This window comes from Anomalospiza imberbis, chromosome Z (assembly GCF_031753505.1).
Source record: "Anomalospiza imberbis isolate Cuckoo-Finch-1a 21T00152 chromosome Z, ASM3175350v1, whole genome shotgun sequence".
NCBI lineage: Eukaryota > Metazoa > Chordata > Aves > Passeriformes > Viduidae > Anomalospiza > Anomalospiza imberbis.
This window is the reverse complement of record NC_089721.1, coordinates 66,874,421-67,134,821: the sequence shown is the minus strand read 5'-3', so window position 1 is coordinate 67,134,821 and position 260,401 is coordinate 66,874,421. Positions and strand designations below refer to the sequence as shown.

Sequence of the window (260,401 nt, the reverse complement as noted above, 5' to 3'; positions counted from 1 at the left end):
AAGGAAAAGTTAATTTGAGTGGATGGATTTTTTATTTTAAGTGTGATTGAAAGGCTCTGCTCATATAAATTAAGCTCTGCTGACTTAAACCAGAATATTTGGCCCAACAACTTAGTATAACATCACAGATGGCATATTATCTGTGATCTGACAGTCATTTGCTATTCCATTATGGTGCGAACCACAGTTCGTTAAATAAGATATAAAAACTACAGTTTTCTTGCATTCCAGAAAAAATGAACAGATGAATTCTGAAAATAAGGAAGTACAAAGATGAAGCGGTTATGTTCAGCATTAATAATAATAAAAAAAGAATTTGCATCCTAAACAGAGCTTCTGTGTGTCTTTCTGCTAGAGATTGATGGCACAGATAAAACCTAATGTCACAAAGAACAGGATTTCCTTGAGCAATACAAATGAGAAAGACATGCTATTAGAGCAGCATTGCATTCAGTCAGAAGGTCAAGATCAGTGTAATGTTTTCCATGGAAAAAGATCAATGATATATAGTATATAGTTTACATATCAATGATATATGGTATATCGATACATAGATATATAGTCCTGAGCCTGTACATTTCACAAACAATGTTGAACTTCATTGGCATGCATTACCTATGCCTGTGTATAGTACAGCCTGGAAACAGGACAAATGCAGATCTTAGGAGTCTGAGGTCTTTGTGGTAAAGCTTTGAGATACTGTCAAACCTGGCTCTGAGCCCAGGAGGTACCTGCATATGAAACTGATGGAGATGTAACTACATGGAGAGATTCAAAAAATGAAAAAAAAAAGGGGAAAGGAGCTCAGGCACTCCAAGGCAGCCACATTTCCCATCAGATCACAACATAAGATAAGCAGTGGTAGAAAAAAAAAACAACCTCTGAGGAATCAGAAGCTACTGCTGTTCCTGTCCCAGGTCCCAGTAATGGTCCTAGTAACCATAACTGTTTTCAGGCAGGTAAACATAAAGTTCCCCTTTCTCACCTGGATGTTACAGAACACCTTGGTCAAAGAATCTCTGCTCAGAATTACAAAAACAAGTTAAGATGATGGTAGAGGAGAATAAATGCTTTCCCTCTCAGAAGAAAATATCAGCAAGCAAAAGGATAAAAAAAAGTTATTTTGCTGAGAGCACCTCAGATCACAAATCCTTCTGCTTACTGCAGCATATTTTGTGTAAGTCCATGTAGGTAGTAAAAAAAAGTAAAAAAAGTTGAAAAGAAATTTGATGCAGTCCATCACTTTTGCTGAATGGGAAAAGAAGGGAAATTTTCCATGTTTCTTTTGCTTCTGTGGTTTTTTCTTCCTTTCTTTATGATTCTCTGCTGTTCTCTTCAGTTTTGCTTGACCTTGCTTGGATCCTTTGAGCCTCTTCAGGCCCATATTGACAGAATACTCCAGGCACAAAATCTAAGATTTCACTCCCAGTGTGACAGAATGAGTGCTTGCTGAGGGAAGCATCTTCATTTTTCAGATCAGGTCTCCTGTAATCACAAAATATGACAGGCCTGAAAACATCCATTAAAAAACCTAAGTATGAATGTTATAAAATTAGCCACAGGAGGAAATATATACCTGTACTTGGGTGTGCATGTGTATGTTTTAGACCAACAGAGAATTACCAGATTTGAAGCTGATCATTTTATTGTTGATTATTGAACCTGTTTTATTACTTCTTATTGCTCTGAGAAAAGCACTGTATCTCAAGTTCAAGTCATAGAGGTAAATAATTGAATGTCAATGTCATCTTTCTACATTAGAGATACATTGTCATTTTGTTACTTCATTATCACTTTTTCTCCTTTTTGTTATTCTCTTGTTTATAAGAATGTTAGAAAATATCTAAAGGAAACATTGCATTTTTTTCTTGATTAACAAAATTACAATAATCTTAGCTTTGCATCTAAGAGGAAGGACTGTATTGATTGGAATATGTGCTGCACTGGGCCAAGTCTGAAAGTCAATCCTTTAGCAGTCAGTGTTTAAAGATCAATTTTAAGGTAAATACAAGGGTTTTTTGGTTGTTTTTTTTTTTTTAAAGAGCTGGTGGATTATTTTGCATTCATCTTGAGGGAGATGTAGAGCTGGGGGCACCCTCAAGGAGCATGGTGAGGTGGGTGAATACATAGCTTCCTGTCCACCCCATCCCTTACAGACACCCACCTCTGACAGTTACAAGAAATTTACTTTAGAAACATCTTTGGAACAACAAGGTACAAAACCAGAGGGTATGTCTTGTAACATTTTCTTAAGAATAGCTGCATCTGGTTTTCTCTGTGATTGCCTGGGAAAGGTATCTAGAAACACCTTCAGAAGGAAGTCTCCTCAAGTTCTCACAATCTCAAAGTTCTCCGACTCACGATTCATTATTTTCTTTCTGTAGCTTGTTGTTGTTGTTGTTGTTGTTTGATTGGGGTTTTTTGATTTGATTTTTCTCATGCAAAGCACTCCAAGTGACCAAGTTCAGAAAACATGCTTAGTGGTTAGAAGAAAAGCAAGAGCCCAAGTGTCCAGGTTCTGTGTCCCAGTCAGGCACTGACTCAACTTGGGTGATTCATATCATTCCTCAAGTTTCATTTTCTTCCTTATACAACAAAATTACTTACTTCCAGACTGTTGTATTAACGCTTAATTTATTCATGACCATGAAGTCCCTAAAATCATCAAACAAAGGGCATTAAGTAAATGCAACGTTACTGATGCTGTCCTTACTTATTATTCATCATAAATGAGAATGGAATGAAAGCCAAATGTTAGGATTAAATTGTGTTGCTAAAAATAGCCAAGTAAGTGTATTCTAAACTTATAATTTCAAGGTTATCTATTTTCCTTTAGTACAAAGAACAGATTTGACCTGCAAAAATTATGGCCTGACTCAGTCAACCCTCCTGCACGTAGGTAAATGCACTGTGATGGAGCAGTTAAATAGATGAGAAAGCCAAATTAGATCCTTAATATTTTCACCTGCCTGCACTGAGGTTTGCATTTCATTACATTAATTTAAATACTCTGGTGTATATTATCTCTTTGAACCATATATACAATTGATGTTAATGAGACTTAAGATGGCACACCACACCAGAAAATTACTACAGGCTAGCAGCTTTGAGTCTATCGGTATAGTTTCTGCCTGAAAAGTTCTACACTATATCTTTAGTCTAAGTAGGCTCTTTGTATAAGAACTTCTTGACTGATTTTCATGTATTTCACTGATTGCCAACCATTATTGTTTTGCGTGTTTGATGAGGAGGTGCTCCTAAACTCCCACATGCTTGACATTAAATTATATGATGGAAACACTGAGAAAGGAAATGATCCCATTTAGATTAAATAACATTACTGCTTTGAAATGTTATCCAAAATTGACAGAATTAGAATAACAATTTCACTAAAGCTATTACACTTCAGAAGATGAGATGACAGGAATTCTGAAGCTTACTGTATGTATACTCAGGCTGACCTGATGCCTTTTATTCTATCGGTTTAGTGATAACAATTATGTAAAAAAATAATAAGATTGATTGATTGATTGATATGAGTGGGACATGACCTTTAGCTGAAAGGAATACATGAGTGGAATTTGACTGGGTTCTGAGCAGGGACTTTGCACTGAGATGGCATTTGGAATCTGATGCTTCATACTCTTTGTCCCTGACAACACTGGAAAAGGGTTTGCCATGTTCTTGGAAAAAGTCTGGGAGAAAAATGGCCCAGAAGCAGATATATTATCTTGTGAGAACCTTTTCTAAAGGACTTGCCTAAAACTATTTTCCCTCTATATTATCTGTATTATTAGCTTCAGACGAAGATGGGGACTTCACATGTCTTCTTCGTCCTCTTTGTACTTAGGGAAAATTTGTATCCAACTGCAAGTCTACACTGAAACTTTTGCAATTACATCTTCGTTTTGAAGTGGCAGTGACTGAAGGAAAACCCAGAGAGTGAGATCTGTACCAGAGCTGTACAGAGGCATTCCCAAGTTCAGGAACCCATCCAGCAGCCCCCAGGCCTCATCACAACTCTGAAGCCGTTGGGCAGCAAACAGAGGCAGCAAACAGAGGCAGCACAGTGAGGGCATGGCACAGCAGTGGGGGCATGGCAGGGCAGTGAGGGCATTGCAGCACAGTGAGGGCAGGGCAGGGCCGTGAGAGCAGGGCAGGCAGGAAAGGCTCCCCTCTGACCGTCTGAAAGTAGCAAGTTGAGTCAGGAAACAGATCCAGTAGCTGGTAAGGAAGAATAAAGAGGTCCTTCCAACCCCTGCCTTTTCAGCATACTAGACTAAGCTTCCTCAGATACGGTATTGACATGCCCTGAAGCTCAGTCCCATACAGCTGTGAGGGCCACTGAACCAGCCATGTCAGAGGCCTACAGACAGACAGACAGACCCACTGATGGGTCTCCAGCTCTCCAGCAGTTCTCCAGATCACTGGCTGCCGGGAGTGCCTGATGCCCCTCTGTGAGGCTATGGCAGGAAGTCTGCCGTGGCTGAGGAACTGTGGCACCAGGTGAAGGAGCTACATGAAGAAGTGAACAGGCTACCTAGTATTCAAGGTGTTTTCAGACACATAGCCTTAAGGCTCTCAGGATTCTTGAACCTCCCTTTAGTGGAGAAGCTGGTGGTCTCCGAACCCTGCAGGGGTTCTTTGACTAATTAGTCAAAGGACTGTTAGCAAAGCGTCTGTTAAAGATGAAAGCTGGAAGCAGGTCATGGCACATACCGGGAAGAAGGTTCTTCCACAACAGGTATGAGGCTCTGGAGCTAGAAGGCAGCTGATTAGGTGGGTGAAGGTCCATTTGGAATTGTGGAGCCTCCTAAAATAATATGAACTGTACCCCACATCATGTTCTCCTCTGTTAAGAGGAAAAGAAAGGTAGTTTTAATAAGATATTCCCTTCTAAAGGGAACCCAACATGCAGAGAGCCCAACATGCAGACCCTGAACTCACAGGGAAGGCTACTGTCTCCCAGGGGCTCAGATGAGGGACATCACTGGAGAACTCTCCAGTCTAATAAGGCCCTCTGATTACCATCTGCTATTGATTGTTCAAATTGGAAGTGACAAAATTACAAAGAGAAGTCTGAGGGCAAAAAAAAGAGACTTCAGGGCCCTGGCATGATTGGTAGAGGGATCAGGAGCACAGGTGGTGATTTCCTCAATTTTTCCAGCAACAATGAATAATATTGCTAGGACTAGGCAGATATGTGAAGTCAATGCATGGCTCCAAGGTTGGTGTCAGGGGAAAAAGTTTGTGCTTGTTGACCACGGGATGATCTATTCAACACCTGGTCCCAGATGGGACACACCCATCTTAGATGGGGAAAATTGTTGCAGTACAGGCTCTAGCGGGGCTTGTTGGCAAAGCTTTAAACCAGGTTATATGAGAGGAAGTGTCAGAACCAACGATGAACTATGGGATGGTGTGCCAAAACTTGAGGAAATGAGCACTAATGAGAGGCCTTAATATGCTTCACCAGGCATTGACTACAACGTACCACACTTGAAAGGTTTCTGCACTAATGCACAGAGAATCAAGAACAAACAAGAGTTCAAAGCTTTGGCCCAGTCCCAGAGATTTGACATCACTGGCATAAATGAAATCTGGTGGGATGATTCCTGTGACTGGAATACTCTGATGGATGGTTACAGGTTCTTCAGGAGGGGTAGGCAGGCAGGAGAGGTGGAGGGACAAAGGAGTGAGCTCCATACTTTCTAGCCCTTCTAGAGTATATAGAAGGCTTAGAATGTATGGAGCTCACAGGTGGCAATGGCACAGTTGAGAGCCTCTGGGTAATAATCAAGAGGCAAACAAATAATGCCATCATGGAAGTCTGCTATAGACCACCCCCCTGGATGATGGTGCTAATGATTTATTCTTTGAGGAACTAAGGGAAGCTTCCAAGTCAACTGCCCTTGCCCTTATGGGGGACTTCAACTCATCAGAAATTAACTGGGAGCATCACACAGCTGGTGCAACCTGGGCCAGAAGGTTCCTAAAACACCTGGATGACAACTCTATGGAACAGGTCCTCAGACAGCAGGCTCAGAAAGATGTCCTTCTTGATTTACTGCTTGCCAAGAGCAAGGGTCTTGATAGCAAAGTGGAGATTGGTGGCTGTCTTTGCCACAGCGACCATAAAGGGATCGAGTTCAAAATCTCTATTGACAGAAGTAAAAGCACCAGCAAAACCTCAGCTCTGGACATGAGGAGAGCAGACTTCAGGCTGCTCAGGGAATCAGTCAGTAAAGTAACCTGGGAAAATGCTTTTGCAGATTCTGGGTCCCATCAGTGCTGGTCACTTTTTAAACCACCTCCTAAGGGCAAAGGAGAAGGCAATTCCTAAATGTTGGAAGTTAAGCAGGCAAGGTAGGCCAGCTTGGTTGAACAAGGATCTTCCCTTGGAAATACAGCAAAAATGGAAGGTATATGCCCAGTTGAAACAAGGTCAGGTGATATGGGAGTGTCGTGGTTTGACACAGAAGTGATTTTTTTCAGGAAGTTAGATCAAACCAATCAGTGGTCAGGTTTGGATATTGGCACCTGGAGTGACCACTGAAGGCATGGACACACCTCTGAGAACACAGGGGGTTAGAAGCAAGAACGCCCAGGGGAACTCTCTCTTTAGTTCAAGTCGTCAGAGAGTGCAGACTCTCCCCTGCCCAGCCACAAGCTGGGCGGGGGAAGGGAAGCCATGTGGCCTGGTCAAGGTAGGCCAGGGGATGAAAGACTGGAACCAAGCCAGCTCCTGTAGATGGAAGGGTGGACGGAGATGTCTTTGTTCCCCCCCCCCCCCCCCCCAACCAGAGGGAAAGAGACAGAAAGCCTGACAGCACCTGAAAATTTGCCAGCTGAAGAGAAGGAGAAGGCAGGGGAGGTGGCCAGCCTTAAGAATTGAAGTTCTGGGCAGAGATTTCAGCCATCCAGGGAGTCTAAACTTTTAACCCTTTCCTAAGAAATGAAGGCTTTATAAAATATTACTCCTCCTCGATTTGAAGTAAAAAAGAGACAGTCTAAGATCTCAAATGTTGGAAGAGGATTTTTTTTTAGGTAGAAGGAGATGATAGAGTAGCTTTTAGCTAGACTTTTCTTGTTAGCCATAGATTAAACCAAATTCTCCTGCAATAGAGACTACATTTTTAAGGAGGTACAATAAGATAGTGAACCAGGAGACCTGCTTCAGCAATTACCAACAGAAGAATAGAAGGAACAGAGAAAAGCTGAGCAAGGTGTGGTAATGCCCTCTGTCTTCAGGAAGAAGATAATCTCTGTTCTTAAGACCCTTGGCCTCAGGGGAGGAAGAAAATAAGGGGGACTGTGGTCCCAAGATTTGAAGCTGAACTGTTGTCTCTTTTAGTCCATAGCAAAGCATCCTTAAAAGAGCCCTAAGAACAGTTTTCTAGGGGGAGTCTGTAGTACAAAAAAGACTCCTCTCTCCCTTGAAGGACTAAGTATTATCTGAAAAGTAGCAACTTAATCAACAATCCCAAGTAGTGTCGCACTGTAGATTTTTAGAAATTAAGTGGGGGGATGAGGAGTGTTTTAAAAGGTCTTCATCCTAAAATTAGTGTGTGTGTCTTTTATAGTAGTAGTAGTAAATAAAGTTTTTTCCTTTGTTATTAAGTTTGAGCCTGCTCTGCTCTGTTCCTGATCACATCTCACAAAAATTATTTAAGAAAGTGCATTTTCATGAAAGCGCTGGCATTGCGCCAGCATCAAACCATGACAGGGAGGAATACAAAAATGCAGCTCATCACTGTGGGAAGAAAATTTGTGCCAACAAAGCTCAAGTGGAGTTGAAGCTGGCCATAATTGAGGAGGACAGTAAAAAATTTTTAAAAATATATTTATGGCAATAGGCAGTGTAAAAATAGAAGCTTATTACAGGATGAAGATAGTCACATCACAGAGACAGTGACACAGCAGAGGTGTTTATGCATTTTGCCTTTTCAACACAGAGGATGCATCAAGAGAGTCTGAGTGCCCCGAGCTGGAGGACCATGACTGCAAGAATGACCAATTCCTGTGCAGGATCTGCTGCTCCAGCTGGATTCCTACAAATCTATGGGGCATAATGGGATTCATCCAAGAATACACAAAGAGCTGCTGATGTCATCATAAAACCTCTCTCAATGATTTTTAAGCAGTCTTCAGAATCCAGAGAAGTTCCAGCTGACCAGAAGCTAGAGTGCATTGTCCCAGTTTTCAAGAAGGGAAAAAAGGAGGACCCTGGAAACTACAAGCCTGTTACAGTCTCACTTCAGTTCCTGGCAAAGTTATGGACAAAATTATTCTGGGAGATATTAAAAAACAGGATAATGCAGGATAATGCAGTCATTGGTCACTGCTAAAAGAGGTTCATCAGACAAAAGCTCTTCTTAGCAAACCTGATTTCCTTTTACAAACAAGGTAACACATCTAGTTGATTAAGGGAAACTAGGTGATGTAATCTTCTTGGATTTCAGATACTATGTGCCACAGAATCTTTCCGGACAAAATGTCCGGCACACAGCTGAATAAACACATCAAGCATTGGGTGAGCAACTGGTTCACGGGTCAGCACAAGGAGTTACAGTGGGAATTACATTAGACTGGGGACCTGTCACTAGTGGGGTACCACAGGACTCCTCTTTAGGCTTTGTGTTCTTCAATATCTTCATTAATTATTTGAATGCAGGACTGGAAGGGATACTAGGCAAGTTTGCAGACAATGCAAAAATAGGAGGAACTGTTGACTGTCTCAGAGGCAGAGAGCTCCTACAGAAAAACTAGACAAAGTGAAGGGCTGGAAAATCACCAGCTCTGTGAAGGTGAACAAGATTCTGCATCTGGGATGGGCAGCCCTGGATGTGCAGATAGACTGGGAAATGAGATGCTGGAAAGCAGTGCCGCAGAAAGGGACCTGGGGGCCCTGGTTGATGCCAAGTTGAACATGGTCAGCAGTGCCCTGGCAGCCAGGAGGGCCACCCATGTCCTGGGGACATCAGGCACAGCATGGCCATCCAGGCAAGGGAGGGGATTGTCCTGCTGTGCTCTGCACTGGGGCAGCCTCGCCTCGAATGCTGGGGGCATTTCTGGGTGCCACAATAGCCTAATGTAAGGCTAGAGAGTGTCCAAAGGAGGGCCATGAGGGGAACCCTTATGAGGAGCAGCTGAATTCACTTGTTCTGTTCAGCCTGGAGGAGACTGAGGGGACACCTCATAGCAATCCACATCTTCATCATGAGGGGAAGATGAAGGGCAGGCATTGATCTCTTATCTGCTATAGTATCCAAGGGAATGGTCTGAAGTTGTGTCAGGAAAGGTTTAAGTTGGATATTAGGAAAAGGTTCTTCACTCAGAGGGTGTTTGGTCACCAGAACAGACTCCCCATGGAAGTGGTCACAGCACCAGCCTGATAGAGTTCAAGAAGCATCTGGACAACATTCTAAGGCATGTTATGTGGCTACTGGGGATGTTGCTATGCAGGGCCAGGAGCTGGATTCAATGATTCCTCTTGGTCCCTTCCAACTCAGGATATTCTGTGATTTTGTGATTCTGTGATTCTGAGTTGCACAAGACTCCATGCTAACTTTAGCCATTGCTTTTGAAATAATCTTGTAATGTGAATCCATGTGTTCTTTTTGGCCCTTTTTTTTAAAGTTGCCTAAACTAGAAGACAAAGAAGAAGAAAAAAATGCTTGAAATGGATTACTCACCTAGCTAAATCTTTTCAGCCATGTCACTGCTGGATCCTCCCTCTCAAACACATAGGAGAGAAGTTATCTATCTCCCTTTTCACTGGCCTTCTATAGGCCTCTCTGTCTTCCATTCAGTAGGACAAGATCAACTCCCAGATCTGATCACTCACAATGATCCTACAGAGCTCCATGATGGATCTTCAACACAAGCCCTTTTCTGTTCTGCTTATCATTTAAACCCAGCTGGCAATTAAGACCAACTCATCTGCCCACTCACTCCCTCACTAGCAGGAATAGGGAGAGAATCAGAAGAATAAAACTGAGAAAACTCATGGGTAGAAGCAAAGATACTTTAATGGGTAATCAAAAGCCACACACACAAGCAAAGCAAAACAAGGAATTCAGTCACTACTTTCAATGGGCAGGCAGTAGTACCCATTCCCAAGTAATGGGGGCTCAAGCACACACAATGGTGGTTTGGGAAATGGCATCACTCCAAATGTGCTGTCCTTCCTCCCTCTTTCCCCAGCTATATTTGCTGAATATGATGTCGTATAATACAGGAAATCCCTGTGGTGAGTTGAGCTCAGCTGTCCTGGCTGTGTTCCCTCCCAGCTCTTTGTGCACCCCCAGCCTTCTTGCTGCCAGGGTGGCGTGAGGAGCAGAAAAAGCTTTGATGATGTGCAATGGCTGCTCAGCAATAACCAAAATATCCCTGTGTTATCAACACTGTTTCAACACAAATCCAAAACATGGCCCCATACTAGCCACCATGATGAAAATTAATTCTATGGCCAGAAATTGGACACTGCTTTATGTTTTGTTGCGCTTTACATTTCCTGCTCTGCCTCAAATCAGTCTCATCACCTCTCCTCTTGACACCTACAAAAGACTTTCTCTTTCTTAGAGCTAAGTTACTAAATCTTTGGCTCTTCAGGCAAGATCTTTGGCCTTGTAATTCACTGTCTGACGATATTAATTTGTTTACTTTGTCTTATATTAATTGCCAATTTTTTATTAATGAAGTCTCTATTTGTATGTAGCTGCAAGTTTTGGGACATCAGTTTGGTTTCGGTTCTCTAAACAGGAACATTACCTGTAGGCAAGAGAACTGGAGAAGAGCACCACAGCTGAACAGATATCACTGCTATTATTTACAGCAAGGCTTTGGGAAAATCACTGTGGAATGCAAAAAAGAAATAGACAAGTTAATGGAAAAAATAGAGAAATAGGAGTAGGACAGAAGAAGACTAAGACAGTATAGGAAAAATTAAGAAATATGAGACAAAAAGGAAAGAGCTAAGCTGAAATTGAAGTAAGAACAACAGGGAACCTAGGGAAAAGAAAATATGAAAAAAATCAAGTCTCTGGAAGCTCATTTCACTGATGCACCACTATATAATCAAGTTGAGCTGATGGATGTTAGACATTTTGCCACGTTTTTTCTCTTCCCTGTAGAGACTCAAAAGTATTTCCATCTGCTTGTGAGCACAGCAGCCAGCCTGGATCCTCTCTCACAGTAGCCTTGCCCTAGAAGACTGGTGGAGCTTGATACCAGATCCTCCCATGTACTCCTGTGCTTCCAACCACACACTCCATTTGCTTCTTGGCACAGCATAGCTATTTTTTATGACACTCTTTAGTTTGGATGTTCCCAGTCTTTCTTCCCCCAATTTTTCCTGTACAAACAACAGATTGTATTGCATCTGATATGTCGGTTTGATCTACAGAGGGAGAAACAAACCAATAATCCAGCTTTTCTGATCCTTCTGTCAGGCCTCCCATGCCTCCTTTGCCAGATGTTTTTTCTTGGACTTCTTCCTAAAGATTTCTATTTCATTTTCAGTACAGCTATTTAACTTGGCTTTCTATTGGCTGTCTGTGTTTCTTCTACATTTCTGTACAAACACCCTGCTAGCTCTTCCATTTTACTTAAAACAGTGAGACATTACTCCCATTTCAAATACAGGGAAAATCAAGGAGGGAAGTTGTGAAGTTCACAGAAAACACTGCCTGCACCAGAGCACAAAACCACAGTATGATCTCTTATTATTACTGTAACAAATGTTCTGTGTCAGCTTCTCATTCCCAGATTTCTCCTTCTGAGTATCATGACACAAAGACTTCAGTGCCTATGTATTTTGGTCATAAACAACTTTGAGCCTGGAGTGCAGTGATATTCATAAGTTAGGAGACACTCAGTGAACTCCGTATTGCCTGGCAATACGAGTACAAAATCAACTACAAGTACTGCACCCTGGGGAATTGAATAAACTGTGTTTTTTCACTCTGCCTTTTTGCAGGAACAATGCAGTCTTGAAGATGTGAAAGGCTCAGGTTGGTGGCTTAGGTTTTGGGTTTTTTTTTAATTTTGTATTCTTCGACCAAATGGAGCAGGAGATAATTTTCAACAAATAGCATGGGAGAGTAAAAGCTACTGATTCAGCTTAAAATACTTAAATATAGAGCTAATTTATGTAGATGATTATTTGAAATATTAATAACTGTGGAAGTACATTTTTCTCAATCAAATAACATAAGTTCTTTTTTTGGCCAAGTTGTATTCCAAAATGCTGTTTGACTACTACAGAATTAATTTGCTTCCACCCCTCTAAACAAAAAACCAAACAGTTCCCATATATGCTCCCTTCTATCTGAAATAAAAAAAATTCTGCTATATGTTGATTTCAACTCAAAACTAAAGCCTACCAGTTTTTACACAGAATTCTCATTATATGAGCTATTCCCATGGTAGTTCATAAGTAAGATTGCCTTTTTGCATGCTGTCCTGGTTTAGGGCAAATCTAAGAGGAAACTTCCAAAGAGGTCCATCTAAAAAACAGATTCAATTCAGGTGCTGAAAAAGCCTACTTTTTCTCAACAAATATTACAAGCACTTGGAAGGCAAATGATTTGATCAGATGATGAGTAATGAAGTATGTATTATGAGCAGGTTGGGGGTTATTTGTCAGCAGTTGTTTTTTCATTTGGACCTACAGTAACTACTTTTGCATTATTAGAAAAGAAGCAGTTAAAGTTATCACCTGCCTGACAATATACAATTGAGTCAATTCTGTAGTAAAATCACTAGCACCATCATTACTGGTGATTCATTGACATTTTCTTTCCAATAGTAATGAAGAATGTATTTCATTCATCATTGTGCATCTAATTTTACACTTATTTTTCTGATTCATCCAGTCTTTCACGACATTCATATCCCTAAAACACAGAGCTCTTTTTTCCCCAGGCCTTTAAAGGAGAATCTATAAAACACTCATGCAGAAAAGCAGTATCAGATCAGATAACCTAAAAGGATGTCCTGTATCTCTCTTAAAACAGCTCTACAATACACGAATGTACAAAATACTGCTGCTGGCACAAGAAGCGTATTGACACAAAATCTTGGAGGCTTTCAGAGCTTTCTTGAGATTAGATAAATTGAAATAAGATAATGAACATATTTTCTAAATTAACATGTAATTTCAAAGATTAAAAAAACTCATAGAAGGACCTGAAATCCCCTAGTAGTCCTTGTCTTAGTTGCAAATGCATCTACTTTTCTAGCTGTCTCAAAGCAATTAACTTTATACATAACTCCAGTGGTCCTTATAGGAAACACATTTCTTCTTAACATTTTCTCTGGGAATAAATTAGAATTACATCTGGCCCTGAGGGATTTCCCCTGTATATAATTTCTAGCATTGTGTTGGTCTGTGTTGAAAAAGAGATACTGTGATTATCATCATCTGATAATTTCTGCAGCAGGAGGGCGCTTGCAAATTCCCACCAATAATTTGACAGTATAACAACATTTATACATTTATTTAATGAGTATTCAGACTAGTTCAGTCCTGTAAAGTCATTGTTTTGTGATTGGCTTGTGTTCACTCTACTGCAGCTCATGTTTAGCCATATTCTCAGGTTGCTCCAAGAGAGAGTGATGCTGGCCTACACTGCTAATGTCTTGAAATTGGTACTACAAATGGCACAGACAAAGACTTTTTGTCTAGGTTATTCACCAAATGCCTGTGTTCTGGTTCAAGAATCCAAATTTTCATTTCCTGATAAAGACTATTTTTTCTTCATTCTATTTTACTTAAGTTTAGAGTAAAAATCCCACCAATTACATGCAAATGTGACCGATGGTACTTAATTCTTCAGAGCTGCACTGCTTAGGTGTTTGGTATTGATGAGCCAAAGCAAATTTTTGGCTGTTTGATTTGTCTTTGCATGTGGGTCAGCAGTCAGGTGGGAACATATCAGGATGGTCAAGGTACTCCAAGAGGTGATGGTTTCATTGGCATCACATCATGGTGAGACACATGGCCAGAAGGTAGCAGTGAGACTCCCATCTCCCCAGATGCTTCACAGTAAATCCTCTCCCAAGCTAATCTGAAGAAAGGGACCTCAAAGGTTCTTCCCATATTTTATATCCTTTGTAGTATTTACCCAAAACACAATAAATACATTCAGTAATTACACTCATCCATCAGTGAGTTGTATGGAGCACCCATGGTGAAGTATCTCTAGATACTCATACTAGTATCTCTAAATACACATTGTTCAAAGCTTTATTTCAAGACTAATAGACATAATAAATACTTCAACTATTTTTTAATTTCTAAGTCCCTGTAAGGCAGCTGAAGTGAGGATTTCCTGTATTTGTACAAAGCCCCTCCCTCTCACAGTCAGCATTCCTCTTCCCTGAGGCTTCAAGTTGTGATTTTATTATTTATAAAGAAGCTCAAGGATCTTTCAAATTAACAGAAAGGTAGTTCCTCACATCAGGAGTTCACAATCTAAATAATGAAGCCTTGGGGTCAAATCTACTGCAGATACAGACTGCACAGCTCCACTTCATTTAGCTGAGTTGCACTTGCACATTCTAGCAGCAAAAGCTTAATCTTTGTGTTCATAAAATCAGGTGTTGCTACTGAAATACTTTTGAAACTGAATTTGATTAAATGGTTTTACAGCAAGAGGAAATGACTGCTTATCTGTTGAAGTGTCCTTGTTTATTTCAATGAAGTTCCATAACTAAGATCTAAAATAATGATTTTAAAAGCTAAACAATTATCTGCCTGCTTCATCAGGGGCATATAAGTTAAAAAACAAAGTGTTTACATTGTTGTTCTTTAAGTGGAAAAGTCAGGACTATAGATTTAACAGATATAAGAAAATAGGCTAAAGCAACACTCTATGGTTCCAAGTGCATACGTGAGCCAGATCACTCTTTGCGATGAGCTGAAACTTCAATTTCTCTTGAACAATTTCAACCATATTGATCTGTCTTTCAGCCTATCCTTCTGCCATTAACCTCAAATAAGTAAAAAGGCTTTACATTCCTTATATTCCATCAATTATCATTACATACTTAGTACTTTAAGTATAAGCACTAAACTTTGAAACGTGTTGACAATCATGGGAATAAAAAGTTTTCTCAGTATGCAGACCACAGACAAATAACAGATTTTAGGTATTTCATACTTGCAGTGAAGATACAAAACCATAACTCTCAGGACTGCTATCTCCATAAGGAAAATAATAGAATGTACACTATATATTTTCCAGATCAAATTTTCACTGTTTGACCATTTTAGAAAGTCCTTGGCTTGCTTAGTGATTACTGTCTTTTTTCTGCAGTAACATTTATATTTTTTTTATTTCTCTTTACCGGATCTTGATGGGACATCACTGTTCAAAAGGACACGTAAGCCAGACTCTGAAGCTATGAAGTGTTAAAGAACAGTCAGCATCTGCCTCATTTTGTTGGAGTGGCCTTTGGCCTCTGCTGAGGGGACACAGTCAGGCCCCAGACAGAAAGGACAGTGCTTATCTCTGTTTAGCCCTACCTCAACATGATGCAGTTGAGGAGTTCCTAGAAGTCACTACAGATGATATTTTGCAGAACAATTTCCCCACATTTTGCTTTTTATTTCTTCACAGAGAGTAGGAAGGCTCTAACACACAGCCCACCCGGCAGGAGATCCCACTGAGGATATGGCAGGATACAGTGTCAGAGGGAGTCACTTCTAGGGGGAGCTGCTAGCTCTTTCTCTGAACAAAGGAAATAAAACTTATGTTTTATATCTCCCTTTTTCATTCTTAGTGCACTTAGAACCACTCTCAGAGAATAACAGTAGAATCAAAGCCACATAGCTCCTGCCCCCATAATCTGTGTCCAGGTGATGGAGGCTTTTGCCTCTGAGTTCTGAGCTAGAATGACAAACGTAATGCTTCCATATAATATGTATATTCTCGGCCATTTCTGAGATTTTCAACAATCTCAGAATATTGATATAATGTCTTTTCCTCAACAGTCACACACTATGTCAAGAATGACAAGCACAATCACCAAACTATTTTAGATCCTTCTATCATTTTCACATACAATATTCTTATTAATTTCCTTATTGACCACTGAAGTAGGATGTTTATTACTTAATGTTGCAAAATGCACTAAATAAAATTAAAACCACCCTTAACAAGGCTTTTGTGAATTTATTTCAATTACAAAGAACATAAGTTTATTGCCCTGAGATCTACCTGCATATTTATATTGTCAGATGTTTTTATCAGAGGCTTAAACAGACTGCATAACTGCTGTGCCTCTCTCCCAGGCTGTGCTCTGGGTTGTGCCTTCTCCCAGACCCAACCACTTCCTACTCAGTTCATCGGACTGATCTCAATTCTACTTTATCCATCAAACCTAGTGAGATGCCAGGGTCCTAAAGAGCGAGAGTGAGATCAGCAAAACTTTTCTCTGAATGAGCACAGCTTTGCTAGCTGTAGTATACTCACCAAGGACCTTTCTGCATCCTTGGTCCACCTCCATTTGGTGAAATTAGTTCTGCACTCCCTCATGCCAAGTCTGAACTTGTCTGTGGTCAGATGAGTGCTTTGTCATATAGCTATAAACAGATTTCTACATCTGAAACTGTTGGTAGGCTCTGACCCACAGCTTGGTGGGATCATCACATTCCAGACAAGTTTTTAGATTGTTTATTTTTAAGGATTTAAAATACTTGGCATCTCAGCTACAGTTTTTGACTACATTAATTTAGATATCAGTTGCTGCCACCACTTGGTCACCATGATGTCATTTAAACTAGAATCTAATCTACTGCACTACAAAGTCTCCAGAGTAATTCTAAATTGGCTCAAAGTGGCCTGGAATTGAGCAAAAACATGTTTATTCTCATCAACAGGTTTTGAAATAATTTTCAAATTCAATCCTCTTGCTCATATTCCTAATGTGACCTGCAGACACATTATGTTATTAGAATGTCATTGCAGATTTTGCTTTGATCTATACATTTCTTTTCCTGCAAGTTAGATCAAAGCCTACAGGATCAGAAACAAATCTGAAGAGAAAGAAAAATAAAGAGTGACCATTTTTGTTAAGATATTTTTCATTATTATTGCTACATTTAGTTTATTTGAAGGGGGTGGGGGGAGAGGTGGTACTCATGTGCAAACAGTGTATAGGTCCAACCCATTCACAGCTAATTGTCATGGAGCTCAAGAAAACAGCAACACATAAGGTCTCCACTTATTTTATGTACTTTCTGTTAACTTCTAAAAGAAAACAAATACTGTTTTTCTGTAGAAATCTAGATGGACTGGAAAAACAATGGAGGGATGAACAGAAAAGCCAACAAATTCTACCAAGAGGATGTTGATTTTACCTCTCTCTGAACAGTGTCCAGGAATTAAATAACTGAACTATGAGGCTGTAGCAAGCAGCTGAAACTTCTTAGATCTATATATAATCAAGATTGTTTTCAAACTTTTTCTAACATATAGATGCAAATTAAAATTAATGAGAAGATGTAAAAATTTGCAGAAATATATTTGCTATTGTGTTCTAGCAACACTTACAATCTGTGCTTCTGCACCCTGGGGACCTGTAGACCATTTCTATGGTTCCCAAAAAATTGAGTTAAGGATGTAATCTGTGCAGCCAATAGTTTATCTACTCACAACATTCTCTGCAAAATTTTGAGGGATCCTGAAACTGTGCCCAGTGAAATCGTAAATCACCATTTTATGCTACTTCAAAATTAGGGTATCTTAGATGAGGCATCAGAAATAAATACAGAAATCATTCAAAGTTTGAATTGCTGGAGGCCCCTTCTTAAAGGGATCAGGTTTATACAGCGGTAAAACACACCTAAGTCCCCAGGGACTCTGTGTGAGCAGCATCCCTGCTCGCAGGCAGTGAGATAAGTTCTTCCCCTGTGGATCCTGCCAGGACCCCTGCCAGCCCCCAGGATGCAGCTGATGGTGTCTCTTGGGTCCCTAGCTTCTTTCTCAGGGCACCAAGCCCCTTCTGCAGGCAGCTCTGCTGTGGCTTCCTCCGACTTCCCAAGTCCCGCCCCCGTCAGCAACATCCCGGAGGGCAGAGGGCTCAGGCATGTGGGCACGGACCTGGGAGCTGCCACGCTGGGACGGCCGCGGGTTAAAGCGCTCTGAGTTATCGCTCGCACGTGAGGCACACGGACGCCAGCTCGGAGCGTCTCAGTCTGCCGTGCTGAGCGTGCCAGCAGCATATGCTTTTTGTGTTTCACCTCAGCTGGGAGTTGCGTGGCGAGGCCGAATGTCAGAAACTGTATCAACAAATGAACAGATTTTTTTTTTCCTCTTTAACAGCAGAGCTGTAACAGCTGTGTTCATGTTTACTCAGCATGAGCGTGACTGTGTTGCAGTGACTAGAAAGCTGGGGGAGTTGGTTCAATTTTTGTTTTACTTTCCACTTTTTTTTTTCTTTTTTTTTTTTTTTAATAGAGAGGAAAGAATGGCTTTAACCTCCCTAGGAAAACAAAAGCTCTTCTACATTCCTGTTGACAATTCATCACTGCTAGATTTTTTTTTAAGCTGCTTGAAGCACATAATCAGATTTCTAAGAATAGAGCCTTATTACATCTTATGCACTTTTCCAAAATACAGGAGGTTTTCCGAGTGTCAAGGGATGGGATCAGTTGCTAGAAAATGTGATGCTTTTAGAGTCATTGTTATTACATGGAAATAGAGCATTCTGTTGTGCACAGAAAGATTGGTGTAAAGCTTATGCACTGTTGCTACAACTTCATTGATATTATTTTTCAAATGTTTTCTTGCTATACTCTATTTTTTTGATCTTGAAAGAGAAAGAGAAATCCACACCATTCACATTTTGACACAGAGAAATATTAAGTTATATGCCCATTCCCAAAAGCCTCATTTTTATGAGCATAAAATAATTATTCTCTATTTTATAATATATAATTGCATCTATAACTAATACTATAATATGTAATAATTATGTGTTCCTAGAGTATTTATTGAAATAGAATTTCTATTATTCTCATAATTCTAGCAAATGTTTTTATTACAGTCACTGTGAATCTCTAATTGTGTTTGTAGAATTTGCCCAAGCTGGTTTTATTCAATTTTTTTAAAGTAATTATTAATTATTATATGAAAGAAAATTTTGTCAGTATTTAAAGTAATATCACATTATGCATATTACTGGCTACATGATAAGTGAATGACATAGGAACAGTAGCATCAGCTTCTCTATTCATTCCAGTGCCTGGAGACACTGATTGGTTTTGTCCTCTGCATTTTGCAGAACATGAGTACCTCCAAAGAATGAATCCTCATAATCTAATCTGATCTCATGGAAAGGTGTTCAATCATACAGACCTTTTAAGAAATACTGACTTCATACAAAAACGTGTCAGATCAACAACTATTCCATTTGAATATCACACAGAGAGATATATTTCTGATATTACATTTCATCCATTAGATCCAATAAAGAGGCACTTTATTAAACCCAAATATTTTAAAAGTGATAAATTTATTATTCTGTTGTGGAAAAAGATGGAAAACCAGAAAGTGTTTCAACTAGAGAAGGGAAAATTCATTTTTCTGTTTTTATGTGCAGTGAAAAACTGCAATATTTCAAAGTAATCCGATCATTTGATGAAAAGTAATGGGTGAAAAAATAATAAAGCAATTTCCTATAAAGTGGTGATTAATTTCTCTAAAAGATATTTTTACTATTCGAGTTCAGAATAGGTTTACAAGAGGAAAGCCATTGTCAGTAAGTAGTGATATTCCAGCTAAGAGAATGACCCTCAATAGTCTATCACACAGCAAAATCTAGGACAGCTTTGAGTCCTAGAAAGAATTTTTAAATTTTTTTTTTCAGAATGTCAGCTTATATATAACTGATTTGTGTTGTCATAAGAATGCTGTTAAGTGCCTCCAACCCTAAATTTCCAAGAAATAATTTTATTTGTGAATTTTGTTTAAGTCTAAGAACTGCCTTAGCAAAATGTGCCAAGTCTGGCTAATCCACTAAATACCAATCTGCAGAGAAAATACTTTCTCTTGTTACTCACACTACAGTTTGTATCTGGTTAGTTAGATCTCCACACGCTCCACCTTGTGGGCTTCATACAGAGCTAGTCCAGATAACTTGCTATTCTTGAGAAGACACTGTGATTTCCAGTCCCCTTTGGCAGAACAAGTTAACTCACATAAAGGTGAAACTTCTTGGTGCAATATAAACCTGGTCACAAGAATAGCCAGAGCATAGAAGCTGCTCATCTACAATCATGATGGACTGTTTTCCTTAGCAAGGCACCAGACAGAGCCTTACAGTTGTACAAGCCAACACAGGAGGTGTGCTGCACCTTTCCATGGAGAAGATGACCAAAAGGAGATGAGCAAGGTTCTGCACAATAGTTGATCTGAAAGCTTTGCCAGGGGATGATCCACAAAGTGGGTGGGGAACTTAGAATCAAATCACCTGCGGGCAGCTTTGAAAGAGCTCTGGCTTTGAAGCAGGTGGCATAGTTATGTTCCCATTCTGCCTACTTTTGTTGTGCACAGGGCCATGGCATTGTGGCATTCATTGTAGGATCTGCTGTGTTACCTGTTGTGCTGGTAAGGCTCTGAGACACACATGGTTGGGCAGTAGGCTGTGCTCCTTCTTCTGTGCCAGATTCATCCCAAGCTGAATTAAACATCATCCCCATTGAGGGTACTGGTGGGTAGCAATGACAAAACTCTTACCGGCCTTCGCATTACAACCATTTACATTGTCTAAATCCTGGAAACATGGGAGTTTTGTGATCTTTATGGGCATTAGCAAGAGAGGAGAATGGGAGGAACTGGAGGACATGGGGTTAATGGGAATATGAAGATGTATCAGTAGCAGCTTTGTCAGGCTGCTACAGCTGTTCATATCATTGCTTCTTCTCTTTAGCTGGAGAAGAGCTTTCATGATTAAAGCTCTTCATTCCTTCCCTGCTGGTGTAGTCAGCCTAAAAGATATTCTTTCATAACACTCCAAGACTTACAGCAGCAGCAGCCTTGCCTATAACTGGACTAAATCCAGAAAAAAAAGTCTTAAACCGCTCCAATGTAACGGCAGCCAAATTCCACATACCAGTCAGAAAATTCACACAACGTAGAGATCATCCAAGTGCTTGAGTGTTCTGATACTGACAAATATATTCAGCTGTTCCATTTTAATTTGCTGCAAAATCTTGGCAGAGCTTAAAATGTATTCACTTTCAGACTTGGAGTCACTACAGCCTGGGGTGGGCAGCAGATAAGGCTCCTTTCACAGGATACCTTTCATCACCATTAGTGCTTTTCTTTGGGATGTTGAGATCTGACAACTATAGTTTGAGGACAGCCTATTGTTTTTAAGTATTTATTGGGTTGTTTTTTATGTTAGGAGTAAGACAGATTTTTCTGCTCTTATTTCACTGTTTTCATAAATTCTAAAAAATCACTGCTGATATGAAGTTGACCTTAATAAGAATTTCATTTAATACCACAACTATACTTTTAATTCATTGATTTCCTGACAATTTCCTTAAACTAGAAGCACAATAGGTGTCTTGTGAAATGCTTATGTCTAGCAATTACAGAGAATTCTGAGGCTATGATAGCAATAGTTGTTCTGCAGGAGGACTCACAGTAGCTGTTAAAGACTTAAATCTTCACATTTCATTACTAAGAAAGACTTTTTTATTATTTTTGTGTTTTCTTGACCATGCAATACAGTCCCTGATTCAATGGGCAAAATACTATTCATGCATTAGTTGTTTTAAAAAAGAAAATGGTTAGTCAAACCTTTGTCATGTAACAGTTGATGACAAGACTTTATTACATCCTTGTATTTGTTAAGACCAGAGGAAAAAAAACTGTGCTATGGAGCTGTGTACTTGGGAACCAGGGTGTTTAAATGATAACTCAGATGAAACCATTTAACTAAGCAGTCCCCACAAATACAACCTAAGGATCTCGGTGTTCTTTTTTACTATACGAAATACTATACTGCCGCTTAAAATCCTCATTTAAAAAGAACTGTGTGTTGTAGCGTCACAGGAGTCACCTATTAAGGCCCATTACATTACAGCAAATATGGGGAATGTGACTTATAGACTTAGACTTATAGACTTAGAGTTAGACTTAGATTTACATATAAATAGATAGATGAATAGATAGATGGATAGATAGATAGATAGATAGATTGATTGATAGGTAGATAGATATGATATGCAATCATAGTCACGAAAGAAAAATGCTGCCTTCTTAAGCTCCTGATAAGAAATCTAGGACCATGAAAGTTAAGACAAGCCATTGAGATGGAAGGGATTTGACAAAATATCAAACAGCTTCCTCATCTGTTTTCCACAACCATACATTCAGCTATTTTGAAAACTGTGTCCCATTACATACAATCTGCTCTTCCAGCCTGTCGGTGCCTTCCTGATTTATTCAGCTCAGTGAGAGACAACCAAGATGCTGGGATTTATTTCCAAAGTCACTCAATTCCCTTCAGAGCTGTGAAAGCCAAGGCATCACTGCAACAAAATGGTTGAGATTGGAAGAGGCCTCTTGCTCAAAGCAGGGTCACCAAGAGGAACCTGCTGAGGCCATGCAGAGTTTGGGCTGTGTTTATCCAGAAATGGAGAATCCACAACCTTCCTGGGCAATCTGTTCACTGACTTGTGTATCCCCTGCAGCCTTTATTCAGAGTAGAAGTTTCACTGAAGTCACCAGAATATTCACTTCTAGTCCCACAGACCTGAGATGGGAAAATATGGGTAGTGAGCAGTCTGCTAGACAGACAGCATAGTCTCAGACAGATATATTACTGACAAAACACAGGAACAAACTGGCAACATTAAGTGTCTAATATTAGAAAGTTTTTTTAAGACTTTTAAGTTGTGTGAGAAGAAGATATAATATATGAAGGAAAAGTGTATTATTACTATTATCTCATTTGACTGATAGTTGCATTACAGTTGACCTATAGCACTGGCTCTAACCCTTTAATCACTATATTGCTATATACTTTCAGAGCTGTTTCATCCTCAGTCCAGTTGGTCCTTGGTTAGAGATCTACAAGGCAAAAAATGTGAACTGTTTCCTACTAAAAAGTATGTAATACGATGTCTAAATACTCAGTCTCTGGGTAAATGTTCAGCTTCTATAGCTGTAAAAAGGATCTTCTTGACCATACAAGTGGTTGCATTCTTAAACTGTCTGTCTATAAAAGCTTTTCAAAACAAATATTTTCTATTATTGTCATCCTGGAATTTCATAGTGCTTTGCAACAATTGCAGCAGAACTTGACATCTGTTTCTCAGAATTAGGAAAGAAAGGTCTGTAAGCCATCACTGTAACTCCTGATAACAACAGCTTAGTAGAAAATACCAGGTTTTGCTCTACATATGTAGTGCTTTTTTAAAAAAACCAAAAGGTAGTAATTTTAAAGTGTCATTACAATTGTCTTTCTGATTTTTTGTTTGAGGTTTTAATGTCCATTTTTAGTGTCATTCTCAGTTATGGACCAGTTACTTTTGCTACAGCTGTTTTAAAATAAAATTTAAATAAAATTAACTATCACCTGCTATAGATAACAAAAAATAATCCCATTGTAGTAAAATAGAATTTTAATGTGATTCAGAAAAAAAATTATTTTTTCATGAAAAAAAATGTGTGAAAGATTGATGACATTTTCTGAAAAGCATGACTTAGACCTAAAATTCTCAGATGGCTAAGCTAATTAACATTTCCTGATAATGTTTTCTAAATCTGAAAATGACAGCACAAGAAAGAGCAACTTTCCTTTAAGCAAAAGATGTAATACTGGTATCTAAATCCACTTTAGTTGGAGATATACCTGAATTCATATACACCTGTATCTAGATCACTGCTTAGAGTACAAATGTTACTCTACAATAAGCTACTTCCACATTAAATGTTTTCAGCTGTATTAGAAATATGATCAACACTGTGTCTATCTTCTGCTGCAGATTGTAACAGCCTCTTGTGGAAGGTCTACTTGTCTCTGCAGGACAGACCTCTCAGATACAGAAGGCATCAGCCATAAGTCCCATAAGTCATAAACCATGTGGCGTTAAGTCACACTCGCTAAATCTAAATAGCAGGAGTTTCAATACAATACTATTTCAGCCCACATTTCCACTCCTTGAGGTGCTGGAGCGTGGCCTGTGGAGCATGTGTTTATGTGGGTGTGATATTCAAACTCAGCTTTTACACCAGGAGTTTCAGTGCTCATGTCCATTTAATAATTTATGGTCATTTGCTATTGCTTCAAAAAGCCTCACAGATCTTTCATTTTTTGTCAACTTCAGAATATGGTGAGATGTCAAACCTAATTCTTCTCACAGCTCCTGCGTGCCTGTAGCTTGCCAACAGAAGAGATACTGAACTTAATCACTATGCAATTTCCATGACCAAACTTTCAGAAAAAATGCTGTAGGGATTCTTATCTTCAAATAGATGGCAAAGAAATGCCAAACAGTGTCCTTCAGCAGCACTGGGTACTGCAGAGTTTCATGGTAATTGCTATGTTTTGTGCTGGGAAGCTGTACTTTATGATAATTGATTACATAAAAATTCCTAAAAATTTGAAGTCAGGTTGAAACAAAACAGAAGCTTGCTTTGTACATAGCTTCAATTTGCCAATTACATGTAAAATTGTACAAGCAATTGTGGTAGGTGTTGTTACTTTACTGCCGACACGTCCATCTGAACACTGGTACTTCAAAATTGGTGAGACCCACAGCAACAGAAAGAATTAATGAGAAATATGCTCTGAATGCACACCTGAGTATATGCACATGCACATGCAAGCAATCAGGGCTCCCTGAGCATGAGTCTGCTAAGAGGTGGCTTGGCATCTCCTCCCATGGGTTTTGGCAGACCTGGGCTAGCTCTCTCACAGCCCGGTAGATTGTTGGTTGCCATCAGTGGTAGAGAGCCACACCAACCTGCATCCCGGCTGATGGTACTGCAAGTGGCAAGTCTCTGGTGCAGGGACAGGGTTACATGGCTCATGGCATAAAAATCTGACATTTTTCTGGAGATTGTTGTGGTGGACAACATCTGCAGGATCCCTGCTTCTAAACCATCCCTCTGGAAAAGGAAAAAAGTTGTCAAAGTTATTTGGAGAAGAGTAAGACCTCTAAAAATGCAGGCCCTTGGTCTCACCTTGGGGATGTGCTAATAGGAAAAACAAACAGTTCTTGATGTATAGTAATGGGAAATTAGGTAAATGCTTAAACACTCAATAGAGCAGCATATTGAATAGTTGAACAAACATGCTCTGTAACTGAGGGAGTCTATGCACTTTCAGCTCATCAGTATCTATAAGGGCCCCAGAACCAGTATGTACAAATCCACCTTTGCTCAAACTCAGGTGAAGGATGAGGGGCAGGGTGAGAAGCTGATATGAGAGGGAAGAGATGGAAGGGGACCAAGCATGTCATTATCCTTACAAAAAGATGAAAATAGTTTTCCTGTCATCACACACCAAACAGATCTCCAGTGATGGCTTGAACACCCAGAACTGAGGATTACATGAATAATTTCATCAGGACAGATGTGAAGTTTCTATACTGACTGTCCCAGTTTTAAGAACACTAGGCATTGTTCCCTTAATGTAAATAACTGCATATATGAATTGTCAAACTATATATTGTATTTTATGAATTACAGTAATTATGTATTAATATCTCATATTTGGAGCTTTAAGGTATATATTGTCCAAACATGCAAATAGATACCTGATTTTCTTACCATTTTCAAAAGTACTAATATAGTAGTTTAGGTATTCACATACCTATGTATCTTGGCAAGGGCAGTGATGTCACCTCTGTTTGTGTAAATAATTGTAGTGGTTTGAGCCTGTGTAACATAGTTGAAAAAAAAACAGAGATCACAGTAAGACAAAAATAACACAGCTATGTGGTGGCATCAAGCTTGCCCTTGAAGTGCTGCTGTTTAGATTGCTTTTTTCTTTACTATTTTACAGACAACAAAAAGATCAATGAAGTTACTGAAGCAGTAAATAAACAAGAAATAGAAAGAATTAAAAAAACCTCATAATTTCTACTGAAAGGTGATAGTAAATATATTTGTGTTTCTCATTAAGTCAAAACTTACGGACAAAACAACTCATCTAAACAAAAAACTTTTAAAAGTTTGTGTGGGCATATGTAGATATGTGTCTGCATACCTCCACATGCACACATGGACACACACTTATAAAGTACACGTGGAAGTTTCATGTGACAGACTTAATCTGCTTGTATTGATGAGATCATGTGGGAGATGAAGTCATAGAAAACAAATTGGAATAACAGGTTTCTCATTCACAGACCTGCTACAAGGTGTTTTGAAAGTCGTGTTTTCCTCTTCCTCTTTCCTTCCTATTTAGATACTAACATAAGCACCAAGCTCTTGATAGAACTTGCTGCATAGCTACAGAATGCTTTACTCTGTGGAATCTCAGACTAGTTGGAATCTCTTGGCTTTCATGTAATAACAATAACAGATAAACCCATGTTACTATTTTCGTAAATACAAGTGCATTTTCAATAACTGAATGTCACACTGTCCTAGATATTTTGCAGATGAGTTGCACTATGCCATGTGAATTTAATGTTATGTCAAATTTTGGATCCTTGCAAGACTGCTCAGGTACTGTGAAAGGTTCAACCAAATGAACATCTAAGATCCCTTCCAAAACAGGCTGATTTATAATGCCATGATTTAGCAAATGAAAGTTGGATCTCTATATGGTGAGTGACAGCAAAGATTGAAGCAGCTGGCCAAGCTCATTCCTCAGGCGATGGATTTCGGACTGTAGAACAAGTTATTTCATCCAATGTCTGTGGATATAACTTTACCTATTCTGTTTTACAAGATGTTCAGTAAGAGCAACTAGAGGATTTCACAGAGTAACATGAAATGATGAGCAATGATGGGAAACAGAGTGGAGGTCGTCATACTGGGTTAAATTTTTCATTAAATGCAATTTCTATATAAATGTTATTTATCCTATTGGTCTTAGTAAACATACTGATAAAAATAAAATTGAAAACCTGAATGGATTTCTAGGCCTTTTATTTTCTGAATTAATTTCATTTTCTGAATTAATAATGAAGAGGAAATGTGTTTGAAAGTGCTTGTTGCCCCGTAACAGGACATTTGGAAAGCTAAACAAGACAATGGGATGAAGTAGCAGACTGAATAAAAAGGAGCCAAATAAATTTAACTGATGGAATGAAGAAAAAATAACACAGTAGGAATTCTTCTGTGTCTGGATCTTCTTGATCTTCCTGGATCTCTGAGTCTAACTTGAGATATTGGTAATAAACCTCAATCATCCTCAGGAAACTTCTTCAAGTTGGTGAAAAGTACTGTAAAAGAGATGTCCAACAGTTTAAATAGCAGACTGTTCAAAAACAAAATCCAGATGTGTAATTTGGTGACCTGACAAACTATTTGTCTTGTTTTTCAGATGCATAGAAAAAGTACAATAACCTTTCATGATAATTTGAACAATTAGCTTAAGTGAAGGTATCTACATCTGTGCAGTCCTTTCCTTAATCAGGTTTAACATGTTATCTGCAAATCAGGATTCAAGCAGTTTGTGTGTGCATTATTTTACATTATTATCTTTGCATGGGTTCTCTCTCTGACGAAAAACATGTTTCACAAAATGTTGAAGACGGATTCTGTTTATGGTTTTGTGATTTGGGTGAGTGCTTGGAAAGCTAAGAATGCCAGACTTCCTCAAAAAGAAATGCATTTTCACAGACAAAACCAATGACTAGGTTTTCAGGAGGAAGCAGAAGGAATAATGTAGGAAATTTTTCCACATGTTGTCTCTAACATGAGACCTTTCTCACATCCTTCTCTACTATTACTAGGCAAAACCAAAAGTTATCATCACTGCACCTAACAGCTTGACAAATATTCTTTCTTCTTCTTTGCCAGCAATACCTTGCCTGGCTGCAGACACATGATCCATTGCTCATACTGTCTCTTTGCTACCTAAAAAGGTACATCTGTTTCATCCACAATTTCAAATAAAGCAGAGCATGTCTGTCCACTTGTTAAGACCAAGCAAGGTTGAGAGCTGCTTCTGTCTGTAGAGCCCCTGGGAAGTTGTGTAAACTGGTAACCAGTCACGATTCTGGCCTCCAGCCAGAACACTGGTCATGTGTCACTGCCCAAATACAAGGAATTTTTCTATCTTTCTACATTTCTGTATGATGCTATAGAGCATTGCTTGCTTCCAAGTGGGTAGAAAGCCAGCCAGCTGCTTTGACAGGCATGCTGTAGTCTCTGACTCCTGGATCAGCATTCCACCCTAGGAGCCTCTAGCTGAAATATGATGAGCATAATCTGCTTCATGTTAGTGCCAATTACAGATAACCTTCCATTATATTTTTATTATGCAACTAAGAGAAGATTGCTCCTCTACAGCACTTTGTCTGATACATGAGTCTTTCAGAGCACAAACTTCCTATTGAGGTAAAGATTGAAATAAAGAATTGGTCACAGCTATACCTTTTACCTCTGAATGAAATGTGGGACATTTCCAGACTCAAAGCTCTACTAGGTTGCATGTTGTCGTGATTTGCTACTGTTGGCAAGGCTTAGTGATCAGTGCAGCATAGGCCTCTGTAAATGCCAAGGCTGCAAGCTGATTACAGTGCTGGAGCTGTTGAACTGTTGCCAAAAAAGCCATGTCTCTACAGCTATTGCACTTGTTAAAAGGTTTAGGGTCAACTAGACAAACTGTTCGTTCCTTTTACTCACATATTACTCCGTTAAGTAGCATTTTTTTCGAAAATGCTTCAATGTTTTCAAGGGTCTACTCAAGGAGTAACTACTACTGTGCATGACTAATAGCAGTACCTTTTGAGACTTTGCTCTTAGTGGTATTTTGCAGCTTTAGGGATTTCTCTTCTAAAAATAATGTGGACATTTTGTAGCCAGTTTCAACATGACTGTGTGAGTATTAAATAATTCAAAATTAATGCAGTGATATAGAAAATTATCAATTAATGCCTGACTATTTAAGAACTCTGTTCATCACAACACAAGAATTTTGTACCAGAATATTGCCCAAGGGTGCTAAAAAATTTCATCTTTAGAGAGTGTTACCACGTATGTTTTGTGAGCTACTTTAGTCAGCTGCTTCTTGTACCAGTTTTGACAGACATACGGCAAAATTTGTCCTTCTGCCCAGAATGCAAAATAAGTCCCAGTTTACAGACTGGCTTTTCTCTCAAACCTTAAAGATTTTTCTCTTAATGGTTGTTGTTATAGTACTGTACATAACTTTCATATGTATCTATCATATGGAAGGCTTCAAATCAAGTTTTTAATTTGTAATATTGTTGGTCTGCTTCAATAGAAATTAAACAGGTATTCTACCATTAGAAAGTGTTTCATATGTTTCTCTGCTCTCAAAAATAATCTCTTAAACAGGTCCCTGTATCTCCACATAAAGTACTACCACTGTAAATTTAATTGTTTGTAAAAGCAATCACAAAAGGAAAATAAATAAGTTGTGACAGGGAGGGCAGTTGTTTTGTTGCTTAACTTAAAACAGAGTGACAAAACTTTCTTAGCCCTTCCAAAAAGCCCTTTAGCAGAGGATTTATTTCACAATATTTTATTTCTTTGGGTAAAATAAACCTGTGTTATGTGTTTTTAGATTAAATAATTCCACACTAAAATGCTATAAACTGACCTGCTGTTGACTCAGCTGCAGGAAATCAGATTTTTCAAATGACATTCACAAAACTGTTAATAAGCAGAATAGCAGTCAGAACTTCAGCATGTACACTGAGATACTCAAATTCATTTCTAGTTTTAGAAGGGAGGCTTGAGGTATAAAAATACAACATTTCTGATGACAATTGGTATGAAAGCATACTCTTACATTCATGTATAATTCTTCTTTTTGCTGAAGACATGTACAATACTAAAAAATTCTAATCCATTCAAAATACTGGGGCCCTACAGTTGTTCTTCTTGTATACATTAATACCTTATATATTGAGAATTTTACATTTCTGTTTGATATTCATGATCATCATAACAAAGTGAATTCAGCTGGAGAAATTCTGTGAAACTATGGGTCTGGGGCACAAAGACGAGTGAACAGAGGTTTTCATGTCCAGTTTGTAGCTGGCTAACTGTGCATATGCAGAATCTCTTTGGCTGAGACTCTAAGCATTGCAGCAATACAAATCAACAAGACTAGCAGATGCACTATCTTTTCTGGCTATATTTCAGGAATAAGCATGATATTCAGGAAGCTTTTATGTGCTGGTCAGATGCCTTACTGTATCCAGAGTCAGGATGAAAATCATGTTAATCAGCGACACAGAGAAAATAATCAAATTGTGGCAACAGAGGGTCAGTTTTACTTTCCTGCTAGATGAAGTGAGAAACACAAAGGAAGAATTATCCTTAGTATGTTCTCAGTCTCTTCCTTTTTCTGACTCTTAAGTTTCAAAAGCCATAAATCAGTGTCAGAGATTCTGAGGTATTTTTCTTTTAAAGATTCTCCTTTAAATACTCATAAAATATTTAATAAATCTTTGGTCTGGGCAGTGAGCCAAGAAAACATCACTAGGCAATGCTGCAGTCCAGTTCAAGAACCCAACATAACTCCAGTAGACCACTAGACTATGGTGATACAGAAACTGAGCAAATGGTTGCAGACAGGAGTCTCTGTCCTGGAGGAAGGAGGGACACTGTACCTTTGCAAGCATGTAAGCAAAATTCAAAGGACATGACTGAACCACAACCCATGATGCAGATTTCTAGTAGCCACTAATAACACATGGTGTTTTCTGTATAGGTATACCTTTCACTATATTCCTGTGGGAAATTTGTTCTAAATGACCAAATTATTTCTGATTTGTTAATGCCCCATACATAACATACCATCCCACAGATAAAACATAGCTTTGGATTAACTTCCTAATGCATTTCCCAAACTACATTTGAATATTTAATCTTTTATTCAGCCCCATCTTGTGTTGCATTCAATCTTCCCCGCTCTCAGTACAGAGTTTTCAAGTATGGCAGTGTAGCATCAGCTTATTTCCTCTCCAGTTTTCTGATTTTGTCTCTGTTCATACTGCCTTCTTGCCTTCCTTCTATTTAGATCTTTTTCAGAGACCCAGTTTATTTATGACCTCACAGACACAGTAATCAGCTGTCTTCACCACCCACATATTTAAGATTAAAAAAGTGAAAAGAAAAATGGTGACATTTTCTAAGGGAGTATCAGAACATTCTAACTCGTCTGCATTTATTTCCTAAATAGCTCAGACAGAGACACATGATTTTGGTTTGTTTTTTTGATTGTTTTTGTGTTGTTTGTAGGGGTTTTTAATACAGAAGTAATTTTTTAAACACAATAATAATAATAGAATTACAATGTATTTCAGAAGAATACAGTCTAAAAATTTGTGTGCTCTATACAGAAGTCATGTTGCATTTATATGTGTTGCATAAAATATATATGTATATAGCTTGTGAATATATAAAGAAATTCTTGTCATGAAAGTCCCTGCCTTAGAGAATTTATAGCATGAGGCTTATGGATGCATGTTTTTCTGTTATTTCTTTATCAATACACATAAAATCCATTGTTTTGATGCCAGTCTAAGAAGGTTTTTCTCGGAAATAGGATATGCTGAACTGGTTGAGACAGTGAGGACTCCCGCATCTAAGCCCTTAAAGAGTCTGAGGACCTCTGTGTATTCAAAGCCTGCAAATTATAGAAAATCTCTTCAGTGAATGGCAGCATAATTTGTCTTTTTCCAGAGAATGTTATCACAGTTTCTAAGCACCTGCTGGGAAGATTACCAGCTGGGAAAATAAACCAAATGCTGCCATGAGAATATATATGTGACACATTCTGCACCTCTCTGCAACTTTATTTCATTGTTTCATCACCCTTTCTCATCTGCTGGGATGGCATGGGGCCTTCTGGAGCCAGCTGCTTCTTCTGACAATAAGGAGGTCCATTAGTATGTAACTCCTCCTGCTGCACAACTCCAGTTATGAGTGCAAAGACAAGTCATCCAGAGTTTTAAACCATGGAGTTGCTCACACTGTAACTTTCTGCTATAGCAAGAACACAATGTTCTATTCTGGGAGATGACTGTTTCCCCAAAGAGTTCTCATTTGCCTAATGCATTTGCTGAAAGATAGGACATTATCAACCTACTCAGAAAATGCAGGAGTGGTGTTATTTCTCCAATATGCATTATTCATTCAGAAGGAGAAAGCTTTTCTTGTTAAAAGGAAGTTTGTTGGACTGAGTTGATGTGCCTATTATTAATAAATAACCGACACATTATTTTAGTCATCTAAACACAGAACAATGCATTTTATTTGTTTAAAAGCCAGAGCCAAGAGAATAACCAAAGGTTAATTTTGGTAAAAAAAGAATACAGTAAATTCTACAGAAATACAAGTTTGTTACAACACATTTTTACCTGTAGAAAGGGAAAGGAAGGAAAAAAAAACAAACAGCATTCTGACAGTTTAGAGTACTGAAATTCTACTTTTGAAACTACTCTTTGTGAAACAACAGGGCATAAAAACCAGGGAAGAGAAGGCCAGGATCAACCAGAATAGCATTATAAAATAATTTGAGTTGGACAGGACATTAAAGGTTGTCTAATTCCAAGCCCCTGCCAAGGACAGGGATGCCATTCACTAGATCAGATTGCACAAAGTCCCATCCAACCTGGCCTTGAACAATTCTGGGAAGGGGCATCCATGGCTTCTGTGGGCAATCTCTTCCAGTTTTTCATCACCCTTTGAGTAAAGAATTTCTTCCTAACATCTAATCTAAACATATTTGAGTTTCAAACCCTTACCTTTGTCCTGTTGCTATCTGCTCATATAAAAAGTCTCTGTCCTTTGTTTTTATAAACCCCCTTAAGGTACTGAAAAGCTACAACTGAGGCCTCCCCAGTGCCTTCTCCAGGTGGAACAATCCAGAGATTCTCAGCCTGTCTTCATAGGACATATGTTCCATCCTTTGGATCATCTTTCTTGCCATCTCCTGGACCTACTCCAACAGGTCCATGTCTTCATTCTGCTAAGGACCCCACAGCTGGATGCAGCATTCCAGGTATGGTCTCATGAGAGCAGAGCAGAGGGGAAGAATCCCCTCCCTCTCCCTGCTGGCCACTCCCTTATGGTGCAGCCCAGGACAGGATTGGCTTCTGGGCTGTGAGCACACACTGCTGGGTCACTTCCAGCTTTTCACCCAGGAGAGCCCCCAGGCCCTTCTCCACAGAGCTGCACTCAATGAGTTCTTCCCCCAGTCTGTACTCATATCTGGGACTGCCCTGGCCCAGGGACAGCACTTTACACTTGCACTTACACTTGCACTTGTTGAACCACACGAGATTCACATGGACCCACTTCTCAAGCTTGTCCAGATCTCTCTGGAGAGGATCGTGCCTTTTGAGCGTCTCAGCTTTGTGTCATCTATAAACCTTCTGAGGGTGCACTTGATGTCACTGTTGACATCATTGATGAAGAGCACCAGACCCTAGACCTCTGTCTGCCCTGAGAAACACCACTCCTCACTGGCCTCCACCTGGATGGTTCACAAGAGCCATTGACCACAACTCTCTGGCTGTGTCCATCCAGCCAATTCCTTATTCACTGAGTAGTACATCCATCAAAGCCATTTGTCTCCAGTTTGGAAATAAGCATGTCCAGTGGGACTGCATCAAAGGTCTTCAGAGGCATAGGTAGGTGACATTGGTCAGTCTTCCTTGTCAAAAGTTGCAGCCATTCCCTCACAGAAGACCACCAGATTGGACAAGTGAAATCATACTGGCTGCCTCAGATCATGCCCTTCTTTTACGTGCCTTAATATATCTTCTAGGAGGATCTGCTTCATGATCTTCCCAGGCACAGAGAGGTTGTAGTTCCCTGGATCTTCTTTTCCTCCTTTTTTAAATATGGAAAAGCTGTTTCCCTTTTTCCAGTCAGCAGGGACTTTGTCTGACCACCATGACTTTTCAAGTACAATGGAGAGTGGCTTGGCAAAAATATCAGCCAGTTTGCCCAGGTCCCTGATACATCCCATTGAGTCCCATTGACTTGTGGCTATCAGAGTTGATCAGAGCCAGGTAATGGGCTGCAGAACAGGCTCTCAAGTGTTCATTGTTACATCCTTTCATGTTGGATGGCAGCAGAAGCCAGAAGTTCAATACATCTGTTATGGTTTAGAAGCAGCAATACAGCTGCCCTTTCCACCTCCCCCCCCCTCAGTCGAGACGGAGGAAAGGCAGAGATTAAGGGTTGAGATAAGAACAATTTACTGGAATCAACCATAAGATAAGAAAATGAACTGAAAAAGCATAATATTAAAAAAAAAAAAAAGGGTACAAAGAGAGGGTGATTTACGTGCAAAATATGCTTACCCTGACCCACTGTAGCACACCCTCAAGACAATGCTCAAAATGCTGAACCAATCCTCCCCGCTCACGCTTTTGTTTCCAACTGCAATTGACACACCCCACCTTCTTGGAAATGAGTCTCTCAGTTCCACCCCAGCGGTGTGTTCATGGCATAGAATAACAACCTAGGCATGCCCACATGGCTTCAGGCTACATCCTCACACGGCTAATATTGTAAAATTAACTCTGGCCTGGAAAAAAACAGGACAGAATCTCACAGGATTGTGACATTTGGCACTGATGGGTTTAACATGTGAAGTTTTTTTTTCACATTTTACAGAAGCATAAATTTGGTATCACTTCCCCTGTCACACGAAACCAACTGCATAGAAATTAAATGCTTTTCTTTTTGTCATGATATCTTAACAGCTTTTTACTGTTCTGTTTTTCTTAATTAATTCATAGTTAGAGCTTGAAAGTGTGGGAAGAAATATTTGAAAATACAAAGTGAATCTCTTCTCCAACATTATTTAGCTGAGGCTTTGATGGGAGTTCAGAGAGACTGGAAAGGCTTTTGTCCTCTCACTTTTACATGTTCAGGTAGTATGAACCTCCTCTCTGTGGTGACACTGATTTGTGCTACTTTGAAGAGTGCAACATAAATCTATCTCTCTGTCAGTTTCCCTTCATTAGTATTAAAATATTTGTGATTATTTTTGACATTTAAATACATAAGAGAACTAGATTAAGTAAATAAAATTATTATTTGCTACCTTATAAATATTATTTGATATTTAAACATATGAGTTTAAGATAAACTGTGTTGGCCAAGAATTTTGTTCCTAACATGTCTACCTGCCGTATTTCCTACAATCTGGTGCACATATGTGCTTCTGTAGTTATGGTAGTAGTGACGTGTTGCAGTGATATTATGCAAGTTAACAAGTTGTTGTGTCAGTTTTGCATGACACACATGACAGTAAACGAATGGATAGCTGAACAGTCTGCCTAAGCCTACTTGCAACAGCTTTCTAGTGGGAAGTCCCTTCTGTTTGGTATTAATGTCACAGTGATATATCATGGGTTTGATTGTAGCTGTGAATATTCATGTGATGTTATGTATTTGTACTTCAGAAAGCACTGAACTCATGGCCTGTGAGGATTACAGATAACTATACTTTATTTCTTTGGGAAATCTGGGAAATCTATTAAGAGACAGAACAAAATACATGATACATTCAAAGATATTCTGCAGAGTATGACCAACTTAAGCAATGGCTTAAACAAACAAAACTGAAGTGCATTCAGGGGTTACACACTCACCCTAAAAACTAAGTATAGACATTTCCTTCAGGTTGGTATTTGACATTTAATACTTTTTTATGAGATGCTTAAATTAGTGGGTTTTTTATTATTCCCAGAGCACACGTATTTTCAATGCATCAAGTGGAAATAAGTTACTAAAAAGTAACTTATTTTAAGAAAACAACATAAAAGAGTACTGTACAAACATCTTACAGTCTGTACATTCCAACACACATAGTCAATGGCAACTGCAGTGGCAGGATTAACTCTAAGGTACACATAGCCCATTCCTTCTAAGAAAAAAACAGCCAAGACAAACATGGATATTGTGAGAACTCATTCTCACAGTAAAGTACAGGTAAGCTTTTCCACCTTAGCAGAGGAAACACTTGTGTGGGGTTAGTTTATGTGGCATCATGGAGATTCCCACTTCACAGCTGGTAATTTCAGAGGACAAGAGAGCATGTTTACTTGAGAGAAGCCTCTCTGAGCCTCTCTGCACACCACAGGAAAGCCACTATAAAGTGTTTTTTTTTTTTTTTTGTTTTGCTTTTTTCTTTTTTTTTTTTTTTACCTTGTGGTTTAGGGTTTGGTGGTTTTTCATTTGTTTCTATGTGTTTCTGTCTTGGTTTGGTTTGGTTTGATTTGGTTTGGAGTTTTGTGGAAGAGAAGACTTCTTCAGAGTCCCAATTCCAAAAATTCACACATACTTTTCATGTTTTAGACAGAGCTTCACTTGTCTGTAACAATCTTGAGTACCAGGTCTGCATATTAGGTTTCTTAAAATTTAATTTAATTTAATTTAAATTTAATTGGGTATTAATACATCTGCCTGGGCAACTGACAGGGTAGCTACTCCCACTGTAGGAACACCTATGTGATTAATAAGACCTGAAAACCCAGAACTGGCTGAAGAAGAAGAAAATGCTGGCCATGAGCTGCATGCTTTTCTCCCACATAACTGTGTTATTTGGGTATTGCTGATCTTTTCCTCCTCCTTCTATTTCATTAGCCTTGGTATCTCCTTGTGTCTTCCTGACTTCACTGATGTCTTTCCTTTCATCATGGAGACTGTTTTGCACATCAGCTTTATATCTGCCTGACCTTCAGCCTTACCTCTGTCCGCAGCTTCCGCAAAAATTCTTGGAAAGGCACAAATTTCTCCATTTCTTTACCTACTGGCTTCTGGAGATCCCTTGTCCTACTGAGCATGTCACTTGTCACTAGCCATGTCTGCCCATATCAAAATAAATATTTCCCTGCAACAGCAAGAAGGTAATAGTGTTATGTTTTCCATGTTGAAAATAAAATGCTGAAAATGCTGTCTGTAGTGAGTGTTTTCACTCATGCCTTTTTCTTACAGGAGTCAAGCTGGGGCATCAGACACAATGTGAAACTAAATGTGATTTTTGACAAGCCATAGAATTGTCTGAACAAATATGTTTTCTAATGCACCTCCATAGTCGTCAAGACAGAGTGGAAGTTAAGATGACTTTCATCAGCATCAAAGATCAAAATCCTAAAATGGTAGTCAAAACAGGTCCCTAGTTGCTGCACCAGCTACTACCCTTCACTGTCTTTTCAACCCTTTCACACATTTTTGGTGGGAAAGAGACTAACAGAGTGAGAAAAGAAGGTCAATAAGGGTGGTAATTCTGGCACCAAGTGAGCAAGCAGGCTTACACTTGGCTGTAAGCATAGTTTTTGCAGGGTCTCTGGAACAAAATTAGGTTCCTAGAACTTTTTGAAGGTAACCTGGCATGTCAAATGATAGATACTTTCTTTTTACCTGCTCTCTGTTCTCCTCCACTTAATTGTACAGATCCTTGTCCATTAAGCTGTAAAATCTTAAAGCAGTAAATACAGTGAAATACAGTCAATATAATTCTTGAAGCATTTTGTTACAGTGGGTGTAAGAGACCAGAGTCTTATGAATTTTTTCTTCACTGAGTACACTAACCTCTCTTCAAAGGAGCAGAGCAAGTCTATGTCAGAACAATTTCTGGGATCAGAATCGCATTTACCCAGTATGAGACAAACTTGCCTGACTAATGACTTAAACATCTATAGCCAAGGTTAGGCTAATTCTTTCTTCTTTAATTTGAATAGATAAAAGTCATGTGTCTTGTAAATGCTCGAGTTGCTCCATCAAACAGGAGACTAGTAAACCCAAAGAAGTCCTATGATTTATTAATAGAGTTTAACAAAGACAGTTTAGTGCTGAGAATGGAGTGAGGGCTGAAAAATAAAAGCCTTCCTCTTCTAGCCATCTTATGTAATGCAACCCTGTACATGAAGAGAAAGTAAAAATTCACACTGCTGGCAATCTCATTCACCATTGATGTGTCATTGTTGACATTCCTAGAGAATTAATTTTTCCAAACTGAGTGTGTCAGCTGTAAGGAAATAAAATTTTGATTTGCTATTCTGGTTATTGCAAATAGAGATCTTTACTATTGGAAGCTAGCCTCCTAAATACTCACCATTTGATACAGTGCCTCCTTTTCTTTCACAAACCAGACTTTTTGTGTTCTTCAGCACTCTTATTTGTGATTTTTTTGGATATTTTGGGAACTCTTTTCTAGGATGGTTTCCCCAGCATTATGCTGCATATAAGCTGCCTCAGAACTGACCTCTTGAAGTTCCAAAGGACAGAGAGAAAAGAGAAGATACATGGAGGAGGTAGAATGGGCATAGATATGTATGAGGAAGAGGAAAAGGAAAAGAAGTGGAAATAATTTTATAGGAAACTAACTATACCTATAGACTTAGTCAGACACTGGCGTCTCGTTCTCCCAGCAATACAAATACATATCTTTTTGTTCTTTTGAGTCAATGTAATTCTGTATGCCTGTGGCACAGTCTGTCTAATACTATTCTTAACCGTTTATTTCAGATGGAACTTCCCACAGTTGAATGGTCCATAACTTTAAAATTTTCACTCTGGTTTCATTCAAAACGTCATCAGCTCATTCTTAATTGCTCCAAAGCCTGAAATAATCCTTTAGCACAGAGCCAATATAAACTTTTTAAGCAAAGTAACTGGAAAAAAAAGTAAATTTGCCAAGTTGTCTAAAACAGCTTTTTCCCTTTTTTGCTCCCGAGAAACTCCTGCAGAACATACTAAATTATAATTTTATTAATTAGTGGGTCATTTTATTATACAAGCTTCCATTGGTTGCCACATTAATTACCAGATAGCTACAAATTAGGAAAAAAATTGCTCTTAAAAGCATTTACCATTTCAGCAAACAATGATATTATCAGCACTGCAATTTTATACCCTCAAATTAATCACTGGAATTGTATGCTACGTTATGCCAAAAAGTGTGCCAGCATTTAGGTAAACAGCATCCTAAATTTTTATTATTTTTATTATATAGATTTCCAAAACATATTTAGGAATTTGCAAATCCAAACATAATTTTTAGTGTCTCAGATTTGTTGAAAAAACAGTTGAATTATTGACCTTAGAAGCAAACCACAGAACAAATTTGTCAGATTTGATGAGATAACTCAGATATTTACTTGGAGGGAAACAGCAGAGTACTTAGCAGGATAAATTAGTTATTTAATTTCAATTTCTTTATGCATAAAATAATGCAAATTTATTATATTAAGTAAATGGTGGTTCTTCTCTTTCTTTAAATTTTATGTCCATTACCCTGTTCCTAAATACAGTCTAAAAAGTTACTTTTAGAATGTAAATCTCATTCATTCTGTTATTAGCGGCTAAAAGGTATCCAAGCAATTAGGTAAATATGTTCATATGTGCTAAAACAAGTCAATCTTTAGAAAGTGAAGTTTTTTTTTTATCCCATGGCCAAACATTCTCTTTACTGACTCAAAAATTAGAAGAATCATTAAGAAAAAGATATTTAAATGGGCATTTTTGAAATGATAAAATGGGATATGGTGATCTTTCATAAATAAAAGGTATCATATGTTGCTGTCATCTGGCTTTCCTGATAGGCTACTGTCCTAGGTTGACTGTATGATGCTTTTATCCCCAATAGTCTGTTCTGTTTATATTGAATAATAAGTTTTGCACCTTTAAGACTTGTTCCAAGAGTGAAGTGGGGGAAGAAGAAGCACGGAGTTTGTTTCCAGAAACTGCACTCACTCCTCCAAGTTCCTCTCCTGGACTGTGTTGACTGCGGACGGACAGACAGCGAGACAGAGCTCTCCTTTCCTTTTTAGTTAGTTTTAACTAACAGAAACAAAAAAGTTCCCTAGACTCCCTAGACTGTAACTTTTCCTTTTCTTTAAACCTGCTCAAACCTGCTCTTGACTAAACACCAAGAAGAGCACCAGCAGCTCACGCCTGTAGCCCACCTGGCCAGGCCTGGGCCACAGCAGTTCCAGCACCAGAGAAACTGATAAAAGACTAAATAAACCAAACTACAACCGGGGGCGGGGGGGGGGGGGGGGAGATTTTTTTCTTAGTTTATCCCTCTTTTAAAACAACAACAAATTTCATTATTTAATATTTTTAAAGTTTTCTTGTTTAATAAACATTTTTCCACTTTTCTCCAGAAAAGTATTTTTCCCAAACCAGTTAAAAAAAAAAAAAATTAAATCTACCTTCTAAAAAACCCCTTTAAAAATTCTCTCCCAAATTTACCCTAAACCAAAACAGCTACTTTTAGCCTTTATTGCATTAATTTATTACCAGTATAATTTTGTAAATTCTGCTGTGGAGCTATGCCTTTTTATTTAAAGACTGTTCTCTTAATTACATTGTTAAATATAGCTTTATGAATGGAGACTGTTCTCTTAATTACATTGTTAAAAATAGCTTTATGAATGGACAGGAGCACAGAGTATTACACAGTGCAGTCTGGGTAAGGGTCATCAACAGATTATCTCCAGATCATCAGGATTATGTGATTACCCCTGTGAAATGTAGGTGTGTTACAAATTAAAAATTAATCAGATTTTTACAAAAACTATTATTAAGTCAAGATAACAAATGTTGGCCTATATATATTTAAGTCATTATGTATTTTAGGATGGATTTGATCAATAATACAGTGAAGTACAAAAAGAAAGCTTAAAATTTTAAATGGTCTTGCACTGACTATACTGAGTTGTCTTGGTATAGGGGTTTTGCTGTTATTTCCCGGTCAGGGAACCAAAAAATGTCATGGTTTGACACTGGCGCCACGCCAGCGCCCCCATGAAAATGCACTTTTCCACATGATTGCTGTGAGATGTGATCAGGAACAGAGCAGAGCAGGCCCAAATTTGATAACAAAGAGGAAAACTTTATTAAACTACTACCACTATAAAACACAGACATTAAATCCAGGATGAAGACCTTCCAAAACACTCCTCCTCCTCCCACCTAATTTCTAAACAAACCCACAGTGAGACACCACCCAGGATCCTGATCAAGTTGCCACCCTTCAGATAATCAATATTCAGTCTATCAAGGGAGACAGGAGTCTCTCCTGTGCCACAGACCCCCCAGGAAACACAATTGCCACCCTTGTGTTTCCATGTCACACATGGCAACCGCCCGGAGAAAATCTGCCATGGTGGCACTCTCCTTTCCATGTCTCAGTGCTCTCACCACCGTGCATGGACAGACTGCTCATAGGGCTCCTTTAAGGATGCTTTGCCTAGGACCAAGAAAAAACAACAGTTCAGCATCTCAATCTCGGGACTACAGTCCCCCCCCCACTTCCCCCTGGGGCCCAGGGTGCAACAGCTTCTCCTTTTTGGGACAACAGTTCCCCCCATTTTCCCCTGGGGCCAAGGGTCTAAGAACAGAGATCTTCTTCTTCCCTTCTTCTTCTCTGAAGACAGAGGGCCTCTCCACACCCTCTTCAACTTTCCTCTGTTCTCTCCACTCCTCTGTTGGTAATCACTGAAACAGGTCTCTTGGCTCACCAACGCACCCCCTCTAAGTGCAGCTTCTGTCAGGAGAATTTGGTTCAGTCTATGGCTAACAAGAAAAGTCCAGCCACAAGCCACTCCATCATCTCCTTCCAACTCAACAATTTCCTCTTCCATCATCTCGGATCCCAGACTGACTCTCTTCTACTTCAAATCAAGGAGGAGTAATATTTTACATAGCCCTCATTTCCCAGGAAAGGGTTAAATGTTCAGACTCCCCAGACGGCTGAAATCTCTGCCCAGCAGCTGATATCTCTGCCCAGCAGCCGATTCTCAAGGCCAAGGCTAGGCACCTTCCCCCCCCCGGCTCCTTCTCCTCTGCGCTCCTTCTCCTCTGTGCCGGCAAAGTTAAAGGTGCCGTCCGGACTCTCTGTCTCTTCCCTCTGGGGGGGGATGACAGAGACATCTCCACTTCTCTCCACCCTTCTGTCCACAGGAGCTGGCTTGGTTCCAGTCCTTCTACCCCTCGGCTCACCTCAACCAGGCCGCATGGCTTCTCCTCCCCCACCCAGCCCCATGGCTGGGTTGGGGAGATCTGCACAGCACCTTGACTGGAACTAAAGAGAGCGAGCTCTTGGGAGTTCCTGCTTTTAACCCCCTGGGTTCTCAGAGGCGTATCCACACCTTCAGTTGTCACTTTAGGTGCCAATATCCAAACTTGACCACTGATTGGTTTGACCCAACTTCCTGAAGAAATTCACTTCCATGTTAAACCACGACATTACCCTTTCCATTCCCAGGTGAATTTCAAATATGTCTTTATCATGACCATTTCCCCCTCCTACAACATTCTTCCAACACTTTTAACAAAGCCAACTTAATTTTTTTCTTGGCAAGTTGGAGATTTGATTCTCCTTGGAATATAGAACAGCAAAAGGCTCCGGCATTTCCCCAGCTATATGAAATTCAGTGTAATGGAGCAAAAATGTTGTTAAGGCAAAGAACTCCTTTGGAGTTCTTGTGAATGAAAATACCCCTTCCATAAGATCTCATGCTCTGACCAGATGAAGCAAGATGATTTCAAGGGATTCTCCAAGATGTCTGGCTCATAAAAAAACTCTATTCTGCAGCAGCTGAGTGCAAAATTCACTGATTCCTCTTCTTGGGAAGAAATTACTTGATGAAATTGTGGTGAAGACAGAGTTCTTCACTGTGCACATTTATATACACAGACACAAACTCTTTCTGCACCTATCAAGTAACAGGAATTACCTTTTTAATGAGGGACTGGAAAATAACTCTAAACACCTTCAAAATTACAATTTCTTTGCACTCTTCACTAGGAAAACAATCCATATTACAGTGGTATTGCTAACCTCACTTCTTTAAATAGGATATGTACTGGAAAAAGGAAGCACAGAGATGTTTAATGCTGCTCTGACTGTGCAGTATGGGACGTCAGCCAACAAAAGGAATTACATGAAAATACTGACTTAGATATGAAGGTCAAATTTAGTTCAGTCAGATTTACAATGAAACAAATGTGAAATCAATGGAACCATTCAGAAGAGACAGTTGAATGACATGAAAATATATGAAAATAATATATTTCTGTTCTTAACTATTAAATATACTCCATGTGAAGGGATTATATTTCTCCTGCCCAAATAATTGGGCCCAAAGTCTGTGGGTTAGCAAGGTTAATAGAGAAACACATAAATGGACCATAATGGAGTCAACTTGAAAGCTCTTCTGGACATGCTTAAAAACTACTTGCTATTTGTAACTTATCTATGTGTGATTTATTCATTATTTCAATATTTTTGATGCAATCTAATTACTATTTGCATATCTACCACTGAAGATTCTTTTCTATTATTTGTTTTAATTTGCATGCTACCTGTGTTTTTGACAAAATAATTTTGACATGTTCAGATATCATCTTTAGGAAGTACTCTGTCAAAGTCAACAGCTGTCAGAGCAACCACAGAAGTCCTGGGAGAGACTGAGGGAGGTCACACGTAATTCAGGATTTGCTCCTGTTAACAGTGGTCATGAAATTCTGATTTGTTTATTATGACCAGGCCTGAAAACTTAAATTTTTTGGCTCATGGCATTGAAAAAATCAGGCTGCAATCTTCTAGCTGTTTAAGCTAGAAAATCTTATGTGGACTTTGATAAGTTAAGAGCCTTCAATCTGCAATGTATACTACCAGCTCTTAAATACTACTACGGAATTTCAGAATCACAGCACATCAATGGATATATATGCAGAATCTTCCATGCCTTCTTCCATGCATAAAAGGCTTAATGGCCTGGACTTCACAGCCATATATTCATATTTCAGCTTTTACAGGGAGAAAGGTAGTCATATATTTCACTATTGTGATATATTATTAACTGGAAAGAGAACATCATTGCTATATAAAATTTTCTATCATCTCTTACTTTGTTGTTTTCATTATTAGAATTTTTATTAATAGGAAAAGTATTGGCAAACTACCGCTGTGATATTTTAATTGCTACTCTGGATAGGATTACTGATACCATTTCATGGCACCAGCATACATATCTACAGGATTTATTACTCAGCTCATGTCCGCTCTTTTATGGATTTCATCCAAGAGATGTTTGAATACCAAGCTCTTGAAATGTCTCCCTTGTGATGATTCAACTGCACTGAGCTGCATCAGCAAATAGCAGTGACACGAAGACAGCAACTGTTACATTCCACCATAGTTTGATTTAGAGCAGAATTTTTTAGATGTGTTCCACTGTAACCCTTTCCTACCCATTAGTTAATGCAAGTCAAGTCAAAATATCAGTTCAATGTCTTTAAAAAGATTCTGGTATTCCTCTGAAATTTTATCTTGCAAATATGAAAAAATAGCATAGGTATGATTCATCATGTGAAGAATAACCCAAATGCACTATATTTTTTTCAAGTCATGCTTAAGTACTTAAAGAAAAATGGTTTAAGAAGTCTTAATTATCAGAATATTTTGAAGGTACTTAAAAATATGTAAAATCTAGAATGTGAGGCACAGAATCTCTATGCAACTAGCATTTTTGTTTACGTATTCTGTTTCAATGATGAACTGAGGATATCAAATAACATTCAGGAAGTCTGCTGCATGCATAAAAGTACTTGTGAGTGAAAATTTGGGCATGGAATAATTGACACATCATTAAATATTTGGCTCTAAGCTTTACACTGGTAGGTCAACATGCAGTGAATATAAAGCAGGATAAAGGAGAAGGTCAGTATACTGCTAGTTCACTAATCATCCACTGGCCTTTTACCAGAAACAGCACGTAAATCTCATCAAACTGCTCTTTATCTAAGTGGGGGAAGAATGTACATCAGCTGCCTTCATTGAAGGACAAATGGCATATAAGCGTTAAAACTCTTACTGCTCACAGTGGTAGAGGCAAAGAACAAAAATATAAACACAAATAGCATCTGCCAGGTGTCATATTGTAATTTTTCAATAATGGAAAACACTAGAACAAGAAAAGACAGTGGCTGAAACCTGGCGACAGATATGAATGAAGCAGTCTCAGTTTTGTAATTATAAAGTGCAAGTCTCAGATCTGATAGATTCAAGTCAGTTTTACCATGGTACAAGTTTCCACAGCACTGTATGAACTTCAACACTAAATTCTGCATGTCGATAGTAATTAATTTATAGATCTTGTTCTAGGAAATTATTAGCTGTGCTGAGCTACAAAACTGATACACTAGAGGTGGGGTATTAGGAAATGCTCTCTAATTATGTACTACAGGTTAAAGAGTGAAGTAAATCCTATTTATGGTTGTTTTTTGAAAAATTACTATCATTACATTGTCTCTGATAAATGTACAGGAACAACAAAAACAATATCTCAAATGCTGTGGGGAAAAAAGGAAGCTCATTTTCTACAAGCAAGCCTCTCATAAAAAAACTAAAACAGCATAAGAATGTGATTTCTTATGTAAAGACATTGCTGCAAAGAAGGCTAATGATACCCTGGGCTGTAGTAGAAGTATTACCAGAGAAGGGATGTGAAAATGATGAGGGGAGAAGAGAATGCTCAAGGGTAATGTCATCAATGTATATAAATACATGAAGGAAGGGAAGAGGTGTCCAGGCTCTTTCCAGTGGAGCCCAGTGACAGGACCAGAGGCAGAGCCAGAGAAGATTCCTCATGAATGTAAGGAACAACTCTCTTTACTGTGAGAATGACTGAGCAGTTGCCCAGGTTGCCCCGAGAAGTAGTGGAATCTCCATCCTTGGAGACTGTCAAAAGCTATCTGGACATGGTACCAGGGAACCAGCTCTATATGACCCTGCTTGAGCACAGAAGTTGTACCAGATGACTTCCAGAAGTGCCTTCTAACATCAACTATTCTACCTATGAAATACATTAGGATTTGAAAAATATCTCAAAAAGAAAATAAAGCCATTTCTGTAGTTTATATGGAATCATATGCTGTTATGTGTTTAAAAATGAAATTTTTCTCACCTAGAACTGCCATAGCCATATGCTTCTTCTCTTGACAGCAAATTATTTATTTCATCAGTTCTAAAATTAAGCATACCAAAGGAATGAATGAAACATATTAATTTGACTTATTGTACCTAAACACATTTTCTGGTTTATAACATTTTCTTTCTAATTGGTATGTTGAGGGGTTTTTTTATTATTTTTCAGAAAGGATGTAGCACAAAGTTACAAACATGGGAAATCAGTCTTGAAGAATTATATCCATGAAGAAAATACTAAGCATAGGTTTTAAAGAAGGAAAAAGAAGCCCTTCTCCAACTGGGCAGTAATACAAATCTTGTGAGAAGAAACTTCAGTAACTATTTCATTTTTAATTGCAAGGGAAGTAAATATATTTATATTTGATGACTATAAATTCAATTTAAAGATGACAGGCAGAAAGGATGCTAACCTCCCTGTGCAGAGAAACAAATAGTTTCACTAGAAGGTAGTATTTCCTATGGAGTAAGCACACTGCCTGTTGAGCTCTGCAGCCAGCTGACGTGTAGGGAAATTATTTCCATCATGAAACCACTGGTGATGTATGCCAGTGGTTTCATGCCAATTTAAGCCAGCAAAACCAAAGATATGGCATTAAAAAATGTAATGTTAAATTGTGCAAAAAAGGGAAAAAAGGCCACATGAAAATTAGAGAGGTGACAGAAGTCAGTCAAAGTCTGTAGGAAAGAGTTTGTAGTAATGCCAGGAAATCGATAGAGTCTTAGGTCTGCAAAATTATTACAAGCTCCCCTTATGACAAGAGGATCTACATATAAACTAAATTCACAATCTGAATATGTCAAGGGATGAGACATGAAAGAGTATCTCAAGACAGCTAAAGAATCTTCTTAGAGAACAGAGAACTGCTTGGGACTTAAAGCTACCATGTTAGTAACTTGGAGAAGAAAAATATGTTTTCACAGCATTGAAAGATTTCAAACTAGAAATGTTAGTGGCTAAATTTTTTATGCTTATATTGATTTTTAACAGAAACACAAATTCCAGTATTCTAAAATGTTGCCCACTGTGGGTGGTCTTCCTTTCAACAACCAAAACTGGAAAATAGCACTGGATGAAGGTCATGGGATCCTTTTACTGTAGGCCAGTGAAAGAGAGCCACAGACATTGCATAAGAATAGGTTAAGCATATAGATTTTCTCTTTTGTAAATGAAAACATTGTCTAATAACAGTGCTATGAAAATTGAAAGATACAGACAGCTGATTTTCACCCCTGATGGGGTACATTCCTTTCCTCAGCTCCCACATCTCCAAGGGAAATGTGCCTGGTGCAGAATGAAATACCACCCCGAGGGTGTTTGTGTGTCTTCCTGGAAATAACGTTTCCAAAGTCCAGGCTCTCAGAGGCATTGAAAAGGCATGTGGGATAGGACCACAGCTGCCATGTCCTCCTCATTCCTTTACCTTTGGGATGGAAGTGAAAACCAGCCATATTAAATGTCTAAACATATGCAAAGGGAATGAAAGGCTATCATGTAACCTCGATCCTTCCTTTTATATCTACAATATGATCAGGCACAATTTGCTCACAAACAGCGCAATTATCTTTGCTTTCCAACTTCCACAGTGAGTTCAAGGGAGATTGTGCAATAAATGTCCTCAGTAATCGCTGGAATCGTTCTGGACAGCAGTCAGAATGCCTCTAGAGATCATGATGAAATATATGTCAAATCAAGAGCTCTGCTACCATTCAACCAAACTTAATGTCTCATATATTGCAAATTAACTTAGCTCGGTCAACATCTGTTAAGAACTATGATATTTTATAAAAGGATATTTTGAAAAGGAAAGGTCAGTAAATCTATTTCCAAATATGTTTCCTTAGCAAGAATGTTGATAGCTTTTACTGGAATGCTTTCCAGGGATGCTTATTCTTTGACAAAGTTCCAATATTCACGTAAACTTAGTCAAATTACTCATTCTTTCTTTTGGGGGCTTAGGGAGAGGGAAAGATTTTTTCTCTCATGTCTAACATGTTCACAATTCCATCTTCTTTTTTTAAAATCAGATTTTAATTCCATGTTTCAACAGTCATTTTTACTGGGACAAAAAGAGAGTGATGCTTTTCAATTACAGTGATTCTGTCTTGCTAAAAAGATGCAATTAGACTTATCAAAGGTGTTTGCCACAGCAGTACTGTGATAACACAGAATTCTTTTGGAATTATTTTTCTGACTTAAACATAAGAATTTTATTAAATACTTGACCTCATTATTATATCTAGGTGCATATTCCCATATTTAAAAACTTGATGCCCTTGAGAAATTAAATTCTTTGTCCTTTTGATCTACACTGGGCACTGAGTGAAATCCTGCTATCACATAAAATATGGGAATGCTGCCAATGCCTTTGATGAAGTCATAAGTATTTAGGGACTATGTCATAATTTTATATTAACTATACAACTGTCCTGACTATCTAGACACAACTGTGACCTGAATGCTGTAATATATTTTAGAGACTTGGCAATACTTTTCTTCCCTTTCTCTGAGTCCTTGTTATTCCCACCTTCACTGCTCACAAATCTTAGACACCTACCTGACATCTTCACTAATTAACTCTAGTTATTTTCTATTTTTTTTCCATTTTTCTCAAATTAGCCAATCTCTAACCTCTCATAATGTTTTCTTTCAATCTCCAGAATAACTATCTTGGAGATGACTCAAATCCAGACTTTCACCATTGGTTAATGTAGTCACCGGCACTGCTCCTGAAAAGAGGAAAAGGTGCTTTCAGCATTCTTACTGTTGTTGCCTCCATTCCCTGTAAAGAAAAAAAACAAGAGGACTATGCCTGTGTCTGTACACCACTCTGAAAATTTTGTCATCCCCACAAAACAAGTTGGAAAATAATGCAGTCATTTTGACAACAGATTACATTCATAATGCAGCTTATTCAGCTCCTTCAAATATCTCCAAAGATTTCTTCTCAGAATTCCTGCTGTTTCCAGATGGACAAACTAACTTTATGAAACAGGAATCAAAGGTTTCAGTGTTCCAATGAAAAAACTTCAGTGGCCAACGAAGAACAACATGACAATTTCAGAAAATGTTAATAAAAATTTTTCTGTTAAAAAAGGTACCTAGTCAGATGATAACAGTTCTTTTATGTCTGCAACTGCTAATGACCTTGATTTATGTGTTGATGGCCTGCTTTACAAATTTTTCCCATTCATTTACTTAACATGCCATCTTTCAACCCTTCTGACCTTCAGCCAGCCCAATGAAACTATATGCTTAAAGCATATATTTAATTTATTTTAAGGTTTAAACACATTATAATCAATACAATTTGACATTTATTCCAGAACATTTGTATTTTAAATTCCACTTAACATGTACTTGGCATGCTATGACTAATCTCAGAGAAATTGCTGGTGTAGATTTCTTCAGGCAATAACAGCTTTAGTTGCTACAGCTAAATTTATCTTCAATTGTAAAGCAAAACCTTTAGGAAAGCAGCTTATTCCTTTGTAGTGACACAAAATAGAAACTAAGTTGAAAAATATCTCAACAGCTAACACTAAACACTATCTTGACAGTATGTAGTTGAAAAAATATTTTTAGATTAAAAAGTGGATCAAATTCCTATAAGCAATTACATAAGCACAAAAAAATGATATGTAAATTCTCTTAACAGTGAGTCCCCATATGAATAGAGATAGTTCATGAAATTCACTAAAAATAAATTCTCTTTGAATAAGCAAAATAGCAATGATGTTTTCAGATTCTTGCAAATCAGGAAATAATTAAGTTTGTAACTGTACATACTGAAAATCTATTCAAAATTTTGTCAATAACATTAATTAATCATGCCTATGAAATTAATTAAGTAATTTATGTTATTTCTGTCTGACCAGCAAAGCTGGTTAATCCTGTATTTCTCACATTTAGTGACAAGGTCTTGGCCAAGGTTATCATCTTACTTTGTCTTCATATATAATGCTTCCAAAGCATGTAAACTGCATACTGTTGAACAAATCCTGCTTTATGACAGGAATTAACTGTACATGAATCTATATTTTTTAATATACTAACATCTTCCTTCCTTCCTTCCTTCCTTCCTTCCTTCCTTCCTTCCTTCCTTCCTTCCTTCCTTCCTTCCTTCCTTCCTTCCTTCCTTCCTTCCTTCCTTCCTTCCTTCCTTCCTTCCTTCCTTCCTTCCTTCCTTCCTCCCTCCCTCCCTCCCTCCCTCCCTCCCTCCCTCCCTTGCCTGCCTTGCCTGCCTGCCTTGCCTGCCTGCCTGCCTTGCCTGCCTCACTCTCTCCCTCTCACCCTCCCACACTCAGGCTATAAAAATGCCTTGGAGACACAATTTAGCACCATTCACATTGGTATAGAGTACACATTTCCCTACAGTTCTTTGTCCCTACAATCTTGCAGCCATAAGCCAGAGGTGCAATACTAGGTAGCACTTCTTCATTTTGCTCTCAGAAAGGGCCTTTGAAAAGTGCCCACAGAGCTTCAGCTGTACCACAATCACTGGATACTTTGGAAAAAGTGTAAGAAACTTAGAGGCAAAAAGTGTACAGCAGCTGGAGACCGATTGAAAAAAAAATCATACTCTTTTCAAATAAATCTTGAGATAGAATATCAGGCTTCCAGAAGAAATAGTTCCATTATCAGACCTAACAAGGTAAGAAACATCACAATACAAGGAAGAATATGCAAAAATGCCTTTTCTTCATATTTTGTGAAGATTCACACATTTTACCACATTAGATGCCCAGCCTTCACCTGTAAACATATTAAGTAATTTCAGTACTACAGTACCTCAATTGGACATCAGAGTCCGTGAGCATACTTAACTGAGCAAGATAACCAAGAAAGACCAGAACAAATGCTGGATTTATTTTCCCATCTAAGTAGACGCAATAACTGCAGGTAAAACTGCTGTCAAATGTCCATTTTGAGAAACCAGCAAAAAACTTGGTGGATACTTTTTCAATTTCCACATGTTGCAGATCTTCATTCTGACACTGAATTCAAACATAGTGCCCAAAGCCACGTTTTTGTCCACCTCTGACCTGAATAAGGCTAACAATCCTGCTCTCCTAACTTCATGCATGTTAAAAGATGAAAACACATCCTCTTGGCTTTGATGATCAACAAAACAGTGGGATTAGCATTGAAATATGGTCCATGACTATGTAAATTGTATCTCGCTGATATGCATTCGGCAGTAATACTTCATCCACCTGCTGCTTTCAAAATTGCAAACTCATGCAAATACCAAAACAACTTCACATTAATTTCCAGGTTTTATTCAATTCTAACTTTACACTTACTTATAAATGGAAGACAAAATTGGAAAAATTACAGGACACGTTAGCAGCATCTGTAAAGCACTTCAGGTTGTTTCCGATTCCTCTGTACAACAACTCAAGAATTCAATTGAGTCATCCTTTATAAGCTGGAGGGCAAATTTTCATGGCAACTGCACAGCTTCCTTTATTACTAAGAATTATGTATCTCCATGCTTTTAGATGATGAATCTCCATGCTTAATCCTGTCAAGAAAAATCAGGTGTTTAAAAACCAATAAATGATGAGAAATGATAGTGAAAATAATAAAGTATGCTCCTAAAAAAAACAATTTGCAGTCACACAGACAGACTTGTAGTCTAAAATTAAAAAAAATTAAATTTGTATCTGTATAATGCATCATCAGCACAATGTAGAATTAAGCTGATTCCAAATAAATTTAGGAATTGTTTAGCACAGACCTTTGGCTTTCTCAGTCAAAATGATTATCCTCAGAAAACAGATAAATTTGCGCTGGCTTGCTATGTGCTATCATGACTAGGCTGCATCTAATAGCCATGTACTTCACTATCCCAAAAGACTTCAGTGTCATGGAGATGATGCTAATTTTGCAATAACCTGTTTCCTTCATGTTTTGTTAATAGAACATAATCAGCAACTGAAACAGACCACCAGGGAAGGACCTTCTTTTCTATGGAAGATGTCTTTCACAGATTATTTCTTCCAAGTATGCATGGAAAGCAAAACTATTTAGACATACCCTGCTGCAATCTGCCATTAGAGTAAAATGGATACATAGATTATAGTTCTATTTGCCTTGTTTAAGTACAGCAAACCAGTGCATAAGGTCTGAAAGTGTATTTCAATGAAGTCTAGCTAAATTAAAATGCATTGCTTGTTTCTAATATTTCATTTTATTTAAACAAAGAAATCTTCAGAAAGTTGTCAGGAAGTTAGTAATTTATCTTTAATCTGGATGAAGTCAGGCAAAGGTAGATCTTATCTTTCATTCTTCCATTTCTTGATCTCTAGCCAGTGGAAGGACACACTGGGCCTGGATAATTTTAATTATGCCACCAAAAAAGCAGTTTGGCAATTGGAGATTGTGATGTACAATGGCAGTGTGGCCACGCTGACTTCTCTGTCCCCTTTAGAGGAATATTTGAGTATGATGCTGCTTTGACTATGCTGCTTTTGTAGCTTTCTTGTACTGTAAACTGGTTTAAAATAGCTATTTCAGGTACCAGAACATGCACCACAATTTCAGTTTTTGTAGCTCTCCTCTCCATACCCAATAAACCCTGTTACCACAAACTCACTCCCACATCTTTGGGCAGACAGCTGGGCCAGAAACAGTATTACAACTCTAATTTTAAATTATGTGTGTGGGCTGGACCAACCAGTATGTTGGTACTTATGAACTGGCAGGATATCAAACAGGCAGAAACTATCCCTTTCTTTGATCCGTTCCAACATTTTCTTATAAGCACAGCTCCTCTTCTATACCTGGCTCCCTCCTGTTTATCTCAAGACTCGGACTTTGTTATCTTTTGGAGACCCTCATGTGTCAGTTAGATTTGACTGCAGCTGAGTAACAGGTTGAAAACTCTAAGGAGGAGAATAGCAGAGGATTGGGCATCCAGGCAGATCATGATCACACAGAATCTTTTCAGAAGGAAAACAGGCCAGGATTTTGCCAGCATATTGCTGACAAAAGTGGAAGTAAGCTATAGGACATATGTTCTATATGTTCTGTACTCAGGAAGGCTGAACTGGAAGATACAGCCCTACATACCTACTTACCTGTTAGCTGAGAGATTTTATTATGAGATAACGACTTTATAGTGATTGTTGCAGGTGTAAGTATTAAGGTATAAATCACAGTTGAGTATATAAGTATATTACAATCTGCTCAGAACAATACACAGTAAAATATTACTCAAGGAAAATAACAAGTATTTAATTTGACTGTGGGCAGGAGTTTCAATTAGAGGGAAGAAGCCTGTAGAATGTGCACATAATAGATCTTCCTGCACGAGATCTTCCTTCAATAGTACTGAAGTGTTAGTATTTGCAAGAATACCACACAGATCCTATGAAAACAAACAAATTGAGGTACCTGTTGGAGTAATAGACAATGAATGTATTACGAGTACAAAATTCTGGTGTTCAGACCAGTTGTGTTCTCAAGTTTTCCTCTGCAATAATTAGGAAATGTAGTGTGGCACAATACTAGAGCTGAATTTACGCAGCAACATTTGAGTGCTGACTTAGACAAGTGGTGGGAAACCCCATTTATGGAAGATACTGTCAAAAGCTTTTGGTTGTTGTGAAATCATAGTAGTATGTGGGGTTGTGGAAGGGTTATGTGAAAGAGGCATATGCCAAAGAGGCAGACTAAGAGAACTGTTTAAACAAGGATTGAGAGAAGACCATGAGTTTCTATGAGCAGAAGACACACAACAGGACCATAAGCAGAGTTACCAATTGAGTTTGTCTCAAGAATGTGCTTTTCTAAATGGTCTGTAAGCTTTAGAATTTGGGTGAAAATTATCAGCTTTCATTGTTTAATAAAAAAGTAGCTAGTGCTTGCAGTCACAGAGATAGGACTGGAGATTGCTACTCTAACTTGTTGGGGTGCCCACAGTCAGTGGTCATCTTGCCACAACAACTGGCCACACATCAAAGAATTATAGAATACAATGGTTTGAGTTGGAAGTACTCTCCTCTGGACCTGTTCCAAAAGGTCCATGCATTTCTGGCATGAGGGCTCCAGAGCTGGATATAGAAGCCAGAGGGGAGGAATCACCTTCCTCAACCTGCTGGCCTCATGCTTTTTGATGCAGTCCACGGTGCAATTGTCTTTCTGGGCTGCAAATGCACCTTGCCAGATCACGTCCCGCTTTTCATACACCAGTACCGCCAAGTCCTTTTTCACAGGGCTGCTCTCAATCCATTCACACACTCCATTGGGAAGACCCTGCCTGTGCACTTGCACTAACTCCTTACGATGAAAGCCAGAATGTTGTACTTTAGCTGTCTAGCCCTCAGCCTCATTTTTGATTTTCTCTTCTTTTTGGCACATGTGTCAGACACCTCCTGTAGAGCAGCTGCGGCCGGAGGGCTGCAGGCGTGAGGGGGTGCGGGGAGAGGAGGCCGGCCTGGGCAGCCTGGCGGGGCCCAGGCTGAAGGATTCCTGCGAGAAGCCCGTCAGTGCTGGGGGGCCACGGCCGAGCCCGTGAGAGGCCGGGCGCGGCCGGGCGGCCATTTCACCGCCGCCTCCATCCCGCCCGCCGTTGCCGGGGTGACCGGGGCAGCGGCGCCCCCGCCTCCGGCCCCGCCCCGCGGCCCATCGAGGGGCGGCGGCGGCCGAGCGAGGTTCCCTTTGTTCAGCCATTTCGGGAGCCGGAGCGGCGCCGCGCCGAGCTGTGGAGGGAGAGGTCGGGCCGCTCCCTCGCCACTCCCCTGCCGCCGGGCTCTGGGATGGTGTGGGTACGTGTGCGGGTTGAGAGGGGCGGGGTGGGACGTCCCATCCCCGGTAGTGGCCGGCACCGCCGCGTGCCCCGGCCGATGTCAGAGGCCTCCGCGCTGCTGTTGGGCGGGGAGCCGTGGGGTGTCGGCCGTGGTGTCTCGGCCGTGGGCTAACTCTTCCGCTACTACAGGGGATGGATGGATGGATGGATGGATGGATGGATGGATGGATGGATGGATGGATGGATGGATGGATGGATGGATGGATGGATGGAGATACGGGACAGGCAGCGGCTGGAACCTGAGGATCTGGGCAGACCCCCGAGATACCCCTCCAGCCCCCCCTTTCCGCCGGCTCCTCCCGGTGTCACGGCTGGCGCCGTCTCTGCAACATTGTGCCAGAAAGTGAAAGTCGCTGCAGGATAGAGGAACGTGGCCCTGTTTCCTACCGTGGTTTCTGGCGTATGTGGGGTCCCTGTACAGATTTGCCTAGCTGGGGTTTTAAATTTTTATTCCGAAATATTAGGCGAGAAATACTTTCGTTTGCATCGGAAGGTTGTTAATTTAGGTTCTCGGTGAAAACTGACAGTGGGACTTGTGAACGTTCTGTGGGGTGACTGTACAAATAACAGGAACGCTTTCTGGGTTGATTAGTCTGCGAAATATTTGTCTCCTTGCTGTGAAGGTTTATAATTCCTCTCGACGTTCTGCTCAAGACCCGAGAAATCCTCCAACTACTGTGAGGATTGTTCTGCGATGAATTCAGCTTCTTAACCTGTTTGCTTGTCGTCTTGCATAGTTAAGTAGTCCTTAATGTGGCATTCGAATGCATCAAAGATGTGGTTAAATCCTTACAACACACATTGAACAAAAAGTTGACTTTTGTTCCTTCTGTAAATGAGTAATTGAACAGAAAAAAACGAAAATACCCGAACTCTTAAAAGGAGCCTTTGATAGAATTGGAAACTGAGCCCATACGTCTTCATTCTACATCTGCTGTGTGAACTGTAGTTATTTTTGAGTGGTATGTGGGAGGATAGAGGAAAGGTGCCTACAGTTGGGAAGAATAGTTTCTGTATGATCAAAATTACTTAATGCATTTTTCAAGATTTAGCTAGCTTACACTCAAAGAAGGATAAGACAAAGGCATAGTTATGATGGTGCACAAACAGATTACAAAAGCAGTTTATTAACTGTGTTAAAGAAGGAGAGCTCAGGTTAGAATGAATATTGACTAAGGACCATGATTACTGTTGGATACAGGTGATGACATGTTTCATTGACTAATACAGGTGCAAGTACAGCTGCTAAATTGAGCTATGCCTTGTGATAGGGAGGTTGAAACAATATAATAATGGCTTTATGAATGTAGGTTTTTACTGGATTATCTGACACACTTTTCTGTTATATTTATTTAGAATCCAATTTAGGAGTCCTTGTATGTGGATATTCAATAAAGCAGGTATGTGTGCTTAATTTTTAGCTTCAGGGATGGGGCCTGAAACCTTTTATAGTCGGGTGATAGGTATGCACAGAACTGTTCAGCAGACTGGCAGAACTGTGGTAGAGTATATCCTGTTCATACTTCAGGCACACCAAGATGCTATGGCTACAAAGGAGAGTGGAGGGACAGCCAAGTACAATCCTCCTCCATCAAAGCTTGTGTTCAGAATCTTTCTAGTTAAAGATCGGGGCTGAAATAGAGACTGATATTTTATCTTTTAAATGTCGTAATAATAAAGATCTTCTGTCATGGACCCAATGTTGTCAGTGTCATAAAAAGGTTTTTGTCATAAAAAAATTTACAGCAGTTTTGTGAACTTGATATGCACTGATCAGTGCATTATTATCAAGTTGTGCCAGTAACATGAAACAGGGAAGATTTTTTTGTTTTGTGTTTGATAGGCTAGGACTGCTTTTCCATTACTTTCATGCCTTAATATGTTGTAATCAGTTTTGATCATAGAAATTAATTTTACCTATTAATTTGGCTCCAAATTCTACAAGCATTTAAGTACATGTAACAGTAGTATGTTTCAATCACTGAATCCACTGCTTTCCACTCACTGTTTTACAGTATTGATTTGGATAATTGGTGTAGCTTTTCTACATACATTGACAGATTTCAGATACATACTATACAATGTTTTTATTGCATGTATTGCACATAATAAATAATAATATATTCATATATGGAAAGATACTAGTATAGCTATATTATACTAATCATACTGAAGTGATTTTAAATTTCTCATTGAAAGAGATATAGTTGTGTAGATCCACTGTTTGGTTTATGTATGTGACCTGTCATGTACATGATAAAACACTGTACATATTTACGCCTGTATACATGGATGCCTTGGAATATGGCTTTTTCTAGTAACAATATGAAATAAACCTCCAAATGTCACTTTTAGCCTTTAGGGGGTTTTCTTTTTCAAACCAGGCTCCAGAGTGAAATTTAAACAATTTAAAAACAATTGTTTGATAATTTCCCGTGTACTGAATGCATTTGAAATTTTGAGTTTGTGTATATGTCTGCATCTAGTGTGTATGTCCTTGTCTATGTGAGTCAAATCTCAAGGCATAAAATCAAATAAAATTTGTGTTTAAAGAAAATTTTTGCTTTTTAAACCTTGACTCATAGTCATACTCTAAATTATTCTCCTATTAAGTAATTTAATTTTGTAGAGCATTTACTATAAGTCATTGTGAGATACCCTTAAACACTGAAAACGTGCTGCTTATGGTGAGCCTTTCACTAATTGCATTAGTTTAAATATTAGGTCAGTGCTATATATGAAAGAAGAAAATATAAGAGGTAAGTATGTGTCATCATCAGTCACTTCTGGCATCTAGGGTCATGCTTTTCCAAACATGCCAAACCGGAGCCTCATCTATAGCTCTTCTCCCACCTTCCCTACTGCATGTTCCTATCATTGAAGCTAGGATTGCAGTCCAATGCTCACATTTAAGCTTTTCTATGTGTTCTTGCACGCATAAAAGTTTATTTTTATTTCAGAATTCAGTCACATAATTTCTCCTCCACATACCCATATCATCAACCTTCACTTCCAGGAAGAAAAAGTGGAACCTTGGCTTCTCCTGCCTTCATGTACCTCCTTAATCTTGTTCTTCCTACTTTACCATGTCTTGGTCCTCTTCTTCTATCCTGAGCTACAAGCGCACTCTGCATAGGGACAGCAGAGTTATTCATTATGTTGAATGTAGGTGGCTGCAATAGTTCCTAACTGTTCCCACAGGTTTTATGGAGGCCAGGGGACCATTGCTGTGCTAGCTGTATAGGAGCAGTGAGACCCAGAATCTGTGACTCAGTTCAGTTTTGAATGTAGCATGGAAACAGGCATAAGTGGCATTTGTGCTACCCTTTGGCCACCTTTTTTAAAGATGAAGAAGAAAAATTAGTAGCAGACAAGCATGGAAAGGCAAGAGTAATTTTTGTCAGAGACTAAAAAGCACACATTGCTTCTTCTGCTAGATAAGCTAAATCATTGCAAAAATCCAAACAGATATTTCAATCTGTTTTACATCAGTTTTGCCTGAGCCAATTAATCAGAAAAAAAAAAAAAAACCTTAAATTAAAATAAATTATTCTTTCTTGTGCAGACAGCCCCCAAGCCATGTCTTTGGAAATCAGGAGTGACTGAAGTCCATTAAGTGTAATGTAAATAGATGAATTTTGTGTAAGAGGCAGAAGCTTCAGTTGTTGAATCTGGCCCATGAAAAGTAAAAACCAAGCAAGATGAGCTTTGAATGGGAGCTTTTGAACAAATGGGAATCACATTAACAAGAACACAAGACTCATGTAATTGCATTCTTTGCTTGCATGTGAGAAAACAGACTCCACATTGGTGTCTGGAGCAGAGATGCTTTTGGAGCCCCTTGAAAAAGGAATGGAAGTAGGTCAATTGATGAGGGGAAATGCTTGGTTTAAAAAAACTTAATGTTGTTTCATTATTCTCTGTAACATAGAGAGCATGTATGCCCTAAGTGCAAATATATTTCTGATATCTTCCTGTCTTAATATGTTTTAACCTTCCATAAGTAAGAATTTATTTGGTCATATGATTACATTGACAAATGACTTCAGACACCCTCCTTCCAAAATCTTCCATGTATCTGTAGAAGACTTTCTATAGTCTCCATCTGTTTCTCCACTAAAAACACTGTAACTTCACGATTCTTTGCTTCTGGAGAATCCCTAATCCCCCAGGAGATAACTGTTGGTTTTCTTAGCCAATGAGTACTTGTAATGTATTTTACAATCTGTGACAATAGCATGCTTTCCAGTTTAGCAAGGAAACCTATCTTAAGCATTCCATTCCAGTGGTTCTCTTAATTTCTTTGTGATTACACAAAATCAAAATAGCAAACAAAAATCAAATACAGCACAATTAGCAGTATTCAAGCATCCCTCATTTGCATTGTGCATTTCAAGGTATGCTGTGCTTTGGTTGCTACTTCCATTTGCAGTCTTTTCAGATGTGGTGTGGAAAAGATGATGCTGATAAGGGAATTCTAGGTTAGTCTTGCATATAAACACCAATGAGTTCAGCTGTTGGGTGGATTGCTTTGTTGTTTTTATTTTTATTTTTAGTAATTGTTGTACAATGTTTTAAATATGAAATATTTATTTTAGATACAAGAATATTAATAGACTATATTTTAATTATTTTTAAATATTTGAAATATTTTTAATAGTTAATAATATGAATTTTTGTATCAGCACATGAGATTGAGAATCACCAGACACTAAGGATACTGTCCTTACCATGTTTCTTTTGTTCTGCGTAACATGGCTAATGGATCATAGTGAGGCTTTGATAATTTTAGCTACATTGGGCATTGGGGTGGGATTCTCTCTCTCTCTCTCTTTTTTTCCTTCTTTTTTTTTTGAAGGTTAAATGAGATAGCAGAGGCTGCCTTTTGATGATCTTTTTGTAGGTCTTGCTTTGGGTAATAATGTCAATTTAATTGAACATAAGGACAATTTCTTAACTGCAGTTATTTCTTGGAGCTTAGGAGAAAGGGTATACCCCTGGAAACAAATAACTATCCTGAACTGCATGAGGCCATATAAGTAGGACCTAAACTGTGGTGGAAATTTTAAATGTTGGCCTGTGAATTATTCATAATCTGACTTGTTATTTTTGCAAATAAAAGGTGATATTTCTATATATTTGGTTCTAAAATTTTACAGGTAGGAAGAACAAGAATAGAAAATAATATTTGCAACATCCCTTTTAGTGTCTTCTATGGAGCTTATAAAGAGGTACCTCAGGTTCAGTATGGTTAGATATAGAGTAATATTTTCATTGCAATTTAATCCTTGGGTCCTCCAGAAGATGATATCAATGTAAATATAAATTCATTACTCCATTGCAACAGTAGTATGTAGATTAATTACTTCAGCCCTGTTATAGGTAGGTCTGAAAGGAGGCAAACCAATTTTTACCTTAGTGAAGTTCAGCTGTCCTGTTCACATTTTCAGTAAGTGTTAAATAGAGAAAACTATTTATTATACAAACGTCCTTTAAGATTATGCTAATTTAGTTGTAAATGTGTTTGAAACCTCTGATTTCCTCAGTTAGACTTTTAAGTTTGATTTTGAAATTCTGAAAAAATACTAAAATCAATATTGGTCTTACCCATGCTGAACAGCTTTAACACTCTTGTGTTAAATCATCAGGCAAGACCAAGTTCTATACAAGTGTTTTCATTTGTATATATGACACCATATATACAAGATGACACCATATATAAGACATTCAGTACATTGTCAAACAATCAGTTTTTATTGAAGGCAATTTGAAAGAAGTTAAAAAAACTTGGCTGCCATATTATGCAGAAAATAGGGTTTTTTTGAACTTATTACATAATTTTATATTTAATTTTTATTTATGGTAGTGCCCAGAAGCCCTACATATGAGGCTCTAACATGTCAGGTGTGTAACAAAACAGCTTTTTCTGCATATGGTTTACAACTGAATTACAAAACATAATATAATTGTTTTCCAGTAGGCAAATACAGGGAGAATAAGAAGTGTGAGAGAGACTTAAGACCTCTGTGGATATTTCATCTAAGGAGAATTTCCACATAAAATGTGAGAAAGGGCAGAAGGTATCTTGGAATGCCTTTTGTATTACACATTTTCAAGGGTATCATGTGAGAAAACATGGTCAATAAATTGATCCTCAAGGTGAAGATCATAAAATCACTAGCAGGAAAAAAAGCCCATGTTCTGCATTATGATAATGTATAAGAACTGTTATATAGGGGAGAGATGTTAATTTATTCTCTTGGCTATAGACAGTTTGGCCTGTGACTGTAATTTAAACTCTTCAAAAGTTTATGTTTCATGTAATGATTGCATTATTTTTTAAGACAAAGATGATATGTAGAATGCCAGCAAGTTTATTTAGTGGAGTTGGTGATTTGCAACTGGTTTTTATTAAAAATGTATTTAAGTGGCCTTCAATTTATTATATGACCTATGTATTTAAGGCAGACTGAATTATTTTAAATTTAGTTTCTCCACTAAATAAATTTATTTTATCTTTGGGCAAGTGAAAAAGGAAACCAAACCTTTAAAAACCTTGAATTTTTTGTTTTGTATTGGTTGTCTTGTTTAATACTGTTTGTAACATTTTAAGGGAATTAATTTGCATTGCATTTGTCATTTAGACTAAAGAACTGATCACAGCAACAAGTCTCTGATTCAAATACATTTTAACATCCTCCACAAACCAACTTAAAAGTATTTAAATTACTAAAATATAAAAAACTTATATAACTTAAGTAAGAATTACAATTAAATTCCTTATCTACTTACATTTTATATTTTATGTGTTCAGATTCTTTAAGCCTATATTGCTTTTCTAACCAGAATGCATAATGTACTTCTAATTTAAATTTTGGTTTCTAATGTTTCTTCTTTCATGAAATGCTGCATTTTAACCAGAAAGGTAAGAGAATTGCTAAGGAGACTGGTAGCAAGTTGATTAAGGCTGCATTAAACTGCCCAAGGAATTTTATGTGATCATTCATCTGTACAGTAACAATCTCTATCTGTGGACAAACAGCTATGTGCCCCCTTCAGCACAGAAGCTTTAGGTAAGGTGAATTGCTTGCCTTCAGACTTGCTTGCAATTTCCTTTACAATGGCTCAACATTGCTTCAAAACTGATCTCACAGCTACAGTTGTGAGAATACTTTAAAAAAAAAACAAGGCTAGAAATGAGAGAATACAGTAAGAATTAAACTGTTATACTTTTGTTTTTAAATTGCTTCTGGTATTTGTGCCATTTTTTAACTAGACAGTATAAGTCCACAGTCTACCTGTAATTAGTCAGTGATCTCTTAACACTCGTTGCTGGAAAGGGCCATGAAGATGTGTGTAGAGGAACTCTAAAGGTTTTCTTCTGTGATGTCTGTTGGCTTCAAACTATAGCAACCTGAATATCTTGTTAATTGTAAGTCAGAGACCTCTCTAAAGCCTTATCTTCAGATGTCATATCCAAGAGCATTTAGAATATGACTGAATATGCTTAAACTGAAAAAATTGAAGTATTTTTCCACTTGGATGGTTTATAAGCACCTATATATTGACAACAGTTGGGAGAACTATGATGTATTTTGGTTCATCATGGTGCAAATTTTTTTCAGCATTAGCTTAAAAACAGATCACTGTTACTTAGATTGAGTTTGGGTTTGTTTTTTTTTAATAATGGTGAATAACTTAATTTTAAATAAACAATGAATTCTTTCCAGGGCCAAGAACTTCCCCAAATTTGACAATGTCCCATGATGAGGTGTAATCTCCTTTACATTTGCTGTATTTAGTAGCAGGGATGATTTTATCTGCAAACATTATTGTAAAAGAAGAGCAATAGATGTTTATCAGGCCCTGTCTGTCTTGGCTGAGCCATTGTGAGAGGAACAGGCACCATGGAGTCTCTCATGGTATGACTTTCCTTCCAAGATTTATAGGGACCACCTTCTCATTCATGCAGTAAGTCAAAACAGGAATCATACATCTGTTAGTGTCTTTATTTTTATTAGTCTCTGTTAGTTGATAAGAATGAATGTATGACTGAAAGAAAATGAATGCTAGAATTTCAGGGACTGCATCTCGTTTTTCACAGCCTTATACCCATCCATGTATATGGGTTTTTTTCAGCTGTAACTTCGTTTTAAGTTAAATCTGCTACTTTCCTCAGATGTTTTCAAAAGTCTGCATTCTGATCTATCACATGGAACAGGTTCAAAAGCTGTGTATCATTTTGATTTTTATCTGCATCTTGGGGAAGCCTGAATTACTGATTAGAAAAACTGAAATTCAGCAAAAATCCTCCAGCAGATACCAGTTGTTTTGCCTCCTACTGCTCAGAGAAAGAAATCTTACTGTATACTTTAAGTAGGGAGTAGAATAGGCTTCATATGCACTTGACATTAATAATGCTTAAAAGAATTTCAAGCAGGCAAAAAGTGCATGCTGAATTTCAGACATAAAATTTGACAGTAGAGGTTTAAATAAGACTGGACTCTCAAGAATGATGCCTTTCATCCTTTGTACACCCACTTACTCCCTTTACCATTTAAGATTTCAGCTGATTGATCTGGTATTTTTTGTCACAAATTCATGAGGTGATGTTTTTCTCAAACAACTCTCCATTGAGTTTTAGATTGTTTTCTGACTGCCAGCATTAAAAGCAGGTATTGCTGAAGAGGGTCCCACAGAGAGCCAGCCAAAGTAATGACACTCAAACCAATATGGCTAGATGTCATCCTCCTTTATTGTCTAATTTATCCATATTTTATACCTTATTGCCTTACATAATGCAATAGCGAATTAACATTCATTGGCTAATATAATATAATTACATATACTAGTCACTTATTGATTGGCTGTTACACTACAAGCGTCTGATCAGGTTATAGTACGTGACAGTTTTCAGCATCCAGTATTGACTATTGTATTTGTACAAAGCTTATTGTCTTCTCAAGGATGTCCTAAATACTTCTAAAGTAACTAAAGTATCTCTGTAATCTGCAGGCCAGTTCCTGCAAAGAAATATCATCAAGGATATCGTGCCCTTGTTCCATAAGAAATTCCTCTACATATTGCCATTTTAGCATCCAACATGTGTGATTACAGTGGGGCAAATCATCAGCCACACACTATTTTTCCACTTGGTATCTCTAGCTGTGGAAATGAAATGATCATAGAATCACAGAATCATCAAGATTGGAAAGGACCTAAAAGAACATCCAGTCCAAGTATCCATCCAGCACAACCACTGTCTCCTCTAAATCACTAAACTACATCACTCAATGCCAGGTTCAGATGCCATTTTGAACACCTTCAGGGATAGTGACTCCACCACCTTCTTGGGCAACCTGTTACAATGCTTGACACCCTGACAGTGATTTTTTTTTTTTTCTAATTTCAGAATCTCACCTGTCTCAGATTGTCATTTCCTCTTGTCCTCTCATACTGGTACATTTGAAGAGGTGGTTAGTGCTTGTCTGGATTAGTTGATCAAAGGCATTTTAAGTCTAGAGATATTTGCAGTTTTGCACTGTCTACTGCTTTATTCAGCTGGACATTTAATTAATGATAAGAATGGTATTTCATCCTGTCAAAGCATAATTCATAATCAAAATGCTTGTGATGGTGTTGCAGTTGGTGAAAGCTTGGCAGGTTTTTGTCCCTGTAGCTGAGAATGTTATGTGTCTAATTGAACCCCTGAACAGCAAGAGATTTGGGTTTCAGTTCTGACCTGTAATAAGCCTGTGTTATAGATTGGTGTTTGTTATCTTAATTTGAATAAAGTCTAAATTGTTCTAACAAACAAGAAATATTAGTGCATGCTGGGGCTGGTCATCCATTTTATCTGCAATGGTGTGATGGTTTTGTATATATATGGAAACTGTATATATATGGAAACTTCATATATATGGAAACTGTATTGCTGTGCTCTTTTCTCTATGCTCATTTGATGCATGAGAAGCAGAGGTTTTCATTAAATAAAGAGGGAATGTACTTCTTTCAGTAGAGTGAAATTACAGGCTGTCAGTTTTCCTGAGTATTATTTCATCTGTTCAATGGGATTCCACAGTGCAGGCTTTTACAGACGATATCTGCAAAAAGAAATACTGCTCCTTACCTTTGACAACAGAAGCCGTGAAATCATGGACGGGTGACTGCAACAATAATGAGCCATAACAGCTCTCCCTTTCATACCCGCAACAGTGTAACAGATTTCATGAGCAGCTATGTTATTGTAACTGTAGGTACCCTCAGAAAAAGTCTATCATCAAATTGATGGTGTTCTACAGACAGCAAATCACATAACAGATTTATTTGCCTAGAATACTGAAATGCCAGTGCTCCAGGAAATTTGAGTTTAGCTTCATTACAAGGTGTTGTTCTATGGGAACATTTGTACACATACACAATTTCTAGTTTCATACACAACATAAGACAAAATGAACTCTAGCTAGAATTATCTCAGGAGGGTAGAAAGCTAATATTTCTCTCAGTTTCTTCAGCTTATTCTGCTCCTAGACCTACTGATCAGAGAGAATGAATAACAATAGGAAACAAAGGTCAGTTAACAAATCTGAAACTATATTATACAACAGGTACACAAATTTGAAGTTGTATTACCTCAAAGCCCGTACATTTGCTGCCTTGAATGTTGTTGTCAAATTGCTCCTCAGAGGTAGAAGAAATTCTGTCTGTAGATAGGAAAAAAGTTATTTTTTAAGATAGTCTTAACCCTACCAATGAATTCTTAGTTTGGTACATTTCACAAAATTTTTTTCTTTAGACCAAGGCTTATGATTATATGATGCATCATGTTGAATTTGATTTATCTTTTGCTAGGTGGTTTTCCTCTTGGTCTTTTGTCACCCAGTGTGACATTGAAGAGCTCTTAAAAATGAGGCATTTTTTGCAACCTTAGTTACCAAGATGAGATTCCACTTCATTTGGCAAGTTAATAGTATCCTTTGTGCCAGTCTTAACCACAAAAATTCTACCTTCAACAGAATTATACTTGCAATAGTGGATTTGGTTAGTGTTGCATTAGAAAACAGTAAGCCTACAGCCTCTTCTGTCTCTGATTTCAATACAACTCAACACAAATTAATGTTGAGACTCCTTCTTAAAAGTATTTTTCAAAAGTTTGCTTTGTTTATGTTTAAAACAATCCTTATATCATAACCAATCAGCCCTGAAAGAGTAAAAAAATTAATTTCATAAACATTTCAGTCAGGAACACAAAATCCTTTCAAAATGTCTTCATTGCATCTCTTTAGTAGCCTCTCTGGTGCTTCACAGGGTCAAACTGTCTTCTTCCTAAGACTATTCAAATTATTGTGTAATAGATGTTACTCTTGTTAATAATACGGCTGAACTCAGACTGCATCAAATGTTTTAGAATGGATGCTCATTTGATATGTTGGATGTGAGAACTACCAGTATTCTTTTGAAGTGAAAGTTTAGGGCATTTCTCCAGACACAAAGCGTTGCAAAATAGTATAGCAGTAGCTATTCTGCATGAGCTCCTTCACATAAACACATTTATTCTGTGTTATGAGAGCTTTTTGTCTGCTTTTCTTAATCTACATCACTCTTAGCTTGACATTAAGAGGGTTTACACAGAAAGCTATTAGGAAATATGTGTCATTTCCTCTGTGCATACAATCCTTTGCAGAAAAATACTGTAAGCAATTTGTGTGGAAATTCAGAAGGCTGGATTTTAGCAATTGATTGAATGATTGATTACCATTATTAAATACCAATATTATGGGTTCAGTGCCTGAATTTTATGGCAAGAAGAATGCTATTAGAATTCTCTCAAAATTAAAAAAAAAAATCCAGTATTACCAATGGAATAAAACTAAAGAATGGGAGTATTTTTCTGAAGGGTTAAATGGCTGAAAATGTCTAATAGTTCTGAAATTAGAACTATTTTGAGAATTAATTTCTACTAGAGAATAATTACTTGAAACTAGTTTCAAAACCACTGGGAGTGAAAAGTTGTAGGTTCCAAATGTACAGTTTGGAGTCTATGGCATTTGAGGGATGGGACATCTTCCTAGCAGTGCAGATCTCAGTCTCTTTTCTGGTTGATTGCTGGGAGGGATTTGCACAAGTTTCCTGGTTCTTTTGTAAGTGCACTGAGACTATGGAGGGATGAGGTGGGTATTCTATTATGAATCTCCTATTTGTTTTGGCTGTATGTGCTTTGAGTGTCAATTAATACATGTTTCTGATCAGAAACCAGATTCTAATCCAAGTTCTTGTTAGTATCTGTTTATAACATAATGAAAAGCAACAGGAGAGATTAAAAGACCTAGCACCAAATGCATGCTAATGTAATGGTACATTTTTTTCTGCAAAGGACACTTTGCAGAAATAAAGCTGGATTAATCACCTTGGGAAGAAGAAAGAATCAAAGCCTGTCTCACACAATTCACAGCTACTACTCTAAAAATGGATTTTGAATCATTTAGCAGCAGTACATATTGTAGCCTTTTCTTTTGTTTCCTTGTACACCAGGTATGTGTCATTTCATCCTTAATGGAGAATTGGAAGAGGTCAAGAAAACAGAAGAAAAAATTTTATGGACACTTTTTGTGGACACTTAAGTAGAAAATTGCAAACTCTGTGAACAGAGAAATATCTTAAAAGATAAAGGTGTTTGGGCATGTAATTGTTTTGTTTGTTTTCAATATTACACATTGTGATAACAGTGGATTATGGCGAGTGCATGACACCCTGAAGCCTGGATAACAGAGAAATCATATATTCCTCAGCATTTATAAGGCTTCTCTCTTCAGAGAACTTCTGTAATCTTAAATTATACAGATGAAGTGTGCCAAATTTATTCTGCTGCATTTTGCTGATCAAGTGGGATGAACCAAGCTGTGTTTTGGAGGGTAGCATTCATGCCTTGGGTACTTTGTTTAATATTGATTCTGATTTCCTTTCTATACAAGAAGATTCTTGCTTGGGGAAAACAGGTAGTAGAAAACAAAAAAGGCATAGCATACAGATATATAAATGCTATACAGAAATAAACAATTTTCTTCTTTTTTTTTTTTTCCTATAATGCTTTCAACCTGAAGGTTTTTTCTTTGTCTCGGTCAAATTATTTTGACTTCTGCTTCCTTTCATAATTTGGAGGACTAGAGATAAGTTCCTCCTCAGGTTTAATACAGGTTTCATATATAGAAGCTGAAGGAGGCACCTTGTCTTGCAGAATACTTTCTCATCTTGATAATGTCTCATAAACTATTCTTACCTGTCTTGGAGGATGATCATGTAAAGCACTTAGACACCTTCACTAGAGGTCTTCTGTAGAGGCTACATTCATACTTCAATTTGTAGGCTTTTTTCTGTCCTTTCCACTGCAGAAGTGGAAATTCTAACCAAGATTGAATTCTAGTTACATTCTTGGAAAGGAAACTTACATTCTTCTTAGTTATGGATCCATGCCATGCTTCTCTACCTGCTCTTTCCTGTTCTGTCTCTCAATCTTCCTTTCTTTCCCTTGTTTCCCATCTTTAATGTTGTTCTTTAGCACGCTTGGTTTCCAGATAATATTAGACAGATATAATCCTTGTGTCAAAATTTCTGAATAGTAATTTTTGAAGCGCTAATCAAGTTCAAACAAACTTGACAGATGTGGGACAGAAATCTCAAAGAAAAATCAAGTTTCTGCAGCCTTACTGCTAAGGCACAGTTAGGTTAATGGGGCCCACATTAGCTCTTCCCTGATTTGTTGGACTTCAGCTTTCATCTGTTCCAGCTATGCATGCATCCTAGAAAGATCTCTCCTGCTCATACACTGGGAACCATTAACATCAATTTTAATGGTCTGGATCAAAATCCTTTTCTTTTGACATGTTCCTACACTCAAGGGAAATGAGTGGAGATTCACCCTCATCAGAAAAATCTCATGTAAATCTTGTGCCTATTCTTTCCTACTAGTTAGTGGCATGTTGTTATGTACCTACCTACCTACCTACCTTTACTGACTTCATCTTGTTTAGGTGCTGCAAACTCTCAAGAGGTGCTCAGCTTTTGTAGTCTCCCAAAAAGTCCTATGATAACTACAGCAGTAGTTGCAATACTGATTTTGTCTTCTTCAAGAATAGCATCACATAGTAATACAAGAAAAGTAAGCTAAGGACACTTCTTAGCACCTTGGACTGGACAGTCATTGTTGGGGAAGTGAGACAAAGAGCCATATAGAATTTGCATCTGGGATGCACCCTTAGGAATCAGTATTGTTCCCTGCCCTCAGTGCCTCTGAACAGTTGTTACAGCAGAGATTGCAGTGTTTCAACTGAGTTCTGTACTGCAGCAGAAGCAGCAGAAACTAGTTTTCATGTCAAGTGAGGTGCTTACACAGAGACTAAAAGTAAGATTACAAAAACCAGAGAATTACTGGCTTTCACTTTCACATTTTAGACCAGTTTTAAACAGAATTCTTTTAGTATAATACATAAAAATAACTATATACATACAAGTGTAATGCATATTTTACATATATACATATGTATCTAAATTACCAATTTTAACCCGAGATCTCCCGTGATATATTTTGGAGCTCAGTTTAAGATACAGTAGGTATTCAAAGCAGTTTCTTTGGAGTTTGCTTGCCCCAGCCTCCCCCTATTTCCATGCGTACTTCGTCCTGTTCCCTCTTTACACGTGGAATTGGGAACTTCTGAGATCCGCTCAGCGCTGAGCCTAATGACGTAGAAGTGCAGCAGGTACCACGTTCCTCACCCCGGGGTCTGATTTTGCGCCCGCACTTCTGTTCCGCGGGAAGGCGGGAGCCTCGCACTCGTTGCCGGGCGCTATCGCAGGGGGCTGGGCCGAACCCGGGGCGCCCCTTCGCTCCTCGCCTGTCGCGTCCGCTGTAGGTTTCTGTCTGTTCTCGGGTGGGCGGCGTGGGCTCCCCGTTTCCCGTCGGCCAGGATTGAGGTGCTCGCGTTCTGTCGCCCGCAGGCTCCTGGCAGTGTGGGACGCACCGGGGAAAGGCGGACGGCGGCGCCGGCGGCCCCGAGGCGGCCCGGGCGGGCGGAGCCGTGCCCGGCGCTAGGACCCAGCAGGACGCGAGGCGGCTCTGCGGGCCGGATCACAAATTCGTCGTGACTCAGTCTCTGCTCAGCGCGGAGGCAGCGGGAGCAGGTCGGTGTCCTACGTCTATCCAGCGGCTGCTGGGGTGCGTGGGGGCACGAGAGTCGGAGGGGAGCGGGCACTGCCGCGCCTCTTCCCTGGCCCGGCCTTCCTTCATCTCCGCCCGCCCCCGCCCGGGCCCAGCCGCGCCGCCAACCGCGGCCGCCTGTTGTCTGCTGTTTTCCAGACAGCCAAGATGGAGTACGAGTGGAAGCCCGACGAGCAGGGACTCCAACAGATCCTGCAGCTGCTCAAGGAGTCCCAGTCCCCGGACACCACCACGCAGAGAGCCGTGCAACAAGTATCCTTGGCCGAGGCTGGCGGGGCCCCAAGAGTGTGCCGGGGGCGGCCGTGGGCGGGCGGGGGGAGCGTGGCCTGCGCGGCGGCGGGGCCGGCCCTGCGGCAGCTGGGCCTGCCCGGCTCGGCCCGGCCGGGGAGCCGCCGCAACGCGGGGGGCCGAGCCCTGGCAGGAGCGGGCAGCCGTGGCGCGGCGTTTGAACCGCCGAGGCGGCCTTTGGGCCGCGGGGCCGCCTTCACCCGGCTGGCACTGGGCACCTGTTGCTAGCCCAGAGACAAGGGCCGCTTTGGGTTTGACCGTAGGGGGCCCTTTTTATTTTTTAATTTATTTATTTATTTTCAAAGCTTGTGCTCGAGCGCGTCTCCGCCGATATCCGCCGCTCTTTCAGGTTCCCCCGCCCGGCCCCCAGGGCGGCCAGGCGGGAATGGGGCCCTCGGCCCAGCGGGTCCCGCCGAGGGGGCCGGGAGTGTCCCGCGAGGTGTGCCCGCTCGCCCCGCGGCAGAGAGGCGGTGAGCAGGGGCCTCTCGAAGTAATCTGGCGCCGGGATTCGAGGTGAAAGCCGTAGCTGGTGGGGGTAGTGCCGCTGGCAGAGCCGCTGCCTGCGCGCCCTCGTGGGCCTGCAGGTTCTGACACTGCGCATTTTGGTGCGTGGTGAGGATGCTTTTATTTGTCTGGAAGCTTGCTCCTGAAACTGGGCTCGTCAAAATTCACGAAAATGGGGAGTTCTGCAGTATGTAGGTTCTTGTACTGCTTTGATTTGGTGTTGGTGTTGTGGATTGATGGTTTTTTCACCCTCGTCCCTCCTCTTCCCCTTCCCCCCGCGGCCCCCCCGCCCCCCCATCACTCTTCATTGTAGAAATAACGAATAGCAAGGTTTTAAGGAGTAAGGATTGAGAAAGCAAAACCTTAAATTAAGACTGATAGAAGCACAAGCCTTAAAAAATAAAGGCCTCATCTATTGTTTGCTGCTCCTTGAGCTAACCACAAGTGCTATGAAATTTATTGAAGTGCTGAAATTGTATGAGGAGTTTGTTATCTGGATCTCTTTTTATTAAGGCATTTTCTTGAAGATCTCCACAGAAGGCAACAGAATTTATTTAAGTAGGTAACAACATATGTGTGTCTGTATACATTTATATTAAGAGTTTAGATTTAAGCCAGATTTGCTCCACTTCTAGACTTCTGTAGCAAATGCGGTGAATATCAGGGAGGCTTCTGCTCCTGTCTGAAAGGTGAAGGTCAATTGCATCTTGATCATCTTGTTCTTTCATCTGTGTTCTAAATTTTTAAAATACTGTTGCTTTCTTTGAAAAATCCTAAACAGAAGACTCTAAAGAAGTAATCTTCTGATAATGCCCCAAGCTTACACCGGTGCTCTTTTGTATTTAATATATCAAAGAGTTTATAGGAACAGTGTTTATAATGTAGCTTTAGTGTAAAATTACACTTTAAAGCTTTCCTTCAAATAATTTAATTATTTCAAATAATTTAATTACTTCTTGTTTGTTTATTGAGCTATATCATCATATATGCAGGATGGGCAGTATAAGTGATGCTATCTGTCTTGATGATGTATAGAACTTGACTGAACAAAAGTCCTTTCAACTGATGCTTGAAATTCTTTTTAAGTGATAGTGAAAGCTCCCTGCTGTGTCGATGTTGGCTAGTAAAGGTTAGAGGTAAAAGGTTTTGTGTGTGTATAAAGGTTCCACACACATACAAAAGGAATTGTGATGTTTGTTGTGTTCTAGGTTGCTGTTTACATGTCTAAGCAGGGTTGTGATTAATGGTTTCAAATTTAAAGTACATAGTCCATAATTTTTTGTAGAAAAAATCAAAAAATATGTGTATTTATTCTGCAATGCTGTTTCCTTATGATGCTGTTTCAGCAAACCTGGGTGTTTAGGTGTCAAATACAATGAAGTGGGAAGTATAGGTCAGCTAAAAACCTTCGTTAAGTAAAGTTACAAATTAGTATGGTTTCAGATATTTTTCAGTTCAATTTATTGTATGTTTCATGGAATGAAAAAGGAAAAGTTAAGTGGGTGAAGAAGTTGTTAAAAAAACTAGTCTAAGAACTAGTCTTCATTTCTTAGACTAATTAAGTGTTTTCTCATTAAGTTTCTGTTAAATACAGTTCTTTCTTCTCCTTTCCGTTACTTTTTAATCTATTTGTCTACACAGTTGTTGGTAATGTTCAGCTGCCTCTTCCAGTGATACAGCTTTACAGGTATTTTTAAGGATCTGTTAATTTTTATGTCTGTCCATGGATTATTTTTTAGACTTCCCCATAACTAAAAGCTGTTGCTTCAGTAAAGAAAATTACAGAAACTTTTTTTAGGTTGTTCATGCTCTATATGTCATAAGCTTATAGTCACAGCTGATTGAAGTGATGTAGCGGTACATAACAAATATAACAGTCTTTGTATCCAAAAAGTTATAAATGTTGTATGTAAAGCTTCAACTTTCCTTAACAGTTTTTCTCTTCAGAAACTAGAACAACTCAATCAGTATCCAGATTTCAACAACTACCTGATTTTTGTTCTTACAAAGTTGAAGTCTGAAGGTAAGTTCTTGAGATAGTGACTTTTATTTTACTTTTTTTAGCGTTTAGAAAGAAATGTATTGTTTTGCTTCAAAGAAATAGAAAGCTGGCTCTAGTTAGTTTGCTGGTTGGTTGAGCTATCTAGTCATGTAGAATTCACTTATGCACTCAGTGGTCTTTGTGGGGAAAAAAAATCTGATTACTTATTGGTACTTGCATTATCAGCCTTACAGTGGAATCTATTCTAAATGGCCTATGAAATCTTCTGAGAATGTTAGAGCTTCATACCACTATTGGACTGCAGTAAAATTGTGGAATAACTGATGAATCATGACTATATACATTCTAAAACATACTGCTAAGTTCAATTATGATAATTATCTCTGTAGTAATGAGACTGCTAAATACTTTAAAGACTACATATTTAGAGTTGTCCAAAGATGTCTGTCATAATCGTCATTCTGAAGACTTAATTGTATTAAAATACAGTTAGAAATCAATCATGTTGTTTTATTGTTATGGACATTACAGTACAGATTGTATATGGCATAGTGTATAGCCTTTACCAGTTGGTAAATTCAGCCAATTACTTTGTGATCAGGATGTGTGAAATATTGTCTTCTCAGTGGACTACAGCTATTTTTTTGAGGTGTCTTTGATAGAGAAAGGAAAATTTGTTTCGAGATCTACTTAGGCACATCTGTTTCTTTACATATGTTTGTAATCGTGTTAGGTTGTTTGGGTAGTTTTCTAGGTTTTTTTCCTTTTGTGTTTTGCTACAAGTGCTTTTTCTGCCATTTGATATTTCGCGTCTTTGTGAATACTTGCTTTTTTCCTTTGAATTAGATTTACTTGTGTGTGGCCCTTGACAAAGAATTGTCAAGAATGTTTGTGTAAATTTTAAGTAGTGTTTTGGTTGTATCAGCTTGCTTCAGGAGGAGGGAAACAGAGAGGAGTATGAAAGTATATTTTCCTGTTTGAAGGCTAGAGTATATCTAAATGTTTTTGTGTGTTCTTTGTAGGAAGTCCCCTAATAATCTGTAAAGTCTCTTAAGTCTGAGAGCATTTTCAAGACTTGAGTCAGCCAAGATATCGAATCTTTGAATAAGGTGCCAGTGTAGATACCATGTCCTTTATACCATTGCCAGAAAAATTTTAAGCAAAGCAGTTGCAGTAGTGGGATATGGAATCTGTACAAAGGATGTGACAAGAGGGATGTTTACTTTTTTTTTTGTCCACGAATTTGTTTTCTGACATTTAAACAACCTCCTAGTTTCGCTTTCTTCATTCACCATTTGAGCCTGAGGTTCTAGATTGTCATAGATGTTTGGTGTTTAGTTGTGTGTCAAGATCTACCTTCCTAACAGAACTATTTCGGTTATTCAGTAGTCATCTTTTCCCTTCCTTAGGTTTAATCACGTCGACCTCTATAGAATTTGATAAAGAGTAGGAGATGCTAGCTGTTACAAAATGGTTGTATAAAGCTGTTTTATCTGAGAGGAAAACAGCAGGTTGTGGCAGGTTGAGGGGCCAAGCAAGCTGGGAAGAAGTAGCAAGTTAACTTCCAGGGAGCAGTGTTTTGGATCAGATTACACTGATATGTCTCACAATATCATACATGAGGTCTGTTGTGAGACTGTTGAAGAGCATCTGTTACTTTGGTGATGCTCTTGTCCTGCATCATGACATTTTTTAGGGTCATAACCTTTTGTCCAAAACAACTGTTTTTTATCTTTGTATCTCTATTTCTAGAAATTTGTGAAATTTGAAGGTACCATAACCAAGTCTGGTGTTGGTGTTTTTCAGAGTGTTTGCCAAATTCTAAATATTCAAATTATGTCATCTTGCTTAGGTAGGACTAAGGAAGAATGGCAGGAGACTGTTGATTGGATTTGCTTTGAATCCAGTCAACAAGCCCTTCACCTTCCCTCATGCTCAAGTAGGGTAATGAGACTATTAGAACTGCTGGTCAGCAGCTACAATACTTGGATGGACTCATCCCAGTAGATACCTGACTTCAGTACAACTGAGAAAGCATTCTGATTTCTTCCCTTCTGAAGTGGGTTCTGTTGGCTGTCTGTCTCTACAGCTCTGCCACAAACCAAAGCATGGATATTCATACTGTTAGAAGTTCATGTTTTTTATTGTGTCCATACTATTCCAACAGAAGGAGCAATGAAAATAGGCTTATAAAATATTTGACAGTTATTAAATAAAAATTAAGGTGTTTTCATAGTCCACGAGAAGAAGATCTTGGCTTGGTAGCAGATAGGAGCTGAGCTTTAAGTTTTTGCTACTGTTAAAACTTCTAAAGAGAAAATGGTGCTTAAGGATACATTTAGGTGACAGCTCCCGAGTATGGGAATTTTTTCATTGTTAGTTGAAATATGTGTTAAATAGTATCATTCTAAAGCAGTGAAGATTGCACCAATTTGTCTTTGGCCGGAGCCTTACACCTCTGTTGACTATTAACTTTGCAAGAAAATTTCTTCTACAACCTATCATACAAGCCATTTACAAAACTGGCTTTCACTGAGCCTTGCCTTTAAGATACTAAGTTAAAGGTTATGTGTAGTAAATTTGCTTTGGTTTAGCACCGTTACTATTCAGTTGAAAACACTGTTACCTTCTTTTCCTCTAGTTTTAGTTCCATCAGGGTTCTGTTTCTGAATGCTTGTGACTTACTGGTTTAAGACTTATTGTGATAATCCTACATGTAAGCAGGGGTTTTGTTTGCTTTGTTTTTAAATTTTTTCTGGGCCCTGTCAAAGCCTGTTAAGCTTGGGTCATCCTGGAAGCAGGAATGCCCTGCTGCCATTTCATCAGTGAAAATATATGGCCTACTTTGCTGCTACAGCATGTAGCCCAAGGTTTAAGTACTTAATTTCTTCTTGATTTTTTGGGTTTGGTTTTTTAGGATTTGGTTGATGGGGTTTTTTTCTTGTTTCTTTTGGTTTTGTTTGTTTGTGGGGTTTTTGTTTGGTTTTTTGTTTGTTTGGGGCTTTTTAGTTTTTGTTGAGGGTTTGTTTGTTTGTTTTGATTGTTTTAAAATTAATGTGCATTTCTAAAGATAGAGTTAGAAATGTGAATGAACCCCAGTGTTTAAAATATCACAATATAAAACCTGTTAAGGAAACAGCATTCAGTTAGACAGTAGACAGGCTGATGAAATAAAATAAGATCCCAAGCCATTCAAATTTAAGATATAGATCTCTAGAGTGTACTTCCCACAAAGTATGGTGCTTAAAGATCTTCCTTAGGTAAGTAAGATGGAGTCCAGATTAACTGAAAAGTAGTCTGAACGAAAAAGAGTTATTTTGCTAATTTATCTGTAAATGAAAATATTACTTGTAGGCACTGTTAGTGTAGTTGTTCCTTCTTGGACTGGAAGGTAAAAAACCTCACAGATAATGTAATCACACTGCCCTGTCTGTAGTGTTGGGTTTGTGGTTTTGTTCTTCCAGAGTCCCCTGAGGTGAGCTCAGAAGCCTCTAGTCTTCTGTATTCTGTTAATAGATTGTTTTCTGGAGTGTTGTGTGCATGTTGCTTCTGCTTCTCAGATAATTTTCTGGTTTTTGTTTGACTGAAACAGTCCAGTGCTACATGGAAGCATCAGTTCTGCTTGTTGCTTTTTTTATTTAATTGCAGCTTCCCTTCTTTGATCCAAGTCATGCATCTATATCCCCCTTTCCTTGTTTGCATTATTGCATCCCTAGTCCAGGTATGTTTCTTTGAAGGGAAGTATAATATATTTTCCTAATTTCAGCCTCTTTGCTGTCTTGCTGAGGCCCATTCTAGTCACTGCCTAAGGTGTGTTGAGGCAGTTCTCCAGGATATATGAAGTCTGAGCCAGGTCAGAACCTCTAGATGTCATAATACAGACATTCATTGTTTCAGACCTTGTTGACTGCAATGATGAAATTTCCAAAGTTGCCTGTATGAAAACTTGCTTTGTTTATGCCTTTTGTAAATCAAGGTTTGTAAGATATTTCCTTCTCCTTCTACTCTAAAATAGATAGAAATAGCATCCTTCTTAATTTGCATTGTTCTGTTGTAGGACAACTACATCAATTTCCTGGTGTTTTCTGCTTAGTTTCAGTCCAGAATTACACCACACTTTATTTCAGACAGCATCCTGAACTTTGTGAATGGGAGATGGATGTGGCTTGCACTAAACTATCAAAAGATTATGTCCATTGTTATTTAATGGGACGTGGTTAGTTTTGCATTATTTCTGTAAAGTTCTCTGTTCACCTCCCCCCCTTGTCTGCTGGGCTCTCAGTAGGTACTTATGCTAATGGGAAAATATAGAGAAAAGTATATAATGGTCCTGATACTTTCTGCTGGCTTGTATAACTGCAGTTGTCTATTCTGTTGCAGTTACACAACTGTGATCTTGTGAAGGTGCTTTAGTGACTGACTTTTTACCCCATCCAAACATGAGAATTCTACTATTTATTCTCCACAGTGTTATCTGTGTGGATTGATTGGTCACAGTCAGTGGTATAAGCCTATTGCAGTCAAGGATCAGAGTCCTTAAAATGATCTTTTACTCTGAAGGTGAATGAGCTGAAACAGAGAACACTGCTCTAGTACTGTTCTTGTCACGGGCTTTTAGGATGGTCTTTTGAGTTTATTTCCAAAATACTTTGGATTTTTATAAACCAGTTGAAGATAGAAGAGCATGGTCTCTGCAGTTCTTGGTCTTGCTCATGAGATGATCTAGTCATTCAGAGTGCTTTACTTTGATCTGGAACATTACCATGGAGGCAGGTCCTGTCCCCACCCTACTCTCTCCCCTCTCTCCCCCTCCAAGTTTTTGTTTCAACAGAGCTTTTCACAGATAGTAATTTATGTTCTGGTAATCATGACACTAATAATTAATCTAGTTTTGCACATATAATTCAAAACAGCTTTTTATCAGATAAATCTAAAATGGTCATGTGGGTTTGATGTGAATGTTTCCTGATGAGTCGTGAAATTTAAACTTGATCCAGAGAGCAGTTTTCATGAATCCATTCTATTAGGATCTTTTTTGCATGTTGCTGTTGAAAGATAACTGAAACTGAGCAAGAAAAAGATCGTAATGTGAGATTATGTGTCAATTTCCCAGTTACCCATTTCAAGAAGATATCTTTGATGAGAAGGATTAATACAGAAGAGTGATTCGGGAGTTTTAATTGTTAAATTAAAACAGAAGCTCCCCTCCCCTACCACTTCCCCCCAGTACAGTGACCCTACATATCACTATTAAATATCCAAAAATAATTATCAAGCAGTGAAACTGTTTGCATTACCATTCAGAAATCAAGTCAGATTAATCTGCCTTTACAGTTTAAAATGCTGCATACTTTCTATGTAAGGTATGCATATTGCATACCCTATAGGGTATAGGTATATGCATAACCTGTAAGCAGGACACCCTATAGTGTCCTACTTAACAACAGCAAAGCATTTTTTTTTCTGAAGTTCAGATACATGAAGAATTATGAAAATACTAACTTCTACTAAGGAGTACATAAATCTAATAGTTGAGTTCCCTAAATATCTTAGGGGAAAGAGTAGAATCATGGAATATCCTGAGTGGGAAAGGACTCATTCAAAAAGTCACAAGTCCAACTCCTGGCTCTGCACAAAATACCCCCAAAAGTCACACTATGTGCCCAAGAGCACTGTCCAAAGGCTTATTGAACTCTGTCAGGCTGGTGCTGTGATGACTTCCCTGGGGAGTCTCTACCTGTGCTCATCCACCCTCTGGTTGAAGAACCTTTCCCTGATATCCAACCTAAACCTCCCCTGACACAAAATTAAGCCATTCCCTCGGGTCCTGTCACTGATCACCACAGAGAAGAGATCAGTGCCTGTCCTTCCTCTTCCCCTCACAAGAAGAAGATGTAGACTGCAATGAGGTCTCTCCTCAGTGTCCTCCAGGCTGAACAGACCAGGTGACCCCAGCTGCTCCTCATACAGCTTCCCCTCACAGCCTTTCACCATCCTCATGGCCCTCCTTTGGACACTCTTTAGCCTTACATTAGGCTATTGTGGCACCCAGAAAAGCCCCAGCACTCGAGGTGAGGCTGCCCCAGAGCACAGCACAGCAGGACAATCCCCTCCCTTGCCTGGATGGCCATGCTGTGCCTGATGTCCCCAGGACATGGGTGGCCCTCCTGGCTGCCAGGGCACTGCTGACCATGTTCAACTTGGCATCAACCAGGGCCCCCAGGTCCCTTTCTGTGGCACTGCTTTCCAGCATCTCATTTCCCAGTCTATCTGCACATCCAAGTTTGCCCCATTCCCCAATGCAGAATCCAGCACTCATTAGAACTTCATACAGTTGGTGATTGTCCAGCCCTCCAGTTTATTGAGGTCTCTCTGCAGAGCCTTTCTGCCTTTGAAGAAGTCAGCAGCTACTCCCAGTTTAGTATCATTGGCAGACTTATTTAGTATATGTATTATCATATAATTAATTTTGTAAGGTTAGTAAGAATTCCATGGCTTTCCCTAGTGTGCTTGCTAATTATTCCTTTCCATGCTTCTTTAGGGATTTTTTAGTGCACGTTTAAGTAAAGTCTTCTAACAGATTATTTATTTAGAGTTTTGAAAGAAACTGAATTTGATTGTGGATTTGTTACGTGATTCAATACTTCAGGAACACTTTCCTGAAGCTCATTATTTTGAACATCCAGAATCAAGAATATGAAATTCTCCATTGTTATTTCTTTCCTTGTTCCTGAGACCATTCAAGGAAAGAATTGCTATGTCATTTTTTGAAGTTCAAGTAGTCTTGGATGATATCTGTTTTGGCCTTAAAATAAATCTTTAGGTGTAAGGTGGAAGATTAAATCAGCTGTTTCAAGCTTTTCCTTAATGTTTCTATAAAAGCTCCAATTAGTATTTCTTTGCTGTTTTAAAAACCAAACTCACACTCCGTAATGTTTGGTTGTTTTTTTACATCCAACCTAAGGGTGCTTAAAATGCCAGTATCAAGCATTCCTATGGGGTATTTGAAACACTGGCAACACTTTTTCCTACAGAAAGCAAAAGTGTTGCTGGTATTTCTAAAGGGATTCAGTTCCCCGAGCAGTATTTGATTCATTGCAGTTCAGAGGTGCTTCCTATTTAGAAGACTATATACTGGTGTCTGATTTAGGCTCATAGGAAGTAATATCACCACCTCTTTCTAGATTTTCAGAAAGCATACTTACTGTGAGACGTTGGGATGATAAAGCTTTTCAGCATGTATGTTACCTTGCAGTGCTGGGCCAGGTCAAATTTGATAGCCAACCATTTTTATAAAGCCAAATCTGTTTTAGTAAAGGAGTGCATATTACCACTGTTCATGTACAAGTTAAAACATCTTTCCTTTAATGTCAAAAGAGAGTGGAACCTAGAAGGAAAAAACCCAGATATGTTTGATACTACAAATAATAATATCCACAGTATGTTTTACCAGTTCCAGAATTGAGTATCTTTATTATCCATAGAAAAGGCACATCTTGACCTCACAGTTTCATGCTAATATGAGTAATAGGATAAGCATTACTACTGCTTTAGCAAAATATTTTAAACTCCTTTCTTCTCCTTCTATAATAACATAATACGCACTCTCCAGAAACCCCATGAAGCTCATGCCTTCTGCTTTCAACAGGCATTCAGGAGCAACTGTGCCATGACAGAGCTACATAATCATCAAAGAATAACAGAGTGGTTTCAGTTGAAAGGGGCAGTAAAGATTAATTCCAACTCCCCTGCCATGGGCAGGGATGCCACCCACTATATCAGATTACTCAAGGCCCTGTGTAACTCTTGAAAAATTTCAGGGATGAGGCATCCACTAGTTCTCTGGGCAACCTGTTCTTGTGCCTCACCACCCACTGAGTAAAGAATTTCTTCCTAACATCTAATCTAAATCTCTCCTCTTTTAGTTTAGAAATCTTCTCCCTTGTCTTACCACTATCTGTCAGTGAAAAAAGTTGCTCTCCCTCTTTTAAGTACTGAGAGGCAGCAATTGTGGTCTCCCCAAAGTGTTCTCTTCAGGCTTTACAACCCCAGGTCTCAGGCTGTCTTCACATGAGAGGTGTTCCAGCCCTCTGATCATCTTTGTGGCCCTCCTCTGGACTTGCTCCAACAGGTTATTGTTCTTCCTGTGCAGGAGACAGCAGAGCTAGATGCAGCACTGAAGGTGGGGTCTCACCAGCTTAGAGTAGAGGGGCACTCCCCTCCCTCACCCTAGTGGCCACACTGCTTTAGATGCAGCCCAGGATGCGATTGGCTTTATGGGCTGTAAGCACACATTGTTGGCTTATGTCCAGCTTTTCATCCTCTAGTTCTACACAGGGCTGCTCTCACTGGTTTCTTCTCCCAGTCTGTACTCATATCTGGCCTTGCCCTGACCTAGGGGCAGCACATCCACTTGGACTTGTTGAGCCTCATGAGATTCTCATGGACTCATTTCTCAAGCTTGTCCAGGTCCCTCTGGATGGCATCCCTTCCTTCTGTTGTGTGCTGTTCAACTGCACTGCTCAACTTTGTCATCTGCAGATCTGCTAAGGGAGGACTCAGTCGCAGGTAACAATGACTGCAGTCTGTACTCAGACTGTGTAGGGAGTTGACAACCGCTTTGCCTTACAGCAGTTATCTGCTTCATCCAAAGTGTCACACTGGCAGTCCAAGCAAGTGTAGATTCAACAGGACAAATTTTTAGTTTGATATCTCCTAGGAAAAAGCGTTCACATAACTTCAAGTGATGGATGTTTTTCTCTGAATCAGTAGATATACTTCTGATCAGAGAAAATTCTGACTGGCAAACTCTCAGTCTCAGGAGCTTTGAACATTGCAAAATGACAAGAGCTCGCAGTTTTCTGCATGTTCATTCCCCTATAAAGAAAGAAGACTGATGAAGTCATAAGTAGAAACTGAAAACTAAACAGACTGAAGATGGATTTAAAACTGCTCAGAAGAGCAGCATGGTCACCCAGCAAAGCATCTCAGATAAGTCTCATTTTCACTGGTACTCTTAACCTTTCTGGTAAGAACTCTTGTGTAACAAAATAAAAAAAAAATCTAAGGTCCTAAAATCATAACAATAATAAAATATTAAATGTATGAAAGTGTATTGAATTAAAAGCAGGTCTGTGCTCTTTGTTTTCCTAGCTAGATTCACAGCTGCTTAGGAAGAACACCTCCAGCAGTACCAAATCTATGTTCTGATGTTTGCCAGAGTGCAACCTAATATTACTAATTAAATGTCTGATGATTTATCATTTTGTTCAGAAAAGTCAGCCAGGATAAAGGGAAGTGAAAAAAAAAGGAAGCACACTGAGTACAGGCTTAGGAAATAAAAAGGATAAGGTTTTCCTTTCATTAGAGGAAGAAGCTTTACTGGCTGGTGAGAGTATCAGAGAAACAAAGCAGTCTGGCCTTAGAACATTTACACTTGCATGCTACCACACAACTTTCTGTTAAGCTATACCTGCAGGATATAGACAGAAGGAAAACTAATCAAATTTTCCACTGTGCAGCACCCTGTACAACACCAATGTTTTGTCCTGTATTTTGTGTTTTCCAATACTCAGCAGTTTAAATAGGATTCTGAATTACTCTTTTTGATAACACAGTCTTAGTTTAGTCATTCAGGTAATCCTTGTGTACCAACAGCTATTCAAATGACAGATTATCACACATTTTAAAGATTCACTTTTGATATATTCAGAGAGTGCCAAAACCTCTAGTCATCTGACAAGGCAATTTCTTCAGATAGATTAATGACTCTAAATCTATATTCATTCACTGCCAGGTGCTGTCTAAGCAAGTTCCATTGGGAATATCATAATTTCCTTTTCCTGTGCACTTGACTAAGCGCAAAAGTCCATGTTCTCATCTTCCTCCTCACCCTCAAAAAGTAAATGCCAGAGACATTACATTACTTTTAACATGTTCTCAAACTACAGCACTGTCCTGAATTTGTTGTACAGTTTGAGACCATGCAGTGAATCATGTTCTCATCATGCTAAATCCCAGTTTCTTATTCTGATGATTATTCTGCTCTTGACAGAATTCTGGGGCTGGTTTAGCTGCTGAATCAGGAGACAACACAAGACTACATGAGAGAGGAAAAGTGCTGGGACAACCACATTGTGGAGATTTGATAGAGAAGCTGAAAGTAGAAGTGAAACCAGAAGATTAATTCTTTAATCTTGTCTTGGTTTTGCAAGTCTGTAGAGGTATTTGAATTTGGCATTTTGATTGACATGTGGTATATTAATTAGAATACAAAACCTTCCAAAACTAATTGTAATGGGTTGATCTGGCTGGATGCCAGATCCCTGCCAAAACTGCTCTGTGTTTCCTCATCTCATCTGGACATGGGAGAGAGAATATAACAAAAGTCCCTAGATTGAGATAAGAGCAGGGAGAGATCATTCGCTGATTACTGTCACAGGCTTGGGGAAATAGTTTTTTCTATGACCAATCAAATCAGATTAGGGTTATTACAAATAAAGCCAAATCTTAAAACACCTCCCTTCCACCAAGGCCTAACTTTACTCCAATTTTTTCCTACGTCCTCTCACCCAGTGGTGCGGGGGGACAGGAAATAGGGTCTGTTGTTAGTTCAACACATGTTCTCTCTTGCCAGTTGTTCCTCCTCAGGGGGAGCACTCCTCATACTTTCCCTGTGTTCCAGTGAGAGGTTCCCTCCCACAGAAGAAAAATTGCCACAAGCTTTTATATCATGAGTCCTTTCAACAGGTTGCAGTTCTTGCCATACTGCTCCAGTGTGGATCCCTTTCATGGAATGCAGTCCTTCAGGAGCAGACTGCTCCATTGTAGGCTTCCCATAGGGTCACAGCCTCCTTTGGACATCCATCTGCTCTAGTGTGGGATCCTGCATTGGCTGCAGGTGGCTATCTCCTCCACCATGAGCCTCCATGGGCTGCATCACCTGCCTCTCCTTCAGTTACCTTAATGTCCACAGGGCTGTTTCTCTTACATATTCTCATACTTCTCTCTACTCTGACTGCAATCTTGCATAGTAATTTTTTTTCCTTTCTTAAATCAGAGAATCATAGAATATGTTGAGTTGATGTGGACCTATCAGGATCATTGTGTCTAGCTAGCCCTGCACAGGACACGCCAAGGATCACGCAGTGTCCCTGAAACTGTTACCTAAATGTTTCTTGAACTCTGTTAGGCTTGGTGCTGTGACCACTTCCCTGGAAAGCCTCTTCCAGTGCTCAGCCACCCTATGGGTGAAAATCCTTTTCCTGATGTCCAACCTAAACCTTGCCTGTCTCAGATTCATGCCATTTCAAGTCCTGTCTTGAGAGTGAAGATGTAGGCACCTCCTCCTCTGCTGTTTTCCCACCATCACTGATGCGCTCAGCCTTGACCAGCAGCCAGATCCATCTTGGAGCCATTTGACACTTGTTCTGTTGAATGTGGGGGACACTTGAAACTTGTCAAGAGAAGTCACCTCTGCAGGTCCCACTCTGCTAGCAAAACCTTGCCACAGAGACTCAAATGTACTAACCAACAAGTTTATTTTTGGTAAGCAGTTCAATACTTCTCCTATATTGTCCACAGCTCAATTTTATTTACACCATCATCTTAAGAAGCATAACTTATTATTCAATAAATATGCTAAACTCAATATCAGTAGAAAATTTCCAGCTTTGTTTTGGTCTCTTACAGACATTCCTAAGCTTAGGCAATTGAGTTAAATTATTTTCCATGACTCACATAAGTCAATGGAGAGCACTGATTAACTTCAGTCTGGTCACTACATTTCAAAGTCATTTATGTGTTGACATGCACTGAATGTTTTGAAATACCGTCACTCCACTCCTGATGTGATGGTAACCATATTAATTTAAGACAAAAGTGTTACACTTAAGGCATAGTCCAGTATCAAAAAATAAAAAAGCAGGATTTTTTTTCTGCTAGGAAGCTTGTGAAGCTGTTTTTGTGCTGTATTCTTATATATTAGGATGAAAGAAATTGTTCATTTTCTGCTTCCCATATTACACAGTTCTGGTGGGATTCTTATTTTTTTGGTTTTATCTCTTTTAACAGTCAGTCTTATTAATACATCAGGAATTTTCCTGTGCAACAGTGACACTAGTCATTGTCAATACACATTTTGTATATGTACATAGTAAATCCATATTGATAGTTAAAACACAGAATGACAGCTTATTTCTGAAAAAGACTTTACAGCTTTAAGATGAAGATTGACAGACAGGCAGTTCTGCCTTAGAAAAAGTCTCACCCTTACATCTAATGTTGCCAATATCACAAGATATCACAGCAAAATAATAGCCATGCTAATAAATCATTATATCACAGCTTGTGACTGGACAAATGTTCTCATCCCAGTCACTCAGTTCTTTTAGCAATCCTAGCAAGTTATGTTTGACCTGCTCATCAAACTAAAGGGCAGGAAAGAAATGCAGAGACAGTGGAAGTATGGGCACAGCATAGGAAAGACATGGAACAGGTCTAGAGGAGGACTGCAATGACCATCAGGGAGTTGGGACCTCTACAGGAAGGAAAGGCTGAGAGAGCTGGTGTGATCCAGTATGGAAGGAATAAGGCTTTCAGGAGATCTTATTGCGGCTTTTCAATACCTGAAAGAGGGCCTATAGGAAAGACAGGGAAAAACTTCTTAGCCAGGCTTATTGTGACTGGACAAGGTGTAATGATTTTAAGAAAGAAGGTTGGTTTAGATTAGATATACGGAAGAAGTTTTTTACAGTGCAGGTGGTAGAACACTGGAACATGTTGCCTAGAAAGTAGTGAGTGCCTCATCCCTTTAAACATTCCAAGTAAGATTGGATGGGGCTCTGAGCAGCCTGATTTAATTGAAGATGTTCTTGCCCATGGTGAGGACTTTGAATGAGATAACCTTTTTCAGGTACCTTCCAACCCAAATCATTCTATGATTCTGAAAGGCATGGTGAAGCATATGCTTACCTGGGCTTGCAGGTAGGCTACAAAAAGCTTTTTACTTCCACATATGCAACCTTTGTCATACAAACCCTCAGTAGAGGAAATACAACTGTTTGAGGACACACTTCGGTTCTTAAAAGCACTGCAGTAACCCTAAAATAATTTGTGTAATGTGGCTATGCATCCATTTGCTCTATTACTAAAATTTGGAGCTAGTATCAGAATCTTAAAACAGAATTGAAAATTTACTGAGAAACCAATTATAATTGTTCTGCAGTTTTATTTTAAAGTGAGGCAGTGTGAGAGAGGAATCTTCAGCTGATGGACTGATTTGGCACTGAAGATGATACCAAATACCAGAGGTCTGCTTCACATTCCTTCTTTTTCTTGTACTATATGTTCTTGTCAACTCTGTACTTCCAAGTTGACTGAGACAAAAGGAGACAAGACTGTGAGCTTTTGTAATGGGAGAAGCATATGGCTGACAGAACTAATCACAAAATCTTTGAAGACCGAGGGGTGTCTTACTGAGCTCTTAAGCCATCTGCCTGTAATTTTGGTGTTACAGCAAGAATTTAATCCAGACCTATATTACTATCTTCTGACAGTGTAGCTGTTAAGTTGTTGAACAACCTGGATTCCATAAATAACCTTGTCCAGTCATATCTGAATTTTTTTTCTTAAACAAAGACTTTAAGATGCAGTGTTATATGTTTATTTATTTTAATGCCTGGATATCAGATTCTGGGCTGCTTCTCTGTCTCAAGTGGTTGGTGTTTGTTTAGCACAAAGTCCTTTGTGATTTCTGCTTGTCACTTCTCAAACCATTGATAATTGATTTTGCTTTTTAAAAAAAAATTCTTCTTTTCCTCATTTTGTTATTTCTTCTTCATTTGTCAGAGATACCACTTCCATTATGAATCCCATGGAATCTTTGTTGCAGCTATGTGGGATAATCACTTTCTATGAAGAATAGTTTTTCTGTTCTCTTGCCTAAAAGAATGGATTAAAGATATTTCATACTGCTGCATACCACAAAATAGTTTGTGAAGAAAAAAAAATGGTCCTGAAGTTTCACCTGCATGTGATCTTTATCTAAACTGGTTGACTAATCCATCTGGTTTTGACAAAAGTAACTTAATAATGTGTGTATCTCTGCATGGTTAAATTGAGGCTGTTGCTTTGTCCCTTTTGTAGCTGTAGCCAAGCATTCTAATGGATTAATGTTTTTCCATAATGCAGTGTTTAATATTTTCATTACAGAGTTTATCCTACTAGTGACTAGCCTACTATATTCTAATCAGACTTTGGTTGTCACTGACTTCTTTCACGCCAAGAAGATAGTGCTAGATGATGAGGAGTTACTGTAACTATTGTATTTGGTGTCTGTGCCTGTTAAAGATAATGGTTTTTTGTGGTTTGCAGAAGTTTTAAAACATGGAAATTAAAGGAAGACTCCTTTGGCTTCCTTTCTCCCCAGGCACAATTTTAAGTCATCATAATAATTTATGAATTACTGAATTTCTTAAAGGTGTGTGTACCTACCAATGGATGACACTTATGTAAAGCAGAGTTCAACGTACTTTACTGGTGTGAGAATTGATGTGAAGATCTTACTTTTAATTTAGAGACTATCTCAAAATTACTTGATTTGACTTGCCAAGTAACTACAGTAATACTTGTGATGGCTCACAACTAAGTTGTGAGGTTGAGAGAAGTTTGTCCACACATACAATCTTTAGTTTTTTATTTTAAATAACAAACTCTCTTTTCCCCTCCTTCTCCCAGAAGAGATGCTGACAAATGTAGTACTGTGCAAGTAAAATGAGTTTTATTGTTTATGTTGTTTAGAAGTTGGTGTTTAAATCATATAGTGTAGGTAAAGTTGTAGAATTGTCTCAAATATATATTCATTGGATGGCTTCCTGGTTTATAAAGTTACTGAATTCTAAAGGACGTGTTTGTTTCTATATCAATACCTTTGTAGTTCCAGGGCATTCTAATTAATGGTTCTTTAGAACTGAAATATGTACATAAAAGACAAGATTAAAAAGTGTATGAAGGCACTCTGGTTTTGGTACTCAAAATCAGTTGATTAAAATGAATTTTAATTTCTGATCAGCCAAACAATCCCCTATCTTCTGAAAAGCTCTGTTTCTCTTCTGATATAAAGTGTCCAATGTCTGTCAGTCAGCTGTCAGTCAGACATTGCAGTGTTGTGAGAGTCTTGGTTTTGTGATGCAGTAGCTTTAGTTTGAAATTACTTTATATTTGAAAGTTGTATCTCTTATTTTACTTATTTCTGTTAGGTTAATAATAGTTTTGAAGGTCTGGAATAGATCCATGTGTAGACTGCTTCATGGCACAGAGGAATTCCTTATTTTGCCCAAATCAGGACTTCATAGAAAAAATTCAACAAGTGGCTAAAATGCTGATTAAAATTAGCTTCTAGCGCTATTAGGGTTGCTGTAAACTAAATTTAAATTTGTTTATACTGTAAACTAAACCTTTCTGTATAGAACATTCAGATCTTTCAGAATATGTCAGATGTAATACCAAGTTACTCATGCCCTGGTTAAGAATGAAACACGAACCTACTCCACTATAAATGAAAAATCTAGACCGTTCTTTTTTCATTCCTCTACTTGGCACAGTAACTTAGAGAAAGCTCAGTGAACAGAACTCACACTGTTACTTGAACTTAAATTCTTACTCAGTTCAGGTCAGTTCTGTTTGCATTTATTTTTTTAGCTCATACTATGTAACACTTTCCTATTAACATTGCTCAAGATATTTTTTTGCTGCTTCCTCTAATTATTAATTTAATAGATCAGCATTTTGTATTTTTAAAGGGATTGAAGTCCCTTACTTCATAGAAAAATTGAATATTCATGTGGGAATAGGGGTAGAGGTTTTACTGCACATTCCTGACATGATTTCCATATCCTACTGTGATGAAACCGGGTTTGTCACCAGTTCCTTACAGTAACAGTATTGCAGCAAGCCTGTCAGTATAATCACAATGTCTGAATGTCTTTGCCTGACAAACATCTTTAATAGAGTTTCTTGTATCACGTGACTTCACAATATGTTGAGTTGGAAGGGACCAAGGATCACCAAGTCCTGGCCCTGCACAGGACACCCCAAGAATCACACAGAGATCAGTGCCTGTCCTTCCTCTTCCCCTCACAAGAAGAAGATGTAGACTGCAATGAGGTCTCTCCTCAGTGCCCTCCAGGCTGAACAGACCAGGTGACCCCAGCTGCTCCTCATACAGCTTCCCCTCACAGCCTTTCACCATCCTCATGGCCCTCCTTTGGACACTCTCTAGCCTTACATTAGGCTATTGTGGCACCCAGAAAAGCCCCAGCACTCGAGGTGAGGCTGCCTCAGAGCCCAGCACAGCAGGACAATCCCCTCCCTTGCCTGGATGGCCATGCTGTGCCTGATGTCCCCAGGACATGGGTGGCCCTCCTGGCTGCCAGGGCACTGCTGACCATGTTCAACTTGGCATCAACCAGGGCCCCCAGGTCCCTTTCTGTGGCACTGCTTTCCAGCATCTCATTTCCCAGTCTATCTGCACATCCAAGTTTGCCCCATTCCCCAATGCAGAATCTGGCACTACCCTTGTTGAACTTTATATGCTTGGTGATTAATTTGTATACTCTGAACCTGAAAAGGTTTCCTAGGTGAATTGATGGGTGTAGCTGGAAGGAGAGATAAGGAAATTAAGATTAATATCTGTATATAAGCTTTGATCTTATGGCATTGTTCTGGAAATCTGTCTTTTTTCTGTGAGCTGATTGAAGATTGACTGTAATTACTTTCTGTTGCAGATGAGCCAACACGTTCCTTGAGTGGTCTTATCTTGAAGAATAATGTAAAGGCACATTTTCACAACTTTCCAAATGGGGTAACTGACTTCATTAAAAGTGAATGTCTGAACAACATTGGTGATTCCTCCCCCTTAATTAGAGCTACTGTAGGTAAGTTTGTTCTTAATGCTGTCCTCTGCGTACTGAAAATGTTTCTGGGTGAAAACTGTACTAGGGACATAAAGAGTTACTAAATTAGTAAATTTTTTTGCTTCTCATAACTGTCCCAACCTCTCCATGCTTCAATGAAAATTTTCTTTATTGTGAATGTAAAGATGTCATACGTTAGATTCCTGTTATCTTAAAAGTGATATAGCAATTCATATTTCTTGAAATTTAAGATCTGAATCTTTCTAAATTGAGCTTGCTGCCAGCTTACATACCTAAAAACAGGAACAAGATAAAGGCCTGATTTAAGAACTGTTGCAGTGGTCTGATTCCATCAATGAAATGCATCTGTTAGCTGATTTTCTACACCCCACCCCCTATATGCACACATTTGCACATCATCATACTGCATAATGCATTCACATAAAGAGCTTCTGTGAGAAAACAGTAGGTAAATGTGGTGATACTATGAACTTCATAGTATCATAAAATCTTGAAATGGTCTCAGAAGATACCTTAAAGATGCTCTAGTTCCAGTGAGAAGTTTTATTTGTTACATGAATTTTTGATTTCATAAATACCTTGTCTTGATATACATCTTTCATAAAATATGTATATTTGTTTTTTTTTTTTTACTTAGTTCAAGGTAAAGTTGCTTTTCTGTGTGTTCTCTGATAATATAATTTCCTCCAGTGTTGTAGTAATTTTCCTGGTCTGCTTAAAAATGAGAAAAATGTAATATGTATTTGAATACTGAAAATGGCTATGGGTGTCAGTTCAGAAAGGGGTTCAGCTTCTTTCAGATGACTCCTCTTATAAAATAATCTACCAGTTACTATTTAGAAAAATTTGCTTTTTCTGTAGGATTCCTTCTCCAGGCATTCAGGTTACAGACTAAAGACTAGAGAAAATTACTCATTTATTTGAATAGTTTCCTGCTGTCTTGCCAGATGTGAAGCTGCTTTACTATGAATTATATTAATGACCAATGTTCCTAATGAGACTAGAAATAAGTCTTTGAGTGGCAGGTACTCTTTGAATTTCAGGTTGTAGAAGTCATGCTTACTTGTTTGTTCATAGGAGTTCTCAGTGGAGTATAATGGAATTAGCTAAGGAATTTATTCCAGCTCCATTTGGTTTGCTATCTTAGGGTTGTTTGGTGATGGTCTGTGGGATATTTTTTTGAGGGAGTTAGGGGTTTTTTGTTTTCAAGCAGTTATTCTTTAAATTTTCCTGATAGAAGATGCTTGTGGATTAGTAGCTTAATTATTGCTCAGTTTTAAGTGATCTTTGCAAGGATTATTAGGCATATATGAACTCTGAAGATGAGTAGCAGCTGATTAACTACATGCTTGCATAAGTGTTGCTGTTTCACATGTGTTTGGCACCTTTCTGTTTGAATTGCTGGATCCTTGTAACTGTCTGACCTGGAATAATGCAAAATATTTATTAATTTCTGTGTGTCCTATCCAGGATGTCCTTTGCTCTGTAATGTTGTCCTTTATACTTTTGTATTTAACAAGAATTTTAGCATTTTACTCCAAAGAAAAATTATATATTGTGAGTAGCTCAAGGAAAAAGCTTGGGAAACTTTTTCCATCACTTTTTGCTAGGGAGATTACTAGTTGTAGTAGTGTTGAGTTCTTCTGTGTTTATACTTATTAGAAGTAACTGCCAGTTGCATAAAGGATTGTGCTAGCTGTTACATTTTGCATTGAGGCAAAATGGACTCATACAATTTCAGTCCTAGTTTATAAGCAGATTTCTCTGTCCTTGCCACCTAATTAGTTTTCCCCAGGATTTCTCTATGTGCTGGAGACAGAATTAGTGATTCTGACCTGTTTGCTGGCTCTCACAGCTCCTAACTGGATGACCTACAATAGTGTTTAAGCTCTTAGTAGGTATCTTGGTCTTAGAAAATGTCCTTAATGTTTTGGGTAAACACAGTAAAGTTGTGAACATGTAACTTATCACTAGGCTGTAAGTTTATTGAATGACAGATTCCCACATTCATGCTTTCATATCATAGTAGAAAAAGTTGTGACTTGGCGTGGATACTCTGTATTTATTAAAAGTCCAGATTTGTACAGTGTTTAGTAAATTTAGAGACGAAGCTGCCCTGCTATGTTATAAATTATAAATTATACAGATATATAAATGTTACCATTTATAATTTCCTTAAGTGAAGTTACTTGGTGCTTGATTTCTAATACTTGAGCCCTTCATGGCAGCAGGAAGGAGCAACCCACTTTTGCTGTTCAAAGCCCTTCAAATAATATTTGCAATTAAATGTACTTCCTCTTTTTATGCATGCCAGTCCTTAACAAAACCATAACTTTCTTAGCTCTTTAGATATTTGAGAAGAGAAATATACAAAAAATTTATATGAAAGAAGTGAAAGCATGTGAGATGTCATTTTCTCCATTCTTCTGGTTTTTTTTTAGGCATTCTGATAACAACCATTGCCTCAAAAGGGGAGTTACAGAATTGGCCTGAACTCTTGCCAAAGCTTTGCAGCCTGTTGGATTCTGAAGATTACAATACCTGTGAGGTAAGGAAATTTATAGAAAATAGAAGAGGATCATCTGAATTTCATTATTTTTTTCTCTCTTCAGAGACACTCTGTATATGTATTGTGTGTATGTCTGTATTTATATATGCCCATGTGTTCTCCTTGCAGAACAGTGGCTCAAATTTGATACTTTTTCTTCTACTTGTGGTCCATGTTCATACTGTTGATTCAAGCAAACTGATTTTCTTTGCATAAAAGTGGAATAAGATTGCAGATGGATAATCATCATATCTCTGTTCAGAAGTCTCCTGAAATTACTGCTGTGTGATGCCTAATCTTTTAGGAACCAATGGATCATTAAGCTGATGTTGAATTTTGTCTTACATAAAAGTAGTGTTCATTTTTCTTGTAACTTAACCTGGAAGAGTGATCAATTCCTATATCAAAGTGAAATGAACTGTTTTGTTTAGTCTGTATGAAGGGAAATAAGTAAATAACAGTTTTAAACTAACAGAAAAAATATAAAGCTATGTCTGATGTAAAAAAAATAAAGATTGTGATCACACCATTTGAAGTACTTACTAACATCTCCATGGAAGTGGGAAAAATGTTGTATAAAGTGAACCTCAGAGACAACTAATGATCTAAGATGGCGCACTGTTGTGTAGGGTTTTGTGCTTCTTTCTCTCGGGAAAAAAAAACCCACATTTGAAAATGAAACTCAAATTGACCATCATCTCTGTTTTGTCCCATAGTGAATTATTAAAAGAAATACAATTATATATGCAATTAATTTGGATACTCTGCTCATTCTACTTACTTCTCAAATAAAAATTATCTTTTAATTGTTCTTTGAAATATATTTAGATAGATGAGCATCAAATCAAACTAAAATTATCACTTAGTCATTGCTGACTCTCCCAGCTTGAGAGCAGACAGATGCTCAGATGCTGGTTTAACTAAAACGCCTTTTAGACTATTTCAATATAATCATTAATTAGTTAGCTGCATTTACACTATTAACTAGCTACATTTACTGTGTTGTACTGGAATTACCCATTCTATATGAAGTCTTAAGTTTTGTTTTCTTCAGAATGTGAAAGAAGATACTTGTTTATTCATTTTTAAACAGGGTGCTTTTGGTGCTCTTCAGAAGATATGTGAAGATTCTGCTGAAATTTTAGATAGTGATGTGTTGGATCGGCCACTCAATATCATGATACCTAAGTTCTTGCAGTTCTTCAAGCATAGCAGTCCAAAAATACGGTAGGTTTATGAGTTGTACTTACAGTTGCCTGCTAAAATTCTATTTACATTAGCAGCAAGGCTGCTATTTTGTAGATCTGTTTAAAACCTGCTTAGCTTTTTTAAATGATCCTGCAGAGACCTACAGAGATTTTATGCATCAGTAATTTTCATGTTTATCTTCATAGTTAATACAAGAATCTCACCTCTTCATGCAATCAGTCAATGGCTCTGAAAATCAAATAGCTTCTTTTAAGTTTTTGCATATTATTACAAAAAATTCAGTGCTGTACTTAGAACTTACTATTCTGATTAGAAATAACAATTTTAAATTACTTTTGTAGTGTCTTCAGCAATGGAAGAGTGAAAATTCTTTTGCTGACAAAAGTTTCTGAGTTCTGACAGAAGAAAAAATTCTGCCTTTAACTGAATTTCCAGCAGAATCAAATTAAATGGATTCATCATCTCTTCACTATAAAACTATATTAATCTCTCCAAAGTAACAATATAAAAGAAAAATTCCGGAATTAAATTGTTACTGCTAGTATTCATTACAAAGATTAGTAGCTTTTACCCTGAATTGAGCCAACAGAGTGCTCCTGCCACAAAGAAGGCTAATGGTATCCTGGATTTGAGTATTGCCAGCTGGTTTAAGGGAGTTGATCCTTCCCTTTGTCTTCCAGACGAGGTCACACCTGAAGTACTGTGTCCAGTTCTGGACTGTTTAGTGTAAGAGAGGCATGGATATACTGGAAAAACTCCAGCAAAGAGCCATATTAGGAAAGGCCAAGAGAGTTGGGACTCACCAACATATGTAAATACTTTAAGAGAAGGAGGAAAAAAAAGGCACAGGCTCTTTCCAGTGGTGCTCAGTGACAGAACCAGAGGCAGTAGCCACAAACAGAAACTCAGAATGTTCCTTCTGAATATCAGAAAGCAGCTTTTTTACTGGGAGGATGACCAGTCACTGGCACAGGTTACCCAGAGAGGTGATGGAGTCTCCATCCTTGGAGATACTCGGTAGCCAGCTAGACAGAGTCGTGGGCAACTGGCTGTAGGTGGCCCTGCTTGAGCACAGGAGTTGACCAGATAACTTTCAGAGGTGTTTTCCAATCTCAGTCATTCTACGATTCTTTGTGACTCTGTGAAATGTGTTTTATCTTCTCTTTGAAAATTATATTTGATAGCTTTAAGGTGTCTTTAATTCTTTATTGCCAAGAGTAGTAGATAGTGAAGACCCCAAGACGAATGATGGGATTCTAATACAGTTCAGACAGTCATCTATAAAAGAAAAGAAAATTATGCTCACTAAGAAAATTATGAAATTAAATGTGAACTTGTTTTTGTGGAAAGATAAACTTAATAATTCTCTGGAGCTGGGAGAGAGGCAGAAAAACATGCTTTTGTCTTTACTGCACTGTCAGTCTTTCACTATTTTCCTGTGTTGCTATGTCCATGACTTTGACACTTAAATCAGTTTCAAGTTTAAAGGCTACCTGCCTACCCACAGCCTAATTTCATTTCATACTGCTGAGGTGTTAAAAGGACTAGTAACGTCAGTGCAATACTTTGAATCCATCAAAAGACAATTTTTGAGCAATGTTTATGACAGAGTCTTCCAAAAAATGTTTTAACAGAATGGAAATTTGAAGTTACAGTAGTAAAAATACTGTAATGAATCTTCAAAGGGTTCTACAGATAGTTTTGCCTTGTGCCTCTGGCTTGAGAATTTGATTTTTTCTCTGAGAATGAAAAAGACCTGTTAGTAATGGCTTTGCATGAAATGGAATAGAAGAACAGTGCTTCATTTCTTAGAATGTTTCTTCCACAAGTGTTTTAGTATGTATCCAACTACAAGTGTGTTTTTGTTCCAAGCTACATCTATATTGTGAACACATTCTGGTCTCAGTAAATTGTAAACATATTGCAAAGACGGTTGCATACTTAACAATGAAGAAGGTCATGCTAAAATACCGCCATATTTGTATTTGACTTGTATGGAATTATTATTATCTGAGAAGATCACAGTCATAAAATGCTCAAAAAGAACATAAATACTGTTCAGAAAAAATATGCCAGCTGTAGTCATCCTAGCCTATTTACTGAATACTTTATTTTAAAATATTTATTAGGTATATCAAAGTATAAGGCAGTACTTAAAATGTAGTTTCATAATTTTTTGTTGGTAATGCTACAGATGCATAGATTTGTTCTCTCTTGCCTTTGAAGATACTTGCTTTATGCTTTTGATGCCTCAGTACACTTTAAAAATGTTTTTAACTCATGAAACATATATATTTTAACTGTTTCTATTGTAGGTCTCATGCAGTAGCATGTGTCAATCAATTTATCATCAGCAGAACTCAAGCTCTTATGTTGCACATAGATTCTTTTATTGAGGTGGGTGTGTATTCTTGGTTGGAAGTTTAAGTCAAATTACCTATCTGATTTATCAAGAGGTTTGAACTATGTTTTACAACCACTTTTACCCCTAAACTCTCCATTTCTCATTGCCCATTCTTAGCTTAAGCCACCATGGATTGAAGTTCACTCTGTATGCTTGTGCTCAGAGCTAACCACACTGTAAGCAAAATAAGTAGGTGTATTTCAAAAGATGTTTCCTTTTCCTAAGTAGGGAGAACTCTTGTTGTGCAAAGGTGCAAAAGTAATGGCAGCAGTCTGTCCCTTACCTGTCCTGAGAAGTGCATGTCACTGGGCCTATCTGCCTGTCTGAATACTGTTACTGAACTTGGATGAGAAGGTTCTGGTTTGTCTAGAGTATTTTATTTGCTCCTCTTATGTACTGACACAATTTATATTAGGAGCAAATATAATCCAGAAGTACTGTTCTTGTACCAGTGTTAATATACAGTGTCATATTTATGTATAAAATATACACTGAGAGACTGAAGAGTCAATTTGCTAACCCATATGTCTTTAAAAAATAAAATAGTATTCTGAGGTGTGCATTGGGCAAGTACAGAGGTACATCTGTCTCCTTTAGTCAGTCAGTAATGTCAATTCTAATACAAGTTGAACTTGATGAATTGAGGTTTTTCAACTGTTACTACTTTACAACAGAATCTTTTTGCACTGGCTGGTGATGAGGAGCCTGAAGTACGCAAAAATGTTTGCCGTGCTCTTGTAATGTTGCTGGAAGTTCGAATGGATCGCCTGCTTCCTCATATGATTAGTATAGTTGAGGTGAGTCTCATTTCCTAGATGTTCCACAGATTCCCCTGTTTGACATTGCAGAAATAATAAATATAAAGCATTCATCAGAACAGGTGTGTTGGTCTTTAACTTGCTAGCTCTTATTCTTATCTAATTGCAAATTGACATTGTATTTGACAGGCAGTGCATATGGTACTTGTTTATTCTTCATTAAATCAATTATCCTGAAATGGCTGGGATCACAGTCAGGCATTGCTTGACCCTAAGTGCGAAGATCATGTTAAAAATCTAGCACTAGTGCTGAAACTGCTCCAGTTTACACATTGAAGCTGTCACTTTTTTGGGTGTGTTGACCATAACCAGGATAAAGCATGTTATTTTACATTCCTGAGATGTATTTGAGTTGCTAATGAAGAAGTTCTAACATAAATGTTCTGTTTTATGCAACTAATTTATTTTTATATTGTGTAGTACATGCTTCAAAGGACCCAGGACCAAGATGAAAATGTGGCTTTGGAGGCATGTGAATTTTGGCTGACTTTGGCTGAACAGCCGATTTGTAAAGAGGTATTATGTCGGCATCTTACTAAGTAAGTGTCAAGAATTGCAGCTCATACTTATTTTCAGACAGTACTCTTAAAATTTCAGTTAACTTGTTCTTGGATACTCTCAGAGACAGTGTATATGGCTTGCAGTATGCTTAGAAGAATTCCATAGCTAGTTCTTGTGCATAGTAAAATTGAAAAGACTTCTGAGGGTCTCGGACCCAGTGAACTCCAGAAACAATTTAACTGTGTCACTGTAGTGCTTACCTCGAATTTAACAAGCTGTTACACTTCACATGAATGCAAAGGTTAGGTAAAATGCACTTAAGTGAACAACTCCACATGACATTACCCGTAATATCTGGTTGTCTTGACTACTGCTATGTATGCATCTCTTTGCAGTGGTTCAATGTGCATTGTCATGCAAAGGGTTCTTCATTTTTAAAAGAGCATAAAACAAAATGACACTGTTTGGATTTAGGAATCAGTTCTGTATCAATTACTCTTACAAGTTAACTTGAAGAAAGCCTGTACAATTTGTTCCTTCATACTTCTGCAGCCTGATAGTAGTTTAAGTTTCAAAACCTACTTCTTCAAAGTTTCAAAAAGTTTTCCTATGCCTCAAGAGATAGATCTTTGATTGAATGGGATAAATATCCATGTGTGTAATGCAAATATCTTTTTTTCTGCAACAGTGCTTGCAACTTCCTCCAGACTAATTTGAAATCTTTTACAACAGGAAATTAGTTCTTCAGTGTTGCCATCAAATGAATACTCTTTCTTTTAATTTATGCACTGAAGATTTTTTAAATATGGACAGAGTTCTCTCAAGATTTTGAACGGAGTAACTGAATGACAAGGAGACACATCCTTCTCAGCAAAAAATAGCAGTATAGGTGTGAAGTAATTAAAATAGAAAGCAAAATTTTGGTTTCCCTAACCAATTAAAAAGTAGAAAATTGAGATTAAAACATGTACTGTTGCAGAGAAAGACTAGGAGTTAAAACCAAGAGAATGTGTTACAATAAATTACTTTTAAATTTCAAAATGGCCTGATTTAATTCCTATTTTTGTAGTTCAAAAGGCTAAAGAATGATACTACATAATAGAAGTTCCCAACACACACCATGTAGTTAACAACTACTAGTATTCAATCTCTTTTGGCCTACATGAACATTGACATTGCAACAGCATCATACTCATTTAAAAAAACTTTTAAATTTCTAGAAAAATAAATTATAAAGAGTCACATCATGTTTTTCCCATTATCTTTCAATATCAGGTGTGTTTAAAGCAACTTATTTGTTGTTGAGTCCTGTTTGACTGGGGAGCTATTTAAGCTTGTCAGTACTTAATAATCTTAAAATTTTGTATGTTAAATTAAAAGTGAGACAAGATCTTAAAACTTGTTCATGTGGTTTCTAATATCTATTCAATTTTATGCCTGTGGGCTTTTTTATAAAATGTATACTTCACTAAGTATGCTGCAGAAATACCAGTGAATTGATGATAATGTTTATACTTACTATTCCTTCATTTGAAGTTTAGAACATAATGTGATACTGCAGTGTGTGATTATTAGAGCAAGCCTGATACTTTCAAAAACAGTACTCACATGCAGCATGTAGCAAAATTGAGTCTCTCACTGTTGCTGTGTCATCCATGGTTATCAGTTTCATTTGGCTTATATATACTTATGTATTTTTTCTTTTGTTGTGGTGAAAATGTTTTAATGGGAAGTATTTGACATTTTTCCTTAGTAATATGTATAAATATTTATTTGTAGGCTGATACCTGTGCTGGTAAATGGTATGAAATATTCAGAGATTGATATTATTCTGTTAAAGGTGAGCATCAGTTTCTTTTACTCTGTTGGAATAGTTGGTTAGCTTTTGACCTATAAATCAGAATGATTCAGGTCAGAGTGGACAGACCTAGCCTACCATCTCTTTAGTGGAGAATTAACTTTCTGGGGCAAAGTATGCTGTTCCAAATACTAAATGCAACTGATGCCATGTTTGTTGGAAAATGATCTGTGGCTCTCCTGCTTTGTCCCAGTCCCCTCCCACACAATTTAGGTGAGGCTGGGATACTATTACCATGAACTACTGCAAGAATTCAGCATTAAAAGAATGTTCAGAACTAATTCTAATGCCTTCTAGGTTGAATACATAGCTTTTTCCATCACTACCTATGTCTGTATCAAAATTTCTCAATCATCTCTTTCTATTTCATTCCCATTGAGTAATTTCTTTACAAGAAGGTAACTTTGGGGGTGAGCATACCTCTCTTCCTTGTATCTTTCTATTGCTTTTCTGGTAAATACAGCAGTAGAACAGAGAAACAGTGGCATTTTTTTGGTTGAGCAGTTCAGGTATACTGACAAAATCTTGAAGTTTATACACTTCAAAAATCTTGAACTAAAACTACACTGTTAACTTTCTTAATCAATACAGTTGAACTAATTTATCTAATAAAACAATTTGGTGACAGGGGGATGTTGAAGAAGATGAAGCTATTCCAGATAGTGAGCAGGATATAAGGCCTCGTTTCCATCGTTCGAAAACGGTGGCTCAGCAACATGAAGAAGATGGTATTGAAGATGATGACGATGATGATGATGAACTTGATGATGATGATACTATTTCTGACTGGAATTTAAGTAGGTCAAAGTAACGTGTGAAATGCTTTGAACAAGAGCTACTTGCATAATACAAGAACCACAGTAAAAAGACAAGTTTGTGTATAAGGAATACCAAGGCTTTTTTTTTTTTAAGTAGAAAAATAACTATCTGCTGACATAATTGGTGGGTTTGCTGGAGGGGGGAGCCTTTGAGACGACACTTTGTATTGGCAAAAACTCTCCATCTGTAAGCTTATTTTGAATATGGTAGATAGAGTTAAAAATATTTATTTGATACAATTCAATGGAGCTTTCAGACTTAATATTTTAATTCTGTGAAATAATAAAAATCCTGTATCACTTGTTTAAATTCAGTTTAAAAAGAGAAAAAAAAGCTTTGCACATTGATAACTGGAGCAAGCTTAATAATGCTTTCTTTAATTTCAGTCTTCCCTCTAAAACTGGGTTGTGTTTGGTTTGGATTGTTTTTTATTCCCATGTGAACATTCTACTACCTGTGGCCCTTTTACAGGTATTTCTTTTCTCAGTAAGGAATTTTCTTCTCAATAGAGTACTTTAGTTTTGAAGGTAGGAGATGGCTCTGAGGAAACCAGAGTTCAGATGTCCCGTTGGGGGGTTCATAGGACCTTTAGGTTAATAGGCTATGTTATAAGGAAAGAAAATACCACAAACTGTTTTTGAAGTTCAGTGACAGAAAATAGCTAGTGAAATTCTGACAAATCTGATTTGAATTTACTTTGCAAACAAACTCATTGTGGAGTAATGCTTTGAGATGTGGGCATAGCCACACAGGGTCTTTTTCCCCAAGGCCACAAGTTTTTACAACAGGTGAATTTAACTTTAGGCTTATCGCTGAACAATTTTGAGACACACCTGAAGAATTGTTGCTGTTGAAAATATGTATGCAAATATGCTTGTTTCTGTAAAGCTGCATCTTGGAAAAAAAGTGTAGTTTTATATTCTTAATATTCTTTTTGTCACTGCTGTGTGGAGAGATTGCAGCATTAAATATGCATTTTCTGAGAAAGAGCTCAAATAACATAAGGTGCCCTGTGATACACAGTTGTGAATAAAACAAGTGAGAAAGACGAAGTTGTTCAGGAATGGTGGCCTAAAAGAGAAAGAGTAGAACACTTCAGAAATCTGTAATGTTATTTGGATTTGAGAAAATTTGTATTATCTGAAAGTCAGAATTGTGTGCCCTATTTCATATCAAATGTTCCATATTTGACTTCCAATTTGAACAGAGATGAAGCACCAGCATAGCTTGACAATTAGCAGTATTGCTTACTAATGAGACCAGTGCAATTCTTTATGGCAGATTAAGAAGGAATTTGTATTAAAATGGCTTTCTAAGAGCTGTGGCCTCGCCCAGGAGCACAGTGTACACTCTGTAGTGTCATGGAGTGGAAGTATGTTCCGTCCTGGTGCACTGAGAATCCACTGGCAGCTCAGAGTTAAAAAGGGGATTCTGTTGCCTAACTGTAACTGTTTGTATAATAAGCAGAGATTAATTCCTTTCAGGGAAATGTTCTGCTGCTGCTCTAGATGTCCTAGCTAATGTATTTCGTGATGAACTTCTACCACACATCTTGCCACTGTTGAAGGAATTGCTCTTCCACCCCGAGTGGGGAGTTAAAGAATCTGGTATCCTTGTTCTTGGTGCAATTGCTGAAGGTAAGGCAACAGTTGGTATCAGGTTGCTGATTTTTAAATTGTTTCTAAAGTAGCTTGGGTGAACTTACTAATGCAAGCAAGTGTATGTCCTTAGCTGGTTTGGTTTTGGTGATTAATCTCTTCATCTACTGATAGGTGACTGCAGTTATTTTATTTTTAATTTTCAAATTTGTGTACGTTTGGGAGGCTAAACAGATTACACAATTTCTTTTATTTCTGCTTTTCTCAACTTTGCAGTGTAAGAGCTGTTGATGTCTCTCAAAAAACTAGCTTGATTTCATAGAAGATATATATTTAATAAATTGTAGCCTTAACGTGTTTTCAGAAATGGAGAAGACCACTTCTATGACTTCAGTACACTAAGATGCCTTCTGTAGATGGTCCTCCAATTAAAATAGGCCAACTTCCATTCTTATTTACTTACTCACAGTCTTGCTTGGCTTTTGCCTGAAGTTCCAGCATCTCTGTCCCTTTTGCAAGATGAAGAAGTAGATTTGGGTTCATGCCCAGATTATCTTTTTTTTCCTCACTGTCTAATGAACATACTTCTTTTTACTGTTATTAGAAAAGTTTTAGTTGGTTTTGATTTGAAGTCTGGCAAAGTGGAAATTAGTACTTTGGGCAGATCTCAGTGTCTTATTGCCCTTGCTGACTTGAAGGATGCAGATTTTATTCCTGGTCAATATTGTTATGATTTTAGGAAATACAAAGAAATCTCAATTTCTTAAGGAATCCTTTCTCATGTGATGATTTGTTGTCAAGTCTTTCTTTTCTAGGTATTTTCTTGCTTATTCTGAGTAGACTGAAGTAGGAGCTTCAGGCTTTAGAAACTTTATTTGGATGTATTTGCTCTACTGCATTCAATAAAGCATTTCTGGAAATTGGGGAAGCACTGAAGTAGAAACATAATTGAAAATAATGTAAATTTAATTGATGATTTAATTATTATATAATTTAATTATTTAATTATTATGTGATATTATAATAATTATCACTATTATTTATGTAAGGGTTTTTTTAGAACTTTATATAAATCAATTAGACTTGCTTTGTAAAAATATTTGTATTTTTAACTGCATGTTGTGTTCCTATGTGATAGAGAATGAAAATATGTCTCTCATAGGAAACAGAAAACACTGGAATTTTTCATTAATTCTGGTACTGCAATAGCTATATTTTTCTTTCCAGGCTGCATGCAGGGTATGATTCCATATCTTCCAGAGCTAATCCCTCACCTTATTCAGTGCCTCTCTGACAAAAAGGCTCTTGTGCGCTCCATTACATGCTGGACTCTTAGTCGCTATGCACACTGGGTAGTTAGTCAACCCCCAGACACATACTTGAAGCCATTAATGACTGAGTTGCTAAAACGTATCTTGGATAGCAACAAGAGAGTACAAGAAGCTGCCTGCAGGTAAGCCAAAGCTTAAGCAAACATCACTATCCATTACACTGCATTTTTTTACCACGAGAAACTGTTTTCATGCCCTTATCAGTCAATGTGTGATTCCATTTCTAGCTCTTAACTTATTCTTCCTCTTAAATTAGAGTAGATGCAACTTTCTCCCAAATTGTAATAACATGAAAAAAGTTAATGTCAATTTCTCATGTGCAGTTTGTTTTCAGTGTATGTAAAACACCAGCTTAAATAATTTATTGCACTAAATTAGCTGTTTGCAACACTTACTTTCACTGTATACTGTGTCGTTGATCAGAAATTTGGCCTTTTTTAAAAATGTCTGTGAACACGGTCAGAACTGAATACAGTGGAAAGCTGTCCAATCACTGGTTTACTGAAAGTGTTTGTACTTAGCATTACCAAAACATTTTGCTTATGATTATTTCAAGGGATATTTTCTTTCTCTTGAAGCGATATGCTGGGAAGTAAGATTCCCTTCTCCCCCCATTTCCTTCTCCCCTTCTACTTCTTTAAAAAATTAATTGTTTAATTAGTGGACACAACATTAATGGAGTGGGAATGTGTGCACTCCCTATTGCATAAAAAAAAATTTACATGTCAGTTTTTGTCAGACTGGAGTGTACACAGCCAGCTTTCAGTCTTTATTCAAGAAGCAGTTATATCTGCCTCTGAACAGCTGAAACGTAGTAGTAGTAGTAATAATAATAACAATAATAATAATAGCCACACCCAAATAGTGCCTAAGGAGAGTGATGAGTTCAGGGTTCTTGGGCTAAGCTTTCCTCAAAAGGAATATATATTTTTGCCTGAGAACAGATGCAATGACTTTATGAAATGTACTTAGTAAGATTTAGGAATTAAACACTGTTTCCTTTTTTGTTTCCAAACGTCTGCAAAAATTTGGATATCAAGTTTGGGTAGCTTTAACGTCTCTTCTATTTATTCTGTTAAAAAAGCCCCAAATGCAAAACCCAAAAAAACAAACAAGCAACCAAAAAAAAAAATCCCCAAAGGAAAATCTTCCACTTCTCTTCAAGCTTTCCTTGTCCAACACATGGCTGAAAATTTGCATTTAGTTGAACACAGCTGTGTTGTGGTGTAGTTAAATAATTGCACCTGGTACTTAAGACAGATGTGCAATGGGCCATGGAAACCAGGAAATCTATAATGGAAATATTAAAAATTACAGTACACCTGATTTTTTAAATTCTATTATTATAAGTCCGTTGTCAGAGCAAGGTTTGAGATTCTTTAGGGCAGAGATGCACTAAAATTACTGTTGCAACTAAAATTAAACCGGGAAACTTCACTGTAAGGAAAATGTAGAGTTGTTCCAAGTCAAAACATATTTACATGCTTCTTTAATACAATGAACCTTCTTGGGCAATGACAAAGAGCTTCATTCTGATACTGAGTAGTTGCATACATTGTTTATGTCTGCCAAATTGAAGATTGGTCAGAGGATACTGTATGTTTTTGTTCCTAAATTCTGTATTGTAGCAAATGTCTAGCGTTCACTTCTGTACTTTCAAGAAACTGCTCCTTTAGCTGGTGACACACAGAATGATACTTTACTGAAATACATTTTCTTGCTCAAGTTGTATGCCTTTCTGAAAGAATACTTCATAATAAAAATTTTTAAAAATAATTAAATAAAGTAAGAATGATAGCTATTTAGAGTTCACAGTTCTCTTGTGTTTAAAAAATTGCATTTCTGTATTTGGTAGCACACAGTGGAGTGTTCACCTCATGCAGTGATGCATGCATTTTAGTGCAGAGATAAGCTAATAATAATCTTGTTGAGATCATTATAATATACTGGCTAGGCCAGTATATCTTCAAAAGCTCCATAATTTTTTCCTTTCCTTAATGTTTCTCTGAAGCAATGCCTCTGGTGTGGGGGAATTTTTTTGATTTTGTTTCATTTTGGATGGGTTTCCTTAACCCTGTTGAGCTGCAGTTGAAACACTGGGTAGACAAGGGGAAAACTTTCCATGATGTCATGATGTGTGCTTTGACCAAGTGCAGCTAAAACTGTTCATCCTCTGTATTTGCTTTTAGTTTTCCATTTCTTTCTATATATTTTTTTATGTAGTGAACAGCTGACAGTACCAGGTGATGTTTGCATTGTACTGGCACAGCAGCATCAAAATGTCTAGGTGCAGCTACTGTGTACATTAAAGATAGTGGTCCATTTTTAACTTAAATAATCAGCTTTTGTTGTGATTCCTTCTGTTTTAGTTAGTATATTGTAACTTTTCAGCTAATGGTTTTCTTTTTAGTGGGGGACTCCCTAAGGAGTTTTATGGCAATACGTTAAAATTTTATTCTTCATAATATAAAAGCTGGATCCTTAGAGGTAATTTTGTGTTCATTTAAAAAAGATCAAAGTTATTTAAATATTAACTTTTTGGAAGTATATCATACATTAATTTGAGGACTTAAATACAGCTTTATGTTTAAACAGAAATAGGTTAAGTAGGGCGTTTTGGGATTGTCTTGTTTTATTGTTTCCAAGGTACTAACCTATTTGTTTGTCCTTCAGTGCCTTTGCTACTCTAGAAGAGGAGGCTTGTACAGAGCTTGTTCCTTATCTTGCGTATATACTTGACACTTTGGTCTTCGCATTTAGTAAATACCAGCATAAAAACCTGCTCATTCTTTATGATGCTATAGGAACTCTAGCAGATTCTGTAGGACATCATCTAAATAAACCAGTGAGTATGCCTTATGTTCTGTAGAAGGACTTATTATATTTGAAAAACTTGTTAAGTGGTTTTTGTAGTGTGCTTTACATGTTGTAAACTAGAAATGCTGGTATTTCCATGTACCTTTTATTAGTGCAGCATGATTACAGATAAAATAGACTGCACATAATTTTCCCAACTACACAAATATTTGCCATTTTGAGTAAACAAGCAAAAGTATGTGATTTGTTGTGAAATGTGCTGTTGTTCATCATGGTTTTCTTTATGCTTCAAGTTTTTTTAGCTCAAAGAAGATATCACTATAAATATCCCATTTGGACAAAGCACAGATAACACAGGCAAATGTGGTTGGGGTTATTTTTAGTGTACATGTATTATATAAGTAGAAGATGTACATATCATATATTTGCATCTTATGATGGTTATTGAAATTTGTTTTATTTCTCTATAGCGCTTCAAAATACATACTACATAGGGGAAAAAAAAATTAGTTGTTTCCATTTTACTTGCCATCTGGACCCCCACACCATCAAAGGACTTGTTTTTCAGTCTCTCTTTGAGCCTGGCCACCTTGACATTTTACAGTACCAGGAGGAAGCTAAATGGCAGCTCCTGATGAGAGTGGGACTTTCTTTAGTCAGTTAGAATTTTGTACCTTTGGACGTAGCAAAACCAGCTGGCTCTTTGAATACCTTCTGCAAGCAACAGCACTTTAGAGGTGCCTTGCTTAATGTCATTGTGACTGTGGCTGTGCAGTGGCAAGGAATCCAACTTTATATAGAAGTACTAAGTGCCTCCTTCTGGAAGGACAGGAAATTACTTTCTTTGTGGATGGTTAGTTTGAGGAAGAAGTTTCAGAACTTGTGGTCATGGATATAGGGTTGTAGCATCAGGACAATAGAAAATGGTTGAGAAAAGCAGGTGGCACATGTAGAGCCACGATGTAAATATAAAAATGTTTTCTTTACGCCTTGTGGCAGTCAGATAGATAACCTGGGCAGCTATGCTAAAACCAAACTTGGAGGAAGAGATTCCCTTTGTAAAGATACTTACGTGCTTTAGGAAAAAATGTCAAACATAAATTGTAAAATCTAGTATTAAAATATTTCTATGAATTGCAACAGTGATTGAATTATAGTACACCTGTTTGTTCCTTTATTTGAAAAACTATAATATATCTCAGTTATTTTTAAACTTTGAAATAGAGTGGTAAGCAGTAAAGTGTTTTAGCAGCATTTTCATCCTAAACAGGAATATATTCAGATGCTAATGCCTCCATTGATCCAGAAGTGGAACATGCTGAAGGATGAAGATAAAGATCTCTTCCCTTTATTAGAGGTAAATGTTAAAATGTGAATATTTTTATCAACTTTATTTAGAATTATTTTTTTTTTTTACTAAAGCTGTTCCTCCTAGGAAATATGACTATAAAAGCTGACATTTTTAGCTATTTTCTATTAGGGAAAAAATATTCTGACCATGGTAAGAAATTTTTATGACTGAATAAAGGTCCTTAGGTTTAGCAGAAATCATTTAGATTTTTTTCTGCCATTTTGGAGTGTTTTCTTGGATGGGATTCTTTACTAACAAGGGTTCTATCCTCCTTTTATTCTTGTCTTCTTTCTCCTTGCTTTCCCTTCATCCTTCCTTTAAAACTATTGTCAGATGAGCTGAAGGTATGAACCAGGCCATGTAGTCTAATGCTCTTTACTTGCTGAGTGTGAAGCACCTCTAGAGGAAAACACCTCCAGAAAAATTAGTTTTGTAACTCATAGGCTATATTAGGGCTTGTTCATGGTCAAGATACTGCAGCTTAGTGTAAGTGCTGTCTGAATTATCGTAACTGGTTTTGCATGCATTTTCTTGGCTAACTCTTAAGATGCTGCTGCTGAGAAATTTTATCAACTGGCGTATGCAGGAGCAAGTAACAACTTGCTGATAGTTGCCTTGGCTCAGCTAAATCAGTACCACCTTTCTAGGTTGCATTTACTTAATCAGTTACATGTTGGTGTACTTAAAATCCTAAGTTCCAAATTGCGTCTCCCAAGTAAAAGGCTCTTCGGGCATGTGAAGAAAAGTAGTGACAGCTTTATCCTCTCTCCTTTTTTTTTAATTCCAGTGCCTGTCGTCAGTTGCTACTGCCTTGCAATCTGGCTTTCTTCCATACTGTGAACCTGTGTACCAGCGCTGTGTAAATCTGGTGCAGAAGACGCTTGCACAAGCCATGGTATTTTGCTATACCTATTCCAATGTTATAACACTATAATAACACTAAACCAAAGTGTTAACTATGTAAAATTAGAGATGTGCAGGGAAATTGAATATCTACATGAATGTGCAGTTCTGCAGCTTTTTTATCATACTCCTGAGAAAATCTAGTATAATTTTGAAAATGTGTACTTATTTGTTGCAGTTGCATAATGCTCAGCCAGACCAATATGAGGCTCCAGATAAAGATTTCATGATTGTGGCTCTTGATTTACTCAGTGGTTTAGCTGAAGGACTTGGAGGCAACATTGAACAGCTAGTGGCTCGCAGCAATATCCTGACACTAATGTATCAATGCATGCAGGTGAGATGAGTAAGGTGTTTGATCTGCACATGTCCTTTATTCAGAGAATCAGAAACTCATCTAGAATTGTAATTTTTTTCTTCCTCTCTTTAGGACAAAATGCCTGAGGTACGGCAGAGTTCTTTTGCATTGTTAGGTGACCTGACAAAGGCATGTTTTCAGCATGTTAAACCTTGCATCGGTATGTTTCTTTTACATGTTTAATAACTTGTTTTCCAAATGTCTAAGAGGTTGTATTATTTAGAAAGCATTTTTATGCTCTTTGTTCTGTGGGTTGCCTTTTTAAGGTGTGATACATGGTAATTTTCTGTAAAAGTCTGTAGTCTTTTGTCCCTTTAAAGAAAATATGTTGTTCGTATTTTTGTGGACAGTGCAAAAGTTGATTTTTCGTCTTTATTTTTATCGCTCTTTTTGTTCTACTAGAATTTATTGTTAAGCAAAAATATGTCTAATATATATAAATCCAAAAATGAGGTAGAAGATAAGGTTTTACTTCGTTTTTCTGCTTTGTTTTTTATTTCTGTGGAAAGTCACATCAGTGATACACTTCTACAATGTTTGGTCTTTCTTCCCACAGATACTGTTGAGATGCACTTGCCAAGTGAATGTGTGGATAGGCTTGGAATTTAAAATTATACGGCAGATGTTATAATGACCTTTTTGACTCACTTTTCTCTAAAGTTAAAGATGTAATTGCCTTCTAGTCTTTGTTGTTTTTTCAGGGGTAGCTGAATACATCGTTATCTAGGTGATTTGGGGGATGTTCAGCCATATGATAAAACTAGTGCTTGTAGCTGTGGTTTTTTTCTTCTCTTCCTCTCTCTCCTCTCACCTGAGAAAGGGAAGTAGAGAAGATTTCTACATAAAAGTTACATAAAGATAAACCCTTTTAGGAAGATTCTAAAAGCATAATTTGAAAATACTTGCATTTATCTGCTTAGGTTCTAAATTCCAGGTTAATCTGATAAATGGCTGGAATATAGCTCTTGTTAATCTGAATGTAACACTTCCCAAGTATTTAAATAGGCTTACATTATCTTTTTCTTAAACATCCCTTTTTCCCCCCCTCACAATTCTGAAGAAAGGGACGAGATGGTTGTATTGTGTGATGAGTTTTTAAAATGTTGTTCTTTCTAGCTGATTTCATGCCAATTTTGGGAACCAACCTAAACCCTGAATTCATTTCTGTGTGTAACAATGCCACCTGGGCAATTGGAGAAATCTCTATCCAGATGGGTAAGATTTAATTTTTTTTTTAAATCTCTGTTCATTGAGAATTATTTGTCTGGGTGTTTTGGGTGAATTTTTTTAAGTGATACCTTTATGTTATTATTTAAATTACATTTGTGATCCTTGTTCTTGTTAGTAAGTTACATGTACATGTTCTGTTTACATTATGCATATTAATGGTCATTTTCTTCTGATTTTTTTTTAAATTGTTGTTTCAGGTATAGAAATGCAGCCTTATATTCCAATGGTCTTGCACCAGCTTGTAGAAATTATTAACAGACCCAACACACCAAAGACGTTGTTAGAGAACACAGGTACCCAAAAAATAACCTGTACATGGTGAAGGGAATTAAAAAGACTTTTGTTTAATAATTATTTTTTGAAATTGCATAGGGGAACCACATCAGAACTGATTTTGTTACATACTTGGCTTTTATAAGCAAAAGCAACTCTGTTTTGCACAAGCTCTTACAAGTCTCAGTCTTGCAGCAAATCACATATCTAGATTCTAATTGCTTTCTCCTTTTATAACATTTATTATATCTATTTATCATCAATTTAATCATTCTTCTAGTTTTCTTTATGTATGAAATACGACAAATGTATGCAGTAACACTTAAGACTTAATTTCTCACTGATTTTGATGTATGCATGTCTTTACATGTGTACTGTATATATATGTCTAGTTTTGGAAAAAATGTAATTGGCCTATATAAAACAATGAATTCTCTGAATTTACAAAAAAGTGCCTTTTTTTTAAGGATAAACTTAAAATATCATACACAAAAATCTAGATCTGTGATGGCAGTTTTACCACGACATAACTGAAATTATGTTTAATTTCTGTTACCTGGTCACTTAATAACAAATTCCTGAAAATAATTCTGTTTATGGCATGCATATTTTATGTTCTGACTTTGCATTCCAAAATGGGAGTAATTCGCAAATGCCTTACTGAATTGGAATTTCTGAGGCTTGTTTCTTTTGCATTTATAGAGGCCTTGTTCTGGTATGAAAAGCACCTTCCATACTTGAGCAAAAATTTATAGATAATACAATGGGTTTATTGTTTACTATTCTACTAATTGAATATTTTTTCCTTCTGTTTGGAAACTGTCTTGTAAGAAAATGGTGGTTTAGTTGCTATATCTGACATGATTAAATATGATACAAGTACAATGGTATGGTTATACTTTTTGAGCAAAGTAAGAGATAATTTGGAGGGAGATTTTTAAAATAATTTTTCTCCTTCTGTATTCTCTAAACTTAAAAGCTGCACTTTCTCTGCCCTTCTATCTCATTTAGTATGGAAGGTGAACTTGAAGGAAAATATACCTAATTTTATGGCATAATATAGGAACTACTTTTTGAAAAGAAAATTTTGAATCAAAGACCTAGATGTGATATATACCATGGAATAGTGTTAACAGTATAATACTGTAATAGTATAACAATATAAGTTTTTGTTACCCCTGCCCTGATTCCCCTCCTCTGCACTGATTGATGTGTAATACCTGTAACTGAGAGGCATCCAGTAGTTAAGTGTATGTATGCTTCTGTCATTAAGAGAATTTTTGGAAGCATCTGAGCACTGATTTTTTTTTTTTTTAATTCCCTTAATAGTTATTTTAAATGTGCATGGGTAACTGCAAATAAATGTTGAGTGTGCTGTACTTATAGTGAGTTTGTTGTGGGATATTTTGTTGTGTGCCACTAATATGTGCAAGAATATTACTGGTTTTGCTGTAGCTTGCTGTGTAATTAATTATGAAAACAATTGTGAAAACACACTTTGACAGAGATTTCTGTTTCTTGTTCAGGCTGTAGCTGTAAGAATTTACAGATTAAACTTAAAATTGTATTTTCATTTGAACTTCAGTGAAGTTTTGTAAGATACTAAAAAATTTTAGACACTGTATATGGAAATTGAGTAATACCAGTACATAAACAGTGAGCTTCATCACATGAAGTTAATATGTTAGAGACTGTTAGGATATCCTACACCAAACTTTTATTTGAGAAAGCATCATCTGCTTTTATTGCATGTTTCATGATACTGTTCACAAATGCCTGTTAATTAGAGTGTTGCATAGTATGTCCCTTGAACATAGGTTTCCTTTTTCTGCTTCATACAAATCTGCTGGATTTTAGTATTATTCATGTATTTTGCTTCGAGTAATTCTGATACATTATTCCCCACCCTTTCCTTTTTCTAAAGATTAATCTTTCGTGAGTTGAGCAAACACCATTAAAACACATTTGTATAATGATACTTTCTTTGGTCTGTCCCTCGGAACAAAGAACCAAACTACCTAATCATGCAGTGTAGCTATTTTGTTTTTCATGTGTCCTCATGCTTTGGTATCAGAAGTCAGATTCTTGTACATACTATGAGGAAAACTTCACTAGCATTAAAGAATTAATGTTCTACAGTTAGTTGCTTTGAGTTAGCAACCATTTTGAATTAAATTCTCTGTGAGATTATGAAGAAGGTAAACATTTGAGAAGTGTTCTATCTATTTAGGATTTTCAGACAGACCACAATATATTCTATGTAAAAGTATTTGGAAATGTATTTTTACTGATAGATTAGGTCTACAGAAACCTTGAATTCTAAATATTGGATAAAATAAAATGTTTAGAGTACTTGATACTAATACTGAAAATAATTCATTTCCTTTTTTAAAAAAAATATCCATTATAGTACATTTCAATAAAAACTTCAAATGTGTAGAGGTTAATTTACTGTAAATGATTACTCAAAAGAGAGACAGAATGGCTGCTTACATCAGAAAGCCTTTGAATTTAAAATTGTGTTTTTGGTGTTCTCTCATACTTCTTTAATTTTTTCTTTTACCTTGGAGAGTATACCATATATGTTGCTGCCTCTTATTTAGGGGGTGGTAATAAACAGCACTGGTGAAATCTTATGTTTATTATCATACACAGATTCTGTTGGTTTCTGTTTCTGAGTTATTTGTTGTTTTTTCTTTATTTTTTCTCCTCCCCCCTCATTTGCTCATGTCTTGGTTGGCGTTTGGTGGTGTATAACCGTGATTGCGTTACCTTAGCAATAACAATTGGTCGTCTTGGTTACGTTTGTCCTCAAGAGGTGGCCCCCATGCTACAGCAGTTTATAAGACCCTGGTGTGTATTATTCAATCTTTTTTTTTTAAATTCATTTTTCTTCACTCTCTTTCTTTCTTTCTTTCTTCTCTCTATCTCACTTTTAGATATATTTTCAGTTGGTTACAAAATCTCAATCCTTAATCATTGCCAACCATGTGACTAATCTTGTCCTATCAGGTTTGTGAGTTTTTAGTAGCACCGTCATGTATTCTTTATGTTGTGGCTAACGACTAATTTATGCATGGGATAAGATTGTCACATGCTTGCTGTGTTAAAGCTTGACTATGAAAGAGCATTTTAAAAACCACCAGAATGATAATACAGTGCATGCAAATATTGTAAAATTTAAACTGTGCATTACCTAAAATTCAGTCTGAGGCTTGAAATGCTGTAAGGAATATATGTTTATAGATTTGTTATGTATAAAATAGCTTGCTTGCTGCTGTTAAAGTTCAGTAACTGTTCTGTAAGTGGTATCTGACATAATTCATACTGTGACAGTATTTTATGTTCCGCTTCTAATAATGATAGTTTCTCTAAGTATTTCAGATACATGTTTCTTTTGTATTTAATGGAATAGAGGTCACACTTTCTGACTGTAGTATAACAAAAAGCCAGATTCTGGAGGTGATGCCTATATTATGCTAGTAAAAACTGTGTGCCACAAGTATTTTTCTAAGTGTTCAAAATTGTGTTTCAGATCATCCTAACAGTGTGACTTATTCCATCAGATACTGTCATTTAGTTTTGACTTGGTTGAAGAAAAGTAATATAGTTATCTAAGTCTTGCTTTCCAATTTGTTAGGTGCACCTCTCTGCGAAACATAAGAGACAATGAGGAAAAGGATTCAGCGTTCCGTGGGATATGTACCATGATTACGGTCAACCCCAGTGGAGTAGTCCAAGTAAGATACGTTAATAGATGCTAACTTTTCTTTAGTCATGTGAAATTTAGTGAAAGCTGTATGTGGAGTATGAAAGTTTACCTTGAAGAGATTCCCTGCAGTACATGATGTAGCTTTATTTTGAAGTCAAGGAACACAAAATGTTTATATTGTGAATGATGTGTTGTCCTGATCCTTCAGTAATTGTCATCTAAAAAGGAAAGGGGAGAAGTATTGTTAAAAAGAGTTTTTGTCTTTTACTGGCAATGAATATGTAAATAATGAACTTTGATTAACTGTATTTTGATACTTCTGTCAGGTTGTGGTCAGGATCTGTATGCAAATATAAGGTAAAAGTTGACATTCTTAAACCCATTTTCCACACGTAACCTAGGTTTTTAAAACAAGAAACAGGACAAAACCAGTAACCACCCCTTTGTTCTTAACACTCGGGTAGGGAAGATTCTGTTTCAACTTTAGATAAATATTTCAAGTAGTCAATGTGACAATGAACATTCATATCTTTAAAATAAATGGTGCAATTGAAGAATAGAATATGTCTTGATCTTTAGTCTCCACACCTCTAAAGTAAAGCTGTATCAATGTAATATTTTTTAAGAGGAAAACAAAACTGATCTTTCCCATTTCTTTGCCTGGAATTCTTCTTCCTGAAACACAAGAATTGAGCATTTGCCTTGTTTTGGAATGTTCAGTTCATTTCATTTAGGCCTTATTCTGTACTTTACATTTCAGTCTTTTAATGTCGGTTCATTCGTGTAGCTTGCAGAGAGGGGTTAAATAAGGACCCATTTCATTAACTCATCTTTTCTCTATAATCATTCTCAGTTCCTATTTCTTGCATTAGCAACATTATTTTTAAAGACTGGTGTTCTGTTGGTGTAGGAGGAGGTAATGCATGACAGCAGATGAATGGAGTATAGGGATTTTGAGGTGGCTTTAGTTTTGAACCTGTATGGTAAATGTTCTCTGTGTCCCAGAAAAAAATAAAGCAGGTTTTTTTCCCTAACTGGAAATGTGTGAGAGATACATTTGTTGCTTGTGAGTAAAGGAAGTAGATATTGCATTTTTAGGTATACTGAAAGAATTAAAGTTATGCTAGTGTGACGTAGAGGGGAGAGTTGTGGTTGGTTTCACTGTGGTTTGATTTAAGACACTCAGCAATTTCTGTATTTGAACATTTAGGCACACAATAATTTACCATTGTCTGAATTAAGTGGAAAATAAATACATAAAAGCAAAAGCAGTTGTAAATTAGGATCAAAGACCATCAACTTCACAGAATGAACATCAAGCATTGTTTTCAGATGTATAAATTGAGGTTTCTAACCCATATGATTGCTTAATCTTGTAGGACTTTATTTTTTTTTGTGATGCTGTTGCATCATGGATTAGCCCAAAAGATGATCTTCGAGACATGTTCTGTAAGGTAAGATTGCTAAGATAATAGTATATCCTAGTGGTGGTTGTTTTATGTCCTCTGGTCCTGTTCTGTTTCACTGCTTGTACTTACTGTGTGTGTGATCATGGAGACAAAGAAACATGAAAATCCTGATTTTTTCTTTTAACCTGTATCTTCTTATATGCATTTGGATTATTCCAAACTTTTTAAAATAGTTGCAAAGTTCACTTGAGGTGTTTTTTGAAGAGATAATGATCCTCAAACAGCTTTTCATAATGTCCAGCCTGCTATGCTTTTCCTGCATTTGGAAGAACAGGGGAGTTTATACTACATGTAAGACTTTTTTGTCAGAAAATGAGATTTGTATGGTTCTAGACTATTTTTTGCCACAAAGATGGCTACTTTATTTTGGAGACATACATAAGTTTCAAATTAAAAATATCCCAGTGGTATCTTACTAGTTTCTTGTAACTCCTGCTGAAAATACGAGATTGCTTAATCCTCCTCAGAATCCCTCTTGGTTGAGTAAGTTTCAAGAAACTAAAATACAGTTATACCTAAGAATACATCCCTAGGCAAAGCGTCAGTAGAATTTAAACTATAGGACTTTTTGCCTTGTATTAAGTAAGTAAAAAACAAAAAAGCCACCCAGAATGTGATATACTGGATTTTGGTACTAGTGTCTTAAATTAAAAAAAAAAAAAAAAAGAGAGAGAGTGAGCAAGAGAGAGAAAGAAGTGGTTTACCTCACAAGTTCTAAAATGAAATCCCCATTTTTAGGAAGTTCTATGTCAATAGTGAGGTTCATGATATTCTTATAGCAAAAATGGAGCATATTCTTAAGTACTTTTTAGGATCATGGGTTGGTATTGGCACATTTTCTTCAATTACTGACATGTGTGAGCATCAAATCAGAAACTAGAACTTTTCTGTTCCATCTTTAAGAGCAAAGGCAGAAATCTTGATGTCCTAGTTAGCCTCACAGATAACCAGCCTCCTTCCAAGGAACATTAGATTTAGAAAAGGCTATGAATATTCTAACATGAGCAGAATGAAACACCAATCACAACTTAAAAGGGGGTCCTGGATAGAGTCTGTGATGATTGCCCAAAGCAGTCTCACTGCATGTTTTTGCACCAGTCCTTCAGCAGGTTGAACTCCTCTTTTTCAGTTTCTTTTCAAGTTATCTGTTTGGGAAACAATGCATACAAACTAAATAGAGTGGTTCTTGGTCACTTGGCATAAGGACATTCTTGCTTTCTTAAGCAAGCAATTTTCAAGTAGTTTTGTGGGTTTTGCCTTGCAGGAAAGGAGACAAAGCTTTCTTCAGTGATAACACACAGGGTTTTTAGACAACTCTTCAGGAATATGTGATTGCTGTAATCCATGTAGATGTTTTTCCAACAGTAATTATGACTTTTCAGGAACAAGGGAAAGAAAATGGATTTGTCCAGGTTTTGGGGTGTTTTCTTTTTTAAATTTATTTATTCTTTAGTACTAGAACGGGAAGAGAAGATACTTTCAAGAGCATAGATAGATGAGCTGCCATTGTTAAAATCTGACTCCTAACCTTTTGTCTGTCACTGAGCATTCTTAGATTTTCAGGAGTGTCTTAGCAGCTGGTTAATGTGACTCTTCGGGTTTAGGAAAGAGCCTGCTTGTGGGAGGGAGAAAAGCAGTAAGTTAACTGGTTGCATATAATGCCATTACCACTACATCTGTTTAAAAACAACTCTGACAGTCTTGTGTTGAACTTGTTACCATGAGCTTGAATTTTGACATTGCCCTTTATTTGAGGATGTGTTCATGACAGACTGACTGTTCCACCGTTCAGTTACACTGAGTGTAAAAAGGAAAAAAAAAAACTTTAGATTTTCGTAGTATAATTTTCTATGAGGAACAGTAATTCTGTCTGCTTTTATCCTTTCTAATGTTTTGCTTTTACTTGCTTTTTTAAGAGATAACACACTTAAGATTTTTTTTGATAGTGTAATTTCATTTTCAGTTAGTTTATTACATCAAATGGTCCAGACAGAAACCTGTAGATTATTTATTTTCCTCTTTCACTGGCTTTTGATTGCCATTGACTGTGGATCCCTGTTATTTCAAAACAAAGAAGGTGTTAAGAGTTTAATTTTTAGTGAAGTTGTCTTAGAGGTTCTATGCAGAATATAGAGTTCTCAAAGATGTTGTATTTGTGCTGGAAATTGACAGGTATTCATTCTTTTAAAAGCTAGCTGCCATTTAATTCAACTTCCCACAGCATACTTCACATCTATTAAAAATTAATGTGAACACAGTAGTCTTAAAATATATGTGAATTGGATGGATGGATGGATGGATGGATGGATGGATGGATGGATGGATGGATGGATGGATGGATGAAAAATGAATTGAAAAAATTACAGAAAAACATTCTGAAATGGCTTAACTCTGGGCTTTAAGTTACCTACTAAAAATACATATAAACACGTATACATGCACTGGTTTCTTTGGGTAGCTATATTCTTTGTGTCTCCTTTAAAGAAACACATTAGAAAGATCTTGCTCTACTTCCTTTGCTTCTTTGTAGCATTTCAGTGTGATATTGGAGAATTCAAATTGCCAGATGTACAACTCAGCAGTTTGTGGCTTACTACATATGAAGCTAGTAAATAATGTAGCCTCTATTTTTTGTTTATTTTGACTTCCACTTTCTCATTTGTAGATTCTTCATGGATTTAAAAATCAAGTTGGGGATGAGAATTGGAGGCGTTTCTCTGACCAGTTTCCTCTTCCCTTAAAAGAGCGCCTTGCAGCTTACTATGGAGTTTAACCTCATGCACTGTAGCTGCAGTCCCATAATTAGAGGTAAGCACATGAGTCTTGCTTGCCAAAGAGAACTGGACTTCCTCCCTGTTTGCATCATATGAAATATAATTAATTCATCAGTCTAGAATTGCTGAGCTACTGCTTCCTATATGAAGGAAAGAACGGATAATAATACTACCTGAATGATGGTGACTGTAGCAAAAGCATTTGTCTGATTTTTTTATTGTTACAGAGAGAGAAAGAAAGAAAGAAAGAAAGAAAAACTGAGTCTATGATACACACATTAGTTTATCAAGAAAGTTGAAAGTGTAGATATAACAAAGTGCTGGTTCAGGTTTATTAAGCAAAGTGATGAATATGATCCTCAAGTCATCATACTAAAGACACAGGCTACCTTATATGTTATGAATTAATAGATGGCAGATGTGGTCTAAGTGGGAATACTCTCCTAGGATAAGAAAGCAGGTTTGTTAACACACTATAAGAAGTCTAATGGCCTCCTAACTACATACTAAATGATCTTTCTACTGAATAAAGAATGCTATGCTAATAACTACGGTAACTGTAAAGCTTGATGTTGGGGGAGGCTGATGTATGTTTTTTATTGCCATGTTCCATTTGTGTGTGTCAGCTCAGAACTGTTAGACACTTCTGTGTGGAGAATGATTCAGCTTCGACAAAGAGCAATGAAAGTGCATTCCAGAGTACCTCTATTATTATACCACCTTGCTTTGTATGCTACCTGTGTATGCTGTATAAAGCAAATTTCCCATATGTGATAACTATGAAGAGATTATTATATTACCCAAGAAAGAGAGTAAATTAAATTTATTCTTTTTGTCTTTATACAAATTTGATACTTATAGTAGAATTTTTGTACTGAAATTACAAGAGTGAATCATGCAGTTCTTTTTAGTGTTGGAATGGACAACTATTTAAAATTCAGCCTAAGATTTTTTCAAAGTCAGTGTCATAAAATTTTTGCATTACATGTTTGATCGGGACAATGGATTAAAAATAAAACAGCTACATACTTATGAATGAGGGCATTTTAGTTCTGACATAAGGATGTTTTCTGTTCTTGATGAAAAGGAAACCAACTTGATAAAATCTGCCATTGTTCTGAGTTTCAACTGCAGAGAAGCTATGGCCATCTTGTTTAATCCACTCAAAAGGGAGGCTGCTAGGTCAATTGCAGATTATGTTTAATACTCTTTGTCAATGTCATAGCTACCTCATAATTTTGTGCTAAAAATGGAAATACTGGTTGTAATATATAGGGTGCTTTCATCTTAAATCTAAGTTTAACACAATAGTGGAACTGTCAATGTAGCTTCAAAGCATATATTGTTGGGCTGGTTTCTTAACAGACCTAAAAGGGAACATAAGGCACAAATCCATTTTTAAGTTAGAGGCTGGCATTTAGTGCTTGAAAAAGACTCTCTGTTTATGTACCTGTCTGCCAGAGGTTCCAGGTAAGATTTAATTGTACTGTTATCTTTTCCTTTTACAGGTCCTTCAGTCTGGGAGACTATGAGGGAGCCTCTGCACCCAGGGAAAATGTTACCCTTTACTGGGGGGAAGGGTAAACCAGTAGGGAATACAGTACAATCCCAACCCTACTGGGAGGGGCGGGAGGGAGGTGTTGCCGTCACTGTATTAAGTCGATGTTGGGAAATGTTTTAACATCTGGAGCCTTTGTGGGTGGAAATCTGTCTCCTATTACACCTCTGCACTGGATGTGAAGAAGAAAAAAAAAGAATCTAGTCACAAAACAGCACATTCTGGAATATTGTGGGGATTTGTACCAAAATAAGAAACCATATAATTGAACCATAGGGATACGTAAAGAGGAAAAATATTTTGCACACAATAAAGGAAACCTAAGAATGGGGGTCACAAACAGTAAAAGGCTTTCTTTTTTGTTTTCTGTTTTTTTAAGTAAGGGTTTTCTACATTATTTCATCCTGCTTGATGGGATTCCTAGATATTTGCATGTTAATGAAGAACTACACAAATGAATTTAGTACAGTTAAAATGCAGCTTGTGTCTGTATTAGGAACAGGCACTTGCAGTGTACAGTATAGAAACCCCATCGTAAAATAATAAAGGTTAACTTGAACAAAATGAAGCAACCTGCAAGCTGCCAAATAAGTCACTCCTTTCATTTTTGGGGTAGGGAGAGGGGCACTGCAAAGGAAAGATTGACATCTTAATTTTAATATTAAGAAAAACAACCAAGGTAGTGGATATGATTTTGTTATTGTACTTTGTTAGTTTTGATTTCTAGAGTAAGGCATTATTCTTAACTTGCAGTTTAAGGTTCAGGCATGCATTCTGGCTCATAGTGATCAGAAGTAATTTTAATTAGTGGGAAAGTAGCATGCTTGCATCACATAGAGTGAAATTGGTATACATTTACCTATGTTGCGCCAGTTTTGTGTTGCAGTTTACCAATTCAGTATAGCCCTGCATTTAAAATTCCTTTTTAAGATTCAGTGGAATTTATTTTTATTAAGAATATAGATATAAAGTACTGTAGTTAACAATTAGGCCTTGAAATACCTTTTTAGGATCTTTTAAGAGTAAGATTGATATTGTATTGTGTGTAACCTGCACAATGTGGAAAGCTGATATAGCTGTGCAAAATATTTGCCTCTGTGCTGTCAGTGTGATGTGCTTTCTGCATGGTTATATACTAGTGATTTTCTCAGAATCTCTAAAATGAGTTACATGGTAAGACCTGTTAAAGGCTGCATAAATGTTAGTTGGCACGTAAAGACAATTGTAGAAGTTGATAACAAGATTGCTATATTTGTGTTTATTCCCACTCAACGTATTATCTTCTACGCTTTCTTTTTGTTCAAAGCATGATCTTAAGAGATGTTTAAGTTAATGGATGTAATTGCAGGGTATCTACACTGTATCGGCGCATGTTGGTGGCCCTTTGTGATGTAGTTAAATGCACAAGGGTGCAAGTTTAAAGCTACAGAGTGAAAGTTGGTTTGGATCCTCTTCATTTCATTTGTTTAGCTTTTCTGTTGTGTTTTTTTTTTTTCTCTACTTACATGTATTCCTGTGAATAAATCCTTAAGTTAACGCTTTACTTTTCCTTCCATGTGTATTTTCTTATGTACTGTGAATGTGAAATCCTAACTGGTACACTTGTGTCCATCTGAAAGTGGCAAGTCTTTATTAATTTAGATTGCCTAAAGAGTATCCCATGATGATAAAGGAAAATGGAGAGATTTTTAGCTCTGCTGGTCAGAGGTGAAGCCACACCTTTCCATTTTTCAAGTGCTGCATTATTAATCTGCAAAACAAAATTAAGCCATAACAGCCTTTTTGTAGATCTAGTTTCTCACCTTTGCATTGCAGAATGGATACTGGATAACAGTTTTTGGTTTAGTTGGTGTTTTCTGGGGTTTTTTTTGGTTTTTTTTTTTTTTTTCCTTTTATTTTTTCTTTCTTTGGTTGGTTAGGTTTTGGGATTTTTTTTTGTGTGTATTTTGCAGGGTCTTGGAGGGGGTTGTGGGAGTTTTTTGTTTGGGTTTTTTTGGGGGGTTTTTTGGGATCTTGGGGGTTTTTGTTGTTTTTGTTTGCTTTGGTTTTGGTTTTGTTTGGTTTGAGGTTTTTTTTTTGTTGGGGCTTTTTTAAGAACTCGCTCTTCTCTGCATGGTTCTGTTCTTTGACTGTTGAATGATTTAGCCATTGCACTGAAGTTTGACCTGTGTGAGTGTGAATTTATAAATGCTGTTTAAAGAGTTTAGACTTTTTTTTTTCAATGCATGATCACATGCATGTTTTATGTCCTGTCCCCATCCCCCCCACCTTTTTTTTGGCTTTGCAAATTTTAGTGGCTTATGCCTGAAGCATAGTTTGGACATGTACTGTATGAAATATATTTGATAATGCCAGTACATAGTATTCATTCAATTTGTTGAAATTGCATGTGACATCTTGCTTTCAAGTTACATTAGTTTGATAGCAAACCAAAAATACCTTCTCAACTAATTACTCTGATATAAATTAGTAAAATTCAATTAAAAAAACTTTAATTTTGAATGGGAATGTCCCTGCCCAATATTTGGCAAAGTGGGATATTATTTTAGACCTAAACTTGCTTTAATTTTAAGTGTGTTTGAACATTAAGGAAGAGTTTCAGAGAAATTACATTCAAATGTTTTTAGAATAGAAAACTTACCCAAATAATACAGTAGCATAACAATTAAAATCTGGGTTTAACTAAAACTTCTTAAATTTCAGAAAGCCCCTTTAACCAAATAAAACCACTCCACCTCACCTTGGATTATCTTAGGATGCCACTTTTGTACATATTTGTTTTAATACATATTTGTATTAAACAGATGTGAACTGATCTGTTATGACAGCAAAGAAAATAATTTAAAAGGGTAGGAATAACTAGTACAGGAATAAACAAAATAGTGTTTTGTATCAGTAAGTTCTCTTATGGTATATTTTAAAGCAAATAAACCATATTCCTAATGCATAATATAGTGCAGAGATTCGCAGAATCATTTTAGGGTGTAATGTGAGGTAAGAGAAGTTCTGAAACAGCATTCATATTTAAAACTAAATTATTGCATCATGGGATATATAAAAAGCATCTTAATACTTGTGGTGTAGTCTTGACAGTTTTTGAATGTTGACTGAATGTTCTGGTAGAATTGTGAGTTTGTCTTTGTTACATTCCAGTGTTTCTGCCTCTTGGCATGCTAAAAGCACGGCTTACTTCATTTGCTCCTTACACACTGAAAAAGTGCTGTTAGTGTGCTTAACTACAGAAATAGCCGCTGCTATGTAATGGTGTAGATTTTCTACTTGAATAATTTTGTTGTAGGAACCTCAGGAGGTCAGTGTTTACTGTTTTTATATATGCCTTTTTCCTGTTTTGAGTTTCCCTTTTTGAAGGATTCTGAGAATGAAAAAAAGCTGCTGATCAACCTAAGTTGGTAACAGAAAGTGTGTTTAAAATCCTTATAAATGCATCTTTTTGGCAGTTCAAAATTGCTGTTAAATTAGTCTTAAGTGAAGTTCAACATTAAATTTTTTCATAACACAATCAGGAAACCACTCATTTCATTTTGGAAAACAGATTAGACTAATTCATTATTTTAACCAGTGGCAAGCAAAAGTAATCAGTTTTGGGTTTTTTATTTTCCAGAGCTTGATTATTTTCTTAATCAGTGAGTATGTATATATTTAAATTGTAAGAAACTAATTCTTATGCTTTAGTTCATTGCTTCTTGAAGCTTGTACTCGGAAGATCACTTGTAAAAGAATAGGTTCAAATTTGTAATCATTATAATTTTTAAAAGTTATGAAGTAGCATAAATTTTGTGACTAATAATATTGATACACACTGTGATTTTTTTTTAGGACTTTCATGTTAGCATCAGTCTTAATTACTTAAACTACATATATTGTATAATAGTAAAATGTATATTTTAAAATGTCAAGTGGCTTTCCTCAAGCAAAACTCATTGCTACTTAGAAATATTCAAATACTAGCTTTATCTCAGGTGAATACTCTTGTACCCTTTTTGTTCAGAACACATGCTAATAGAAATGTGGTGTAAGTTTATCAGTTTATGTATTTCATTTAGGCAGCTCCTCTTGTCTTAAACTTACTCTAAATTAACTTCTGCTGTGGGACATTAGAGACTTTTGCTTCACCTATATTATTCATATTGAATGTATTAACAGATAAGGTGCAAAAACATTCTTCCCTTAAGGAGAACGCATCTATATTCAAACAACTGAAATATTTCTTTAAAAATGCTTTAAATGCAACATTAAATTGGAAATCTTTTGTTTCAGGTATTTTCAAGGAAAGAAGTTGTAACTTAACACTAACTGCTTCCATACTATCTCTTTCATGAGGATGATAGAAGGCCTTTATATAGGGTCTAAAGTGTGACTTTTTATCTTAAATGAAGGTTTAAGCTCTACAGTGAAATGGCAAAACATCCTGCAGTTAATCTCAGATAGATGCTGATGTAGTTTGCACACATATTTGTTATAATATTACATATCTCACCTTAAATAAATAAAGATTGTTCAGTAGCTATGTATTTCTCTCACCTATGCATTCTCCAGGATGATTTGTATCCATCAGTCTTCTATGTATTCTCCAGTAGAAACTGCATTTTGTCTGCCGCTGATGCTTGCTCTTTGCACTTAATGGTTGGAGCAAGCCAGTTTTAAATGGGGAACTGAGGCAAGTACTCTTTTTTACTTGCTTTGTATATTCTGCTAGAATAGTGATACTCACTCAATTGAATGTACGTAAATGAGGGAAGTTTGAAATGGCTTTATAGGATGAATCCCTGTGTGGTGTTACAGTATGCTTTAAGTAAGCCAAATCCACATCTCAAAGAATTCAGAAGTATACTTACAGTATAGTACCATTTTTCTATAAATTTGTTCTGTTGTGCTAATTTTCACTTTAGGTATCTATTCCCTTATTTCGAGCGAGCAACAAAATTAACAAGGTTTGGGTGGTTTTTGTGAGGACAGCAATGAGAATAAAAAGATTGGTATAAGGAGGTTAATTTGGCTGTTGAAATCTGCAGTGTGGTATCTTTTTTTGTGGAAAGAGATAAATCGTTATGTTATGTTGTATATGTGTCTGACTTAGTGATACTAGAGACTTCTAAAATTTTAAATTGGATGAAGTACACAAAATAGTTTTAAATGAAAGGTGACCAGATCTTTCTGCTGACAACTTAGGTTGTATAAGTTTTGCTTGAAAGCTTTAAACCTTATGTTTCTGTATCTGCCACAATGTTGGAATGTTTCCTTCAAACATATCCTCCTGCAACCTCTCAAACTGTACTAAATTGAGTGATATTTCTTGAAGTCTGCCTATGTGCTAACAGAACTTCATTTTAAATAGAATATGGTTTTAATTTTTGATAAGCTGCTGAATTTTAAAAGAGTTTTTGGGGCCACCAAATATTTTGGATCATGCAGAGAATATATATTGTACTGTAGTAATTTTGTATTTACATTTGTATGATGTGACATAATAGATGTGAATGTTAATCACTGCTTGACTATGTTAATAAAGTTGTTGAAATATAGATATTGCATTCCAATTTTTGATGAATGATTAAAATTTATAGTTCTGTTTATGTTTTGCCTTATCCAATAATGCACTCTTTTAATTCACAAGTGTAGATACTAGAAGCTCTGAAATAAGGATTTTTTTATCTGAAATGGTTTCAGTTTTATCTGAAATGGTTTTTGGATAATTTAATGTTAGTTTAGTTTAGCTACTTAATGCTGCCTGAGGGTAAACCAATGTATGAAAAAGGAGGTTTAGGTGGATTGAAATTATAACCTGTTGGGTGATAACTGGTAACTATTTTACTACTGAGAAATGTTACATTAACTATGTTTCTTGAAACAGTTGATACTTGCTAAGTCTGACCAAATGGGAAAGGGGAGAAAAATGTTGTACTTATTTCCTGGGCTATCTATAATGTGAATAATTAAACAATGAGTAAACCAGAAATAAATTTAAATTATTCAAGACCTTGAACCAGAATTTGCAGTGGTCTTAGTCTAATTTTATCTAGCTTTCATGGGATCGTGGTAATACAAACTATTTAAAGAGTTGTTCTTACAGAACTTTAGGAAGTTCTACAGTTTAAAAAGTCTCTAAAATATGAAACAACAGTTTCTTTCAATCCACTCATGTGGAGTTTAACATTTTATGTTCACTTCTGATATTTAACAGTTGGTCAATAGCATGTAGGCAACTTAGACCATGACATATGTCTAGCACAGATTGCTTATCTATTGATCATTTTATTGAACTTAGTCATTACACTAGATAAGCAACTGACTAATATGGCAATAAAATGCATAGATGTAAATACTATAATGAAATTTATAGTAGAAACTAATTACTTGTACACTTGGCTGAAACTCTGCTTAAATGAAGGACTTCCATTTCCAGAAACAAGAGAAAGCCACAGAACAGCAGTGTAGAGACGAAGCTGCTTAGCAGAAATATCAGTTCCTGGTGGCTGAACATATCAGTGGCTCTGTGGGAGGCGATTGGACAAGTTTAGCTTACTTTCAGATAGGCATTTCTACTCACCTTATGTTCTGACATAGTTTGTAATAGTTTGTTCAAGTCTTCTGTCAGCTCAAAACCTGATTTTAAGCTGTGGACTCTAATTCTGAGTCAGGTTAATTACTGCCTGTATTTAAAAATGTTAAAAGGATGAAGTTAATTTTGAGTACAGGAAGTGAATGTTGCAAAGCTTGTGGAATGGTGCAAAAGATTGAACATAATTGTACATCATGGTTTTTTTTTTTTTTTTTTAAAGACATTTAAAGATGTATTTGAGTGAAGAGGTATTTCAATAGGCATAAGAGTGTGTAGAAATTAATTTATGTATGTTAAGTGCTCACAGACTACTATTTTGTAGCTTTTGTTATCCCAGAATTATTCACAATGAAACATAATGCATTGTAAGGGACTGATCTTTCACAGGCATTTACCCTTGTTCTGCATAAAATGAGCAGTATAGACTATTGAAACCTCTCAAAAGACATCCAAATGTTAATCTGAATAATGACAGACTTAAGTAGTTTCCTATAATCCATCCAATTTAAGCAAAGCAGATCTAATTATGCTGCACAAGTACTCGTACATACATGTATAAGTGAAGGCATATAAGGAATTATTTCTGAGTTACAGTTTTTCAAGGGGTTTATTGGTGACATCAACTCTGTCTACCAGACTTCAATTTGAATTGTGAAAATTAAAAATGAGGTATATGTATGTGTGTATATATATATATATATATATATATATATATCTTTTTCTATAGATATAGGTGTCTTCAGGTATAAATATTACTTTTCACATCTTAATTTATAATTTTTAAATATATGGAAATATGTATTTCCATACTTCAAAATATATTAAAAAATGAGAATAAGATGTTGTTACACTGACAGTTTTACCTATTTTTTCCTTCTCTTCGTGCCCCTTGTCAAAATGAATGGTCATAAGTTTCCTGTATTAAATACAGAGGTGAGCTCAAAGTCTTTCTGTGTTTAAAGCATACTGGTTAATTTGGGTACATAACTACTGCAGTGTTACTGTAATTTATGCCAATATTTTTAAATTTTCCATTATTTCTCTCTGCACCCTCTGTGTTTAATAGAAATACTAGGTAGAATTTTATTTCTGTGATAAATTACACTAAGGGAAGTGAGATTTATTTACCTCTCATTTTACCCTGGAATAATTATTAAGTATTGTCTTTACAGGGTAAAGCTATCTTTCAGCTTTACGTTTATGTTGACTTATTGAGAAGTTTCTGTGACTTACAGATATAGAAACTGAAGGGTTCTGTAGTTTGAAAACTCAAAACATAGTGAAGAGTACCATTGTAAAAAGGATTTTGCTTATGAGCTAAACCACAAAAAATAATGGGAAAATGTTTTACAACTAAATATTAATGTATTTTTCTTCCTAGAAACACATCTTTCAGTGTCTTAATAAAATTAATATCTCAAATGGAGGTTTTGAGTCATTTTATATGGTGGGGTTTTTTTCTCCTTAATGTATTGATGGTCATTGTCTTGCATATATGTTTTTCATTCTTAAATGTACATGCTCAAATCAACATTTTGAAATCATGTGTGTAAATATATGCACCTTTTCCTTCTAGCTTTGGAAGATCACATTAACCATAGGACAAATTAAAGTATTCTTTTTTTTTTTTTTATTCTTTACATATCTTAGCATAAAGCAGTAAAACAGTTGCATCACTTTCTCTAGTAGTACTCTGCCATAGGAATATGTATCCAGTTTTAATTTTATCTCCATCCTCCTTATCCTTGCACGCCAAACCTGTTTTCATCATTGGGCTGAAACCACATGGAAGCCAGCTGGAACCTTAGACCATAGCTCTCAGTTGTGTTGCTAGCATTCACTCAGTCAGGTAACTGTTTCTCATTCCATTAAAAAAGCCACTATTTAACATGGACAATTGCCTGATGTAATAACTCAGGGTTTAGTTATTCTGATTAAGACCCATAAGCATCTTTTAAGATTATTTGAGATGATTAAGACCCATAGGCTACTTTTGTACCTTTAAAACAAACAAACAAACATAAAAAACCCACAGGAAAAAAACACATAAAATCAACACAAATTAAACCTCCAAAGTCGTCTGTGTGAGCAGACAGGATGCCTTCCAGATTGTTACATGTCTTCAGAAGGAATTAGGCTTTAAGAGTTTTATTGAAGTTACAAGGACACTGAAGTTTACATTTTTTTTTCTGTTTGCTAAAGCTGATGGCTGCCATTAGTAGGCATCAGTGTGTCAGTCTATGGATGTTAAGAATCAAAGGTAAGAATTATTTTCACGTATTACTTTTGCTCAATTGGAAGCCATTCACTGACCATCCTGTTCATACTGACATTGTGATTTTTAATGTTCAATCTTAATTAAGGATTTGTATAGCCAAAACATTTCACTTTTTTCACAATATTTCATTGGCTGCTTCCTATATAAGCAGCTAAAACACCCATCCAGACCAATATCTTTCATTATTTCATTTACTGTCTTGCATGAACTCAATCCCAAGCAGTTGCTCTTCTGTAAGTATGTTAATACTTGAAAGCTGTCTTTGGTTTATTAAGAACATAGGTACCATGTATTCTTATATATGCTGTACTAAGATAACTTTATTGAGATACCACATAATCTTATTAGCTTGGCTTCACACCGTTCCACCAATTACCTTTTCTGTTGTATATTATAACAAGAGTGGAGAAGATCTTTGTGATCAGAACACCACCACAGTAGGTGCTGTACTATGGAACACTTTGGTGCTAAGTAGTTGTATAGTCATAGCTTGCTCTTCTAAACACTTCATGTTTCCTCATCTTTCATTGAATTTCAGTGTATTAAATACATCAGTCTTTTCTTTTTGATTTAGGTTATTTTTACTAGTTGACTACAAATATACTGCTGCTCCAAGTTCATTGATTGACATATTTGCCAGTAAGTAGGCATGTATGTAATATTAAAAATATTAAGGTGTCAAGAGTATGAGTTCAACTAACCATTGAATGTACTCCTATAGGGTACAGCTGCATAATAATTTATCCTGTTAATTCCCCATCTTACATAGAATATAGATTAAAAACTTCAGTGTGGTGTTACTATGCATCTCCTGAATATGTTAGAAATCTCCCAGAATTTTTCATGCAGGACTGAAATGGGACAAGAAGTCAAAATGGAATCTTCAGCCACTTAGCTATTCTGGTTTGTTGTTACTTATGTTTACTAACTACTTTCTGAGCTTTCCATTTGATTGATGGTTGATTTAATGAGACATGCTTCTGGCAGAAGAGTTATAAAGGTGGACCATTAACACCAAGTGACTAATTGTGAAACAATACTGTTGGCTTCATAACTTAAGTAATTGAGTTAATGAATACTCAGTTATACTGGGGATACAGTCAAGCTTGGTGTCCAGATCAATAAAAGCATGCAGTTAACTGACTGCATGCAGTCAGATGATGCAGCCTAATGGAATCCATAATTCCAGGGATGTAGGAAACAGTACCATTAAAAGTCGCTGCAAATCTTCAACAGAACATGTATATTATTCCCTACTTTGATATAGCTTTAATTAAATATTGCATCAGCTTTAAAGAAATTCAGTTGATGTCTTACTGTAATAACATGGCTATGACTTTGTTGACAAATATTTTTGTTCATCTTATACTTAGAAATAACACTAGAAACACCCAACCTATCAAAAGTATGATGTAGGCCGTAAGAGAGAGAGAGAGCAGTGTTCTCTCATCAGACTACATTTTCCGTTTATGCATGTATTTCAGAAAAGGTCTTGGCCTGTATTAAGATTATCTGGGAGAATTCCCTTTGAATAAATTATTTCAAATTAGCTGTATTTGCTGCTAACATTATAATCTCTTTTACAGATTTTTTTTTCCTAAGCTTTACCAGTGCTAACATTTTGCCTATTTTGTTAACACTTTCTGTAACAAAAAGGCTGCAGTGAATGTCTGGTAATGAAGATAATGTGTAGGTCATAAGCAAGTGAATTGTTAAACTTCTCGGTAGTCTCTGCAGGTATATAGGTACCATTGCTTGGTTAGAGCATAATCCTGGTGGCTTTTAAATCCTACAAGGTAGTCTGACAGTACTGACCAAAACAACTCTGGAAAAGGACTTTGCTAACAGTTCACTCTGTCTTCATCTTTTGTTCTCCACCACAGTGGTAAAAAACTCTGGCTTTTTATATCACCTTCTGCTTGCAGTCTTCCAAATACAACTATAGATTTTTGAGTAGTTCTTTTAGCAAAGATAATAAAGAAAGAAAACACATTTTTCAGGGCATATTCTCAATGTAGTATATGAACTACATATGTGGTATATAAAATACCTCCATCTGCTTCTTCAGATCGTCTTTAAAGTATAGTGTTAGAGTATACATTTTATCTGAATCTGTTTCTTAGCTCTCTTAATTTGTAAGGTACTTTAAATGTCAACTAGCTCATTGGTAACTCATAACAATAAGTTCTGTAATAATCCGTGTTATTTTTGGTAATTGCTTGGATTATTCTTTTTTAAAATCTTAAAACTAGTACATGCAATTCATGTATTAAGGATTATACTGGTAATTGAATACAGTTATTTTACCTAGTGTTTCTAATTCATTTTCAGATGGCTTAGACATAAAAAAATAACTTAGTTGCTATAAGTAAAACCAAAATTCAATCTTTATTTATGTTGAAAATAAGTTAATATTAATATTTATAAAACTAGAAGCTGGAAATATGGGAGAATGAGTATGTGGAGATGCAGATAGTGAACTGCACAATCAGGGTTACTGTTTCTGTAAGAGGAGGTGAGCTAAATGCCTCCTTTAACATGTATTCAATCCATAGTAATGTTAAATACCGTACTTTTTGAAAAAACCTAATACTCTGCCATGGGTAACCCAGAATGTTACTGTATTCCAGATCTATCTGTGCCCAAAATTTGTTACTGTCTCTTTAAGACCCTGCAGCCGGAAAATGGAACAGGGAAGGGTGGTACTGTGAGCATTTTAAAATCGTTGTTTGCAGGCAGCTCGGCCTCTTTGACTACCTAATTTTTGCCTTGCTGGGCTTTTCATTTTTGTTGAGGCAGGGCTCTCACTCTGGCTGCCTTTTTTGGCTCTTGGCTTCTTGCCGAGGCAGTGTGGACAGAGGCTTTTCGGGTTGGGTTCTCTTTTGGGTTTGTTTTTTTCTCATCTCAGAGAAGCTGCAGTTAGTGGTCTTGGTCTGCCTCAGGGCAAATTCCACCAGCAGCGCCTGGCCGAGGAGAGAAGACCACAAGCCACCTCAGCCCCGCTGTCCTGCCTTGCCTGCCCTACCATCTCTTGCAAGAGAAAAGCAAAGTTCCTCCACAGGTTCTAGCCCCGTGATCCGGAGAATACCAGTTGGAGCTCTAGTCATCAGGGAGATAAGCAGAGCAGTGAGCAGAGGAAGGACTGGCACTCTTTTCCCCTTTGTCCATGACACATGCTCATCTGGGGAGAGCCATCTTGGTGGGGTGGTACCCTGTGAGGTCTAGCAATATAGTATCTAGCAATTGTTTACTGTTATTCTTTGCCTGTTGCTGTTCCGATTGTTAGTAAATTCTTGTTTTTTCACTTACTTCTAGTCGTACTCATTCCTTATTAGTGGAGAAGATTTGGTTAAGCCTATAAGGGAAAGCAACTCATTCCAGAGTGTTTCTTCTTAAATTCTTTAAAATCAAGACATAAAATATAACTAGTGAACTAGTATAGCTAAGTTGTCTCTTTAGTTCTTCATACCCTTTCAGTGAGGTTTGTTGTGATGGTTCTTTGACCTTACACTCATGTAGATTATGAGAAGAACTGCTTTTTTAAACTATTAAAAAATCAGCAATCCAGAAAACTATTTTGATCTTCTGTGAACACTGCTGAAAACATGCAAGGAATTCTTGTTTTCTTTTACAGGACTCACTGTGTATTTATGGCTTTCAAAATAATGTCCTGTTCTCTCTGCCTCTATTACAGGAGAACAAAAGAACGACTGTACTGGGACAAAGAGTCTACCTTACCTAGTATCCGGTCCTTGGCAGCCAATACCTAGGGAAGAAGATAAGATTAAAGAATTGTAAATGACAGTATTGCAAAGTATTCTGAAAGACTTCACTAACATGCAGATCAGGGACTTCCAGAATAAGGGACATTGTCACCACATTTAGTAATCCATTATGGATTTCTCTATGTAGAAAAATATTGAAATGTAATCTCGATCCTGATCATGATAGAGATCAAAGTGGTTTTCTGTATAGCTGTACCTATGTTGAAACATGCTTTAACATTAAGATTGTGCATTTCACTCAAATTTGTGTGGAAAGCTGTTGAAAACCTGAGGATGGGTTTGATATTTCTGTCATGGTAGATTGCTGAAGAACTGCAACAGTTGCTTCACATCTAATATAGCAGCACATAAGGCAGAACTATATAGCTTTGAAAATATGGAAGATAGGATCTTTTATGTGAAATGTAGAAGTGAACCTGACACTCCTCCTATCACAGCACAGTATCTGTCCCTATGAAAGGTGTGTTTCTATCTGCTATGGAATAGAAAGCTTCAGCTCTGCTCATGCAGCAATTATCTGTTGTTTGTCCTGGTGTACATCCTGACAGATTGCAGTGCACACTGCAGAATGTACTGTAATCATGTAATTTTTTTTGTAACAGATCATAATGCAGACTACTTACTTATATTAAGTAAAAAGAGGACTAAATAAGTGTTCTTCAAATGTAGTGTTACGCAGCAGAGCAATGCAGAGTCCCCAGGCAAGTGCAAAAGAGAACTCCTTTATTGCAAAAAACAGGTACTTTTAAGCAGTTAGATTTTTAATCAGTTACGTACTTCTAAAATACAACAAACATCATCCAACCAACCACCACACACAATGATGTGAACACACAATGGTTATATAACTTGTTTTTCTATCTCTAAGACAGCTGAGTCACTCCCAGCAGCCTTTTCTACTTAGCCAAAGTAACAGGAGTGAGCCGTGGTTTTACAAGGCTATCCTTTTGTAAAGTTCTACCTATCTGCAACACTACAGCATGTTATTAGTGTTAAAAATGACAGTACACATGCTTCTCTTATCAAAAGAGAGATCTAAATGTCTTGGGACCTCTAAAGAAATTTGTACTGTGAAAGAGATACAGGAGTATTCTCTGTATTGACAAGTTATCAACTTGGCATACACTGGAACTTTGGGACAACATTGCCAGAAAGAAAGAAACTAAACTCACCGTGGAGCTACAGAAGTGATGAACTAAAGCTACAGCCATTTGCCAATAACTGTAATACCATTTCAGTATGATACTGCTAAAGTTCCATGAAAATATCTCTAGTAAAGATAGATGAATTTCTGTAGTTTTGAAAACTTCTGAACTACATTTTTCTTAACCATTTTCTTTCATGGAAGACTTTACTCAGCGTAAATTTGATATGAGTTGGTGAATTCATCAGGTTCTGAGGGATGATTTGAATGTTGTGCTCTATGCCTTACCTAATAACATACAGAACAAAGTAAAAAAAATGGTTAGTGACAATGTAAAAGAAGGTGAGGTTTTTCACACCAGAACTAATAGGGTTTCCATAAGAGAGGGGAGCTCCTTGAACACCCATCTGGCAATATCACCATCTTATTTTTCTGGTTTGGATAAAACTTTGTGCTGACAAAACCACAGGTCAAGTTGGGATAAAGCACCACATGTTTGCATTGGGCAATGAGCTGCAGCCCCTCACATTGCTGCTTAGACATGGCCCTCTATTTTTAGCTGTCTTGGGCAAGGAATCACCCTATTAAGGTAGAAAAGGAACTCTCTGGAGTCCCACAAAGACTACACAAAGAGGAGTCAGTGGTGCTGACTCCTCAACAAAGACTATCTGTCTGTCTACACACACACACACACACACACACACACATATATATATATACACACAGAGAAAAGGAGCACTCCAGGTACAGATTTGGCACAGGTGGCACTTGAGTGGCCCTGTGTTCTGGACCAATAATTGGCAACATCCCACTGGCTAATACCCTATATTGAGTCAATGAAGGGTCTACAGACTGAGCCATCACTGAAGAAGTTGAAGACCTGAATTAACCATTTTCTCCAGACAATGGCTTGAGATGAAATGCATCTTTATTAGGAGCATGCCACTGGAACTGCAAACATATGGGACAATGCTGTTAGGAGGGCAGATTACGCTTTATCAGCAAAATTCACTGCGGGACTAGTGATCATCAAGGACCTTGCTTTCAAGGACCTTGCCCTACTTAGCTGGAATAAGACTTGGTTGTGAAGCCACTTCACAGAATCACAGAATATTCTGAGTTGGAAGGGACACAAGAATCATCGAGTCCGACTCGTAGCCCCGTAGAGGACATCCTCAAGAATCGTATCGTGTCCCCGTGACCCGTGATGTCCAAACGCTTCTCGAACTCCCTCATGCTTGGTGCTGTGACGACTGCCCTGGCAGCCTCTCCCAGTGCCCAGCCACCCTCTGGGTGAAGAACCTTCCAACAGCAGGACTTCGTCTCCCCGCTGCGCGGTGGCGCTAAGCGTGGCCGTTCCCCGGCGCTCAGAGGCCCGCAGGGCTTTCACCCGAGCTTTCCCAGAGCGCCTTCTGCCGCCGCGCCCGCACCGCCGCGGACCCGCGGCTCTCGCCGCGCCCGCCAGAGGGCGCGCGCTGCCCCCGGCGCTGCCGGGCCTGCGCAGCAGCGGCGGCGGCCGAGCGCAGGCGCGGGGCCGGGCCGGGCCGGGAGCGGTGGCGGCGGCTGCTCCGTCACGGGAAGGGCGGAACGCGGCTGCGGCGCCCGTTTCCTCCGTCGCGTCTCGGCGGCTGCGGCGGCCGGGCGGCGGAGGAGGGATGGCGTACTTCGTGGAGAGCTTCTGGGTAGGGCAGCGCCACAGGCCGGTGACGCCGCGCCGCGGACGGAACGGGCAGGGCGCGGCGCGGGGCAGCCGCGGTCCCCACTGCGAGAGCAGCCTCGGCTCTTACGCCACCCCCGGGACTGGGCCGGGGCCTTGCGTCGAGGGGTTCGTGCTCGCTGCGCCCGCCACGGCGGGGCCGGGCCGCGGTGAGGGGCGTGCCTACAGCCCGCGGCAGGGCAAGGGGTACGGCCGGCCCTACCCGCGCCACCGTGCTCGGGCTCCGCTGCGGAGAGACGGCGGGAAGAGGGATAGGGTGGTATGGGATAGGATAGGATGGGGTGCGTGGTTGCCATGAGGCGCTGGGCCGAGGGATGCGCGGACGCCACTCTGTGCACAGGGGTCCGGCGCTCGTAGTCAGCACGGTTCCTGGGGGTGACTTGGGCGGCAGTGAGTCTTGGTGCTCTACGGGAGAACACAGCACGGGCTGTCGCAGCTTCACATTTGTTTCACGCAAAGGCACAGCTGCGCCTCGGCGCTCCACGCTTTTGTACCGGTAGCTCGTGTCCGTGTGCCCGTGAGGAGGTACAGCCGAGCAGCAGCCGGCTTAGGGGAACAACAGGCTTTCCAGCTTGCTTTGGACATGCGATTTTATACGTCACCTCTGCGCAGATATCTGGTTTTTGAAGTAGGTAGATATATCGGGATAAAAGTTAAATGGATTGAGTTTCGTGTGAAGTGCAACTAGTTTTCATTATGACCTCTGCTACTTTGAAACATTGAAATAAGTGTTCTCCTAGTCACCGGACTGTTTACAAAGTTGCTACTTTTGTAATTTTTTTATGTGCCTCTTTACCAAGAAGTAGCAGAAACATAAATATTGTTATTGCTTGAGATTGAAGTTAAAAAGAGACAAAATTTCTTTTACACGCATGCTTTTTCAGTTGTAAGCAGCAGTTATATTTAAAGTTCACGAAAAACGAATTTCACAATTACACTCTTCTTGAATATAAGGCATAGCTCAAGTTTATGTTTTGTTTGCAATCTTGTACTTCATTTTGACTCCTTTGCTTTCAACATACTATTAAAATTTAATGACCCAAGATACTAGATTTGATCTCTTGACATACAAATCTGCTTAATTTGAAGCCTCAGTGTGAGAGATTGTATTAAACTAACATGTTGAAGAATTTTGTCTTTCATAAAAATAATATTAAAATTAATATAAAAAGATGCATTTTGATTGGAAAAGCTTCTATCTTCTAAGATTAAAGCAAAACAGAAGTTGTTTATTCAGCTATCATCACTGAAAATGAGCCTTTCTATAAGCTTTGTTATATACTGTGGTACATTCATTTAACTGTCTCATCAGTTGTGTTTTGTTTTGTTAGTAAGTCAGTTAAATTGGGCCATTCCCATATGTTCTGTTTCCACGTCTGTGTCTTCACAAATGCTTCCAGCAAGTATGAGGCAGAAGATATCTACCTCAAATTCCCATTTCTTTCTTTCTGCTTTAAAGAGTCTCTACCTATAGCTTTGTTAGCAAAACCCCTAGTGTGGGTTGCCAATGAGTGCCAAGACATGGATGATTCCTTCTGTTAGTACAGGTTTTTCTCATATGTCAGAAATTACACAAGGTAGGCCAAGAAGTTTGTTTGTTTGTGTTTGTCTTGTGGTGATGACAAAGACATTAGATAGGGTCTTAACTTGCAAAATTTGACCAAGAAATTTTTGTGATACCATAGACAGGGTTTTATTTTGTATAGAAGTAAAATTAAGAGGAATAGGGAATGCTCCTTCTTTCCTGCTGTGGGTGAATATTTTTCAAAATTAACTGTAATGATGGATTTGTAAAATCTGAAAGTGTTGAGTTTCCGTATATCCTCAGAACCAGGCATAAATTATAGGTTTATGCATTTTTGATTATTCGTAATCTTCATTTGCACTAACATTCCAGAATACGTTTTTGTTCAGAATTGCTACTGCTTTGGAAGACTTGGAAAGCAATCCATGTAGGCTCTGAATTATGATGAGAAAGTTAAGCTGGGAATTAGAAGATACATGAAAATGCAGTGAATGCATAATGACTAAAAATAATGAAGAGAAATTTGTAAAGAGAAAGGAAGGTGGTAGTATGTAGAACTTCAGAAGGATTGTTTTGTCATTTCTTCCTTGCCCTTCTAGGTTACCCCAGACAAAATATTTTTGGAAGTATGGAATAGAATAGTTATGCTTTTTAAAGCACTGATTTAAAAATTTATCCAAATCATAATTAATATTCAATTATTTGACATAGATGCTGTTATTAACTTGCAACTGAAATTGTGCATTGGAAATAGAAGTCTGGATCTTAAACTGTATGATGTTCTCCCTTAGTAATTTGCTGTAATAGGAAAAGAGATCAGAAACTTAAGGGACTTTAATGGTTTATCCAGAAAAGGGGAGTTACGTGTATGAGAGTATCAATTTCTTACACACTATTTAAGCTGCTGTCTTACTAAATGTGATCATGTAAGCAAAGCAAATCTTACCTTCTTTGTTGTAAGTCTTGAAAATTATCCTGATGCTTTCCTCTTGCACTGCTTTTGAAGGTGTTTAAATAATTGCATACTTTGGTTTTGTTGTTGTTAGAGGATGTAAGAAAATTGGATGAGCCTGCTATGTCTTCAGTGTTCTGTAAGAGATCAATGAGAGATAAATAAGACTGTTTTCAGGATGTGTAAAGCTGAAGTATAGAGACCTCTACTGTCACTTAAAAAATTTACTATCACTTGGAAAATTTAAGGGTCTACTTATGCAGCATGACATTTTAGACCAAATTTCCAAGCCAGGAGGATATTTTTGGGTATCAAAAGTTATGAACTAGTAGTACAGGCTATAAGTGGCTTTGATTCTTGTGTCTGTGAGTTTTATGCATTCAAGTCACATGTCCAAATATTTCCAACTCCTAATTAGGATTGTCATAAAAGACTGTATGCTTTCTGCTGTGTATATGCTACATCAAAACAATGTCATAATTTAAAGGTAACACTATCATAAACTATTTCTGTTAGGCATAGCTACATTTTGTCACTTTGAGTACACTGTTACTGGTATAGGAGTATAGAAAGTGTTGTTTATCACTGACTTACTGTTTTCTTAACAGAAAATATTACTTAGACTTTGATGTTGTATTTAAACTAACCAGTGCAGGTGATTCTTATAACATAGTTTAAAGGAATAACTACTGACAAGTCAAGAAAAATAAGCACCTTCCAAATCAGTCAGTTCTTGGTTATGAATTGTTTAAAATTAACCAAATGAATTAAACTATTGGAAGTTCTATGAATAGCTGAAGCTGGTTTCTTTGTAACTCTATGCTCAAAAACTTTGGAATTTCTGGCATATAAAAACATATGTATAAATTGGCTTTGACAGTTTAAAAAAATATTTTAATTGTTTACTTTACTTGTAGCTTTTGAGAATGGCTGTGTTGAAGATTAGTTTGTTTTTTTTTTCCCCCAAATATTTTTGTGGAGCATAAAGGTTGGCAGTATCCTTGTTTAATAATTATAGCTTTGTGAAGAAGCTTGCTCTATCAAGGGTAAGATGCATTGTCATACGAACTTTTACGTATATGAGTGGCACAAAGACTTGTCCTGCTGACATCTGGAGTTACATTCATATGTCTGTGCAGCACTACTCTTCTGCTGGGCGTACAGCTGGATGCTCTGTTTCAGTAGAGCTATTGTGCAATATTTACTTAGTATCCTCTGTGTGTGTCTGTATATAGCAAAAGTTGGCAGCCTTCCATTTGTTAATTAAAAAATCATTTTAGTTACCTATATAAGATGGGAAGTCTCTGTCCTTCCTCATATACATAGAGCTTCTCTGGAACTGATCTTTATTTGATATGTTGAAACAGAAGGGTGAAAATTGAATTTGACAGGTTGTTTTTGTGTTCAATCTTCTCAAAACTTTCAGAACTGAAGATACATTACCTGTGTATGCATTAGGTGACTGCTTTTCTTTCACATTTCAGTGCTCTCAATTTTCTACAGCTCTTTTCAGACACTCAGAAACTGAAACTTATGGATAGGTAACTTTCAAAAATGTAAGACCATAATATTAATCACAGGAGTATTTTTATCTATTCAGGGCCCATTAAATTAAATTATTTTCTAGGAAAAACAACGCATGGAAGACATGTTATTTAATTGAAACTGCAACAAGGATTAACAGTTTAAATAACATGACAACAGTGTTTGTCAGAGCATCTGAAATGAGTTTACATAGTCCTGAATTTAGTATCTGACCAGTCAGAGTCACCATAATGTAACCATTTATTTGTACTGGGTAAATAGAAAATGGTGTAACAGAGTATAATGTTTTTATGCTAATAGATGTTAATGTTGAACAGTTTTAATCCAAAGTAGACAGAACTTGCACTCAAACAATTTGATTTGAAATATAGAAAATGAATGCTGCTACAGATTGCCTAGAAATTTCTGGCTATTTTACTAAATGCACATTTTACATTCAGAATTCTTTTTAATTGCAACAAACAAACTTATTCTTAAAATTGTGAAGTATTTTAAGTAGCTCAGTCCCACAGAGTTCCTGTAATGTGTTTCCTGTTATGCAGAAGTCATGGAAATGCTGATTTCTGACTACACATTTGCTGACGGGGCTACTTTCATTTCCATGAGGATATCTTTGCAACTAGTTCTTGGTAAAGGGAAATGGAAGGACTTGTTGATCTTGCTTTCCATAACTTAATTTGTTTTGTGTACAAAGTTGGTCAGTATTGCTTTGTTGTAGGCTTATTTAAGTCTTTACTTATATTTGAAGTCTTACTTTCTCTAATGGCTTGCTGTCAGGGGACATCTATGCTCTAGATACAGAAGAGCTTTCTTACAGTAGTATAGAATAGGAAATCTCAGAACAAACACCATCTTCTAAAGAGAGTTTTGTTAGCTCTGAGTAAGAAGGAGAAAACTGCTAATGGACTTCAGGGTAATTAAATGGTGCCTATATGGAGAGAGGACCGCTTACATTTTGCACTCTCATACACAGTTTTACATTTGTTTTTTATTGCGTAATGACAGGATCACCCTCAACAGATGGCAGTTTACCTACAAAATGACATTCAGAATGGTCTTTTAAACTGATCTTGAAATCTGTTATGTAGAGCCTGATGTTATACATGACAGCAGAAGATTGTCTTTCTCCACTATGCAACTTGTGGAGGAAGAATCTGCATCTGACTTAACTGTCTGTTATACCAGTGAATGGTAATTGGTTATGAATGGGAGTGGAAGGTTTCATCAGTTCCTTCTGCTATGTGCTGCATTAATTTATTTTTAAGTAGGCTAGTACTGGTCTTCCAATGATCACAATTATTACTGTTGCCACTAGGGATGAGCAAGTAAAAACACCCAATGAAGAAAAAGTGTCTTAAGACACAAAATTTCCATGTACACAACTCTATACAGTATGTGTGGGAAGGAGAAATGTTCAGAAAAGACAACCAAAACACAAACAGTGTTGATGGCATATGTGCATGTAAAAGGATAAATACTTACTTGGCTTTTGTAAATTGAACAACTTCTCCTTTTCCCACCACATACATCTGTCTCATTATGCTAAATACAGAGCCTTAACTCTGATTACTGCTCTTCATGAATATAACTATGGAATGGAGAAGTTGTGGAAAGGCTGTATAGCTTTTTCTAAAGTAGAAAAACATCTGCTCTCTGCATTGACACACCGTACTTAATTTGGTTTGGGTACATGTATGCCTCCGAACATTAGCAGAATCATTATCAGGTTAGTCATCAGAACTGTTGGTCATGTGAAGAGTTTTGATGTTTGTGCTTTTAGGTAGAGCCTAATACAGGTAATATACGTTATACTTCACATTATATTTACAAGTGAAGACATGTCATCTATGTGTACCAGACTTAAATCAAATAGGCCTTCAAATCTGTGAGCCTGCTTTTGACTTGCTGCTTTGTTTGAACTTTAATGTCTTTTTCACATCGGTTCCTAACCTCTGATAATCATTGATATGTATAAGAGATGAGGCTTTTGGGGGACTCAGTTGAGAAAAGCATCTGTTCTGTTTCTCTGTCATGCTTTCTACTATTCATTGTGAAGTGAGGAAAAAGAATAGGACTGATCAGAAAACCTAATTTAAGTGGAAATTTTTTTTCCTTTGCAGTAACCTTCAGTTACAGTTAGAGAACAAGATAATGATGGCAATTGGTTGTTCAGCCTCATTTCATTCTCTAAAGATTTGCACGGTCACATTTCTGACGGTTTATCAGGAAGGCTGCAGCAAGAGGCTGGGTCGTGGCTGTGCTACCCTTCCTGCATTTCTAAATTGCAGGAAATTTATGGAACTCCAGTGTAGAGAAGGTTCCTTTAAAAGCTTCCATTATGAAAAGTTTAAGTGTGGCCTATGTTCAGCACATTTTGGTAACATGTTGGTTTAGCTGGAAGAAACACCTTAAAGCAAAGAACATTTCATAAAGGAGAATTTTATTAGTTTTTCAGGAAAAAGTGCCTAACATTTATTTGTAAATTTTATTTGTTTAGCTATAAATTTGGGTACAGTAACAACTTTGGAGAGGTTAAATAAGAATTATATTCTGTATTCTAATTGAAAATACCAATGAAGTCTTAATTATAATGCAGTGGCATTCAGGGTTTATATTAAGTAACTACATATAGTTAATAAGTTAGTGCACCAGTATTCAGAGTAACTGTGGGCTTTAAACTACAAAGAAAAATATTTAAATAGGGGTGAAAGGGGAAAGAAACTATTTAGACTGGTATTTGAGTAGGACAACATTTAAATAAAGTTACATTTTCTAGTAATTGGTGTTCTTATCTTTCTTTTACTTTTCAAGTCTGTAGAAGCCTTGCTCTGTGGAGAGTCCTTTTAGAGTTTGCTGTATTGTCATGTGTTCTGTTTAGTTTTGTTTGTACTTTTTACAGACTGTAATTGCACTTATACCAAACTAATCTGAATTTTGGTGCACCTTTTCAGGTTACAGCTTACTGCAACCATGGAAACCATGATTTTTAAGGTGCTTTTTTTCCCTTTGGTTTTGTTTTTCCCAATGCTTGGAAGAAGTAAAGCAAATAATCCTGAGTAGTAATCTATATCAAATTGCCTTCAGTTATCTATTATTTGTTAATTTTTGAGTCTCTCTATGGTGTCCTTTAAGGCAACTTGAAACTTAGTGGAAGTGGACTTAATAACATGGCTGCTGTGGAGTTTTTCCATCCACCCATGGTTGCTTCTCCTTATTTAAGATGGCAGATCCCTGTATGCCTTCTCCTCCTAGCCCCACCTCTTCTGCTGAGCAATACAGCTTGTTTGTTTCCTTGCAGTGATCTGGATCAGTGATTCTTGGTTTTATTTGGTAGCTTTATTTTTCAGCTGTATAATTTCCCTGATAAGGTTTGCTTTATGGCTGCACAAACAAATGTTTGCAGAATTAAACAGGCAGAAATGTTTTGAAGGGTACAAGACCAAATTCTTGGGCTTTTCTTACTGATAGTATAGACCTGCCTTTGTTAAAAGTTCAGGATTTTAAGAAGGATGTGAAACTATTTGAATGCATCCAGAAGAGGACAACAGGGTTGGTGAGAGTGCTGGAAGACCTGTCCTGTGAGGACCCACTAAGGCCTTTGAGCTTGTCTAGTTTGGAGAAAAGGACACTGAGGGGTGACATCATTGCTCTCTACAGCTTCCTGAGCAGGGGAGATTGGGAGGGTGATGCCCATCTCCTCTTCCTGGGAGCTAAGGATAGGATATGTAGGAATGGTTGAAAACTGTGCTGGGGAAGGTTCAGGTTGGACACTAGGAGGCATTTCTTTACTCTAGGAGGGTGGTCAAACTCTGGAATGGGGTACCTCGAGATGGTGATCGGTGCCCTGAGCTTGTCAGTATTTAAGGTACATTTGGACAATGCCATCAACACCATGATTAAACTTTTGGTCATCCTCGAAGTGCTCAGTCATTTGGATTAAATGATTGCTGTAGTTCCTTTCCAGCTGAAATAATCTTTTCCATTCTATGCTATACCATCCTGTTCTTCTTTCCCTTCCACTCTGGACATGCATGCAGTTTTCCTGAGGGCACACTTTGCACCTTATATAAAAGCAGCATTATGGATCTGAAGCTTTTGTGAGGGAGAAGGGGAATGGGTAGTCTGACAGGAAAACTTTAATAGTAGCAATGCTGTTATGCTGTGCCTTGCCTTCCTTTCATTTCTGTTGTTGCTTTTTGCTGTAAGGAGGAAGTTCATTATAGTGCCAGAGGTCGAGCTGGCTGAGTTTATTAGTCAGTGCTTAGAGCAGTGTCTCAGTTTTAATAGTGCAGTGTGCCTTACTCACTGGAAAATGTCTTAAAACTAAACTTAAGAATAGACAGAGAAGCTACAAGTGAGAAGGAAAAGATTAGTGATTGGTTTTTTAACCAGTTTTACAAAAAGCAGTGGAAGAGAAATGAAGAGTGAAGAATTGGGGAAGTAGGATATCAAGTAATCCTAACTGAATTTAGTTCACGTAAAATAATGAAAGGGATGAGACGATAAATGGAGAGTACAGTATTTACTACTGTATTTAGTATTTAGTACAGTATTTAGTGTTTAATATGATGGGAAGTGAAAGAATACAAGACCCCTAGAAATCTACAACAGAAATGTCTTTGACTATAGCCTAGAAATATATAGATAGAAAGATAGTGGTAGCAACTGAGGTGATCTTTGTTTAGTTTACACATATGGGATTAATGGGAACTAACAGCAATTGCTAAAAAGCAGAAGCATTAGAAATAATTAACTTCCTGATGAAGTGATTAAGAAGAAAAGCAGTTGTGAAAATGCATAGTTTCAGTATGTTGTGTTTCATAGTTCTACTTTTTGTTTATCTTTAGGGAGAAAGGAACAATGGCTTTGATGTCCTCTACCACAATATGAAACATGGACATTTGTCAACAAAGGACTTAGCAGATTTTATTAGAGAGAGGTAAGTATTCATCCTATATTTTTAATATAGTATTTGTCGGTTTTATTGTTTGTCATTGCATTTAACAGCGTGCAAAATATGTTAACAAAATTCAATTATGAAAACTCAATTATTGTTTTAATATACCTCTCGCATTCTACAGGAATATCTATACTTATTCCATTAGCTTAGAACTGAATAGGAACTCTTAAGCATCAGTTAATAGTAAGCTTCTAATTTTTCAGGTTTCATTTAAAAGAATAAAAATCTAGAAGTGTCATAATAGGTGTCCAGCAGTTTATTTAAATTAATCCAAATTTTTCATTTGGAAAAAAAAGGAAGAATAATGGTAAGTTAAAGTGGCAGAAATTATCAGAATTACAAAGTTTTTACTATAGATATGGAATTAGGCTACTAGCAACTTCTAGTATAAACTTTAAATAATTATACATTCAGAAGCTGAGACACTAGGTTTGTTAAAGAAAGAGAGTAATCCATAGGGACAAGAAAATAATGTGCAGAAAATAACACGGGTTCTTGTACAGTCTTGAACAGTCTTGAACAGGACTGAAATCTGAAAATACGACAACTTCCAAAACAGAAGACCTAGTGCTGCATTTAGTTCTTCGTGAAAGAAGACTGCTGCTGCTACATTGAACATAGGGATTTCCCTTCTGAACAAAATTACTTATATGCCTACTTTGGAATTTTGCTTTCCTCAGTTATTGACACTAGATAACAGATGGAAAATAGTTGCAAGGTATTGATTGAGGACCTGTTTCACTGCTGGCTTCTTGCATTAGAAGCTGTCAGACTGGAATTCTTCTTCAAAATTTAAGTTTTGGCCTCAAATAGATCTCAGTTTAAAAAGAACTTTTAAAATTTCCACAAAATATAACCACCAAAAATCTGACAGATACTCTATTGCACTAACATTAGCATCATTTCAAAGTGAATTGGAGAAAATTACAAAGAAACATTTAACTAAGTAGAAATGGGTGAGTTCCAAAGTCCAGATGCGATGTCTTTTTTTGGAAAGACTGTACAACCAAGGAATCTTCTGTTTGTCAAGTCCCCATTTTCAGAGAATGAATTATGAAGCCACAAAGGGTTCTAGTGAAATCCTGAGTTGGATTGAGCAGAGGGATTCACTGTTCACATTTAGTATAAATGCTTAATGCTTCACAAACTTGCACTTTTAATATTTGCCTTTTCTTACCTGAGTTCCTGAATATTTCCTTGGAAAGCTTTAATTTATGGAATCATTCAGTATTTATAGCACCACATCAGGGACCTAAGCTGTACCTTACCTGGATGCATTTAAGTTTATTGGTTTTACATCCTTTGTATTTAGATTTACCTCCATACTTTGATGAGAAACCATCTCAATCTCTCTGCTTCTTGTGTCTTGAATGTTGTATTCTTTGGACATGCTCTATTTTATTCATATTGGTGCTAAGGTGAAAGGTCTTACATAAATGGGTAAAAAAATAACTTGCTGCTGTATCTGACTTGGTTTCTTTGCTTTATTATACTGACATAAGTAAAACTTAACAGTTCTTTCTGCACAAAATCCCTAGTAAAAAGAATATGTCATTCTGTGTTTATTTTCTATCTATAAGCTTCTGCAAATTAAATTTTTAATTTTAATATTTTTAAAATTAAATAATTATTTTCAAATAACTTTTAAGTTATGTACCTTTGCAGTCAATAAAGAAAATCTTTGAACCTTTTTCCGCATGTTAAAATGTTTCAGCTCAGGTTTCTGCCAATTATTTCTAGTGTGTTAAATAACATTTAAAGATTAATGACTGTGTACAAATACATGAGGCTCCCCATGGATACTTTATCCTTAGTGAGAGTTCAAAAAATGCTTTTTTCTTTGCATGGATCAGGATGTGCAAAGAGATATGCAGCCATCTTACTGCAACTTTTATAAGATCTATGAAAAAAATTCAATTCTCATTAACTCATTAAGATAGAATCTGAGTGCTATATTGCAATTTACTTAACAAAGCTACAGTATTGTTCCTTAAGGGTAAGTTGCCTGTGTCAATGATGCAGAACAGCTGCAGTAAATTCAGTCCTTTCTAGTGACTTACTTCCATGAGGATATTAAACCTGCCTAGTGTATTCTTCAGCCATGTTTTTCTGCTACCTCTTGATAAGCCAGGCTACAATTAACAAAAAGTAGTTGAGGAAAAAATTGATATTTCTTCTCAATAAGGGATGAATTATCAATCGCGGCCTAAGCTGGTAGTAGTTTGTGACATATAGTTTCGATTCAAAGAAATAGAGAGACTTCAAATATTTGGTGTCCTTATTTTGATAAAAATATTTGAGAGTCCAAATGCATGCAGTGAAGTCCATTGCTGCTTTTGTGAAATTACTCTGGGATGTCATTCAACTTCCTGGGAAATAAAAATGGTTCAGTAGAACACATTTTTCCACGTGGGCCAAATTGTTGGTCTCAAAAAGAAATTGGATTAGGCAGTATTTTACAATGGTTCAGTTGTCTTGTCCGTGATCTATTTTGCACATTTATTAATTGCAAAAAAGTTAAGAGATGGTGCACACAGTTACCTGTTCTCTTTCTTCTGTAGATTATAGTCTGAATATTGTTTTACAGTACTGTCTTCTGCTGGAAATATGTGAAGTGGATGAGCAACATGTATTAGGAGCCATCTAGATCTAGTGTTTTTATGCTTTGGCTTTTGTGTACCTGATTTTCTGAACTCTTCCCTATGACAATTAAATTTACATGTATTTGAATTTTGAATCTGTTTTTCCATTTCTTTTTACACATTGGCTGTTTTCTGTCTCTTTTTTTCAGAAGTGGATACATAAGAGAGTAAAAACTGAAAACTATTGAATAGGTAGACAGATCTGAGTTGGTGGTAACAAATTCAGCAAGTTGGAGTACTTACCCTTTCTAGGTAGAGCAGTCACCTGGTCATCTGGGCTTGGTGGATTCTCCAGACTAGCCAAAAAATGCACTTTTTATGAAGTGATTTTGCATGCAAAGGAGAGATGTGTTGGTCAGTGTGTTTAGATGTACAGACTGCTAAGGGCACAAAAGACCCATGTCTGTGTGAAGCCCATCTCTGTTACTTGTGCTGTACAGAATAGTATTTTTAGTTGTGTGTAGCCTAATTGGGGAAGAGTATTGTTTCCTTTTTTCCAACCTTAGAAAAGGTAATGAAAAAATGCGTAAGATATGGAATAACTTCTTAAATTATTATCTTAAGCATTTTTTAAAAAAAATTTCAAAATTTCTGTAAGAACATTCTGAGATTGTAAAGTTTTTTTCACTGAGAAAAACAAGCATTTGAAATGTATTAATTTGTAATAATATTACTATGCTGTATCTGCCATTCCTGCTTGATATCCTAGAAGGAGCAGAAGTTTTCCTCCTTGTCTGTGTTCAGTGACACAGTATTGTTACTGGTCACGTATTGAAAGAATCAAGAGCCAGTTGGAGCTGTGGTTCAGAAGTTTGTCATCTGAAATAGTGAGTTTTCTGGCAGGCAGTCTGCTTAATGTTGGTAAATCATGAATGGGACAAGTTATTCATCTGCTGGAAGGTTAGACAACAGTTCTTAAAATCATCAGATTATAGAATGGTTTCGGTTAGAAGGAATCTTCAAGATGATCAAGTTTCAATCTCCCCTGCTGTAGTCAGGGACATCTTTCACTAGACCAGATTGCTCAATGCCCCTTCCAACTTGGCCTTGAGTAAAGGCCATGCCTCACTTTTAAAGCATGTAGAAATTTTTGTTTGTTAAAGAAGTCAAAATAAAAAGGTTGAGCTGCCTGCATAGTTGTTTTTTTTCCTTTATATATGGGGAAGATTTTGTAGGTGAGCTGTCATGTGTTTGCATGCATTTAAAATCAAAACTTTCTATATCTAAGAAATCACACTGCTTTTCTAGGAGAGAAATGTATAGAAATATGTTGTTTTTTTCTCCAGGAATCTTCTAATGTTTTTCTACACCAATTGCCTGTAAGCATCATAGAAAGAATCTTCTAGATCAGATGAAACTAGCAATGCATATGTTTCCATTTAACTTTTAAATGTTTGGCAAATACACACATTCAAATGGGTGAAAATTAATTTACTAAGAAAATTGTAGTCTGTTACCTTTACAACAGAGTGCTCTGTGAAGTCAGTAGGTAGGACAAATGTACTAACTGGTCATCTTTCAGTTCTTAGTGTTTTTAACTGATATATGTTAATACTCTGTGGTGAATTGCAGAACTCCAGTTTTGTGGAGATAGTTCAGGGAAGTATGCTGTAAATTGATTCAAAGAAAAGGGATGTGGATTTTGGTCAAAATTCTTGTCTTTAAACAGGAAAACTAAGACACCAAGTTACAAAATCTGGAAAACTTGGATAGCAGATACAGATGATTCGTCAAAATATATTGTTCATCATGGTAATTAAAAACAAAAAAATAATTATCTAAGCTTGGTGCATGTGTGCTTGCCATTGTGCAGTGTGCAAGATTTCCAAGCCTGGGAAAGTTGAACATTTTCTTACCATCTAAGATATGATCATGTATGGAACAAGGATAAAGTGAATTGACTTTCTTTTATGGTGCGTAACTTTGCAGTAGGTAATATTCAAAATGAAATTTATTTGTTACATGTTGCAGTTTAATCACCTTCTCCAAATAGATTTCCAACTAACTAACTGGATAGTTATTTTGGAAGTTCAGTAGGTTTTAGCACATGCTCCTCTGTTTCAGGTGAATACCCCTACTTTGTTTTCATATTTTCACAAGACAATTCTTTTTGCTTGTAAACTGTTGCTGTACAGGAGAAATGAAAACTTCTTCCCAGGTCATAGTCATGGTATAACTTGAGAGAGGGATAAATTCTCCATCTGTCTTTTTTTCTTCTCTCGTGTCCTGTGTAAAGGTATTACACAGCAGGAAGGAAATTGCTCCAAGCTTTTCAAGAAAAGACAAATATAGTATTTACTTATATCTAGGATGCTTCTAAATCTAAGTTGACACTATGTAATGAATATTGATTTAGGGTGAAAAATTAAAATACTGTTTATCTTTAATAATAGGAGGGTGAGGAAGATTAATAGGGAAGGACTTGCAGGGAGCCACTGCTGTAATCGGTGATTCCATGGCAATTGCCTCTGCAACGTCTCTGAGGAGGAAATCTGTGCCAACCCTTGGACTTTGCATCTCTCAAAGACAAGTGAAATTGTGTGTCTGAGTGAAGGAAAACATAAGAACACTTAGTGTATTTCTAAACTCAAATATTACTATTTGAAGAACTTAAAGGAAATAACAGCCTACCCCCAACAAGAAGATTAAACAACACCTCGTTTTGTTTTATGTGATTGTGCAGTAAATATTTTTTGTTTATTGTAAAGTTTTCATTACAAATACTTTTTTTTTGGTTGCTGTGTAACACTCTCCTGTTTAGACAGTGCTGGATAGATGATTGTTGTGATGCTTTGTTCTGTCTGTTACTAAGGAATGTTAATGGCAGTTGAGAACAGCAAATAGAAAGGAAAAAATTGTTTTTTGAGCTGTGAGTTCCTGGGTTTTACTTGTTCTGTTCCCTGCAATATTTTGTCACAGGGTTCTTAGATTATTTTTTTAAATATACTAATGGAATTTTTTGGAACAGCTTTTGAGAAATCATTTAAATGGAGTAATTTTTAGCTCACGTAAAAAGTCTTCTGTTTTGTACCTTTAGAATGAATATTCAGTCTTCTTACCTTCAAAATTTCAAAATTTTGATTGTACTTTTGATGGCTTTCTTTGGCAGGGCTACAATAGAGGAGACATATTCAAGGTCGATGACAAAACTAGCCAAATCTGCAAGCAATTACACACAACTTGGGTAAGTAAGTGTACATAAGAGAGAAGTAAGCGACTCTATACATGCTAAGAATCAAGTTTGATTCTGGATATTTTATTGATAATGTTGAAGGTTGGTATTACCTTTAAAAATGATTGTTAGGTCTTTAGTATCCATGCAAAAATTCATGAAGACGAAGACAGTGCAGTTCTTTGAACTGAATAAAAAGACCAAAGCCCAAACACAGATAAATTGTCTTTTCCTCTGTGTTTAGAGCAGAGTTCTTTTCAGATGTCGTTATTTCTATTATGTTTTCTCAAGCCTATGGAAATTATTTTGAAGAGAGAACATATGGCCTGTAAATCTGGCAGTGAATTTATTTATTTCTATTATTTCTGGTTTTTGGAGTGTTACCTGTTCTAGAGATGTTCAGAATGAGAGTTTTCCATAGATTTATTCAATAGTTAAATGGAAGTTTTATACACAGGGTATGTTTTTAAAAACTAGAATGATGAATGGATACTTTTCCATTAGAAAGATTAGGTCAATGAAAACTCAGGCTTCTGAGAAAAACTAGTTTTTTTTAAATTTATAGTAATGTAATCTAGAAATGTAGGGAGCTTTCATCAGTGAATAACTTGGTAATAGTTGTTGATGGTCTTTAAACTAACAGGCAGATACAGAACCTTTGGACATAGGAGCTTTAAAGCCTATGGTTAGTATTGATTTTTAGCAGCATTAGCCAGAATAGCAAGGCAGAAGTATATCTTCAGAACAGCTGGAGAAAGTCCATTCAGCACAGAAATCTGAATCTGAGAAATTATCCCATCTCTTTATTCATCTTTGTTAATCAATAAATCCTTTTTAGTGGCAGACCATCTTTGCCAATATTTTTTCCTCTATCTTGTGGCTGCAATGATGTAAGACAACTAGAGATGTATCTAACCAAGAAATTGCTGATTTGTTCACACTGTTAAAGTATATACATAGTAGTATTTACTACATGTTAAATTATTTTAAGCTGTTCTTGCACCATCTTGATAATTGGCATTATTGTGTGCTCATCATAGTATTAAATGAAATTTGCGGTGTTTTACTTACTAGAGCAAATACAAGTAGAACATAAAACATGGAAAATTAGTATATAGGATGTCAAGTACATTGGGAGCTTATTTAATAAGAATTTATGGCAGTTGTTGGGTGTTTTGTTATTTCAGTTTTAGAAGGAGAAGTGAACTGTAAGCTTACTGATTATTCTGTAGCACTAGTGAAAAAATTGCCAACTGAAAGGAAAAAAAGCCAGATTAACATTATTTTCCTCAATCTAGGACATTTGCACCAGTTTGGGATGTTTTCAAAACCTCAACAGAAAAACTAGCAAGTTGTCACTTGGATCTTGTGCGGAGATTACAAGAGCTAATAAAAGAAGTTCACAAGTATGGAGATGAACAGATCAAAGCTTATAAAAAGGTTATTATAAGATAATAATAATCTTATTATAATAAGATAATTCTTTATGTATGTCCAATGACTTGTTAACACTAAAATTAAAATGCTTTGGTTTTGACAACCATGTGATATTTGGCAGACTAAAGAAGATGTTTCAGGAACTTTGGAAGCAGTGCAAAATATTCAAAGCATCACTCAGGCTTTGCAGAAATCAAAAGAAAACTACAATGCAAAGTGTGTGGAACAAGAACGCTTGAAAAAGGAAGGAGCAACACAGAGAGAAATTGAAAAGGTAGCTGTCACATCTTACTTTAATTTGCTATATTATTATTGTCACTTTTAATGAAGGAATGGGACCACCATCAGGCTAAGAACGATTTATTGCTCAGATAAACATCAGTCTCAGAGGCCGTGAGATTTTAAAGGACCAAGCTGTCAGCCATAGCTCAGTCACAAGTTCTTTGTTACAAGACAATACATAACTTTCTAAATCAATAGACAGTTGCCACAAGGTTTATTTTGCTTTTCTAAGCTATCACCTTTACTCACTTCTACTGCACTGTGGATACTTTTACCCAATGGGCTCTTATCACACGTATATGCATATACTTCCATTACAACTTTAAAATTCTCACCTTACTCTATACAATTACATTACTATACTACAGACCCTTCACCATCTTACCCAATACAGTTTCTTACTTACCTAAGGTATATTCTTACTTACAACTATAGAGACATAAGTTTATGATTTTTCTACTTAATGTCTCTGAACTTTATTTTTACATCAGTCCAAGCTGCTTACAAGGCTGTAGATCAAACCCCCCTGTATCTGTGGAAGTTTCTATCATGCCACAGCACTACTAATTGTCTTATCCATTCACCTTGTATTAGAAAGTGGAATGCTCAGAAAGGGTTAAACATAATTGAAAGTTGTGACTATATTGCACTATACATGATATCATGAATACCTAGATATGTTTAATTTACACTTACTTCCTTGTCTGTTCTTACTGTACTGTACTTCTAATTCTTCACTTTGTAAATACCTGCACCAAATTAATTTTTTGTAGTGGCTTTTACAGAAATTGTGCTCAATTGTTGTAGCACCTCTTGCATTCTTAATATATTTCCTTATGTAAATGTTCAATGCCCTTGCAACTGAACTCAGGAGTAATTGTGTTATCCCTGCAAAGAGATTAAGTAGCTGAGCACAAGTGTCTGTTTGAAGTCTGTTCAATGAAGAAAATGTTATCAACGCTTTCACTGCTGTTTTAAAAGGTTCCAATCTCACGGACCAGGAACTCAAGGAATGAGTATCTTGAGGTGTATTTAGTACTGTCCTTGGGTTGTGATGGGGGATTGATCCATTCACATAATCACTCAATATCTGGGGTTGACAGGGACCTCTATTCCTCATGCTTAGGCAGGGCCATCTCAAGCCAGTTACTCAAGACCTTGTCTAGACAGCTTTCTAGTATCTTCAAGGACAGAGATCCCATGGTCTCTTTGGGCAACCTGTGCCAGGGCTCAATCACCTTCAGAGGAAAAAGGTGTTTCCTGCTGTTCAGAGGGAGGGAACCTTTTGTGTTTTCTGTTAGCGCCCATTGTCTCTGGTTCTGTCATTGGGCACCACTGAAAAAAGCCTGACTTTGTCGCCTGTGTATCCTCCCTTCAGGTATTTATATCTATTGGTAAGATTCTCCCTCAGGCTTCTCTGCACCAGGATGAACAGTCCAACAGTCTCAGTTTTTGCTTATGAGTGAGATACTTCAGTCCCTTCGTCATCTTCATGCCTCTTTACTGGACTCTCTCCAGTATGTCCATGTCTCACTTGCAATGAAAATTCCAGAACTAGACACTACTCCAGGTAGGGCCTCACCAGTACTGAGTAGAGGGGAAAGATCCCCTTCCTTGACCTGCTGGGAAAAAAGTAATTTTTTCCTGTTTTCAGGAATCTTAACTAGTAAAGAAAAGAAGTCACCTTTCCTTGTCTCTCATTATAACTTCTCTTATTAAATCATGATTCCTCTGGCTATTTCCATTTCAATTAACTGGTCTGTCTAGGACTTTGTTCTTGTTAGAATGATGTTTTTGCTTATAGTCATGCTATCTTGATGGAGAAGATAGTGTTGGTTATTGTTTTTTCACTGATGACAAAAGTTTTATTGACTGTTTCAATTGTTTTATCTTGGTATAAATCTAGGTTTCCCCCCCCCCCAGTTTCTGTCTCAAATGACAGTTCATGCTGGATTCTAGATGTGAATCAGATGAGTGTTGGCAGATGTTTTCCTGACAGTGTATTCAAAGTATAATTTTTCTAAATTCTTGTAAATAGAGTTTCAGTAGGAAAGGTTGACTTGAGGGAAGGCTTTTTAAGATGTAGCATTATCCTTGTTCATTTGGAAACAAAAAAACATTCAGCATGACAGATGTCTGCATGAGAAGGAGGAAAGAGGAAGCACTATAGGAGGAGGGTAATTTTTTACTGTTTTTTACATCTACCTTAGATACAATTATGTCATTGAATAGTACTTGAATGCAACTACTTAAAATATGTTTCCAGTGGGAGTAGGTAACTGACAGTTATCTCTTCAGTTATGCCTCTATTCAAATTTACACTTGCAATTTTGTAAACAGAGTGACCAAAAATTGTATTAATTTATTTTTCCTTTGGTAGAAAATAGATGTATTACTTTCAGTGCAGCATGAAAACTATTTACTGGCAAAATCACAGATTTACTGCTTTCTCAGAAAACAAGGGATCTGCACTAGTATACTGAGAGTTTATCACAAATGTTTGGAGAGATACCTCATTAGAATCTTCAGTGAAGTATCTGAGACCTTGCAAGTCTCATTGCAGGTGGAAGTTAACACTAACTTGCATAATAATTTCCTGTTGTTCTCTGACATGTAAACTTCTCTATTTATAGTGACTTAACAAAAAAAATCAGTTGACTGATCCTTATTCTTTCACATAGTGTAAATCTGGTCACATACTGTAAATACAGCTCTAGCAATTGCTGTACCTGAGAATAATCACATCCTATTTTCAGAAGAGATTACTAGTTAATCATACAGTGTCCATGTATTTTATGATTTTTCTGTCCTGCTACGTACTTAGTTTTTTAATTGCTCTTCAACATGCAATACTGCCTTTCTGCTCATCATTAAACATCATGGGAAATGAAGAATGTTCTTATTTTGTCAAACTCCCTTGCACAAAGGTTTCAATTAAAAATGCTTTACCAAAAAAACCCCCATTTTTACATCTTTTAGCTTGACATTTCATTCCTTTTCAGTGATTAAATTTGGAATCAACTTCAAAGCAGTCTTAATTTTAAAAGCAAGATTTCAGGGAGCATATTGTATTTTCAGCATAGTAAATGGCAGTTGGGAAACATGATAGCACTGTGTGCTTCTCAGTGATTCTCCTGTGTAAATGCATATGAGTGAGAATCATGAAGTAAAATTCAGGATAATAAACTGATAGGTTTGATACAACTTTTCTGAATAATCCATATTTTTGTTACATTACGTATTTTCACATTCTATTATGCTGAGTTTAGAAGACTTAGAGATCTGCTTAGGCTTTCTTTGTAACTGGACAAATAACTAGTTTTGATTCCTATTCCTTTGAATTGCTAATGGTATACTGTTACTCATGATTATATGTTATTTTTCTCTTGGAAATTGCAGAATGTCTCTCTCTTTCTCTCTTATCAGAGGACATCTTTCTGTTATCTCATTTGAAATTATAGATAGCAGTCAGCTTTACAGATCATTGTAAGTAAAAAATAGTTTCTATTAGATGAAATTGATTTGCAAGGGGGACGAGGGTTACTCAGAATTAGAACAAATAGAAAATACACAATTCTCTTTACTGATGTCATTAACAATTCAGAAATACTTTTGTGTTACAAAGGATGGGAAATTTTGGAGCGATAGAAAGCATGTTGAGTAAAGAAGCTAGGAAAGAAAATGGTGTTCAAGATGATTTTCATTGGCATTTAATTTGGAAATAGATGATCAAAGGTTTGAAAGACTTCATCTCGTGCGTCATGCTGTAAACTTTGAAAATAACTTTTTGTCTGCTACAATCAGTCACTTCATTTAGTCTTGTTCTCCGTGTAATACTGAGGTTTTCCAGTATTTTGTTTTATGCTTTACTTAACTCCTAGAAAGAAGATTTTGGTTTACTAGCAACAAATAATGAAAAGTATACATCTCCAAAGGACTATTAATAGTAACACTGACCTGCCTAAATCTGACCTTCACTATATTCTGCACTAGCTTCATTTTCAAATATCTGTTAATGCATTGATGTAACTCCCATACTTCTGAGTTTCTTTCTTCATTTCTAAGAGAACTTCACCATCATGGGTTTTTTGCCATTGATTCTTTCAGAATTGCACTTGTAACTGTTTGCTCTGTATTCTAACCCTTCTTTTTTCCTATTTTGCTGTTGCAAATATAAATTTGTTGTTCCATTTGACAAGAGCTAATGAGTTATTTTCAATAAAATTTTATTTCAAAATAAATGTTGTTATAAATATTTTTATAAAAATTTTATTGCTTATAAGGGGAAGGGATTTAATTGAGTTATTACACTTGTATGTGATTTATGTATAGGAAAATCTCTAATGCTCTTATCTCGAGATATTTTGTGCTGAAATTTTGTTATGACACTTCTCTGTTTTGGTATGCCCCTGAAAATTTCTAGAGAGGATTCTAGGCTTTCTTTTAATAGTAACTTAAAAAACCTGTATGTGACATTTGCCACATTTTTATATTGATCTCTAGGCAGCAGTTAAATCTAAAAAAGCAACAGATACCTATAAACTGTATGTGGAGAAGTATGCTGCATATAAATCTGATTTTGAACTGAAAATGACAGAAACAGCACAGGTAAGTGTTGCATTAAATGAGTTACCTTTGAAGACGGTTAATGTATTCTATTTAATTTCTGAAGCCATCTGAAATTAAAGATTTAAAAAAACCTAAAATTTGTTTGAAAGGCAAACACTGACTATGTATGTTGTGACAGCCCTGTCCTTCAATGACACAGTGGTGTGCTGGCACTCTACAAGGTGTTTTGAAGAAATTTTTGGAAGAAAGTAATATGAACTTCTGGAAGTATTGTGTATGCATTTTGTTTATGTGGAAAATCCTCTGAATTGCTGGGCATCCTGGACTCATTTACAGGAATTTTAATATTGGGATCCATTGTGGCTTTTCATTATTATTCCGTTGAAACACTGAAGTTACAGTTTGTTAAAATGCCTACCCAGGATTTACCTGAGGTTATGAAAAGCCATTATAGCTGTTCAAGTTTCTGGGGTTTCTTAAAAGACTATATTCTGGAAAATTTCAGGTTCTCGGTATCAATGCATATGCCATGTCTTGCTACATTTTAAACATTGGCTAAATGTCCTTAGTTCCTTAACTGTACCAATCCTTTTACTTAAAATAGAAATTTAAACTTAATGTTATTATGGACAGTTGTAAACTTTCCACATCTGTCCATATTGGAAATGAAATGTATCATTCTGCCAATTAAAGATGCATGTGTGGAATTAATTTTAAGTATAATCGTGTAGCTGCATCCGCAGTTTGGTTGCTCGATGGCTACTTTAAAGATGATGTGTAAGGAAAAAGTACATCCATGATTATATGGAAGCCCACTTCTATGTGAAGCACATCCTGTATTGTCTTAATTCAGTATACCTTTCACTCAGTGAGGAGTGTGAGTATTTTTATTTCTTTCAGTTGGCTTAGCTGAAATCTGTCTTACAATGTCCAGTAAAAGAATTAAAATCATAAGGTAGGCTACAGAGGATGACTGTATCTTCTGTAATTAAGATGAAGGTTGCTGAAGAAAAAGAAAATAATTTTAATCTCCCTGAGTGATGACTACAGAGGTACATAAGTATGGCAGAAGACTGATGGCCTAAGAAGCTAGAGATACATGTCTTGTATGCATGGAGTCATGTTTGTGAATCAGAGTAGCAGGAGGTTCAAGATTGGGGTGTTCACAGAATCCTGTGCAAATTGGAGAGAGGCTTAAGTGGTGCACCAAAGTTTGGACACACTTGAAAGGGTAGTTACAGAAATAAGCAGAGAACTAGGAGAGCAGAAGTAAACAAAGATGTCAAGACTGTTATTGTTAACTGTTGGGCAGGATGAGAACATTTTTAGTTCTGATTTTTGGCCAGGAAGGGGCCATTGAAAACTTTGGAAGTGATTTTAAAATGGCTGACAGCCTGGGTAAAAAGGAACAAACTGTAAAAATTATGTATGATTAATTTAAATATCAAACAAATTCTATTTAAAGAAGCAGAGAACATAGATTTAACTAGAGAAAGAGTTTACGAATGTTCTAAAAAGGAAATGCAAAACAGATCCAGACATAAAATTTCTTGGTTTAGATGAAAAAGCAAGACTCTTCAGTTCTGGAGAAAAGAGGAAACTTGAGCACCTTCTAAACATATTTTGGTAGAAATAGATCAGAATTTTTTGAGGGGTTAAATGGAAGTTCAAAAAGTAAGTAAAAAAAGTTCAATAATGATTCTGAAATTATAGTTTGCTTTCTAAAGTACATTATTTCATAACTGAATTCTGCACCTTACTTTCTTGAATATAACTATCATGTTTAAGATGTGGAGAGAAAAAAGAAGCTTATTTCTTATTTTTTCATGTTAGTGTATTTAGTTATTGAAATTTAAGATTTAATATTTCAGGAAATATTTTTGTTATGATTAATTGCTTATATTTGTTTGCAGAAATTTCAAGACATTGAAGAAATGCACCTTCTTCGAATGAAAGAGATTATACAGTCATTGTCAAATACCATAAAAGAAATCCATTTACAAATAGGAGAGGTATTTTTTCTACTATATTTGGATCATGCTTTATGTTTTTTCTTAACTATTAAATTAAGTATTTCTTCCTTTGTGAAATTCAACATAAGGTCAAATTTCCATGGCTTCTTATTCCATTTTTAAGTTCAGTGTCACAAAGTTTACAGACTAAGACTGGATAAATTTTGTCTTCAAGAAAACAAAATATTAGGACAATTTGAAGAATTAAAAAGTTCAAGAATTTTTAGTGTGTATCTAAATTCTGCTTTCTGGATATTAATTTAGCATTCATTTCACACAGAATTAGGATATTGCTTTTTAAGTTAGAACTAGAAATTATATCACTCTGAGAATATTTTATACTCTTTATGAGCAAAAAATATTTACTAACAGAAGTTTTTATAATATCTTTTGTTTAGATGGAAGTTGATTTAATTCAAAAATTATATACTTATAAAAATTATACAATAATTTTATAATTATATAATTGTTCAAATTACGTAATAATTATTATAAGCAGTCCTTAGGGTTTTTTTGGAAGTGTCACTTTATTTGCTTACACTGTAGTATTGAGGTTTTCTGCTAATAAATGATCATCACAAGGGTCTTGCTATTTATTTCTAAAGTATATACACATCCTGCCTTGTTGGAAAAATCTATTATCAGCATGTTGTCAGACCAAAACAACATGTTGTTAGACCAAAATTATTACGACAGTTATGCTTTTTACTCAAGCAGGTGGGAGTTGTGATAATACAGTAGTAACAGTTCACACCCTAAACTGGTGCTGGCTGAAAAAACTGCCTGTCTTCCTGACATTATAGTGGGATATGTTGCCAACAAATTAAAAAAAATATATATATACACAAGTTGTTTAACATGGAAGAAATTGAAGTAAAATCTAGATCTGTAATTTCATTTTTTGTCTGTAGTGTACCCACACTTGCTAATACTACAGAAAGGAGAAGGTTTTCCTAGATAAAATATCTGTTGATTTCTCTAAGTCCTGTAATGTATTTTAGAGGAAAGGTTTTTGAAATTTAACTACAGCAAAAGCTACTTCTTAAAGTTAATCACTTTTTTTTTTTAAGGTGCATGAAGAGTTTATGAATAACATGACAAATACCACAGTTGAGAGTTTAATACAGAAATTTGCTGAGTCAAAAGGAACTGGCAAGGAAAGACCTGGTAAGAAACTAAAACTAACAGAATAGGAAATATTGGCTTTGAAACTGGAAATTTCCATTCCTAATGAAATGTCAAACACGAATTTGTTATTGTGCTGTATTTTTAACATATGTTCAAATTCTTAGTATTCATTAACTTTGATATTAAATGGTTTGTAGAAACTGGTAATGCAGAATTCATTATGTCCATGTAGTATTTGTGTTCATGATGCTTGGTAGTTTATTGGCCTGTACTACTAAACTATGCAGTTTCCTGGAACATCAGGGAAATTGGTCAAGAAGCTGTAGTTCCTTGTACAAACTATATGTTGTCTGCTATGTGTTTCTTGTACAAAATGTGATTCTGCATAAATTGTACTTCAGAACTTCGTTCAATATAAACATATTAAGAGCAGATGTCTATAAAGCTGCTTATTGAGTTTTGGAACAGTTGCATGAGTTTGTTCAGCTTACAAAATTATCATTTTAATAGATACACAGTATCTATTTTCTTGTAAAATGTATTTCAATATGCAATAATGTGTATTTCTTCTTTAGTAAGAAGCAAATTGAATAGTACTTTCTGAAGGTACTGTTGATTGGGTGTGGTAAGACTTTCCTGGACTGGCATAAAAAGGCATTCTCTAGTACTGCCTATATAGTATCACTTTAATAGTGGCATGAATATACAGTCACTAGGTGTGTAAATAGAGGAATTAGTAGTACTGTTTCCTTCAGTGCTAGGAGTCCTCACTAACATGTCTGTCTTCTAGTAGAGGCACACAAAGATTTCTTGTCCTAGAGAAAGAATGTACATACCAGAGTAGATAATGAAAATTTATAATGAATTGTTAAATGTTATTAGGTATCTTGCAATATGTGTGCACAGTGTTTTTAACATAACATTGTTTCATATTCTTTCTGTGATCCTGTAATGCTGATATCCAAGTGGGCTGAGATAAGATTACATATGGAACGATTTTTGAAAGTTTCCTGCGTATTCATCAACTGCTCAGTAAAGGTCAAAAAAGAAAATGTGTGAACTTCAGAGTATCAAGTTCAGTTGGTCTGAAACAGGACAAAGACATGTGACAATTTTGTGTTCAGACCTCTTGGATTGGCGGTTGCCAAGATGTCATGGCGAGGGATCTCCATCTTGCATTTAAGGTCCTGACTGCCTGGGTTACAAAGATGCTTGCTAATTTGTCCTAGAACATTGCACACTTTAGGGCATGCTATCAAGCATGGGTTTTGCCACACAACATTGTAATTTTTAGAGAAGTCATACTTCACTTTTTAATTTAATGGAGAAACTACACACATTAATACTTGCTGCTTTACAGTTCTTCAAATCCCATCTGTGCTCTCTGGGGACAAATAAAACATCTCCAAATGTACTCTAAGAAAGTTAAGCAAAGTATTTTAAGGAGCAATAGCACATTTAGTGTGTAAATATATGCACCTTGAATTTTCTTTTACAGTATTAAATTATTTATTGATATCAGCTTTGTCAAGCAGAATGGTGCAGGGAGAAAGCATAGTCAAATTCAGCAGCAAAAGAACATAAATTCACAAGAACTTTAGAAGTGTTAAAGACCAGCAACACAGACTTCTAATGATGTTAATTATGCTTACTGCTTCTAATATATTTGTTTTATTAACTTAGAATCATAAAACTTTAATAATTCAAAATATTTGGAAGGCAAAGTTAGGTATCGGTCTTCTGAGAATGAAAAGGAAACATCCACTGTTAAGGATTGCTTTTTCATGATTAAATCCCCACTTTTTTCCGAGAACTGTTCACAATGAAAAGATAATTAACGGAACAAATGTTGAAAGTCTGTGGGATGTATTTATTAACTAGGTTGAAGAAGAAGATGGCTCCTCAGAAAAATCTAAATACTCAGTAGAAAAAGTGATACTGATTTGGCTTACAAAACAAATGCAGAAAAACTGTCTTCTGGACGTCACTGTTGGTTGTAATTTAAATGTGTTTAAAGGCAATACTTTAAAATTCCCCAGGACTATGTAAGCTTTTTTTCATAATTTTCACATTATTTGTGGGTTACTATGATAAGTGAGATGGTGGCAACTGTCAGATAAAATAAACTAAAAAGGCAATGCATAACAAAGAATTTTAGTTTATTTTGGTACGTTGTAGCTATTTATAGTTATTCACAGCAGAGTTCACTTGCTTTTATTTATATCTGTAAAAATAAGAATGAATCTGAAATGAAGAACCGAGGAGGGCTGTTTTATTATGGAGTATAAATGGTATAATAATAATGGTATAATAATATAATAAAATGGTATAATAATAATAATAATAATAAATAATGGTATAAAAACAAACCATTTAGAGTAAAGTTACATGTGTATCTGAAATGTATCTGTACAGTGATATCTGTTTTACCAGATTATATGGGCTCCCTCTGGTGGCTAATTTCTGTCACCTGGAGTCATAATGTACAGGGGTATCTAGAATTCAAGTCTTTCTTGTATAAATAACAGGTTTTCTTTCAAACAGTAATGTTTTGTGAGAGTTTTTTAATTCACTCAGTAACTTCTTTACAATGGCTCTTTTTGCACTGCTACCTAAATAACTTTTTTAACCTGCTTCTCACAGAATTTGTTTTAATTTTTTTCTTTGTTAAGTCAGTTTAGAATTTAGAGTTTTTAATAACACGATGTTTGGAGAAGGAATAATTTTTGTTTTCTGACTTCCATTCAATGAAAAAAAAACAAAACAAAAGACCAAACCACTTGCAAATTATTAATTTTAACTGAAAAGAAAGTTAGTGTAAAACACCAGAAAACAAAGCCGGCAGGACCAGTAAGGCTTCAGATCAGAATTTAATGTGTTCCTTGAACTTCCTTTAACACCCAGAGGAACCAGGATGAAGTTGAGGAATGGGCCCACGTGATTCTCAAGAGGTTCAACAAGACCAAGTGCAGGTGCTGCACCTGGGTCAGAGCAACCCTGGTACCAGCACAGGCTGGGGATGGGCAGATCACAGCAGCCCTGCCCAGAAGGACTTGGGGGTGCTGGGGTCATGATGAGAGGCTGGACATGACCCAGCCATGGGCACTCCCAGCCCAGAAAGCCACACGTGTCCTGGGCTGCATCGAGAGCAGTGTGGGCAGCAGGGCCAGGGAGGGGATTCTGCCCCTCTGCTCTGCTCTGCTGAGACCCCACCTGCAGTGCTGCATCAGCTCTGGGGTCCCCAGCACAGGAAGAACATGAAATTGTTGGAGTGGTCCAGAGGAGAGACACTTAAGTTTATTAAAACACCTCTCCTGAGGACAGGCTGAGGGAGTTGAGGCTGTACAGCCTGGAGAGCAGTACGCTCCAGGAATAGCTGATTTTGGCCTTCCAGTACTTAAAATGGCCTTATAGGAAAGGTGGGGCCTGTAGTGATATGGCAAGGAGTAATATTTTTAAACTAAAAGAGAGTAAATTCAGACTAGATATACATAAGGTGGTTTTTATGATGAGGGTAGTGAAACACTGGGACAGGTTGCCCAAAGAAGTGGTAATTTTTCCATCCACGGAACCATTTGTCGTCGTATTTGACAGGACTCTGAGCAACCTGATATTGTCAAAGATGTCTCTGATTATTGCAGAGGAATTGAATTAGATGAGCTGTAAAGATCCCTTCCAACCCAAAGCATTCTAGGATTCTATGATATGTTCCTGGTGTTGGATTTAATAGCAGATTTGATACCATCAGTTGGAAGATGCTTTAGTTGCTTGTATGGTCCTGCAGTGTTCATCAAAACTTAACCACTTCTGATTGGTTGGTTTCCTGTTTGTTGTAGTCTATTGCTTCTTATTCCTTGGAAAATTAATTTATTGTATGGCAGAAAATACCTGCTTTTCTTCCAAAGTGTATTTAAATCAATAATGGAAGTGATACCAGAGCAATCTTCTTCCAGATTAATGAAATACCAGTGAGCTCTAGCTCTAGATACTTAATCTATTAATCTGCTAAAAATTGATTTGTTCTAGTGTGCAATGTTGGTGCACAAGACATAGAAGCTGCAAAGAAGTTTAAGCTCATGTTCTTTTTAGATTTTATATCTGAAATTGTCAGGTTAATATCAAATCTCTTTTAAGAGGTTAGTGAATGCCTATATATCTGTAGTTGATAATGATTAATTTTTAATTTTAGTTATTGAATTACCATGCCCACTTCTTGTATATGGGGAACTAAATGTGTGTGTTTGTTCCTGTATTAGTTTTTGCCCACTACATGGTTCACCTAGAAGGTTCCATCCAGCCCAGCCTTGAACACTTTCAGAGATAAGGCATCCACAGCCTCTCCGGGCAGCCCATTCCTGCACCCTCACAGTAAAGAATTTCATTCTAGAGTTTAATTTAAATCTGTCCTCCTGCATGTTGAGATTATTTCCTCCTTCCTATCACTACATGCCCTTGTGAAAAAGCCCTTCCCAACTTTTCGTGTAGGCCCGCTGTAAGTACTGGAAGGTGCTCTAAGTTCTCCCTGGAACCTTCTCTTCTTCAGGCTGAACAGCCCCAACTCTCTCAATTTCTCCTTATAGCACGGGTGCTCCAGACCCTCTGATCAGTATAGTGGCCCTACTCTGAAGTCAGGGCAGGGTAACATCTTGTGCTGGGGACCCCAGAGCTGGATGCAGTACTAGAGGTGGGGTGTCACCTGAGAGGAGCAGTGGGACAGAATTCCCTCTTGTTCTGCTGCCCATGCTGCTTTGGATGTAGGTCAGGATACAATTGGCTTTCTGGGTTGTGAGTGCCCATGACTGGGTTACAGTAAGCTGCTTGTCCACGAACATCACCACATCTTTCTTTCAGAAGGCTTGTCATGGTTTGACACTGGCGCAATGCCAGCGCCCCCATGAAAATATATTTTTCTAAATAATTGCTGTGAGATGTGATCAGGAACAGAGCAGAGCAGGCCCATCTTAGTAACAAAGGAAAGAACTTTATTAAACTACTACTACTAGAAAAACTACAAACACTAAATCCTGGATGAAGACTTTCTAAAACACCCCTCCTCCTCCCACCTAATTTCTAAACAAACTTAACAGTGAGACACCACCCAGGATCCTGATCAAGTTGCTACTCTTCAGATATTCAAATACTCAGTCTTTCAAGGGAGACAGGAGTCTCTCCTGTGCCACAGACCCCCCCCCCCCAGGAAACACAGTTGCCACCCTTGTGTCTCCATGTCACACATGGCAACCGCCCGGAGAAAATCTGCCATGGTGACACTCTCCTTTCCATGTCACAGTGCTCTCACCACCGGGCATGGACAGACTGCTCACAGGGCTCCTTTAAGGATGCTTTGCCATGGACCAAAAGAGACAACAGTTCAGTTTTTCATTTTGGGACTACAGTCCCCCCCATTTTCCCTTGGGGCTGAGGGTCCAAGAACAGAGGTCTTCTTCTCCTCTTCTTCTTCCTTGAAGATAGAGGGCTTCTCCACACCTTCTCTCTACTCCTCTGCTGGTAATCACTGAAACAGGTCTCCTGGCACACCAACGCACCACCCTAATTGCAGCTTCTGTTAGGAGAATTTGGTTCAGTCTATGGCTAACAAGAAAAGTCCAGCCACAAGCCACTCCATCATCTCCTTCCAACTCGAGAATTTCTTTTTCCATCATCTCGGATCCCAGACTGTCTCTCTTCTACTTCAAATCAAGAAGGAGTAATATTTCACAAAGCCTTCATTTCCCAGGAAAGGGTTAAAAGCTCAGACTCCCTGGACGGCTGATATCTCTGCCCAGCAGCTGATTCCCAAGGCCAAGGCTGGGCGCCTTCCCCCCCCCTCCTTCTCCTCCGCGCCGGCAAAGTTACAGGTGCCGTCCGGACTCTCTATCTCTTCCCTCTTGGTGGGGGGAATGACAAAAACATCTCCGCTTCTCTCCACCCTTCCGTCCATAGGAGCTGGCTCGGTTCCAGTCCTTCTACCCCTCGGCTCACCTCGACCAGGCCGCATGGCTCCCCCTCCCCCCACCCAGCCCCATGGCTGGGCAGGGGAGATCTGCACTGCACCCTGACCGGAACCAAAGAGAGCGAGCTCTTGGGAGTTCCTGCTTTTAACCCCCTGTGTTCTCAGAGGCGTATCCCTATCTTCAGTGGTCACTTCAGGTGCCAATATCCAAACTTGACCACTGATTGGTTTGACCCAACTTCCTGAAAAAAAAAATCACTTCCATGTCAAACCACGACAAGGCTGCTCTCAACCCATTCTCTGCCCAGCCTGTATTGGTGCTTGGGATTGCCCTGACCCAGAATCCTGCAGTTGGCCTTTTTGAATTTCCAGAGGTTTGCACAGGCCCATCTCTTGGGCCTGGTCTAGGTCCCTCTGGATGGCATTCCTTCTCTCTAGTGGGTCCACCACACCACACAGCTTGGTATCCTTGTCAAACTTGCTGAGGATGCTTCCAGATGTCCATATCACTGACAGAGATGTTGAACAGCATCAGTCCCAATACTGTCCCCTGGGGAATACCACTTGTCACTGCTTTTCACTTGGACATGGAGTTTTTGATGGCAACACTTCTAGTGCAACCATCCAGCCAATTCCTTATCCATCAAGTGGTCTGTCTGTCAGTTATGTGTCTCTCCAGTTTACAGACCAAGATATCATGCAAAACAGTGTCAAATGCTTTGCAGAAGTCTAGGTAGATGACATCAGTTGCTCTTCTCTTATCCACCAGTGATGTAATCCCATTGTAGAAGGCCTTTGTCTTCATTAATTTATTGTGGTATCGTTGTTAGTGGTTGTTGGTAGTTTGTTCCTCTATTTCTGCCCTTTTTTCTTAAAAAATATTGAAGATGAAATCAAGAATTTTACTGTAATGCAGATTAAAAAATGGAAAGCCATAATCTTGTTCTCCCTTGTTCTCCAGTAAAACAATGATGTTCAGATGACAATTAATACATGTGCTGTACCGTTATTTAGTGTGAGTGAGAGAGGCATTGGGTCATTTTCATCTGTAATTTTTTTTTTTAGTTTTAAATACTTTAAAAAGTATTGGTTTTGTGCTAACTTAATCCACATTTCACAATCTGTGAGCCCATAGAAATACTTCTTGGCTCTTTTCATTATCCATTCAATAAATTTGAGCTTTTTACAGGGCTTAAGGGAGGTTTGCATTTTTAAAAATATTGAAAATTGGTGCCTGCAATTCATCTACTCTTTGGATTAAATTATAACAGTAATTTACAATGTTTATTACCAACAGTTGCTGTTGATCAGCCATCACTGGCTCTTGCACATATAGTAAAGTATTTCACTTTTGTTTCTCTTGTCATTTCAGATACTAGAAATAGTATGAATATTTTTAATAAAATGGTGCTTCCACAAGCAACAAGATTCAGAAAGGACAGATGTGGTATTCCCATTCTGTTTCTTCCCTCCACCAAATGCAAAAATTGACAATTTGGTCAGTAATCAGTAATGCTGATTTAAAAAAATGTTTGGTTTGTTGATTTTTGGACTTGTTGAAGACCTATTTCACTTTATTTGCCCATGCACAAGAAATAGTCTCAAGGCTTCTGGTAACTCCAGTCATGGAACCAGAGTAAGGTCGTGCATGTCAAATGGAGACATAATTTCAAAATGACAAAAAAAATCCTGATTTACTTTCTGGAAATGCTACAAAGTAGACTAAGTTGATACAATTCTCAGTGAGGTAGCACTGCTATAACATCAGGATCACTACTTTTTTACAAGGTAGCACATAACTCAAAAAATATCCTGACATCTTTCTTAGTATGCTGGTGATCCTTTTCTGTTCTGTGAGAACACATTTGGGAGCTCTGCCTGTTAGCAGTGATCATGAAGCATTAAAGCTTCAAGTTTAGTGAACATCTAAACCCCAAATTTTACCTGGTCTTTAATTCAACTGATTTCTGATTCTGTGAACTCCACTGAATTATTGATTATTTGATTAGAATAATGTTTCATGTGGCTGTCTGTTGGTAGTGGCATTAATGCAATGTTTGCTATGAGTTTATCGCATGCTTTTAGGCCTTTTGTAATTGCCTATTGTGAGCATTTTAGTCCTAAATGTCCATGAAAAGTACTGCTTATGTGTTTTATCCAAAACAAACACAAGAGTGTCAGAATGAGCTGCACCACAGCTGAAAGTTAGTGCTGATAGTGGTAATGCACAGTTGTGTTCGCTCCATGTTAATACTCCTATTAAGTTAATATGTTGTGTTCAACGGCATGTTTTGTATGTAATGAAGAAATGTACAAAATGAACAAGATTAAACAGTGGGGGGAAAAAAAGGGCTAAGAATAAATGTATTACTCCTAAAAAATTTTAGAAACAAGTTAATCCTTTCCCAGACTTTTAGAAGCAAAACAAGGGCCAACAAATATTGAAGCTTGCTTTGATTAGAGCTTACTAGCATTTTACATGGTTAAATAATGAACTCTGTTTTGAAAGAAAGACTTTAAACAGTGCTGGGTGTGGCATTTATTTTTCACTGTGGGTTTGTTTGATAACATAGTAGTTTACAGCACATAAAAAAATAGTGTTCTAGGACACTAAACAAGTTACAAAGTAAATGTAAATAAGCACTAAAAATGGTTAATACTGACTTTTGAACAGCTCTGCGGGACATCTTTGAGCTTCTTTTCCACAGGGAAGGGTAACAAAGCAAGTATTTATTTTATGTTCTTGTAAATTATTTTTTTTGTATTTTCTTTAAATACTGTGAATACTTTAGTGCTGCTGATGCTTGTGGTTAAATGCACAAACAGCTTGGAGCGTCACAATTTCTCAAAGACTGTGCCCACATATAGTTCTACACAGAAGACTGACTGAGGAATGATCTTAGTTTATCAACACTGACGATGTCCAAGGGATTCAGCAAGTATTCTTTGTGAAGGAGGGCAGACTACTGCTGTATTTCAGAAGTTAATTGAAGAAATTAAGTATTAATATTTTTGAGGATTTTTATGAGAAACTTGAGGCAGATGGGAAAGTCTTTAAGAGTCTTATGCTGTAGAACTGAATTCGATTAGGAGATACAAGCTGAAAAGCTGTACCAACAAATGTATCTTCTGTCCTAGATGTCTATTTTATTTTGCCTGCAAAAATTTGGTCCTTGCAACAAACTGCCAAAGCTTTGGTGGGCTTCTAATCTGATCTGCCAGCATAAGTTTTTAATAATTACATATATCTAAGTTATAAACTTGTTTTAGAATGCAATTTATTGATTTCTAATGGTCTGGAGAGTTATAAAGGAGCAAATTTTATTGAAAAAAATATTTGAATGCAAGTGGAAGAATCAGAGCATTGATAAAAATACCTTAGACAGCATCAGTAGATATAACAGGGTGAGAGCTAGTTGTGAATGATCTGGAACACTCAATAAGATGAAGTACTGTTCAGCACACTCAAATTTTTTTTATCTACAAGCAAGCAATTCAGTTGCAGACTGACATTTAGAAGAGTTTCTTGGAATGGCAGGAGCAAAGAAATGTCCATTTCAGTAACTTAAATAGGAGGAATATATTATGTATAATTAATAATAATATATTAAGTATAATGTTAATATTAATATATTAAGTAGGTGATAGTCATCACAAAATGCAGTAGGATGTATGATGGATTCTACTATGACCAGAAAAATTGAATAGCTTTAAAACAACTGAAAACAGAAAAAACATAATGAGATGTGTTTTATGCTGACAAAGTAAATAAGATTTGTACTTTACTTATATAAAAACACACCCTTATATATAATTAATATTTAGGAAATGTTTGATATTTTGAACTTATTTTTTTAGAGTATATTTTTCTTTTAAGGTAGGAAATGTTCTTTGTTTTCTAATGGAAAAATCTTTTTGTCTGAAAGTTCTGGATGCTATAAAATATATTACCCTACTTTTACTCCTTAGGGTCACATTAAACATCTTAATTTTTAATGATTTCATGGACTTAAGTTCAGAACTTCAGTAAGGAACCATACCTCTCTTCATTTAAAGGGAGAATGTGTGACTGCTAAAAAAGATGTGATTCTTTGAAGCTGTCTTTGAATATGTGAGCTATAACTTGACATATTTACAGTGTCTAGTGTTCTAGAAACTTAGCTGAATCTTCTTAAAAGTGAAACTGTCTGTGCATTCCTTTCACCACCGCATACTTGCATGGTCTGTCTTCAGCAGGTGCATCATGCACCATGTAGACAGGCAGAGCCTTTTGTTACAGATACTTACATTTATAGACTAGACTTATGCTGTTGTTTAGTATTTTTTCCACACCTCTCTTACAATTTTCACAAGACTGCTACTTTCTACACAATTTGATGGAAAAGGAGAGTGTAAAGATGAGGCAGTTGATAAAGGAAGAAGAAGCTTCCAAACTACTACTCATTTAGAGAGTCAGCGGACCGCTGAGTATGTATTTTTACTTACTGTGTATGTTTGCCTGCCACTTAGCTTGTGAATATTTGAAACCAGCCATATTTCACATCCTGTTGTTTATGCAGTCAGAGAGAAAATATGGAGTGAAGCTGAAGCAAAAGCAGGAGTAGAAAAGGACAAGAAAAGGGATCATAATGCTCTGGAGATTGTTGTATTAGCTGACATTATTTTGCTGCTCACAGACCTCACACTTTCATAGATCATAGCTTTCACAGATCATAGCAGTGTTTGTTGTCATACTCAGGTGTTGCAGCCTAGACAGATCTCTACCTTGAATCATTGTCTTTGGTACGTGTTTCCTGTCTCTTTTGAAAACTCTTGTATTATTAGAGCAATGAAAAATACTTTTTAACTGATGTTTGCCACCTTTTTATTTTAGAGAAAAAAATCTGGTCTTTCCTTCCGATGATAAACATCTTAATTGATAATAATTATTTTAAGGCTACTCAGATTATGATCCTTTTCTGCTTTGTTTTTGCTCTGTAAGCCACATAGAAATATAATGTCCCTTGAGTATAACATACTTGCTGTATTCACGTAGTTTGTAGCCAGAGTACCAGAAAAGCCTGAGATGGATAATGTTGCCTTTGATATGGTGAACTGAGTGTGGGGCAGGAAGCCTAGTAACAGAAATCAGGGTTAAAATTCTTCATCTCAAAAAATTCTTTCCAAGGAAGTGCTACATGTTGCTACTGATAATTGTCATTATTTTTGGTGCCAGTATCACCTCTACCTTTCCCTTTTTTGTCCTTAATTGAATACTAGTCTGTGCTATAGTTCTTTTAACTTTTTTTTTTTTTTTTACATAAAGGAAGATTTGGTGAGGTGTTCAACATCTCTAGAGGCTATGTATAAGCTAGACTGATATATCACTCTGAAGATATAACAACGAGTAGTCAGAAATTCACTGATTGGTGTGGTGGAACTGTATTTATCGAATTAGATTAAAGGATAATGTTTTGCCGGTACTATCTCAGTGTTTTCCTTCAGACTGACCTGTTAGCAGGCCAGTTTTATTTTTTTATCCCTTTTCCTCTTTTTGGCAAAGAGATGACCAAATCCACAAATTAAGATTTGCTTGTAGCAGTTTGGTACTAGCATGATACTGTATCACAGGTATGAAATTTAGCTCAAAGAAAACAGCTGCTCATCTTTACTCTGCATCCCTCCAAATAATATGCTTTTATTTGGTTTTCTCCTTATTTTTTAAAAATGTAGAATAAAAAGTCCTTTTCTAGGAAAAAAAAATTCTTATTGTTTTAAATAATTGCTCATGCATGGACAATAAAAATGGGAAGTTAGTGTTAGAAACACTAATGTTGATGAAATATATTTGGGCTTCCTGGCTTCTGAATTTGAAAGCTTGAAATTTTTTGCTAAACATGTCACAGGATCGGATTATATCAAGATTGCTTATATGTTTGTGTACATACAAAATTGACCTTTGTGATGCAGCTTGACATCTAAACACTAAAAGCAGTCATTTGTTTTGACAGCAGAATTAATTGAGGCTAAAACAGTCGAAATTCCACTTGTATCAAGCTGTTCATTAGGAACTGCTGTCTGGCTTTAGTGCTGTCAGAAAAATAACCTGTTCTGCTATGATTAAATAGCAGAATGATGGTCGGTCCACTGAATTTGAGAGAGAGGTTGAATAAACTTTCTACTGCGGAAACAATTCAGAAGTGACACACTGCAAGGGGGGTCAGAATGTGCATTGATATCCAGCTGAGCTGTCAACTGGCACTGAGCCAGGCACGCAAAGCTTTGCCATTTGAAGCAGCATGTGAAGCATATGCAGTTTAAAAAAATTGTCCTCCTTTCATGCATGATTTACACTCAGAGACAAATTTTTGTTTCTGTTGAAAACAAGAATATGGTTTGTTACTGCATTTGTAACTACAGGTACATATTTATGGAGTATTTTTAAAAGATTTTGCCTGAAACAGATATGTTAATGTTTATATGTGTGCATGCATGTGTGTAAACTGATTCCTCAGACTGCAGGGAAAGGCAGTTTTGAGGTGGGGGGGTGTTTTGAGGGTCTGAGTGTTTCTAGTTACTGAGAATTATATGAGGCTAATACCAGTATAATGTTTCTTTCTGTCATGCATGCCCCCCTTAAGATAGAAAGGACATTGTTTTCTAAAGCAGATGCAAATGTAAAGCAGTTCTTACTTGATTTGTTGACTTCTTGATTTGTTTAACTTTTTAGCTCTGTGGGATTTTCCAGTTAATTGATATACTTACTGGGGGCACTTTTTCAGTGTATGACATAATATTATGTTTTCCTTATTAGTAATATTGGTTGACTTTTGCATTTGACTTGTATATTTAAGAATCCAAACAGTAAAATATTTTTTTTTCCTCTCAACTGAGGAAAGTGGGAATTATTTTATTGTTTTGACATTAGCAAAATATTCTCCCAATGTCTCCCTCACAGAGGTTTTATATAAAAGTTATATAGACAGGCTAGAAAACCTGTATATAGGATTTTGTGGAGAGAGGTTTTGTCTGGTTTTTTGTCAGTAGCGGGTATAAGATAGTTGTTACACAGATAGTTTCTGTAGTTGGCTTGAATATGCTCTGAAAGTACTGTTCCCATAGATGTGAGCTAAATATGTAGGAGATTCTGTAAGAATATGTACAGTGCAATTAAATTTTCTTAATTTGTCTGTCAATAAGAACATTATCTCCTTATTTCTAGCTATATACTCTACCTTTAGTGGCATGAAGGCTCTCATATTCACATGCCACTTGTAACAAGAGAAACATTACATGTAGTTACTGAACAGATGTATTTTTACTCACTGGTGCTTAATTTATGCAAGTGTCACTTCTTGTAAATTATGAAAATAACTAAAATTAAAATTACACTGTATTACATTATTGTATAAATTATATTTATACAAATTACTTTTTTCTGTTCCAGCAAACAAAAGCTGCCTTATTTTAAGAGCCTAAGAACTGAACCAATCCTGGTGTATTTGCTTTAGTCTCTTGTCAATTTGCAGCTGTCTGCCTCCATTTTTTTGTGAAACTATACTCCATTTGCTTTCTCTTCTTGTCCTTATTCTGTCCCAGCTGGTAGAATACTGTGAGCATTTAAAAACTCAATGCAGCTTGCAGCGATACTTGCTATGAATTTTTATGTACAGTTAGAAGAACTTACTGATTTTTGATGTCTGCTTCCTTTGTGCTATTTCTCATTAGCATCGGGATAGCTAGGTATATATACTTAAGTGATGGAAATCCCACTAGATACTCATGTCTCTTTCTGTTACAATGGCTAACCTTCATTTATGCTCTGTATTTATTAATTTTTTTCTATTCTGTGTGTCTACAGTATCAAATACATGCAAGTCTGTGTAGAGGTATTTGAGGTGTTAAAGCCAGTGTTACCAACGTATGGATTAATATAGCAGCAGGGAGAGTTGTCTTTTGAAGGTTGGACTCTCCTTCAAACAGAACATTAAATCAGAGACCTTTGCAAGGATTGGACTAGATCTCAGCTATAGCTTTTTATTTACTCTGAAAAAAGTTTTGATATGTCATTTTGTTTTTTACATTAATGCTGTAGTTTTAGAATTAGGTTTTGTGTTCATATGAATGCTTGAGAATGGGCTTCCTTCTCAAGTCACATTATCGTCTTATTAAGAGAAAAAGAGCAAAGGAAATGTTAGTGCTTTGTTTGCAGTACTGCCAAATAGCAGTGTTATCAGCATTATCACCTGCACTGCAGTATGGCACCATTTAAATGGTTCTTTCAGTGCCTTAGGCTATCATGTGGCATGGACTCTAGAGACTGCTGCAGGGAATTACTTCAGTCCCCAACATCAGCACGGCTTCTTAAATGTGAAGCAAGTCCTTTTCTTTCTTTTAATGTTGCAATGGACAATGAATCCGTTTACTTGCATCAAAAATTTTAGCGATTGTAATCATCCAGATTTTGAGCTGAAGTCCTTGTTGGTGTTAAGCATTTGTCTACAGTACAATCATTGGGCACAAGTCTGTTCTGAAAACTTATTGCCTCACAGAGGTAATGCATCCATCTTAAAAAACTTCATGTAGTTGTTACAGAAGTTATTGAGATATCAGGACATGAATTTGCGTGCTTTGACTTCCATTTGTGTATTACATCTGTCTGGCAATCTCCATTAATGCCAATCCACAGGTAGTTCTTGATTATAGCAATTTCTGACTTCTTGACTTCTGATTAAGAAATCAGAAAGATATGCATTCTGGTGTCTCAGAGGGGATTTTCTGAGTTGGGATTTTTTTAGAGGTTTGGGGGATTTTTTTTCAGTGCTAGTGCAGCTGCTTATGTTTCCATGTTATACACAGACAATGCTAGAAAACTTCAGAAACTGTCTGAATTCCTTAATGATGCTATGCTCCCATAATGTGTGCCTAAGGCCTTCTGGCTGACTAGGAGACTGCAGCTGGTTCTAGCAGAGGACAGTGTGGTGACAACACAGTTCTGGCTGGACAGCAGTATTATCACCTCTTTGGACTCAAAGACATCTGTCCACAGGAAACTCCAGCTGTTACGCAGGCTGTTGGAAACTTCTCACAGCTATCCTGTTTTGTAAGTTAGTACACTATAGAGTGCCACAATAGACAGGAAATGTCTATTTCTGAAATGTTACTTTGATTAAAAATACTATGCCCAAGGCAAAATACGGTACTCTTTATGGCAGACGTATAGGAAGCAAAACTGTTGGGAGGTCTGAAGTTACAGAACGAAATTCATCAGAAAATTTAAAACTGTTAAAAATTTCACTCTGCCCCATTCACAAGAGCAAACTGGATGCCCAGAATATTCTTAGTTGGAAGGCATCCACAAGGATCATCAAGTCCAGCTCCTAAGTGAATAGCCCATATAGGGATTGAACCCACAACCTTGGTGTTAATAGCACCATGCCCTAACCAACTGAGCTAATTAGAAACAGCCACTAATATAAATTTCTGAAATTCCAAAGGAAGAAGGGCCCTATACAAATTTGAGTAGGAAAGGTAAGTTACTACCAAAATAGGTTTTTGAATTGTAATTGGCTCACATGATATCTGTGTGTTTCTGTAGAAACGAAGAATGTGTCTTCAAGTAAAAATTCTTATAAGGCATAAAAAACTCACCTTTAAAGGCAAGTGTTCTAGGCAAGCATAATGGAAAAAATAAAAGAACTTGGATGTCTTGTTAAAGAACATCTTTCCTTTCTGCTTATTTTAGAAGTGGAAGTTAAGATACTGATCTGAAATATGGATGAGCTATATTTGAGCCTTCATTATTTCTTTTAATCATTAATGTAAAAGTTTTAAAATTAAGGGGATCACTCTTAGTGGAAAGGGTAAAGAAATGGTGGAATTCTGAAAAAGCCTGAGTATTTTATTCCTCTGAAAATATAAGTCTCAGTGTTTACAGGTTTCTTTCTTTTGCTTTAGGGATGAGTGTTTGTGGTTGTTTTGGCTTTTTAAATTTTTTTCCAAGCAAAATGAGAATATGTTTAGAAGCAAGAAATACAAGTAGTTGAATCATTAGCAAAGTGATGAAAAATGTGTGGTCTGAAGTGTAGTTCTGAAGAAGTAATGGTTGTGTTCTTCAGCATCTACATTTTATGGCATTTTTATGAATGTCTTGCTTAATATCCTTAATAGACTTTAATTTTTTATTTGTAAAATAAAATGTTGATTAAATCCATGTGGAGATGTAGACATGTACTGTTCTAAAAATTAGTTTTCCTGGATTTTTTTCTGTTCTTTTGTTTTACAAGATATCCAGGATTGCTTCCTTTTAGAGCACGTTGACTTTGTTTTACTGTATATTTAGTGAAAGTATTGGAAGACCAGTGTAAAATGCTCATATATTTATGGTGTGTAACAGACTGAGAGAGCTGTAAGGAATTTGCATCTTGTCTTTCTGTATTGAATAATTAGACTTGCATTTGAAGTCATTTACTGATTGAAATTTAAAAGTCTGTTAAGACTGCTATTTGAGATTTGTCTTTTAATATTCTGCTTTCAAGAGCATCATTTGGTGGCCAAACAATTACATTATGATAAGTGAGATATTGATGGGTTCTAGTCCAAAATTCTGATCCTGCTGTTTTACAAACATTTAAATTTGTTTTTACAGATGGGGAAAATTTTGCAAACTCAGTCTTAATTAGAGTAAATATAAATTAATACTTTGAGCATGCCATAATAAAAAAAGAGAAGTCATTAGAAGTATTTTTTCCCCCTCTGTCTTATCTGTAACGTATCTGTACATAAACTGTGCATGCTATCAAAATGTTTGTAGAAAGGTAAGTAATAACCCCTGTGGCACAGTGATAGCATGCTAAACTTTTTCTTCTGTGGATACAGATACAAGGTAATCCAACATGGGCTGGAAGAAAGGGTGCCTGCCTGCATGTGCTCTCTGTTTTCATTGCACTTCCACAAGTGCTGGTATGATTCTATCATTCCCTGAACAAGATCCTACAGAAACTCATGCTGTTTTCTGTACATGTGCTTCCTAAAATGTCTCATAGTGGGATTAAATAAATTCTATGCTTAGTAATATATAGGAATAAATGAGTCTTAGGACATCAATTTGTGACAGCAACTGACTCTTAATTTGTCGCAAAGATAATGTGACGAATTTCTTTAGATCCAGAACTTAGCACTTAGCCAGTGTTCTCTTTTTTTTTTTTTTTTTTTTTTGGTGCTGTTGGGTCCTAATGATTTTTTTGCAAAAAATGTTTATTGCTGTGTTTAAGGTTTTACGTGCCAGTTCTAATCGTGTAGGCAATTGGCTGTGGAGAGGAAACACTAGAACTAGCAATGCAGGTTTAGAAATAGTGTGACTTTCAAAATTAGGGCTATAGCTTTTCCTTTTTCATTTTTACTTATACAGTTCTTGTTCATAAAAGAAGATAAATTGTAAACCTTACACTGATGCTGTATTATAAATGCAATTTTGAATGAGGACACCAATTAGATGTAGGCAATTGAATTTTAGTTGGATGATGACTAGTATTTTAATTTTTCAGTATGATGGAGTGAAAACTGCTTTACATATGTGATTTTACAGTGTCTTTGGCAATTGGCAGAGTAATTGTGCCTTTCAGTTACTACCAACATTTGTAATTTGATTATCTCATATTTTCAGGAAATATTAGCTGTCATTAAAATAGATGAAATTTGACCTAATGTTTATCTTCATTGTCATTTCTTTAAGGCCCTATTGAGTTTGAAGAATGTAACACATCCAGTGTAGCTGAAGGTGAGTTGACATAGCATAGTTATTTACATGAGAATGCTGTGGATAAGGGCCTGAACTGCGAAGCAAAGGGTACTCAGTGCGCGAGTCTGTATAACTTTAAAGTGCTTCGGTACATGAAAATGCAGTTTTTCTTTTGAGAATCAAACTTCAATAAGACTGATGCCTTGGGTTTTAGCTTTTATATTTTTCAGGTTCTCTGCTGCCTAGTATGTAACTCTGAAACTTCATATTAGGTGTTCGTAGGTTCTCTTCACAGGGTAGTTAGACAAAACAATCCCTTCCCATCTGGAGAATCAAGGACAACCATTACCCAAAAAGCATAAACAGCGGCAAAGAGAAGGCGGCATCCCAGGGGGTTGAGGCTTCATGACCTGGACCTGTAATTGGACAATTGAACCCAATATGTAGATGAACCAAAACCTATAAAAGTGTAAAAACTTGTGACTGGGATCCATCTTGGATTCATCCTGGGTGTAGCCCTGGCCAGGCTCTTGTACTGCCCAAGGTGTGTCCTTTTAAGGGCCTTCAATATATACCTATTTTGTCCAATTAGCTCTGTCTAGTCTCTGTTCCAAATCAGCGTTTCTAGGCATCAAGGCCTATAAAACTTTTATAAGACTAATGCATAAAGGTCAGATAATTTGAGTGTTTCTTACAAGTATACATTGGCTAAGGGTTTGTCTTTGCAGAGGTTTGGATTTGATTCAGTTATGAAAGTGCTGTAGCTTAATTTACAACTGTCAAAACAATGGGCTCTTCCCATTGTTACTGTGTCAGTTAAACTGAGCCTAATGTAGTGTTATGGTTGCAAAGGCTTTCTTTGTTGGTGCTGCATTTTTTGCTTAGGAGATTCTTTTAAGTGGTTAAGAACTGTTTTCCATCTGTAAGCTATGTCTTTACTTGTGGGACAGAGGATTCAGCAGTGTAACTTATAGCATCCAAAAACTTTTTTAAGTTGCCAAGATTTTAGCTGAAACTTAAAATCTCTTCTAACTGAAGCAGAGAAGATCCATGTTCAGAAATTACTCTCATACTCCATTTGCCATTTTTTTGGGCTGCATAAGACACAGAGGAAAAAGAAAGCCCAGACATTTAAAAATAATGTTGGAGAAAATTATGTGCCTCAGTATATATTACTGACTCTACAGCTACCTGATTTGAGAAGTTTGGAGTTACTGAAAATTTCTAGGGGTGGAGAGGTTCGTTATGCGCTGTGTAATGTATTTTTGTAAAGGCAAATATAATAAAGTTCTTGAATTTACAGTGGTTTAATTTTGGAAACCAAATTATTTCTACCATTCTGCTCAAAAGCATGCTGTCAGTAGTATCATGCATCAAAACCAAATTGTAGACTAGTTGGATCAGGTGCTTGCACTTAGTCATTTTGTTTGGCAGTCTGCTTTGCCTCAGCAAACGTTGTGAAGAAGCAGATGTGGTAGCAAGTCTGAGGGAATATTTAAGTGTGTTTTAGTACATTAAGTGGGAATGAAAGCAATATGAAAGCAATGAAAGTACTTTTTTCCATTACTGTAGCTGTATGTATCCAGTGCTAAAAGCAGGGAAGAAACAAAAGGGGAGAAGTGTAATTTCAAACTCAGTGAGAACCAGTCTTGGAGCTGGATACAGTACTGGGAAATCATGAACTCACATCAGCTGGAAAGCCAAGGAACACTCTTATTTTTAACAGGACCAAGATCTTACTTTTGAGGAAAGACAGGAGCTTGCAGTTCCTGGGAACACACAGGGCAAAAGAATAACGACAGGGTGTTGAACTGCAGTAGCTGGGGAAGGCAATATTCAGTTTCTCATCAATGACTATTCAGGATTGCCTGGAGCAACAGCCCCTGTTGAGTTTTTATGAGCAGAACAAAAATTCTTCCTCAAAACTGTCTATTAAAAAAAACAGAGTCTGTACACCCAACTTGGAGATCCAAGTCAGTTTTTTAAGAATTTTGTTGCTAATATGGTGAACCCTATTTTGATTTTTTTTTAAATTGGTACTTCACTTAAAGCAAATTGGAATAATGTTCCCTTAGTTTGACTCCATATCTATCTCCACTGCATACCTGTGGCAGCATTTAAAACATTGAATTCATATGCATCTGTATTTGACATTGCTAAATATGCATTTATCTCTTTGATCTATGAATGAAAAGTGTTTGTTCCGTAGGAATAAAACCACGGAAAAGGAAGCCTTTTGGTTTATCAGGAATAATGAAAAAAGAAAAAGATACTGAATCTGTGTAAGTATATTTCCACCCTGAAACCTTGTTTTGTATGACAACTAGTAATGGGGATAAAAATTTGCCCATATTTAAACAAAAAAGTGAGCTTATAACAGCGGTTTAACACAATGAATACAAAAACATCACAGTTATTTACGATTTTTGTGACAAAGAATTTTAACATAAATAACAACAAATAACAAGTGTATTCAGAGTAGTCAACTCATGTTTCTTTCTTTCCTGTGCATAGGTAAGTAGTTTTCCATTTTTCTACATTTCAGCATTGTAGATAATGTAATTCACATTAATCCTAATAAAATATGTCTGTATGTGGTAAAAGTACTGGATGGCTGTGTTTGCAGAATTGAAGCTTCAGGTATTCTGTTAGAGGAACTTCTACATATACTGTCAAAGGACAGAAAAATGCAGTATATCATAAGCACACTCCCTTCTTAAACACCATCATTCTAGCTCAGGACTGATGTCCCAATGTACCCCATGCCATATTCTTTGCGTGTACTCAGTCTCCCAGGAGTTAATCTATGCAAAAGGTGAGCTTGAATAACAGTTCTGAGGTGAATTAGTCATAGTGTCTATATTAGTATTTATGGTCAGTGTATTTTTTCCATAATTTCTACATGTATTTTCTCAAGAAGATAGCTTACAATTTGACAAATTTGACAATATAGAAATAGTCCCAGAGGCAACATCTGCATACATACTTTTTAAAATTAGTTTTTAAAGTGTTTTACCAGTGTTAGTTTTTTTAACATAGTGATGAAAAATTAAAGACCTAATAACAACAGGTGTTAATAGTATATTATTTCTATATTCACATACTCTACAAAAGTGACTTGATTCTGAAATCAGAAAGAAAAATGTATAATGGCATGATATCAATCTCCTATGTAAAATGTGCCATAGGCATTTACAGAGATTCTTGCATTAAACCATAACTACTAAATTAACTAGAACATCACTAACAAATAACAGAGGATTCATTATGTGTTTACATAATATATTCTAATACTTCTTTTATGATCTCTTTAGAAATATAGATTGTTAGTCTGTATTTTGTCTGATTTATTCTTCAGCTGATGATCCTGTTATGGACAGGAAATGATGAAACTGTCATCAGAAACTTCTCTGTACAGAGAAGTCAAGTCCTCCCTTGGTCTTGTGTTTTATTTGTCTGTAAGCTTGTGTAGTTTGTGTAGGGCAAGATTTCTACTTCTAGAAAAACTTTCATGGTTAATAGGCTTTTCAGTTTGCTAAGATAGTTTTTAAACTGTTGATGCCTGAACCAGTGTGTCTAGTAATGCTTTTAATGCAGGGAAATATCACACAGCACGCATTCTGTTACATATTGCTGTAGTTTAGCTAGGGATTTCACTTCTAACCACTGATTTGGTTGTTTCATTTTTTATCTACAAACCTTAAATTCCCTTATAAAATCTCCATTTTCTGAAATACTACCTTATAGCAGAAGCATGACCCAGTTCTTTAATTTAAAAAGAATGATCTAGTAAATCTAGAGATTTAAAAGGACTTTTATCTACAACTTGATGTCCTCATTATCCAGCTCACCAACATTTGTATACTACTGTGTTTACATTGCATCTATAGAACAGATCCTCAGAGATGCTGGTAGTACTCCTCTTGAGTGATATTAGATCTTCCGTTTCTGTTTTAGATCTCTTAGCTCACTAATTTTGGAAACCTTCATTGTGGGCTAAAATATATTAATTCATTTGCCTCATATTTCACATTTCTCAAATTTATGCGCCTCAGGCTATCTTGTTTGCATACAGACACTTTTTGAAACCACATCTGTCAAGGGAGGAATATACTTTGTCTTTTCAAGCAGTAAAATATCTTTCAGAACAGCTCTACTGCTATGAAAGACATAAACCAAGTAGAAATTTGATCACATATGTCTTCTTTTGTGTGAGGCCTTTCAGAGAAGATGGAGTCCTTCATCTCACTGTCATTTCCTTAACATGCTGTGCTGGATTTTGTATTAATCCTTCTATGTTAACAAGTTTTTTGCACCTGTTTTTAAGACACTGTAGTAAAAGCTACATTTTTTGCCTTTAACTGATTTATTTTTTCAGAGATGTTTTAGATTACAATACATTTTATTTTTTTCCACGTTCTTTTTTCTATGCATGCATGTGTAGGATATTCAGACTAATGATATAAGAACACTCTTGTTCAGTTACACCATCACGATTTGTCAGGGTGGAAATTAGAGAGGACTTATATGCTACTCAAGTATTCCCACGTTCTGTAAATGTAATTGCCTCTGCTTTTTGAAGACATCAGAAAGAATCAGTGTCATTCATTATTTTAAGTACTACTGCTCAAATTGAAGTTGCAGTGGAAAAGTGTAACACTTGTGAATTATGTGCTTGCAACCACTGCCTTCCTCTAGGCAACTTTTTCTTTTTTAAGTGCTTTTTAGGAGGGTACTCAGTTATTTTGTTCGGCATCTTCTAGTACTTGACTGCAACTGTGCTTGACAGACATGAACTATGAATGAAACTCTAAAAGACAAAGCTCTGAATTCCGCTGAAGAAAATCTTAATATCTTTATGAACTGGATTTTGTCCAAAACATTTTGCACTTACAGGTAGATTATTTCAGTAGGATTGGTGACTTCCACTTATTGCACCTATCAACCACGAAGACCTGAAACTTAAAGTATATTCATCCAGAACACAGTGTGGTAGTCCTCACTTTCCTTTATTTTTTTGTTATTATTTTTAATTCTTCTCAGTAATATGTGAGTTTGATTTTTCATAATTTTTCTGAGTTTTTCTTCTGCAGTGTTTTGAGCATAAACTGTCAGCTGTTATTTAAATCTCATTCAGTTGAATGTGGGTTATTTAAAGTAAAAATTTCACAAGTTTGAGAGGCAAAAGGGTCAAATGTTTTAAATTAATTGAAAATATTGAAGGAAAATTTGTGTGAGTAAAAAAAGTTGTGCATTCTATAATTGTAAATTTTCTTTATTTTTTTTAATAGGGAGTGTCCAGATGCAGACTCAGTTGTAAGTAGACTTATTTCCAAAATAAGTGCATATGCTAATACTATCAAGCCCTACAATCTGATGAAACTTAACTTACAGTTCCTGCAATACATAATTTATCTGATATAGGATTTAGTATTTTCATAGCATATTCAAAGTGTTAATTTTGTGCAGTCCATGATCTTCAGCAGTATGTATGAACAAGTGTCAGTAATACATTTTTGTTTCCTAACAATTTTAGGTTTTAAGCAAGATGTTTTCACTGCAAATATATGGTACTTTATTTTTCAGCTAATAGTTTGAATTCCTTGGCTAATAGATTCTAAGAAAGAAAAATATTTAGTTTATTGTGGACTCAACTTTGTGTCATCATACTCCTCTGTTTGCTACTGTTTCTCTTGAGAAATCCTTCTAATATTGACTGGATTCTGTTTTACCACTGGCAATAGAATGTAGAAATATACTGTCTAAAATATGTCTTTAAATGCAGCATTTCTAGATGCACTTTATTAATGGTCTAGTTTTCATTACTGTTAGTTAGACCTGTGATATGTCTTAAAATAGTTTTTTTAGTCAATTCAGGTAAGTGACCATTTCAAATTAAATTAAATATGTTAATGATTTTTATTTCCTTAATTTAGTCTTTTCTTTTTATGCAAACATGTATGTTCTCTTGAATTAACATATAACAAAGATTGTAACTCCCTGAAACTATGTTTGGGGAAAATTTACAGAGTAATCTAAGTGATTTTCTGTAGGCTTATTTATTTTTCATTCATTCATTTAGGTGTCAATTACATTACACAATTTAAATTTTCAAGTTCACTTATTTTGTGGATTTTCTTATTTTTATTTTGTAACTAGGAGGTTTTAGTACCTAATATTAAAATTTGTTTTGAGAAACTTGATTTGAAACATCTATCCTAAATGGGGAAAATTAAGTTTTACCACATAACAGAACTATATGTGTAAGAACAGATGTGTAATTCTTGCCAAGACAGTTATTTTATATTGTGCAGTCATCTTGACTTACAGCAAGTTTCTTTCCTTAGATGCATTTAAAATTAACAATAGAAGTATCTTTATAATTATCGGGCTTCTCATGGAAATAAAATAATTTGACAGTTCAGGTTGAGTCACTGGAGTGAACTACAACTGGATTGCACTTGCAATATTTATTTTCTTGCTTATTTTGGTCTCCAGGTTTTTTGAAAACAATTAGTTCAAAAAATTCAAATATAAATTGGTTTGGCATTCTTTCTGGCTAGATGAGGCACAGCATATGATCATCTAGGTTAATTATTGAAACTGCTAGTTTGATTTGGTTTGGGTTTTTTCGTCTGCTCAGTGTTTTATGACTTCATTTGGAATTTAAAATTTGGTCTGTGATTTCTGCTTGCTTTTTTCAAGCCACAGCAGTATTCTGTATAGTGATTGAATGCTTTAAAAGCAGAAGTTCTTACTGTAATTGTAGTGAAAAAATGATGAGATTCATTTCACCCCTAACAAACAAGCAATCCAAAGTGCTTTTATGTTTTAAGGTTGGAGTCCTCTTCTGAAAGGTCTCATTTCAAATGCTTTTAATTTTTCTTGGTGTTTACTTATGGGTTTCCTTTCTGTTTAATTTTTCAAACCTAATCTAAATAGTTTAAACAGTCTCTATCATCTCTAGGAGGATTTATTTTATATGGTTATTTGCAATAAATTACGCATTTCAAGAAATTGAACTTGGAAAACTATTATTAAACAAAAAAGATTAAAGCAATATTAATTTGTGTCTGATTGCTAGGAAATACTGAGGAACAGACCTCAGAAAATTCAACTTAAAAAGTCCCACTTATTATTTTGTCAGTTTTGGTCACTCACAGAAAACCTGTCTGGCATATACATGATGAACGTGATCATTTTTTTAAAAGGTGGCTTTTGTTTATTTGTCAAGAATTTTAATTGTATGAGAGGAATGTAAGACCACTCTTCAATTATATATAAATATAAGCACCAAGGTAAAAATATTGCAAATTTTCAAGTTAAGGAGGTAGCAAGAGCTGATTTCTATATATTATCTACCGGTTCTGTGTGCTGCTGTGGATCTTTGAACATACTATGTAGTCAATACAATGAAGGCCTTCTCACTAGTGCAAAATGTATAATTCAGTCTATCAAACTTGTATTCCATTTCCAAAAACAAAATGGTGAGATGGGTCAAAAATGTCTGTTGTCCCAAAATCCTCTCAAATTTATATGTGGTAAGACAGATATGCTTATGCTCAACCTTTGTAGCTGCCAGATTATATATACTGGAAAACAAATTAATAAAACGTTAATTCTGGTAAGTATTTTTTTGTAACAGCTGTGAGAAGTTTTTGTGTGCTCATTAGTAGGTAGCTGTGGACTGAGAACTGGTATTTGTTTAAAAAGTTGACCACTTCAGTAAGCAGTCTCTCTTTAAATATAGATGACAGTATCTCATGAGATATAAAATTCCTGAGTTTTTTTTAATGTCAATCTATAGTGTAACTTCCATTAAGCTAAACCTTGATAATTAAGAAAAGTAGAAAGTCTGTGGTATAAAGTGCATGCACTGGAAATAGAGAGCAATTGAAGACTGACTCTGTATGGGGGTTTTGCCTTAGAACCTTTTTTTTAAAGGATGAAATATCTTGTTTCCTGTGAGTTTACCATGTCTCTAGAGATGTTCTCTGGGAAAACATGAGGTCTAAAATAAACTTTCACTTCAGGGAAACATTTACAAGGTTCCACTTCTGTCTAATAAGATCTGAATTGGGATTGCAACCCTTCCCTTGGTTAGGATGCTCACTGATCTCCTTCTTCTACTTCACTGCCTATTTTCATGAAGACTGTAGTAATGTAATTATCTTTGAGTTCTCTGTTCTTTCTGTCAAATCCATTTGAAATTGTCCTAATTAAGAAGGGAGTCACTGATGTACAGAACATAATGCTGAAAGTTTTTGGTGGCTTTTGTTTTTGGTGGCTTTTGTTTTTGGTTTTTGTTTTGGTTTGGTTTGGTTTTTTTGTTGTTGTTGTTGTTGTTTTTTTTTTCCTTTTTGGTTTGGTTTGGGGGTTTTCTTTGGTTTTTTTTTTTCTTTTTTGGTTTGTTTTGGGTTTTTTTTTTTTTTTTTTTTTGTGGGAAACTAAAATGCAAACACCTATCAAGGCATCCAAAACTTTTCATTAACCTCTTCACATGTGAGTGTAGCGTAATTATGGTTATATAGAATTATTGACGATTTTTTTATTGTTTGGGACTGGTTGAATTTGGAACCATCAATTTCTGAGAAGTGGAACTCAAGTGTAGTCTAATATTTAGTGAAATTCAAGTATTTTTCCTTATTTACATTTTGCAGCATTTTGTTCTGGCATATTTCAAATAGCTGCTATTAAGGACAAGACTTTCCACCACAGCACAAGACAGGGGCACTTTGAATACCCATTTTTCTTTCTTTCTGCATTTCTAACAATAGGAGAAACTGACTGTCTGCTCTCTTCTTCTGTGTCTTTTGGGTTAATAGGCACCCTAATGAGAGGAGGCCAATATTATGCCTCTGTCTTGACTATAACCTGACTATATGCCAGAGTAAAATTTTCATCTCAAATATGTCAGAAGTGGAGAACCTTTTTGTTCTCTTGTTCCAGCCTATGAGCTTCAGCTGCTTATTTTGAGTCCTCATCTGGAGCACAGGAAACCATTTGAGTTCTGGCAGAAAAAAATAGAGTGAGCTGTTCAGCTGCACTGCAACTTGAAGCATACCCTCAGGAAAACTTGATAAAGAGCTCTCATAACCACTGTAGTTATCCCAAGAGAAGGGAAAATATAAATAAATCAAACTGGGGCGTAGTGAAGGTTCTTTGCTTCTTGACTGATGACCAGCCTGTCAGCAGCACTAGTGTTGCAGAGGAAGGGCCAAATGAAGTAGCTAGACTACAGTGCTCCATATATTCCTCCCTTGTCCTTTGTATGTAGCCCAGAGACACTAGTGACATGGTAATGGTGTGGCTTCTTCAATCACTTTTAGATGACAGATGAGACAGAGCAAGGAAACTGAAGGAAATTATTCACCAAAACTAAAAAATGTGTTTTGTCAATAGAATGCTTGGTCCTCAAGCTTTTTGTACAGGAAATTTTATTTTATTTATCAAGGCCTTATGTTTTATTTTGTTGAAAATTTATTAACCCCAGAAAGATTGTAGAATATGCCAAGGCAAAGACAAAGGTATATGACCTAAGTTTCTGGTGTATGTTTAAAGCTATATAAGATCTCAATTAATGCATTACATCTGCAAACACAGGGAAAAATGGCTTTTATAGCTACATGTTTAATTGCTTAACAGAACCTCAGAAAGGCTTCCTGGAAGTCCACCAATTCCAGTTGCTTTTGCAGTTGCTTTCTTTCTAGTTGCTTTGCAGAGAGTTTTTTGACTACAAAAAACACTACACATGTTTATGTGGGGGACTAAAGCAGACCTCCATCCCCATTGTATTAATAATAACTTTTCCCAAAGGCCAAAGTTTGCAAAGATCATCATCTTGTGTGTTGAAGTTCAAGAATTATACATGTATACGTGTAGGTTGTAAACTTAACCTCTGATCAGCCTGGTAGGCAAATCAGATCTTATCTGTGTTGTGTGCCTGATATTTAAAATACGCTGTTATCCATGACATAATATATAGTTCTCTAATTGTAGGAATGTGGAAAAGGGAATAAAAATTAGTCAAATAAATGTAAATGTCTTCATTAACATCAGATTCATGAGTATGTGTCTCTCTCAGGTTGCTGTGTTATCTACCACTGTTATTAAATGTAGATTTGCAAATTTCAGAAAGCACATTAGTCGGTTCAACCATTCAGAATATTGAGAACAGTATTTTGAAATTACTACTCAACTTGTAAGATTGTGAGGTATCATTTTACTTGTATGTGACACAATCTGCCTTTGTCTGTACAAAGGTATATCAAGTATCTATTCCACCATTTTTTACGTTGGTTTACACAAAAATATAAATTCGGTATCTAGTTGATTAAAGCAAATGTTAACAATGATCATAAATAGGCACAAGATCAATCTGGATTACTGACAAGGCTGGAAATACAAAGCAAATTATTTATTTGTGTAGATGCTGTTTTATGTCAGATGTTTGGAATTATTTAATTTCAAATATCTGTGTATTTACATTTCAGGTACAGGAAAAAAATTCAAATTAAGTTTTCTATACAGGGTTTGAAAAGAAGTGGTAACATAGACTAGCTGAAAGAGAAGGAAGGAATTTTCTTCTCCTGTGTTCAGAACCTAAACTGTACAGTATCCATGTCTGTTATGTACATGAAGTGAAAACAGACTGCATGTTGAAGGGCTATTTCTGAGGAACAGATGAGTCAAGTATATTATCAAGATCAGAAATAATTGTCATGAAAGTATTAAGAAAGGAAATTAAATATTTTAAGATTTTGGTGCTTTCTTCATCCAAGAGATTATTCAGTAAATTAAAAATAATACAATGAAAATAACTTCTACAAACTTAAGTTCTTTCATAATTTTATATCAAAATTGTCCATTTTGCCAGCTACATTGTGCATGCTGTGTCAACCCAGTAATAGTATCCTGCACATATATGGCCTAGATGTAAGAAAAATTAAATGTTGTCTATTTAAAGATTTTTATTGATTTTCAATTCATCTTAACCATTAATGTCCCTGATCTATGGAAAATTACCTGGGTTAACAACTAAATTAATTTCAGGATTCAGAATCTGTAGTATTACAAGAAAATAAACTTACCCTGTAGCTGTATGTTTTTGTTCTGTTTACTTTGATGTCAAGTTTCATTAGTGGTTTTTGGTATATAAACAAGGTCAACTTGAGGTCAAGCATAGCTAAGAACCCTGATTTGAGAAAGTAGAGCTAAAGTATTGGACCGTGTGATTGTACTCTTATTACTTTTTTGTTGTTGTATTTATTTATTTATTTATTAAATAGCAGCAAAGTCTAGATCTTGCAAATATTTCAAGAAATTTCATCTATATGGTCTGTATTTTAAGATTAGAGAGCTTAGATGTTGATTTTTTTTGCCTTAGTTTGATGTATTTAATTTGGTATTTGGTATTTAATTTGGTATGTCTTACATCTGTCCTGGACTGTATTTCTTATACTTTTCTTTGCAGAAAGTTTGAGCTATGTGTAAATTTCCATTTATTTCAGAAGTGCTAAATTTAGGGAGCTGTACAGAGGAGAATCTTTCTTAGTGAATTATCAGACATCCCATTTGTGATATCTGTAAAAGATACAGAAGGATAACTACATTTGAATAATTTTAATGTTTATGTTCTGTACTTCCAAAGCTATTCAGGGAGATTCTCTTTAAACTTGGCTTCAAATTTTATCTGAAGTCATAAGGTTCCTTTCTTGTCCACTTGAAATCACCAGCATAAGTAATTTTGTTATATCTCTTGACTTCTAACAAATTAAGTTTTGGCCATACAATGTATATATATATATCTGTTGGTCAAATTGCTTCCCAGTACCTGCTTTCTGATAGAATATACTGATACTACACTAGAATAAATCACTTTTATATGTATACATATTCTAATTTTTAGAGCATATTAGTTACTACTGAAATCACTGCATTTTGAAGACACCTTGGTTTTGTTTTTTTGTGATAAACTTACTGAGATGTTAAGCAGTTCATATACACTACCTATGTGTACAAAGCTGTGAGTGGAATTTTTTGATTCTGACTGGGGAACGTATCCATGTTTATCCTGTATGTGTAACACATGATGTGGGGGGTTTGTGCATTTTTAAAATTTAGATTATATTGGAGACTTGTTTCCCTCTGCCCCAAAGTTATTTTAATGAAAGTATATGCTTAGCTGAGCACTCTAAGTTATTTTAACATAATTCTTTTCAATTTCTATTGAAACAGAACTTAAGTTCCTAGATGCTTATTGGCTTTGAAGATTCAGGATAGTGTTGGAGATGTGTAAAGGGAAACTTGGAATAAAATTTTGAGCACCTGTGATGTGGATATTCTTTTCTGAAGTAACAGTGCAGGCATGCTGCCTTTGCTATGGGGAGTGGGATTTGCAAGCAGTGCTTTGACTACCATGCTTAATTATTGACAAGTACTTGCTTAATTATTGACAAGTACATTGCACCATCAGAACATCTTGTGTCTTAGCTGAAAGCAGTAAAAATTGGGAAGTTCTTCTGGGCCAAGAGAATTATAGCCTAATTTAACTCAATACTAAGGCCAAAATAATGTTGATTTCTGTCCTTTTTGATAGAGAAATTGATTAATAATTAATCAAGTAGTAATTAAGTAGTGATTGATTAGTAAAAGCGGATGCATTTCATACTTGCCAGTTTTCACAGGAAATTTAGAGCTTGTTTTGTTACATTCTGTGCTGAGATATCTTGTCACACAACTTCAGAATGACAGATCATAACTTCAGATAACTGTAATAATGTTGAATAAAAATCACTTTCATGAGTTGTTGCAATTTTAATTTGTCAATGATTTAAAATTCAGTCTGATGTAAGAATGACATGTTTTTTTATTTATTTATCAATAGCATAATTTTTATTGTTGTCTTTAGAACTTTCCTGATGTAGATGATGAAGGATACAGCATTAAACCAGAAGCAACACAGGATATCCTTTTTACTATTATTGCACCTAGTTATTTGATATTACTACAATTCTTTGGAGAGAGGAAGTACTGACTAAAGAGTTAAGTAAGATGAATGACATTTATGCCTATGTTGCAACCTTGTATTCTTATATTCATAGCTTTTGTAAAATGAACCAAATTTTTTCTTGGATATGTGTGTGCAAATGTTAAATATTATATTAGATCAGTTCTCTTGGGAACTTTAAAAGTACAGTAAAAATAAAACCAAAAAAATAGCCAGATCCCATGCAGATCTGAAATTCCATGCAGATCTCTCTCCAGGAAAAGCTCTCAGAGATTTTATAAAGTTTGCAAACTTTTAAAGCATATTGAACAGTTATCTGTTCTATACCTGTGCCCTCACTTTTTTTTGTAGCACTAGAGCAGTGTAGAAATAGAATTTCTGTTACTTAATGAAGTCATTACACTACATGCTGTTTCCAACTGGTGCTTTTAGCTTTTACTGTCTTTTTAATTCCTTTATATTGAAAGCTTTAGTAGCTTTCATATACAGAACAGATTTTGTTCTGAGTTGGCTTTATTGAGGCTCAAGATTTTTCTCTGCCATTCTTCTGTTGCTTTGGAGGAAAATTCTTGTCTACTTTTTTCCTACCGTTGCAGAGGAAAGTTCTGCTTAAGAGCTGGGAACACTTTACAAGAATTGTCTTTTTTGTAGGAAATGAATTTTGAAGGTCATTGATAACTTTCAAGACAAGAAACCTTTTGATGAATTTAGAATTACTTTTCTTTGAAACCTTTTCCATAAATGCTTTATTTTGAAGGAAGAGATAGGTGTAAGATTAAGATACTTGGCTTTTTTCTCATGACAACTTTCAGATCCTTCCAGCTGAAAGGGATTTTGAATGTCAGATTTAAAACTTTGTTAGGGAATAGTTTGAAGGAATTTAATGCAAATGTCCGTTATATTTTCAGGTGAAAATAGCAGAAGTGACTTAGAGGATATGTACACTTCTTCCAGGTGGTACAAAACTTTTGCATTTCTGTAGAGGGAAATTTTCAAATTTTTCTTGTCAAAACAAATGTAGTTTTTAAGACTTAGCTTGGGCCTTTCAGAGCTTTTCTTCAGTGTGGCTCTTGTGCATATAAAGCACTGTTTATTTTCCTTATTTTGAGGTCTGAGATGTCATTGTGATTCCTTTCTATCCAAAGATGACAGTACTTTAAGCAGCTGACATTGTTCCGTTTACTGCACAGTCTTCTGTTTAACTGGCATCCTTCCTTTAAAATTTTTCAGTGCCACACTGTAAAAGGAGCAAGTAACAGTGGCTCCTGCTCTTTCCTTCACTGTTTATGTTAAGTATAGGTACCATGGGCTCATATACCTGTACATCAGGTACAGGTACATTTCACTGCTCATCAAAAAAACTAGGCTTTTCTTCATTTGATTTAAAAGATTTCTGCATTTTTCATACATCTGTTAGAATCCCTGTTGGAGTCTTGAAAATTGTAATTTTACATGCAGAAGTATTGCTGCTTTAGAATCTTAAATTTAACCTCATGCCTTCAAATATGCAGTTTTTCAGTTATATAGCAGATATTGCCACTCTTCAGTTATATGACATTATATTTTTCTGAACAGAATCATCATTCTGAAGATAAATGGAATAAACCCCTAAATTTTAACTCTGAATTGTGCATTTTGGACAGTGGATGTATGTAAGTGCACAGAGAGGTCACTTAATATGAGCATTTTGTGGATCAAAATTATAAAGTAGATTAAGCAGATGACTTTGAGGTATTTCCACCTTAACTGAGACAAACATACCAAAGAGAACCATTTCTATTCATCCAGTGAGTCTGACTCTGAAGATGATGAACCCAGGAGGTTCCATGTGGAAATAAAACCTATCCAGCCAAATAACAGTTCTCAATACACTATGCCTTCTTTGGATGAATTAAAAGTATCCATAGGGAACATCACTCTTTCTCCAGCAATATCTGTAAGTCTTTTGTTCCTTGTATTTTGATGTGTAGAATAGTGGTAAAGAAACTGTAGTGTAAACATGTATTATAATGTTCAGAATTTTTCTAGGTTCAGTAACTCTTTTTTCTTGTGCACTAGGTAATTTTTGGTACGCTTCATATTCTGATATATATAGATTGCAGTTTTATAATGCAATATGACATTAAGTACTTTTCTCATATTTAAAGTTTCCTTTGAGACTTTTGAGTGCTCAGTTCTTGTGTTTGTGCTTTTGCCCCCATAAGACATTCAGTTACATTTTAAATTTAGCTGAGAGTGGCTTTTAACATAATTTGTGTATTATTTTTCAATAACATACAAGCTTTTTAAAACAGATTGTATAATGAGGATACATGTAACATTTGCGGTGCAGCTTTACTGATGTATCCTGCCAGTTCATGGAATAATCCTTTATACCACTAGATAAATAATATTAGGGTCTGCTAGTACAGTATTCAGATCAGAATTCTGGTTCTGATTTTAAGGAAAACAGTGAGCATAACATATTAAAATAATATTTTTTCTCTTTTTTCCCTCACCACATTTTGAAAGCAGAGGCACAGTCCTGTAAGTAGAGAATGGCTTTTTATTTGCATTTGTAGTTAAAACTAAGTAAGTATAGTATGTGAGGGGACTTATTGGGAAAACATGAGGAATGTTTTGTTTCATCTTTACCATATGATAGATACATAGACTGTTTAATTTTCTGTCCCAGACAGTAAAGAGATTTAAAAATGGTGCTCCCTTTGTCAGCTCTACAGTATTTATTCCTGCATTTTCAAACTGATATGGCAGATGTGCACTGGTTGCTCTGTCCAGGCTCATGTTCCGTAGTCTTCTGCAAGCTCATGATGTTTTTGCCTGGCACTGAAAACAAAATATCTCATAGGAAGTTGAGAGGAAATAAGAGCTCTGGGACTATTAAGTGGTTTATTTCACAGTAGAAGAATTTATTCCTATTTTTTTTCCTGTTTCAGGCACAAATGAATCAAAATTCATCCAGTAAGTGTGAATCTTTTAGTCTGTTAGTTTTTTAACATAGAATGAAAACAATTTTTTAAATTGTTGGAGACATAAACTTCTTAAATATCTGTATTTTAAATTGAACAAAATGTTTCTCTTGTTAATTTTATGTAACTATTCCTTATCTATGTACTTGGCTGTTTTCTGTTGTGGGGACCAGATTAACCTGTATCTGACAGTAATGACTAACACATCCAGATGCCAAAGAGGTTGACCCATGGGAAAAACTCCTGTGCAAGTTCTTGAAACCCTTCCACCTGCTCAAGTTTAGAATGATCCACAAAGCAGCAAAGCACACCGTGTGTGATGCAAAATACTGACGTAGAGGGTAGAGCATTAGCTTCTATTATTCAAGGTTGGGTTGGGTTTGGTTTTTTTGGCCAATGGGAAACCAGTACAGATATGCTGAAGAACAGTGTTGATGTAAACTGTGTAATTCAAGGAAGAAGTTTCAAGCAAACAACGCTTCCTTTTGAAGCACATTGGTCTATGTAGTCTTCTCATAGTTCAGGAAATCTAAACTTAAGTTATCAGAAATTATACATTTTCTTTTTCCCATTTTAATAGTAATTTGTTTTAAACTGCCAACATTAATATTAAGTATCTTTTTATAATGAATATGGAATTTTTATTTTATATTTCACACTTTTAGTGATAATACAGTATCTTTTTCTTAGGTGAAGAGTTAACAAAATCAAAACTTTCTGCTCCAATTACTGAGTAAGTTCAAATTTAAAATTCTATCAAATGCTGTTTTGCAGGAATTTGTTCTTATTTTTCTAACCTCAGAAACTCATTGGAAATGACAGCTGAGTCCTACCTGAAGTTGTACATCTATTGCATTATAAACCTAAGTGTATCCATGGATATTTCCATTCATTTGTTTACCCCTTATAATACATGTGATTTATTGTGATCAATCTCAGTTGGTATTTATAATTACATGGCTACACAATGTTTTTAAATAAGACAGACTTAGTTTCCATCCAAGACTGTTCTGTGGTAAAGTGTTTAAGATTGCAAACCCCAAATTTATGCTGATCTGCGAACATTGCTTATGCGTATATATGCTGAAATAAATGAATTTGAAGATGTAGGTCTCAGAAATTACAGTTATTTTACTGACATTATGGAGTATGTCCACACACAAATTTTCACCAAAGTGTTGGCTAAGACAGTCTCCTTATGTAAATCAGTTCTTTGACCTGCAACTTTTGAATAATTCTTTTCTTTTTAGATGCAAAGACTAATATAGACTAATTTGTCAAAAGTTTTTATCATATTATTGAGGGATTTTTTACACGAGTTATGTAGTGATAGGACTAGGAGGAGTGGCTTTAAACTGAGAGTAGTTTTAGATTAAACATATGGAGGAAATTCTTTACTGTGAGGTCTGGTGAGATGTGGAAACAGGTCACCCAGAGAAGTTCTGGATGCCCTGTCTCTGGAAATGTTCAAGGTCAGTCTGGAAGGGACTTTGAACAGCCTGGTCTAGTGGATGTCGGCATGGTTGGAACAGATTTTTTAAACATTCCTTTGAAGCCAAACTGTTCTGTGATTATTATAATTATTCTATCATCAAACTACTGCTGAAGTTCTTGATTTTTATGAATGCATAAATCTTTCATTTCTATTCCAATTTTACCTCTTAATATAGAAAGGGGAACAGTGACTTCCTGGCATGGGATCCACTCTTCAGCACTTCTCTTGAATCTTCCTCTTCAGCTTCTTTGGCATCCTCATCCTCCTCAGGTAAAATATTTGATGGTAGAGATGGTGTTTGCGATATTTCTAGATGTTCTGGTGTTGTTTTTTCAGTTATTGCAAGGGGACATACTTTGATGCATAAATTATAGAATTTTATGAAGCAATATACTGTCTTAGAAGTATTGCACGACTGAGAAGGCAGCATATAAGGCTTTCAAGCTAGAGAGCAAGAAGGAAGAGGGAGTCCTAGACACTTTAGGAAAATTCTGTTTTGCTCCTTCCTTTTTTATTGCCTTCTCATACTTACTGAATAATTACCTTCCATCTAGAATGTAATCCATTTTTTTCAGCAGGTAAGGCTGGGAGATTAAATGGGGGTTGCTGCAGCAACTGTGAGACAATCTGAGCTTGCACAATGAATAGGTATGATTTCTTCTTTCCAGGAAAGTCAGCTGGGCTATTTAGTACAAAGGCATTGCAGAGCTTTGCTATGAGGAACTTGTTTCCTTTAGGAGATTCTGTTAGGAGGTGTGAAGGCATAATCCAAGGGGAGATGGATAAAAATTACAGGACTGAGACATGAATTAAGCTGAGATCCTGAAAGCAGGGATATTGCAAGGAAAAAGATGGTCTGTGGCATATGGGAGGTGGAGGGAGAGAGCACATGTTGCTTGGGAATTTTGGGTTGCAAGATATTAGTGGGACACTGGCAGGTTTTCCTGAAACCTGGTCTTTGCAAAAAAGAGTTCCATACTTTTTTTCAGTCTACCTACTATGTATCTTTACTCCAACATCTTAATTTTCTCTTAATGCAGACACTTTCCCTCCTCCCACACACCTGAGAAAGAAAGTGTGTTCAGTGATTTTTTTTTTTAACTAAGTACTTGTATTCCAAAAATAGTCCTCTCTTCTTAGTTCACTATGGCTTTCTAGCTGTTTTCTTCTGTGCATGAGCATGCAGATTGAAGAACAATAAGGAAGAATACATGTATCAATAAGAGAATTCTGAAAAACTGGTGTTATTTCTTGGCTTAAATAATGTTCATTTAGCATCAATCAACCTTACTTTGTAACACTTCAGATTTTAACAACTTAGTCTTTCACTACAAATTCGTGTTCCTTAAAGGTTACAATTTTAATAAATCTGGCTTACAGAATTCATTATATTTCTCTTATCCTGACTTACATAATCAGTCAGTAGTATTGGCAAGTGAATCCACTGTGTGTGTGGTAACACATTTAAGAATAAATTCTAGAGATATATATATATATATATATATATATATATATATATTACTGTAATATTCTGAAAAGAAATGGTGCTTTCTTAAAATACTCTGTTTTGATAGCTTTGGTCTTGTGTTAGAGTCTGCAGAGAAAGGCAGAGGATATTGACCTTGTTGCTGGTGGTTGTAGCTGTATTCAGGTGTTCATTGCTGTGCCTGGATGAGAAGTGAAAGCAGGTTAGGAAGTCTTCATACAGTTCCTCCTGGCAGCAGAACTGTGGTGAAAGTTGTCTCTGTCTGATAAGTAATGACAGAGATCCATAATATCCTCTGTAGCTGTATCTTGCAGGGAGTCATCTACCCTAGTCATACCCATGAGGCTTATACACAGAGCCCTGCAATTCATTGAAATTGGTGCAATAGAAGGTCTTGTGGGCATAAATCAAGTTTAGATACATATGTGCCTTGGCAAACTTTATCTGATAAATAATTCTTTCAAGAACTGTTGTTCAAGAAGTTAACTAAGATATTTACATTTGTGAAATAATCTGTAGAATTAAATAGAAACTAAGTGTTCCAAAGTATAACAAATTTCTCATACATTTGGGATAAAAAAAAAAAAAACTGGATCAATGTAGGTCATATTGTTTAAATTGAGTTCTAATGCTTGCTAATTTGCAAGTAAGTTTTAAAAGTTTTTTTATAATACTTATCAGATTGTATTTTGCTCAAATTCAATATTTTATCTTCAGCTTGAAGGTTAGTAGTAAGCTAGTGCTTTAAGTTTATGAAGATCTCAATCCAAAACTTAAATTACATACATTAGTTGTGTGGGATTCAGTATATGTTCCTTATGGTTTAAACATTTGTTTATCTATTGTTTCATAACCATGTTAATCATTGAACACTTAAACTACCTTGGTATTTGAGCAGAGAGTGGTTTATGCAGCACAGAAGTAATCTTTGTTCATCCATGAATAATCCCACTTTAGTAAAAGTTTAAGCTAACTTTGTTATCTTGAACAAACACAACAGACATTTTTTAGCAAGCACTTGATATTTTAAAAATGCTTCTATTAGTTATCTTCCTTATTTTCATCCATATGTGTTTTTAAAATAGTTCTTGACATCTCCACATTGTTTCAAAATAGGATTTATAGTAGTATTTTAAAGCCTTTGTACAATAGTAAAAATATCTGCCTGAGAGGGAAAGCTCTGTTCAAATTCTTAACGTTTAGGTGGACTTAGAGAATGTATTTGTTTATGGCAAAAGGACCACTGTAGAGAGGACAACTGTACTTATGATCTGAACTTTTAAATGTGTTTCTTTTTTGATTTTGGTTGTCACTGCTTTTGCTCCTAGCTCTGCCAATCTGCAAGATGTTGAGAATTGACTAACCTTGCATTTTCTGCTTCTGTTGTCATCTAGAGCAACAGACAACAGCAAGTGCAGGGAATACTTGTGGAAAACTCCTTTTTTCAGCAGTCAGAAGATTATAGGATGTGAAAGGAAAAAAAACATGAGGTGGATGATGCCTCATCCATATTGTTACTTACTAGACACAGATTGATGCAGACAGAATATCAGACTGAATCTTGTGGCTCCATGGTCTTCATTCATTCACCTGAAAGCCAGATCTGTTGGACCTTCCTATTACAAATATTAGAACTAAGAGGATCAAAGTCTTTGAAAGGAACATGATAGGTCTTACTAAATAACTTTGAAGGAAATTAAAAGCAGAAAGCTGTGGAGAGGAACCAAAAATGGAGTAGGATGCAAGAAAGAAAGGACAAAGTTGAGAAAAAAATAAATCACAACAGGTAGGAAGTCAAAGGAATAAGGAAAGTTGTGAGAAATAGAGCCTCAAGTGGAGAGATAAACAATAATATTTTTTAATGTACTAAAAAATGGAAAGGGGCATGGTTGGCAGTATGAATGAAGTACATATGATATGTGACTGGCTTTTTTCTTTCTTCTGTTTGTGAGTTGGGGGCATTACTTTAGTAGAACAGTTATTTTTCATGCTGGCTAGTAGTCTTTGTGCAGTGAATATTGAATACTTTTTTGAATATTGAAAATTTTATCTTTTCATTGTTGGTTCTAGTTTCAATTCTTCCCTTTTCCTTCAGCTACCCTAACAGAGCACAATAGGAGCTCCTCATCATTTACCACTGATTTGCCTGGGTGTAGAATATCTCAGTCTTTGCTTGGACACCAGACAGATTCTGGGTCTATAAGCCCATCCTCACCAGGCTTTACCATTAGCACTTTGTGCAAATCTGGTGTCACAGCAGCGCCATCAGGGAGTACCAGTACTTTATCCTGTTTTTCACGGTCTCAGAGTCAGTGGATTTCCTTTGCTGATGAACTTCTTACAATTAGACACACAAGCACAGACAAGAAGGAGCCCCAAAGATTACATTTCAAAACTGAAAATGCCTGCCTTGCCTCTTCTGCTTTGCTTGGGAATTCTTCCAACAGCTGTGCTTCTGAGGATCAGAGTGACCTTTTCAATAACTCTGTATGCCATGAACAATTATTCATTGAAGAAACTGGCACTGCTGCTGAAACACCTTCTGCATCATCTTCAGCACTACTGGACTATAGTTTAGTGTCCTCTTGTGCTCATACAAATAAGGGTATGCCAAGCATGCATTCTGTACTACTCTTTGCTAATAACTGACTCCAAAAAGCAAGCTTTGGATTAATTTTTTCTTTTTGTTACTATTGCTCAACTGATGTTAAAATTAACTCATCTTCTTACTTGGAATGTACTAAATTGTTTGTTAATACCAGCTGGGACAGTGAAGTAAATATTCAGCTTGAAATAAGAAGAAAATTTAAATTATTCATTTAAAGGCATTGCTTTTTCTTAACTATGCAGTGTTGCTTTTCTAGAAATGGGAATGTATTTTTGTGGGATGTCAGACAGCAATGAGATCTCAAAGATTAAGTTATTGCATTTGCGAAAACAATTCTTTTTACATACAAACTTCCAAGACTGGTTGGTATAAAATCACTTGAGAGCAATGAGAAAGCCCATGATGCTGTTTTTAGATACACTTTCCAGGGTATCACATGGCACTATTTTAAAAACACTTACAGTTTGTGGTAACTTCTCTAGTAGAAACATCACTTCTAGATATTCTACTCAAGTAAATAACTATTTATGTTCAGTGTGATCTTTCTAATATTTTCTTAACTTTGCTTTCTTTCAGCAAGGCCCACCACTCCTCTTTCTGTGGGCACCATTGTACCCCCTCCAAGGCCTGCTTCAAGACCAAAGCTGTCTACTGGGAAACTTAGTGGGATTAATGAAATAGTACGTATTGATTTTTTTTTTAATTTACCATTTTGACTTGATTTCAGATACACCATTCATTTACTCTGTTACAGTGGAGTTACATTCTAGACAATGTTCAAGGAATCACATAAGCAGGTTTTCAACATTGCCAAATAGGCATGGTAATAGTTAATGATAACTATCTCATTACAACAAATAATTATTAACACAAGTACAAAGGTCCAAACCATAATTTTTGCATCAGCTGAGTGTTTTTAGTTGAGTAAAATCAGTAATTTGATAATGAAAGACAAAATACTATTGAAGTTATTAACAAACCTCCCTTGATTTAGGGATATCACCAAAGCTCTGGGAAATGAGTGGGGTTTTTTTTCAGTTGCATGTTGACAGAAGTAGCCCTGTTGTGACTTCTCCCTGCACTTGGTGCTGGTTTGTGGAGAAGGGAGGTGGTAGATCACAGCTGCTGCCCATGAGGATAGTGAGAGGTTACACACACTCTGCATGTACCTGCAGTGCAGGTTCATCTGCCGATAAGGAATGTGCTAAAGAATGTAAATAACCAAACAGCCTATCAAACTAGGCCATGCCTAATTTCCTCTGTAAATATTAGTATTCTGCAGGTTTGACTTAACTTCCTTACTTGGAAAAATGTTCCTGTGGTAAAATCCTATTATTGTCTTTCAAAGTAGCAAGATATTTTCACCATATTCTTGGTACAAACAAAATTCTCATCTTATGCTTTGACAAAACTGACAGAATATTTTCAAATTGTTTTACTTTTCTGTAGGATCAGAACAGAGTTTATTTTGAAATTCTTTTCTTTTTCCAATACAGAATTGTAGTAATTGTTCTTAGCCCAAGCAATTTGTTCTTCATGTCATCATAATTAAATAGACGAATTTATCTGTTCTGCTGTAAAGTATGATCCTGAACAAAGCTACATTAATTTTACACTGTTGCTTTTGAAATTTACATTATCTAGATACAAGCAGAAAGTTGCCAGTTGTCTTCATTATATGTTAACTCCTTTTACAATTCTCATAGTCTATCAAAGCCAACAAGTGCAATAGAATGGGGAAAAAAAGTTACTGTGACGTCCTGCCCTTAGGGGGAAGGAAACACCCAAGATTCACAAATGCTAATGGTCGAAAGGAATGATTAAAGTCAGAGGGTCCACAAAACTCACAATGCTTTATTATTAAATGATGCACTTGACATGGAAATTGGTATGTTAGTCCTTGACCTACTATATATGCTCATGACAATGCGTTCTGGATAAAGAGGTAGAATAAAAAAGGAAGAGACAAAGGAAGATATGAAATAAACAGGAAGAGAAAGAGAGATCACCAGTTCCAATGTCAGTTCAGCTGATGAAATGTCCTGGATGTATCACCTAGGCTTGTTGGGAGTACCAGTTTTCCCCACCCTGGAGCTAAGTTTCTTGTTTTCTATGCAAATTAGTCATCATGCACAGTTCATTCTTTCAGACCTTTCTGGAATTCAGTCAGAGGGCTTTGGGGGTCCTGTGTGGTCTTGTAATCCCCCCTACAGTCCATGCCCACTTCTCTGCCTCATTCCTGCACTTGAGCTGTACCTGTTCTTGTGCTTATCTGCAGGAGCCAGAGCTCCTAGATGTCATGGAAAAGTGCTGCCATCCACTGCATAGCCTTCTCCAGCCACATCTTGCTCTTTTTCACTTTGTTATTACCAACAGACGTTGGTTATTACCAGCAGACCTCGTCTGTTAGTACCAACAGTCCTTGGTTATTAAAAATGATCTGTGGTTATTACCAGCAGGCCTTGTCTATTAGTAGCAACAATCCTTGGTTATTACTAACAGTCCTTGATCAGTATCAAGAGCCCTGGGTCATTATCAACATTATCATTTGTCTGTTATTACCAACACTCCTCGGCTGGTTCCACACTCATGCAGCTATCAGTGTTTCAGACATACACATTAGCCCCTTATCTTCTGGGATTCTACAGTTATCCTGCAAAATGATGCTTTGGGGGTTTCAGTACCTTCAGTACCTTTCAGATAGCATGATCACTAGTTAAATACCTTAACAGTAAAGTGTATGCTCAAACCATCTAGAAATTTAGAGTGGAAGAGACTTTTAAGTTCTCTAGGCCAACCTGCTCAAAAAAGGGCTGACTTCAAAACTGTATCAGGTTGCTCAGGAACATGCTGAGTTTTGAAAATTTCCAGAGTGGGAGATTTTACAATCTGCCAATCTGGCAGCCTGTCTCAGGATTTTACCAAAAGGTTGCAAGAAGGACTTTTTCCCAAAGTCTGGCTGCCATTTCTTCACTGTAGCTCTGGCATCTCTTAGAAGAGCCTAACTCTGACTTCTTTGTGTGACCCTTTTTACCTAGTAGGAGCCTGCTAATAAATGTCTTCTTAGGCTTCTGTACTCTGGGCTGAAAGAACCCTGGTCTTACGGCCTGTTCCTCTCTTGCTCCTGTACTCCAGTCACAGCTATTTTAGTTGCCCTCTGCTGCTCTCACTTCCAATTCATTAGTAGCTCTGCTTTAGCTCTCTAAATCTATGTTTGCCACAAACACAGGTCTGTAGTCTTAGTTTCTGGTACTGTGTTCTATTAGTATTATTGACAGGCTGTTGCATAATAAAATATATTAGACTTGACTACTCTGTCAAAAAAATCTATAATCTATGAAATAATGGCATTTACTCCAGTGGAAAATGCAGGTCCTCTGTTTTACACTAAAAACTAGGGTAGATAAAACATGAAAGAAACTATGTTGAAAAACATTATTAAATTGATTGGGACATGAAATAAGAACTTTTCTATTTACAATATTTTTTAATCTCTTTAAAACCACTTTGTGTTATATTCTTGTGATCTCTTTTGTTCAGCCTAGGCCATTCAGCCCTCCATTGACCTCTAACTCAAGTCCACCTCCAGCAGCTCCTTTGGCACGTGCAGAGAGCATTTCTTCTATATCCTCTTCTGCCTCCCTCAGTGCAGCAAACACACCTACAGTTGGTAAGTTTAATTAACCATTTTATCTTACTGGAGAAATAGTACAACTCAGCCACTAGGCTGCACATGCTGTGAGAGCCATTTGTTGGAGTTAGTTGTTTCATATGTGAGTCCAGGTACTTCAAGCATTCTTTGCTATGTCTGCTTTTAAGTGACACTGAGACACAGGAAAGGAGATTAAATTAGATTAGACTATAGATCCAGTTATGGCATGTTCTTTAACGAAATATTATTCGCAATTAACATTCCATGAATTCTTATTTGGTATCAAGTACAACACGTTATCATATATTTGTTCAGAAGATGTTACTGTATAGGTGCAGAAATACTTAGGAGTATTGAAAAATTTGAATGAGTACAAATGTTCACAGAACTGAGTTCTTTTATGTTCTAATGCTTCTTTTTCTTCAAGTTAGTTAATAAGTTAAGCAGTAAAAGCAAAACAAACATTTAAACAACAAAGATTAAGGTGAAAAGGAAATTAGTCTTCGTGTATTGCCACTAATTTCAGAAGATTTTCTGTTGTTTTTAAAGGAAGGCCGTTCAGTTTTGATATTTGATTATCATAAATCAAAAAGAGACACTGGGGCTTTTTTAGTTAGTTGGGATTTTTTGTTAGTTAGGGAAGGGCAGGGCTTAAGACATTTTAACATGCTTATTTAGCAGTATTAAACTATTTAATTCCTGAACACATTTGTCATGGTTTGACACTGGCACAATGCCAGTGCCCCCATGAAAATACACCTTCCTAAATAATTGCTGTGAGATGTGATCAGGAACAGAGCAGAGCAGGCCCAAGCTTAATAACAGAGAAAAGAACTTTATTAAACTACTACTACTAGAAAAACTACAAACACTAAATCCTGGATGAAGACCTTCCAAAACACCCCTCCTCTTCCCACCTAACTTCCAAACAAACCTAACAGTGAGACACCACCCAGGATCCTGATCAAGTTGCCACCCTTCAGATAATCAATACTCAGTCCATCAAGGGAGACAGGAGTCTCTCCTGTGCCACAGACCCCCCAGGAAACACAGTTGCCACCCTTGTGTCTCCATGTCACACATGGCAACCGCCCAGAGAAAATCTGCCATGGTGGCACTCTCCTTTCCATGTCACAGTGCTCTCACCACCGGGCATGGACAGACTGCTCACAGGGCTCTTTTAAGGATGCTTTGCCATGGACCAAAAGAGATAACAGTTCAGTTTCTCATTTTGGGACTACAGTCCCCCCCATTTTCCCCTGGGGCTGAGGGTCCAAGAACAGAGGTCTTCTTCTCCTCTTCTTCTTCCTCGAAGACAGAGGGCCTCTCCCCACCTTCTTCAACTCTCCTCTGTTCTCTCCACTCCTCTGCTGGTAATCACTGAAACAGGTCTCTTGGCTCACCAACGCACCACCCTAATTGCAGCTTCTGTTAGGAGAATTTGGTTCGGTCTATGGCTAACAAGAAAAGTCCAGCCAGAAGCCACTCCATCATCTCCTTCCAACTCAACAATTTCCTCTTCCATCATCTCAGATCCCAGACTGTCTCTCTTCTACTTCAGATCAAGGAGGAGTAATATTTCACAAAGCCTTCATTTCTCAGGAAAGGGTTAAAAGCTCAGACTCCCTGGACGGCTGATATCTCTGCCCAGCAGCCGATTCCCAAGGCCAAGGCTGGGCGCCTTCCCCCCCCCTCCTTCTCCTCCGTGCCGGCAAAGTTACAGGTGCCGTCCGGACTCTCTGTCTCTTCCCTCTGGGGGGGGATGACAAAGACATCTCCGCTTCTCTCCACCCTTCCATCCACAGGAGCTGGATCGGTTCCAGTCCTTCTACCCCTCGGCTCACCTCGACCAGGCCTCATGGCTCCCCCTCCCCCACCCAGCCCCATGGCTGGGCAGGGGAGATCTGCACAGCACCCTGACCGGAACCAAAGAGAGCGAGCTCTTGGGAGTTCCTGCTTTTAACCCCCTGTGTTCTCAGAGGTGTATCCACACCTTCAGTTGTCACTTTAGGTGCCAATATCCAAACTTGACCACTGATTGGTTTGACCCAACTTCCTGAAAGAATTCACTTCCATGTCAAACCACGACAACATTACACCTTTAGTCACAAGTTAAATCAGGCTGTCAAGTTATCATTCAGTTATCTGCAAATGTTATTGATTCCAAGGATTCTTCACTTAGGCTCGGCAACTCTGATGAGCGTCTGTGCAGCACCTAGTGAGCGTTCTGCAGTGGAGTCATTTCCACCCTGTGCAGAAGCAAAGCTACTAAGTTCTGCCCAACCTTACCTCTTACGGTTCAGTGTCCACCAGTTTCACAAATGCTGAGAAGCATCACAGAAACACAACTAATATTTTGGTTGCCAGAGTCTATCCAGGCTCACATCCTCTGGTCTCAGCTCTGGTGTCAAGGAACCAAAAATTGGTGGCAAGAGCATCAATATCCCCAGCTCTGGGGAGAGATGTATGCATGTTGTTGGAAACAGTGGCAGAGTGTAATCATGAGGTGAGGCAGAGGTAAGGAGGTGTGTGCTGACAGTAAGGTTTGATGTGGTTATTATTCTGGCCTAGGAAAAATAAATAAGGCCAGTTCCATCTGCACTGACCGTATGAATTAAATAGTCGTAGGAAAATGGGAAGGGCAGTACAAAAAACTGAAATACTTTGGGGCATGAGGACATATTTTACAATGTATTCTGTATTCTTTTGACTTTTGCGCAATCTTGTTTGTGCAAAATTTTGTTCCCCTTACCCTATTTGTTCTGAATAATGGAGAATTGACTCTGATTATCTTCTTCCAAGTGAACTATAAGACATGCATAATAGAGTGCTTCTCTTACGCTTTTGCCTTAATTTAATTTGCAAAAAAATTTTTAATATTAATTTTTAGCGTCTATTTTTGCTTGAAATATCTTGTTTTCTTGCAATGTTTTGTTTCATTTAAATGTAATAGACAATGATCTTTCGATTCAAAATCTTCCTACAGTTGAAAAGCTTTGTGAGACACTGCCAGGTATTGTACTCAAAGCACATTTATGTCTTAACTAATCATCCTAATATACTACATCTAATAAAATTGTATTTCTTTTGAAACAAGTTTCTCCAGATATTTCTGGTATCTGGCACATACAAGTTGTTTGACATCTCAAGTACATAACAAATTGTATGTTGCTGAATCACCAAAACTTGATGTAACCACTTTGATATAATGTTATCTTCTGTCTATCCACTTCCCTGCTCCATAAACAAGCTTAAACTTGGCCTTAGTTCTTCAGTTTGCAATTACTACTTTCTTTCAAGTAAAGTGAATATATTTTTACTTTTACAATCCTAATTCTCCTAACAAGTAGGTAATAATGTTTCTATATTTACATATAATACAGATCTTAGACGACAGACATAATAAATATAGTACTTTTTAAAATAAATTTTATTTTCATGATAGCTGTTTAGCCAGTATTAAAACTGTCTGGGTCTTTGTTCCTGTGTTCCTTTGTTCCCATTTGATGAGCTTTATTCATCTGTCCTTTTTATGACCAATGATGCAGTCTTTTGTTCTGCAGTTTTGGTCTGTGCTTTGAAGGTGTCAATGCAACCATTTGCATGGTTATGTTACTAGTTCTTGTGTCAGCACAGCTCAGGGGCTAGTAGTGGTGATCAGGCTGAGGCAGCTGACAGGGCATTTAAGCCAGGTTTGCCATCACTGCCAAAGGTGATAGACCTGGAGTCTTGATCTGGACTGCAGCCTGAGATGAAGTTAGGATACTTTCATGCATCTCTGTCACTTCCCTTCTGTCTGAGACCTCACAGCAGGTATAGAAAACCCTGAAGCTGAATGTTGCTTCATTGAATTGTACTCTCAGCAGCAAGGCAACAAAACTATGACTTTCAGCATCACGGCAAGCAGTTATGTTTTTTTCATATGATAGAATGACAGAATCATGAAGGCTGGGGAAAAGACTGCCAAGATCATCAAGTCCAGCCACTGAATGATCACCACCTTGTCAACTAAACAATAGCACTTAGCACTCCAGTCATTCCTTGAACACCTCCAGGGATGGTAACTCCACCATCTCCCTGGGTATCCCATGCTAAGTGAATAAATTCTTGCTGTTGTCCAGCCTGGATCTCCACTGGCACAGCTTGAAGCCATTTGCTCTTTTCCTATTGCTGATTGCCTGGGAGAAGAGACTGTCCCCTACCTTGCTACACTCCTTTCAGGCAGTAGTAAAGAGTGATAAGGCCCCCCCTTATCACTCCTTTTCTCCAGGCAAAATGTCCTGAGCTCTGTCAGCTATTTCTCATATGATTTACTCTCCAGGCACTTCTCTTGCTCTATTGCCCTTCTCTGGATGTGCTCCAGCACCAAAATATCTTCCTTGAATTGAAGGGCCCAAAACTGGACACAGCACTCAAGGTGTGGCCTCACCAATGTCGAGTACAGAGGAACAATCCCTGCCCTGCTCCTGCTGGCCACACTATTGCTGGTACAGGCCAGGATGCCATTGGCCTTCTTGGCCACCTGGGCACTGCTGGCTCACGTTCAGCTGCTGTCACCAGCACCCCCAGGGCCTTGTCCTGTAGGCAGCTTTGCAGCCACTCTGCCCCAGCCTGTGGCACTGCCTGGGGCTGTTGTGACCCAAGGGCAGGACCCAGCACTGGGTCTTGTTGAATGTATAATAGTTTATTTATTTTTCAGTTTATTGGTTTCTAGGAGAATGCATAGATTTTTAACTCAAAGAGTGATGAACAGTAGGAGCAGAGCAAAGAAGAGAGAAGTGATCTCATTTGTAGTTCCCCAAATAGGTCTCCGAGAAATATATATATATATATCTATATATATGTATTTGCTTTGGTGTTCCCTGAAAAGAAGTTAAAAGCATGTTATTTTTTCTAATAAATTTCACTTTTCAGTCAAGCAAACAGTATTTGTCTTTTACCAATAGGAATATAATTAATATGTTCGCATTACTCTGCATAATTTTTGAAATATTGCTATAAAAATTTACGTAAGGCCATTAAGTAAAATATTTTAAAATAATTGATACACCTGTATACAAGGTAATCCTGTTTGCTCTACAGTTGTTTGTTGTTCCTTAGTAAATTGGCAGAAAAAGACATTAAAACAGCTCAGCAACTGCAGTGACACATTCATTGAGTGTTGGGTTTAGTGAAGAATTAATTCTGGAGTTCAGTATTTCAGCAAACAGAATTTCAAGTAATTGTCAACTCATTATTTTTTTGTACATTTGTCTCTTGATATAATGATTTCTGGATTCCTGAGACAATTGAGAATCACAGCTTTTATTGGTAGTTTTCAGGGAGAGAAAAAACTTTGTAAAGAAAAACAACCTACTGTTCATACTGGAAAAAAAAAAATCAGTGTTTTTTAGCCAGAATCATAAGAATTTGTTCATTTAAGAATTTTTGGTTTTCAACACTTTTGACTAGATCTTTTGGATCTAAGGAGGCCTAAGTGTTGCACAAATGTTTTCATGGTACTGAGAAGCATTCTGAACATTTTACTACCTTATGTGAGAAATTGTAATGAAGAGAGAGGTATGACGTAGCAGAATTAGACCAGCCTGTCTTTTGCTATCTTTCTGTCACTACTTCATTCACCTATCTCTTAATTTAAGGTCTAATGTGAGATATTAGGTGCTCTGTGAAGATCAAGGTCCCAACTTCCTTTTTACTTCTGAAAGAGCTCAGAAAGGACAGCCACTTAGAGTAAATAGGTTTTCTTTGCCATGGGCAGTAATATTATACCGAAGTATTTTGTCTCTGCTTTGTGGTATGAAACAAATTTTTCAATTTGCTTATGAAAAGATAAAGACTACCTCCTTTGTGATAGGCAATACTATGTGATACAGACCATTTCTTCATGGTACAAAAAACATAAGATGCTATCTACTACACAGCTGCACTAAGAAAAAAAGAAGAAACTTCTAGTATTGTCTTTCATATTCCATACACATGTAGAAAATTTGTGAAAAATGAAATCCCATGACAACCTGTTTCATCAGCAGTATATGCGTATTTCAAAAAGCCTTAACATGAGGTCTTGGTTGATACAGCTCTATATTGGAATTGTGTTGTGTTGGCATGAGCAACAAGTGAAGACTTCTCCAACAATTTGTGCTTGGGAATTGCAGTGTTTGTTGCTGAAAAAGTGAAAAGAATGTTAAACAGTTCACTTATGTGGGGTAATATTGATGAACTTGCATTTAAGTTCATTTTTACTGTAAACAACTTCTTTGTATTTCTGTGACCATTTTATCATACATTTTTCCATACAAAAAAGCATACAGTAGGGATTTTTTTTAAAGCATTCTAGTCAAATTGCTTTAGGTCTGTTAACTTCACCCCCACCAGTAGCCATTTTAATGCAGTGTTCCTCTGTGTCATATATTTCCTTGTGTCTGTTTACATAATGTCATACCAATAGTCATACCTATATTCTTATCCTGCTGAGCAGCATTTTGGTGCTGTACTATGTTTATGTATTTCTACACACTTTAAAAGTGATACCTAAGATGAGACTGTAATGTTGGTGTAACGTCTTGTGAAAATTATAGATGTAGTCAAGCATTCTGAAATCTACTAAGCTTTTTGAAAATTAAATGTATACACTGTATGTATTCTAGGTGTTTCACGTGGTCCCAGCCCCATCAGCCTTGGAAACCAGGACACCTTGCCTGTTGCAGTAGCTCTTACTGAATCTGTTAACGCCTACTTTAAAGGAGCAGATCCCACAAAGTTAGTTAAATAGTAAATTGTGTTGAATGTAGAGTTACAATAAGAAAAGACATGGGTCTACTTTTCATACTGGGGGAGGGGAATGAGTATGCATTAGAAGGGGAATTCAAAGGGGTTTTTGTCCCGGGGTATAAATGACAACAGTGGCTTATTGCTCTGTAATGGCCTGCATCCTGTCAGGAGTTCATATATACCTGCTTTACACAAATGTGTTCAGTGACAGCACTGAGTGACAAGGATTTTTATCATTGTCAGGTAGGTGTTACATGTAATTTTGTGCAGCTAAAAGCACTTTGTTCCCTGTGACATCTAATCCATTGCTGTGCTACTTAGGCCTTGCCTAGGCAGAGCTGTTACCATGTTTTCAAAGCTTGAAAAATATCCAAGACTACTGTATGCTTAAGCAGTTAAAATTTTTTATTTCTTATTTCATCATAGTTCCAAGCTGAAAGTGGCAGTACATAGTCACATTGCCCTCATTTGAGATTGATTTTCTGTTTTAAATTCAGTTCATAAGATTGTGAAATTACAGTGGTTGCTTTAAAATTAGTATTAGGACTAGGCAGTTAATGAGTTGCAATGAAGCTGATTTTTTATTCTCTTCTAGATGTATTGTGAAGATTACTGGTGATATGACAATATCATTCCCAAGTGGGATTATTAAAGTCTTCACCAGCAACCCATCTCCTGCTGTGCTCTGCTTCAGGGTGAAAAACACAAGCAAACTAGAGCAGATTCTTCCAAATACACAACTTGTATACAGGTTTTGTATTTTTTTAACATAATTGTAAACTACATAATTTGTAGAATTGTTGTGTAGCAACAATTGTGTATCAGAATTCTTTGCAGTCTGGTTGATTGAGTTACATATAATTTAATTATCTGAATTAATCTTGTTCAGCTTAGTTCTCTCCACTGCCACTATTAAAAATCTCAATGATTACTGGACTTAAAACTTGTGCTGAGTATAACAGGAGCCATAAAAATAATTTGTAAATGCGTCTGTGTTTTCATATGCATTTTATCATTTCTTTACACAGTAGTAAAAATGGGAAAACTAAATGATGAAATAGTAAGCTTAAATGGAAAACAAGTAGTAGGAGATTCATGTACTCTCTCATTTGCCATCTACTAGTATATTTTAAAGCCGAATCATTACACTGATCAAATTCTTTACATAACTATCTCTCAGATGTGTAGCAGCATGCTCGGAAGAATTTGTAGGAAAAAAAAGGTTGCTGATTGAGTAGGATAATTGTTGAAATTGCACTTGGAGATATTGTTTCTTTAAAAAATAGAAAAGCTAGAATTTTTTTAGTAGAAATCCATTTAAGGTGAATAGTTTCTATTTCATTTATTGGAGAAATTACTTGAACACTAAGCTAAATGTTTTTGAATGCTGTATTTTTTAAATTACTGAAATAATAAATCAAACCATATGCATGTATTCTTTTGTGTTTAATTTCATTTTGTTAGTTCATACTTAATGTAATGAATAATTCATACAAAATTAAGTCTAATCACTGTTTGACATGACAGTTTATAACTGAAATGTTAGCAGAGATGTGTCTGACAAAGTGAATTCTACTGAAAAAGCATATTTTGAAAAAAAAAAGTTTAAAATATCTGATATTCTTGAATGACTGGTGTAATATTTCACCCTTAATTAATGATCTTTCTTTGTAGTGATCAGTCACAAAGTGACTCCAGTACTAAAGACTTTTGGATGAACATGCAAGCTATAACGGTCTACCTCAAGAAATTATCAGAGCAGAATCCATCTGCATCCTATTACAATGTGGATGTTTTAAAGTATCAGGTAAACACTTTTATCCTTCTGTAATTTTTAAGGAATTGCAGCAGATATTACATATACTCAAAAATTAAAATAATTATTCTTCGTCTGCCAGCAGGGAGGTGAACTGTCATCCCTCATCTAGACCAATTCTGGGTATGTCTCTACTTACAATGCATAGACTCTGCCCAGGCTTAGCACATTGCTGCTATCCTTCATGTCATTCCCTAAGATACAGAGCTTGTTTCAGCTTGCTAATGCTTCAGGTCAATCCTACAAGCAAGCTTCAAACATTGCTTTTTTTTGATATTTCTCAGCAAAATCAAATTCTCCTTTAAGACATGGGAACTTGTTGTCATTTGTACTTGTACTGTCTTTGATTTTGCAATTGCCTAAGTTTTGGATCTGATGTCACTGATGAATTTTAATGCATGGTTCTGACTTGCAGTTGAAAGAGAGTAGGTTTAGATTAGATATTAAGAAAAAATTCTTTACTCAGATGGTGATGAGTCACTGGCACAAGTTGCCCAGAGAAGTTTTGTATGCCCCATCTATTCCTGTCAGTGTTCAAGGTCAGACCGGGTAGGGCTATGAGCAACCTTGTGTAGTGAAAGTTGCCTGTGCCTATGATGAGGGTGGGTTGGAACTATATGATCTACCATCCCTCCCAACCCAAACCATTCTGTGATTCTATCTAAGAATGTATGACACTCTTATTTCTCACAATGAGAAATAGAACAGTAGTCAGAATGGATTTACTGAGTGTAAATCAGTCTTGACCAAGCTGACAAACTTCTATGGTGACATGACTGCCCCTGTGGATGAGGGCAAAGCAGTAGATATTGTCTACTCAGACTTCAGGATGCCTTTCCATGCCATCTACCACAGAATTCATATAGAGAAGCTGGTGAAGAACAGGCTGGATGAGCAGACACTGAGGTGAACTGACCCCCAGGGGACATAATGATTTTACAGTTTAGTAGCTTCATTAATGATCTGAATGATGGGACAGTGTGTATGTATCCTTGGCAAGTTTGCTGATGATGCCATATGGGGATGGCCCTCGGGATAAACCAGAGGATTATTTTGCCCTCCTAAGGGGGCTCAACAGGCTGCAGAAATTGGCTGAGAGGAGCCTCATGAAGTTCAACAAGAAGCACACTTGGGGAAACCAAGTGGAAATGATCTTGGCAGAAAAGGACCTGAGGGTCCTGTGGGTTATCATGTTGAACATGAGCCAAACAACTCACTGCTCGTGCTGCAAAGGCAACAGATGGTCTCCTGGATGGTCTCCTGAGCTGCATTAGGCAAGGTATTGCTAGTAAGTGAAGGGAGGGGATCCTTCCCCTCAACACTGGTAACACCCCACCTGGGGTGCTGTGTCCAGTTCTAGGTTGTTCATTGCTAGTGAGAGTGGATAGCGTTCAGCAAAGGGCCATGAAGGTGATGGTGGGACTGGAGTATCTGTCCCATGAAGAAAGCCTAAGAGTGTTGGGACTCCTAAGCCTGGAAAAAGGAAAATTCAAGGAAATCTCCTCAATATGTATAAATACCTGAGAGAGGGCACAGAGAGGACAGAGGGAAGTTATTTTCACTGTTGCCCATTGACAGAAACAGAAGCAGAGAATCAGAATCAGAGTAGACACATGCTGAATCACAGGAGAGCCTTCTGAACAGCCAGAACCACTATTTTTCTTGTGACAATGGCTGAGCACTGGGCACAGGTTGACTAGACGGGTAGTGGAGTCTCCATTCTTGGAAATGTTTAGAAGTTGTCTGGAACTTAGGCAGCCAGCTGGAAGGTTGGACCAGGCAGCCTCCAGGAGGTCTCTGTCAACTTCAGCCATTTGGTGCATCAGTGAGATGATGTTCTGGCTGTTAATAAAAAGCCTTCATGAATATTCAAGACATACTCTCCGCAAAAGGAGAACAGAGATTTTCTAGGCCTGCCTTGAAATGTCTGAACATCTGAGACAACTGTCTGCACAACAAAAAAACCCTGAAAATTACCTGTCAGTCCAGCTGTTCATACCTGTAGTTTCCACATCTGCCTAGCGTGGTTTAAAATCTTGGCATACTGACCCTGCAAAAAGCATGTTAGGCACACAAATTTATTGGGAAAGATGGGAGAAAAAAACATGTGGTTTACTGAAAGGAGTGCTGTGTATGCTTGTAAAAATGAGGCATTGGCTCGTGGAAGCCGAGACAGATAAAAAAGGTTTTGGGCTGACAAAAACAGGCAAGAGTGTGCACCAGGACACAGGAGGTTCCTCAAATGGATTGAGAAGGTGGTTGAGATGCATCAGCACAGTAGAATGAGGTCAGGTACAGAAGCAGCATTCAGCCCTCCTGCAGCTGGAAAATAATGCTTTGAAGAAGTAAGAACTATTCTGCAGGCTGCCTGTCCCACAATGACAGGTGCTGTTCTCTGGTGCTGGCTGGTTGGGCAGTTGAATTGGCACAGCACACAACTGCTGAGGATGAAGTAATTTTGCTGCAAGCATGCATCTTGCATAAGGCAGAATACAACAAAAACAAAGCTTACAAAAAGTTATAAAAGAGCAGGAAGGAGCCTCATAGGCCAGAGGGAGTTTAAACCTTTCCTTCAAGTATTTTAATTTAAAATTAAAATAACAGGAATTCATTTAGGCAGCAGTCTTCAAAAATCTGTGATTAAGGACTCAGAAGTCAATTGCTCTCTTGATATTTTGTCAGCACTGAGATTTATCTTAATTACCATCATCCCCTAATTCTGCCCAAAAGATGGATATTTTAATTAAGTTGTTTTCAATGGTTTATTCTTTTACAGGTATCTTCAAATGGCATACAGTCCACTCCCTTGAATCTTGCAACTTACTGGAAATGTGATGCTAACACTACTGATGTGAGAGTGGATTATAAATACAATCCTGAGTCTATGAATGTGCCTAGTATACTGTCTAATGTCCAGGTTGTGGTACCAGTAGATGGAGGAGTGATAAACATGCAGTCACTTCCACCTGCAAAATGGTAATATTAATTCTTTTCAGTATTTTTTCAGATACATTTCAGTGTATTCTTTAGTATCATAGCCTGAAAAATTTCACAGGAAGAAATAGCAAAATGTGTAGTGTCAGATGTCTAGGTATTTTGTGGTCTGAAACAGAGATCATGTGCAGCCAATTCACATAAACTGAAACAGTCAGTGAGTACCCATCCCAATTGTGTAATAATACAAGCCTTTATGAATTATCCAGTGTTTACTTTCTTTTGTCCAATAGAATAGACAATTGTAATACATTAATTTGAATGGTTAAAAACCATTTTCTCTGTGTGTGTAACAATGTATTCTTCTAAGGGGGTTATACAGAAAAAGTAGCAGAAAGGCAGGAATTTAAAAAATGTCCTGATTGTTCTAACATAACAATTAACTTCTAATGGAAATAATTTTAAAACAAACCTGCATAACTGAGGAGCTCTCCATAAACCAGGTAGCACTGTCTCTCAATTCTAGTGTCATGCAGATTATTAGACTAGCAGCTATCTGCCACCACCCTCTGAGCCTGCATTTTCAGTAGCACTTCAAAGTGTGACATAGGTAGTAGGAAATTATGTTACAAGTTTTGGAAACAAGCAGAGGGTAGTGAGATTAGACATAGTACAGCCCTGGAGCAAATGTGAGCAGAATTCAATCACTGTGCCTGTACAGCATGTACATACTTGCCCAGCTGTAACATAAATCCTGGACTGTTTATTTCCAAAACAGTCTTTTTAACATGAAGAGGGCAAAGAACATCAAGTTGAAGGACGTTAGGCTTTGTTAACCTTGTTTCTTATAGATCAGTCTACCTTACAAAGCAAAGAAAAAAAAAACATGATGCATTTATTGGGTAGATTCTGATGTTTCTGGAGGCAATACAGTTATAGGTGTTTATTGGACAATGTAGTAATAGAGTATAATTTTAAGTGGAAAGAAAATCCTTACAGGATTGAATCCTTCTTGACTTGGTATTTCAAGGAAACAGTACTTTTAACCGCATTGTAAGCTTATTCTGAACAAGAACATGTTTAGTATCCTATCTGAACAACACAACTACACTGTGGTGAAGCTAGTCTCCCTACGCAGGTTTCTTCCGTAAGCCCTCTGTAATGAAGCCAGAGTGAAAGCAGGAACACCCACCCAGAATACTCAGTGTTAGCTGGGAAGGCTTAGGGACAGTTCCATTAGTGAATTCACTTAGGCAACTTTCAAGACTCAGAATTCTGAGCCTGGCAGGCTGACGAAAGAAAAAAAAAATCAGTTATGTCCCAGGCAGGTATAATATTTGTGATGTACTACCTGTTCAATCTAGTGGATTGGGTGGTGGGGTTTTGGTCTTTTTTTAGGAAAAAAGGTCTCTATAGCGTGACTTCCTGTGAGTAAATGCTACCATATGTGCTGCTTATGTGAGCATTTCATTCCTGCTCCATCAATGGCAGGAGAAATTTCAAACCTATCAGCACTTCATGCTGCTCACAGCTTTAAGTTGTTGACTTTCCTTTGATGCAACTGCTAGAAAGTCCTCCAGGAGTTAAAATGCCCTGTCAGCTTTGACACTCTTGGTACCCTTTTCTGCCTCTTTACAGTGTCTGAAGTTAGCTTGAACAGAGTGTTACTGATGCCAATTAGTTTTTCTAGAATGGAAATGGAATAAAATTTATTCTCCCAGGACTCTCACTTAGGGGGGAACAATCAACGTTGCTCCCCATTCTACCATCATCACAAAGCATCAAGGCATAGCTTCCAGACTGCTTCCAGAGTAACTTACCCTTTAAGGCTGCAGAGGGTTTTGAATTTTGGAGCCATAGGTAGGGACACAGGACAGTGTTAAATGTATAAAATATTACTGTATAAAATGTGTAAGGGAGTGTGTTCTTCTGAACTCAGTGCTCTGGATTGATGCAGACACACCCTTCTCTTTTCCTCTTTTCCTCCTGTAGTTTTCCATAGACTTACCTTAAAATATGCAAATATTTTTATAGACTTCCATTTAGAGATGTCTGTAATATACCAGTGTAAATCAAGGGAAATAAAGTTCTAGAACCAGTACTTGTAACTAACCTACCATTCTCTTACAGGAATGCAGACCAGATGAAAGCATGTTGGAAAATATCTAGCATTTCAGAGAAGTCTGAGAATGGAGGCAAGTTGAACTCTTTTGTTTTGCTTTCTTGTACAGACAATTTTTATCAGTAAATAGGTGATCATTTTAGCCTCTGTGCCCTCTAATTCCCTTTTACACATTTTCTTACACTGTAACCTGTTTACAAGTTCAGCTTCTTTTCAATTAATTGTCTCCTGAGAGATTCCAATATGAGTGAGATGTCAAAATATAAATTTAATTATTAGCTATATAAGGGAAAATAATGAAGTGCCCTGAAAACAGTTAGTAGTTCTAAAATACAGTTTAGATAGGATAGGAAATTTTTGCATTCATGCAATTTGGAAGTGAGCAGTTACTCAAATGAAAATAGGTTTAATATCTATGTCTTTCCACACATAGATAATTTAAACACATTAGAAAATTTAAACACATTAGAAGGAGGCAAGTGGAAGAACAGGGGGCAAAAAAAAATCCAAAAGTCCTGAGTTTTGATATATTATTCTTGACCAACATTTGAGTCTTGGTTTTGACCATAATGACTCCAGGAAAAAACTTAATCTATGCATATCTGCTCAGAGTGGTAATTTATACAATATTGCATAAGGTACCAGTAGTTGTCCTCTGCCCAGTGCCTTTCTCTGAACTGTAGTTGATGTCACAACCCCTGCAGTCTCTGCAAGTGCAGTATTTTTCTGAAGTAGTACAGCAGCCAAAGCATCTCATCGTCAAAGCCTCTGTGGAGAAATGAATTGCTAATGTAAAGGAAAGGCCTTTAGTCCTGCTAAGAATTTAGTGAAGAGGATTGTGAAATCACAGATTTGCCTGTAAATGTGACTGTTTTCATATATAAACCACAAGCATGGAAAGAGAAGACAACTTCTATTCCTGCAAAGGCTGCAAAGTTGTGGTTATCATTCAAACAAAATCAGAGAGAATTTTATTGAACACAGGTGATTACTCTAGTCTGGTGTAATTTGTCTTTCAAAAACCTCACAGTTCTTTGTTATTTGTCTTCAGTACATTGGATTAGCCTTCTTCCCTTTTTTTCCCTCCCTTTTCCAAACTTTGTGCCTTCTTTTAAAAGGAAAAATCATACTGAAACACAAATGCAGCCAGATGAAGAGGAACTGTACACCTACAGAATAGCACTGAATTGGTTGCTAGTGATCCAGTTTGCATCTTGTGTGTTGACAGCAGACTTGCACATATCCCACTGCTTCTGCTGTATTCCTTCTCTTCCCACCATCTTTTCCTCCCCTTTTCTTTGAGTATAAGCATGTATAGTACTCTCAGTTCAGGAGGAAGCAATACTCTGCTGATCTTGCACTTACAGAAGCAAAGGGAGAAGTTGCACAAACACTGTAAATGTCAGGAGAAATGTCTTCAAGTCTTTTCTCCTGGTGGACATCATGATAAAATTTTGGGGGCTTTTTATGGTCCAACACATTATGTGATCTATCAGTTGGAGAGAGATAAAACATAGAACTAACTTTCAGAGCACTTTAATATATGAGTTTCATAGTTAGAGTACAAAGAATTTCCAGTTTACTGAAATAAGGCAGACCTACTGAAGAAATTAAATTGATCTTAAGCTAAATTTATCAAGAACAAGCCACTGTGTGAAACAATTCCTTTTAGTTCCTGCTTTTAGCTGAGTACCATTTCAGTTACTAACTTTCCTTGTCATTTAGCAGTTATTATTGATAGGAATAGCAAGTTGTTTTAAGTAAAATTATTCCATTAATTTTATTTAAATCTCATTTTCCAAGCATACTTCGCAAGAGCAAGAAAAGATCTGTTTTAAAACTAAAAAGTAGTAGCAATGTGTGAATTTTAAAAATGCCTTTCATTGCCTACATAGAATTAAAGTAATTTTAAACTATTACTGCTTTATAATACTATCAAAGTGATGCCACTTCACCACTGTCTCTGAAAAAATCAACTGAAATTTGTGAGAAGTATTAATCAGACCTTGTCTTTAGTGGAAACATAATAATTTCTTTCCTCTGGGTAAATTACTGTAGAACTGCATTTCTTCCAATATTTTTGTTCATGTACTTTCATCCAGATAGATCATAACAACTCTTAAATGTTCTGCTAGTGAAAGGCAGATAGTATTTCCTATCTGTCAATCAGATACCATCTACCACAAGATAGATGGTAGTAAGTACTTAGAGACCAGCAAGCATAAATGATTATAGGGACCAATCAGATAAGTAGTAAGTGATTACTAGGCTGATACCCACATGTGCAGAAATATATAATGTTTCTCTTTAAATCATTGTCTTAAACAGACTATTGAAAAAAACAGACTTGTACCTCTTTTGAAAGCCTATGTAGGACTGCCACTGGGAATAGATCTCAAAGGTCACCATATTAGTTTCACTTCTTACTACTAAAAATTTTGGGAGATCCTTTTGTTTTTGAAAAATAATCAGCTTCTCAGTTTTGTTGTTGTTATAGGTTCTGGATCCCTCAGAGCAAAATTTGAGCTTTCAGGAGGACCCAGTAAACCAGCAACACTTGCAGTGCAATTCATCAGTGAAGGAAACACCCTTTCAGGAGCAGATGTGGAACTCTTAGGCACTGGCTATCGGCTTTCCCTTCTTAAGAAGAGATTTGCCACTGGTAAGATACTGACATGCTTATATATTCAAATTAATGTTATATATTCGCTAGTGTTAAATTCTAAAATATGAAACTGTTAAATGAGTGATGTATAAATAGTTACTCTTTATTGAAACTCTTCTAACAAGTTAGTTTGTTTTTCCATAGTTATTCAGACTGCTCCAAGAAAAATATTGACAAAATCTGGTTTATCTATTGACTGCAAAAAACTTACATTTGTTTTTCAGGACGGTATATGGCAGACTGTTGATGTACCTGTGAAAGTCATTGGATCAGGAATGCAAGAAACACTTGTGACTATAGGAACTCTGCCCTCTCTATTTTTCAAACACTATTTTAACATGCATTAATTTTTAAAAATATTTACTTACTTTGAGGCTAAACTACAGAAAGTAAATGCACTTTTAAGAGTCATTTTGAAAACTTTTTATTACTTTACAATAGCACTGAAGTTAACTTCAACACTGTCTGTAAATGATCAACTGCAATATTTGGGAAAATTTGTTGGAAAATGAGTAACTTTATATAGATGAAGTCAAAATAGTAATCCACAGTTATAATGGAAGTATGAAATTTTATGTTGTACTGTAAACATTAAACCTAAAATGTAGGAGATCTAGGAAGAAATATTTGAGCTTTTCATAAGTAATACTCATTTTTCAGATTCTTTAATTGCCAGCTTTTAATTGACAGTTTATAAAGATAGCAGAGGCTATGTCTTGTGTTGTCCATCTTTCCATTCATACCACAAGACCAGCTGAGTTAGAGATGTATAAAAGTAACTTGATGCCCATATATCGTATATTATTAAAATGTAAGTTGTTTCATATAGGATTTTTTTTTAACTAAGTGCAATGTGTTACAAATTGCGAAACAGAGCAGAGATTTACTTCTGCAATTAGTAAAATTTTTTGGTCCTTGTTATTGTTTGAGTTAATGCAGTAGATTTAATTTATTTTTATATTAATTGCATAACATTTGTGCCTTTTAAAAATGCCTGTGCCTATCCAGTTTGATACTCATGTGCCTCACTTCCTTTTACAAAGTTTGGCTTTTCATCAAGAAAGCATGGCATTTGTATTATGCACAGAACTTTATAAAAATTCTTTTTACTGCAATTTATTTAGAAGGAGGTTTGTAAAAACTGCAGTTTGTTTTAAAAGAAATTTAAAACACTGAATTATTTCCTCGAGGAATAATTGCAATTAAATGTGGTTTAAGTAAAGGGAGCTGCATCATGCAGTACTCAGAAACTTTTTCATTAAGTAATTTTAATGTCACCAAAGAGAAGAATCTGAAAAATCAGTGAGGATAGGAAAAACAAACTTCTAAAAGCAAACAGCATTACTCCTTGCTTTGACTATAAGTCTTCAGACTTTGAGTGGTTTTGGGGATGTGTGATGTGAATGTACACATAGTACTTCAGGAGGCATTATAAAGGATATTTTGTGGCTGCAGGATGACAAATCCTGTTATGTTTTCATTTTTTTTATAGCTACCAATTTTAATATTTGTATTGTAATCTAATCTGCTGGCTACCGCCTAAGCACAGGGAATTGACACATCAGTAATAATTTTTTTAAGCAAGTCACTAATTTAGAAAATTTTCTATGTATTTGTATTACCAAGCTTTTTTTGTAATGTTGAAATCATAAGCATCGGGGCAAAATAATTAAATAAGCTGCATGTGGCAATTTCAAGTGAACATTTAGCATACCAGCGTCTGTTTCAAATTCTCTATTAAAACAGTAAAACATGCTTGAGTTAATTCATGCAAAGCCAGTAATGAATTGGACTGCTGAAGCTTTACAAGAAATTATGCCTTTGTAGAAGCTGCATAAATTGTGGTGTACACTAGACACTTTTGCTGGTGAGAATTTCATTTTTAGTACTAAGAACATAGTGTACTGTAGATTTGATTGGAAGAATATATTTGGCTCCTATATTTTGCTAATCTTATTGATGATAAATTTACAACTCATAAAATGGTGGTCTTTTTATTGGAATTTTAATTGTAACCTGCTTTACAATCAAACTGATTAACACAACAATATTTTATTAATGAAAACCCAAACCTATTATTACTACTTTTAATCAAGTATTACCTAATTGCTAAGTTAAATGAAGTAGTTAATGTTTCAGCACTTTTAAACTAGCCTTCATTCAGGTGTTTTTCATACATTTGCTTTGGGTGCAGGTTACAATTTTGAAGCCATACAAGTTTATATAGACATTTTGTAAAGAAACTCAAAAACAATGTAAAAAGTATGTGTAGCTATCTGATTTAAAATAAAAAAAACTTATGTAGCAAGCTGGTTCTTGCTTGTGTATACAGCAATGTCCCTTGTAGCTGCCTCCTAAGAAAATTAATTTGTAAACACAACTCTAAAGGATCTGAATTTTTATGAATTGTTACTGCTTTACACTGTAAATTAGAGCATACAAGTTTATCTTTCAAAAATTGTAAATACTCTGAATTTTCATAAAATGTAAATTTTTAAAATTTGCACCCATAATAAACATGTAATATATAATTTAAATACTGATTTATATTGCCTGTACTTTTGCAGTTAAGTTCCACAGACCTTCTAAGGAATAAGGTAATAGAGAAAAACCATGCCTGTATTGAACATTTGAAAGTATTTATTTTTAAATGAGAAAGGGTAGAGATCATAATGAACTCTTTTGTATATTTAAAATCATCACAGAGAAGATGGATGGAAAGATGACTTCTTCAGAACATTTCATCTTTACTAAACTGTAATGTCTGAGATGTCTGTAGTGCCCTATACCTTTACTAAATTGATTCTCTTCACAAATAAATTTGATGAGGCAGAACTGTGGATATGTTTATGAGAAAAGTCTTGACTCATGGACATGAGCTGCTGTCTGTAGATAGTGCTATCAAATGCTGTACATTATGTCTTCGTTTATAAACCTATATCGTGTTGTGTGTGCAGGAGAAGAATTAGTGACAAGATTAAAGTAATTCCTTCTGATTTCTAATGTTCTACCAGTCAAAAAGAGCAGACAATTTAGTACTTCTTCAGTGGTCTGTATGGTTTAGTCCTTCTAAGCTTTGAGCACAGAACAGAAGCTGAAACTGAAGAAATGTTTTTGAATCTGTTTGTTTCTTACTAATCCCAAAGCCTGCAGAGGCTTAGTAAGTAATGACTTATTAAATTCACTTTCTCAGCTGGTTGGATATCACTGCAATAGAGGTACCATTCCTGTCATGCAGGAAAGCAATAGTCCAAGGGCTTGATTCTTATCTTCTGCTGGCAGGCAGGAATGAACACAAGTGCTTAGTGGTCAGACTAAGTGGTCCATCTAACACAGCAGTCTGGTCTTCAATATTGACCAAAGAACAGGCTAGAGCCTTGGAAAGCTAATGTGTCATTTACTTTCTGATCCCCCAGCACTTCATTTATTGGTTAGAAATGTAAAACGGTGCTGTTCAGTTCTTCCAATATTCATTGAACTTAAAGTGTAACAGATCTGACTGACGCTGTTCTGACACGTCAGTTAACACTTGTCCCCACATACTGCTCACAACTGCTGCAAAGTGGATCACTACTGTCCAAGCAGGTTTGTGATTAAGTACAAATTCAGGTAGTTTTTCAGGGAAACCTATCTCTAGCACTGCCAAATAACATTTATGTTGGGTATTTGAAGGAGCTAAGGTATTTGATTATGAACTGGAACAGCATGCGAGTTAGAAATGTGGTGAGTTTTGCTATCTAACATAAAAACAAGGTCTTGCATCATGGCAAAAAGTATTACATTTCAAGTCTTGTATGTTTGCTAAGCTTAAGATACACAGATGTTAAGATGCCTATCTTCAGTTTTGCAATTGCTAGATAATTGGTTTCCATTTCAGTTGTTATGAAAGGGAAATTATACTTAAGAGCGTGCAAGAAAAAAAGTCAGGAATTCCTCCAAGCATAGCATAAGCTAAAAACAGTTCAAAGTACTAAAGCATCAGATAACACATCAACTGTTGAGGTACCATTGATTGGACTGATTAAAAAGTCTCTCAACTGAAAACATAATTTTTATCTTTAATTCTACAAATTATTACACCAGAAAGTATTCCTGCTCAGCTCACTTTGACCTCCATGTTTACTGGTAATTTTTGGATTCTCCATTAGTTCATTGAATAACCAATATAAGGTATACAGTCTTAAAAGAAGATGCCTCTTCTGGATTACTTCTTGAACATTTAATACTCTTAATTCTGCATTTTCTGAAACTGCTTTTTTCACTTCCTTCGGAATCAATTCTTTTTGTTTTTAAATCTGGGATGGCTATTTTAATTACTGTAACCTAATATATTTTTGTTTGTCATTGTCCCAGCTGAATTTATTTCTAAAGATCTTGATCTGTAACTTAGTTATTATTACTCAGGAGGTTTTTAAAAAAAGTTAATAATCAAAAGCCGTAAATCATGCCCATTTCACTACTCTGATTATTCAACTTTTCATTTTATCATGTCCTAACATGTTTTCTTGAAGTTCTCAGTTCTTAAGTCATATTTTCTACTCCAGAACATTAGCAGTGGTAATGTGTTCAACAATGACTCAAATCTTTCTCCATCCTGGTTTAAGGAAGAAGCCCATTTTTATAATAATTGTTGAATCTTCCCTCCAGGTGTCCCCTCCTGCTTTGCTATTTAATAAGCTCCTTATAATATCCACAGTCTTCCTTTCTGTTTCCCACTCTTGTCATTGGTAGGTTATATGAACAGTCGTCACTGATATAGAAATGTTGAGGCTGCCTCAGTGTTAGTCTGATGAATTGCTGCCAGTAAGACGCACAAATGCAGCCCGGGACGTAAGAAAACCAAAACCCAACAGCATAAGCTCAAAAACTTGTTCACCTTACACCTCTGTTAAACTCTCTTTCTCTGGTAGTTTGCAGGACCATGCATTCAGACAGAGAATCAAAGACAGAGAACAGACAGAACTTTAAGCCCCATAGCACCTGACCTCATTCTTCAATGCAAGTTTCTCCTTCACAGTTGAGAATCCCTTGGCCTGTGTGCATGAGTCCCTTCTCACTTCTGAGCAGTTCCTAGATTGACAGCACACTCTAAGTGCTTGGGTACGTGAATACAGGAGGACTGTTGTAGTCTGTGATCTGCCATCTCTACAGCTGACATCCCTCTGAAGTCTCACCAGTCTATTCCCATGGATGGGCCAAGTGCAGCCACACCTTTTCCCTGCTGAAATCACTGTTCCATCTCTGAGTCACTTGATTGAAAACAGTATACTGAATGTCTGCTTCTAGTGAGATTACAGAATAAATTTAGTTTTATTTCAGGATTAAAATGCAGAAGATTTCTCAATGTAAAAACTGCATCTTGTACATCTAGCACAAGAAACTCAGCCCCCAGATGACTGCTGTTAGTCTGGCATAATTTCTTTAGATAGAATAGAGTACTATAGAGCAAACACTACACTCACAGGAGAGACAATAAGGAAATTACAGGGAAAAACTAATGTGGGCACAAGTGTTCCCTACAGATTAAGGGAAGAATATGTATTTGCCACAACTTTCCCGTACAGGTGTTGAAAAATAAAAAAAAAATTCAGGACGGTGGGCCATTAGAGTTACTTTATTGGCATTTTGCAAGATACTTGAGCAGAATATCAAACTTCTCAAAATAGAAGTAGTGTCTTTAATATGATGGGATAACATGGAGGATGTGTTCTCTGTCCACCTAGCTATGAGCTAACTTGTCACTACTGCACTCACCTAAGTACCAGCCTTTGCTTACAGGAAACAATAAGTTTCCCAGTAAGAGAAATATGGAACCTGTACCATCTCTTTTCCTCAGCTATGACCTTTCCAGAGTGCTTAAGGTGACAGTGCTTTTGCCAGCTGCTCCCAAAGGGATGCCACAAAAACAGTCATTAGAATTCAAGAGGTTTTTGGCAAATAGCATTTTCTAGTCATTCCTTCAAGTGATTCTCCAGCTCAAAACAGTCCTACAGTAACATGGTTTTGATAAAGAAGTGTGAAACCTTCAAATTATCTATGTTTCAGGAAGGAGTTCATCCCTCATGTCGGCAGCAACAGTGCAGTCTATGGCTTTTCATGCTACTGATGGATAGGAAAAACCAGCTGTTGTCACAAGTTGTAAAAGAAGCTTTCAAAAAAGTGTTACACTGTTCTTGGAGTGGTAACTGTAACCTCAGCATTAATTTATAAGCAAATAATGTTCTGAGTTCTACCAGGTCAGAGTCCTTCTGGGCCCAGGAACATGGACTCAGCTATACCTTCTGTCTAGGTCATCAGTAAAGGTGTTTGTACTGAAGAGGCAGTAGTATCCAGAAGATATATTCACTATTTCAATTACTGGCAACAGTCTACTGTTGCCATTATTTTAGTGTGTGGAGCAAAAAGGCCTTGTTTATATGACAAGCAGCACCAGTGTCCTGCTATGTCCTCTTCACAGAAGCTGTAAAGTATTCACAGCATATGGTGCCATATACAACAGAGTCTGAACATAAGACAGATTTCTGCATCAACCCTGTGAAAGCTAAGTGGAAACTTGCTATCTTCTGCAACTGCATGCAGTGATCTTTTCAGTTGTTTTTTTCTGGAATTGTACAAGCAATAGAATATTGTTAAGACCTTGGCTGGTGTTTGTGAGGAACAATATCTTACTCATGTGTTCAGACAAAGATTGGTTATACAGTTGTTTTAAAATTCTTGTTAAGTCTCTTTTGGACACTTGCCTTTAGTCAAAGGATCTTCTATTCTCTTCAACATTTAAAAGTGTTCCATACTTGCTCTGTATCTCCATTAAAATTTAGGAACCTCTTCTTTGCCTCTCTCCCAGCAAGGTAGGTATTGTAATGGTTATTGCTGCCATTATCTATTTGTAAAGATATGTGAATTGTATGTTTACAACAGATAGACAATCAGATCTAACCAGATGTTTGCAAGTAATGATTCAAATGAGTAATAGATCACATCAGGTATGTCTTTTATTGTTCTCCCTAGGTGTAACTGGCTCTACAGAGAATAGTGCTAGCATATATTCCACTGTCATCTCTATAACCCAACTATGGTAGTAGTAGCAATCGTATCAAGGTGAGGAACCTGTTAAAAATAGTGTGGGATTATTTCTATGGTGAAGAAACTGATGTAAGCCTGCATCAGACCTCCCTGCTATAGTCAGTATTTACTTTTTAATCAGAAGAACACACAGCTGCTGGCAAGGTTCATATTGGAACTACTTACAGTGTGCTTACACCTTGATTTACAGAGATACTGTTAGCTTTAAAGTGGTCTTCTCTCATCCATGTCTGATCTTGGAGAACTCCTTTGGAGCAGTTGTCTGAGTTAAGAAATTCAGTGCTCTTGTGCAGCAAGCTGTTTTCTTCTAGGAAGGTCCTAGACTCTGCAAAAGCTGCCAAACTTGCTGGCTGTCAGTAGATTATGGGCAATTCATTTGTAGTGCCAGAATGAGCTCAAAAGTCGGGGTGGGAGCATAGCAGTTGTGGAAAAAAATACATAAATAAAACTCTCTCTGATGCAGTTGACCAAGAATCATAACACCTCATCTTCAGTTGCCTACATGAACTGCACAACCAAACATTAGTGACAACCAAGTCAGAATTACTTGATTGCATTTGTTGTTAATAATCAGGTTCAACTAGTATGGCCAAGTGCTACTACTTTTATATTTTTGGATATGCTCATAACGCAATAATCCTTTGATTGAGATGCATACTGTAATTGAACACAACACAACTGGTTTCCACTACAGCTTCATGATGAGCCAGTTTCCTCAATAGTTCAATATTGTCAAAAGGCATGGGCCAAGCTGTCCATCTTCACTCAACACCCCTTGTATCAGCTCTGTACCACCTCTGTACATATCTGCTTGTGATTCAACTTACCAACCAAACATAAGTCAAAGCCAGAAAACAAGAAAATTCTGTTTCTAGTTAAGCCCACTGAACCATCTTGCAGGAGGATCTGGCAAATAGGGATTCCTGACCTAGGAGTAGAGATGGAATAGGGATTGAGACCTCCCAGTATAGATAACAACACATCACCAACCCAGGCCTACTAAATCACAGTCAGAGACGGGAACTAAAAGCAGCTGGCTCCAATGACATAAGGGAAGACTTCTCTTGATAGTGGCTTTAAATCCTGAAATTATAAACTATACAAGATTGATAAAAAAAGCAAATTAAACACGGGGATAGGAAAGTCCATGGAGATAGTTTGACTGAGGGTGAAAAATAGGCATTTGCTCAAAAAAAGCAACAAAAATGTTTAACTTCCACTGTGCTGTGGCATCTATACTAGCTGGAAATACCAGAATTGGTAAAAACAAAAAGAGTGAGAAAAAAAAGTATTCAGTAAATATTTTGCCATGTCTCTTAAAAGCTATCTAGATCATGTGGTCACATAGTGAAAATACTTTGCAATCCAAGAATATCTTAAAGAGAGATATTAATACATCATCTACTAAAACTAAATATTTTTAAACCAGCATATCTGATAAACAACATCCAAGAATTTAGGAGGTTGAATAAGCCATACTGTGGATCATTAATTTTTATTTCAGTGATTCTCAAATACTGGAAAGGATTAGAAGATTAAATGAAAGATAACGCCATTACAGAAAAAAATGAAAAAAAGAAAAGAAAAAAAAAAGAAAAGGTGTCAATCCAAATGACTGTAATATAGAACTTGGTGAGAAAATTAAAAAAGCATTTAAGATAATTAGTGTCAATCATGGATGTACCAAATAAAGGTCTTAAACTAAATTGGGATTAGGTTGAAAATCTGGATCATAAGAATAATAGGGTCAAAGGAAAAAAGGATTTATGTAAGATGCCTGATTTAGAAGTACACAACATTGGGTTTATAACTAGAGCAATGCAAGAATATAATTTAAAAATTAGTCTTAAGAGGTAACTGAAGAGGGAATCAACTTTAAACACCATTCTGGTGGACTCCCACAGACTTCATAATATCTAATATTTTTCCAATTACTGAGGTTAAAAAACCTGAAGCTTTGCAGATGACAAAAGGTTGGAGGACAAAAAAAAATAAGATAGGTATCAAGTGCAGTTTTTAACCGTTTCACTATCATCCAAAATGACAGAATTATATAGTATCAAACAAGTAGGGACAAAATAACTTCCCTTTGGGGTAACTAAGGATTTTCCTGAACTATTCTTAAAAAGTCATCCAGCACTAGATCTTGTGAAAAGTCTGCAGATCTTCATGGGATCACAGAAGATCTGAGGCTAGAGGAAATTCTGAACATCACCTAGTCACTTCCCAAGCTCAAAGCAGGGACAAAGACCCAAAGTTTTACCAAACTTTCTGCAATCTCCACCCATGTTTTCCTATATCCGTGATAGATCATATGAGACACTTAAAGACAATTAAGATGTCTCATATGATTCAGGCACATATTATGGACAAAGTCAAATGTTCTTATCCCTCCAATAAGAGCTCTACCATAAAGCTGAATTCTATACACTATAATATAGTTGTGTATTCTGCAAAGAAGACACAAACCTTGGTGGAGCAGTCTCCTAGGCACCTTTTTCTTATGTTTCTGACATCTTTTCTCAGATAATGCAAGATGTATCAGTGATTCCTTGTTTGGAGTATAGTATAAAAAGGGAAATGGGCCATTTGTCAGAAAAAAAGATATGATCAATATTCAGAAATTCTTCATGACACAGAGACCAACCCTCTCCCTTTGTCTCAAAGCTTTCAGAAATTACTTCTGGCTAAAAGTTTCCTGAATAAGTAAGAGAAATCTGAGTTTGAGAGAATTTAACAACCTGTAGTGCCACGCAGATGTTTAATAACTTTTAACATTGGGAAGCAAATAGCTTAGGTGTGTAGCAGTAGCATCCCATAGCTACTATTAGTTAAAGAAAGGCTTTCAGCTCCAGTGCCTGTATACATCCATGCACAGATGTGCACCTGCAACACTCCAAAGAAACAATAATCTGCCTTACTTCTGTGATGATGAATTACTCAATATGGGAAAACAAACTTTGAGATTGCATGGAAATTAATTAATATCTATAACAGCAAAATAAATAGATAAATTAAGCAAAATATCAGCAAAAAATCACCTTAGACAAGGCCGTCCTAAAAAAAAAAAACAACCCCAACCAAAATAACTTATACTGCATTTATAATCATGTGTGAAAGTACTGGTTATCAGTAAGATCAATAAGATATAAATCCTTGTTTCTTTTTTCAATTTTTAAACAAAATGCACTAACGTTAAACGCAGAGGTAGACACATTAATCTTAATATTATTAATTTACCTTCCTTTAAAATCAATTTGGAGTCTATTGAAAAAAAAAAAGCTGTGGGACTTGCAAAACCAGTAGAATAGAACAGCAGTGATATGAGTATTTTATGCTATCAAAGCCTAAGGAGTTACCTCATCTCAGCTAATATGAACCTAGGTAGCAAAATAGTATTCCATGTGTGGCAAAAGTACTGCTGTCAGAAAAAAAAGTTGTCAGAAGCTTTCCCCATGTTGTATACAGCCAATGCCAGCCAGCTCCAAGATGGACCTGCTACTGGACAAGGCCAGGCCATCAGCGACTGTGGCAGAACCTCTAGGGTTCTGCCACATATTTAAGAAGGAAAAAAAAAAAAAAAGTTATTGCACAGATACAGTTGCAGCCACGGAAGAATGGAGGATCTTGAGATCCATAGTTCTGGAAGGACTTGTGACCCTGCGAAGAACTCACACTGGCGCAACCTGTCCTTGAAGAAGTGCACCCTGTGGAAGAGGGAGCCATATTGCACCAGTCCTGGAGAGCTGTTGCCTGTGGGATGGACTCACATTGGATAAGTTCATGGAGAACTGTCTCCTCTGGAAGGGACTCCATGTTGGAGTGGGAGAAGGGCTCCTTTGCCTGAAGGGCAGAAACAAAGTATGACTGCAACCCTCATCCCCCAAGTCTCTGCACTGCTGTGAGGAGGAGGTAGTATCCGAGGGGGAAGTGGTTTTAAGATTTACTTCCCATTACTCTGTTCTGACTTTGAGTGATAATAAATTCAATTAATTTCCCCAAGTCAAGTGTGTTTTGCCCATAACATTAATAAATTAATGATCTCTCCCTGTCTTTATCTCAATCCATGAGACTTGTTATATCCTGTCTTCCCTGTCCAGCTGAGGAGGAGAATTACAGAGCAGCTTTGGTGGGTGCATAGCTTCCAGCCAGGAAACAAACAAAATATTTGTCAAGCCAATAATGTCTGGCACACAACCTCGTAAAGTTCTGCCCTATACTTTAATAGAGATATATTTTATATTCAACATGCCAATCCAAGAGGGCCAAGTACAGAATCCTTAGCTCTGATACAGCACACTGATGGTAGAGGGTGACTATGTCTCTTGTATAAACATTGATCCTTTCACTGAGATAGATGTAAACCAGCACATTTTGACCACTTAATCATTTTTGGCAGTGCAAATATCAAAATTATAGATCTCATTGTATACTTCCAAACAAATCTTCACCTCCCTCACAGTTGGGACCTGTTCTTAGTCTGAGAATTCAAGGCCTTGCTTTTATTTAAACTATGCTGTAATTTGGTCAAGAATAAAACCAGCATCTACAGCTCTGTAAAACAGATTTGGGTGGCAGCATAAAAACATCTGCATGCAGATCTGTAGCAAACCAAAATACAAAAGTCCCAGGTCACACAAAGTAAGCAGTGTGACCTTGTAGCCTAGAAATGAACAATAACTCCCTGGAGTCACAGAATCACAGAATTGTTTAGACTGGAAAAGACTCAAAGTCATTGAGTCCAACCACTAACCCAGCACTGACAAGTCCACCATTAAACCATGTTCCAAGTGCCACATCTGCATATCTTTAAATTTCCTGCAGGAATGGGTTTTCCACCATTTCTCTGAGCAGATCATTCCAATGCTTGGCAACCATTTTGGTGAAAAAAATATTTCCTGATACCTAATCTAAATTTCCCCTGTAACAATTCAAGTCCTTTTCCTCTTGTCCTATTGCTTATCACTTGGGAGAAGAGACTGACCTCCACCTCCTCACTCCTTTCAGGCAGCTGTAGGGAGTGATAAAGTCTCTTCTAAGCCTCCTTCTCTCTAGGCTAAAAAACCCTAGCACCCTCAGCTGCTCCTCATAGGAGTTGTGGTCCAGACCCTTCATCAGCTTTGGTGTCTTTCTTTGGATGTGCTCCAATACCTCAATGTCTTTCTTGTACTTTCTCCTGACCTGGTGCCACTTACTCATTTATATTTAAAAGCTAAGGGAACTCAGTCAATGTCACACAATCAATGTGCTTTTTGTTTTCCTGGTTAAGGGTATATCCAACCTACCAGTCTTGTATTCCTTTTAAATAAGAGCACCTATGATAAAATCTTGAACAGAAAATTACATGTGTTTTAGGATTTCAAAAATGCCTTTCTAACACATGGAAAGATTTCCTCAAGTCCAGACTAGGTCTCTACCTGCACTGGATGAGAAGTAATAGAAGATTTCTGCATTCTTCTTTCCTTCCTTTCTCCGCATGACCAAGCTGCCCTTCTGTAGGATTCAATTCCTGACTGTGAGAAGCAGCATAGCCTACAGCCAGGGAATGCTGTGTTCCCCAGATCCCTGTTCTGATGGGTGCAGCATGTTGTCTTAGGCTCACTTCCTCATTCTAGTGTCATCATAGCACAGTGCTAGATGAATTTCCGGTGCCACCAACTGAAATAGCTGTCATGCCTTTCTCTTAAAAATCAAATGTAAGCAGAACAAGCAAACCCAACAACTTAAGATAGAGATTTGAGATATGGATCTACCTTTCCTGGCCAAAACAAAGCTATTTGATTTTTATGAGGGTTAATGCATAACCTCTCTGAATTTCATTAATTTTTAATGACTTCTCTCTCACATCCTTTCAACACTTACAGGGGGCTTATGGGTATAGACCTTTCAGCAGGTCCTGTTGCAATAGGATGAAGGGTAATGGTTTTAAAATGAACTAAGGGTAGATCTAGAGTAGGTATAAAGAAGAGATATTTTATGATGATGGTGATGCAGCACTGAAACAGGTCGCCCAGAGCAGTGGTAGCTGCCCAATACCTGGAACCATTCACAGTCAGAGGTGACAAGGCTCTGAACAACCTGATCTAGTTGGAGATGCCCCTGCTCATTGTAGGGAGGCTAGAATAGATGACTTTAAAGGTCCCTTCCAACCCAAACCAATCTGATTCTGAGATTTACTAACAGAAATACTGAACAAGTCTGTTGCATTCACACACCTTTTAGATGGATGGAGCAGAGAGATTTGGAAAGATGATTTATTAAGAGAAGATGGTGACCATCAGCCAAGTCATGGACACTCCTGGCATGCCCAGGCTCTGAAAAGAGCAGCCAATTGGGTCTTTCTCTGTTGCTCCTGAGAAAGGATCATCACAGGTCACAAGGATGCACTGCCTGAGCGTACGAATGCCACAGACCCAGGCTGCTGCTGATTTGTGAGGAGGGTGTCAGCCCCCCATTTATCCTCCCTTATAGTATAGCCAGCAACATACTCTTTCCTGTGGTTCTTTTGTAGCTATCTGCTGAAGTACACAGAATAACTATTTCAGGATTTATTAAGTTTGGTTCCAAAGATTACTGAATGTTGGCAGCAATGCTTTTGTCATTTCTAAGCCTATAAATGGACAATTTTAATAAAATAAATGTTCTATAGACTTGTGTTTCTAAGTGTAGATCTTTTGAGTCTACCAGACTGTACCATACCATCACAGCAAGCAAATAGCGATTATAAAGTGAAATTTACCGTGCATTTCCTCCATGCACTCTTCAGTAGCTCCTGCTTCAAAGTATACCAACAAAAGTTCAGCTGTCATTGAAACAAAGCGAGTAGCATCAGCCTCACTGATTAAAGGATCTTCTACACAAAGCTTCAAAATGTGCTGTGAATTATAAACACTAGATATTACTAAGATGGTTGCATTTTCACCAGTTTAGGACAGTCTGGATTCTCTCTCTTTGGGTGTTCAAACATCTGAAAACATTCTGCAGATCACAGTTAATGTTTTGAGCTGAAGCACAGCCTCAGCACATCCGGTATTTCACATGTCTAATTGCAACAGCTGTCGTTTTATTAACCCATCTTATATTGCATGCAACATATTAACATCTCTTCCGTGCAGTGGAGTTTTAATCTAGAAGTGACCAGCATTTAGTCTTGTGGCATTTGTGCCCTTGTTTCTAGAAACCATCATCTTTAGGCAAACAATTCAAACCAGCTGTCTTTGACATTTATAAACATGTTTGCTAAATTAAAAAATAAAAGAGGAATGCAAAGTTAGTAATTTCATTTATATTTCATCAGATTATTGCTAAAAATAGTGGCTTCCATCAAAATAGCCTCATCTAATTCCCAATCAATAAATCATGAGTGGTTATATTTCTCTGCTCACCATACCAAATGATAATCTTCTGTCAGTGTCTTCATGACTGTTACTGACTGTAACCCCAGAAATAATGTCAAAAGCAGTAACTTTCTGGTAGCTCTGGGTTCCCTGTCATACTCCAGCTGTGAATACACTACATTTTTTCATAGCTCTAGCACTGCTTTCCATGCCAGTCAAAAATACTTTCTCTACTAGCACTAACATCCAAAAACTACTGTAATACAACTACACCCAGTCTTAACATAAAAAACTCTCTCAGTACCTTGGTATGGTAAAAACCAATATAGCTCTGTTTTTGCCAAATACTAGCACTTATGGTGTAGACTTAAAATACGCATTACTTGTAGTTCAACAGTAACTATTTTAAAAGTTAAAAAAAATATAGTTTAAAAAAAATCTTAAATCACAGTATATGGCTCAAGATTACAGTTTCATGGCTGCAGTCCCATGGCAGGAATCAACAGACACTTAATGCACTGAAAACTCATACTAGACTGAGTCAGAATCTCAAGAACTGAAGAATGTTATTCTTTCAATCTCTCCTTTCATTATGGAGGTCAAGTCCTTAAGCTCAAGACTATGAGAATCCCAAGTGGTGGATGGAGGGGAAAAGCTGATGACAGGCTTTGTAGACAGAAATCGTTTTTAGGTGGATGATAGCAAACAAGCTTGTTAACTGTTATTACTGATTTTTTTTTTTTTTTAGTAAAATTCTCAACATGTTAGGTTTGGTACAAGAAGTATTTACATAAAATAAAAAACTATTTATGTAACAGGAAAAGAGAACATATATCAAGTGGTGGTCCAATAATTTACTAGTATCAGAGAACTGAAGAAAGCTTAGCCTAACAAAATACTCTGTTCAGAAATGTGCTCCACATAAGTGGTTTTATTAATTATTTAAGCTCTATTTTGAAAAAACAATGGAACCAGAATCAGGTATTAGAAAACTGACATATAAACATAACTAAATCTTCTTGTGTCACTGTTGTCAGACTTCATAAAATAGTCTGGTTCTACCTTTGATGCTCTCTCACTCTTGGCAAAAATTAATTTTCAGCTTGTGTTTTTAAACAAGCACAGCTTATTTTCTTTTGTTGTCTTCAGACTTTTAAAAAATTCTTTACTGGAATATTTCCCTCATCATAGAACATAGGAATTGTAACTTCCCAATCTCCTTACCATGAAACCGTTCACAGTAGTACTGTGAGTGTCATACAACTGAAACCCTTCCAGTCAACGGAGTCGGGACGTAAAACAGTTGAGACAGCAAAGGGTCATTAACACTCTAGAGCTTACAGTTCTGGAAACCTCAAAGCCCCATGACAAGCTCCTTCCTACACCCAACATATATTTTCATACACTCTTTGGTTATCAATTCAGTTCCAAATTTTCCTTGCTCTCTACCCAAATGCAGATTGCCTGTGAAGAGCTATATAGACTTTTTCACCCAATCGTACTGTCTAACCAAAGTATCTCTCTGTCAAGCAAAACTTTAATGACACTCTTTTCCTCCTGCCATCTATTTTCCCAGCATCACTCCATCCCTATTCTGGCTCATCTTGTTTTGACTCACATAAACCCAAACGGATTCACCCACATTCCACTGGCTACCAGGCTGCTGCTAACCACCGGGCAAACTTCAGTGACATTGTTTTGGTCCTGCCACTGCTACAGCATTTACAAATGGCACATCTTGATGATCTTTGATCTTCCTTCCCTGGCTCCTTGCCTACTCACACAGCTGCTTTTTGCACATCACAACTCTCTCATCTCAGCTACCAAAGCCAGCTTATTCCTCCTTCCACTGCCTGTACCTGACAAGAAAGCATCTTCTTCCATTTCTACCAGCTAAAGTGGCTCACCACCGAAGCAGATCTGTCACATCTAGGCTCAGACTGTCTTTAGCTTACCTAACTAAAAAGTTCCGAAGTGTGCAGAATATGGCAAGTGTTGTTAAGGGACTACTCCAGGATCCTGAAACAGAGCCTGGTTCTGGTAATGCCAAGGCTGTGGGTTTAATCCGTGTATGGGTCATTCACTGGAGAGGTGCACCTGATGATTCTTACAGGTTCCTTTCAACTCAGAATATTCCGTGATTCTGTGAAATGGGAAACGTGGCACTAGCATCCTGAGGGGGGCTGCTTGCCTGCCTCATCTCGAAACCGCGGGTATTTCAGGGAAACACTTGACTTTGGCCACCTAAATCCGACTCCAGAGCTGCGTGCCACTGCCGTGCCCTGCGAGCTGCACCGACGCCGACACCGGCACCGGCCAGACGACCTCCCAGCCGGGCAGCGACGCAGCCGCGCCGCCCCGGGCCGCCGGCAGCCGCGGGCAGGGCGGGCCGGGGCCTCGGCCGGGCGGGGCGCTGGGCACGGGGGGCCGCTGCCGCCGAGCCGCTCTCCCCCGGGGCGGAGCGGGGCGGAGCGGGGCGGCTCGGCTGGGCCTGGCCCGGCCCTGTCCCGCGCCGCCGGCCGCAGCTGCTTAAATAGCGGCGCCTGCCGCGCTGCTGCGCCCTCCGTGCCGCCGCCAGGTAAGAGGGGGAGCCCGGAGCGCTTCGTCGACCGCGCTTTCTCGCTCGGGCGGCCGCGGGGCCCTGCGGCCGTGCAGCCGTGTCGGGGCGGGCGGGAGGGAGGCAGGGAGAGCGAGCGGACGGGCGGGAGGGAGGCAGAGCGAGCGGACGGGCGGGAGGGAGGGAGGGAGGGAGGCAGAGCGAGCGGACGGGCGGGAGGGAGGGAGGGAGGCAGAGCGAGCGGACGGGCGGGAGGGAGGGAGGGAGGCAGAGCGAGCGGACGGACAGGCAGCCGCCGGCCGGTGCCGCGGGGGTCGGGAGCGGCCCGAGCGGGCGGCTCGTCCTCCGGCCGCCTCCGCGAGGGGCCGCCGCGGGCGCGCCCCGTCTCCCCGCTGCCGCCGCCGTTCCCGTGTTTTCACTCTGGTCCAGTCTGTGTGAGAATTATCCGGGGTGTAAGTGTTCTGCCTTCTCCCTGGAGAGCCCAGCGCTCCCCACACTGCTTCCCCACTGCTACCTCTAGGCCATCCCTGAGTGAGGATGGAATATCTCTGAAGGGGCATCCGCAGTTGTTCCGGAGTGCAATACTCTCGTGGCTGATGCTGGCGTACAGCTGGGACGGCACTGGTAAGAAGGTTCAGGTGCTGCTCCGTCATGACAGAGGTGGTGGAGAGGTTGCCCTGCATCGCTTCTTGCTCTGACATGATGCGTGGCAGCTTTTGGGGCATTTTTCATCTTCCTGAGGATCTTCCTGTGACTGAGAAGACTAAGTGACTTAGAATAGACTCTACCTGATGGGCTGGTGCATGAGGAGGGGTATGCCATGGCTTGCTGCTTTTCCTAAATGGAGTAGAGCTTAATTCCTTGTCCATTAAATTGTCTGGCTCAATGCCCCAGGCTAGCCTCAGGAAACTGGGACAGGATGACTTTAGGTAGCTTTTGGAGCCCTGCATCTCCCTGATGGTCACCGTGGCCTGTCCTATGGTCAAAGATCTGTAATCTTTTTGTCTTGTGCCTTTTTCTGCTTTGAGATATATCAGCCCTCTGGGACAGACCTTCCTGTGAATTTCCAGAAACTGGTCTGTCATGTGTTACCTGTTTGAAAAATATCAGCTCTGGTGTTAACGCTATCTGTCCACTTTGTCCCTAGTCTCCCTGCAGGTTCTCCAGAATACAGGAGCTGCTTTGCCACAGCTCGTGTGCCACTAGTGTGTCATGTATAAGGCATCCCACCAACGAGCATGTGACCCTTCAGAGCTCATTTTTGAATCTATGTGCCGTCCTAGTTGCCTTCATGGCATCTATTCCATGGGTTACCAAGCTTTGCTTTGCAAGCTCCTCGCTGTTTAGAGAGACTTTTGGGGTCCTCCTGTCCAACTGTGGTGTCAGTATTCTTCCTGGTGAAGTGAGTAAGGGACATTTGTGGACCATCTTTCACTGTAGCTGCTTTCCTCTTGTAGCCTGCAGGGACAGGAACTGGCAGCTTTGCAGAATGCAGTTCTGTCTGGCACAGTCAGAATCCCTGATTTATGCTGATGTGTGGTAAGAAGGATTCCTGGTGCGCATATCTCTGGAGAGTGGCAGGGTTCATCCCACTTTCTGGAATTTCCTACTGCAGCTGCTTTTCAGTACTTCTCCAAGTGGCTCCTGCCCCACCTGCAATGATCATAAATAACAGCACAGCATTATTCTTCCTATACCGTAAGCTGAAATAATAACTTTGTTGACCATTATGGGCAGAGTTCTTGTGGCATCTACTCACAGCTTAGGACTCTTTATACACACTGTCTAAATCTTGAAATCTTTTATGATATCTGAGTCTTACATTCTGCGAGATAAGAGCACTATCAGATACTAATTAGTGACTACATACATATGAGACCAAATTGCATGTATTTGGCATCTCAGAACTTGTTAGTGCTTGTACTTTTGTTTCTTAAAAGTAAAAAACTGAAAGTACATCCGGTTGGGCATTTCCCACTAGCTCTTCAAATAAGTGGTTAAAAACACTGTGGAGAGGGAAGACTGTTGGAATGAAGGTTGCACATTACAACTTAGTTTAACCATGAGCTCTTTTCATGGATGAGTGTCTCTGAATGCCAAGTTAAGAGTCCAGTTCAGATGGAAACTGGGATTTAATGAAGAAAATGCTGTGGGTATAGGAGCAGATATGAACAAAGAAGGAAATTCAGACACAGGGAGCCATTCAGGTTTTGATTTGGAAGTTAAACTGACTGAAGTTGAGAGCATTTTTCCATACAAGTAGCCTGACCAATAAGGAGTCATGGTTTAATTTGAAATCTGGGTAAAAAAATAAAATATCACAAAAATAATCACACAGTGGCAACTTCCCAATAGTGTCTCAAAACTTGGAAGCACAGGTGAAAAAATAGAAAAATTGAAGTCGTTGAAAAGGATGGCTTGTAAATTCTAATAGGATTTCCATTGTGGACTACAGATTAGACCTGAAACTTCTGCACTAAATTATTTGTGTGCTTTTGCAAGCAACAAGAGGGGGAATGGGACCTACTCTGGGAAGATTAAAACAGAGGGGCAGCAGTGTTTTAATTCTTCCAGTGCTTTTCTTTTAATTCTGTCCCTGAATTCATGATGTCAGCATTAAGCTATCAAATTTCATAATATTAAGGGTAAGTCAATTCATAGCCCTGATGTTTGCAGTGGAAATCTTTGAAAATATGAACTCTGAAGGCTCAAGAAGAATTGTAGTGGAAGTATTTTAAAATTCCAGTTGTCCATAATACAAAAGTTGTAATACCAGTGTTACACACTAAAATGACAAGAAATTGTGTTTTCTTTGTAATGGATATATATTTGAGTTTACTTTTTTTTGCCTTCACATTATCTTTTTTTGTTTCAGTTTGCTTGTATTTAAGACTGTGTTTTCTTCCCTAGAGGGAACTGCAAAGAAAGGATTCAGAGTTCTCGGTAGACTGTTGGTGTTATAATGGTTAATGTGCCTCAGCAGAAAAGTATCTCAAGATGGTTGTGTCTGAAACCAGGCTTTGCTGGGATTTATTTATTTATGTGTGTGTGTGTTACAGAGGTGTTTTACTCAGCTATGTGCATTTAGTAAGTCAGGAAACCTGAGCAGCTCAGATAATTTATGAGAGTTGGGCATATGCAGTTATCAGAATGAGTTTTATTAACTTAGCAAAGACAACTGAAATCAAAGAGGTGATCATCCCAGTCAGTGTTTTCCTGCCCAGTAGAGCCTTCAGACAGACTTCAGCTCATGCAATATTGAAAGTGTGCTGCGCTAAAGGTCTTCAGTTTGAAATCAGTCAGGAGAGGGTAATTTTTTAGGGTTTTTTCTTGGTTATTGTTGTGAGGGTTTTTTTGGGTGATTTTTTTTTTTCTGTGACATGCTGTCCTGTCTTTCGTGCTCTTTATAACATTTTTTCCCCCAAGAGTGAATCTGACTCTTCTACGAAGGGACCCTCAGCAGTTTTTCAAATCAATCTTAGTAGAGGGTTCTCGGTAGACTGAACTCAAAACACTGAAGGAGCACTTAGCAGTCATAGTTTACAAGTTAACTGCACACAGTAATGGAATGAATTAAGGGGTGGTCCCTCAGTTTTGCTGTTGAAGATGACCAGCTACAAGAGTTGGTTGCTTCTTACAGTGGCTACCTTGCTGTGTTTCCTTGCCTCTCAGATCTTGTGCTTATTGAGCCTTCCACCTGCATGATGTACTCTGCTCTCTTCTGTGCTCTTGGGGGGCCTGGTTTGATGTTCAGCAGTAGAATGTGTAATAATTTCATCATTCATGTATCTGCTCAGCCAGTTCTTTAATTGGGTTCTACTCTTAAAAGTGGCTGAGTAGTGACTCAATAGATTGTCTAGCATTGCAGGTAAGTAATTATGTGTTTGAGTCACTAGTGGGTTCTATGATTGTGTTTTGTTTTCATCCTGGTGGGCACTGCAGTTACTGGGGAGTGACACAAACCTTGTTGTGGCTGACACATGTTCAACAGCTTGCTTACAGAAATAACAAAATACGTTGTTTTTCTTGTGGAGGAAGTGTACCAGAGGCATATGTAAGGAGGATCCAATCTAATTTGATGTTTTATCTTTAAGTCATCTGAATTAGTAGCAGGACAGTAGAAGCTGGTAGAGAAAAGGTGAAGGTTAAGTAACAATCAGCAGTAACTAAGCAGATTCCCTGCTTCCATCCGTAAGAAACTCCACCAGTCCCTACATATTGGTCTTTATATAGCCAAGACATGAGTGAAATTGTCTGTCATGAGAGACTGCTGATGAGGGGAAGAGGGCAGTGTCAGAACACTGCAGCACAAGCATGCCTAAATACTTCCTATACTTGGTAGGGAACAGCTTTCTCTTGGTCTATCCACAGTCTGAACTTTCCCTGCATTTCAGGTTGGCTTTTGATGGATATTAGTCAATATTTCCATGGTTGCTAGTCACCATCTGGTGGCTGGTGTCCATCTGGCTCTGTAAGCCAGAGTGTCAGAGTAGCAGAAACTTCCTTGTAGGTAACAGCAGAGTTTATTTCTTTTGTACTGGAGCTCGCTGACTGGAACTCTGTCCTAACTTTCAGTCAGGCTTCCCTTGCCCCACTAAATCCACATCTGGCTGATTTGTTATCCGTATTACCATAGGCACTGTTATTGGCCTCAAAACTGTTTTGTTTTCTTCTGTTTTACTTCTGAATTTAGAGTCTTGTGGGCTCAGAAGCCTTCTGGGAGTCACCTCCATTAATTTCTTTTTAAAGATCTTTCAAGCAAAGACAAAGTTCTCAGAAGTAGGGGGAGTTGAAAGGAAATGTAGGAGCACTGTGCTTACCAACTCTCACTATGAAATCAGACATGAACTGGTCTTTAGAATGCTTTTTTTAATTTTCTTTTTTTTGTTTTGTTATTTCAGAACAGAACCAGAAATAATCTCAGTATTTACTTTTGCAGCAGCACAGGACAGGAAACTCATTGAAAGAGAGAAGCAGAGAGGTCTTTATTGCCTTTGGAAAGAGAAGCAAGATTTATATGCTTTGAGAAGGTATGTAATAGGAGATTTACTTGGTTAAGAAGTCCAATAGTCATTGCTCATTTGCATTAACATGCTCTCTCTCACAAGCTGTCACTTCCTGTAGTTCAACACAGAAATTTCCTGTAGCTTTCTCTTTTCATGGGGAAAGCTAACCTGTCCTTGTTCCAAATATTCATCCTTTCAAAATAAGATCCCATTAATAATAAGACTGTTTCTCTAAAGAAACAATTAATTTAGCTGTGCAACAGCAGTTACAGTATGTTTAAGTCAAACTGTAAAGCAAGTTCTGTCTTTCCATTGGTATTTAACATCAGCAAACTTGAGTAGGCCTTGTAATCCATAGTGGAGGTACTGCAAAACAGAAAATACAGGAGCATACACAATAAAGGCTGAGTAACAAATTTGAAAGTAAGGAATATAATGTAGCTAATCTTGCTGGGTTGTTTTCTTCTTTTAGTTTTTGTATTTTCATGTTCACAGATCTACTATAGTTTGCTGCCATTTAATTCTAACAACCCATCTGCTTGAGGAGATTTTGTTGTAATGTATCCAGTGGTTGTTCCTGCACCAGGAGGTGAAGGAAGTAATGGACAACATGGGAAACTTTTCTTCCTTTTTGTTTTTGGAGCTGTGTTGCTCTGTGCTGGATTCCTTCTTTCAGTCTTTATTCTCCAGTCATGTCCATCTGGAAGCTTCAGTGATTGTAACGAGGTCCTTAAGGCTGCTGGGCCAGTGCTGGCTGTAACTGGACTGGTTTGTGTTCTGCTGGCACGATCAAGGGCCAGGATGTATATAAGACAAAGACAATTGCAAAATGAGCAGGTGTACAGCCTTGTTTTTTGTCGTGGGAACTGTCAGTTTGCCCAGTTTCTCATATTTGGATTCCTGTTTTTAACTAGTGGAATGTTAATTAGCATCCTGGGCATTTGGGTTCCTGGTTGCAGCCCGGGCTGGCATACAATACAGCTCAACCACACTGGCACTTCTGACATGGACCTCCAGGGCTGTGGATTCCTGTCACTTCAAATCTTGGGACCTTTGATTGTGCTCACTGGGTTGTGTTTCTTCGTGATAGCTCATGTTAAAAAGAAGCAAAACATAAATATCAGCCAAGAATCCTGTGAAAGGGAAGAACATCCTCAGAGCCCTGAATCTTTTCAGGTTACAGTAGGTGAGTAAAAAACGTTGAAACTTTACACTGGGAATTAGTGGGGTTTTTTTCCCACTAATAATTTATGTCTGGCTATTACTTAATTATTATTATTACTTAGTATGAGCTCTAAGCATGTCAGTTCTGCCATGTCAGGACAGCTGAAATAGAATAATGTTACTTTGTCTCGTATGCTTTCTGTATGGTCAGTTCAGTTATTTTTCTCAAAAAGGCAGAATCTCTCTTTGGCATAAAAAGTAAGGTCTGACTGGGTAAAGCAACATAACCTGGCACAAATAAGTCTAACTCCAATTCTATTCTCAAACTGTGTAATTGACACCACAGATCACAGACTTCTAGGACTATATTTAAGATCTATTTTAGCCTTGAGCTCTGACCCTTAAACAGAAGATTCTGATTTGTAACCAATGTACTGTATTTTTAAAATTGTGGCCACATTCTCAATTGTAAGAGATATAATTACGAGTTTAAAACTCTTCAATTACAGAGTGGAAATTGGTAGATATTTTGCTGTACAATATATTCAAGTAGTGAACTGTGTATCAATAGTTGTGGTTAGTGTGCCTTGAACTAGAAGTAACTTAGTAGGGAAACTGTCAAAGAGCACAAAATCAATTCTCAGAGCCATTAATGACTTCTGTTATAGCACTGCAGTACTTATGGAGAAACTTAGATGACTTATTTTATTTTTGGGAGGGAAACAAAATACTTTCCTATCCTTAAAATGTTCCAACAGTAACTGTGTGCTTTGCACTTCGGCTTCTTGTAGACAGCCAACCATATTTGTGTCTCTTAGCTAGATAAACGCTCCCCCTTGTCAGCTGTATTGTCTAAATTAAATCCTTAATTTATAAATGTGCTGCATCTTTATTTTGGGATTATTTATGTTTTGAGTGTACCTCCAACCTACTCCAACAGCCTGGAATGTATCAGTTCTGTATGTGGGTTCATTTATCTTAAAAGCTAGGCAAGTAGAAGTTATAGGATGCTGTTAGTATAACCAGAGGTGCTCAGTTCTTCAGAGGCAGTAATTGGTGTTCTTTCTAGGTGATGCTGTGATGGTATTCCCACCCCCACCACCTCCTTATTTTGCTGACCCTGTGTCACCAACTGTGACTCATTGTCTTATGTCAAGTATTTTGCCTACAAGTGAAAATCCACCACCATACCACTCTATCTTCAGTGATGGGTAAGATTGTTAATTTCTGATTTTAGAAATCTGAGTTGTTTCTTTAGGTATCCAAGACCCTGTTCTTATATAATCGCTGTGAATTCACTACTAAGCATGACAAAGTTTTCTAGTGCATAACTCAAATTACTTCAGATAATTTACTTGAACTGGCATTAAAATACCGTTGTATACTAGGGGAAACACAAACTGCAGAGTGTCCTTCATGAGGATTAAATTATTATTATGACTGGAAAGAACTGCTGAAGTTCTTAAATCAATGCCCTGTAGTAGATTTCTCCCACAGATTGTCCAAGAGAAAGTGCCACTGACAGCAGTGTGGTAGTGACACGATATCCACATTGTCAGATTTGAGGAACCTCTGTAGAAACAGAGCTGCAAGTATTTTGTGACACCTACCCACAGACACTGAGACTGTTACTTTATTTGCCAGTGTGTTCAGTTCTCCTGTGTCCCTTATCTCTGCCTTGAGGAAGTGAGACCTGCTGTGCTGGTCTACCTTGTTCCTGCTGTGGCCATGTGTTGAGACGAAAGGATTCCTTGATATCACATCCAGCATGCTGATAAGGGAGGCTGCAAAGCCAGTTTCCTTTCAAGATGTTGTACCTTACCCTTGCAGCCATTCCTTACATACATGGATTATAACGGAATTGCCCAATATTGACACCAACAGACTCAGGGAGCAGGAGCTGCCAACTTACCAAAGACTTGCCTGTGCCACAAGAATTTGCAGGGTTATTTATGCCCTGTGAGTTACCACCAGTAGGCTGCTAACTTGAGGGTAAAAGAGGTCACTGCAAGGGCCACATACTAGAAGTCAGAGCTAGGTGTCACATGTCTGGAGTCCTTAACTTATTTTCAGGCCCTTAATGATTCAGAAATTACTTGATATAATATCTTTAGAATGGTCCTACATCAGCCTGGGTTTCAGCTGTGAGTCAGTAAAGCTATGTGGGACTATCATTTAATGACATTAATGCACAAGACTGTGCGTGCAACATTGTGTCACTGGAAACTGGGAAGTGAACTCTCTTACCAATTTGTTAGGTTACATCAGTTTATTATAAGTGCTGGAGGCACTGGTAATTCTCCACACAGCATGTATGCTCAGTAACCTAACAGAACTGGTTATAGTCCTGAAACTAATACATATTCATCACATTTCCTGGATACATATATATGCTAATTATTTCCATGGACTTGTTTGGATATGGTTCCAGATCTTCTGATTAATCTTTTCTCCTTGAGAGTGTCTCTAATCAGTCATCAGGTCATAATGTACTTCTCTTAGTATTCTTTTCTCTGACATACAATCCTTTTTCTCAAAGCTAAGTTATCAGCTACTACATATTAATCACTGATATAAGGAAGCATTAGCTGGAACAAGAGTTATTAGTCAGAGATGTAGGGAATTAACAATAGTCTCTGGTTTTGTACTAGGCACTGTATGGAACAAAACTAAGCATTAACCACAAATATAGGGATAGTACACGTATTATGCTAAAGTTAAAAGAATTTTCCAACATCTTCCCCTACTGCTGCGTAAGACCTCTTACAGAAATATAACCTGTTTGGTAACAGTTGGAAACACCATCACTGCTGTTGATGATGAGTGTGTGGAAAGTTGTCTGGAAGGAAAGGACTTGGAAATGGTGGTCAACACCACCTAAACATGAGCCATTAGTGTGCCCAGGTGGCCAAGGCAGCCTGTTGCATCCAGGCTTGTATCAACAGTAGTGTGGCCATTGGGACCATGGCATCTAAATCCTCTGTTCAGGGGGAGGGGGACAATAAGTGCTTTGTTCCTGGAAAACTATGGAGTGGGAGGCAAAGATTAGAAGAACAAGATGCTTGCAGGATCCTCTGCTTCTGAATCTGAAGCGTGCTGGCCACACTGGAACACACTTGTAGTCTTACGCAGAAGGGCTTCTAAGGTAACAGAAGCCAGGAGGAAAACACTGGAGAGCTCTCTCAAAGGAACTAAGGGATGTTCCTCTAGGAAGCCAACATGGCCAGCATCTCAGGTAAGGTGCCTTTACACCAATGCACACAGCATGGGCAACAAGCCAAAGCAAGTGTAAGCTGCTGTGCTGCTGGAAGGCTATGACTTTGTTGCCATTCCTGAAATTTTGTGGGATGAATCCTGTTTCTGGAGTGTGATGTTTAATAGCTGCTGGCTGTTCAGAAGAGACGGGAAAAGTAGAGGTAGAGGGATTGCTCTTTACAGTAAGAGGTGGATTGAATGTGAAGAGCTGTCCCTGAAGAATACTCATGAGCAGGTGGAAAGCCTGTGGGTAGGAGTCAGAGACTGAGGCAGCAAAGGGAACCTTTGGCTGGGGTCTGCTACAGCCACCTGACCAAGGGGAGCCCATTGACCAAACCTTCCTGCTCCTGCACAGGAGGCATTGTGCCCGAGAGTCGTGTCCTGCAAGGGGATCTCAGCCACCCCAGCAGCTGTTGGGAAAGTAGCTTGGAGAGCTGTGGCAATCCAGGAGACTCCTGGAATGCGTGGAGAATAACTTCCTGAGCCAGGTGACAGACAGCCCTGCCAGAGGGAATGTGTTACAGGATCTGTTGGTCACCAGTGCAAGCGAGCTAACTGGGACACCAGGACTGGAGGCAGCCTGGGCTGCAGGGATCATGCACTGGTGGAGTGTGCATAAGGGATAGGGCTTGGGTAAGGAGTAAAAGTTCAGCTCTTGAACTTTAGGAAAGCAGACTTCCAGTCCTTTGAGAGCCTAGTCAGTGGGATCCCCTGACAGACTGCCCTCAGGGACAAAGGAGTAGAAGATCTGGCTTCTTTCCCTCTGCCAGAGAGCTGGCAGATCTTTAAGCAACTCTTCCACAGAACATGAGAGCTGGCAATCCCCAGGAGCAAGAAATCAGACAAGGAGGGCAAGAGGCTGGCATGACTGAGTAGGAACTTGCTGGTCAAAGTTAAGGGAAAGAAACCAGGACAGGTGACCTAGGAAGAGTTTAGAGATAAAGCACAGTTTTGTAGGGAGGCCGTGAGGAAGACCAAAGTAAAACTGGAACTGAACCTGGCAAGGGACACAAAGAATAACAGGAAGGGCTTCTACAGGTACAGTACATTCACCAGAAATGGAAGGTCAAAAAAAGGGTACCTCTGATAAACAATACTGGAAAAGTGGTGACAGTGGATGAGAAGGCCAAGGTACTCAACAACTTTTTTACCTCTGTCTTGAATGGCAACCTTTTCTCCTATTCAAGGGTGGATGGACAGCAGGATGGGGAACTGAGGGAGCAAAGTCCCTCCCACTGTAAGAGAAGCTATGGCTGTCTGAGGAACTGGAATGTACATAAGTCTGTGGGACCCAGTGATCTGCATCCCAGAGTCCTGAGGGAATTGTCAGTAGGTGTCAGTCATATGTAGTTCCCAAGCCACTCTTCCTGATATCTGAAAAGTCACTGCAGTCAGAGCAAGTCCCAGGTGACTGAAGAAAGGGAAGAATATTGTACCCACCTTTAAGAAGGGTAGAAGGGAGGAATACTGAGAACTACTGACTCATCAGCCTCACCTCTGCCTGGGAAGATCATGGAACAGAAGCCCCTAGAGCTGTGTACATGTGGGACAGGGAGGTGATTCAGGACAGACAACACAACTGCACCAAGGGCAGATCCTGACTGATCAAGCCAGTGGCCTTCTACAATGGGGTGATGGCATCAGGGGACAAGGGAAGGGTTACAGATGTCATTTATCTGTCATTTTACTGTAAAGCTTTGGCACAGTCCCCCACAACATACTTCTGTCTGGACTGGAGAGAGATGGACTCAGTGGGTGGACTGTTCAGTGGATGAGGAATTGGTTTGACAGTCACATCCAGAGGCTGGTGGTCAATGGCTCAGAGTCTCAGTGGACTTCATTGACAAGTCGAGTCCCTCGGGGTCCATATTCAGACCACTGTTATTAAATATCTCATTAATGGCATATATGGATGGATTTGTAGATGACACCAAGCTGAGTGGTGTAGTTGTCAGATTTGAAGTATGGGATGTCATCCAGAGGGACCTGGACAAGATGGAGAGCTGGGTTTATGGTAATCTCATGTGTTTTAACAAGACCAAGTGCCAGGTGCTGCACCTGAGTCAGAGCAACCCTGGTTCCAGCACAGGCTGGGGATGGGCAGATCACAGCAGCCCTGCCCAGAAGGACTTGCCTTAAGCTGTGCCAGGAAAGGCTTATCTTAGCCATTAGGAAGGGTTTTTTTGTGGAAGGGTTTGTAAAGCATTGGAACAGGCTGCTCAGGAAAAGTGGTGGAGTCACCATCCCTGGAACTGTTGGAAAATCATGTGGATATGGTTTCATGCTGGTGTGGATTTATTTGTCTTGTGAACATATGTACACAAAGAGGCAGTTTGTTGGGATAATATCTAGTGGACTGGATAAAACACCTCAGGCTTGGATAAAGAACCCAAGCCTGACCTTGCCCTGTGGTGTTTTCTGATGGGGATGGTCTAGCTGTTGTCCTTCCATGTTTCCCAGTGTCCTCATAGAGACCTGCTGAGCTGATACCACCTCTGGGTGTTTCACTCAATCCTGCTCTCTCATGGCTCAGCACTTGTTGGCAGTCAGGGCATCTTGACTAGTGCAAGTTGCTTCCTGAGCACTTTAATGGAAGAGAAGCAATAGCCTCGTTCTTCCTAACAGTGCCATGGCTGAAGATCCCAAATATGGCAGGGGACACACATGTGTTGGTGGCTACTGGACAAAGGTGATTTGCCTCTTCGATCCATTGCGCAGTGTTCTGTCAGCAAGCACTGTGCTGCAGCCTGTGCTGGATGAGAGAGCTGTTAGTAAGCTGAGTCATGGTCTTATCCCAGAATTGCTTGCATTCTTCCTGCAATCTGTTACATAGCACCTCAGCATTTGTCTTGTAGTATTTCTCTCTCCTTTGAAAACCCTCACAGACCCGTAACAGCATTGAAGATGAGGTGACTGTGCTCTGTATTTGTGCTCCTCACTCATTATTTATATGGGTGCAGATGTATGAGTCATCTCTGGGAGTGAATCATGAGGAGCACGCAGGTCTTCCCATTCCTTGGGAAGCAGCTGAAGCAATATGCTGAGGACCAGCTCCAGGGTGAGATGAGCAAAGTACCAGAACAATGTGGGTTCAACCAATTTTGATCCAGTTATGATGGTTAGAGGAGGACAGGGAATACTTGGCTGCTCACCTGAATGTCGCTGGGAACTTGGCAATCTGGTCGTGTCCAGTCGCTTCTGTTTCTCCAGCTATGAGTGGGAATACGACTCCTTATGTCTGCCATGGATTGCTGGAGTGCCTAATAAAGGTCTGATTGCCTTTCATGTAAAATCTCAAAAGGCTAGGGATTATGATTTTTTTTGGATGCAGTTCTAAGTCTAGTAACTGTCTTTTATAAAAGAAGGGGACTGTGTACGTGATACACTACAAAAGGGAAGGTACATTAGGAGCTAGGAATCAGAAGAAGATTTAGTAAGATTGTGAAACAGCACAGCCAGAATCAGCTAATACCCTTAAGCCAGGCTGTGATTGGTGAGCTAAAAGCTTAGAAGGGAACTTGTTTTGTCCTTCTCCTCTGAAATTAAAGACTTTTCATATAAAGAGTCAAAATGTAGCCCACAGAATGAAATCTTTAATGCTTATGCAAGTTCTTTGCTTCAGGGTATTTTAGGAAGTGTGTGCATACATGTATGTTTTATATAAATCAAGTCAAATTTCACTCACTGTAGATAAATTCATTATGCTAATACATAGTTTTGTGTTTTATAGAGCACAGCTTGCTGATGATGAAAGAACAGTTGCTGTTAGAGACTATGAATCCATTTATACAATTTCTGGGAGCAGCTCACCTTCAGATATTTTACCAATGCTATACCTTTCTTCTGAATCACCACCAAAATATGAAGAGAAAGCATCAATAACAAATAATGAATATTTGCCATCTTCTTCCTTATCTTTTTCATCTATTTCCTTAGCCACATCTGACACCAGCTCATAAAGGACTGACAGTTCACTTAATTTTTAATAAAATGTACACAGAGATTTACAATTTTTGAATTTATTTACATTTTGTAATAAAAATAATAATGTTGGCTGTGTCTAATTTTTCATCAGGAAGAGTAAACAATGAACTTGGATTTCAAGAAACTAGAGAAGGCTGGGCCTCTGCTAAAGTAGTCTGAAGGGAGTTCACTGTAAGAACATTAAACACTCATTCTATTACAGCTTCAGTTTCTATTTATAGCTGTTCTTTTTATACTGAAGCTACTGCTAAGTAGAAAACAACTTTTTTGATTATTTCAATTAAATCTGTTTGGAGCTTCAAAGAAAGAAATAATTAGGAAGTGTTTTTATTTCTGTTTTTGCATGACTTTTGTAGAAAATACTTGTTTGCAAAGTTATGGCCTTTACAAATACTCGAGGCGCATTCACATATAGGGATGTTAAGATTGCTATGAAGATGCCAAAGATGCTATGAAGAGCTTCAGTGGTTACTTTTTGGTCTGCCTCGTAACAAACACTCCATATTTAGGCTATCTCTGGTCCTTATGTAAGTATAATCCCTAGGAAAATCAGTTTTAGCTGCAGTTAAGAGCCCAGTGGCAGCCCTGAGGATAGATAATAGGCTAACAGTTTAACTGTGGAAACGACTGCTTTCAGGGGCATTATTCTGCTGTTTTATATCATTATTCATGGATTATACAAGGAGTGCTTATTGTGTGACTGTGAGCACCACAAAGCAATGGTATTTTTGAGGTGCAGACATTGCTTATCAGCAGATGCAGGAGAGGCAGTTTCATGGAAACCCATGCAACAAATGTTTTTAACTGACGTAACACTTGACAGACCCTTCAGAAATACAACCCTCTTAGCTCTTCCATCCTGCTGCAACCTCAGGGTAGTGGTAGTGGCCCGCCTTCAGGGTGGAGGTTCTAATTCTATTTTGTGTTTGTTTGCAGCTGTTCCCAAACTGAAGGATTAGCTTGTAGTAGGTAAAGATGATTAGGAGGAATTGAGTTGCTGCTATCTTTGACATCTTACAACTTGCTCTGAATGCAGTTTGAGAAAAAGAGATCAGATTCTCTGCCCAGAAAAGTGGCAGGGCTACACTTTGGGCTTGGTTCAGACTGGTGAATTTGCCAGCATTAAAACTTCTTGGTAGAGTGATCTCTGAATTGTTCAGCTGAGTCTCTGAACTATGTGCTTTGGGACCTCAGTTACACCTCCACTTGTCATCTGCCATGCTGAATTTCAAAGAACTTGACTGTAACAGGATGCTAGACTATGAATTAAGAACTTAAATTCCCTCCTGTGCCTAGGGAAAGGTGATTGCCTTGTGTCATCTTGCTATGAACGTGCCTCTCACCTGCTGACTGCTTTAGAGAGGTGTTCAGGAGCTCCTGCATTTGCCATTTATTTCCAATTCTGCATAATTCCCTCAGTTATGCTAGGACAGCTCTTTGTGCAGCCACACAAAAACAAACCAGCCAGTGAGGGAAGTATATTTAGCCAGCAATAGAGCTGAGGGGCTTATGCATGCAGAGTAATGAGCAAACATGGCTCACAGAGGGGGATTTAGTATGTAGGACTGATTAAACTGGCATGACTCAGCTATTGGAAATGTCTGTATGAAGAAAGGGAATCCACAAAAGCCAGTAGGGATTTTGTCTTCTTTTCTCAAACATTTTTTACAGAGTGAGTTTTTCAAGGATGTTTCTCCTTATACACAATCTGCAATACAAGCTATATTTTGCCATCTTTGTGATTGTATTTTTAAATTTTTTCTCCTACTGTTTAAACAGTGGGACCCACTGCCGTGCATGATTTATGTGTACAAAGCTTTGCACATGTCTAAGGAGCCTGTTTCTCTCTCAATTTATGCTTCTATCATATAACAAGAACAGAAGCTGGCACATTTTACTGGAAAGATTCCATGCAACAAAGCCCATGTTAGCTTTATCCTGTTGTTCAGAACACTCATTTTCTGAAAACATGAAAAACATGTTTTAACAAGTTTGGAAATATTTCACCATCTTAAAAAAAAATCAGTAACTATAACTCTCTTTCTACCCTAAGGTTAGCTTAAGTGTTTGACATACAAATGCTAGTGAGCAAATCAAGTTGGTTACTGATTCACACTCACTTAAACAGGCAAAGTGGGAGGTAAGGGTTGCTTGCCCTCTGTAAGTGAAGTTAAGGTCTTTCTTCCTTGCTGCCTGCACTGACATTGCTCTGCTTCTAACTGCAACACTGCAATCCTTTGCATATGAGACGGATTCACAAAAATATAAATGAATGCCATTTCTCTAGGAAAAGTCTTTCTTCCTACATCAACAGCAGCTAAAAGAATGAACAGTTAACTCATCTGAAAAACTTAAATTGCACAGGTCTTTGCAATGTTGCTATGTTTTTGTGATAGCAGCGCTTGCTGTCACAAGGGGATGATTGCACCCACGCCATCTTTCGCCTTTGTGGTTTGTGTTGCTGTATTCATTTATCCCATTTCCATCCTGTCTCTTCAGAATCATGACTTGTAGTGCCAATATCTCCACATTTCTGCAGTGAACATGCCAAACTTCAGTGCTCCTCCCTCTGTCACCCATGCATTCATCTCAACAATTAGGCATGGAAAAACTTTCATTTTGGTGTGCCTGCTCACAAGACAGCATTTTCCGGAGGAAATAAAGCCACCTTGCTGGTAAATGCAATTGTGGGCAGCTGGCTGAATCTGCTCCTCACAGTTTATTTGTGCTTTGAGGCTGGCAGTGCAGTAGTTCAGGGGTGAAAGGCCCACTCACAGTGGTTCTTCATGTACTGCTCTTACACATGTAATTCATATTTTCCACTAAAGACACTATGTGCAGTTACCTTTCTCTAGGAAAAGGTCCCATTAACTCAAACCACTGGCTCCTTAATCTCCGTAAATTAGAGTTATAATTTGTACTTACTCATTTTAAAGCTAATCAATGTGCAATACTGTGTGTTGTGCAGCTTTTTTCACGTGTTCTTTGACTAAGTCCCTGCTTGTATAATTGGCATGTAAGAAAATAAAACCTTCCTACAAGGGGCTGATAATGTGAACAACTGTGTAAAAATAGGTGACCTAAGGAGAAGAAAAAAGGGTTAAGTGATAGCCTGTCAATGTTCACTAGGATGACTCTTCAAACAGGTTAGAGAACTGAGGGGGTGCAGAGCACCTGCTTCCAGCAGCAAGCACTGCAGGGGAAGTCTGCACTGGTAATAGAAAATTAGGTGGAGGAACAGAAAGCAAAGTGGTGCTTGTGTTCAAGGGTAAGGTCTGAAGCAGATGAGAACAAAACTGTATTGAGATCTGAAAACAGCACTCATTCTGAAAAACCTCACTCCGACCAATTTTCCTTGGTTTCACAAAACTCTTTTGCTTAGGAGTTATACCAGGTAAAAGGGATGCATTTAGTGAATTGACTTTTTTAAGTGAGTCCCCAAAACACACACTTATTCACAAAGAAAAGCACTGGTCATAAAAAAAATCAGTGTGATCCTATAATGTCTTAAGACCTCGACAGCTGCCTGACTGCAGCATTACCACTCTCTGGACAAATAATTGGAGAAATATGGGGATGCATAGAGAGAGAAGGGACAGTTTACAGGGAAAGGAGTAATTTTAATGTAGATCCTAGCACACCAAATGGAGAGTGTTTTCCATCCTATTTTAAAAGTTCAAGTGGCATGTAAGTTTGGAAGGAAGAAAAGAATCCTGTGTTCTCCAGCTCTACTGTGCACTTGCTCAACAATCATTAAGTCATGTCCTAGACCAGAGGAAAAGAGACGGCTGTGGGATGACACACAACACCCAGCTTGGAAAATTCTGATTCCAGACAGGATCTAAGGACCATTCTATGGGACTGAGGAAGTGCTCCAGCACGATCCCATTGCAAATAGCAGTTGCAGAGTTCTTGAATGAATGAAAGGAGCAAGGTGACATACATCTGTATAAACTATTAGCTAGACAGCTATTATAATATAGCATTGCTTTTAAAAGGATGTTGGAAAGCCTGAAAGATTCAGCAGTGGCAAGGATGATTCATGGTATGGAAAAACCTGACTTGTAAAGAGCAGTAACAGTTCATTCCATTAAGTTTAACAAATGTAATGTTAAAGGTGACTTAGACTTTGGCTATAATTACCAGTGCAAAGACAGTTTATCTAGTGTTTCAGCACTTTAAAATTTAGTTGTCATCATACAAAACCACTGTATTGCAAGCCTGATCACTTTACTCAAGAGGTGCAGAGAATCCTGACCATACTTAGTGTTGTGGGAAAGACTGATCTTGAGTGTATTTGTCAGAAAATTTGTTGACGCCCTGAGTAACAGGAGTGACTTAATAATGCTGCCTTTGGAAGCTTCACAGCTTTTTTTTTAAGGAAACCAGCATTAATATTCCTCAAAGTCTATGTGCTAAAAAAATGAGAAAGACATCTGCAATTGCATTCAGCATCAGTTTTAAAGGTGCCAGCTTTGTTGAATAGCCCTTGCCAAGAAAGAGCTGTTGTCACACAGTGTGATGTGAATGCACAGTAGACTAAAGGCACTTTTACTGTCTTTGAAGAAGCAGTCTAGAAAGTAAATTTTCTAGTTTTAGAGCTATTTTTAATCTTACAAATCTCAGGATAAGCTTGCTTCCCCAGAGCTACTGGTAGCAGGAAATAGCACAATGTGTTCTACTGCCTGAGCAGTAATCAATGTCCCGTGTGTAGTACCCTGCCATGCTAGTCAAAACAGGCAGAATAGTTAGAGATTTTTCCTCCTTAAGGAATTACACAAAGATATTCTACCAGAACCCTCCAACAGCAATTACTTTAGTCTGAAACTGTTAGGAAACAGAAAATTTCAAAATTCAATAATCTGTCTGTTTAATACATGAGACATGAGTTCAGCAGAACAATTCATTGTGATATGAAGAAGTATCCTAGGTACCTGTGAGTACAGGATAAGATTCCTCAGTCTGTCAAGTTTAGCATTAGAGGAGATGCTTTCTCCTTCCTGCAGTGATGTGGTATTCAGGGTATTTGGGCATTATTCTCTATAAACTTTAAAATCTACAACAAAAAATGTCCAGGATTAAGGGGAAATTATAGGGTAATTTTACTACTTCAACCAGCTGGAGAGCTTTGGCTGTCTTGAAATAAGAGGTTTCTTCCACAGCCAACAGTTCTCCCAGGCTTCTCAGTGCTCACCATCCTGTTGCCACTTACCCTCTTGCTCACCTAGTGGTTGCCCCAGAAAAATATCAGAAAGCACACTTTGATATTTTTTTAAACCATGAACTGCAAAATGAGCTGCAACAGAGGTCCAGGCATGACTATAAATGTCACGCTTCAGAGCATGGAAAATCATTCCTAGCAGTGGCCATGTGGAATTTTTCTGCAGAAAATTGAGCAGGGAGTGGAGAGCAAGGATCTCTTCACTGCTGTTGACTAAACATATGCTGTCCATATGTTGGATGCATCAGCTAGCTGGGGCCAAGGAAAAGCTGCAATAGCTTCAGCTTGCTTTTTCTGCTATCCAGAATGAGCACAGTATCATGGGTGCTAAATTAAAGAAGAAACACAAGAAGACAGGCAGTCATGCAGGGGTGAATCCATTTCGGAAGTGATAGTGGTAATTCAAGAAATCTTTAGTGATGGCTTCAGGCTTCACTTGCCAGACCTTTGTTCTTTCAAGCAAAGTTTATTCTTTCACATGATGGACTCTGTTAACCATACACACACAAAGTTCTTGTATAACTAACCTGAACCTTCGACTTTAAATGCTCTGCCAAGTCCTTTACAAGCCCTCTTTCTCTTGAAGGAGAAGATACATTATACTCAGTAATGGAGCAAAACAACAACAATGTAGAAGATTTCTCCTTGAATGTCTTTTCTGTCACTCCTTGTCAGCCAAACAGGTCCGATGCCCTGGTGTCAGATGGGGATAAAGCTGGCACCACTCTACTCTTTTCAGGTGTGTTTTTGGGACTGGTGGGGATAACTTTCACCGTGATGGGATGGATAAAATATGATGGCATTACTCACCTAGAGTGGACTCAGTTACTAGGGCCTATTCTGCTGTCTGTCGGGGTGACTTTTGTTCTGATTGCTGTTTGTAAATTTAACATGCTTACATGCAAGCCCTGTAAAGAAAGAGAGGAAAATACATCGGAACTTGACCAGGCTGCAAGCGGACAGTCCTTTGTCTTCACTGGCATTAACCAGCCTATAACTTTCCATGGTGCCACAGTGGTACAGTACATCCCTCCACCATACCCATCCCAGGAAGGCGCTGCTGTGAGTCCCGGCTACCTTCACCCAGTGCTCAGCTGCTGCGGTGCTGCTCCTCCCAGCACCTCGCCACTTCTCACCTCGGGTTCTTGTCACTTCTGCCCTGCCTACACCCTGGATAACCTGGCTTTTACAGGAGATGAAAACTACACTGCTTATCCTGCAGAGAATTCCAGGAATCAGAGGTACATCTTCTGAAATGCCTTAGTGTGTTTGGACACAGGCTTCTGAATATTTTAAGTACTATGTGTGGTTTCATAAGAAACTACGGGTTCTCGAGTGTATTATCCTTCTCAGACATTTTTTTGTCTTTGTTAGGAATTTTTCTTGAGTGAGGAAACATACTTTTCCTGGGAAGTGTTTTTATACTATTTAAATTCACTTATAAATGCCTTTTGGTTTTCAGTCAAGTAAACCTCTTGTTACTTTTAAAGATATACGTGCTCCTGTTTGTGGAGGTTTTCTTACGTTTATCTTGCCACCCTTTATGTGTATGATACCAAGATGATTTTTTGTCTTTTTTTAATATACCTTTTATATAACTTTTATATAGTCTCAGTATTCTTAGCATGCATGCTTGTAATTCCTTAAGTCTGATAACTTAGCATAGTATTCTGTTAGGCCAGGAGACCAATCATCCTAAAGGCCTCGTGGTAGGAGGCTGGAAAACTCTATGTTGTCTTGGGAAACCAAGGTCCTCTCTAGAACATATCCTGTAGACTAGAGATTCAGCCCATCCAGGGGGGAATTGCATGGATGGGGGAATATCATGCCATTCATCCAGGCCTCCCATTGGGGCACCCCTGTTAGATATGCTAATTTGTGAGGTCTATAGATTGTATACGCCATCTATCGTGGGGGTGCATTGTGGTGCATTCCACCATAAGGATCCTTATTAAAAACTGAGGTAAAACCCCTTTATCCCTTAACCATGTCTGGCTCGCAATTTTTTAAGACTAGGAAAAGGCATCATGTAGAGCCAGAGACTTCCACTCAAACACAATCACAACACATGAGTCAGCACACAAACAGCATTTCTGCAACAATGCAAGAATCAGTCTGGTACCAGATGCTCTCCCTCCTGAATACACCTGGTCACAACATGCTGCTCTCCCACTGTAACAACCTTCTAGCTCTTCTTCTTTCCCTAGTTTTGAGGCATAAACAATATCACTCATGTTGCACAGCAGTATGGAGCTGCTCAAATTGTACACAAAATAATTTTATATAGTTCTTTCCTACAAGGAAAAATATTCTAATTATAGGAATTACTCATAATTATATCCTTTCTACAACACAAGTCACTTTTAGTTCATTTATTAAAGTCTTTTTGAAAAACTGCTGTCTGACCCATTGTCCTCAGCAATATGGGTGACAGGCATAGGCAGGGTGAAGACAAAAGTCACCTCCTGACACTTCTAAACTTCATGAAAAAACACAGCAAACAGCTGAATCTCAGTAAAACTTCATCTCATAGCATTTTCTCAAGAAGCCGGGGAGTACGTTTCCCAGATAAGGCTGGGAGAATGAAACACTGAAGTTACGTGAATGCTCTGTGTTTGGTAAATTCTTTTTGTATCTGCTCCTCTTCCTCTTTTCAGGTCAGAAGACAGTTCTGATGAACCAGAAGGACTGCTGGAAGACTATGCCCGTAATAACTTGTCACCTCCACGTTATGAGGAAATATACCCTTTTTCTTCATAAAATCATCATGGACAACAGCTGGCAAGAATCCCAAAAAAAATCTTTTCTTTAAATACTTGTGTGATAAGACAGTGTGAGCAAGTTCTTGATATTCTTACACAGTATCACTGAAGATATTTAGCTGCCCCCTTCCTTTTTCTCTGTTAAAATTCATTAGCCCTTTGCAATGCAGCTTAATAGCAGAGCTATTAATTATTCAGTGGCTAAACTATTAATAGCAAAGCTGTTAAACTCAAGGATCTAAATCCGTATTAGGATTCCCAACAAGAAGTTTGATTATCAGACTTGCTGAAACCAGGGTGAACTGTGAATGCACAAGATGTTTGTGGAAGATCATGATTGCTCCTGGACATTCAGCATCTTTAGAAAATACTTGATTTTTTTGTGAGGTATTTTAATTCTTGATTACTTGGGAAACTTTAGAAGTGCTCAAGTGTCTGATCCATGAAAGTGCATTATATGTTTTAATATTGTCTGATTCTTTAGAAGAGCTTACTCATTAATAAGTCCAGTCTACAGATTAGACTTTCTCAGCTTGCTTTACCTGCACAACCAGTCCTGTTGCACAACCCATTCCTGTAGGCATTTTTTGGAGCTTCTTTTTGCTTGAACCACAGCATCTCAACAGAGAAAACAAATAGTAATTTCTGACAACTTTTCCATAGATCTCTGATATCCTGCATGCATCAAATTCTGTTGCCTTCTCTGGCTGATGGGAAGCAAAGCAAAGTACAGTCTCCCACCAAGAGTCCTAATAACTATGAAGTTAATGTCACTAAAGAAAATGGCATCTTTGTGAAGCCTTGACAGAGATGTGCGATCCTGCCACCATTAAGGACTTTGAAAATCACAGCTGCTGCTGTGGGAGGGCTGTGGTGAAACACCTCTGAGGTCCCTTCTTATTTGAATGTGGGTCTTAGGCACACAGCCCAGCCTGCAGGTTGCCCCCAGTATCTAAGCAACTGGAGGCTGTAGGAAACTTTCTTGCTCAAGTTCAGCTTGGTCCCATGCATGGAATCCACAGCAATTTGAGGTAAGCTCATTTGATTAGAGAATGCTGTTGCTGAATACCAAGACTGTAGGTTTGATCCTCATATGGGCCATTCACTTAAGATTTGGACTTTATGATCCTTGTAGATCCCTTCCAATTAACAATATTTTGTGATTCTATGAAATATATTTACAGCTGTATTTAACAAAAGATAAAGTGTATTAGCTCTGAAATTTTGCAATCCAGAATGAAGATCCAAAGAGGATTTGCTCAGGAGCTTTTTAAACCCCAGAGCAATGACAGTGCTTCTAGTCCCTACATTTTTATTTTGTTTTTCCACATATGTTTCAGGTCTGTTTTTGAACATGCCTAGAAGTGCAACAAGCCAGTATTTCCCTATCATGATCCCATTAGGTTTGCTCATCTCCCTCAAAGCAAAAGCTGATCTCAGTTCTCACCTGCTGGAATGGGCACCACACAAAACGCCCTGGAGGGCAATGGTCACTGTCCTAATGGTGCACTGCTGGTGTGCCTGTGGGTCAGTCTCCTGGCCTGGCACAGCACATCTGAAAACAGGCATCCATTACGGAATGCATCAACTTTCTCTTACTTGTCGATGCAGCTGTCTTGGCTCTTGCCAGATTTCATCCGCCTGTGATTGATTTCATTCCTGGGAGCTGGAGAAGCTTGGCATTTGAGCACAGACAGTTGCACACCAACCTGTTGTACCTGACAGCTGGAAGTCTCAGAATTTCTGTGCAGCTCCTCTAGCAATCAGGAGACACGGCTCTGGACGGAGATGTGCATTCAGAACATTGTCCAGCTGCATGGACCTGCAGGTGCACACCTCCCTGTCCTGTACACTTAGAGGTTGCCAAGAAATAAAGCATTGGGGGGGCCCACAAAACAACCACTGTGCTCCACGGTGATGGACAAAACACTGACAGGTCATATTTGGGATGCAACATTTAAGCAGGCTTAAAGCTGCAGCAGCAGCTACTGAACAGTGACTGCAAACTTTGTGTGAGGATTTTCTCATTGGAGAAATAAGGAACACTTTTTCAGCAGTGATGGCCTGGTGTTAGCAAGTAGTTGGAGAAGGGAAGGCACATGTGTTTGGAGAAGAGGAGGCATGTGTAGTTGGAGAAGGGGAGGTATGCTGTGTTCAGCATGATATCTGTGAGATTGAGTGAGAGAACAGAGGATCTAAAAATAAATGCAAATTTCTCTTATGGAAGTGTCTTGCTCCTTTTCTGGAATTTACAGAGGTGAATTCATCCTCCCTCTACAGCAGGAAACTGGATGGTCCCAAATCCCCAGTTAGTTCCACATGTACAGAGCCCTGAACTTAACACATAGTTGTGCTGAATCCAGCAAGCACTGCACTAGCACAGAGGTCAGGCTTGATGGATCCAATTTCTGCCCAGTCACCCTCCCCCATCACAAAAAAAAATAAATTCCTTTAGTCAGACACAACAGATTTTTTTTCCTGCTGCTCTTCCCTCCTCCCTCCTGCCTCCCCCCCACCCCCAGCATAAGTTTCATGAGGTAATAATATTTTTATTACATAAAATAATACAATAATACTTGACAGAGTAAATGGAAGAAAACTCAGAAGGGTGCACTGTGGACTCCATATTGATTTTAAAGTTTACTTCTATATTCATTGTAAAGAATTGGAAGAGTCCTAGGTTTCCCTTTAAAAAGAAGATTAAGTTTCAATAGCTATATTGCAATTAAATCCAAAGTCTGCTTTTTCACACCGGCGCTGCCGTATCGGCAGTCAGTACGGGAGTCCACCAGGAAGGGTTTGGTGCGCTGTGCTTTAGCAGCACTTTTTTACCCCAGCAGCTGAATTTCACCAGCTGCTGCCGCTCCTGACGCCGGTGCTCCGCGCGAGGGATGCTGCCCAGCGCAGACCACTCATGGGCGAGGGCGCTGAAAGCTATTTTTAAACTGAATCGGAATTTAGGAAATCTGGGTCTCGGGGAAAAAAAAATAAACCTGTAAGTAGGGCTCGTTCCTCTCCAGAGAGCCCTAGTGACGCACACGGCAAGCCCTCAGCACGGCGGCCCCTCCCCGCGGGGAGGGTGCTGCAGCCTCCATCCCGCATGGAGCCCGAGCCCCCGCTCCCTCGGGGCCGTGTCCCAGCCGGACCGCGGCCGAGGGGCTCCCCCCAGGCTGGAGCGGTGTTTGTCCGGCTGTCCCGCCGCGCCGGCAGCGCCAGAGGGCGCCGGGGCCGCCCGGGCGCAGCCGCGGCGGCAGAGATGCTGAGCCGGCGCGGCGGCTCCGCAGGCGCCCCGGTCCCCTCCTCTGCTCACCCGCCCAAGTTAAAACTGCGCGGGTTTAAGGAGATTTCTTCCTCCACTGACCCAATGGGTGTCAGAGGGGCAGAGCTGGCAGTTTGTAAGCGGCCCCTCGTTGTGAAACAGACGGCATTTCAACCCGGGGAGACGAAGCTTCGAATACTCAAGATGCCGTTGAAAAGTATCCTGTGCTATCTCACAACCGAGAGTCGGCTTATTCAAGAACAAAATACTCGTGGTGAAAGACCCAGTGAAATCGCCGAAGAACAGGCTACCCATCCCCGCGCGTCCCACAGCAGCTCTCACACCCCTGTGTGAGACACGGGGGTGGAGACATCTGGAGGGACTGCAGCTTGGGGGCAGACGCTGCACAGTGCACTC

At 37.6% G+C, this 260,401-nt stretch overlaps 5 protein-coding genes and 3 long non-coding RNA genes across 10 annotated transcripts; 4 read left to right on the top strand and 4 right to left on the bottom strand.

Moving 5' to 3' along the window:
- The first annotated feature begins 54,761 nt into the window (after positions 1–54,761).
- Positions 54,762–119,656, top strand: TNPO1 (transportin 1). Of its 2 annotated transcripts, none has more exons than XM_068176994.1 (26): positions 54,762–54,918; positions 69,951–70,133; positions 70,309–70,422; positions 72,910–72,985; positions 89,749–89,898; positions 92,340–92,446; positions 93,540–93,673; positions 95,971–96,052; positions 96,734–96,856; positions 97,298–97,416; positions 99,158–99,218; positions 99,865–100,033; positions 101,540–101,692; positions 102,881–103,106; positions 105,658–105,829; positions 107,072–107,158; positions 107,940–108,047; positions 108,234–108,392; positions 108,486–108,573; positions 109,530–109,628; positions 109,841–109,936; positions 112,694–112,769; positions 113,557–113,656; positions 115,008–115,082; positions 117,763–117,905; positions 119,380–119,656. In XM_068176994.1, the coding sequence occupies exons 3-25, from the start codon at positions 70,318–70,320 to the stop codon at positions 117,868–117,870; spliced, it is 2,673 nt and encodes an 890-aa protein (XP_068033095.1). In that variant the 5' UTR covers positions 54,762–54,918; positions 69,951–70,133; positions 70,309–70,317; the 3' UTR covers positions 117,871–117,905; positions 119,380–119,656. The 2 variants fall into 2 exon arrangements, with proteins under 2 accessions (XP_068033095.1, XP_068033096.1); XM_068176995.1 differs by lacking the exon at positions 119,380–119,656 and adding an exon at positions 118,099–118,423.
- Positions 119,657–122,800: 3,144 nt separating this feature from the next.
- Positions 122,801–134,664, bottom strand: LOC137465176 (uncharacterized). Its single transcript, XR_010994582.1, has 2 exons — positions 134,279–134,664; positions 122,801–125,941 (listed from the first exon to the last, which is right to left on the bottom strand). It is a non-coding gene; the product is annotated as an uncharacterized lncRNA (long non-coding RNA).
- An 83-nt stretch (positions 134,665–134,747) lies between these two features.
- FCHO2 (FCH and mu domain containing endocytic adaptor 2) lies at positions 134,748–220,893 on the top strand. The gene is made up of 25 exons (XM_068176997.1): positions 134,748–134,898; positions 143,803–143,894; positions 149,667–149,741; positions 151,028–151,169; positions 151,288–151,440; positions 155,952–156,056; positions 157,931–158,029; positions 159,100–159,196; positions 176,824–176,868; positions 179,039–179,111; positions 182,121–182,145; positions 189,740–189,794; positions 191,596–191,774; positions 192,775–192,799; positions 193,498–193,540; positions 194,478–194,572; positions 198,973–199,076; positions 201,937–202,066; positions 208,696–208,807; positions 209,415–209,570; positions 210,494–210,626; positions 213,412–213,611; positions 215,700–215,764; positions 218,189–218,353; positions 218,581–220,893. Exons 1-25 carry the CDS (start codon positions 134,872–134,874, stop codon positions 218,601–218,603), a joined length of 2,418 nt encoding a protein of 805 aa, XP_068033098.1. The 5' UTR covers positions 134,748–134,871; the 3' UTR covers positions 218,604–220,893.
- On the bottom strand, positions 220,228–226,968 carry LOC137465177 (uncharacterized). Of its 2 annotated transcripts, XR_010994584.1 has the most exons (4): positions 225,598–226,968; positions 225,026–225,226; positions 223,342–223,574; positions 220,228–221,628 (listed from the first exon to the last, which is right to left on the bottom strand). It is a non-coding gene; the product is annotated as an uncharacterized lncRNA (long non-coding RNA). The 2 variants fall into 2 exon arrangements; XR_010994583.1 differs by having other exon boundaries at positions 225,026–226,968.
- Positions 226,969–235,305: 8,337 nt separating this feature from the next.
- Positions 235,306–236,034, bottom strand: LOC137465370 (transcriptional regulatory protein AlgP-like). The gene has a single exon (XM_068177383.1). The coding sequence runs from the start codon at positions 236,032–236,034 to the stop codon at positions 235,306–235,308; it is 729 nt and encodes a 242-aa protein (XP_068033484.1).
- On the top strand, positions 235,807–248,811 carry TMEM171 (transmembrane protein 171). The gene is made up of 5 exons (XM_068177600.1): positions 235,807–235,957; positions 240,235–240,363; positions 240,835–241,525; positions 242,573–242,714; positions 248,489–248,811. The coding sequence occupies exons 3-5, from the start codon at positions 240,898–240,900 to the stop codon at positions 248,715–248,717; spliced, it is 999 nt and encodes a 332-aa protein (XP_068033701.1). The 5' UTR covers positions 235,807–235,957; positions 240,235–240,363; positions 240,835–240,897; the 3' UTR covers positions 248,718–248,811.
- On the bottom strand, positions 236,902–259,785 carry LOC137465516 (uncharacterized). The gene is made up of 3 exons (XR_010994669.1): positions 259,719–259,785; positions 254,774–254,871; positions 236,902–236,986 (listed from the first exon to the last, which is right to left on the bottom strand). It is a non-coding gene; the product is annotated as an uncharacterized lncRNA (long non-coding RNA).
- TMEM174 (transmembrane protein 174) lies at positions 253,660–256,741 on the top strand. The gene is made up of 2 exons (XM_068177601.1): positions 253,660–255,204; positions 256,621–256,741. The coding sequence occupies exons 1-2, from the start codon at positions 254,573–254,575 to the stop codon at positions 256,721–256,723; spliced, it is 735 nt and encodes a 244-aa protein (XP_068033702.1). The 5' UTR covers positions 253,660–254,572; the 3' UTR covers positions 256,724–256,741.
- Positions 259,786–260,401: the final 616 nt, after the last annotated feature.

Bases quoted from the DNA above. Each gene is read 5' to 3' on its own strand.
- TNPO1 (XM_068176994.1), top strand. From the start codon at position 70,318: ATGGAGTACGAGTGGAAGCCCGACGAGCAGGGACTCCAACAGATCCTG. The intron at 109,629-109,840 runs GTAAGATTTAAT...TTGTTGTTTCAG, and splicing joins AGAAATCTCTATCCAGATGG to GTATAGAAATGCAGCCTTAT. The intron at 113,657-115,007 runs GTAAGATACGTT...TTAATCTTGTAG, and splicing joins ACCCCAGTGGAGTAGTCCAA to GACTTTATTTTTTTTTGTGA.
- FCHO2 (XM_068176997.1), top strand. From the start codon at position 134,872: ATGGCGTACTTCGTGGAGAGCTTCTGG. The intron at 158,030-159,099 runs GTATTTTTTCTA...TTTTTTTTTAAG, and splicing joins TCCATTTACAAATAGGAGAG to GTGCATGAAGAGTTTATGAA. The intron at 202,067-208,695 runs GTAAGTTTAATT...TATGTATTCTAG, and splicing joins AGCAAACACACCTACAGTTG to GTGTTTCACGTGGTCCCAGC.
- LOC137465370 (XM_068177383.1), bottom strand. From the start codon at position 236,034: ATGTCAGAGCAAGAAGCGATGCAGGGCAACCTCTCCACCACCTCTGTC.
- TMEM171 (XM_068177600.1), top strand. From the start codon at position 240,898: ATGTATCCAGTGGTTGTTCCTGCACCAGGAGGTGAAGGAAGTAATGGA. The intron at 241,526-242,572 runs GTGAGTAAAAAA...TGTTCTTTCTAG, and splicing joins ATCTTTTCAGGTTACAGTAG to GTGATGCTGTGATGGTATTC. The intron at 242,715-248,488 runs GTAAGATTGTTA...TGTGTTTTATAG, and splicing joins CACTCTATCTTCAGTGATGG to AGCACAGCTTGCTGATGATG.
- TMEM174 (XM_068177601.1), top strand. From the start codon at position 254,573: ATGGAGCAAAACAACAACAATGTAGAAGATTTCTCCTTGAATGTCTTT. The intron at 255,205-256,620 runs GTACATCTTCTG...TCCTCTTTTCAG, and splicing joins GAGAATTCCAGGAATCAGAG to GTCAGAAGACAGTTCTGATG.